The 288,358-nt window shown below is 39.5% G+C and overlaps 1 long non-coding RNA gene across 2 annotated transcripts; it reads right to left on the reverse strand.

The window, feature by feature from the left end:
• Positions 1-12,515: 12,515 nt before the first annotated feature.
• On the reverse strand, positions 12,516-201,362 carry LOC309871098. Of its 2 annotated transcripts, XR_014315031.1 has the most exons (5): positions 201,236-201,362; positions 115,188-115,257; positions 67,122-67,198; positions 13,129-13,875; positions 12,516-12,728 (listed from the first exon to the last, which is right to left on the reverse strand). It is a non-coding gene; the product is annotated as an uncharacterized lncRNA (long non-coding RNA). The 2 variants fall into 2 exon arrangements; XR_014315032.1 differs by having other exon boundaries at positions 12,516-13,875.
• Between the last annotated feature and the right edge of the window lie 86,996 nt (positions 201,363-288,358).

Genomic DNA, 288,358 nt, shown 5'->3' on the forward strand with positions numbered 1-288,358 from the left:
CCTGCCCCCGTGCCTGTTGTCCTGCACCACTGCAGCTCCATGGATCAGCGTTGGTCACCCTGAATCAGAAGACACCTGCCCACAGTGGGGGTTTTTTAGGTCCCTGGGAATTTTGCCTCTGTGATTCTGAAGAAAGATCGGTCTATTTGGACATTGCCTTTTATTTATTTTTATTTTTTTTTAAAGATTTTATTTATTTATTTATGTATTTGACAGAGAGATCACAAGTAGGCAGAGAGGCAGGCAGAGAGAGAGGGGAAGCAGACTTTCTTCTGAGCAGGGAGCCCAATGCGGGGCTTGATCCCAGGACCTTGAGATCATGACCTGAGCTGAAGGCAGAGGCTTAACCCACTGAGCCACCCAGGCACCCCTGGACATTGCCTTTTAAAACTCATTTCTATCCCTACCCTGCTGCTTCTTTCATGGTAACATTTTCATAAATATTTAATATCTGAGGGGTTCACACAGGGCTGTGAGTTATCTGATCTCATTCTGTCTGGAGCTGAGGTTGTGCAAGAGTTCCAGGGTGCTCTGGCCTCGCTGACAACAGTGCAAGTAGGACCCACAGAAACGGAAAGGACTCCTGCTGATTAACCGACAGCCACACCAAGCCCCATTAGAAAACAGGTTTGTATGTGGCATCTGTCTGGAGATGAGGGAATGGGTTTGGTGTTTCCTTTCTGGGCCAATGTCCTTCAAATTAACCTAAGCAAAATAAGAGAAGGGCCCCGCTCTGGAAAATCTCGTGATGTAACACATTGTTTAGTTGTTTTCTTGCTTCTAGCAGAAGAGTGAGAGATTCAAGGTCAGGAGCTTCTCTTCCCCTGTGTCTGCAGATGTGTCTTCAGATCCGCCTCAAAACAAAGCAAAACCTTTGTTTTTTTTTTTTTTTTTTGCTGGACTGCGAGAAGTTTTGAATGAAAGCAGTGGTTTGCTTTGCTAAAAGCGAAGTTGAAAACCTTCCCGTTTTAGTGACTGCTGCGGGTGACAGGGGGGCTTTCCCGCTTTATCGGAGCTTTGGTGAGACTGACAGTGAGAACTCTCAGAGCCCTCACTTCTCCGCGTTCAGGCCTCAGAAGAGAGCCAGGGCTGGGGTAAGCTGGGCTAGCAGAGAGAAGGCTCCAGTAGCTGCTTTGCCATCCAGTGCCCAAGGCAACCATTAATATTTTATCACTGAGCTCAGACACAGCCTTAGATTCTTCCAGAAGGGCTGCTCCAGGCAGGCAGTATCTGCTAAAGGGAAATGGCAGTTGAGATGAAGTCCGTTTGCCAGCTTCGCTGGACGGAGCTGCGGATGTCCTCTAAATCTCCCTTTTTCACTAACTTCTTACTACCCGCTCACATTTCTGAGATTAACTCCTTCTGCCTAAATAAATAGGGACCTCTCCAAATCTGACCGTAGTCAGCAGATGCTTTTCCATAACATGCATTTAGCTTGAAGTGTTACTATTGATTTAATTAACACTTGTTCAATGACTCTGCTTTGCACCGGTGGGATTCCGTATGAGCCTGGTCTCGGAGTAGAGACAGAGTTGATTGCCTTTCTTGCAGGAGTTACCTGCACTCAAAAAAGTCCACACTTGCCCATCTTTAGGAAAGACTGCTTCTTTGCCTGCAAAATCCCTTCTTTTCCCCTATCTATACCCCGCACATTCTATAGGACCTAGAACATTCAGGCCTTACCCTCCTTTCTTGATTTCCCTCACTACCCCAGTGCTTGTGGCTCTCAGTCCTTCCTCTGAAGGGAGCCTGGAGGACTATGCTTAGTCGACTTCTCTGGGGGAAAAAACAGTAGCTTTGCATCCTTCTATCTCTGGTAGTGCTGGGGGTTGAACTTGGTATGTAGTGGGCTTCCGGTAAATGTCCGCAAAGTGACTGGACAGATAAGTCCAGTCACTTGATGAGATTTACAGCTTATCAAGTTTTCTTTGACATACATTATTTTCCTGTTCAATCCTCAAAATGTCCCTGTTAGGCAATTATTTTTATTTTTTAAAGATTTTATTTATTTATTTGTCAGAGAGAGAGAGTGTGTGTGTGTGAGTGCATGAGCACAAGCAAGGGGAGCAGCAGGCAGAGGGAGAAGCAGGCTCCCCGCTGAGCAAGGAGCCTGATGCAGGACATGTTCCCAGGACCCTGTGATCATGACCCGAGCCGAAGGCAGCTGCTTAACCGACTGAGTCACCCAGGCACCCCATCCGTAAGGCAGTTATTATTGCAGAAGAAAACTCTGAAGCTCAGAGAGATTAGGCCCCTGTTTTGGAGATGCACAGCCGACTAAGATGCAGAACTGGGACTCCAACTTTCCAACGCTAACCTATAATTCCTCCTCCCACGTTCCCAATGTCAGTGCTTCTTGCTTACAAGCCATGAAGCCATTATATGTCATTCATGGTATAGTCTGGACTCATTGTCTGTACATCTAGATGATAAACTCCTCAAGGGTAAGGTAAATTTCTGACTTTTATTCTCTCTGCCCCTCTTCTCTCATTATTGGAATAGGTTGGCAATTCTAGAAGCATGTAGTCCGTATTGTCTGATCCCTGGATGTCACAAATCACTGTAAGATTAATTTTTTTAGACTTGGTTTGCCAAAAAACTGATTTGTCTAATGAGGTCATTAAAAAGAAGCATGAAATATATTCAAAAGAGTCTGGAATTTTATGCTGTGATTGCAGTTTCTGCACTGCCTGAGCACATATAAAAAACCATTAAAGAAGCTGGTGTGCTTATTAAATCTTACAAAAAAATTTTCCTTTCGTCATTGTAATAGAAAAGACTTCAGTATAACACTTGCCTGCCAAGAATCACAGATGATCTAGTGGGACAGAGTCTAATAATAAATTCTGGCACTTAGAGATAGGTCCTGATTCTATGAAGGTCTCTTGCCCCCTTTTCTGAATAAGAATTTTCCCGGCAAAGAAATAATGGTCAGGTAACCTAGTAAGTCCCCTTGAACTCATCCCCATTATGCAAATATATAAATATATATTCTAAAGCAAAATTAATGCTACCTTCTGGGTTACACAATTCCCCTGATATCTGATGTTACCAGTTAGCTATCTTTTGGTCATGATTTGGCCTAATTTTGCTCTGTAAATATATGATCTGAAATCATGTTCCTGTTCAGCAAGAGCTGAGGGCAAAACCTTCCAATGTGAAGGGCACCTGGGTGGCTCAATTGGTTAAGCTTCTGCCTTCAGCTCAGGTCATGATTCCAGGGTCCTGGTATAGAGTCTCAAGTCGGGCTCCCTGCTCAGCAGGGAACCTGCTTCTCCCTCTACTCTGGCCCCTTGCTTGTGTGCTTTCTCTCTAACTCTCTCCCTCAAATAAGTAAATAAATTCTTTAAAATTAAAAAAAAAAACCACCCAGTGGTTAGTTACTATAAAATCTTATGTTCAGCCAAAATATTACTATTTGTAACTTTAAAATCTTGATTATATTCTCTTGTTGGAGAAAATGAAAGAAACTCTTTCAAATCTATAACAAATCAATCAATCACTGAACATTAACGCAGTTCAGGGAGGCTTTCATGGTTGCCTATGATGTTGAAGCCATCAGGTTTGGGACAGAAGTACAAGGGTGAGGGACATTCATTATATCTCAAGTAGCTTAGAATTGGGTATAGAGTTAAGATAAGTAAGTTTCTAAGGTAAATTCTTCAAGAGATATTTAACTACAGGGCAACGGAAAGAGGAGAGAGAGATTACAGCTGGCTTACACAATTAGGATAGGCTTCATGAAGGTAGAATTCAGTGTTTTAAACGTGAAATTGGATTTTGAATGACAAGGGAACACCATGAGTGAAGTTATGATTTCGGAAGCAGTGAAAAATCCAGTTTACCCAGTCTCAGCATGCACAGAGAAGTAGTGGGAAATAATTAGAAATGTAGATGGGCTCACTGGGCATGTGATCAACGAGGAGTTTGAGTATCTTTGTTTGACTGTGAGATCTCCTGTTGGAAGATTTTTAACGAAGGTACTGCCAGGTGGTGGAAGTCTGGGTGAGATCATAAAAGCCAATTAAATGTTAGAGTTGGAGGTTTATGGGTGACTAAATTTGGGATATGATTGTATGGATTTCAAATACTGAAAGACAGTGTTCATGTCTGGCCAACAGTCAACTTTTGATCCTAGGTGGGTACTCCCTGTTGGCTCCTCGTGTTTATCCTCTACCCCTTCCCACCTGCTTAACCCCACAGAAACTGACATATATGGCCTGATGTTTGTAGGTTTGCTTGCTCTGTGATTTCCTGCATGGCCAGTGGAAGGCATGGGGTGGAGCAAGGGACAAGTGGTCATGGCATTTATTCCCTGGGATCCCTCCATGCCATGGCATGGCACACAGGTTAGCAATGACCAGGGTCCTTTCATTAAAGGACTGGTAACCCCTTCTTCCTACCCCACTGCTTCAGTTTGAGAGGCGTAGCCTTGGAGGGGGGAGAGGTTGCCTCCTTTGTTGGTTTCTCTACCTCTTTAGATTGTCCTCAGCCCTCTGTTCTGAGTGTGCCCCATATTTCCTGAGGGCACCTCTGTTCGTTGTGTATTTTGGTTTTAATAGTGACCAAGCTGGGGCAGTTTCCCAGCTTTCCTCAAAATGAGAAGCCGGAATTACCCATAGGACTTCAAAAGTCGTCTAATCATTGCAGCAGAGATTGGGACCTCACTCCCGTTAGCCTTTAAGCCAGGTTTCTATTAAGGCACAATTAATGTTTTCTTAGAGAGGAATTGTTTGCAACTAGATTAACACAATTTTGTTACTACAGTTAGCCAACCCTGACCTGGGAAAATAGCTTTGTTGGCAAAAATCTCTGTTGTGATACAGTTTGTTATAAGCCATTTTCTCTTCTTTACCACAAAGCCAATTCTGTCCTGGAAAACTCAAGTTGGACTTGGAGATGGGTGACACATTTGTAATGCACGGTCGGTTCCACTGGGGGAAACTCACCCCAATTACCAAGACAGCCAGGGCCCCTTGAGATGTGTGCATGGGGATTTATAGAAGAGTTTGTCTTTATTCGAAATTCTGTGAATTTTTAAGTGTTTGAAAAGAAGCTCTTTTTTCCTTTTCTGTTTTATTTAACTTACATCTTATTACCTCCATGAGGCAGAATACTATATTTCCACCTGAGATGTAAATTTTGCCTTTCCTGACCTCGCCTCCCCCTCCATCCTGTCCTTGATGCTCCAACAGAAAGCTCCTTTCCTGTGGACCTGAAATTCCCCCACTTCTCTGAAGACTTCCTTCCTATGTATAAGGACCAGGAGTGTGTCCTACAAGCCTTTTGATGTCCCACATCTCTTGGAATGGAAGAGGCTCTCAGTTATTCTGGACTGGTAAAAGGATATCAAAGTGGTTTCTTGGATAAAGACAATTTGAAGATGAGAACTCACATAGACTTTGCTCAGTTAATTGAAGAGTTACAAATAAAGTCTTTTGAGAACTGGAAACATTTCTATTTTTGCATGACATTTCTTCTTTGGCTCTCTCTCATCCTTCAGAGTTCACCTCCAGAGTATGCCTGGCCTTTGTGGGCCTCTTGTGCCCTGACCCCAACTAAGCCAGGACTGGATGTCACTAAATGTCAGCACATTTAGACCATCTTGGTCACAAGACTTCACGCTGCTGAGTTTACCTTGGATAGCTCCGTTCTTTCCCCCTTAGATAATAAGCTTGAAGGCATGCACCATCTTCTTTTAACCTTGTATACTTGACTCCAAGCCAGAGCCTGGCACATGATAGGTATATAATAAGAGCTTATTGAACACAAGAATGAAAACAAATGAAAATAAAAACCATTATATGGGCTTCTCTATTTAGGACCTGAGTTTCAGTGTATCCAAGAATAGCTGGGAATGTTTGCAAAAAAAAAAAAAAAAAAAAAAAAAAAAGGAAGACTGTCCTCTTGTATCCTGCCCTTCTGTGTCCGTTCTCCCCAAGAGACTCAGATTCATTAGGACTGCAGTGAAGTTCCAGAATGTATGTTTGAAAATACACACTAGTGGTTATGACAGAGGCAAAAGATAAGAATCATTGATCTGATTTCTCCTGGGTGCAGGAGGGGTATGGGGGAATTCTGCCACCAGAATTCATGGAAAATGGCAGGAAACCTGAAGGTTTAGAAGTCTTGCCTCACTCTGTTTTGTTATGAGTCAGTGTTTGGGAGTCAAGAGAAAATTTTACTCTTCCAGCTTAAAATCAATCATTTTGTGAGGACTTGATGGTTTGGTTGGCCAACTTAGTGTTTCAAACGCATTGAAAGAAACTTCGGTAAGAATTAAAGAATGTTGGTGAACATGTAAAGTTCTTAAAAGATGACTCAGGAGATCAGAAGCTTTCAGGTTAAGATTTTCCATTTTTCTGGGAAAAGTTCAACTTTCTCCCTCAACTGGTTGTTTTTAATGAATTTTTGCCCTTGTGAAGAATTTTCTTGTTCAAGCAAATTTTTATTTTATTAATTGTTAATAATTAATTATTAGTTTTCTCACTTTCTGATGGATTCTTTCCAACAGCAAAGATGCTAAAAATATCTCACATATCTTTTTCAAAAAGTTATAGTCTCCACTTAACCCTCCAGCTAATATTCTATTTTTCTGCTTTCATTTGTAGCCAAACTCTCTGATGGAAGCTTGAAGAGCACTATCTCCGGGCTGGTGGGGATACATTCAGCCCTGGAGTCATAAACAAAAGAAGTGGGCTTTTAAAGGGCTCAGAGAAGGGATGAGAGTATGTTTTCCATAGGATAGCAGAGCAGCAGTCTAAAATTACTCATTGGACACACTCAGGGGCTAGAAGTGAGAGTGGCAGACAGATCTAGCCATCAGTTGAAGAGCAGAGGGTAAAGAAAGGCAAGGTAGGGAGACAGTAAGTCTGTGCCTTTATCTACTAGTGTGAGGAGAAGGGAAGAGGAAGAGATATCCTTGGATGAACTAGGAGATCAATTTGAAAATTATAGGGCATTATCCAGCCTGGCTGAGGATTGGACCATTGGACTATCTGGAGAAAAATGATAAGGTTACTTAGTTAAAATTGGCTGCACTTGACTGTGTGAATTGCATTCCTGTCCTCGGACTCATCGGCTGATTTTCCAATTTTATGGTCTAGGAGTTGGAAGAGGGATCACGTATATTTCAGAGAGATTCTCTTCTTATGGTACCAGAACAACATAGAGCAACACTAAGTAGCTTATGTTTTCAAGTTCAAATGGGCCACCCTGTGAGGTACTGGGTTGTCGTGGCTGACAAAGGGACCTTGAGGTCAGTTCTGTCTAGTGCATTCTCCTTCCAATGGGGCTATGATACAAGAAATCCCACCATGAGAGCCGATTCCAAGAATGTGATGTTAACCTACTGAATTGTATTAGCTTAGATTTGGAAGATTTCCTTTAGTTAAATCTATGATCCAGATTGGAAAACTCTTTCACTGTCACATAAAGCCTTAGTTTGAACTTGCCTAGGAGATGCCTACTGATTTCCAGTCTATTTTTCTTCATGAGGGGAACTAACTGCCATCCAAGTTAACCAGAGCAGCTTGCTATCATTTAACAAAGTGGCGGTTCCCTCAGAGAATGGGAATCAAGTCAATAGATATGAGACTAGGGAAGGGCTTCTAGAATGTTGCCCAGGGAGTATCTACCTGAGTGAAGTATAAGACCAAGGGCACGCAGTGGGGGAAGGGTGGATGTACAAGAATGTAGCTTTGGTTGATGAAACATTATTGAAAGAACACAAAAAATACCTGTAAGGTATTTTTTTCATCATTTTGCCCAGATTTTTGCTGTGAGTGACAGAGCCCCGTGACTCTGCATGGCAAAGTGCCTGGCACAAAGTAGATACTCAATAAATATTTGATGACCAATAAGTATCTGTTTGTAGCAGGCCAACTATTTAAGAATATGTTCCTTAGGATAAAAATGTCGCAGATTCGATTGTTGGTTTCACCTCAAGCTTGTTATTCCTGTCATCTCACTATTCTCAGGTACTTTCCTGTGAAATGGGCATACTGACCATGCTTCTTTCATTGAGCATATGTAAATATATATACCTCCACATACCTACTCTCATAGGTATCTCGTTCTCTGTCCTTATCTTTCTCTTTCTAAAGAACCATAAAATCATACTGGAGGCACACTTCCACAGCAGACCCTCTTCTAAATATTTCCCATCAATTAACTTATTTAATCTTCCGACAAATCTGTGTGTAAGATTGCTTCACACATGAAGAAATAGGCACAGAGAGGTTAAGTAGCTCACTCAGCTAATAAGGAGAAAGCTAGGATTGAAGTCTGGCAAAGTAGCTGTTGAGTCTCCTCAATCACGGTGCCCCCTTTCCACAGTAACGCACATAAAGTTGTGTGATATGGGTACTGGCCCAATTTTCCCTTTGCACTACTATTACTGTTCCTTTTGTCTCATGTTAAATTCTTGTTATGGTTCAGAGTATCCGCTGGAAGGGGGAGAATAAGATCGCTGACGCTGAGCGGCTGGGAGAGAATGATTCTCACCCCTGAGGACGCAGACAGTTGTGTGTTTTGGCAATAACCTCTGTCTGCTTCTCCAGCATTTGTTTGAGTTTTATTAAACGTGATTATATGACACACCCCCTAGGGAGAAACTAATTTCCTGGGGTTCTCAGTACAGCATTGAGCATAGCACACGCACTTGACAGTTTACTTCAAAGTGATTATCACCCTTGTGTTAATCTATCAGCCAGCAAATGACCCCCAAAGATTCACGGAGACTGAACAATGCGGTGCTAGATCAATATCATATTTCACTTTGTCGGCAATGGATGTCTGGGATAGCTGAGTGGGATGAGAGTTAAATGAACTATCGGAATATTGAGCGGGTTCCCTCCGGAGTCATCCCGGGATTCATCAGATATTAACTAGAAGCCGAAGTTTTGTTGACCATAGACCCAGAAGGAGATAAAAAGTCTTTTATTTGATAGCTGATAAAGTATAACTTATGGCACATGTTGTAATTAATGAGAAATTTTCCTCATGATAAAGAAAAGAGCCCTTCTCTATCATGGTAGTGATTGTTTGTATGTTGATAACCCCCTCTAACTCTCAAAGCTTTGTGAATGCATTGTATCTTCATAAATAGTCCCTTTCACCTTGCATATGCTCATTCCTTATTCTTCCCAGCATTTTTTTAAAGGAAAAATGAGTTTTCCTGGATAATTTCTCTCCCTTTTTTGCTTTTGGCACTAGACTGTGAAGGTCGGTTATTTAACAAATATTTATGTCCTGTTTTCTCTGGGTTCTGTGGGAGATGGAGTTGAATGAGGCACATGAGCTTGTCATTAAAGGGGAGAAGAGTGTGAGAGGTGAAATGATCCACATTCAAATCAGGGGTCAAGATATAGAAAATGCACGGGGTGGCAAAGACCCGGGCTCTGTGCCGGGCACGTGTATCTGTGTGCCGTGTGTATTGTGTGTGTGTATCGGCTGTGTGCTCTCTGTGCTGTTCCCGTGCATGCACATGTTTCATGGGACAGACCTTAGGAGTTCTTTCCATCAGAATGTCTGGGAACGGACTCACGGACGGACTCACGGGCAGAAGGGCGATTAGGCAGGAGAGGATACAGCATGTGGCAATGACAACTCCTACATCTTCACTATTTATTACAACAGATGACGTTCTTGCTCACACTGATTGTCCCCTTTGGGTCTGCTGTGGCTTCTTCTGCAACATTTCCTTACTTTGGGATTCCCCTTTACAGAGAGGCCACCATTTTGAATGCTGTTAAGTTGTTGTAGCAGAAGGAAAACAGTTTCTTGAACTGGCCGTGGAAGGCTCCACAACTAACTGACCAGAACCAGTCATGTGTCTTTGAAGAACCGGAGACAGGCTGGAAGTACAATATCCCCATGTTCCCCTGAAGGTAGAGAGCTGGAAATACTTGGTGAACAGCGGAAGTGACAAACTCAAACGACCACGGAACCTTCACCAGGAAAGTCAGCTGCTAGTGAAAAGCATTTCAGGCTCTTTTTCCCAGCACCAGGGAACAGCAGTGAGCTGTGGTGGAATAAAAACCGGGACAACTTGATTCCAACCCCAAACCAGCAGCCTGACCAAGGACATGTCTCTGTATCAGTTTCCTTATCAAAACCAGTTTTCTCAGACTCTTCTGGGAATCACAGGATATTGATGTTTTGTGGGTAATAAAGGGGGAGGAAATGTGTGAGGAGCCCTAAGGGTTTTCCTATCCTCCCCTTCCCTGCTCTTGTGTCTCCTACCCTATCCCTTTGGTGATGGGTTGTGTTTACTCCAAAGTTACCTGAATGAACACAGCAAGAGTACTTGTGTCATAAAGTGGGCAGGCCTGAGCCTTCAAAGAAAGAAGGTATGACGCTGAGGGAAAGGCCAGCTTTCATCCAGGGGGGCCAGCTGCCTCCTGCCAGATGTGTTTGAATACACGAGGGGGACATTTTGGATGTTCACAGTGACCGGGTGCACTGGTGGCATTTGCAAGTGTTTACTGGGGATGCTAATGGTTTTGCCATGCCCAGGATGGTCCTGACCAGTAGAGGACGGTCCTGGCCAGTAGAGGACGGTCCTGACCAGTAGAGGACGGTCCTGACCAGTAGAGGACGGTGCCGTTCCAGATACCAGTATCTGAGAAAGCGGGGAGAGGCAGCTGTCAGCTCCACGTGTGGAAGTTCTGTGATCTGCGCCAGCTCTGAGCTGCAGAGAGGCTTACAGTCAGGCTGCCAGATTGAGAATGGGTTTTAAACTCTCCTAGGTGGCAGTGCACACAGTGATTGCTCAATTAAATATGTGGTGAGCGAATGCCCCAATTACTGTGTTCCTGGCTCTTGCCTGGCTTGTATGACAGTGTTCCTTAAGATAGCTGGAGACTTAAAAGGAAGGTTTAGGCAGATTCACAGATGGCATTCTAACAAGTTAAAAAGGACAGATAGGGAGAGCTGGGGCACGTGCCTAAAGTCTTTCAGTCAGTTTCAGGACGCCTCTTGGTGCCTCTCGTCTCCATGCTTGATGCTTCGACCCCTCCCAGAGATAAGACTCTTGCTGAGGTCCAGAGCCTGGTCATAAGTTTGGGTTGTTCTTTGGCTCTTATACTATCCCTGCTTGTCTACTGTTGGCCATCTTTCCAAATTCTACTCTTCCTCAATGTCAGGCTCAATTATATTTCAGCAAGGGAACATTGACAAGCCCTGAATAAACCATAATCTCCTTTAAAATCCCACCTCATTGATCACTGGAAACATTCTTCTAGGCTGCCTGTTTTTTTGGTTTGTTTGTTTGTTTTGTTTTTTGTTTATTTGCTTTTTTTTTTTTTTTTTCTGTGAGATCCTAAGCAAAACATGAGATCTGTGTCTAGGATAATTTATTCTGCAAGTGGAATGGAGAGTGACGACGGGAGATAAAAACCTGAATTTTTTAGATACAGTCAGTTGTGTTATAACGCTTGCTTCAAAAACACAAATTTGTTTCCACATGCTTGACGTATTAGAGAAGGGCTTGAACAGAGTGGGAATTTAGTGTTTGCTTATACACAGTTCTGTCCACAGCAAACATGAAGTGAGTGTGGAAACTGAGCCCTGGGGAATACACAAGGAAAAGTCTATACAAGCACACCTTTTGGCTTCCTGCATTCACTGCCTGTCTTAGGAACCACATCCTTCCACATCTGGCCATTCAATACTTGGTCTGATTTCTGGTAGCCTCCTTCATCATTGCATAATGCCTCACAGCTACAACCCTCCAACACCCACATACTCAGGCAAACTTCAGGACTTTCTTAATTAGCCATGTAAGTTGTGTACAGCTGTGTTGCCATTTCTGTTTCCTAGCTTCTGTTTATGTATCCCTTGACAAAGTTTTTGAATGTGGTACCCCCAACCCCATTTCCCCCATAAGCTCCATACTTTATATTGCACAATCTTGCACAGCATGGTGATTTTTAGGAATGCACACTTACATTATAGTAGAATTGACCGTACTTTTGCAATTTAAATTTTGGGATTCTTGGTCAAGATTGCTTGCAGGGAGGAGAAGGGGGCACAACTCTTACCTGACTTATCATCCTAGGAACCCACATTGCATAATAACTCATAAAGACCATTATCAAGAGAGAACAATACAGGGAAGGTTTGGGGGAAGAAAATCTATGCATCTGCACATGAAATGACTGTGAAATTACTCTTACTCTGTGTAACATGTCTTCTCTTGTCGTTATGGACCATTTTCCTTCCTTCCACATAGTGGGGAAAAGAAAGATGACCCTTTCCTACTTCTACCGGCCTGCCACAAATTCCTCCGGGCAACGTTCCCATTGCGGGTTCTTGATTACCTAGCCTATGTCTCCGAAATATGGACTGGAGTTGTTTCTTTATAAGTAATCCATACACGACAAAATTCCAGAATAATAAGTGATACTTACAAATTTACTCTAAGCAGCATCAAGACCATAAATAATAAACACCCTTTTTAGTTTTGAAATAACACCTGAAACTCATCTTTTCCTTAAATAGTAAAGCAATGCAAGTTTTGGAATAAGCTTTGTTTTACACATCAAATGAAACTGAGTCCCTTTAGACAATAATAGAAAAGTCTGAGAGAGAGAGGAAAGGACACAGTTTATGCCGGGGCTAAGGGAATTTTTCTTCTAGCTCTTTCTCTGCCACTCTTGTCTTCTCCTTCTTCCCTCTTTAGTGTTTACCATTTACTTGGGCAGGCTGGGCCTTGTCTTCACAAACTGGTAAAAAAATGCTATGATTAAAATGGAAATGGCATCAATCCTCTGAGGGAATTTCTAATTTATAGATGATATTTAATAACCAAAAAGACTTCAAGATATAAAGGATTGAATTTCAAATGGGAGAATTCTAGACCTTGTAACAAGTGTTTCTGAGTTTTGTCCAAGGGCTGAGAGTTTATTAAAATTAGTTATTATTAGAGAATAACTCATATTTTTGAGAAACCCAAAACATGTACAAAACAGGTCAATGGTATTCATTAGGTTAAGGAGGTTAAGTGGAGACCATCAGGTCCAAGTTCTTTGAACCCTGCTTGGGGATTCCTTGGTGGGGTTGGATGCAGAGGAGTAGAAGGCAAATAATCAGATTTCAGCTTAGATTCATGTGTATTTTACATACCATTTCTTTTAAGAAAGAGTTCAGCTGCTTAAAGCATCCAACTCTTGGTTTTTGGCTCAGGTGATGATCTCAATGTTGTGATATCAACTTCCATGCTGTACTCCATGTTCTCTCTCTCTCTGTCCCTCTTGCTCATGCACTCTCTCTTTTAAATAGATAAATCTTAAAAAAAGAAAGAGCGAAGCTGCTTAAAAATATTCGCAAACCAGGGCACCTGGGTGGCTCAGTGAGTTAAGTGGCTGCGTTCGGCTCAGGTCAGGATCTCAGGGTCCCGGGATTGAGCCCCACGTCAGGCTCCCTGCTCAGCGGCGAGTCTGCTTGTCTCTTTCCCTCGGACTCTCCTCCCTGCTTGTGCTCTCTCTCTGTCTCAAATAAATAAAATCTTTAAAAAAGAAATACTTGCAAACCAGAGGCATAGCCACACATCTGTGGGACTCCAGGCTCAGGGCTTTCTCCATCTATTGTCCTTTGGGAAAGAAGTTCTTTTCAGGTGAGAGGACTCAGCTCCTTAGCATCCAGGTGACTCCAAGAAAGGCTTAGTCTTGACGAGTAGGAGAAGGAGCAGAGGAACTGACATTGACCGATGGCTCATGGCTGGTATCTCATTGGTCTGGGAACACTTCCCATTTGATTGTTTCAGTAACATGAGAAAGCAGATGTTATTATCACCATTTTGAGGTTAAGTCCCATGTTGCAGGTCACAGGATTGGGTAGATCCAAAGCTTTCCTGGAGTCCTGGCCTTTTATCTGCAACAAAACAAAACAAAACAAAACAAAACAACAACACATTTCTTTCACTGCTCACACTGTGTTGAGTTGGGAGAGTTTCGTAGAAGAGAGACAAGGCTTTACTTTGTCTGCTGCAAGCTGACATAAGGCAGAGGCTAAGACCCACTCAGTATTCATGTCTCTCCGGGGGGTGGGGCAAGTGTCTCTATTTGAAAGTTCCCTTAGCTCTTCCAGACTCATGTGGTGGTTTAGCCGTTGAGAGTGTTACTGCCTGTTGTTTTCAACCCCCATCTCTCTACACGCCATCAGTACCCACGCTGTCATTTTTTTCCTGTGCATTATGGACTCCCTTGTTAAGAGTCAGCTTTGGCTCACTCATTTCCCCCCTGAGTGCCTGAGGCTTTTCCCTGCTTCTCCATCCCTAGAGGACAAGTCCCAGCACGACACAGGAGGCAAGTACTGAGCTTCAGCAAGAGGCGCTGGCTCCCACGTCTTGGTCTCAGTCCTTACTACCATCTTCTTTCTATCTCTCCTGCTTTCTTTGTCTTTCCTGCTGCTCCGACAACATCCACTTGGGGTCTGTATGACCAAAGCTTCAGCATTCAGGGTGTCCACAAAATTCCTTTGCAGATCTGGGTAGAACATTGTTGTGATGTTAGTTGCTTGTTGTGATATAAAAGGGCCAAGAAGAAAATGGACAAATGACCTGTACTATGTACGGGTACGGCAGCGTGTTTGTATAGGAATAGCTCATCTTAGAGAGTGGCTCCCCGCACCTACCCGTAGAAGGAGGAGATGGTCTAGAACAAGCCCTGTCCCCATTTCTTTGTTCCTCTTGGACTAGGAACACTTCTATGACTTGTTCGTGGAAGTGTGGGGCTCCCAGTGGTTTCGTTTGGGGGTCCAAGATGTTTGAGATAAAGATGGATGACCGTAGTTAAAGAGTACATGACTAGGATCGGGGGACCAAAGTCTCATGTTTTCCTCTTCCCACCACAGTGCCGAGATTCTTTTGGTCACATTCTGGTCAGGGAGTGCATGAGGCCTTCTGTGTAAGATTTTTTACAGACTAGAATTTCTGATACTGAGGTCCATAAAAGCTAGGGAGGGTCACGTCCCTTTCTTCTTAACACATTTTATAGCTTCATTTTTTAATTAATTGTTCAGAGATGGTATCCTTCATTTCCCCCTATTTGGTAAGGACATTGTCTTTCTGTGGCTTATTTAAATTGGATGTGGATCTACCAGGCTATGTGTGTGTGGGGGGTACACCTGTAGATGTAAGTGATACATCAGATGCCTGAGGTTTTTTTTTTTTTTTTTTTTTCCCTTAAAGATTCTATTTATTTTTCAGAGAGAGAGAGAGAGAGAAAGTGAGCACAGCAGGGGGAGCAGCAGCAGGCTTCCTGCTTCGCAAGGAGCCCGATGTGGGGCTCGATCCCAGGACATTGGGATCATGACCTGAGCTGAAGGCAGACATTTAACCAACTGAGCCACCCAGGTGCCCTTAGATGCCTGACATGTTGAGGGTGACAGAATATATCTAGGGATTTTAAGCTCCCCTGGCAAGTTCTATTAATTGAAAACTGCTAAGAATCTACAAGATGCAAATGGAGTCTTTCCAAAATAAACATCAAAACGTTCCCCCTTCTGCCCCTTGTAATACAGTGCTAACAGTTTCTTCTGGATCCTGGATTGTGCTGCTTACAATACATAAACAGCTTTTTGAGCTTTTGGTTGCAAAGAGAGAGGACATGCTGACCTTCAGCTCTTACTGGTCCCTCTAAGTCTCCGACTCTCTTCCAGAAGTGAAATGACTATCCCCTCCCCGAGTAGCCTGGCTTTCTGTCCTCAACCCTCTGCACCCATAACTCTATTCCTAGACTCAAGTTTTGTTTGATATGTAGAGGGAATCTTTGGGAGTTTGGAAAACCATTTGCTCCCTCGACACAGCAAGGATTTTTAGATTATTGTTTTACCCTTGATTCAAAAAACCCAATTTGAAACTCAGCACTGAGCAATGACCCCTTCATTTTAGGTTGGATCCTCCCTCTACTGATTCAGTGTGGTGGGGAATGCTGGGCAATGATATTCACAGGGAATGGAGGACATTTCAGTTTAATATCTCAATATATTATTATTGAAACAGAGTTTATGAGATAGCCACATGTTAATTGGTCACCTCTCAGATTTCTGAAACAATCTATAGGCTTCTCTAAATGCGGAGGCATCTTGCCCTCCAAAAAAGGCAGAATGCAGTGTTTCTAAAGCTAGAGTAATGTGTGACATGTTTCTGTTACAGTGTTACTTAAACATGCAGGCACACATACACCCTAAGTGCAAACTTCTTGTGTTTATAAGTCTTGATACTGTAAGAACTAGTAAATGGAAAGAATGTATCAATTTCATACCAGCCATTCAATTGATGCTCTAATAACATTCCAAAGAATGCCACTAATTTAACATGGCTGATAATGTTTTCCTGAAACCAATGACCCACTGTAAGGTGAATAGGACACTGATGGCTATGGTCCTGCTTGATAATTTGACTTGGGAAGACTTTTCTACTGTGCTGTGTGAAGATTTAATTCTCCCATTTATTGTGTTTGAGCTACTGCGAAACCTTGGTATATAGAATACGTTGGGTCTCCACTTGGCTCAAGTGCCTCCTTTTCACATCAAAACTGTTCTGTTCATTTTTCGTAACCCACAACAATTAAAAATTATACTCAGGCACATTTTTATTTTCATGGTATTTGGACAAAAGTATCAGCATGGTAGGCAGACTTCTAAGATGGCCCTCATCATCCCCTTATCTTGGTGTTCACATCTCCACGTGATCACCTCCCCTTGATCGTGTGTTGGACCTGGGGACTTGCTTCTAAGCAACAGAATACAGTGAAGATCTTGGGATGTCCCTTTCCATGTGACGTCATGTTGCTAGCACACTCTCTCTTTTGCCTTTTTGGTTGCCTGCTTTGAGAAAGCAAGCTGCCATCGTGGAGAGCTCTACATGGCAAGGGAATGAGGGGTGGCCTGCCAGTTAGGAACTGACGTCTTCAGCCCAACAGTGCATAGATAACTGAATCTTGCCAATGACCATGTGATTTTGAAAGTGGACCCCTTCCCCACTTGAGGTTTGGAATGACCCGGGCCAGCTAACACCTTGACTGTGACCTAAAGCAGAGGATCCAACTGAGATGTGCCCAGATTCCTGACTTGCAGAAACTGTGACATGAGAAATTGGTGTTGTTTTAAGCTGCTAAGTTGTGGAGTAATGTGTTCTGCAGCAATAGATAATGGATACAATTAGTTTAGTAAATAACTTAAGAAATTAAAGTCTTATTTTATGGAAGTGTCTTTCACTTGATACCCATATGGAGCAGTGTTGCCTGGATAATTGACAAGAGAATTCAGTGTTAACATATGAATGGTCAGATGTGAAAAAAAAAGTATGTATGTATATAGGTATGTATTTTTTATTTATTTACATTTGAGCATACCTAACCCCTATCAGAAATGTTTATCAACAGAGTCAATGTAGTCATACTTTTGGTCATCATATTCATGATTACCTAAAGCCAATTTATTTGGGGTCCCTATTTGCAAGTGCAGAAACTGAAGTGTGTACACTGGACCCCCGGAGCCTGGAGACCATGTTTAGCTATGAATGCACTAGCTGGTAGACCAGGATTAGAGCAGTAGTAGAGATTCCTACTGTCTGATGCTACTTCACAGCAGAGGGTGTCAGTATTTCAGTGTAACACTGGTGGAATCTGTTTATTCCCAATTTACTGTTTTGTTTTGTTTTTTAAATAAAGTAGTTTAAATTCTTGGCCTGGAATAGTTTCTTATGTTTTATTAGGACAAAGACTGTGAACAGGTATTGATCACTGGCTGACTAATCTCTGTAATATTCAGTAACTGAAATTTTTAAATGTATAAATTATTATATATTATTATTATTATTATTATTATACATTATTGAAGTATAGATGACATAGAATGTTATATTAGTTTTAGGTGTACAACACAGTTATTGGATGATTATATACTTTATGCAATACTTGCCATGCAAAGTGTAGTTATCATCTGTCACCCAGACCAAGTTATTACAATATTATTGACTATATTTCCTATGCTGTACTTTTCATCACTGTATATATTTTTTTATCTTATAACTGGAAGTTTGCATCTCTTAATCTCCTTCAACTACTTTGTTCATTCCTATTTTGTTCATTCATTCTCCCCTCTGGCAACCACCTGTCCATTCTCTGTATTTATGAGTCAGCTTCTTTGTTTGTTTGTTTGTTCATTTGTGTTGTTTTTTAGAGTCATGTGCTGAACTTTTTACAAAATTACTGCTAGGCCCTCTGTGATCCTCTGTGAGGTAATGCATTGGTGGTTCAGTGGTAGAATTCTCGCCTGCCTCTGTGAGGTACTGTTATGCTTTTCTGGACTTTGTTATTCTCCCACTAAGTGGGGATCACCAGGGACTCCAGTATTTGCTGTTCCTGTTGTAGTGTTTTGTAATCTAGCATCAGGGGCTGGAAAGTTGATCTTTATATTTCCTTACCTGTATATGTTTCAGGTCCATGTGGACCAAAAGCGGTACACAAGGGTCCATGCAGAACCTCCATGATATAACAAAGAATGGCAGTAACCACATACTGCTCTTAGGAAGAGGTTTAGTGAGGTACCTGGGAATTATCATGGTGTCCAAATTTCTATGTAAAGAGACAACCTGCTTCCAGTTCAAAATCTTTGGAGCAGTTCCTATCACCTAAGATTGACAGAGAGCCTACAGAGTACAGAAGGAATTAAGGCACATAGTATTCACATGCAGAAAAGATAGATAGAACCAATATCATGCCCCTAGAAGGGACAGATATCTTAGGAATATAAAATATCTGAAGCATCACAGGAACTCATTCATATTTGCTAAAAATAATAAATAACAATTGAAGAAATACAAGAAACAAAATGTTTTTAACAACGTATTTGATAAAGGATCTGAAAAGCAAAATTTAACAGTTGTATAAGAAGAGATAGAGAATTTCCGAAAGCAAAATGCCAACTTTGACTAACATAGGGTGATAATTGTGTGGGGCTTACAAGGGAGGGTCAGAAGAATCTAGACTTTAGCAGAAGAGGAATCTTAACTGCTAACTATGTATCTTAGTTTGCCTGGTATATAATTGTCTTAGTATATACATGTTGTTTTGAGATAATCACTTTTGGTGTCCTCTTACACTCTTAAATTGTCCTGCTTTCAATGGTAAATTGCAATGTCATTCTCCTTTTAGCAAATGTCTAAGAACTATTATAGAGCTTGTAGGGGATGACTTGTAAATGAGTAATAAAATCGCACTCCTTAGATTAGTACTGTTCAATAGCAGTACAACCCAAGTCATGTAGATAATTTTAAATTTCCTAGTAGTTCTACTAAAAAGAAATAGATGATGTTAATTCTAATAATATTTGATATTTAACCCAATATATAAAAAATATTATCTTTTCAACCAGTGGTCAACATAAAATTAATAATAAGACTTCCCCCCCAAATTTTATTTAACTTCTCATTCATTAGCATATTAAGAAGACATTTTACATTCTTTTTCACACCCTAAGAGTGCATTTTTTACTTGCCGTGCTTCTCAAGTACCAGCCACATTTCTAGTGCTCAGGAGGCACATGTGGCTAATAACTCCTGCATTGGAGCAGTAGCACAGCTATGGAACATAGAGTTTGTTGAATATAATTGTATTATGTTAATTGCATAGTGAACAGTGTGTAGCTTCTATTCCATGGGGTGGTTCAGTCATTCTTGAGTCATCTTTTGTCATTATAAAACCAGGTTAAAGAATTCCTCAGCATTAGAATTGGTTCTTCATCTTTGGCTTTGCTTTATTCTACTTTAATTTAATTTTAAATCAGGCTCTTCCTTGCCAAAGGCAATATGGCCACTAGGAGTTCTAGACTTCTTCTCCACCAAAGTGAAAATGGCTTACTCTTTCTCAGGAGTTCCAGCAAGTGCCTAGACATGGAGTCTGATTTGAACAACCTGGGTCACATGCCCATCCCTGATGCAGTCAATGGGCCAGGGGATGGAAAATTCTGACCGGTCACACACCTGGAGCTCTGGGGGAGGGGTTAAGTTCCATCCAAAAAAGATGACCAGTGAATGGGGGAACCCCTTCCCAGTAGAATCCAAGTGCTATTTCCAGAAGGGAAATGAATGTTGAGATGATAAAACATTAGAAGTGCAAGAGCTCTTTGGAGACCTCAGGGGGAACAGGTAGAGCCTAGATAATCCAGGGCCATAGGCAGCCTTGAGTAGTTCTGTAACAGCAACCCCCGTTCCCTCAACTGTAAGAACTTTGTTAGACGCCACCAGCGAGTTCTCTTCTCTACATCTCTCTGGCAATGGACTGTGGTTACTCATATAGATTCTGACACATGACTAAAAGATCTGGTGTCAACTTCCAGTGGGAAGAATGTGATGAATGCATTAATTTTGACCCCAGACCTGGGATTCAGAATCTCTGAGGCTGGAAGGAAAAACATCCAGGTTTCTTTGGGATCTCTCTCACATTTAATGTAAACACACATGTTCCAGAAAGGACCAGGGTATGTGACTATGAATGTTCAACAATCCACACCTTAAGGAATGGAGACTAGTAGCATCCTCAGAGCCCAAATGGTAAATGGACCCCAGGCGAGCCATAAGAATTGGATGGACTTTGGGGTATGACATGTAACTCCTGACCACATTTGGGGGTGCTGAAAGGGCTATTCAGAGCAAGTGGGGAATTCTAGAGCATCACATGTTGCACAAGTTGGTTAGAACCATAATAGTATAGGATGAGGCTGGGCTAAGAAAGGAACCATCAAAGGGGTCAGTTGGTTCTTACATGCTATATCTAACAAAGCTTTGGGAGCCCCATTATTTTGGTGCTACCTGAGGCTTCAGAGAGGAAACCCAGCTCTGTCCATGGCAATCCTGGGAGGTAGGTCCTCACAGTCTTCATCCAACAGAAAGTCACTATGTCATCTGCTGGCAATGAGGACTGAACGAAACTCTCCCATTCGTTGAGGTCTGCAGAGTTCAGTGCTCTGCATGCTTCCTTCTAAAGAATGTACCACTGATGATGAGAAGATAGTCATTGAAGAAGTTTTGTGCCATGTGTACCCTTAATCACCACATGCATGCAAAACTCCCTCATAACTCAGTGTAGTGGGGCTGAGAAGCAGAAAGCCTGGGATGGAATCCTGGCCCCGCCTCCCTACAGCTGTGTGATTCTGAGCAAACCCCTAAAATGCACCTCAGTTGCTTTATCTGAGAAATGGGCACAGTGGTAATGTTGGTCTTACTTTATGATCCTTGTATTAGTTCATTTATTTTTTCATACACTATTGAATGGTATCTTCCATGTGTGTGGCACATAGGCAGTTCCTGACCTAATATAGGGGATCAAATAAGATATTGGATAACAAATATCCCATAAACTTCAAGACATAATAGACATGTAAATGGCGGTCATGATGATCACATTATATTGACAATTCAACTTCTTATGTTCTCAGACAGCTATTTATCTCCCAGCCTCTCCCCAGCAGCATGTTGAATATCCAACATCAGTAGCTTTCCCCCTTTGTAGCGGAGATTACATTTTCTCTGTCAGTCTAGCCAAGCCTGCTGCAGTGTTTGTATTTATAATTACCCCCACATAGGCTCTTGGGGGTCCCCAGGGCCAGGCATGCCAAAGTCGTTAAGAGACTACCTCCCTGGCTCTTGACATGTGCAATCATCAGCCCCCAGAGCCACGCCATGCAGGCAAATGTGTCATTGATGTGTAATTAATGAAGAGGGAGTCTAGCCCCACATTAACACAAACAAATCAAGGTCTTGTCAGCCACGGGGGTGTCAATGGGACTTTTGTTCTTTTAGCAGTATTTATTGTTACAAAATGCTGCACAGTCGAGTGGGAAGGGAGTGCCTTTGTGGCACCGGTGATGTGGCTGCTTGCAGCCAGCCAACAAGGGACAGGCGTCAGCTGGATCCTCCAATTAATTCAAAGCACCACAGGCTGAAGCAGAAGAGGGAGCTGGAGGGAACATTTCTCTGTTTAAAATGTGTGTGCAGGTTCCCAGATTGCGAGCTGCCCTTGGTTTCTGCAAGTCTAGTGGCTTTTAAGATCTTTTGTTCACTCCAATGATAGGAATTTACTGAGCATTCCCTGTGTGCAGGTGACACAACAGGACATGGCTCACGAGTTCAGATACTTTACACTCAGTTGATGGGGACTGGGATTCCCTGGGTTCCCTGAGGCTCAGGCAATCAGAGATGGTAGGAGTCTTAGGGCTCATGTTGTCTGATCCTCTGGACAGGAATCCTTTACAGTTGATGACTCCTGAATGTTTACTCATATTTTTCCTGTCATGGTTAAACCAATAGAGCAATGGGTCGCCGCACCTAAGCCCAGTTACTCACTTTTTGAGAAAAGACGGGGGGGGGGGGAAGGCAAAGAAAAATCAAAGAGGAAAAACTGACATCCTTCCTCCTCTCTGAAGGCTCAAGGAGAGTGGAAAGTTAGAAAACTAGTGGCAAATCCCAAGTAGTTTTAGAGTGTATCTGTGGACCAAGATCAGCTTTAATTCATGGTCATCAGACCACACATATTGGGTTGTTGAGTTCTGGGGCATCCCTCAGCACTGATCCATATCTAAAATTTTATGTACAGCTTTACCTGTCTGAACAAATCTCCTTGTCTCCCTAGCCCCTTGCTTGTTTTCTCTCATCACACTTATTCTTCAACCCAACCTCTGCTCCCTCCTCCATCCCTCCAGTCATAGCTTTTCCATCTTTCCTGGGCTATAGTCTATCACTTCAGTCACTGCCTTGCCATGACTGTGCCCATTATCTCACTCCATGGGCCTTTTGCTGCAACTTCCCCATACATTTCCCACTTTTTTTTTTTATTAATTTTTTATTTTTTATAAACATATATTTTTATCCCCAGGGGTACAGGTCTGTGAATCACCAGGTTTACACACTTCACAGCACTCACCCAAGCACATACCCTCCCCAATGTCCACTTTTGATCCATTTTACCATCTGCTTCTCTGTTCCAGTTCCCAGATGGCTGGGTGCTGTGGACAGGGGAAAAGCACATGAGGGTACAGGTGTGGTTTCCAACTTTAGCTAGATTCTCAGTGCTGCTCTGTGATCTTCCTACAAGGTCCCAGTTGATATCCTCATCTGTTCATCACAGCAGCTCTTACACAACGCCGTCCACTCCTCAGATTTATTCCGCAAAGATGGCCTTGCTTTCTCTTATCACAGAAAAAGGTAAGACCGTTAGCCATGAACTCTCCCGTCTCGCTCCCCTTGCTGCTATAGATTTATTCATGTGATTCATGTCACAAAGGTGTCTTTGTTTGGATTCTCTCCAGATCAGAGATTCCAGTGGGTGTAGTTTATTTGGGAGTTGATTCCAGGAAACATCAGTAGGAGAGTGTGAAGACAGAGAGGGAAGACAGCCAATAAAAGCTGTTATCAAGCTCGTTTCCTCTGTAAGTTACAAGTTGAATCCCACCGGCTACTCTGGAAGTCAGCATAGAATATGTGCTTTGAGTTATCCTGGGGGGAGGGTGGTTGAAGGATATTTACACACTGTCTCTCACTGGTTTTGACCAAAGGTCTTCCAAGGGTCATTAATTTTTCAGAGCACCTAGTCTTGTGCAGTTACATTCTCCTGAAAGGATAAGCCTGTGTAGCAGCTGGGAAAACCTTTGAGACTTTGGGTGAGCTACCTAACTCTTACACATTCTGTTTTCTCTTCTCAATATATTATTTACATAGAAATATTAGACCTTTTCCAATGAGGTAATAGTTATTTAGTTCAGTAAGGATTTTTATCATAATGTATCACCCTCAATTAAGCACGTGGCTCCCACAATTGAAAGCATGACTTTCAAGAAACCTGTGTGTGTGTGTGTGTGTGTGTGTGTGTGTGTATACACACATTTGGGTGTGCTATAGATTTACAAAAGAATACCTGTGGCTTGATTGCTGCATCTTCTCTGAAGTAATTAGGCACGTCTATTGCTCTATATTTAATATTGGAGGGAGGCAATTGATGATGATGGTGATATGATTATGATAAAATATCCCTGAGGAGTAAAAAAATAAATTGGGAAAGATTCAAAAATATTATCTTATCTGTCAGTGTCCCCCTTACTTGGCTGTTCTTATTACTGACCATACTGCTGCTGGCTGCTCTCCCACATGCTGGCTCTGAAGTTGGTGTCCACCAGCATCCCCAACTGGTGCCCAGAACTGAGGTCACTTTCTGCTGAACCTGTTGGCATGAAAGCCACTCCAGTCCTGAGTTCTCCACATCTCTCAAGACTTGAGCATAACCATGCTTTGCTTTTGTTTATGCCCTATATTTCCAGCTTTCTGTCTTGAGGATTAGTCATGAACTCTTGTGGCTTTCATTTACCCCTAAGCCTCTGGCTCCCTGCTCAGTGGGGCGTCTGCTTTTCCCTCTCCTTCTGTTAGCTCCCCCATTTGTGCTCTCTCTCTCTCAAATAAAAAAACAAAACAAAACAAACAAAAAACCTAACTAACTAACTAAATAAATAAAATGTATTTTGTTATCCCCACACCCACTGGTGCAGAGTTCCAGCCTCTCCTGTCTGGCCCAAATTGGGGACATAAATAAGTGAGGCACATCACAAAGTACTTTGGGCAGTCCTGGGACATTGTGTATGTTTACCATGGACTGCCCACCAAACTGAGCCTCATAATCTATCTTCTTCCCATTCTCCAACCTGTTTTTTTTTTTTAAGATTTTATTTATTTATTTGACAGACAGAGATCACAAGTAGGCAGAGAGAGAGAGAGAGAGGAAGAGAAGCAGGCCTCCTGCTGAGCAGAGAGCCCGATCCCAGGACTCTGGGATCATGACTTGATCATGACTTGAGCTGAAAGCAGAGGCTTTAACTCACTGAGCCACCCAGGCGCCCCTCTCCAACCTGTTCTAAAGCCTGCTCCAGAATAATCTTTCCAAAAGCCTAAATAAATCCCATCAAAACCTGCCATGCATCCCAGTTCCTATAAGTATAAAGGCACAACTCCTGAGCACATGCCCCTGACTTCCCACTCATTGGCTTTTGCCTTGTTGTCCAGGCTCATCTCTCACGGTAGCCTCCTTCTTGCCTGTTGTCTGAGCACACGGCCTCACTCAGGCGTCTGAGCATGTGCTTGCGCCGTGACTGCATTCTGCTCTCCTTCCCTTTGCTCTTCCTTCTGCTCGGATGCGCCTTCGCCTGCTATATGCCTACTAACTCCAGATCGCTTTACAAGCTGGGCTCAGTCCCCTCTTTTCTGGAGTTCCCATGTCCTCCCATAGAGAGGGTCTCTATGCCTCCCTCAGGCCTTCCTATGTAGAACGTGAATGAGGTTAGTAGCAACCACCTAGGTGGCTGTAGGAGATTAATGACAGAAAATGATCGGAAACGTGTAAACTTTCCTGGTGCAGAATCAATCCTTGATGCATGTTAGCTTTCTAAACGAGGACTTTAGAAATCTCTACCATGAAGATCATAACCCATGGTTGTCCTTAATGTGCACAATTCCCAGTACCTACCAGATATGAACTGTGTCTTATTCCTTTTTATGTCTCCAGTACTTAGTATCATGTTAAATAAAACGAAGGAAGGAAACCTGTTATTGCTATAAGCTAACACTTAACCTAGACATCCGCATGTCAAAAACAAACAAACAAACAAACAAACCCCCTCCTTAATTATTTCACTTAATCCTTAAGTCCCTAAATTAGGGCAGTGAAACTATTCCTTAATGATACCACAATGGTGGATACATGGTATCAGACATTTGTCAAAAGTCATAGACTAAAAAACCAAGAGTGAACCCTAATGTAAACTATGAACAATAATTAATAACAACATACCAATAATGAGGCGTTGTTTGTAACAAATGTGGTACATGAATGCAAGACGTTAATCACAGGAGAAACGGAGGGTGGGGAAGGTAGGGGTATGTGGGCACTCTACTTGCTGTTCAGTTGTTCTCTAAACCAACACTGCTCTGAGAAATCATCTCTGCTAATTTAAAAAATTGTGTCATGAAGCAGTGAGGGCTAGTGGATGGTATTGCTGGAAAGTCAGAGGAAGTGTGTGAATGGTCCAAGGTCACACAGCGAAATCAGTCCGAGAATGCATTCAAGTTTTCTTACGCCTCACTTTCCATAGTTAGTACAGGATGAATTTTAATCTCCATTCTTTTTTCTTTTTGGGTGAGGGGTCAGGCAACCTCACATTGATATTCTCCTTTCGGCACTTTTGGAAAGTAGGTCTTAGGTGGAGTGGAGTTTATCAGGGACTGTATGAGACATACCCTTCACAAGACTAATTTAGAGTCTTTATGGCTCAGTAGAGGCTGTCAATCCTAAGTTATTTGACGTTTAATTCCTGCTGATGTAAATTTTATATGACAAATAGTTTCATTTAATTGTGTCACCTCTGGCTTATATACACCATAAAAGGTTTCAGTTTTAACAGCCAGCAACAAAAGAGTCCTGAATGAGAGGAGTAATGTTGAGAAAACTTGCAAGGGCACAGCTGGCTGGGGAAGGTGGGTGGCTCTCTGGGTGGGGAGATCTCTGGAGGGAGGCTGGGCTTGAGGCAGAAGTACATCTGGAGCTGTGTTTGTGCTGAGCGCCTGGACTGGGACGGCTGCTACCTCCTCCTGACATTTCAGCTGATATACCTTTCTTCCGGCAGTGAGTTCCATACATGGGCCCCTCCCTCCTCTGGGTCATCCTTTCCACCCATCAAAGAGTTCCTGCTTTGTAAAAGCTCTGGCATGCCCTAATAACATTATAATAATTTCATGAAAATTCCTGAACTTTGTACCTTTGTTTCTCTATAGAAAATCCCTCCGCTTAGGGATGATGGCATGACTGAATCCCATAAATATTGGCAAGCGCTGACTTGTATCTATGTATCCTCAAGCTATTTATTGAGTATCTACTGTATGCCAAGCTATTTATTGAGTATCTACTGTAGAAAATGAGTGGTCTCTGTCCTGAAGAAGCTTTCAGTTTACTGAGAAAATCTTGATATATCTATATGAGACAATTGTAAAGGGCATATTTGGTTGCTTAAGGACTTCCATGTGTCCACTGCAAAAACACTCTCTAGGGGCACCTGGGTGGCTTAGTGGGTTAAGCCTCTGCCCTTGGCTCAGGTCATGATCTCAGGGTCCTGGGATTGAGCCCCAGATCGGGCTCTCTGCTCAGCAGGTAGCCTGCTTCCCCACCCCCTCTCTGCTTCCCTCTCTGCCTACTTGTGATCTCTGTCTGTCAAATAAATAAATAAAATCTTAAAACAACAACACTCTCTAGGGCAGTAGAGAGTATATTTCTCCCATTTCATTGGTGATGACTCTGAGATCCATGGTGTGACAGCTGGACTTTCCCTTCCCAGAGCTGGTACTCTGTTCTCATCATGCTTGGGACATAGGCTTCTATCCACACACTACAAAGTCTCCCACTAGAAGTTGAGTCCTGATGGGGAGCATTGTGTACATTTCTAATTATAAGGAAATCAAAGTAGAGACTGGCTAATACAGGTTCATTCTGCATAATAAAACATTTGTTAATATCCCTCTAATAAAATGTGTATTTTATTAAGGTACACTATATATGAGCTATTTCTCATTTTGAGTCCAATATTCCTTCCCAGTACCAACCTTGCTTATTTTTAAAAGAGATTTTATTTATTTATTTGACAAAGAGACAGTGAGAGCCCATGTGCACAGGAGCAAGAGAGAAGACAAGCACGGGGAGGGGCCAAGGGAGAAGGAGAAGCAGACTCCCCACTGAGCAGGGGGCCTGGGATCGTGACCTGAGCCAAAGGCAGATGCTTATCCTTATGAGCCACCCAGGCACCCCAAACCTTGCTTACTTAAAAGTTCTCTCCTCTGTAGGAAAGATGAGATACCCGGCAAATCTTTGAGAATGACAGTCACTACCTATTCCAGATATCTTTCGTTTACGCCACACCATCCACTCTTCACATTTCACGCGTTACTACCCTGCCCTCTGCCTGGAGAGGGTGACCTGCAGGAACTCCATCAGAGGGCTCTCAGGAGGAGGTGTCCTGTTGGAATTGGCCAAGGAGGATCCCTGCAGGTGATCAGAGGGAGGGGAAAAAGCCTGGGGCCCCACCTCTGTGAGATCATCTTGGACTGACCCCACTGCTCCTCTCCTTCCTGCATCTTCTCCATGTCCCATTAAGTTTAAGGGAAGTAGCAACTATTTACAAAGACGATACTCCTTTTTTTTTTTTTTTTAAGGTTTTATTTATTTGAGATAGAGAGCACGCATGCACATGCAGGGGGAGGAGCAGAGGGAGAGGGAGAAGCAGAGTCCCTGCCTAGAGGGGGGTTAGGCTACAGGGGGCTCAACAGGAGATGACCCCAGGATCCTAAGAGGTCAGACCTGAGTGGAAGTGACCTGAGCAGATCATGACCTGAGCTGAAGTCATTCTTAACTGACTGAACCACCCAGGTGCCCCCCACTCCCACTGAGCCACGCAGGCACCCTCCTATTGACAAAGGAAGCACCTAATTTGTAAACAATCTGTTTATTCAACTCTTCTTAAATTATCTGAATCTGAGTGTGTCTTTTGTTTCCCACTGGGAGTCTGTGCACCTTGAAAGGTCCGTGCCCCACACCCCTGCCTCTCTCTGGCTTATCCTTTCTATTTTGTATAGTACATTTTGTATATTTGGTAAAGTAAAAGTAAGTACAGTGAACCTAGAAAGAAAACCCAGGCCATATGAGGGCTAGAAAAAGTACATGCGACGTGAATGATGGGGTGGGAGTGGATGTGGGCAGGACTGGAGATGACAGAAAGGGCAAGCTCCTAGCGAGAAGTTTCTGAGTGACTTGCCATGTCCTTGGTGGGGGTGCATTTTGAGATACACAGAAAAAATTTTCCCTCGGAAGGTCTATTGCTAAAATATTGCTAAAACACATATGTAATATAAAAATATATATATATACATATATACATACACACACATACATATGTGTGTGTATATATATACACATATATATGTTAGGGAAATAGAATACAGTGTAGTGGGAAGAGTCTGGGGATAAATTTGTGATCCACTACTTACTAGATTCATTATCTGTTAACTTCTCTGGAGTTTCTTACACTTATCTATAAAGGGCTCTATGCCCTTAATATAGGATAAGCATCTCTATTATTATTTGTGGTTTAATTAAGATTTTAGATATGTAGAAATATATTTTCCTTAGTGAAAAAAAATTGGGGGGGACTTCATTTTTATATACAGAGGAAGAGGAAGTATGGATTAATATTTATACTGAAAATTAAGTTCTTCCCCAAATATCCATCAATTAAGGCCAGACTATCCAGGGTTGGGACAACCTCAGCTAACGTTAGCCTACCATTAGAGAACCTTTTGGAATAAGGATTCTGGGACTGATGATACCACACTGTATCATTAAATGGTTCTCTTAGCAAAAAGTTTATTAAGTAACTGAGTGTCTTCTGCATTTTTGCAAGACTCTATATTAGGTACTTCAGATATAAAAAATAAATAGGCAATGGTCTTTGCATTCAAGGATTCCCTAGCCCTGTGAAGGAGAAAGGATAAGAGGTGATCTAGCAAGATCATAGTTCATGTCTTCTTAGCTTTGTCTTCCCAATACTAACATAGATCCCAGTCCATTGCTGGTATCATAAAAGCTGGCTGAATTTGAACACATGGCTAACTAATAATGCCAGGCAGGACAGACAAAGACACCAAGTGCATTAGAAATTCAAAGGTGAGAGAGCTCTTTGTGGCCTTAAAAGTTTCATAAAGGTGGAGGAAATTGTTCTGGGCCTTGAGAGATGTATAGATTTCAGTAGGTTTAGAGGGGCGGGACAACACTTCAGGGGACTATTTGCTTAGTATAGATTTATTGAAATCAAATTACCAGGTAAAGTGGTATGAATTTTGATAGGAAGTGATTTACAGACACAAACTTACATAGTCTCAATTTTATTAGGACTTAATTTACATTCACCATAGAGAAGATTGTATGTATATATATTTTTTTACCACAACCAGCAAAATGTTAAAGTACTGTTTCTCTATAACAGCGCTAGCATAGTGTGTTATCCCTGAAAAATATTGAGGGAACAGGAGAACATTGGCGGAAAGGGGAAGATGGGGAGAGGGATGTATGGCACAGAGAGAGGCCAAAAGGAGGGGCTGGTGCTGATATCAGCTTATGCAGCTATCAGGAGCCAGCAGAGCTTCTTGGCTGAAAGTGGGCCTGGCTTTTCCATTTATTAGTCATTCGATTTGGGGCAAAGCACGATACCCTTTTGTGCCTCACTTGCCTCACCTGCAAAGTAGGACTGCTATGGATTTTAAATGAGATGCTACATTTAACATGAATAGAAGGGTGTCTGGCACATGGTAAGTGCCTCTAAGTGTTAGCCACGGTTGGTGGGGACAGTGTCATATGGTGGTGACAGGAGGTGGTACTTTTTTCTGCTTGCCATTATTGCATGTTGTTGGTAGAAGAGGTGGTTATGTGTTGTTCCATAAGGATGAGAGGAATGGAGCTGAAGGAGCCGCGGGGGGCCAGGGTTTCCAGCAGGAATAAAAGGGAGTGGTCTCTAGTCCTTCCAAAAGGTTGAAGAATGCCCCAGGGGTTGCTGGAAGAATGCTTAGCATCCACCTAATCTCCTAAATCTGGGGACTTTGGAATTCCCTTATATGCAAAGGAAGCACAGCAAGAATCAGGGCAAACAGTTAACATTTTTTTTTTTTTTTAATTAGCTGTGGAGATAGAATTTAGTGATTCATCAGCTGCATTTAACACCCAATGCTCATTACATCATATGCCCTCCTTAATGCCCATCACCCAATTATGCCACCCCCCAGCAAGCCTCTGTTTCCTAAAGTTCAGCATCTCTTATGATTTGTCTCCCTCTCAATTTTTATCTTATTTCATTTTTCCTTCCCTTCTCCTATGTTCATCTGTTTTGCCTCTTAATTCCACATATGAGTGAAATCATATGATTGTTGTCTTTTTCTGACTGACTTATTTCACTTAGCATAATCCTTTCCAGTTTCATCCATGTCGTTGCAAATGGCAAAGTATCATTCTTTTGATGGCCAAGTAATATTCCATTGTGTATATATGTTTACACACACACACACACACACACACACAGAGCATCTTTTTTATCCATTCATCTATCATAAAAGCCACATATGAAAAACCTGCGGCAAATATCATCCTCAATGGGGAAGAACTGAGAGCTTTTCCCCTAAGGTTAAGAACACAACATGGATGCTCACTCTCACCACTGTTATTTATCATAGTCCCAGAAGTCCTAGGCTCAGTTATCAGACAGCAAACAGTTAACATTTGCTGCAGAGTTTCTGACTCACTGGGAAGAAAGGAAAAATCTACACTGACTTTTTGAACTCAGCCCAAACATGACTCTTTCTGGTAGGCAGCTGGGGGTACTGCCTGACTTCTGCCTTTCATGAAACCCAGGAGTCCCTAGGTGCCCATCACAGTCTTGGCTTAATCTTGGTTTTCTGCTCCTTTATGTGGGAGTTTATAGGCGTGTCATCTGTTTTGATGGGCTTCGCTCCATAAGGTGAGCTTATGAGCTTTGTAAAAATAGCCTTGTTTTTAGTACCGTTTGGTTCCTCGGTTTATCATTCTTATTTATCTGTTTGGTCTGTGACCTTTTTCCCTTCTTGGTGTGGCCTGATGAAAACAAGTGAATATTTCCTGACAACTTTTAGCCCAGAGTTTGTAGCTTCTGCTATGTTTCAGATTATTCTATGCTTTGTCTAAAGCTGCAGTGGTGTGAGAGACGTGTTTGTCACGATGATTCGGGCACTGGCTGAAAAGCTTCTACCCTCCGTGTGCCCAGGGACAGAGGCACCTGGAGAACCCGAGTCCAGACTCAAGGTATGCGTATCTCCTGAAATGGGAAAAGAGCCTCCCAGCTTTGAGTTTGGCATAAAGGACCCTTTGTCCTTAGATGAGACTGAGTTGCAGAATATATCAAACCTTTATTTGGTTGTTGTCACCTCCGTTATGGATGAGTTTATAACATTTCCTCTCTTGTAGGTGTTTTAATAGGACAGGCCACTTCTGACAAAGGGACAGGAGCCAGGAAAGATTCTGGACATGCCTACGAGGGGACCGTGTGCCGTATAGCCACCGCTAGGGGCTCTGGGAACTACAGAAAGCGCCTCAGCACACTCCCTATTTGGTTCTGTCTTGGTGTTGCTTGGAAAGGAGAAGCTTATGAAGGAGAAGGGGGCTTGGGAAAATCATCACAGATCATTGTTGACAATCTTGATCTTACAGTGTTGGGTTATTCACCAATATTGGTCTGTCAGCGCAAGAGGCTGTGGAGAGAAACCCAGTGTGGAAGGGTTCCCAATGAATAGTCCATTTATTACCATCCCATCTAAGGGAAGGGGGCTCCAGCATACACACACGAATAACTTAAGAGATGTTGGATGATAAATGATTTTTTTCCTTTCACAGAACAAAAATGAGTCTCTCACATCTTTCCATTACTTGGTGAGTTGACTGATGCGGTGGTTCTCAAATTGTTATGTGGGCTCGGTGGATCTAGAAGTGGGGTCAAAATTTATCTTCAAGCACTAGAGGCATAACCCATTGCATATCCATAGAAGAGGGAAAAAAAAGATACAGCTGCTTTTTAAATATCCACACTAGTTAGTGTGATGCTCAAATTTAACACAGTACATCAGATGTGGTCAAATCAATGTTAGCTAAAAATAAAACAATTATTTTCCAATTTTCAATATTGTGTTTCTCTTGATGCCATTGAAGATGGCAGCCATAAGCCACAATGAGGTCTCCATCCCCTAAAACTTCTGGGTCTTTTTTCTTTAGCTGCTGCTGGGCCATATTCTTACCCCAGCCTGTTTGTGCAGTAGACTATGTAGAGCCAACTGTAGGAATTTACATTTATCTTTGTAAAAATGACATCTTGTAAGATTCAGCTCATCACCCTAGCCTGTTAAGAGACATTTGAAACTGGATTACAAGAAATTAATTTTCTTTTCAGCCTAATGTCATTCATGCAGTTGATGTGCACAGCTGGGAATTGATGAAAACATTGAAAAAGATATAACTGAAGACATAATCAAGTCCAGGACTGCTGTGCTGATGCCAAAAGCTTCTGTCCTAAGCCTAATCTAGGCCCACAGGAACCCGAGGATCACTCAGCTCCAGTCTGCCCCCAGCATTAAGCTTCCAGGGCCTCCTCTCCTTGAGCCTTCTGCTGTCCATTCCGACCATCTTTTCTGTCCTTCTCCAAGTCTTCACTCCAGAAAAGGACTGGAATGTCTCTTTTCTGAACGGTACCTTTCCTTGGGGATGACCCCATGACCAAGCCCACATTAATTAATGTCTCCTATTCCTAGACCACTCTTTGGCCCTGGTTTATACTTCTCTTTACTAAAATAATTATTATTCTAGCAATAGTTAATATTGCTTGAGCCTTTAATATGCACCTGGCACTATGTATTACATACATGATCTAATTTATCTCCACAGTATGTCTATGTGTTGTTATTATTGCCCTGTCTATAAAGGAGAAATCTGTGGCTTAGAGACTCACCTTGTTCAAGCTCACCTTGGTGTGTCATGGCTTAAATGTTGATCTATCTGAGTTTTTACAGGTCTCCCCCTTTTGGATTGTAAAGTCTTTGAGGGTAGAGTCTGGTCTTAAATTTCTCTGTTTTCCTACCCAACAGAGACACCTCACAGAGTACTGATAGTGAGCATACAGTGGTGCTTAATATGTATGTATTGAATTAAACAGTAATGAATGAAACAGGTGTTTTGCAATATTCTTTTTCCTACTGATCGTATGCCAATATCTGGAGACTTCTTTTCAAGTGGAGAGAGATGACAATATAGATTTGTCTGGAACACTGCCTGTCTTAGTCTGCTGGAGCTGCTGCAAATCCAACAGACTGGGGGCATATGCAACAGAAGTTTATTTTTTCATGATTCTGGAAGCTAGAAGTTCAAGATCCAAGTAGGGTTGGGTTTTTTTTTCCTGAGGCCTCTGTCCGTGGCTCATAGAGGCTATCTTCCCCCTATGTCTTCACATGGTATTCCTTCTGTGTGTGTCTCTGTCCTAATCTCTTCTTCTTCTAAGGAGACTGGTCACATGGGATTAGGCCCAGTTGCTGACCTCATTTAACCTTTGTCACCTCTCTAAAAACCCTAATTCCAAATACAGTCACGGTCTGAGATTCTGGGGGTTAGGATTTCAATATATGCATTTTGGGAGGACACAATTGAACCCTTAACACTAGCAAACAGAACTCATGAGCATCATGAAGGTTCCAGGGTGTGTATTCTTCTTGGAACCTTTCACCAAGTTAGTGCTAATAGATTTGCTATAAGCTAGAGGAAAAATCAATCTTCCCTTTGGACATATTTTTCTCAGCAGTTTGATCTTTTCTTCTTAATCAAGTCAAAAGTATTTTAGATATTTGGGGGTCTTTGTTCCTTTTCTAAAAGTAAAATCAATGAAGTTAATAGGGTGAAATAGGGTAAGTCTATTGAACGAGAAGAATCTAATTAGAGGTGAATTTTTTTGCTGCATATTGTCTCCTTAATTTGGCTCTCTTTGCATATTTTACTTAAAAGCATTTAAAGTTAACATTTGACAAAGTTGACATGTAAGATGTTGAAAAGTGATTTTGGGATAGGCATGCCTAGATTTTTATTGTTACTCTATCATCAGCTGCCGGGTTGAACCTTGTTACTTCTTACTCTGTCATTTGCCTGTGCCACTCACATATTCAGGAGTTGTCAATGTTTTGTGATTTCAAGGGTGCCTAGGAAATGATGGCTGCTATCCTACCCTGAATCTCCCCACGTTGGCTTAACTTTGATTCCAGTTAAGGCACAGAGTCCCTAGAGCAGAAGATTCCCTGAGAGGATAATGCTAAGAGTTAATCTTAGGCTTCTCATAGAGCTCTGGAATCGAGTCAGTTGTGTTTCTCATGGTTTCTTCATGGTTCACATTGTGAACAATCAGTTCATAGTCACTTAATCTTCTTTTTAAAGACAGCTACAGAACACTTCGATTTATCCCATGGGATTTATTGCCTCGGGATCATCCTGTTGACCACGATGGGACTTGTGCTTGGAAAGAGTTAGAGTTGCTTCACAGTGTGATGGGAGGTTCCCCTGCATCTTTCTGATTTGTATCTGCCACTGGCCAACCCCTCCCCAGAGAACATCTGAAAAATAGCAATTCAGACTCCTGCATTCCCACAAGTCTCCAGCTTCCCACGACTTCATAAAGAAAGTCTTCTTACTTAGGTCAGATGCAGCCACTATAATATTCTTAAATTGAGTCCAAAGATGCTTCCTGTTGGCCTCTGTTCTGGCACTATATAGAATAAACCATTCTAACAGCTTTTTTTTTTTTCCTTATTCTATTTTTCTGTTTTTCTTTTACTGGGAAGCAGCATATGTCTCAGTCAGCTGAGATTCAGACCATGACCTCCCTTACAAACAAAAATAAATACTGCCTTTCTTAGACTTTTTCCTCCTTCACATTTGCCCTTGACATTCTTTTAATGTGTATTTCAAATGGATGACTACATGGCCTGTGTGTTTGAGAAAGTGGCAGCCGATGCAGATCACTGACACCTGCAAACCTGCTCGGTACACCAGGGAGAGCCTGTTCTGCTGAGCTTGATGGGTTTTCTGCTCACCTTTTGGAATTGGAGAATGCCGTGCTTCGAGGGGAGGCTGTGAGGAACACACCTGGTGAGACGTCCAGGAAGGGCCTTGTGATTATCCAGTGTCTGCCTGCCTGTCTACAATCCAAAAGCATTGTAGATGGCAGGAAACCAGAGATCTTTGGCATGAAGAAGCAGACTTCCATTTTTGTGTAGAAGCAGGTGAGTGGCCAACTGTGAACCGGAGGCAGAGGAGACCTGGAAATTTCAGGGCTTATTTGCCTCTCAAAGAGGTCTTGGAAATATATGTACTTACAGCATTTCATGTATTCTAAACTTACTGTAATTAGAGTAAATGGCATGCATTTCAGATACATTCAGGACGGCGGGCAGGAGACACAAATATGTCATCCAAGGAAGTTCCCTGGCAAGCAGTTGTCAGCTGATAACACCCGTTGAATATCCTTAAGGAAATGCAGTGCCCTACCTAAGATTTTTGTGAATTCCTGGGAGTTCCTTCATCATGGGCACTCTTGAATCAGAGCCCCTGTGCCCCTGAGCTCTCACCCTTCTTCAGTCTCGTTTCTCTGTTCCCGTTTCTTCTGTTTTATGCTTATCCAACTCTAAAGCTCAGCACTTTCCCCTTGCCTTCCCCTCAAATCATGCATACAAAGCATTTAAAAATGTCGCAGATTTTATGGAAGCACTGCAGAGGAGAGAAGATAATTTATAGTAACATAAATAAATTTAAGTGGGCTATGAGATGTCCTTGTTCTAAAAAGCTCTTCAGTTACCTTGTCACTGGGAATTTCTGACTGGTCACTTTCCAGCGGAGTGAACCGTCTCCCATATTTCTTTGCCTTTCTCTTTTCCTTTCCCACCCCCCTCTCCTCTCCTTTTCAAGATCCCCTAATTCCTCTTCATTTCTATCAGTTTGATCTACCATCATCTTCTAAGCTCTGGCCTTACCTACTATACTCAAAGGGGCTTTCCTACACAGTTTAGGCTCTCTATAGAATAAACCTAAACACAGATAATTCCCTTATGGGAACTCTCTAAATCTCATTTGTATCCTGAACAGGATAGTTGTGTGGCTGATGTATTATTGGTCTCCCTCTAGAGCACAAGCTCCGTTGGGGCCGAGACCTTCTGTGTCATTGCCTGTGCATGTGTAGCCCCTTATGGGTCCCCAGAGCAAAAGGGATGCTTGGGGTATATGAAAACTGACCCGGCCATGATAGAATCATTATAGTGTACACCTGAAACTAATATAACACTGTATGTTAATTACACTTCAATAAAAAAAAAAAAGACAAAAGACTGACTCGGTCATTGTTCTCTTTCTGGATCTGCATATTGTTATGCACATGTGTTCACTTTGTAATAATTATTTGAGCTGCACACTTACAAGTTGTTCACCCTTTTACTTGTATAACATTTCAATAAATATGCTTTTAAGAAGTGGTTTGCACAAGATGGCATCATTGTTAAGGGACAGCCTTGGGTCTGTGGACTACCAGTGAGGGGTGTCCTGCTCAACCGAGGTGCCTCTCCAAAGACTGTAGTGGGTTGGCTGTCTTCTCTAAGAATATGGGGCTCTGTGTGAAAGAAACAAAGTTCATGTTGCCTCCCTACCTCTCTCCTCTACGTGCACCCTTGCAGCTGCCTGAGCCTCCCCTCTGAAGCCCCAGAGGCTGGCACATTCTTTGCTAACAAAGACTCTGTTTCCATCTAATTCTCCTTCAGTGAGCAGCATTCATCTGGTTTCTTGTCTCAGGATCATTTTTGAGGGGTATGGGTTTATTCCACCCACCCACCTCCACCAAGGTATGACAGGTAGGCTTGGGGTCTCTGGTTAGGGGTGTCAGGGCTTGTAGACAGAATGTTGTTTCCAGAGGCTGCTCTCTCTTCCACCTCAGACAGGGGTTCTCAACGTTGGCTGCAAGTGAATCTCCCAGGTAGCTTAGAGACTGCAGAGCCTTGGGCCTCCATTTCTCCATCCCCGGTAGAGGGTAGAGCATGTCTACCATAACTGGTCTGGGCACGCAGATTTAAAATCTCCCCAAGTGATTCCATGTATAGGAATCTTCCAAGCAAGGTTGGTGGCCACTGACTGTGATTTAATCACTGGAAGGACCTGCTAAACAATGATGGTCTCAGCTGGAAATAGGGACCAAGATGCTGAGATGTAGCATCTGATCTGTAGCTCTACCTGGGATGAATCCTCCTTGTGATAATCAGAGATTCTTGCTGTATCATGTCATAATTATTTGGCACCTCCTGTTGAATCTCCACCTGTGGCCCAAATTAGGCTGAGTAACTTATAGCAGAGAAGGCTACTTGAGATGTACATGCTGATTTTCTTTTTCTTTTGCTACTTTGGCTTAAGCAACTTCTAGTCAGATCTGGTTAGTCACAGGTAAGTGGGCAGGAAACTCAGCCCCACTAGGCTGGGTAAGAAGGGTAGATGTGGGATGCATGAAACAAGAAAACCAAAAGAAAGCAACTGGGCTGCCTAGGAAGGTCACAGTGAAGGCTCAAAGTAAAAAGACCAAAAGGCAAGGAAGGTCAGCTCCAGAAAATCTAACCAAGGCACAGTGAAAGCAAATCGAGAGGATAGTTGAATACTCTGGAGGTCATGAGTAAGTGGTACCTGTCCATATATGATGGGAGCTACTTTTAAGGTAGGAGGACAGCTCCCCAGAGATGGTGGCACTTCATGTCCAAAGTGCAAATAGAAGGGCCATCTGTACCCCAATGTTCATAGCAGCAATGGCCACAGTCACCAAACTGTGGAAAGAACAAAGATGCCCTTCAACAGATGAATGGATAAAGAAGATATGGTCCATATATACAATGGAGTATTATGCCTCCCTTAGAAAGGATGAATACCCAACTTTTGTATCAACATGGGTGGGACTGGAAGAGATTATGCTGAGTGAGATAAGTCAAGCAGAGAGAGTTAATTATCATATGGTTTCACTTACTTGTGAAGCATAAGGAATAACACAGAGGACATTGGGAGATGGGGAGGAGAAGTGAGATGGCGGAAATCGGAGGGGGAGACTAACCATGAGAGACTGTGGACTCTGAGAAACAAACGGAGGGGCAGAGGGTGAGGGGTTGGGTGAGCCTGGTGGTGGGTATTAAGGAGGGCATGTATTGTATGGAGCACAGGGTGAGATGCATAAACAATGAATTTGGGAACACACACACACACACAAATTAAAATTAAATTAAAAACAAAAAGCAAAAAAAACCCCAAAACAAACAAACAAACACCAAAAAACAAAGTGCAAACAGAGTAAGAGCAGGACCACCATATTAGAGAGGAAGAGGCCCAGTGCAGAAGCTATGCACCCAGGATGATTCAAGAGGGCACACAGGGCAGGTGAACACACCTCGTGAGTGGAAAGCCTGGCCTTAGCTGGTCCTTCAAGACAGGTATCAACCTAAGAGCCCAGGAGCTGAGGCTAACCTTAGGGCCCTGGCTTGATTCTCAAACTCATCTGATCCTGCGGTTACTGCTCACCACATTGTATTTGAGACTTGTGACAAGGCCAGAGTTGGCCTGCTACTGAGGGCCACAAACTATAGGAGCTGGAAAAGGCACCAGAAGGTAACAAAGGCCTAGCTTTCACTAGCTCTTGGGCCTCAACTTAGTTGGCTCCTTTTCCCTTCTTTTACCTTGTTTCCTAGTTGTTACATAATCTGTCATCTGGAAGCTAGACTGCCTTTTGGGTGGTAATGTCCATCTCAAGTGTCAGAAGTATGATCCTGAGCTCATCACACACATGGCAAGTGTCATATGTCATCAGGCAGTAACCTTGCTTTCTGGGGTCATTGAAGACTTGTCAGGGAAATGCTTGTCTGTGGATTTTACTGGTAGGTTTTTAGGCTTATCTAGTGACCTGCCCCTTACAGCCTTCACTCAGTCCTGTTGGCCAACACTTCCAGACACTGGCTTGCGGCAGTCTCTGTGGACTTTCTCTTTTCTCCTCCTCACCCCACTCCCAAATCCTCATTCATTTTATGGAAGTACTATGCTTTTTCTTCTGAGACCAACCTATAAAACATGTTCTCCCAGGGGCAATTGCCTTTCTCTCCTTCTCAGCACAGATGGTTGGTCTTCATCATCCCACTTGTTACAAGCTGCTCTGAGGTCAGCATTTCGTGGGCATTTAGGTCGTTATTCCTGTAACGATTAGTACTACAATGTTACTAATGTTGGTTAACTAAACTATTTACTATTTATTGTCTCATTTATTCCCCTCGAAAATTCTATCAGGTGGGTACTGTTTTAAGTAGTATTTTACAGATAAGTAAACCGAGTTTTAAAGATTAAGTGGGTATAGGGTATAGGGTCCCACTCTGGATTTCGGCTCCGGTCATGATCTCAGGGTCCTGAGACCTGTGTCATGCTCAGCACAGAAGCTGGGAGTCTGCTTGAGAGTCTCTCCCTCTCCCTCTGACCCTCCCCCTGCTCATGCCCTCTCTCTCAAAATAAATAAATTAATCTTTAAAACAAAAGATTAAGTGGGATTAACTGGGATATTCACCCAGACAGTGTTTACTTATCTACATCACTGGTCCTGGGTGGTCATGGGTTATAGGAATATGTTTTATGAAATTCATGAGTATCTTTTTGTACCCAACGGAGTACCCACTGTTGCGGTTTCTGCATGGCACTATGACCTTGCTTCTGAATATGCATAATGTTTATTGGATTGTTTCGTCTGACTTATGTAAATGAAACATGCAGACTTAGGAAAATGACATGATCAATAGCTCCAGTGAAGATGTTTGCTTGTTTAAAGGTAAAATAAACTGTTATGATCACTGGAACCAAGGCTTCCTCTCAGATGTGTGGAGCTGAAAATATTTCTCGTGGGGCTCCTGTCTGGATAAACACTTGGAGTCACCCCACATCAGCATGTCAGCTCCATTCTTGCAGCTCAGTCTTCTGCAATTCCATTAAAAGAAAACTACCTTGGAGAGTGGGAATACTCTGGTCCCAAAGGGAACTGGAGTTCAGATGGGACTCCATCAGACCCAGTGTACCCCATATAGCTGCTCTGATCTGGTTCTCCCAGTCCCACTTACCAGAAAGGGACTTAGGAAATATAGAGGAAGATGCTCCAAAGCACAGAGGTGCTGGGAGGCAGCAGAGCCGAATCCTGCTGGCCCGGGTCTAAAGTGTGATACTGGCTGGAAATGTATAATAGGCAAATAATAGTTCAGATAGTTGCAATAGAAGGCTTGATAGGCATATCCTTAACTCAATACTGGGTAGGTATTTATTATATCTCAAGGTACCTTGGTATTGTAACCCTATATTGATTTCTTGCTTTCTCACTCATAAACTCTGCGGCTGGCCCAGCAACTAAGTTCTCTGCACCTGTTTCCTCATCAATGTAATAGACAGTGATGGCACCCTGCCAGGCTCACGTGCAGAGGTGCTGCTATCATCACAAAAGCCTACATTTATGGATCATTGTGTGCCAGGAACTGTTCTAAATGCATTACATGGATTAGTTCCTTTATACCTCACCACAACCCATTGGCATGGGTTCTTTTATCCTCTTTTAACAGATGAGAACAATGAGGTATGGAGAGATACCTCTGAGTCCAATGCCAGGGACTAAGCACCCAACCATCTTGCCATATCGACTGGCTTATCTCTTCTCAACGTGAGGTAGAACTGCTTGAGGAACCAGTGACAGGGCACCCCCTTCCCAACCCCAAGTTCCTATTTAATTGGTCCAAAGTGAGGCAAAGGCATCAATCTATTGAACAGCTTCCCAGGAAATTCACATGGCAGCCAGTGCTGAGTACTAACAGAGAGGGGGCGTGCAGTGAGCTTGGGATGTATCTCAGTCAAGACGGCTCACCCCTGACAACACCGAAGGAGTAAATGTGTCCAAGTGCATTTTAAAACCAAGTACCCCCACATATACAAAATTAGATTTGATATTTGTTAAGCCAGGACTTATCCAGGGTCTTCTTTACTCCTACCATTGACTAGAGAAACAAATCTGTATAGAGCATCTCTTAAGAGGGAGCAGGGGAAGGAGCCTGTGACAGTGATGATATGGGGGAAGGTGGCCTGCTGTCGAGGGGAGGGGCAGCTTATCACTGACCACAGTGAGCAGTGCACAGGCCTCATGAGAAGAGGAAGCAGACTGACTTGCGGTGGCTTTATTATTATTTAAGGATTTTCTCTCATCCTGTCCCATTCACATGCTGCCACTTAGGAGATCACTGTTGTTGCTTTAAAGTATATCACCAAAGTGATAAATTAAATGTATATAAAAATAAAATCATTTGCTATCAGAATATATAATATATACTATATAATATACATACTATATAATATATATACTATATAATATGTTAATATTCTATTTCTGTGCAGATCGTATATTTATACTAAGTAAGGAAATATATGAATAAAGTCATATAAATAAAAATATTTATATTTTTCTAAGGATTATTATCCCCATTTTACAAATGAAGAACTTGAAACAGATTAAGTCACTTGCCCAGTGGTAGGAAGCTAGTAGTAAGTAGAAGACATTTGCTGTGCATTTACTGTGTGATTTACTTAAATTATTTCTCTTAATTCTTTCAACAATCCTATGAAGAGGTACTATTAGTCTTTTCTTTCTTTCTTTCTTTCTTTCTTTCTTTCTTTCTTTCTTTCTTTCTTTCATAAAAGGTATAGGAGAAGGACAAAACCAAGTCCACAGGATGTCAAAGTAATTTTTTTTTAATTTAAAAATTGTTTTAGCCCCTCCCCATTAGGAAGCGGCTGAGCCAAAACTCACCCCCCTGCAGTTTGCATCAGACACTTATTCTTACACATAGGCCATACCACCTCTCACAAAAGGTAGGAGGAGGTACAACCCAAGTACCTTTTCTCAGTATACTGCCCCCTCTTCTTTACCCTCTTTACTTTCCTCTGTGATTATTCCTTATCCTGTCTCCAGCCTCTAGATCCCTAAAAGAAAACTCTGTTACTCCAAAATATGCCAATACAGCATAAGGAATGTATTGATCTGAAGGCCACTGAGAAGAAGCAGATTCAAGGAAAGCTCCCTGCCCTCCCTCTTTTTGCCTAAAAATGAGACATACATTTTCTTTTTTTTTTTTTTTTAAGATTTTTATTTATTTGACGGATAGATCACAAGTAGGCAGAGAGGCAGGCAGAGAGAGAGAGAGGAGGAGGAGGCAGGCTCCCTGCTGAGCAGAGAGCCTGATGTGAGGCTTGATCCTAGGACCCTGGGATCATGACCTGAGCCGAAGGCAGAGGCTTTAACCACTGAGCCACCCAGGCGCCCCGAGACATACATTTTCAAATGTGTCCCTCCTCCTTTGTCTACCAGGAAGGACAGAAGTTAAATTATCAGATGAGACAACTTTGGGCTTGTATCAATCTGGAGATGGGAAGCAGAGGAATAATAAACCTCACCAACTAGCCTTTATCAGTTTCCCACATGGACAGTTTGCCATCCTTGAAAGCCTAGAAACTGTTCCCTTTGTCTTATTGTTACTCTACAGATTTATTGTTTTTTGTGGAAGATCCTATTTAAGCCTGAATTCTAAGCTGCCTCTTTGAGTTACTCTTCTCTGAGTTTCTCCCAGGTATATATGAGATATACATGTTAATAAAGTTGTTTGTTTTTCTCTTGTTGATCTGTCTTTTATTACAGAACATCAGCCAAGAGCCTATGGTGGGTAGAGGATAAATTTTCCTCCCCTATACCAAATGATGCACACAGTTCACTGTGTTCCTCTTTGATTCTGTGATGTGAGCACTTCTTCCTGGTTCAACCATGGGTGCTTCACTCAACATGTCTGGAATTAGACTCCTGCATTAGCCCTGACATCTGTGTTCCTCTTGTGTCAAGATCCTGGCTAACTGCATCAGTGTTCACCAGTCTGCCACACTAGACTCCCACTTTCCATCTGGGAATTGTTTTGCCATCTCCTCAGGCAGGAATGTGACTACAGTGCACATATATCTAGCATCCAAGCCCACCTTCTCTATCTCTAGGTGCTTCTCTGCTTCTACCACATTCCTAAATTCTTTCAAACAAGACTACCCTATTGGAGATAATCTGAAAAAACTAAAATTGGTGGCTGTGTGTTCTTGAAGATTTAGCAAATCTCCCTTCTATATCTTTTCAAACACAAATTGGAGATAATATTAAGACTTCGAAGGAGGGCATGAGAGGAGATAGTATGGTAGGCAAGTGGTCGTCATTAAGAGGACACACTTCCTTGCAAGAGAGGGCAGGTGTATTTATACTGCCTGTCTTTCTAGATTCAGAATAAGCTGGAGGCCTGGGAGTTTGGAAGTCTCTTTCATTTCATACGTGTTTGGAATCAAAAGGTGAATATGATGACTGGTAGTGACTAAATTGTGTCTCCCCCAAATTGATATGTTGCTAACATCCAATAAGACTGTACAGGGAAATAAGGTATTTATTTATTTATTTATTTATTTAAAGATTTATTTATTTGACAGAGAGAGTGAACTCACAAGGAGGTCAAGAGAAAGGCAGAAAAAGAAGGGGAAGCAGGCTCCCTGCTGAGCAGAGAGCCTGATGTGATGTGGGGCTTGATCCAAGGACCCTGAGACCATGACCTGAGCTCAAGGCAGAGGTTTAACTCCCTGCCACCCAGTGGGCCACCCAGACACCAAGAAATAGAGCCTTTAAAGAGGTGACTTTTCAGGGTGGGTGGGGCTTTACTCCAAATGACTGGTGTCCTTATGAGAACATAGATAGGCACAAGGGGTGCATATGTCCATGTGAGGACACAGCTTGAGGAACCATCTGGCCTTGTGGAGAGAAGGTCAGCTTCAGGAGAAACCAAACCTACTGATCCCTTGGTCTTGAAATTCCAGTCCCCAGAACTATGAAAACATGAATTTCTGTTGTTTTAGCCACCTGGTCTGTGGTATTTTGTTATGGCAGTCCTAGCAAATGAATACAATTACTTTTGCACTATGAAATTTATTTAAAAGTGAATGTTTCCTATGTGTTCATTTGATCAAGGCCCTGTAGCAGCATGTATATGAGGAACATTCAAGGCTGGGCTTGGCTCTCCCCAAAATGACTTCCATTATTTCATTATAACAAAGAAATGATCACCTTAATTTGCATGCTAAGAATTTTATCCACTAATGGCCCAAGCTGCATAAACAGCTTTCATGTTTCTGGAAGGAAAAAAAAAATCAATTTCCTCTTTGTACAGCACTTATGGTCTTTTGTGTCTTCTAAAGGGCCTGACCCTTTAAAGAGACTTTGATGTTTGTCCCAATTTTATTTTTGTTATTAAATCTCTCTGCCTGGCAGGCATACTCAGTGGAGGCTTATACCATACTCTCCCTCTTAATTGAACCTGGTATTGAGTGACAGATCAAATGATCTTAAATTAATAACAATGACAAATTGCCCTCAAATGGCACTTGTACATAAAAGGAAACACTTCCATTAAACAAATGTTATGTCATCAAGAAACCCATTAATAGCTCTGCCAGTGATCATAGCTGTGTAATTTTTCTCATCAGTGTTAATAACCAGCAAAGTTATAATTGCATATGGAGCTTAATTAAAATTTTCTATCCTATTAATGAGTGTCCATGCTTCAGATCTCCCATTAAATGGAGTGCAAAATTTAGACCATATTTCTTGAGGTCCAGGTTCTTAGAAGACATGAACAGGTACAGACAGAAATGGATTTGGATTATAAAATCTCAATATGCTGTGATTATTAACCACTGGATATTAGAGGTGGAATTGGTCTTAAATATTATTTAAGCTAACTCCAGTCCTTTAAGCTGATTTTAATTTTATATATTTGTGTCTCGTACATACAGCGTAATAGAAATAACAAAGAAAACTGCCTATCTCCTAAGTTAATAATACTGAGAAAGTAAATCTACCTCCTTAGTAAACCTACTTTTCCCACTTTTGCATCCTTACTATCCACTCATATACATATTGTGGCACAGATTGACCAGATGCCCAACAGACCTACCTTCTCTTCCTCCTGAGCCCTCACCTGCATTACATCTTCCAGCACCCTTCATCTAGGTTCCATCAGGGACCATGTGACTTATTCCTGCCAATGGCCTTAAGCAGAAGCCATGTTTGTCACTTTCAAGTGGAGACAGTTAAGGGCGGGTAAGCCTTCTCCACCTCTCATTTCCTCCATCTGCTTTTCACATAGAGAGGATGAGGCAACCATAAGGTGATGGGCACACTGGTGGGAAGGATCCTGGGTCCCTAAATAACTGAGTGGAGTAGAGACCACCCACTCACCACTGCCCACTGACCTAAACTAGACTGTGATGTGAATGAGAAATTAAGCTTTATTAGTTTCAGCTACTAAGATTTGGAGAAAATTACTTTTTGATAGCACAACACCTGCCCTAATACATATTTTACCTAATTTCGTAGGTAGTTAGGATTTTTTCCTACTTAAAAAAAAATTGACATTACTGGATATGGAGTTTCTACATACTACACAGTCTTCCATGTGATAGAGAATTGTGATTTCAATTACTGAATAATATTTCAAGTTAAGTGATGTGCCAAATTAACATCACCCTTTTTCAAATATTGTGCAGATCATTTCTTGTGTTTTCCTCTTTAGGGAATATCCTCATACATATAATATATTTCCTTAGAATTATGTTGACAAATTAACTTTTTATAATTATGTGTTAGTTTATATTGCCTCTAACCATTATAAAAGTACTAGCTATTATAAGAGTATATGTATAATCAGCCTTTCTAGAATTGAGAATTTGTCTCCTTTAAAATTTACTTGACAATAAATGGTACCTCGTATATAAATACATTGTATGTATAACCCATATATATATATATATATATATATGATATTTATACATACATATATATACTTTATATAACCACTGTGTATACATACTGATACACATTTTATAATTTGTGCTTCTTTAATAACTGGTGAGTTTTATACTTTCCAAGTATGTTCATGCTTACACAAACATATTAGCTCCTTTCACATGGAGAATGTAATCCTGTCCACTGGGGAGCATATGATCCTTAGGCTTAGCAGATGACACAACTGAGAATAGAGGGCATTAGTGAAGGGAAGCAATGTTAGGATTATGACTGGGTATCAGAATACAGATCTTATCATTTAAACACAGGGATTTTTCCATTATAGAAAAACCTCCATGTTTATAAAATATGGCATGTCATTCTTGTCCTTATGACTGTCATCTTGGAAAGAATGATCATGACATAAATAAAACATGCATCTCACCTGGTATCATTCCCTGTCACTTGATAGACAAGCTGAATTCAATAAAGGCTTCTACGCACCCAGGGTTTCGCAGCCTTGGAAGCTCAGAGATTATGGTTAAATCTAACCCTGCCATGGATAGAACCAAGCCCAACAGTGTATTTCACAATCTGATTTCCTAGGTTTTGTCCCTATGACATTCATTTAGGGATGAATGAATTCTACACGAGTGATTTAGTATTAGTGACTGAATGTTTGAGTATTAGTAATGGCAGGAAGAGGGGCAGAGACATATGATAATTGAGCAGCAGTAGTAGGTCATCCTGAAGTAGTAGTAGGTCAACCTAGAGAAGAAGCAGAAGAGAATGCTGGAGAGACAAGGTAGAGCTAGTATAAATGAAATCAATTAGCAAGTACTGAATTCCTGCTATGTGCCAGGCTCTGCCATAAACATTGGGTGGATGAAAGGCAAATCAGATAAAAGCCTCATTTGAATCAAATAAGAGAAAGTATAGTTTAGTGAAGAAGGCAAGAGGTTTTGTAATTAGCCTGAAGCAGGAGACTCAAGGCTAAATTTTGTAAGCTTGGACAAATCTCATTATAACTTCCCCCATATGTAAATTCAAGATAACTATAGTATATGTTTGTTGGGAAGCAAACCTGGGAGATAATATCTGCAAAGATTGTAATGACCTAGTTGGTGCAAATTGTGCCCACTAAAATGCTAATTGTTAAGTTTCATTAACTGGGAAAACCAACTGTCAAAACAGTTATTATACAGCATGAATAAATGCAACAGTAAACACACACACAAAATATGCACTTAGCTCAGAAGAGACCTGGGGATATTGTTAATCTGAATGTGGATTGAATTATCGATACTAATTCTTTACCTTTCTGTGTCCATGGCCCTTGCCATGTAATTTATTCAGCTCCTGCCATAATTAAATTAAAATAGTGTCTATTCCCCTGAAAGAAGAAAATCCATTGCAGCAATAATTAAAATGATAGATTTCCAGAAAGTGACCCAAAATCACAAAATTAAACAAAGCTAATTGTCAATAATTTCATGCCAAAATTATTTTTAAGCATGTGAATGGTGCAATATCCTAGGATTTTTGCCTTCTACCTATAAATCTCTGTGACCAATACCTCCCTCCCTTTTCACTTTGTTCTGTATATAGTGAATGGGTTTCTCTACAGATCTCTTAGGGTTCTTGAACAGATCTTCCTTTTTAAGTTAGAGTGAAAAGATACTCAGACTGGGGATCAGAAGTTCCTGGCTGCTGTCCTGTTCAGCCAATGATTTATTGTGAGTCCTTGCACAAGCTCTTTTATTGCTTTGGTTTTGGTTGGATAATCTTTAACATCCCATCCAGTACCGATATCCATGCATCTAGCCAGCCAACAAATATTTCTTGAGTCTCTCCTACATGTCTAACAATGTCCTGGATCTTGTTCTGCCTTTGCAGGGAGAAGACAGTCAGTAAACAGATAAATTGATGAATGAGAACAGTGTCTGATGCTGGGAAGTATTCTGCAGAAAAATTAAGATATGATGTGACCTGATTATAATTTGGTCATTGAGTAGATGGTAAACATGGTCTCCCTGAGGAGGTGACATTTCAGTTGAAAAGAAGCAAATGAAAAAAAAGTGGCCAGCCTTGTCAGGATAGGGGAAAAGTATATTTTATTCTAAGTGACAACTCTCAGAAGTTCTGTAAATATGTGGGCTGGTGGGACCAAGCTATGTAAAGTCACCACTTAAATTGTCAAAGAGCTTACATTCTGCCATGACTGGTTAGTTCTAAACTGACTACTCAAAAGACCAGTTTGTCCGCAGGCAGGAGGCGTAGGGTACTGCAGACTAGCCGCTCAGGAGGTCAAATTATGAAGTAGGGCCAGAGACACGCACGGAAGTAAGTATAAATTCCACCACTAGGGTGCAGCATAATCACCTAAAACTATAGGAAGAGCAGTAGTGCCTATCTGGGCCCCGCCCCCTTATTCTCAGATCAGAAAACCGAAAACCAGAGAGGCATAGTAAATCCCGAGGGTCTACTCTGCAAGTCATGTGTCCAGTTCCTAAGAATCACTAATCATGTAAATCATGAATCAAGTTTCTGATGGGACTTAACGTTTTTTGAGATGGGGTGGGGAGGGGAAAGGAGGCTCTAATTTTGCTATAGCCTGCAAGAGAGTCAAGTTACCTGTTACTACTAAATTTCACTACTTCTCCATATTCTGTTTCCATTTGAATAGAGCAGAATTATTACAACACTGGTACACCAAATGAGAGCAACCTCCCCACCCACCCCCCCAAAAAAAAGAAGGAAGGAAGGAAGGAAAGAAAGAAAGAAAGAGGGAAAAAGGAAAAAAGGAGGTTGGGTTGCTTAGTCCTATAACACAGCCTAATTCTCACTTGGCTAATTCTAGCAGATGTGAGTCCTAGACCCTATTGGTGACTAACTAGGGGAGGTGGTATGTAGCAGCAGTAAAATGCCAAACTACTGTTATCATGGTCAGAAGCCCTGTGTTCATTCCCTATGGTCAACCCTAAAACTTTCATTCCCCAGCCCAGAAAATGATCATTCCACTTGTCTTGCCTACCACATGTGATTATCAAAAGTTAAGAAGAGAACTCGGAGTGGTATTTTGTATATTAAACAACAAACGTAAAAAGTGCCTGATTGTTTACTAATGGAAATGATTTATTAGTTGGATTAATTCACTTTTTTGGGTCTCAGTACTCTTTTATTTTATTTTATTATTATTATTTTTTAAAGATTTAATTTATTTATTTATTTGACAGAGAGAGATCACAAGCAGGCAGAGAGGCAGGCAGAGAGAGAGGAGGAAGCAGGCTCCCTGCTGAGCGGAGAGCCCCATGCAGGGCTCGATCCCAGGACTCTGAGATCATGACCTGAGCCGAAGGCAGTGGCTTAACCCACTGAGCCACCCAGGAGCCCCCTTTTATTTTTTTTTTTTAAGAGATAATTAGATTAAATAAACTCTCAGGCTCTTCCAGATCTAACAGACTTGATTTTATGACAAAATAGTAGCCTTACATCCTCAAAGAAGTATCCTCTCTGGAGCTGACTGACATGGAACCACAATTTCTCAAGTTTATATCGGCAACATAGCTAATGGGATAATTCCATGATGCCTCTTGCAAGGTTTCAAAACGGCTGCCTGATGAACCATAAATCTGACTGGATTTATGCTGTAGGAGTAGAATCCTTTCTGAGTTCCTGGTCATAGATAACCTATTCTCATTCTGGTTCTCAGGGCAGGATTCTGTAAATCACTGAATAGAATAACTGCTCCCTGAATAGTAAAGTAAACTCATTAGGAGCCCATGAGAAATTAAGTCATTCTGAAGGGGGAAATGAATGGGCCAATTTCCTAGATATTTCCAAATAAGATGGGCACCCTGAAGCCAGCAGCTCTTAAACTTTTTTGTCAAATGTTCACTTATAAGAAACAAAATACAGTAAAGACCTTTTTCATTTGCTCCATTTCAAAAGGAGGCAAAAGAATCACCCTTGTTTAATTATAAAGGAGTGTCACTGTACAAGCAAATTTTGGGGGAAATGTATCCATCTCTTAGCAATGGCAGGGAAGGTGATACATTATCTTTTACTTGGAAAGTATGTAGTAATCCCTCCTTCTCTGTGGTTTCACCTTCCATGGTTTCAGTCACCCACGGTCAACCATGGTCTGGAAGCAAATGACCCATTTCTGACATATTGTACTGTCAGAAGGTTAATAGTAGCCCAGTGCTATGTCACAGTGTCTATATATGTACCTCACTTCATCTGGTCACACGGGCATTTTATCATCTCACATTATTACAAGAAGGGTGAGTATAGTACAATAAGATACTTTGAGAGACCATATTCACATAAGTTTTACAGCATGTTGTTCTAATTGTTTCATTTTATTGGAAGTTATTAGTGTAAATCTCTTACTGTACCCGAGTTAGAAATTAAGATTTATCATAGGTATGTATGTACAGGAAAAACAGTATATATAGGGTTTGGAACTACCTGTGCAATGGAGATCTTGGAACATATACTCCGCAGATTAAAGGGGGGCACTAGTGTATATAACTGAAAGTCTGATTATTTCAGTTATACACATCATATATTGTTAAAAACCCTGATAAACATGTATATCAACTTGCATGATAGATTTTTTTAAATATCCGATGATAATAGTATTGATAATGATTAAAAAACTCATAGTATTTCAAAACTGGAAAGCAAGAACATCAGCAAATGAATACCATGCCTTACTGAAGACAGCACTAGTGGTGCATTGATGGTTTTCTTATAGTATTACTGAAGATCTTCTTGCATACATTGCCATTAGGATCTCCATTGGATAGCCAAGAATTGCTGAGCAAAAACTTAGCAGAATATTGAATTAGAGTTGCTGGTAAAATCTTGTTATATCCTACTTCTCATCTAATATCAAGTTCTGCTAATGCTTAATAACTAACTTAGGAGGTCAGTAGTCGTAAGTGCTCTTCACCATTGCAAACTTGAGTCCACTACAAGATTGTCCATCATTCACCTCAGAACTAAAGAAAACTGACAAACCTAGGAGGAAAATGTCACGGGTCCTATAGTAGGCTAACCACCTGGTACTTAATAGTACTTATATACTTTTTAAAAATTTCATTTGTTTATTTGAAAGAGAGAAAGTGGGTGGAGGGAGAGAAACTTCAAGTAGACTCCCCGCTGAGCCTGGAGCCTGACATAGGGCTCCATGCCACTACTCTTAAGATCATGACCTGCACTGAAACCAAGAGTTGGACGCTTAACTAACTGAGCCGACCAGGTGTTCCGATACTTAAATGTTTTTTATGTGGAAGCTTTGTTATTCTATATAGGACTAAAATTTAATATAATATAAAGTGGATCATATTCTTTCACTGAATCACTTAATTCTAGGAATTGGGGATGTAGTCAAGTACTTACCAAAGATCCTATTTTCAACTTAATAATTGCCTGAGAAAAAGGGAGGAAGGGACTATTACCAATTATGCACTAAACATCAGGAATTTTGCTAGATGTTTTACATATGCTATTGTGTTTAGTGTTTTGAGCAATTTTCTGTGATATTTATTATTTTTTCCTGATTTATGGTTTAGGAAACAAAGACTCGAAAAGTTAATTAAGTTGTTCAAGTCTATACAGCTAGTAAGTTGTGGAGTGGGGATTTGAACCAAGTATCTTTTCAATTCAAAGCTCTTCTTTTCACATTATTGCTCCTACAAAGGTGACAGATATCCTTCCCCCAAGCACATACTTTCCAAACTCTCTGCCAACACTATGATGGATTAGTCCATAATGTTGCCTATGGTCTGTAGGCCACAGCAACCAGGAACTGCCGAGCCACGATGAAGGGTCAGCATTCAAGTTTAGCACATGACGTGAGTTTCTGGAGAGTTGTTTTTTTTTTAGTAATAGAATGTACCAATCCCAGACTTTCTATGTGACAACAGGAGGAGGAAAAAAACCAATTTTGCCCGTTTTCTCTTTTTTAGGAATCAAAGGAATGGATAACTCGGTAAGTATCATCAACTAATTCTTTGAAAAGAGGCCCAGTGAGATGAACACTTAGTTTCCTGGGGATGTGATAAAAGTTTAAAGCCATCCATATCATATCTCATCTCCCCTAATCCCATAGGTCTAGCCCACCCAGGAATGCCACTGGAGAATTCTGATGCATTTGAGAGCAAAATATCAAAGAACAGGCAATGAATAAGTCATAAGAGTGGGGAGTCTTTAGCCACTTTCCTTGTAGAGTATGGTGCTTCAGAGGCAGCTCTACAGTGAAGATAAGTGAAAATAAACATCTTGCTCCTATGAGCATAATACCAGGAGCCCTGCCAGATAATTTATGTGAGTAAGTGTCTATAATTACTCATGTTCATACATATTCATTCCCATGCTCCTAATTTTAGAGAACAGAGAAGTGAATAAATTGATTAGTAATTTGATTGTATTTGATTCAGCTGGCTCTCTTAAGTGCCTTATAAAGGTCCCAGAATAAGTTTCTACTAATGGAGAATTCAGGGGCAGGCTTGAGACCTTGGGGAATAGTAGATTGACTGATGATGGGGTGATTGAGCCATTCATTTATTCAGACATTTTATTCATTCATTCATTCATTCAACAATTATGCCCTGCTCTACCCAGGTACTGTGCTAGGTACAGAGGACACCCATTTTGATAAATGACCACACCTGCACTATCTACTGTCTATTCTTGTGGGGAAGATAGTCAAATAATGAAGGCACTGATTACAGGACAACGTGGCCAAGTGTTAAAGGCATCCAACACAGGCTGGGGTTTCAGGAATGAGTTCCTAATGATGGAGAAATCTGAGCAGCTTTTGGAAGAAAAGTTAAGAGCCATCTGGATTCTGAAGGATGGAACATGTTTCATTTGGAGGCATAGCAGTAAGAAGGCTCTGGACCTTAGAGTTTCAGCAATTTTATACCATTAGAAGGAAATGGAAGAGTAGTTGAAAAAGAGCCTCCAGGTGCAGGGAGTCAAATGGTTACTTCTCCTAAAACCCAGGGTGGGGCCTGGAAGGGTTTTAGGCCAAGGGTCTAATACACTAGGTTTTTATCTCAGAAAGTTCACTCAGACTTCTGTGTGGAAGGCAGACTGCATTTGGCGCAGATTCTGGCACAGAAAATTAATGGAGGAATTCACACAAGGAATGATGAAACTTGAAACTGAATTCATAACAATAGAGACTACGGAAAGGAGGAACAGATTTGATAGATACAAGTAAGGGAAAACTTGCACAAGTTGGGGATATTATGGTAAATGAAAAGGAATATCAGGGCACACTATGGTCCTGTGAGGCAGCTGAAGAATGAGGATACCATTCGTGAGGAGAACACACTGGAAGGAACAGTTCTGGGGAGGAATGTATAGGAGATTAGTTTAGAAACATGATGAGTTTAAGATGTCACAGAATTCATGCAGAGCTTAGCCACAGTATCCAAGTGATGTAGGACTGTCTTCAGAATTCTGTTTCTTTGTTTTCACACCTTTGTTGTGTCTCTTTGGAATGCTTCATTTTCCTCTCTTTCCATCCTCCCCAGAAAAGCATGTACTTCTGTTTTAGGGTCATCTCAAATGCTGCTTTCTCTATGAAGACTTCTGTTGTCCACTCACCTTCTCCCTATCATGGTTCACTCCACCTCATCCTTGCCCTAGAAAAGCTAAGTCCTAGCTTTCCTTTAGTCCTCATCCCAGTGAATTGTCTTTACATGCACTAACGATGGTTCACCTGACATCCTGTGAACTCGAGGGCAGGGAATCTGTATCTCATTCTTAACCTTGTAACCTCAGCTCCTAACAGAGCCCTAAAGGGCGTGCAATAAATGTTTGTCCCTTGAATCTTTTTTTTACCTGACATTCTGTGCTCACATAAGAGCCATTCATAGCTTTCTAAATGAGGCAAGAGAGAGTTACACCTTGATTCTGCTCATCTTCTGATGGCTGTATCCCTGGGAAGGGGTAGAGCACAGTGGTCCAGAGCCCAAGACTGCTTCTCAGAGAGGTTAGGAGGGGACCTAAGAGGAGTTTTAGTGTAGAAAACAACATTCCACCAGTTCACTGACATTCACTCCATTATTTCCAGTTCCCTGGTGCAGTGTGTTTGTTAGCTCACACAGGGACAGAGCCCTTAGGAGCAGAGGGGTCTGGAGAGCTCATAGCTATCAGGCAAGGCCTCTCCTGAACTTGGCCTACAGAAACTCAGCCTGTCAAAAACCATGACTAGATGGTTGTAGCTTAGTGGTTTTGATTTTTATCTTCCCCTTACAGAATTTTGACTTAGAACTTCAGTGAACTACTAGTTGGGAGTCCCAGTCTTTCCTAGTTCCACCTGGCTTCCATGAAGATTACCCAAAGAGGAGTTCCCTAAATCCCCAAAGCAAAACAAGCCCAGCCTGACCCTAATGTTAGCAGCACCTTGGTTGGACATAGCAAGTTGTGTCTATACAAAGTCTAGTCTTGGATACTCTGTGCCTAATGACTGAAGACAAAGAAGTGAAAGCAGGCTCCAAACCTTCCCATATACCCAGTTCCACAAAGGCAATGTGTCTAACCCCTTCTTCTCACTGGATTTAAGCTTTTTTGAAGATTAGACCATTAGCCAGGTCTGTCTTCCAATTCTCCATTGAGGGGGCAGCTGGGCTTTAAGCATAAGCTCAACCTGTTTTCTAGGTGACCCCAAAATATGCCTACTTCTCCTTGTACCTCGGCCTCACAGCTAAGATTTGTTTCTCATAATCAATTAATCATCCTAGACTCAACTCAATTACCTGATTTTCTCTTACTGTGATAATTGCTTCAGCCCGACACTCCTGATGTGTTTTTGCCTGCCTATCTTTGCTTGGATGTTCTTCAGATCCTTACACTTTCTTAGACTGCTGTGAAATGCCATACCCTGGGCAGGGCTGTTCCTGGGGCTCTGTCAGATGCCACCAGCCTCTGTTTGCACTAGAATGTATTCCCTGCTTATGGGCTCATCACTACTGCAGGACCCTGTAGCAGGCTGAGCCACTAGTGTCAAAGTTGGTCTCCTTTTCTTAGATAAACAATGGCCACCCTCTGTAGCTGACTCATTTGCTACCCTGGAGTTTGTGGAGTGAAGGGGGGAGCCAGGGAGCCAGGGAAGCCAGGTCTGTTACTTCCTCCTTCCCAAACCACACTGAGCAGAACCCAAAAGCCAGGTCACTTAGCTTAGGAGAATTAGAGAACATTCAAGTGACTGGCAAAGGCTCTGGAATTGTACTGTGAAGACCCAGTAGCCAGGGATTCAGGAAGAGAAGGTGTGCAAAGACAATAGGAAAATGGAGAAACCAGCTAGACCTGAATTAACATAGAGGAGGAGATATTTGAAGGGGCAGATTTGTGGATTAACCTTACTTGAGGTGTATTTGCCAAGACCATGCTGAGAATCAGAACATCACAAATTCACAGAACCTCAGAGCTGGGGAAACTGTGAGAGATGATGTTAAAGAAGCCCTTGGGGGCAAGATGGGCAATGTGAAGAAGTGAATAAATAAGGATGATGGCAGATGGTGAGTGGTAACCCCCGCAGAGATCATTGGTACCATGCAGCAAGTTGGCCCAGTGCTGCAAGATCTTCACATTTTTCAAATTTTACATGAGCTTTCATGATTTCTAAATGTTGTCAAATAATTAAAATTGTTTTCAAACACATCAAATCAAAATATATCTGTCAGCTGGATGTAGTCTCCAAGTTAAAGGGATCTTCTATTTTTAAGGTGGTAATAGGGGAGGCCCAGGGAAGTAGGTAGATTTCTCAAGATCCAATAATTATAGAAGGGGAAGTAATTGATGGCTCAAGTGTACTTTACTCTCTCCCTCCCTCCTCTCTTCTCTCTCTTTCCAATCCAGCACCTTGTGGAGATGTAGGGAACCTTAGGTATTTGACCCTCTCCTCAACCAGAAAACAATGGAATGGAGACAAAGACCCTTGTTGCTTTTTGACTTCCTGTTGGCTTGTTCCTTCTTTGAGAGGTTGACCTCCTATTCCGTGTGGTGAGAGTGGAAAGAGACTGGATCACATTCCAGCCCAGGCTTAGCTACTAACCTTGGAGCTTTGGAGAATTCTGTTTTTTGGACTTCATTCTCTTTGTAGATATAACGAGGTTGTCATTCTGGTAACTTCCAAGTTTCCTAAGTGAACCCAAGCTTACTTCAAATATCTCTATAAATGCTCATTCTGTTAGCACTTCCTCCTGCTCTGTTCCCCTCCCCCAGCATCCACACACATATTTCAAGTACCTGGTACCCTCATGTAGCTCCCCAAAGCCTGGAGTTTACCATCTGAATAAAATTATCCCAATGGTCTGCAGTGACCTACATTATCTGACCCCTGTTACGGGACTTTCTCAAATTCTACTCCCCCACTTCCCACTCTGCCCAGGAACACTGGCATCCAAGGTATTCCTCAAGGGCACTCTGAATGTAAATTGTAAAATGGTGAGGCTGCTTGAAAAAGAAATTGACAGTTCTTCAAAATGTCAAAGAGAATTACCATGTGACCCAACAATTCTACTCCTAGGTATGCACCCAAGAGAAATTAAAACATAAGTCCACACAAAAAACTTGTACACAGATACTCATAGCAGCATTGTTCATAACAGCAAAAAGTGCTGATGATGCAAATGTCCATTACCTCATGAATGGCTAAAGAAAATGAGGTATATTCCTGGAAAGAATATTATTAGATAATAAATTAGATAAGAATGAAGTACTAATACATGGTAGAACATGGATGAACCTTGGAAACTATGCTACGTGAAAGGAGCCAGTCACAAAAGACCACATATTATATGAATCCACTTATATGAAATGTTCAGAATGAAAAAAACCTCCAGAGACAGAAAGTAGGTTAGCGGTTGCCTAGGGCTAGGGTGGTGGTATTGGGGTTTGTGAGGGTGGGTGGGGGTGGGAGGCTGGTGGAGGAGAATGGGAGAATGATAATAGTTATAGGGCATTTTTGGGGTGAGGAAAATCTAAAGTTGATCATGATGATGGTTGTACAACTCTGTGAATATGCAAAAAATTATTAAACTGTATACTTTAAATAGGTCAATCATATATGTAAATGATACTTCAATAAAGATGTTCAAAAGGTAAAATGAGAAGTGTTTACAAAGGGCTTTTATATACATTATCTCATCATTTCCTCAAACGACAACAACAGTGCAGGTAGGGACATGGGCTCACCTCCACTAGTGTGCAGAAGGGAAACCCAAGTTCCAAGTTTGGCCATATATCCAAGGTCACTCTGCTGGTAAGTGAATCATCTAAAATGAAGATTTCTGGCTTCATATTTTATTTTATCCCCTCCCCCCCACGTGATTTCTTACTTCTTTGCCCTTTTGATTTCTATTTTTAGATCTGGTTTTTGATTTAATTCTGATGAGCCCTTTATCCTCTGTTTGCATTTTCTTCACCACAGCCAGCATTTTATTCATTAATTCATTTATTCAAACATGGAAAAACACAAAGACTGCTCTGCAAGCTAACTGCCAGATATATGAGTTACTTCACATTCAAGAGTTTTGAAAATTCTGGAAGTGATGGTCCTTCATGAAAAATACCTTTTGGGCTCCCCACCCTGCATTGTGGAATCAGGCTACAGTTCTGTCAGCTGGCCTACCTGCCAGGAGAGATAACCTCCTGTGGCCTCCTTGTCTGGATGTACTTATTCATTTACCTCAATGACACTGTCTAACCAGGCTGGTTAGTCTGACAGTCTGTCATCCACATATCTCTAACACTTTAAAAAGTTCTCTTTCCCTCCCTTCCATCTTTCCTTCCTCTTCCTTCTTCCTTTCTCTCTTATGAATGAATAAATTAATCAATATGTAAATGAATGCCTGGAACATAGGATTTTTAAAAAGGGGACTGGCACATATACAAATTTTTCACTTGGGAGATCATCCCTAGTGGCAGAGGAGAGGATTGGATACTGGGAAACCCGTTAGGAGACCCTAACTATTAGTGTTGGCAGTTGTGGTTATTTATTTTGATGATCAAAGGCCTTTCAAGATATCAAAATGCCATTCAGAGCATCAGAAACTCAATTGAGTTTCTTGTGGTTTGATTTCTAAGATCACTAACCTAGAAATTGGTTATAAATCACCCACTCCCAGACCATACTAGATTCACTTGTTTATTCATTTATTCAGTAAATACTTGCTTCGCATCTACTCTGTTCTTGGCATTATGAAACTGGGTATGCAGCAGTGAACAAAACCGGCAGGGATCTGGGTACTGCGGTCTAGTGACAAACTTTAGATAAGCCAGCAAACAGATATGAAAGTGGATCTGTAAATGGTCTATAGTTATGTGCATGGAAACCAAAGTTATGGATAAAGGGAGTAATGGAAAATGAAATAGTGAAATTAGGAAGGGCAGCCAAAGAAAAGTAAGTCTTAAATGCCAAATTGAGTCAACAGTGATGGTAATCATGATGATGATGTTGATGATGCTAATGTTGACACTAATGCTTTATATTTAGGTAATGCTGTTATATTTACAGTCTTTTTTTTTTTAATACCTGTCCAATCCTCCCCCTTTTTACATGAAATCTGAGCAGCATAAAGAAGTAAAGTGAGTCACCTTTGGTGACAGAATTTCTAGTGTAAGAGGTTATAGTAGAACCATCTTTGGTAACTCACTCTCTAAATAAGTGTCATTGTTGTGCTTTATTAACACACAGTTTTACAGGGAAGCCCACCTCTCCCCTTGGTCGTCTGTGCATACTTTCTTCTACTCTCTTTTGCCTCCCAGGCCATGGCCAAGTCTCCAAGGTATACAGTTTGGAAACTGGCTAAATGTCATGCTCTTCTATGGACACACTCCACTAGATACTGGGAAATATATTTGTGCTGTAATTCTAACAAATGCACTAAATACTTTGGCTTATGTTCAACCTCATACCTTACATCTAACCATCGCTAGGAAAATGTAGCCTCAAAAATTTAATATGATTTTGTTCCTATTGTATTGTGCTGTTAGGTTGGTCATGAGAACGAATCTGAGGAGAACCATCAGTACTTTTCTCTGTACTTGCTGAGATTTTACCCTGATCCAGTGCTGTTATCCTTGACCAGCTTCTGGGATGTGCCAGCTTTCCCACTGTTCTCAGGGGTATGTCTTTTCTCTGGGTGCTGCAGGACAGCCTACAGTTCAACATTTTAAAATCAAAGTATTTCTCCCTAAGCTCAGGAAAATGTATACTTTGCACCTCATCTGGGAATTGAGGCTCCCACTGTGGACTCTGGTGGAGGGTCCCCCAGACTATTCCTTACATCAATCCTCATTATTCTCTGCTCCTCTGTGCTCTGTTCCATCTCTTCAGATGCCAACATCTATGACTGGTATCACCTAACTCCTTTGCTCTCTGGCTGCCACTTGGGTTGGGCAATGGGAGGTCTATCAGGAGATTCAAGAGGAAGAAAGTGGAAGGCATTGGGGAATTTCTTCCAGTGGCTCCCTTCATGCTGTTCGGAAGTTTTGACTCTGGTATCCTCCTTTACAACCATAGCTTTTGTCAGTTGGCCCTTCTTCCATGGATCTAGCTCCCACTTGGGGTCTAGTAATATTGTTTCCTCCCCCTGATTCTCTAAACCTACAGTGGTAGGTTTGCTAGTCCTGGGTCCCTCAACATTCCTTGTAGATGTTCTTAACCCTGCCCCAAACTCTGCAAATGGTTTCATCGTTAGAAGTTCTCTTCACATATGTCTTATAGGAGTACAGGACCCCACTGTGCCCTCTGTGTAGTGCCTGGAGGACTTTAGAGCACTAACCTTTTCTCCCTCTCAAATTCTCAAAGACTGTGAGCCTTTATCTTATAGTCTCAACATTTCTCACAGAGTCTACCCCATTGGAGGTGCTTAGTAAATTAATCAGGAAACAAATACATGAGGATGGAAGCTCTTTCACATTCTGAGGGTGCCTGGCTTGGAAGTTCATCTCATGGGTTCCTAGGAATGGCAGGCTGAGTTTCAGAGCTAAATAGTGGAGTTCACTGTCCAGATAATTACAGTAAATAATTACTGTATCCCATTACATTTGTGGAGTGATTATGCATCTATCATGGCATTTGACCTTTACCACAATCTAAGAGAAATAGAAAAAAGTCAGATACTACCTCAGTTCACAAAATGGGCCCAGAGAAATTAAGCAACTTACTGAAGGTCATAATCTTTGGTTAATTAATATACCTTTCAGTGTGGAGAGAAATCCATAAACAAAGGATTTTACCCCCATCCCCAAAATATTGCCCTGTAGCTGGTAAAATTCAGAGCCATCTTTGAAGGGAACTGTTAATGCTTCAGTATCTATTCTTCTATTCACTCAGACTTTGACCCCTGTGTTGAGCCCATGGAAACAGTGGTAGGACAACAGGTGGTGGTTTCTGCCCTGTGAGCTCATGCTTTTGTGGGGGAAACAGGGACCATTCAAATAACTACAGGAGTAGACTGCAGACAGAACTAAGAAGCAGTGTGAGGAAGGAAAAGAACAGGTCATTCTGAACAGGACCCGTGATTTGGTCATCACCCTATCTGAGAAAATGATGTCTAAGTTGAGAACTGAAGAATAAGTAGGAGTTACTGAGTAAGGGGATTGAGAACTTGGGTGAAGAACATTCTAGGCAGAGCAACTAACCCATTCCAAAGCTGAAACAGAGATTAGCCTATCTGAGAAACTAAAACAAGCCTAGTGAGGCTGCAATTTGGTGAGGGCAGGGGAAAGACATGGCCTTCGGGTTCTCAGAGGCTTTGTTCTACCTGGAAGCTCCCATCCTCCTAGCATTAGGTGGAGCTGAGATGATTATTCTCCTTTATGATTGGAATCAATGCAATGAACTGTCAATAAAAAATTTGAAAGGATTTCCAGGAAGGAAAAGAAAGCTTCAAATTTTCAATCATGGAACACTAGTTTTTATTATATTGTTGACTCTTGGGGTGTTTAAAAGTAAGACAAAGGGGTACCTGAGTAGCTCAGTTGGTTAAGTGTCTGCCTTTGACTCAGGTTATAGTCCCAGGGTCCAGGGATGGAGCCCCACATTGGGCTTCCCACTCACCAGAGAGCCTGCTTCTCCCTCTCCCCCCTGTTCATGCTCTCTCTCTCTCTCCCTCCCTCACTATCTCTCTCAAATAAGCAAATAAAATCTGAAAAAAAAAAAAAAAAAAGACCAAGGGACTGCACTGAAAATACTAAAAAATTAGTTACGGCTGATTGCATTTTTCATAACTAACTTCAATAAACAGAGTGGGATTAGAATCCTAAATGAAAATACTGTCGTATCATGTCAAAAAAACAGTAGTAGTGTAATGAGAACAGTTTTATGATCTGAGAAATTAAGTGTCATAATAGTATCTATGTGGCCTAACATGCAGTGGAGATTAGCAGTTGTAGTCAGCGTCCTGGTGGGAAACAGATAGTCCACTTGAAAGGCTAACTCAGGAGTTTATTGAAAGAATTATTTATAGGGGTGGGCACAGGGTTAAGGAAACCCACAAGAGATAGGCAGATGGTGACATACCTAAGGACTAATGGGAAATTAGTGCCACACAGAGACCTGACTGTTTTTTGTACTCCTGATGTTCTGGCATCTGGGACCTTGATCCTGGAGAGACTGTACCCCAAGGGCTAATTTCTAGAGACAGCAAAAGACTTTCCTACCTTTGATATGCAAACAAACCAATCCAGTTTGTATACAACCATCAACTTAAATCCTTACTTAGCAAGCCATTTTTTTCCAGCAAGCCTTATCTCCCCTCCCTGAAATCCACCCCAATTCCAGGGCCAGGTAATAAACAACTAAGGACCACCCCTATAGCTCCCAACATGTTGAAATTATTCAAGCTCAAATTCAAGCTCCCAGCTTCCTGTGAAAACCCCAGTAAAGTTTCTGGTCCATCTTCTCTGTCTTCACCCTCCTCTGCCTGCTGACCTATTCTGGTTCTTTCCCTATATGGCCCTATGTGGTGTGCATTGCCTTCTGTTTCTAAGGACCTGTGAGCATAAACTTACCCGTGATTATATTATATATATTATATATGTGGACAGCTATTTCCATGTCCACATGTCTTATAATACCTGCTTAAAACAAGTTCCAAACACATTTTAAGCACGACCCATAAGGAGCTTTTCTTGGCATCTAGGAAGAGTTATAGCCACTGAAGAGGGGCCATTCAACGGGAAATATGGATCTATGGAGGGGGATACAGCTGCTGCAAACCAGACGGTCTGAGAGTCAGGAAAATAAATACCCAACCTCTCTTTTTCTCCTCTCTGATCTCCTAGCTGGACCTCTTACAGAAAAAAGTCAAATGAAAGCCAGGTGATACAGACTTGTAGATGTCTGTTCCCTTGGCACAGAGCAGGACAGGGAACAGTGGAGAATGGATCAAGAGGTCGCACATGGGTGAAGAACCGGTCAGTGGCCGTCTCATGAATTTCAGCCATGAAGGCTGTTCCTAATCTAGTAGCACCAAAGGGATTTTTGACTGTAGCATAGATTTGGCCCATGGAGTCGCACTGAGAAGAACAAAACTCATTGTCAATTTAAATGAGCCCTAATGCTCCCTTGATTTCCATGGAAGAGCTATGTCGTGGAAAAGTCACGGTCAGTCCAACTATTCACCAGAATTTCCATCTCTAATTACTCATGTTTCTGATCCACTTTGTTACCTTCCCAGAACACAAGTCAGATGATGCGCCTTATTTCTTCAAGAACTTGCAAGGCTGCCCAGTGCCGTAAGAAGCCGGACCACGAGGTTCTCCACCTGCCTGGCCCTGCACGCAAGCCTCAGGCTTAGCTTTCCGCCCCCTCCCATTCATCTTCTGTGTCCTTGCACTGTGAACTCTTCTTTATCCCTTAAGCATGTTGAACCCTTTCAAAGCACAGCCTTTGCGTATCCTGCGACTACTGTTCAACTTAACTTTTCTAATCTTTGCCTGAAAGTCCTTTCAAATACAACCTCCCCTGTAACATCCCTACTCTTTTCCTTCCTATAATAAGCAGAATTACTCCCTCCTCCCCCCATAGTACTTTGCTCAAATACTTATTAACAACGCATATAACCTCATCTTATTTAACTCATCAGCTTTTCATTCAGTGTTTCCCATTTGTCATTATACCCAACAAAGCTGTAGGGGCTCAGCAGTTACTTATTTGAATAAATAGATGAGTGAATTAATGAGTGATTAAATTCACATCTACTTATGAAATAGTCCAGCTCCACTGAAGAAATTAGAGATTTAGTTGGGGATTTGGAGGTAAGGAAGGAGGGAAAGGAGACAAGTAATTGAGTATTTTTAGGATAGTGATGGCTGCTGGCAGACTGCCATCCCTCAACATCCACGTGTTGGCAGGCCCCGGGGATTGAGGAAGGGACCACACAGGGATGGAGTAAAGCACAGAGAGGGAACCAAGAAGGGGATGTACATTACTTAGGACAGTGATGTTCAAGCTTCAAGTACTACTTAAACATTTTTATTATGTACCACTTGTGTGCTATTAATGTTTTTTAATTGACATACTTTAAAAACACATTAATTTAAAAACCTGTGTATTTGCTACCATAATGGAAAACCAGTATGTCTTGCCAAAAAATCAGCAAATAAGGATAAAAATAAACCCTGGAAACAGAACCTTATTGCTAATTTCAACCTGGACACTGCTGCCTGCTGAAATTCAAAGTCTGAGACCTAAGCCTTCTTAGTTAAAAAGATAATTTGGCAAGTCTCAGAAGGTGTCAAGAACATATATGTACTAAATTAATACTTTCTCTTATACATGATCAGAAAACTCAGATGTAAATGGAGAAAGAATGACTCTGAACTAGACCCTCATGTCTAGTTCCCTAGCCATGCCATAGAGTCAACCCATGAGCATCCACGCTCTGGAGAACGCTGCTCCTGGGTAGTCACTGCCCTTCAGAGGTAAATGGGCTTCCCCAGAAACTTCACCACGGATGACATTGTTTCTGTGTGAAAAGGCATTCCTCATGCTCCAGCAGCAGTTTCCTTAGGAACTTTCCAGAAGAAGGAATAGTCAGAAGATACCTTTTGGTTCCCAGCACCCAGACCTAGAAAAAGTCCTTTGCCTTTCATGAGCTTCATTTTCTTTCACTGTGAAATGTGCACTATGGTACCCATCCAATTGTACTCACAATGCAAAATTAGCAAGAGTACCCAAAGTGCTGTACAAAATGTGTTGAACGCACAACTGGCAGCAGACAGCACGTAGGAAATATTATGTGTTAGTTTTGGATTGCTGGTTTGAGTTACTAGAAATTATACTGAGACTTTCCCTAATCATTTATTTATTTACTGTTAAATATTAAATGTGTAGCGTTAAGTACATACCCATTTTCCAGATGTGATAGTGGTTAACATTTTATCATATTTGCTGCAGATTAGTTTTTTAAGAACAGTATCTTACAAGTTGTAATTAGAGTTTCCTTCATATTCAACCTAATTACATTTTTCTCTCTCATTTGCTATAAAATATTTAATGCATCTGCTATGTACATATTGTCATAAACATTTAGATTGTACTTGTATGTTTTTAAACCTTAAATAGCATACCTTGCATATATTATTTTGCTACTCACCTTTTTCAATTAAAATTATATTTTTGAAATTTATCCATATTATCTATTTATCTATTTATAAGAGCTACATTCTATTCCATGTACAAATATACTGCATTACTTATCTCATCTCAAATAGTGGAAACCCACCACCCCATTCTTTACTATCACATATAATGTAGAGTGTATACTCAGAATATTGCTACTTACTTATTTCTAGTGTGTGTATTTTAGTGGAATTTCTAAATCACAGGATATGTGCCTTTAACTCTATCAGATATTGCCAACTTGTTTTCCAATTATAACAATCTGTGGCTTTTTCCATGAGTATATAAACAGAAGAGGAACACTCTGAGTGGTGGCATTTTAGGTAGTGGAGAAGGGAAGGTAGGAGGCGTTGATGGGCAGATGAATTCCTGTGACACGAGCATTCCTCTAATTCTCCACGGTCTCACTATAAGCATCTTCTACGACGGTGATCAATGAGCCCTAGACCTTCTCTTCCCTGCATCTATTAAACTGCCACGAGGTTTCTTCTTTGCTTCTGTTCAGATGGTCACAGGTGTACTGAATCCCCAGCAGGAACTCTCCCTGAAGACAACTTTTGGAGTACCGGGAATGGTTAAGTTCCGTAGACACGTATCCAACTGTGGATACTGCATTAGAAATGTTTGTTACCATGGTATCAGCCTTACTCTGAAAGCATGGGAGTCCAGGTATTTTCTGCAGGGCTTTTCAACCCAAGAAGTTACCTGTATTTCCTGATCTATAGGGAATGATTTTTCACTGTCCGAATAATAAAATGCATTTAGTATTCAGAATCAGGATTGTTCTTCCCTCCCTTCCACCCCCACTTAATGGTCATAACTCCAGACCTTCAGGGAATCTTTTATCTTTTCTCTGCATTAGTAGTTCTTCATCTTGGCTGCACAATGGAACCATCTTGGGAGATTTAAAACATATGTATTTATGGAAAAGTCCCATTGTTGGAAATCCTGATTTAATTGGTTTGGAGTATGGTCCGGGTATGGAGACTTTTAAGAACTTTCTGTGTAATTGAAATGGGGAGCCCCGGTTGAGAACCACTTTTAGTTTTTCACGTTTTCCTCCTTTGGCTAACTTCCTTATTCTTCTCTCTCCCACAGTATCTTACAAAACATTTTGATTTCTCTTACTTTGTTTCCTCTAATGAAGCTCAATTATTTCACATGGAAATTTTTTTCCCCAACAAACTGACAACACTCTTCAAATTTTCTTTTGTGCCTATCCCAGCTCTGTGTATGCAGCAGGTATTTAATAAGTATCCAGCGGGTCAGTGTTCTGGAGATCACGGAGTGGCATACAGTCTCTTCTTCCTTCCAGTTGGAGCCAGCCTCCCACTCCAGAGAAAGCAGCAAGCCAGAAGGTCAAGAAGATAAATTGGTTTTGAGAATGTCAACATGAAAAATGAGAAAACTACTTTTAACAGTTGGAAACCTATTTAAACTCCTAATCCTCTATTAAACCTGTTTGAAGACAGCCTGGAGAAACCCAGGCTAAAGATACTTGCATTTACCATCCAGATGTACAAAATAAATAATGGAATTTGAATCAGCTGGAGAAGCTGCTGAGCCCTAACACCTGATGAGATTCTTTTATTCATTTTTCCCCTGGGAAAACTAATTACAGCAAACTGTTTCATCAAACTGTCCTGGAGAGTGGTTGTACTTGGTAGTGCCACTCTTGGAGAGAGGGAGTTCACTTGATAAAAGGATACGATCTCAATTCCATTACATTAAGGTAACAGAAACCAATCGCATAGTGTGTGGGTCTCATAGGGGCTGTTGTTATAAATGAGCCTGCAGGGGAAGGACAATATAGCCGTTTAGAGAACCAGTGACCCAATCTTCAAAAGCATCGTGTGTATAATTGTTAGAAACAATTTATTGTTATACGTACTTGATACGAGGTTGGCAGGTTCAAGATACACATTTTTTCCCTTGAATTTTCACAGTGATGCTGAAAGTCGGGGAATGCTGCAAATAAACCAAGACTTAGAAGTTACTTGTCCACAGTTGCATAGGTTTCAGTGTGAAAACAGACCTAAGAATTCACCTAATTTATTTCTGGTTTCTAAGTTTCTTATTACTATAGTGAAAAAAAAAAAAGCCCAAGGCTTTCTTAGGAATATAGTACACATGTAAATTTTGTTCTTTTCAGCTACGCACAGGTAGATGTTGGATTAAGATCCCTGACTCAAGGCAGTGACTCACATGAACACCAGCCTGAGGTACCAGGGAGGGAAGGGCTTTTGTGACCCAGGCTTTTTTTTTTTCCCCCCCTTCGGGGCCTGAAGCCCAGATGGAAGCAGATCTCCTCTCCACTGGATGCTAACCTGGGTCCTGCATCTGATTCTACTCCTGGTGTTGACAGTGACTGCAGTCCAGCTCCTGTCTGTCTCAGCCGTGGTCGCTTCAAAGTGCCCGCTGCCTTCTGTCACCGTGGGCGGGCTTTTGCTTCGTCCCTGTCACTTCACACCCGGATTACAGCATTAGCCTTCATGTCAGGTCCTGTGATTTCATTTTCTCTCTCCTCTTCTCCATCCTGAGGCCAGAGGCATCTCTCTTTAATGCTGCTCTCTCTCTGGGTCCCTCACCTGCTTCCAAACCTGTGCTGGCTCCTGTCACAACTCATGGCTCTGACCCCCTGGCAGGCTTCTTTTCTTCTCTGCAGAGGAGCCAACTCTGAGGTGTGCCTTCTGTTTCAGTCTGTCGAATACGTACACTGTATTTTCTGCCCTCATTTTTTCCCTCTCCCCTTCCCCCTTCATTTCTGGACACTCCTGCTCATCTCCTTCTCCTCCGCACATGAAAGTCCTACATGTTTCCAAATTCCTGTCACCCAAAGCTTCCTTTGCTGATCCATGCTTCACTCTTAGAATTTGTTCCTAAATACTCTGTCTTCTAGTGTTCTTTGTGGTTCTCATTAGGGTTCTCGGTAGGTTTCCCATGATGCTGAGTGATCAGTAGATAGTCAGTGAACTTCTGGAACTTATTGGAAAAGGGGAGAGGGTGAGATAAAATGTGTTGCGGACCCCCTGAGACTTCCATATATCTTCCCTCCTTCAACTCAGGAAGAAAAAAACCCCAAATGAGAAAGGGTAATTACATCTGGAAGGATTTTACTCTGCTAGTCAGTGTTTCAGAAAATGTTTCTCTTCAAGGAGAGCCAGTCAGCCTAAAGACAGATGACAGAATTGGTGATCTGTTTATTCATTTGGCCGGTCATCCGTGCTCCTTTGTCTCCCAGAGTATGAGGCCAACTGACCCAACATTCCTTTCTTTCTTTCTTTTTTTTTTTAAAGATTATATTTATTTATTTGACAGAGAGAGAGAGAGACAGAGAGAGATCACAAGTAGGCGGCGGAGAGGCAGGCAGAGAGAGAGGGAAGCAGTCTCCCTGCTGAGCAGAGAGCCCGATGCGGGGGCCCGTTCCCAGGACCCTGAGACCATGACCTGAGCCGAAGGCAGAGGCTTAAATCACTGAGCCACCCAGGCGCCACTGACCCAGCATTTCTTAAATAGTGCATCGTTTCCAACTTGACTTGAAATAACCCCTTTATCACCCACTAACATCTCATTTGTCTGAGTTAGTGTCTTACTGGGTTAGTGCTCTGGTAGCTTTTTGACTAGGTTCAATAACTTGTAGAGAAAAAAAATTCCTTTAGTTTTTCTTATTTTTAGGAATATTCCTGGCTATATCCACCCATTAATTTTCCAGATAAAAATTCAAATTTACTACGACAAGTTAGAAGATTCTATTAGGGGGTTTGCCTGGAATTTTATTAAAACTGTGCGGTAATTCGAGGGAGAGTTAACATTATCATCACTTAGAATAACCTCATTCAACAACACAGTTTGAGGCAGTGTTTATTCCAGATTTCTTTCCTACATTCTCACACAAAAATGTTAGTTTCCACCTTTGTAGAGTGGAGACTCTAGGATCTACCTCAGGAGGTATTGTGAAGGTGGAAATGACACCGTAGAGCCCTCATATACCCTGCACATAGTGAGCAGTCAGTAAGCGTGAACTTTCCGATGTTAATCAGAGTGCGGATGATGCCTCTTAGTAAAGAATGGTCATTTGCTTTTATAGTACCTGCATATTTCTCATTTACCCTAAGTGTTTTATGTCCTTATTGTGAGCAGACCATTTATTTTTCGCATGATGATTTATAGCTGGCTACTACTAGCACATAGGGAAACATTTTACTTTATTATACACTTATTTTTAACTGGACAACTTATTAAACTCTTATGGGTTCCATTAGCTTTCAGTGGATGTCCCTGGATTTTCTAGGTAAAAACTGCCAACAGCAGCAAAAATAAAATGAAATAAAATTTATATTTTTAATAGTTCTCTTTCTTAACCCATTTTGTTTTCTATATTTTATTCCATTGACCTGAACTTACGGATCAATGTTAAATGATGGTAGTAATGAGGGTAGGGATTTTCACTTTATCCTGCCAAGAACGTATTGTTTGATTCACGAACGAGTGCACATTGTACAGCTAGTGAGTGGAATATTAAAAGCTTTGATTTTAGGAGAGGAGAGCGTCCCGCGTTCAGATAATTTAGGATAATTTACTAAATTGAAGCAGCTTTGTTTATTACAAGATTTTTGAAGGCAGTAGGCATTGGTACCTAAGGGTAAGATGATAGTCTGCAGAATTTCTTGAATTCGTCTGACACATATTTGACCCTTTTCTTTCAGTGCTCATCTATCGATATCTCCCAAAGCGGCATCCTGTTGTATATCAGTTTGGAAATTATTGCCCTGATGACTGACTCATCTGTGGAGAGGTGCACTGATCTTGATGATGTCCCCAAAGTTCATTTTCGCTTTTGTTTCCTTTGCCTTTGGAGACATATCTTGAAAGAAGTTGCTGTGGCTGATATCAAAGAGGTAACTGCCTACGTACTCCTCTAGAATTGTGATGGATGCACTGAGATGGATAAACTTTACAAATCTTATGAAGAGCCTTTCTCCTGAGGAGCCTGGGTGGCTTGTTCAGTTACGTGTCTGCCTTCGGCTCAGGTCCTGATCCTGGGATCCTGGGATTGAGCACCGTGTCGGGCTCCCTGCTTAGCAGGGAGTCCAACTTCTCCCTCTCCCTCTGCCTCTCCCCCGGCTTGTGTTCTCTCTTGCTCACTCACTCTCTCTCAGATAGATAAATAAAATCTTAAAAAAACAAAGCAACCTTGAAGAGCCTTACTCCTAACAGAAAAAAAAAAAAATAGATGTGGATGTAGAACTTTAAATGGCTGAGATCTTATGAACGTTTATAGGGTGAAATGGTCAAAGGCATTGATTCTGGAGTCACACTACCTGGCCTTGACTCCCAGGCCATCTCCTGTCAGTTGTGTGACCTTGAGCAAGGTACTTGACTTCTTACACCTTCCTCTTCTGTACAATGGGGATGGTAGTTTCACCTACTTCATAGATTAGCATCGAGGGTCAAGCAAGTTAATGAGCAAGGCTGACTTGCTTAACAATTTAATAAAACATTAAATAAAAACAGAATAATGTGTCTAGTCCCACAGGAGGAGATCCTTAGGTATTTTCCCATAATGATGAAGGACTCAGAATCCCCATGTTCTCGGTACCACCTCATCCTTCCCCTTCCGTTTTCATACAGAGAAGGAGAGGGGCAGGAATATGCTAGATTCCCTGTGTGAGTCATCCCTGCAAATCTGAGACCACCTTCCTTGAAACGAATGCCAGGAATCCCTACTGTGGACCAGCTGACAGAAATGAAAAAGATCCAAGGTCATCCTGTATAGATTTTCTGTCTTTAGGCAAGTCAGAGACCTAGCATTTCTTATAATTCTGAGTGTTTGTCTTTGCTCCTTATTTTATTTACATTGACATTCTCGAGTTTTGCCTATTTGTGGAGGAATTTTGTTTTCAAAGAAGCAGTTCCTTCATTCACTTATCCTATCATTTCTTTTCTCCCTGGGATTTATATTTGTATTTCTGCTTGTATTCTTCTTAATTCCTTTCTCTTGCTTTCTTGAGGATTTTGTCTTTGTTCTTTTCCTTATTTGAGTTCAAGGCACAATTTAATTTATTTTCCTCATTTTTGGCTTACTAAGAAAACAATTTAAATTTATGATAATGCCTCTGAACATGGCTTTTACTGTCTGTCCCATTAGAATTAATACATAGAATTATTCATGCCTAATAATCTGTAACTTCAGTGTTGATTTCTTTGTTGACTTGAGAGTTTTTAGGCCAGTAAAGGTGTTTGTTTGCTTTATTACTGTTTTTTTCCTTCAACATCCATGTGGTCATTTATTTTTATTTAAACTTTTGTTTCTATTGGACTGATTGTTGTTGGGGACCAGGTCTTGTGCATGTCTGATTAGGAGAATTTATTGAGATTTCCTTAGTGACTGAATATATGACACTCCTACATTTTGCAAATGTTCCACAAATTCTTCAATAAAATGTTTATTTTTCCTGGAGGCATACATAAGTTGTCCTTTCCCACTGCTATCCAAATCCAATTTGTTACCAAACTGTCAGATGTAAAAAAAAAAAAAAAAAAAAACTTACTTTATCACAGCCTCTTCATGGAGGCTTTTACTGCTTTTATCCCTCCTGCCCCACGTAGCTACCATCTCTGTCTTGTCCCACTGGAATCAACGCCTTCCTCCTGCTTTGGTTCTTGCTCCTTTCCAATCCACTTCCCACCTGCCAGCCACGCGGCTTAAAGAAAGGATCAGTTTGCAGCCCTTCCCTCACATGCTGAATGTTCCCTCTTTGCATCTGTTGTCTGGACAAAATCAAGATCAACATTCTGCCAAGATGCCCCTTTTCCTCTTGCTTATATTCCATCTCGCCACAGAAGCACCTGCCTTCTCTTGGTCCTTAAATTTATCGAGCTTTTCCCCCTTTCCAACTCATGGCACCTGGTGTCCTTCCACCAGGAATGGTCTCCGTGTGTTTGCCTGCCTGGCTCCGTCTCCTGCCCCCAAGCCTTGTCCTTCTGAGGGCCCTTCCCAAGCTACTTAATCTAAAGGAGATCTACCCCTCCCACTCCATATTCTCTTTCCTTGTACCCTGTACTTTTCCCTTATAGCATTTATTGCAATTTGTAACTGAATATTCATTGGATAGTTGTTCAGAGACTATCTCTTCCACCATGCTGAAAGCTCTGTGAGTGCAGGATCTTTCTTTATGACTCATAGAAAACCTATTGCTTAGCCCAATTCAATGTATAATAGTCTCTCAAAAAATATGCTGAATGGAAGAACGATTTGTACAGAGTACAGAGTGTGGTATGTTTCCCCAAATTTAGTCCTATTATTTTTAGTATTCAGAACATATATCCTTATTTATTTGTTCTTCTTCATCAGTCAAGTGCAGAGCAGTAAGGAATTAAAGTTCCTGCTAAAATAGTGTTTCTGTCAATTTCTTCTTATGTTTCTGGCATATTTCACTTTATGTGTGCTAGGGCAATGTTGTTCAGAGCCTAAGTGTTTTTTGACGGTAATAATTCTGTATGATTTAGGACCTTATTGGTTGTAACTAAAAGAATCAAATGTGAGCTTGAAGCAGCAGACCAGAAAAGAAAAGGTTTGCAAGGTTGCAGAGCAGGAATATAGCAGGGCCTCAAGATGTCTGTGTGTTCTTGGGTTTCTTTTCATGCACCTTTGATTGGTTTTTCTATGAAGACCTCAGACTTGGTCAGAGACAATAGATGTAGATTTTCCTTTGTTTTTCCTCAATGATTATGACTTGGATTCTTCCTGCATCCTAAGCAGAAGCCTGGTGCATGTGGCCATCTCAGGAGGGGATTTGGTGTCCACACTGTATCTTATCTGTGTTTGGTGAAGTACCCTCTTTGTGGTATAACCCTCTCCACCTGACCTTCTGTCCGGCTAGATTTCCAGATGTCACTGAGCCTTGCAAGGACCAATGACACCTGGCCTAGCGTCCTCCTACCTGCTAATCCCGGCTGCCACAATTGAGCAGCCCCTGGTTGGCTTTCTGAAAGATACGATCATTCTTCACCAATGTTGTTGAACTACAATTGCAGACAGACACCAAAGAGCTTACCCCTCATCTGTTCCACAGCCCATTCTCACTTTAGCTCATCAACCCCAATGTGAGTATGTGGTCATGGGAAGGGGTTCCTCCCCTTTCCCTCAGTCAAGGCCATCCCCTGCCACCCTGCTGACTCTCTGCTCAGTAAAGCACCTTTTCAACCCAGACTCTCCCAGTATTGCTCCTCCATTAAAATGCTGCTTTGAGAGAACTACGTATCACTGTATGTGGAAGGTGTCATGATTGAATGTTGTCTGAACCCTGTGATCCCAGCAAACAGCACATTAAAGTGCTCCAGAAAGAAGCTTACTGCAAAGAACCACCCTTCCCTGTAGGGTAAGACTCACAGTGCTCCCTTGTTTATCTATGCTAAGACCAGGCAGAGCTCCTCCAAATTTCCATTCTTTGCCTCATAAATGATTAGCTAAACTGCCTGTCTTCCTTGATTAATCAGAACGAAATGCTCGTTAACCACACTTTAGTTAAGATTCGTTCCTTTCCTCAGCTCTCAAACCTTTTACCACCCTTGGGGTGAGCCAGCAGGCAGCCCTTCATTAAGGGCCCTTCAAGGACAACAGGCTGGTCTCTGGGTAAAATACTTCATCATGCCACCTTTTCATCCCACTTCCCATGATCACACACTTTTCAACCAGCTCCATCTGGCTTCTGTACAAAAGCTCCCCCCCCCCTTTTTTTTTTTTTTACCGCCAATGACCTCCACATTGTCATATTTGATGGACTTTTCTCAGTCTTCCTATTCTCTAGCTCCCGGTAGCATTTGGGACAGGTGGCCAATTCCTCCTTGCTTCTTGGAATGTTAACTGCTCTTGGCCTCCATGACACCATACTCTTCTGCGCTCATTCCTGCTCATCTAGCACTGACTTCTGTCTCCTTTGTTTTCTGTCCCAATGCCTAATGTCATTTTGTGGGGCTCAGATTTGGGACATCTTCTCATGTTTTATGCTCTCTTGAGGTAACATTCATTTCTACCTCAAGAAATATTGCATTAAATATGCAATATTTAAATATTATATCTTTGTCAGTGCTCCTCCAATTCCTGTCTCCATCCCACATCTCTTTCCTGAACCCTAGCTCCATATATCTGACGCGGGAAATCTATTTTGTCTAAAATGAATTTCAAGCTTCATATACCCCAAATGAACTAATTTTTATTTTCAGTGTCTGTCTCTGAAGGTCTCCCACTCATTCCATCCACTTTGTCGCATAATCTTCAAATACACACTCCTCCTTCCTCATCCCTCTCTTCAAATCCATTGCCAAGTCCTATTTGACCTCAGGTCACGTCCCAGGTCAGCCCAGTTTTCTCTGTTCTCCACAGTCACATTCACAGTCCAAAACCACCCCGGTCTGTCATAGGAGCTGCTGCTGTAGCCTCCAGCAGACTTCCCTCAGCCTGTCATGTTGCCCACCCAGTCAGTTTCCCACACAACAGCCAAAATAATCTTTTAAAATGCCCTGTTCAAAACATATTAAGGAAATAATGTAACACATCATGTTATATTATATTAGAAAATATAATCTACAGTTTTTGTGGGTTGGTTTGTTTGTTTGGTCTCAGCACTATCGACATCTTGTTCTGGATAATTATGTGATGTAAGGCACCATCCTGTATGTTTTAAGAAGTCTAACATATCCCGGGCTTCCACCCACCAGATACCAGAAGCATCCTTAGTCTTTCTCCTCTCCTCCACCCAGTGGGGACATCAAAAATGCCTCTAGATATTGACAAATGTTCCTGGAGGCATGGATATCCCTGGTTGAGAACCACTGATCTATGCCACCTGTAAGGCTCTGAATAATGTAGCCCTTCCTTCTCTGCAGCTGCTGAATTTCTTTCTTCTTGTAATGCTTTGTCATTGTTTGTGACATCTTTTTCATCCATCAAAATTCTGCTCAAGGTCTATTACATATCAGCTCCTTCATGGACCCTTTCTGAGATTTCCCAACACACAAAACGGTCTCCCAGCAAAACACACGGCTCCCTCTCTTATTCTCCTCTGGCCTTCTGTTCATATTCCAACTACATCATTTATCAGCTTTGTGTTCATCACAATTCATTATTTATAGTTTTTATCCTCTTTTGAATGAAATACCGAGCGTCATACCTGAAACATTGGGAGCATAATCAATTTTAACGAGCTAAATCATTTTTATCATTTTTTAAATGGAAAAAAGTCGCGTCCCTCACATTCCTCTAGCCATTCTCTCTCCATGCACACAGAGAAGTACTTACGCTGTGTTCCCTTTTGAGTCATCTCTTTTCCTGATGGGACTTTCTCTTCTATCTACTTTGAATTTACGGCCTCTCTCCAAAGATGTTTTATCACCAGTGTCTCTGCCTCTAACACCAAGCCTCCTAGCCACTTGTCTTGATATTCTGCAAAGTAGAAAAGCCACCAGAAAACCAAGTGGTCCAGGGTCACTTGGCTTGTGGGAGGCAAAGCTAGCACTCGAACAGAGCCTGCAATCCACGCTTCCTACACGGCCTTCCTAACAGATGGTCTATTGGAAAGGACAATTGAGACCAAAAATAGACCTGTAATGGCTTATTAAGAGGCATTTATGGAGAGAGAGCACACTTTGCCATGTCCAACAAAGATATAAAAGCCGTAACTTGCAGTTGTATAAAATTTTTTGAAAACATTTCATCTTGTGTCTGGTGCACAGAATGTTCCTTATGGCTAAGACTCTCCTTCTGATGTAGTGAAAATATGCCTGCTGCTGGGATGCTGTTTTTGAGATTTTTTGAGCGGAGCTCTCTGTTTTCCAAAATTCCTCTCTTCGCTGACAAACAGACACTAGACGCATGGCTTTGACTGCTTTTCTGTGGTCTGTAGCCAAACAGGGGAAATGGCCATAATTAAAATGTAACAAGTCCCTTCAGGAGGCCTTGACTGAGAGATACATGTTTGTGTAATTTGAAAGAATTAATGAATATATTTGAAGTCTCCTTTAAAGAAAGTTCACATTTTTGTTTTGTTTTGTTTTGGAAAGGGGTTTGGAGATAGAATGAAAGTACCTCCAGCCAGTTTAGGAGAGACAGCAGCAGCAAGAGAGGAGAGTGTGAAGACTCATATAGGTCATTAACAGAGTTGAGGGGACTGGGGTGTCCCTGAGGACAGGATGTAAGTCCCTGTGATCTGCTGAAAATGAGCACAAGGAAATAAGAAACTACCATTCACAGGTGTGGCTCCAGCTTGAACCCAGAAATAGATCCTATGAAATGGGGAAATGCAGGTTCGACTAGATTCCTATTTCAGCCTTCTGATGAACTGTTACTGTCGCATTTGTGAACAAATATCTTTTATGAATATCTTGGTGTCTAGAGCCAGAATTTCATATTTGTTAAATCATCACATACAAATAAGAAATGGGCATTAGAAAGCACTCCATTATTTTGATACACTATCTGTACACATTCAGCTTCCTCTTTATTTATCATAATTTGAAAAGAAATATTGTTACTTGCCAGGGGATAGAGCTCACCATATATTTGTCACAGTGTTGTTATTCTCAACATCTGCATGTGTAATTAAAGAGAGAAAAAAAGATAGGTTGTCTTTTCTCGTACACAGAAAAGATAGAATGAGAGGAATTATTTTTGGAATTGATGAGATGATGTTTGCTAATGATTTAAACTAGGATTACAAATGAAGATAGCCACAAGCTTCATTCTAGTGTCAGTCTATCAAATTGTTGTTGGGAAATATATGCCACACCAGGAATTTTACATTACAAATATGTGAACTAACAGAAATGTAAAAGTTAACATTAGCAAGTAAAAGGCTTAATTACACACACACACACACACACACACACACACACATACACACACACTTTTTCTCAAAACAGACCACCAGAATTAGGGATTTATAGGTCACTGAATAAGGATATACAAAAGATATAAAAGAACTTTTCCGAGGTCACACAGCATCTACCTTGATATATAGTCTTTCCAGTCCTCCTGCCCCTTTGGTTTGGATCCTCCCCTCAGACTTGCAGTGACTGAAGAAGAAGTGGGTCAAGGAAAGAAAGAGGAAAAGATGGTATAAAGGGTCCTGTAGTAAAGAGCAAAGGCTCTACCTGCTGTCCCAGCCCCAAGTCTCTTCCACTTGGATTTCCAGTTAAAAGACCCCTGACAAGGAATGAGGCTTAATGTCTCTGTGACCAGGATCTGGGCTTCAGGGTAGATAAGGTTAGTCCAGTACAGAGGATTAAAAACAGTGCTAGACACAAAGTCATACGATGTCTGTGACCTATGTTGTAGGAAAGATAGGGAGGCCCCAGGAAGCATAATTTGGGCAGCCACATACTGGGGGGCAAGCCCTATTGTCCCAAGGATGAGGCTCCCACTCAAGGTGAGTCATATTATTGTGTAGCCATTTATATCACCTCCTAAGGTACCTTCCCTCCAACGTCCAGTCTTGGCACCTTTTCATGAACCCCACTTTCATTGGAGACCCTGGATCGCTTGAGCTCCTTTCTTCTTACACAGCCCTAGGTACCGTAACAGAAGTCCCAGAAGGTAAATTTCTTCTGTCATAGGATTTTTCCCGTTTGCCCTATTGCCTTTTGTATTTTGACTCTCTCACTTCCTCTCCTTATTTATTTACCTTATATATTCCTTGTGTTCCCAAAGAACCTCTTTTAAGAATCAGCTGAAGATGGAGAAGAATCAGATGAAGAATCGGATGAAGATGAAGAAGATACAAATAATGGGAATTTTAATTTTGAAAGATAATATTCCTTAAGAAAAGATTCCATTCACTCCTCTAAGGCTGTGGTTCTTAGGTTATAGGTGCGCCTTGGGTTTCTCCAGAGAGCTTTTAAAAAACATAGGTTCTTGGTGCCAGCCTGGATCTTCTAACTGGACTTTGAGGAATAAAAGCCTAGTGGATTTTGAAAAATGCCTAGAATTAGTTTAGATCGTCTGACTTTTATTCTAAGACCAAAGCAATTTGTTGGAAAACCGATTACTTGAACTACATTCTTTAGTGCCTAATAGGATTGCATTTAGGAAATTGTTCTTTGGCCTTAACTGCTCAGGTTGAATTGAATAGCCTTATGAAAACTGCTAATTTAAAGTAAATTGGGTATTAAGGATATTGTCTACAACTTCACATACAACCTCACATTTGCATCGGACTCCTGGATAAAAATTTCTCTTAGACCCAAGTGCTGCCATGAGGTAGGGGTTGACAGAGGAGGCAGAAAACAACTATTTCTCCTGAGAAACTTTCATCTTTTGCATTTAAAAATTTGTAGCTAATCAGGTTCCCCCTTTTCTTTGTAGTCTATTACAAAGCTCTCAAATCAAATTCAAGCTCAAAATAGCCCATATTTAGTAACTGTGTACATCTTTCTGGTGTACCTACCTGTGTATAACCTAGGCTTCATTTTATTTTTCAAATTATATTTTGGGCTTCATTTCTTATTCTTTTTCTGTTATTTTGAAATTGTTATTAGAAATAGCATTAAATTCTCATGGAGTAACTAATAACAAGGCACAAACATACACATAACAGTGATTGCATTTTTTTTTTTCCTTTTACAAAGTTCATTACTAGATGTGGGAACAAATATAAACTCTAGGGTTTAAAAAAGTATAATAAATGACAGATGAAGGAACTTGAAATTAGAAATAATATCTTCTTGTAACCTTTCATTAATAGATACATATCAATTATTAACACTATCTTTTAAAAACAGTGATTAAATTTATGTGAATACCGTGACTTCTCTCCTGATCATTTTTCACTCATATTGTGTGGTATGCTTCCACAAATTTTCTGTGTTATAACAAGCATTACAATTTTTTTAAAAAAAGATTTTATTTATTTGAGAGAGAGAGAGCACAAACCAAGGAGAAAGGCAGAGGGAAAAGCAGACTCCCCACTGAGCAGGTAGCCCAATGTGGGGCTCAATTCCAGGACCCTGGGATCATGACCTGAGCCAAAGGCAGACGCTTAACCAACTGAGCCACCCATGTTCCCCTATTTTCTCATTTTAGAGTTGAAAAAATAAAAAGATTTTATAATGTCCACAGAAGTATTATTCCTATATAGTGGAGGCATTCAGAAATTCCTGCTCTGACTCTGCTGTTGATCAATTAAGGTCAACTGTGTCTACAAAATTCATTTAATGTTTGTTTAATGCATGCAGCCTGAATGGCATGGTACCAGAGACTATGGTAAACATAGAGAGAATAATGTAGCCCCTGATCTCAAGATATTAAAACTCAGTTGGAGGGAAAGACTTATGATGTATGATCTTAAGGAAAAACTAAACAATAAATAGCATAAAAAAGTATCAGTCCAAAATAAGCTATTATAGAAAAATTAGAGTGATGTTATTTTATTATTTGTTTATCAAATTGATAAAGATAATATATACATCATATTCAAAACTAACAGTGATCTGAATGTATCTTAATATGCTTTTGAATTGTAATTTCTTTATAAATATTCTGGAGGACAATTTGTTAATATATATTAAAGATCTCAAATGTGTTCATATCCCTGGACCCCATAGTTCTACTCCTTTAACTTTAACCTGAGAAAATAACTGAAGACATAATCAAAGATGTATTTATGAGACTGTTTAAGTCTAAAATATTTATGAGACTTTACATGTATAATCACAGGGAAAAAATGGAGAACTAAATCAAGTTATTAATAATGTTTATCTCTGAATTGAAATTTTCTATACTTGGTGAAATACTCCAAAGTTTTATAGGATAGGGTATTACCTTTATAACCAGAAAAATCTGACCATACATCTAATTTTCAAATTCTCATCAAAGAAAGCAGTTATTGAATTCTATGTGAAGCCAGGTGTCCAGATGTTTAGAAATATCTAATTAGTAGTATCCAATTTTTAACTCTGGTTATTGCAGAAGGAAGAATGAGCAGTGGGGTTGGAGTTTGCATCGACAGTCGCCCAGTACAGCTGATGTAGTTCGAGGAAGGAGAGATTTCAAGGAGAAATCTCTTTAAGGGCAACCTGTGTGCACCACCTTCCTTGAGATGCAGGGGGTTCTGATCTGCTGCTTTTGCCAGAGTCACATGAGCTGACATCAGTCTACATGGGGAAGAGAGACGCTCTATTCTGAGTGTGGCTGTCATGCCACAGCTGCTCCTACCATCTGTTCTGCCTTTGATTCATATTGTTTGTCATTTCCCTTGTGCCTTTTTTGTAGGCGGCTGTCCAGTGCTCATTTTTAAGTGACTTCTCCGAGACCAGGGGATTGATGGTCATAACAGCATGATTTCAATTCTATTTTACCTGGAGGGCTTCGGTTCAGAAAAAGAAATCCAAATAATATATCAGCAATCCATGTGAGGCATTGAAAATTCAATTCGAGAAGTTAATCAAGTTTTTGTGATCCCTTTGTTCTGATGACCTAGTTAAGTATCTTGAAGATGCTAGCAGGGATACATTTGGCTTGAGTGTAGACAGAAGGAAAGAGACATGGTTTAGATGGTACATAGACTTTAAGTGGCAGCTCAGAGGTGGCTCTTTTAGGGTCAAATCAGTCACGATATTTGTAGTGTCTTAATTGCTCTCAATCTAATGTTTTATGTAATTGATGGTTTTTGTCTTTTTCAGAGCCTTAAAGAACAAAAAGAATTATTTTAAGTAAAAATATTCAAACACGTTCATTCATTCATTTCTCCAGACACCTGGGCACCAGCTTTGAGGCTGGCTCAGCACAGGACTGGAGGTAGAGAGATGAGTAAGAGGCTTTCCTTCCTTGGAGACAACGATGAATTTGTTTCTTGACTGGGTTAAACACTGTGAGGTAGTTCAGCTGCTGTCTCTTTGAAGCAATGTCTGTGAAGACTCACTAGAAGAAAAGCACTGAAAAATCTGTTACGGAAGGAGGGAGAGCAAATGAAAAGAGACAGAAGAGAACCATGAAATCCTAAAATAGAAAACGGTATGAGTTAGGACAGTTTTATCATCTGAAGGAGAAGTCAGTTGTTCATTCCCTTGCTTTTAGGTCATCCAAAAGGGAGTTCCTTTTTCACTTCCTGGAGATCCCTGTGGAAAGTGCCTTGAGCCATTCCCATAACAAGCCATTTAGGGGTCTCATTTCCCCCCTCTGACAAAACATTCTTCTCCATGTCCAATCCCACCTCCGCTTTGCGGGACCAGCGCAGCGCCTGCTAAGATCTGCTCCATACTCTGCAAAACCAAAACCATTTCCTTCTGTTCCATAGTCTCGACGTCCGCAAACAGTATCTGCAAACATTCGGTGTGCTTTGTTGAGAAGGACACTTCGCATTTTTTTATCTTATTTAATTCTTAGAACCAGCCTGGGAGACTGGCATTTTTTTTTTTTTTTTTTTTTAATCCTCATTTAATAGCTGAGGCCATTTGGATGCAGAGAATTAAGAAACTTGTGGAAAAACACTACGCCATAAGGGACAGACTCGGTTCAGGCTGCTCGGACTCAACAGTCATGGTTTAAAGCACAGGTTATTTTAACTAGTTATCATTGCTGCCATTTGCCAGATATTTCTGGGTCTTTACCCTTCCAGAAAACTGTTAGGCTTGTATTTCCTGGCTCCCTCGTGGTACAGTGGTTTAGCCCATGAGTTGAAAGCATAGGGTAGTTGCTGGCATGAGAGGATCCAGAATTTCCCCCTCTCAGATAAAAGCTGGCAACGTTCAAGATGGTGGCTACTCACTGAACCTTTGTCTACCAGTCATGGTGAAAACCAGGGTCCCCACTGACCCATGGTGGTCAAAAGCGAACAACAGATGCCTTCATTTATAATCCATTGTGATTTTGGGAGTTGTTGCAGGAGCATAAATAAGCATATTCCGACCAGCACAAACTCTAAGCTCTTGCACTTGTGCAAAGAAGATCTTCTGTGTGTGTATGTGTCTTCCTTCTCTTGCGTGCCCTCTGGGCACACATCAGCCAGAGTTGATGGCAAAGTTTGGCTTTACCTTTGAAAGGAAGGTTGGAGGAAGGGCTCAGGGGGATTCAAAGAGAAGAGAAGGTATGAAATGGGTAAAGGTGATTCCTTTAGAGCAATGGTTCTCAAAGTCCTGTTTCTGGCTGGCAGTGAAGATCATGATGAAAGAGGCAGGGTTTGCCCTTCTGAGCTTTTATGAAGACCATAAATAGATATTTTGAAAATGACTATATCCACATCATGAAATGAACTTTACACATTTATTGAACAGTTAAGTGTGTATTTATTGTAAGTTCCCACTGAGAAACCAAGTAGTTACTATAGAAATGTCTCTGATGGGATTGAGGTAGAGGTGAGACGATTCTTCCCGTGAGCTCCAAAACTACAGAAACCCCACTGGGATTTGGGTTATTTCCTGGGACTCTTTCCTAGGAAGACTGTTGTTAAATGTCAATAGCTAAGCACGTTTTATGACATGATTTCCAGATCTAGGTATATTTAGCATCATATGAGAAGCTGTTATAGCTCCAGATTCCTAGACCTCACCCCTAGATACTCTGTCACAGTGTTTGGCAGGAGCCCAGGGAAACTGTATTTTAAAGGAATGAAAGTGAGGGGGGCCTGGGTGGCTCAGTGGGTTAAGCCTCTGCTTTTGGCTCAGGTCATGATCCCAGGGTCCTGGGATGGAGCCCCACATTGGGCTCTCTGCTCGGTGGGGAGCCTGCTTCCCCCTGCCCCTATCTGCCTCTCTGCCTATTTGTGATATCTGTCTGTCAAATAAATAAATAAAATCTTTAAAAAAATCAAAGCGAAAAGTCTCAACTCCAGAAATCCTCCTTGATTGCGCTGACCACAGCCAAGTTTGGCTGTTTTCAAATATCCTTCCCTTCAGAACTCTCCTTTCAAACGCACATTTGGAGCCCCCTTGGATGATTTCTGGTTGGCTGGAGGAGGGTTATGCCTCAAAGTTTTCCAAACATGAATTTCCTGGGGTCCCAGGGAGACAGCCTGAGGGGGACTGGGAAGGACATAAAGAGCAGAAAGTACAGTCTACTCCACGCATCGGCTACAACATAGAGGGCTCGCTGCATAAAGATGGCTGGATTCCTTGCAGAGCCTTTTATCTTCACACTGTCAGAAACATACAGACAAAAGCCTATGCATATTAAGCAGGAGTTTGCCTCAAATGACCAATAATTTATTTTTTGGAGGGAAGAGGAATCTAATTTATTCATTTATTTATTTATTTATTTTTAGCACTAAGGAAAGCCAGACCCTGAAATTGATAAGATCATTCTGGAAGGCAGAATTTTTCTGGAAGGACTCACTTGCACGTCTGAATGACATGCTATTGTCCATTTGACATGCACCTCAGAGGCATGAGGTAGCCCCTAGGCAGTTCCCAAGTTCTACTTCTAGGTCTCAAGATACACCAGGCTCCTCCACTTCCTTTTCTCATATCCATATATCTATGCCATCTCCTGATTCTTTGATTTCTAGCCAAAGGTCCCTGGTGTCAGTAGTCCATGCTCTGGCATCTCCTGAGTCCTCGAGCATGGAGCTGGCTCGCCATCATCGTTGAAAATATTCTCCTTTCTTTCTTAAAGATTCTTAGCCTTAGTTATTTATAAATTAACATACAGAATTAAATGATGATCAGTGATGAATGTAGTTTAGATTTATGAATCTTTATGTTTTTCCTTTTCTTTAGGAATTATGAAACTTATAAAAAGTAATCTTATTATTAAAAGCCTAAGGGGGCACTTGGGTGGATCAGTTGGTTAAGTGTCTGCCTTCTGCTCAGGTCATGGTTCTGGGGTCCTGGGACTGAGCCCTGCATTGGCTCTTTGCTCAGTGGGGAGCCTGGTTTTCCCACTGCCTCCCGTTATTCCTGCTGGCGCTCTCTCCCTCTCTCTGTTAAATAAATCAATCTTTTTTTTTTTTTTAAAGCCTCTGAAGTCTTACTAAAATTCTATGAAGATGTGTCCATTTTCAACTTTGCACAGAATGGAGAGAGAAGACAGGCAACGCTTCACGGTCACCTGTAGCAGGTGAAACAAATGAGCTCAGTTGAGTTTTCACACTCACATTGCCCCTGTTCTGTTTCACATTGTTCTGTGTGTGGAATTCATCATTATCCCTGAATTTTCATAAAATGAAATCATTAAAGCACTCACAGAGCACATTGGTATGTGTGAAAAACTTCGCTGAAGATTTGGAGAAAATGCTGAGATTGACACAACAGAAAGGCAAAGAGCTAGAAGTTTGATAACAGTTCTCTTATTCTTACAAGTGCCCAGCTATTCCAGAGCCCAAGATTGAACTTCCTCCACGCTGCCCTCCTCTCCCTCCCTTCTTCCTCTCCTCTTCCTTTCTTCTCACTCTCCCTCAAGTTCATGTTCTCTTCCATACAGACCAACTTACCTACTATGTTTGTGGTCTTCGATCCTTAGAGTCAAATCCTCAGGATCTCATTTTCTATTCTCAAGAGGATCCTCAAAGTACGTCTCTAAAAAGATACAACTCCTTCCTTTGCAGCTGAGAGTAGCCATTAAAAATGCATGAAGGGGCACCTGGGTGGCTCAGTGGGTTGAGCCTCTGCCTTCGGCTCAGGTCATGATCTCAGGGTCCTGGGATCGAGCCCTGCATCGGGATCTCTGCTCAGAGGGGAGCCTGCTTTCTCCTCTCTCTCTCTGCTTGCTTCTCTGCCTACTTGTGATCTCTGTCTGTCGAATACATAAAATCTTTTTAAAAAATGCATGAATATATACATTCCTCTACAGAATTATAAAATATAAAATTGTGAAAACTAGAAGAATGCTCTGTCAACATGAATCTCAGGAAGACATGCAGGTCACCATTCTGGTTGGGTGCCAACGTGCCCGTAAAATGCAGAAATAAGAACTAAACGATAAAGAAAAAAAAAATCAAAACATAACACTACAGGCATTAACTTTACTTTCTTTTAAGGTTTTGTTTATTTTAGAGAGGGGTTTCAGGGGCAGAGGGAGGAGGAGAAAGAATCCTTGAGCAGTCTTCCCGCTGAGTGGAGAGCCTAATGTGGGGCTTGATCCCAGGACCCTGGGATCATGACCTGAGCCAAAGGCAGTCACTTAACTGACTGAGCCACCCTATGATACTATTAATAATTTTAAGGAACTGATATAAACCTTAAGATACATATAGTTTCTTATCCAACACCTGACTATTCTATGAAAGTGTTTTCTTGCAGACTTTCTTTGATACTATGCTTTTCTGGTTTGAGTTTCCCTCTCACCTGAAGTCATAAGCTGCTGGGTTAGCTGCAAAGCGTATTTGCAGGTAGAAGCTTGAACCTCAAAGGACCTGACCCAGCTATAGAATTCACTGGAAAGTGTAGTAGCCACCCCTCATCTTGGCAGGTTTGAGTATCCAGGAGGTCCAATGTGAAGACTAGGGCTTGGCCACAGTAGTATTAGATAAAAAATAGTACTCAGCCCCAGGCAGTTGGAATTAGGGATCTGTTCAGAATAGGAGAAAACTATTCTATCCTATTTGCTTAATTTGTATTCTTCCTAGCTGTTATCATCTCTTGGATTAATTTAATTTCTAGTCTTTCCCCTCTGCATTCATTGTACGGAAATACATATGTTCAGGAAAAGTCTTTCTGGAAGGACATAACCGTGTATGTAGAAGTTCCGTGACAGCACTTGAGCATCACAGAGGCCGGGCAATTTATGACAATTACAAGTAAAGAGAATGTAGGTTACTAGTAGGTTAATCACACTAGATAGTAGACCCCAAGGGGAGATCCCACTGTGACCCTGATAGTGTAACTTAATTGTGTAGGGACTCCATTTCCTTATTTGTAACATGTTGTGAATAACACATGCTTTACGGGACTATTATCAGCCAAATTAAGATAAGATGATGTGAGTGACACATAGTAGGTCTTCAGTATATACTAAAACAAAATCCAAAACAACTTAAGTAAGTTTGAGTATAAGGTAGCATGATTTACGTTTATACCAGAAAGTAATGTAATTTTTCTAAAAACAAACTTCATTTCTTTAATTTTTATGTTAAACTCAAGGATTAGCTCAGTGAAAAGTGGCAAAAAATGTGACTAACTTAGTAAGATAATCAGCAGTAGCTAGATAATGACAGAAAGAAGGGTGACTAACAGATCTTAAAAAGGTCCCAATTGGGACACCTGGGTGGCTCAGTTGGTTAAACGACTGCCTTCAGCTCAAGTCATGATCCTGGCGTCCTGGGATCGAGTCCCACATAAGACTCCCTGCTGGGCAGAGAGTCTGCTTCTCCTGCTGACCTCTCTCCTCTCATGTGTGCGCGCTCTCTCTCTCCCTCAAATTAAAAAAAAAGAAAAAGGTCCAAATTTGTCTCAGACAGCTACATCAACATGAAAATGGATATGAAAATGTTTCATAAAATGTGAAGTCGAATAGAAATATTTGCATTAACTCTTGTTTTGAGAGATGTCATGATTAGAGGAGAGCAAAAGAGTGTTGGAATGAGGTAGACTCAAGTCCTGTAGTTCACATTTGCCATTTTAATAACAGTCAGATTGCATGCAATAAAAAAAAAAACAAACAAACTTTATCTCAGTTTGCTTTTAGGGAGTACTGGGACATTGATTCCAACTTTGCAAGGCTGTTGGAGTCAGCGTGATGTGACGTAAGTTCACATGGTTGCTCTCTGGTAGATGGAAACATCAATCCCAATTCCCTTCCTCGGTCTATATTTGCTGCACGAGTTAGCAGTTCATCCTTCTAGAGGCAGGTGGGTGTTCTCCCCTGGACTCAAGTATGGCTGGAAGGTGGGCTTTTCCCTTGTTTTGGCAGAACACAGGACACAGGCAGAGACTGGGGATGCATTTGTATAATTCTACTTGCCCTCTTGTGCTGCTGCTATCACTATCAGAAGAGCCGCCCTCAAGGAGCTGCCTCCCCTTTAGGCTGGGAATTCAGCACAAAGACACACACGAGGGATCTGGGCCTAAGCCCAAGTGAAGAGTCAAGCAGAGACGCCCAGCCTGAAACAGCGATGCTCAGTTACTCTGAGTTTAAGTTGGTTGAACCACATCCAGCTGAGAGAGAAAAAGCTCACCAAGTTCTGGGAAGGTTGTCACCAGGGCTGTTGTGGTGGTGGATGACTGATACTCTCACCCACACCATGTGCTCACCATAATAAGTGTACGTGATCTCTTGTAGGATTATTAATGGCATTGCCACAACCGTTTCCGAAGAGGAAGTTGAGAACAACAAGAGCATAAACGGTTGGGACGGCAAAAGGGCAGAGAGTGGAGTCAGACTTTCTTGAGACTAACTTCTGTGGCATTTTTTAAGATCACAAAGGGCGGGGGTTTTCATGTTCCCGCAGGTCCCAGAAATAACTGTATAGGTCACCTAATCTAAATCCCATAAGCATGTATCAGAATTAATAAGATTGATAAAGAAGCAGAAATCAAGTATGACTGATGTGTTAAGCCAACCTGAGGGGCAAGAGAACGTGCTGTTAGATAATTTTGTAATAATTTTGTAAATAATTTTGCTCTGGATTTACTCTTTTGATGAGCAGGAGGAACCCATGCCAGAGACCTGGAAGGGAGAACCCATCCCTGCTGAGGAATCAGACGTGAGTTCAAATCTTATCTCCTCTGTTTCCTCGGTAGATGGCTTGAGCCACAGAAATAGACACTCGGGGGAACATCTTGAGTGAGTGTGAGTTCAGTGAGAATACAGCAGGGCTCACACGGTGCCTCGTTTTTCCTAATGAACAGAGGATGAGCAGTGAAGCATGGTCATCTGTATAACACCCACAGCAACCCTGCAGGCCCCAGAACTCACACCTAGAATCTTCCCCGGCCAACACTTGTTCTCCTAACTGGCATCTCCAGTGGTCTTCCCACTTTAAATCCATTTGCTTTCTACTTGAAACCTCCTCTTTTCATGGTTTAAACTCCACATCTCCTCGGAACAGTTGGGTGTCATGTTGCCTTCTGCCCTGAAAATCTTCCAGAACACACACGCACTTCACAGGTGGCTGTCTCTGCAGTCTTTTCTTGTATTTTTACAGCTTTCTGCCCTGAAGCACCTCTTTGTTTCAGAGAAACTAGATTTTAAAAATGGACCTGTGCCCAGAGAGTTTACACATCTTTATAAAAAGTATCATGTGCTAAATAATGAGTGTGTGAATACCAAACACTGTAAGCGAATTACATAGCAACCTACTCGCTAATGGATTAGAGTATTTTCATTCCATTTAAAAGAATTAAAACACCAATTTCCTGATCCTTCAAGAGTAAGTGAAAATTCCAACCATTTATTATTATTATTATTTAAATCTGCCTCTTGACATGTACTTTTAAAAAAATCATCTTTTTTTTTCTAATGGCTTTAAAAAGGGGAATAATCCATTACTTAGCCTAGCCTACTTAATATGGGAAAGAACAACTGAAATGTATGATTTTGAAAACAGAATTTTGGTGTGAGGATGTATTAAACATGGAAAGAATGCTGAGTGGCTGTTGAGTGGAAATATACTAAGTGTTTTTTTTTTTTCTTGGATACCATTCAACCTTATCTTTTTGGTTTTAGAATTCAATGAAAGTAGAAATATGTTAATGAAGCCTCTTAATGGCAAAAGCAATGAAATTGTATTGAACCATTAAAAGAGAAATTGGTAAGAAATGACTGAGTATGAAGACATTATAGGTACATTCTGTGAATTTTATTCAAAGTTATTCTCCTTGGTGGCTATTAATAGCACCTCATAATTTGGCCTATTTTTCCTCAAAGAGAAAAATTCCCAAAGAGAGAGGCAGATCATCATCTCCTATATGGCTTCTATACATTTCTAGCATTCCCTTAAATTGACAAAATTGCCCAAGTTATACTTTCCTGGACATTAAGATGTGCTCTGCACCCATAGGGTGATTCAAAAGTGGTATTTTTACTGTCCTTTTAAGGCTACCATCTTTGAAAGTTGAAATGAAATTATTGTTGAAATTATCTTCCAGGACTTTCAAAACCAGTGATAATGGCATAAACAACATGGCTCTTTCTTCGGCTATGACTAATTTCTACTGGAAGAAATACTTCCTGTCCAAGAGCTGGGCCAGTTCAACTTTGAGCCCCAGTTCTATTCCCTATGCTTCAAGTTCAAATCATGTCTCTTATGAGCAGTTGGCCTTGTTTGCCAGGAATCTCTTGAGCACTGTTTCTACGACGCATTTTTACCTCAGTGTGTCCCTCTTTTCTTCTCTCCCACAACACTGTTTGCCATTCTTCGTATGCATGAAATCATGCTAGGAGTTTAATGAAAAGAAAATACTATAAAGCACACAGAACGGATATTAGAGTGTCTGGATTGCAAATGAATAGTGACAGTGCTCACATTACCTCAGGCCATTTGCCTTATTTTCTTATGTTCAATCCATCTTCTCCCTCTCTTTGCAGGATTTGGAAATACAGCCGGTTTTGGGGGGGCTTGAGCTCTGCTGAGCCCACATAGTTCCTGGATACCTAGAGCTACCCTCATTGTAATGGAATAAAGATCCTTCCTTGTCTGGGCCGCGTGCTTCTCAATGTTCATTCTTCTCTGGGGCTAGATTAGAGTGCAGGTGGGAAAAATTTATTCAGATTCACATCAGCAGAACATCCTGCTCTGGCCCTAAAACTCAGGACTTTTTCCCAAATACGTTTCTCATGCAGGGTCCCTCCTGTTTATAAATACCTCAAAAGGAAGTCCTCTACCCACTTGCACCAGCATTATCCAAAAATTAAAAAAATTGAAAATTTTTAAAATTCAAATTCTTGGGCTCTTTCCTATAATTCTACTGAACCAGAATTTTAGGGAGTTTGGCCAGAGAACTGAAATAGTTAAAAGCTCTCCAGGTGATTCCTATACACATTAGGATGTGGGACCGCCACAATAAATGGCACCATTAGCCATCCAATTGCTCATACTAAACTCTGGCAGTCATCCCTAAGATTTTATGTCTCTCACCCTCCCCACATTTAATCAATAACCTAATCTACAAATTTACCTCTTAGAGATGTCATGATTATAAGAGATACTGTCTGAGACAGTGATTTATAATCTGATTAGGTAGGATGCCGAAGCATAAAATTAATTAATTCCTATGTGCGATTTATACTCTTCCCACAAAACTTAAAGATAAATACTCCTTAGGGAATAAGATGCTGAGTGGTTGAACAAGATGCTAAATCAAAGCGCTCGATGTCTCATCTACCAGATTCCCTCATCCTTTCTGGGTTTCAGCTCCCCTTGCTTATCCTTTCCTGATTATCTCTCCGAATCTCAAACAGACACTGTAACCTTGCTTAATTCCTGTTTCTGGTGAAAAGGCATGGTGTATTTTACTTTAGTACATTAAGGATTACAATGTTAAATCATGTGTTCTGCTGCTAGGTGATAGAAGCTAATTTTCCAGAAGCTTAAATAACCCAGAACATTTTATTTTTTGCTGGGAAGTAAGACAGGGAAGAGAAACTTGAGGATGAACTTTCTTGTAATTGTGTCTTTTTTTTTTTTTTAAGATTTTATTTATTTGACAGACAGAGGTCACAAGCAGGCAGAGAGGCAGTCAGAGAGAGAGAGGAAGGAAAGCAGGCTCCCTGCTGAGCAGAGAGCTGGACACGAGGCTCAATCCCAGGACCCTGAGACCATGACCCGAGTCAAAGGCAGAGGCTTAACCCACTGAGCCACCCAGGTGTCCCTTGTAATTGTGTCTTATGGTGCCATTTGCTTGAATTGGTTCCCGATAGAATCGTTTCATAATGACCATTGTTAGAGCTAATGCTTATGAATGTATTTCTTAGTATCTCTAGTATTTCCTTTTTCACTTAAAATCATTTAATACCTTCTTTTGATTTTCTTATAAATATCTGACACTGATAAATAATTCCTTAAAATCAACTTTTGCTTGGGGCGCCTGGGTGGCTCAGTGGGTTAAAGCTTCTGCCTTCAGCTCGGGTTGTGATCCCAGAGTCCTGGGATCGAGCCCTGCGTCAGACTCTCTGCTTGGCAGGGAGCCTGCTTCCTTCTCTCTCTCTCTGCCTACTTGTGAACTCTGCCAAATAAATAAATAAATAAATAAAATCTTTTAAAAAAATTAACTTTTTCTTTTTTCTGATTGTAAGGTAATAATGACTCATAGATACAAGTTGAAAAACAGAGAAAAGTATAAAGGCAAAAGGAAAATCAACTATAATTCTACAAAATATGTAACTCCACATAAAATCAGGCTTAAAGAGGAGTTATGAAACTCTAAAGCATTTATGAAGCTCACAAATCCCTTTTAAGAAAAATGGCAATAAATGCTTATTAAGCACATACTTTGTGCCAGCCATGTGGCACAAACGATCTCTGAGCATTTAGTGGTGAATGATTTAGATACAGGTGCTACAGAATCTCATGGAGTGTACAGTCCTGAGTTTTATTTTATTTTATTTATTATTTTATATATATTTTTTATTTTGGCAAAAGTCACTGTGGACTTTCCATTAAGTGAAATGGTATCTTCTACTAACCCAGTTCAACAACATATTTATTCAATAATAATTCAACAAATATTTATTGAATTCTATTTAGTCAGCATAAGTAACACTAGCTGCTTTTAAAAAAATGCCTTAACAATTTAGAGTTTTAAACTAGTAAGACCTTTTCTTCTGGCTCCTGTTTCAATCTGATGGAGGTTGGAGAGGACTCCAAGCTGTGTTCTGAGGATTCTGACATCTACTTTGTAATGGCACCATTTTTAGCACAGACCTTCCTGGGAGGATGTGGATTATCACATGGGATCATTACAAGGGCCAGACCCAGAGTGTCTTATATTATATATGGTCACACTCCTTTGGTCAGTTGTAGTTGGCTCCCAACTCAGCAGCAAATGAGAGACCCAGGGAGAGGAGAATTAAAATGGACTCTCAAGATTTAGCTTTATCTCTGCCACAGCTCATCAAATGTCCATCTCAGTATTTCCCACACAGGCAAGACTCCCTACTCCCATTTTCTCCCTAAGGAAGATAACCTTAAATCTCATCTAGTCAAGGTTTAGTATCACTGTATAATGTGTTATCTCTTCATGTCACATTTTGTTGCCCTCAAGTTGGCTTAACAGTACAAACAGTAAAGGAACAGATGATCTATTGCCCCCATACCTATATAAAATTGTGGAACAGGGACTGTTTAACAGCAACAAACACTCACAGGCAGAAAGGTGATGAATGGCAGATACTCTACAGCCCCTGGTCTGTTGCAGTCTAAAGTCCCAGTGAATGGATACTGAGAAGATTTCCCATCTTGGAGATGGTAGAAGGGAAAAAATGTCCTAACTGGTATAAGAAGAATTTACCCCTGAAAATGATTTTCAGCAAGACATGCAGATAAAATTTAAAAGGCACCAAAAATATCAAGCTTATATGGGTTGTGGGAAAGGGTTCTCATCTGTAAACGTCTGGAACAAAGTCTGCTACATAATGAGCATGCATTTAATGTAACTTAACAAGATCGGTCATATACTTTTGGCAACAGGTAATAAAAGAGTAAGTCAAACTGGCCTTGAAAACTGGGAAATTTGGGACACCTGGGTGGCTCAGTCGGTTGGGCCACTGCCTTCAGTTCAGGTCATGATCCCAGGGTCCTGGGATTGAGTCCAGCATCGGGCTCCTGGCTTGGCAGGGAACCTACTTTTCTCTCCACCTCTGCCTGCCACTCTGCCTGCTTGTGCACACACTCTCTCTCTCAATCTCTGACAAATAAATAAATAAATAAATAATCTTTAAAAAATACATTAGGAAATTTATTATCTCATAAACCCTGAAATCCAGATAGGGTACAGGCTTCTAAGTTGGATTCCATAATGGCTCCCTGTTCTTTTCTTCTCTTTGCTCTGTTGGAGGGCCCCTCAGAGATTGCCAGCTCCAATAGGGTAGCATACTTTTTTGATCACATACTGTGAGAAAAAAAAAACCCTAAAGCCTTTTTACCTCAACTCTGGAGTGAGTTCTTTATCAGTAGCCTGATTGGACCAACTTAGGTCACATGGCTTTCTTGCACCAAGAAAAATCCTCAGGCTAATATCATGTGCTGGTTGGCTTGACCTTAGAATCCACTCCGGAAGCTGAAATGGGCTTCACATCCCTTGAGTTACATGGGCCATCTGAGGTTGGCAAGGGTTGTGGCTGGGAAACCATGTGTGTCTGTTTTACTTATATTGTGTTAAATATTGTGACGAGTGCTGGATGTTTTAAGATATGTGTGACACAGCTTAAAAACGAAAAAAAAAACCCTAAGACCTCCTATACAATATTTGTTGAGGAAAGCTCAGAGTGTTCTAGGAATGCATGAGAGAGACATAATTTCGAGGAGGTGAGTCAGGAAGGGGCAATGGAGGAAGACCAGTAACCACAGTGGGGCAGGATGTAGATGGGGAGGGAGGGAATTCAAGCCAAAGGTAGCACGGGAAAGCCTGAAGAAAATGCAAGTGTCTTAGATTTGCACTGTCAGATATGTGTGGCTATCGAACATATGAAATGTGGCAAATGCCACATGTTGAAATAATATTTTGGGTATATTTTATTAAAATTCGCTTCACTTGTTCATTTTTTACCTTTTTTTACTTTTAAGTATGGCTCCCATTATATTTCTCTTGGATGGTGCTGGCTTAGACAGAAATGAGAGTGCGGGGGGGTGCTGTGGAGTGGGGGGAGTTTGGGGCATCAAGCAGGGGCTGACTCATTTGGGGTTTTGAATGTTAAGTCATGGAATTCACATGTGATCATTTTATTGTTGGGGAGTCACTGAAGATCTGAGGTACATTCCAGCAAGTTTACCAGCTGCTTTTGGAGAATGGATTAAAGGGGGGAAAAACAGTGAGCAAGGAACCCAGGAGATAGCTGTGGTAATTCAGGCAAGAGGTAGCATGAAAAAGAAGCAGTAGGGATGATGAATGAACAGATTCAAGAAGCAGGAAGGTGACAGAGTCAGCGGGATTTTGTGATTGATTAGATGGTTGGGCAGAGCTGAGAGAGAAAGTAGTATAACTTGTAGGATTTCTGGCTTTGGCCACCTGGGCTCCTGTGGTCAGAGAAATAGGAACTACACATAAGGGGGAGGCAGTGTGGGTTAAAGGTTGACAAACGTGCCCTGTGCTGGGAGAGGGAGATCAAAGGCAAAAACAAAAACAAAAACATGACTAGGGGTAGGGACTGGGGATGGTGGTCTTCGTCATGCCCTCACCAGAATAGTCTTTCTGGAGGAGAGTCAAATGCGTTGTAGGATCAGTGGAGCTGTTCTTGATGTCCATTACTTATTTGTTTCTTTTTGTTTTGGGGTGGTATTCTTTTATTATTATTATTATTTTTAGATTTTATTTATTTATTTGACAGACAGAGATCACAGGTAGGCAGAGAGGCAGGCAAAGACAGAGAGAGAGAAAGGAGGAAGCAGGCTCCCTGCTGAGCAAAGAGCCTGATGAGGGGCTCGATCCCAGGACCCTGAGATCATGACCTGAGCTGAAGGCAGTGGCTTTAACCCACTGAGCCACCCAGGCGCCCCGGGGTGGTATTCTTCTAAGTTATTGTCTTTCCTGGTACTTGGGATCAAGGATATTTTTATTCCCCCAATTTCTCTAATAAGTTAGCATACATTGTGACTTTTATTAATAGATAAGGAATCCAAGTTTCTATGAGTTTCCCAGGGTGTCTCATTATTATTAATGGCAGGTAATTTTAGTTTTTTGCTCAGATCAGAAACCAAATCATCTCTGTGCCTCTCAGCTTCGTCACTGCAGTTTTGGCTTGCCACAGCAAAATGTCTGGCCCGGTTCAATTTTCTTTTCAGCTTCTGGGTTCAAAATGGAAGGGGATTTGGAATCCTAGTAGTTCTGTGTGTTTCCTTCCATATATCCTACACTATAGTATGATCTACTCTACTATATAGCTACGTTTGCTATGTTTGCATATATAAATGTGACTTTATTTTCCTGGGGAGATGCTGAAAGACAGGAGGTTTTTATGTCTCCTTTGGTGTTTGGAATCACGGCTGCCACTCCTGTAGGAGCAGCACCTGGAGACAGAACATATATGCTCTACGGAGGGGGCTTTAGAGAGGATAGATATCTGAGGGACAGAAGTCCTTTGACGATAATGACAAATTTTCCCGAATCACTTTGATGAGGCTTTTGTTATTTTTAAAACCAGTATTTCACTAGAGAAGAGAAGCATAGCATTTTCTAGCAAGATTTTGGATAGAGTCAGATCAATTAGATATACCAGCATAGAAGGGATTCTCAGGGATAAACAGAAGGAGGCTGTGTTATTGATGAAGGACCTTTAATAAGCCCTCTTTCCATGGCTGACCTAAATCCAGCCAATTATTATGTGGCTCTTTATTCTGAAATGAGTCCATTTTCTCTTCAACACTCACGCTAATAGTCTCATAATAATCAAGAGAGTTGCTGTGGGTTGAACATCTACCACGTGCCAGCTGCTTTATTATGTATGTATTTTTCTGATCCTTAAAGCAACTCTATCAATTAGGCATCATTACCCCCATTTTTAAAATTGGACTCCAGATACAAATATAGTTTTGTCATAGATGTCTGCATCTCTCACACAGTTTAGTTGTATTCAATTGTATAAAAAGCTCGTAATGTTAAATTTTGCTCAATATTATATTATTAAGATTTATTCTTTGTGTGTCTGTGTAGTTGTAATTCAGAGAATTTTACTATTGTGTAATAATCCATCCTATAAGAAACATAATTTACTTCATTATACTACTAACAATTTACTTCATTATACTACTATTAATGATTTTTGCTAACATGAAAAATACTATCATGAACATTTTTACACATGTCTCCTGATGTGCATTTGTGATATTTCTTTTGGGTATCTTATTCTATTTCCTTATTCTATTTCCTATTATTTCCCAATCCTATTTCCCCTATTATTAATATCTTGTATGAATGTGGTTCATTTGTCACAACTGATGGACCAATGTGGATACATTATTAGTAATTAAATTCCATAATATATGTTGGAGGTCACTTTTTTGTCTTGTGTAGTTTTGTGGATTTGACAAACGTAAAATGTGATGTATTCATCATTACAGTATCATACAAAATACTTTCACTCCCTAAAAATTCCTTGTGCCTGTAGGTAATTATGGTATCTCCTCATGAGTTTTTTTGGTACATTTTTGTTTGATTTTAACACACCTCTCTCAGAAATAGACAGATCATCGAAGCAGAAAATCAATAAAGAAACAAGAGCATTAAATGGCACATTGGATCAGATGGACCTCATAGATATATACAGAACATTCCACCCTAAAACAACAGAATACTCATTCTTCTCAAGTGCACATGGGACCTTCTCAAGAATAGACCACATACTGGGTCACAAATCAGGACTCAACCGATACCAAAGGACTGAGATTATTCCCTTCATATTCTCAGATCACAATGATTTGAAACTGGAGCTCAATCACAAGGAAAAGTTCCAAAGGAACTCAAACACCTGGAAGCTAAAGGCCACCTTGCTTAAGAATGCTTGGATCAACCAGGAGACCAAAGAAGAACTGAAACAATTCATGGAAACCAATGAGAATGAAGACACTTCGGTCAAAAACCTATGGGATACAGCAAAGGCGGTACTAAGGGGGAAATACATAGCCATCCAAGCCTCTCTCAAAAAAACTGAAAAATCCAGAACACAGCAGCTGTCTCTACACCTTCAAGAACTGGAGAATCAACAACAAATGAAACCAACTCCACACATAAGAAGGAAAATAATCAAGATTAGAGCTGAGATCAGTGAGGTAGAAACCAGAGATACAGTAGAACGTATCAATGAAACTAGAAGCTGGTTTTTTGAAAGAATCAATAAGATCGATAAACCATTGGCCACACTAATCCTAAAGAAAAGAGAGAAAGCCCAAATTCATAAAATTATGAATGAAAAGGGAGAGATCACAACTAACACCAAGGAAGTAGAAACAATCATCAGAAGTTATTATCAACAGTTATATGCCAATAAGCTAAGCAACCTAGATGAAATGGATGCATTCCTGGAAAACGATAAACTCCCAAAATTGAATCAGGAAGAAACTGACAACCTGAATGGACCAATATCTAGTAACGAGATTTTGTTTGAATTTTAAAATGTGTAGGAAATTGTTACTTTTTATAATTAATTCTTTGAAATTTATGAAGGCTTGCTTTATATTCTAGTACATGATGAATTTGTATAAAGTTACTTATATTCTTGAGAAGCAGGTTTATTCTGAATAGTTGAATGCAGCTTTCTACTTATGTCCATATATAGGTCAAGCTTTGTGTTTAAATCTTTTACATAGTTTATTAGATCTGACTGATCAATTAGTAATGAGAAAGTCACACTGAAATCTCCCATTCTGATGATGAATTTATATATTTATAACTATAGGTCTATCATTTTATTAACATATAGAAGACCGTTTTTTAGTTGTGTGTATATTTAAAATTATTATATTTTCCACCATGGTGAATGGGAACTTCTATCAATGTGTAAGAACTTCTCTATCCCTAATGAAAGTGTTTAAAATTTAAGCCCTATTTTGTCTAATATAAACAGAGATATACTAGAATATTTTTCTTTAGAATCTGGCTGATACCTCTTTTTGCATCTTTTTAATTTCAACCTTGCCAAACTCCTATGGTTTAAGTGTGTTTATTACTTCTACGCATATATTTTTAAAACCCAACCTGATAATCTCTGTCTTTTAGTGGCTGAGCTTATTCTTCTTATATTTATTATAATTATTGATATATTTGGATTTGTTTCTATTACTTTTGTTTATTATTCAATTATCCTACCTCTTGTTTCTTCTTATTTTTTGTAAGCACTGATAGTGTATATACTTTACCACTAGACACAAATTTTTGCATGCCTTTTATTTCCCTTTTTCTCAAATTCTGGACTATTAATATTATATAGATTTTTAAATACTACATTATTCTGGTTGTGGTGTATAAACAATGAATTTTGGAATACTGAAAAAAATGAAAAAATACATTATTATGGAAATAAAGTCTTTTTTTGATGGCTACAGACTGAATTTATATTACATCTCTATATTAACAATAATTTAATATAGAGAGAGTTGTCTTACAACATCTTGATTTGTTTCTCCTATTTAATATCTTCTCCCAAATGGCTTCAGTGAAGTAATTATGCATCAAATCTTCTGAATCATTTATCTGCTAGAGAGGTTTATCTACCCCCTTCTTTTCTCTTTTAAGTTTTTATTTATTTATTTGTCATAGAGAGAGAGAGAGCGCACAAGCAGGGGGAGTGGCAGGCAGAGGGAGAAGCATGCTCCCTCCTGAGCAAGAAGCCCAATGCAGGACTAGATTCCAGGATCCTGGGATCATGACCTGAGCTGAAGGCAGATGCTTAACCTAACCGAGCCACCCAGGTGCCCCTATCTACCTTCTGAACACAACACACACACTGTCTCACATTTGAACAATAATTTGGCAAAATATAAAATTTTAGCTTCAAAAAACTATTTTCTTTTAATTCTTTAAAAATATTTCTTTATTGATTTCTCACCTCCAGTGTTGCTGTTAAGAAGATCTGAGGTCAGGGGGCACCTGGGTGGCTCAGTTATTAAGCGTCTGCCTTTCAGCTCAGGTCATAATCCCAGGGTCCTGGGATCCATGGCCTGTTGGGCTGTCTGCTCAGTGTGGAGTCTGTTCTTCATTCTCCCCACTCTTGCTCTCTCTTTCTTTCCTCTCAAATAAATAAATAAAAACTAAAAAAAAAAAAAAAAGATCTGAGGTCAACATGATCGTTCCCTTTGAATGTGATGTCTTCTTTTGTCTCCAGAGATTTTAGAATTTTCTACTCATCTTTGATTCTTACATTTTCCTGTAACATGGTTTTCTTTTTCACTTTTGTTTGACATTCCATAGGGTGGTCAGCCAGACCTTCACATCCACTCTCCCTCCCTCCCTCCTTTTCTTCCTTCCTTCCTTCTGTTATTTTGGGAAGCTTAGCTCAATTATCCCTGCAAATATTTCCTTCTATTTGATATTTTTTTTCTTCTGTGACTCATTATTCAGTTGTTATAATTTATTTTCATTTTATTTTTTTAAAAGATTTTGTTTATTTATTTGACAGAGAAAGACACAGTGAGAGAGGGAACACAGCAGAAGAAGTGGGAGAGGGAGAAGCAGGCTCCCCACAGAGCAGGGAGCCTGATGCGGGGCTGGATCTCAGGACCCAAGCCAAGCCAAGGCAGATGCTTAAGAACTGAGTCAACTAGGCACCCCAGTTGCTATTATTTAAACGTTTTTGTTTGTTTAACCTTTACTGCTTTTCTTCTGGACCAGGTTCTCAATACAATGTTCCTGCCCACAAATCTCTTCTTTCACTATATTCACTCCACATCTCTTACCATCATACTTAGAGTTAGCAGAACTGCAAGATTAAGGGCACAGTCATCCAGACTGCAAAATCTGCCCAAGACTTCTGACAGGAGGGGCAAGTTCACAGGTTCTCAGGGCTACCTACCCTCACTAGTCACAAATTTAAGGGTCACCATGGATCCCTTCAGATTCGACAATTTGCTAGAATGACATCAAACTCAGGAAAGTATTGTACTTGGGATTGTACCTTCATTACAGAAAAAGGATAAAAAAATCAAACTCAGTAAAGGAAGAGAAGCAGAGGAGAATCTGGGACTGGTAGGCTTCCGAATGCAAAACTTCTGTGTCCCTGGGGATGGGTTACCCTTCCACCTTTGACATGAGATAATACTGAGTGTTGCCAACCTAGGAAGCTCATCCTAGCATCAGTATGTAGCTCATTTATTGACGTTTCATTACATAGGCATTATTGATTGAATTATGGCTCATATGCTTGAACTCAGTCTCCATCCCCCTACTCCCAGAAGCTGGGCTGACTTCATGTGACTCAAACTCCAACCTTCTAATCACATGATTGATTTTTCTCACATGGACAGCCTCTACCCTGAGTCATTTTATTAGTATAAAAAGTTCCAGGGGTCCATCAGGAATAACAAAGGCATTCCTATCATTTGGGAAATTCCAAGCCTGTAAGGTTACTCCCTAAGGGCCAAACTTCTTTGGGTAAAGTTAATTTTTGACTACACTGTATTGGTTCATTTCAAAAATTAAATTTACATAACTAATATTTATAACTAGATAGCTTACATTCTTTCTTTTGTTATATAATATTAATATTATACACATATTACATTCACTATAAAATGTCACCTTATGTTTAAGGTCTCTGCCCCTGATGGCGTCTGCTATCTAGTTCACAGCTTTTTCTTGTTTGCTTTTTTAGCTTTATTGAGGTATGGCTGGTATACAAAAAATTGCACATAATTATTGCATGCGATTTGGTGCATTTAGACATATGTATACACTCATGTTACCATCACCACATTTAAGGTAGTAGACATACCCATCACCTCTAAAAGTTGCCTTGTGTCCCTCCCCACCTCCAGCGTACATGGTATTTCAAATAGCTCTCCAAGTATTTCTCATAGTTGTTTGTTATTTCTTAGGTTTCTGAAAGTTTCAGTAGTTCCCCAACCTACCATTGTTCTCAGGAGAAGTCAGCAGTCTGTGATAATTCTGCTTCCTGTTGGAAATTGGAATCAGGTGCTACTTTTTAATCCACATCACAAAGATGAGGCATCACAGGTTAAGTTAAGTAAGTGTTCAAGAATCCATCACTAATAAGGAGTTAAAACCAGATTTCAAACCTCGTCAGACTAAATCCAAATCCTATGCTCTTTCTCCTCCATTTTCCTCTGTCTCTATGAGGGTTTAGACTAAACTGAATTTACCTTCCTTTTAGCTTTGTAGCAATCAAACCTTTCCCTTACCTACTGTTAAATAAGAAAAGTCAGCCGAGGAAATGTGAAGATCTAATTGGCTTTAGTCAATGACTCATGAATTGTGCAGATTCCCATCTAGAAAGTAGAGAGGGGCTCCGAGGAGCCCGATGATGGTTTCAGGGAAGGTCACCTTCCTCTGGGGGAAGGACGGTGGTCTCTCAGATTGCCTTAGTGCTTTTCAGGAAATTACAGGTTGACTGGTTAAACATCACATTCCTGCAGTTAAATATTGGTTTGCTGTCATGGCAAGGAGCCCCATTTTGGGCCCGTTGTTTGTTTCACAGTACTCTCACTGCCACCTGAGGAAAATGCAATTGGTATGGTTAGGGAATGTCTGCAGAGTGGCAAGCTCTCCGAAACTCTGCAAATGAGCAATTACAATAATAAACCAGTATGGACCCCTCTGTGTTTTCCACAGAGCAAATTCATTGCTGGTTTGTCTGACCTTGAAACCTTGTGATACTGCTTTGTGCAATTAGCAGACTCTAAATGTATATTCAGGTCACATCTGTGCTGAATTGTTTTATTTATGTTGATTGATTGTGGGTTATGACACAGCATCCTTCCTTATTCAGAGTAAGTGGAGTGAGGAGTTTTAAGGACAGTGAACCAGCTGCAGAAAGGTCGAGAAGACAGAAGAGTGTAATATTGCAACTTGATAATGTAAACTTCAAGAATGAATTTTTATTAAACCATAAAAAACATCTGTACCTTCTTAAGACTGAAAGTTCAGGCTTATTAGGCATAGGCTGCATAATGAATTTTCCTACAGTCATCATAAAACTCTTCTCCACCTGCCATAGCTCCTATGGAGGAACATTGAGTTTATTCCTTACCTGGGAAGCATTTCAAACCTTCCCTTAAATATCCTCTAATGGCCAATAAGAGTTAGGGAATATCTTTAGGGTGATAGCCTGAAGTAGCTATAGAAAATTCTTATAGAAAATTCAAAAAATATTTCTTTGAATGATCACAGTTTTATTTTAAAAAGGATCAGTTTCACACATTATTCTATAAGATAGCCATGTTGCTGTCATAAATACAAATACCACCCATTGCCTAAATCTTGCGGTTTGGGACATACCTCAGTTCCACTGAATTAGAATCACAGAGATACAGACTTGTGCATAGTTTTGTGTTCAGATGTGTGGCTAAATTGAAAGCTGCTATAGAAAGATGTTTCCATTGTCATGTGGCTTTGTATACTCCTTGGCATAGGAATGAGCAGTTCTGCTTAAGAAGTGAGGAACTTGGGACGCCTGGGTGGCTCAGTTGGTTAAGCGGCTGCCTTCGGCTCAGGTCATGATCCCAGCGTCTTGGGATCGAGTCCCACATCGGGCTCCTTGCTCAGCAGGGAGCCTGCTTCTCCCTCTGCCTCTGCCTGCCATTCTGTCTGCCTGTGCTCGCTCTCTCCCCCTTTCTCTCTCTGATAAATAAATAAAATCTTTAAAAAAAAAAAAAAAAAGAAGTGAGGAACTCTGAAGATTGGATTCTATCTTCTAAGCCTAGAGAGTCATTAAAGGTACAAGGCTACAGGGACAAGTCAGAACAGCATGGTGAAGATTTCTGATGAGATACTCAACCAGCGGAACAGTGTTGGATATGACCCGCTTTTTTTTTTTTTTTTTTAAGATTTTATTTATTTATTTGACAGAGAAAGAGAGCACAAATAGGCAGAGAGGCAGGTAGAGAGAAAGGGAGAAGCTGCTCAGCAGGGAGCCTGATGCGGGGCTCGATCCCAGGACCCTGAGATCACAACCTGAGCAGAAGGCAGAGGCTTTACCCACTGAGCCGCACAGGAAACCCTGGATATGACACAGTTTTAAGGAGACAGCAGAAACCCTGGCTAGGTCATTGACAATGCAGTGTTGCATCTCTGTCTATTGTAAACCAATAAATTTTACAGAAAAAGGGTCACTTTACAAAACTGCCTTCTTCGAAAGCTTCATGCTGGTTTGGTCTATGGGGCATTCAAAGATATAATCAACAAATTTGTTTTCTTTGGCTTCCCTTTCACCCTTCTGCAGTTTGGGTACAGCTCACTATATCAGTCAGCTGGAGGACCCACTTCGTGTGGGCTCTTGCTTGTGGTCATCAGGGGAGAGAAAAGGAAGAGGTAACTTTTTCTAGTAGTATTCTCAGTAGCAGAAATTGTTGGTCTCCCTTTGAATATTCATTTCCCAATCTCCACCCCCACCCCCTCACCAAACAGAACCATGACTTAAGTTCAGATGTCTACCTATTCCCCACACGACTCTGGGTAAATTCCTATTAGAACTTGGTGGTTTCAATCTTTTTTATTCAGTGATTTATTTAGGATGCACTTGTGACCTAATTCTGGCCAGAAGCCCAAAGGACAGTCCACCTTAATGGTTTCTCCTCACCTTAAGGGTTTCTCCTCTTAAGCAGGAGACTCCAGAGAACACTGTACAACTATCTTATCCCCTTGTGTGGGGATAAGGTTTGGAATTCTAGCAGGCATCTTGTTCTGTGAGAGGAGCCAGCCCAGAGGCAAAACTGAGCCACTGAAGATGGTACAGAGGGGGTACCTGGGGGCACATTTGGTGAAGCATCTGCCTTATGCTCAGGTCACGATCCCAGGGTCCTGGTATAGATCCCCACGGAGCTTCAGTGTCCGGCTCCCTGCTCATCGGGGAGCCTGCATCTCCCTTTCCCTCTGCCACTCTCCTTGCTTGTGCTCTTCCTCTATCTCTTTCAGATAAATAAATAAAATGAAAGATGGGACAGAAAGGGAGGGGTTGGAAAGAAACGGGGTCCTTGATGAGGCCACCGAGCCACTAAATCAATAAAACCTAGAGCCCTTCCTTGAATTTTTTTTTTTTTTAATTTTCTTTTTTACTTTTTGGAGACTTTTAGGTTCACAGAAACATTGAGCAGAAAGTAGAGATTTCCCACATAGCCCCCCTCCCAGCTCCCAACACCCTCCTCCACCATCAACATTCTGCACCAGACTGATACGTTTGTTACAATCGACGACACTACAGAATCATTTTTATGATCTGTCTTTGATCATGGCTCCCATTTACCTTTCAGCCTGGCCTCCAAAAGTTCCTTGAAGCTACTGGAAGCTATTATTTCATTCTGTTTTGTCTTATTCATTTTAGTGTTTTTCTTGCTTTATGGTTCGGTCATGTGTGGACGTGTGTGAATGTTGAGGGAAGTGGGGGTGAAGGCAAATTAGAAGATCCAGGCAGAAAAGAAATTTTCAATTAGTCATAATTAAGGGTCTAAACATACACTTCCTCTTACATTAAATGCCATTTGATGGAAAGGGCACAGTTCTGTCCTGGTGAAGTATTTTAAAATGGGATTTTGAAAACATTAATAATCAGGAACTGATCTATCTAATAAAAGGGACAACCAAATGTTTATTGAAGGTTGTCACTGTCAGGCTTGTTGTGTTCTGGCTTATAGGGAGTAAGAAATAACCATTATGAAGGAATTAACACCGCAAAATATAAATCTTGCAAGTAATTAGGCAGCTGTATATTTATCAGTACAGAATGTATTTTAATTTTTAATCAGGGCTTTTGTTCCAACTGACAAAATAATGGCTTGTTTGCAATCTTCCACTGAAACAGACTTCCCAAAATGGGATTTGGTGCATCAGTGGGCCCCTCTGTGTTTCATCTGCCATCAAGTCTGATGCATCATGTAATCCCCCCACTGAGAGGCCCCAAGGAAATACTGTGCTGCTTTCAAATTGGCTATGTTTTTCTCATATATGATTCACAAGGTAAATAAAAATGGTCTGTTTAAGCAATGCATTTCTATTTGCAGGGAAATGAAAGAGAAATATTATTACGAAGGTACTGGAATTATTATACAAGGAGCCAGAATGGTTTTTATAGGCCCAGAACTCAGATTAAATCTCCAGAGAAACTACAAAATTGAAGAACTCCAATTGGGATAGTTGTTATCTTGCCCATGGCAGAAATCTTCTCGCTCATCTCCACCCCAAACGTGAACAATATGTATATAATTTAGATGCCAAGGATAATGGGATTTCAGAAACATATCTCTGTATCCCTAGCAATCATTTCCTAAAGAAATATTATTTGCCAAAATTAGTAGATATGAAGATGTCTGTGGCATGTTTGATAAAACAGTAGAAGGAGCTCCAGAATTTAATCAGAAAACCCAAACATGAATCCTGACTCTCAGGTTTATTGGGTGTAGCTTGAGCAAGCGGTTTTTGACTCTCTGGGCTCTTGTTGCCACTTTGGTAAAAGGGAATCAATCATTCTACCTGGGCAATCATTTTGTTGGGCAAATTATTTGAATTTTGACTTTGCCTCTTATTTACTGTGACATTTGTAAGTTATCTCACCATTAAAGAGCCTCAGTTTCCTTATGTGCAACATGGAGCTAATGATTTCCATTTCACAGGGTTCTTGTGAGGACTTCTCAAAATCCCAGGAAAAAAACTTCATGGACATTTTAGGAGTGAGATCATGATTGTTGAATGAATAAGGACAGTCCTTGTTCTGAAGAACTCACATAAACTTTGCTAATGTGAGTACAACAGAATCCATTTCAAGCTGATTTGGGAAACTGGGAGAAGGTTTGTTCATAAGGAACTGAAAATGGTATCTATTCCAAGAATGCTTGTTGAGCCCATGAACAGAGGTAGTCTATCATGGCTGGATGATAAGTATCATACTTAAGATAAGTATCTTAAGTTGCTACATATTATGTGTCTCTGTAACACACACTCAACTCTGCCATTGTGGCACAGAAACTTTATTTATGGTAGCTAAAACCCCGAGGAAGAAAGGAGCACGTGTCTTTGGAAATACAGTGAGAATCCATGATGATGTTCCTTTTCTTTATCAGGAGAGAGGACAGTGCCACATTGGGTGTCGTAGATCCAGTCTCTTTACTTCTTTTCACTGAGATTTCCTTCCTGTTAGCAGTAAATAACCATTGCTGTGAAGGTATGAGAACATAAAACCCTGTGCCAGTGGTAATTATCATAGTGGAATCTTGTGAACTACCTTGAGTTAGGGTGTCAGAAGGGACAAGCTCTCTGCACTCCTGGAGATGCCAAGGGTATCCAGAGGAGAAGATCTGCTGACTACCAGCTGGCAGGCCAGGCTCCCCAGGGGGTGCTTACCCTGGTCTGTCTGCAACCAAAGTCCACAGTCCTGTCTCCGTATCATGGTCCATAGTGTAATGGAAATTGCCACTCATCCGGCACCCACCACTGACCACCACTGTATAACACCAGGCTGGTCACCTTTCCATTCTGAGCCTTCATCTCCACATCTATAAAAGGACCAGGCTGATCAAGAGGATTCTGACATGTCTTCCATTGTACCGATCCTATCGACTGTGACTGTATACACTGGAATCTTCCTGCCTTTGCAGAGCAGCTAACAGACATAAGGTCTTTCAGACCCTGGAGGAGGATGATCCTCCTTCGGATGAGACCCCAGACAGACTAACTTTGCAATGAATTTCACAGTGAACAGTAACAGTAAAATTCTCCTTTTACGGAGCGCAGGACAGAACTCACTTTACCTATTATTGCTCTTCTTCTTCTTTTAAAAAAAAATTTTTAAATTTAAATTCAATTAATTAACATATAATGTATTATTGGTTTTAGGGGTACAGCCTGTGATTCATCAGTCCCTGTTGTTGTTCTTTTTCCTTACGATTCCCCATAACCCATGCACATTTAGCCCTGTCTTTAGGAAGTGGAGAACCCATTCCCACTTGTCTTAACCAGATCCTTAAATGGAGTGGAAGAGGCAGTGCTGTGTGGTGGGCATTGCCCCAGGCTATGGTTTCAAGGAGACATGAGTGCTAGTTCTAGGTTTGTGTTTAGTATCTGTGTGGCCCTCCCTTGCCTTGGTTTCACACTGGTAAAATAATCATGATGCCTACCCACTGCATGGGGAAATTTTTTTCTTAAAGATTTTATGTATTTATTTATTTATTTGACAGAGAGACAGAGAGCACAAGTAGGCAGAGTGGCAGGCATACGGAGAGGGAGAAGCGGGCTCTCCGCAGAGCACAGAGCCCGATACGGGGCTTGATCCCATCATGACCTGAGTTGAAGGCAGAGGCTTAACCGACTGAGCCACCCAGGCAATCCTTCATGGGGAAATTCTGATGAGTAAGTGTGACAATGGCAATAAAGTTGTAAAACACAGTAACTGGAACATAGTAAGTGTTCAAAATCATTCATAATGATTATTACTTTTACTTTTCAGTTCTCCACAGAAAACTAAGTTTTTTCTTAGCACCAAGAAGACAGATTTGGAAGATGTCTCATTTTCCTTCTCTTTTAGGTCTCATAACTGGCTGCTTTGCTGTTGGACTCCCCTCTGGAGGAATGCTCCATCTCCCTGAGCACGGTGGAGAACAATCGTGACAAACATGGGCAAACACCAGCACCATATCATGTGATGGTACCTTGGTGTCTTTATTAGCTGCTAATGCATTAATTAAGTCATGAGGAGCCATGAGGCAGAAAGGGATAATTTTTTTTTTCCTTCACAAATCAGACGCTAACTGAATAAAACTTACAGATCTATTCTTAACGTTATTGCACTATGATACAGGATGGGATACAAGATGGGCTGCCAAGAGCAAGGGATCTCAGAAAAGCCCAAGAGATGAGGTAGGAATTGGAGGTCCCAGCGAGGTCAGAGCAGGTAGGCCAGGTAGGGGACTTACGAAGTGAGACATCCATGGCGAACAGTCAGCCTAGCTGAAGCTGGCAAACTTCGTAATGGACTCGCTGGTAAATAGTGTAGGTTCTTGGGCATTATGTATCTGTCTCACCTCTTCAGCTCTGCCATTGTGGCACAAAAGCAGGTACAGAACACCATGCATGAATGGGTGTGGCTGTGTTCCAATTAAATTTTATTCATGGACACCGAAATTTGAATTTTATTTATCCTTTTGTTGTTTTTGTTGTTTCGTCTTTAAAAATGTAAAAATCGTTCCTAGCTGGCTCAAAAACACAGGGTGGGGGGTGGTTTGCTGACCTATAGTCTAGAGAATTTGAAATTGCAAATTAAAGAGACTTGAGCAAGATATTACACTGAAAATGCAAAATATACAAGTGCAAAAATACAGCTATGGGACAAGCCCAGGCTCCTTGGCTGGGTATCTGCTCAGCAGGCTCTTACCTCCACCAAAAAATGTGGCTGCCCTTTACTTGAAGGTCCTGGCTAATCTTTAAGTGTGGCCTGAGGCCATCAGGATTTGTAGAGGAACACAAAAGAAAATGAGGACGGTGACAGATAGGTTCTGGCTCTGGTGGTTCCTGACCTACTTTTTCCTATTATTTCTAAAACATTTTCCTTCAAAGCTAGTAGATCTTCTGCTGCTGCTGGTGTTGACACATGTCCTTTTAAAAAAACCTTCTACAGTATTCCTGCTGTCCTTTTGAGCAAATGCCCTGATCCTTTGCTAAAACCCAATTTGCTCTACAAGGAGATTTTGTGTTAGATGGGCGCACCCATGGATTTCATACAAGAAACTTTACTTACCAAAGAACTAAAGGAGTTCCCGAAAAGCCAGTCTTGCCCAAAGTGACTGTTACAGAGCAGATTCTTTGGTACACATACACACATACACACTGACTATTCTTAAATGTCCTCTATTAATTAATTCCACTCTGAAAACCTGTGCTTCTCTCCCTAATTTGCATCAAACACCTGAAAACGTGCATCACTGAAGACAATGTCAAGCCTGGATAAATTCAAGCTGCACCACATGCTGGCTAATGACCTTGGACACATTATTTGAATTTTGCCTAATACACATTTTTTAAAAAAGATTTTATTTATTTATTTGACAGACAGAGACCACAAGTAGGCAGAGAGGCAGGCAGAGAGAGAGGAGGAAGCAGGCTCCCTGCCGAGCAGAGAGTCCTATGTGGGGCTTGATCCCAGGACCCTGAGATCACGACCTGAGCTGAAGACAGAGGCTTAATCCACTGAGTCACCCAGGCACCCTAATATGCATTTTTCAAGCACATTTGATGATTATCTCCTGGTCTAATGATACAGGTACTTACTGGGTCTTAGAATGTATGAAAACAAAGGTGTCAGGCTGGTTTAATTAATTTGTATATTCCAGTATGTATGTGCTTTAAGTCATTTGGAAACACAAATTAAATATTGCATGGAGTCTTTTAAGTTCGCTCACACATACACACACACACCCACACACTCACACTCACTGCTGCAGGTGGTACAAAGAGACAAAAAATATATATATGTGACTTCTGATCTCTGAGTGGGAACAGTGCAATACAGCAAAAAAGAACCTTGGCTTTAGAAACAAGGCACTGGGACTTGCATTACCGGCCTGGATCCATTCTTAATTAGCTGTAACAGTAGAAAAGTTGCTTAACACCTCTGAATCTGTATTCCTTCATTTTTAAAAATGGGGATATTAACTCTTGCCCCCATCACAGGATTATTTTAAGAATCCACTGAAATAATGAACAGTGTTTTATAAAAAGTAAAGTGCTATGCAAATGTAAGCCTTGCTTCATTAGCATCATTTTCTCCCTTGTGGCACCCTGAAAGTCTGCTCAAAAATTCTAGGGAGCCAGAGTTTGGAAACCGCTAGCAGCTAAAATGGCAAACTTTCAGAAAAAGGTAATGGTTCATTGACAGGTGAAATATACTTACGGAATTTTCCTATATATGATGAGAAGACCAACTTCAAAGTATGCTTTTTAAAATCCAAAAGGTACCCTCAAGGTTCAACAATAGGATTTCGACTAAATCCAATAAATAAGAGATTCTGCCTATGCAGTCCACAAATGTGTATCTATTACTTTTCCTTGCATCTGTTAATGCAACAAAATGTCGAGACTCACTTAAGCACCAGGAATCTGAAGCTCCCTTTGACTGGAAAAAAGAGAAACAATATCTTTGCCAGAGTCATGGGGGGAAGAAAATTCCTTCCCAGCTTCTAAAGAAGGTCAGACAAACCGGCCAATTTCACCAGAGCAGTCAAGCAGTTAGTTGAACTAATTGCTTCCCTGAAATGACTTTTTTCTGACTGAATATACTTGAGTCCAGAGGGCTGATCTCATATTGCTTGCTTGACCATCTAACACCCAAAGCCTCAGGCAACGAACGTAGTATAAAACAAAACACAAAAAAGTGGTTACAAAAATGGTTCTAGGATGTGTACGGAGTGACCCAAGTTAAACAGGCAGTCTCATGTCTGTTATTAATTTGACAATATAGTGGGAGCCCCCCAGTCCCACCCCTCCAAGAGACTGAAATTCTCAGCCCTTATTGTTTTAAATATTTCTTCTGTTTCCTACTCTCTTTCTTCTCCTTCTGTTATTCCCACTCCGTGTTTGTTACACCTTTTATGGTTGTTGCAGTCTTTAGATATTCTGTTCTGTTTTTTTCCCCCGTCTTTGTTCTCTTTGCTTTTCAGTTTTTGAAGTTTCTATTGATAGATCCCCAAGCCTGGAGACTGTCTTCGGCCGTGCCCCATTGATGGCATTCTTCGTTTCTGATACAGTGTTTTGATCCCTAGCATGTCTTTACGTTCTTGTAGGATTTCCATCTCTTGCTTACACGGTTCATCTGTTTCTATATGCTGTCTACTTGACTCATTAGAGCTCTCAGCATATCAATCACCACTGTTTTAATTTCCAGGTCTTACAATTCCAGTACCTCTGCCATGTTTGGTTCTGAGGCTTGCTTGGTCTCTTCAAATTGTGCTTTTTGTTTCTTGTGTGCCTTGTAATTTTGTCTTCATAAAGGAGAATATACCAGGTCAAAGGAACAGCAGTAAATAGGTCTTCAGTAATGTGGTGGTGAGGCATGGAGGGAGGGAAGGCTTTCTCACTTATGAATAGATCTAGCTTTTTATTAAGCCTGAGCCTCTGGGCTGTGAACTTCCCAAGCATTTCTCAGTTTTTTCTCCTCCTTTAGGTAAGACAAGATGGCTACCATTGGCTGTAATTGTGTATTTTCCTTTTGCCATGTGGAAGGCTAGAGCTGACTGATGTTAAGTATTTCCCTTCTTCTGGGTCATTTGGCCTCTGGTAATACCCTAGCAGTTTAGGCTCTGGTTCTCCTGAAGGCAGGCCTTGTTAGGAGCAGAGTGCTCTGGTACTACAAAATGGTTCCTCTTCCCCTCTCCTTACCAGAGCCATGAGAGGATTTTGTTTGCTATTTAGTGTAGGAACCTGGTTAAGCCCCTGGAGGTAAATCTTACAGTATTGCGAAGGCCGCCTGTGAGTGGGTCCCTCTGGGGCTTTCAGCTCTCAGACTTATCCATAATGAGGATCCAGCAATTTGTGAATTACAGTTCAGGTTTTCCTACCTTAGTATTGGTTTCCCCAGCAGTTTCTTCTCGTTAGTCTCTGGTAAGTAGTGACTCCCTGTATGCAGTCTCGTCTCCAGTCTTGAGGACAGCAGTTTGCTCCATGTCCTCCACAGATCCTTATGGATCCAAGAACAGTTGTTGATTTTTCAATCTGCTCAGCTCTTCAGTTGTTAGGATGGAGTGACAATCTCCAAACTCCCTGCATGTGAGACTAGAAACCCCAAATCTATTCCTTTATTTTTCATCTTTCTAGTGTTTATTAAATACTTGCTATCTGTCATTATTTTGTAAGTGCCAGGGACATGATGATGTAAAAAATAATTTTTCTGCCATCATAGAGTATTTGTGGCGGTAAGAAGGAAACCATAAATAAGTTAAGTAGACACATATGGTGAAAAACATTGCAAAGGAAACCAGTCATGTCACAGGTAGGAACTGGATGGGGAATAAAGGGAGGCTAATTTACATGTAGAGGTCAGGGAAGGCCTGGGGAGGTTGACTTGTGAGCAGAGAAGTTGCCATCAAGGAGTGAATAGCATTAGGAGTGAATAGCATTCTAGGTAGAGGAAACAGCAAGTGGAATGGTCTTCAACTGGGTGTCTTTGAAGAATGCAAAGGAGATCAATGTGGCTGGAATAGAGTGACCGAGTGGAAAACAGAAAAGTAGTGGAAAAGCAAGTTCCAGATCATGCAGTGCACCTTAGGCCAGGTAAGGATTTTGGAGTATATGGTAAATGTAAAGGGATTCTAAAGAAAGGGGGGATTAATATGAGGAAAAACCTTACAGGATTATGTTTTTTCCATCTCTTGGAAAAAACCAGTCTAGCTCTACACTAAAACTAGATTGGAAGCTACAGAAACAATGAATACATTTAAGCATTTATTATTAAACTATCTTTTTTTGGTGTGTGTGTGTGTGTGTGTGTGTGTGTGTTGAGAATATTTAAGCACTACTCTGCTGGCAACTTTCAAGTATATAATACAGTATTGCTGACTATAGTCCTTATCTCTGTATTAGACCTTAAAACTTACTCATCTCATAACCGAAAGTTTGTTCCCTTTGACCACATCTCCTTGTTTTCCTCAGCTTCTAGCCAATGGCAACCAACATTCTATTTTCTATGAGTTAGGCATTTTTAGACTCTACATGTAGGTGATTTCTTGCAGTATTTGTCTTTTGTTGTCTAACATGTTCACTTAGCCCAATGCCCTCAAGGTACATGTTGCAAATGGCAGGGCTGCCTTCTTTTTTGTGGCTGTCTAATATTCCATTATATATATTATGTCACATATGCCACATTTTCTTTACCCATTCATACATCTATTGACATTTAGGTTATTTCCATGTGTTGGCTATTATAATAATGCTGTAATGAACATGGGGGTGCAGTTAGCTCTTTGAGATAGTGATTTTATTTCTTTGGATATATACCCAAAAGCAAGATTGCTAGATTATATAGTGGTTCTATTTTTAATTTTTTGAGGAACTGCTATTCTGTATTCCAGAGTACCAGGTTACATTCCCATTAACAGTGTGCATGGGTTCCCTTTTATCCACATCTTTGCCATCACTTGTTTTCTCTTGTCTTTCTCCATTCTACCAGGTGTGAGGTGACATTTCATTGTGGGTTTGATTTGGAGATCCCTGATGATTAGTTAGTGATGTTAAGAACCTTTTCCTTCAGTTGTTGGCATTTGTATGTCTTCTTTGGAAAAATATCTATCCAGATCCTCTGACTATTTTTAAATCAGATTGTTTTTTGATATTGAGTTATATGAATTCCTTATATATTTGCATATTATCCCCTTATTAGGTAGATGATTTGCAAATATTTTTCCCATGCCATCTTTGTTCATTTAGTAATGTATGTATTCAACTTTTCTTTGGTGTTAACTTTATATTTTGTGTGATATAAAGATATAATAATATTTTAGAAGATTATAGTACATTGAGATGAATAAGATATGTGCAATGCAATACAAGGCAGCATTTGATAAAAGTAATATGAAAGGTTAATTAATCATGTATTCAGCTTTTAGAAAAACAAGGAATCCCACTCAGCTAGGTTAATTAGAGGAGGTATCATGGGAGAGGGCTGGAGGGGCTGAGAAGACTCACACACTGAACATTGACTAGTGTGTTCGTTTTCTATCTCATGACCACTCATTAAGATAGCACTGCCACTGTTCACTTAGTCAATGTAGGGTAAAACCTAGAATCAACATTGACTCCTCCCTTTATTTATTTACTGCCCACAGCAGGAATGTTGCTGTGATTGGTATTGAGTAAGGTTTGAATGATTGCTTCAGATCTCAAGGGATCTAGTTAAACTATCCCCCTTTCTTTGCCTTTGGACTATCTTCTTTATTCTAATCATTTTTGCTACTATCCAGGAGATTTTATGTTCTAGAGAAAATAACACATATTTTGCAGTCATATAAATGGCTTTAGTATAAATACTGTATCTACCACTGATTTTGTAATCAAAGGAACATGCTCCTTTCTTGTTTCATTCTTAGGCTTTGAATTTCTAAATTGAAGGAATATCAGTTCAGAATATGTTTAGTTTGAGAAAACAGAAATCTCAATTTATGTACCTTAGATATTTATATCACATAGAAAAATGTTTTGAGGTAGGAGATCCAGAAATGGTACATAGCTCCACAAAGATGTCAGAGATTCTGGTCGGTTTCCACTCATTGCTGTGACAGAGTACGTGATGTGCACTGTTAGGCTGCAGCCAACACATCTGCATTCCAGCCAGCAGATGGAAGAAAGGATAATGAAAAAAGGTACAGAGAACACATACCAGCTATCTACTGAGGACATGTTTAAGATGCTCTAATGTAACACTTCCACTTACATTTCATTGCCTAGAATTTAGTCACATGACAGCACCTATTTGCAAAGGAAGCTGGGAAATGCGTTCTTTAGTTTTGTGCCATGTGCATAGCTGAAGATTGGGAGGATTTGTTATTAAGAACAGTAACAAGAGGAAAAAAAATCCCCAAATATTAATAAAGTGTCCAGTTCATAGTAAAATTGGTGTTTCATTTTTGTCTTTCTGATCCAGTATAGCTTTCCCTAAATCATATTTTCCAGTATTATTTTGTGTCAAATTTGTCATGAATCCAGATATGTACATTCTTTGTCAGACTGTTAGTACATTAGTTTATGTTTATAAAATGCAACTAAATAGTTAAATCATTTGAACAGATTTAAATTTGGCTCAAAATAGGTATTTCAGTCTTCACTGTAAGAGGTAACCAAATACTTAGGTTATAGGAATAGGTATAAAAACTCCAATGAGAAGTATAGGAAATGAGATCAGGAGTGGGCTGACTTTAGTCTATATTGCAGATGCTTAATTTGTTGTTGGTACCACCAGATTCCTGTTCAAATTCCTCCCACAACCCCTCCCTCCAGGTTTTCACATAGCTCTGCATTGCCTCTTATACCTTCCACCAAAACTTGGGAGATCTCATTTGTTCCCCTACTAAAAACTCCTCTCTTTTTTATTTTGAGACCACTGAATAAAAAATGTTGGGGACCGCTTAAAGTAATTGGATTCTAGATGGATCAAGCCTTGAACTCAAGTACAAGATAAAATGTGTAGAATTCCAGGAATAACAGCGTGAAGGATCTGCCAACACCAATTATTCATGGGACTTACCCTCTCAAAGCCAGGCTTATGAAGCTGTCAGGGCAGAGGACCTCCTCTCTGTGGGTCTGAGTTTCCACATCTGTTAAATGAGAGCTGGACTCAATATTACCAATTTCATACTCCAGGGGGCACCATCTGCATCGTATTCTATGTCTTACCCAGCTGTTCCAGTCTTAAAAAATGAAAGGCAAATGGTATCTCTGGTATTGGGCAACATAGTCCTAGACAACACCAAATATGTAACCGGACAACGTCCTCCTTTGATCAGACCAAATCCTTTTAAAATCTGTATGAAAATCACCAACTTGGGCGCCTGGGTGGCTCAGTGGGTTAAGCTGCTGCCTTCGGCTCAGGTCATGATCTCAGGGTCCTGGGATCGAGTCCCGCATCCGGCTCTCTGCTCAGCAGGGAGCCTGCTTCCCTCTCTCTCTCTCTCTCTCTGCCTGCCTCTCTGCCTACTTGTGATCTCTGTCTGTCAAATAAATAAATAAAATCTTAAAAAAAAAATCACCAACTTGTGTTTTGATTGTATTTATTTTGCTTCTATATATTTTCCTATTGACTTTATGAATTAAACCGTTTACTATGCAAGATATGATCTGTGTTTGCAGAGAAAAATGCCATAACTTTTATTCAATTGAACAAAATGGTGGAGGTTTATGATCGTCAGTGGGGTTGTGGTTTGTTCAAACTAAAGATGAACAACTTTATTAACCATGTGCTGTGTATCATCATTATTGTTATTATTCTAGGTTGTGAGCAGATGATTCATGATTCCTGAGCAGTAAGTAAATATATGAACAGAGTTTACTGTTGTGATAAAATAAAACTTACAGCACAGTTTATCTGACTTTTTATGGAACACATAATCCGTATTGTGTTGCACAGTATAAACAGGCATAAATTGTGAACTGTTCACTTTAAGGCTTATGATTAAAATTACTTTTTACAAAGACAAATAATGTTTTCAGTTTTCTTATTTTATTTAATTTAGCTTTCTTGTATGTAGAATCAACATCAGTGGAGTCTGGCAATCAGAGAATGATTCAGAATGGGGTATCCACCACTACTTAAAAGAAGAATGTGTGATTCTCTAAGTTCACTATAGCTTTAGCTAGAGGAAGATGTGATGGTCTTGTCATGTTCCAGAAGTAGGAGCAAATTGTCCAGAATTTTAGTTAATAGGAAGTGCATAGGGGAGTAGATCTGAAGGTTGAATATGTCTATTTGAATGTGGAATTAAAAAAATAAAACTGTAATAATTGCACTCTCTAATATACCTGTTAAAAGCACAAGCCAGGATGCTTTGATAATTTGTTTACCTGCTTATAAGATCTGGGCTGGACCAAAAAGGAGAAACTCAGTGCAGTGTATAGACCTTATAATATTAAAAATACCTGGGGCACCTGGGTAGCTCAGTCAGTTAAGTGTCTGCCTTTGGCTCAGGCCATGATCTCCAGATCCTGGGATGGATTAAGCCCCACATCAGGCTCCCTGCTCATCAGGGAGTCTGCTTCTCCATCTCGATCTGCCCTGCTTGTGCATATACACGCTCTCTCTCAAATAAATAAATAAAATTTTTAAAAAATTAAAAAAAATATTTGCTGCTCTCCCCTTATGAGAGGAGTATACTTTCCTCTTTCACTAACATGGGGTTTAGCTACATGACTTGCTTAGTCCGAAGAAGTATGAGGGAAGTGATGTTGGCCACACTGGAGCATAAGCTTTAAGAGCACTGTGAGGTTTCACTATGTTCTTTTTCCCTTTTGTCTGAAGACTGGCATGTTCCACATATGCTTTTTAGCCTGGGTCTCTGAATGAAGATAATATGAAGTCAAGTCACAGACAGCCTGCACAGGGCAGTTTAACAAGAGAGGAAAATAAGCCTTTGTGATGCAAGCCACTGAGCTTTGGCGTATCAAAACTCAGAGTCATCCCAGCCAATGTGAGAAAATGTCTTATGTGTTCCGTGTTGATATGGGTCAACAAACGTAGAGCGATTAAGGTATACAAATAAGGGGATTTATGATGCATCATATGAAAGCTAAGAGTCCAAGATCAAGCATTACAAATATAAGTGCGTTAATAGAAAAAAATAGGACAACGTAAGCAGCAGTAATAAAATGCCAGGGAAACTGTAAAACAACATAATTAAAATGTAAAATCTGATTGACTTTTATAGAGGCTCGCCTTCATTTAATGAACATTTAGGGGACACCTCCTTCAATTGTGGAACTGTGCTAAATCTTTTGAACAGTGTTATCTCAACTGTGCTTGAGGAAATTGATCCCTAGAAATAAATACCACATGGAGGTCAGAGGAGGCAGAGAATCTATGGTTCCAAAAGTTTGGGAAAAGCTACGAACTGTATCATGCTCTTGGGAATTCATAAGGCACACAGGAAAGTAACAGCTTGAGAATTACTTCACCAGATACCTGTTTCATTGCGTTTATTCCAATATTTCTGAAAGTTATTTGGACACAGTGTAGGAAATATGGTCTTGAGGTATTCAAAGATTAATAAGACATACTCTATTTCAACTCCCTCCCACCTCCCACCATAGCTAGTAGGGGGCAGAAAAAGTGTACATAAACTTCACAAGGGAATGCAAGAGCAGGGTTGAGAAGTAATGAGGAGGAGGGACCAAACGTGCAAAGGGCCAGTTCCCAAACTCCAATTCAGAGCATGAGTGCTATATGGGAAGGAACATTTTTAAACCCTGACCCAGTAGCAAGGGCATCTTTAGCACATCACATATGAGTTACAACCGACTCCTCACTGTCCACTTCATCCTTAACCTCTTTCATTTTATCCTGCCCTGCACATCTCTACTATGTAATCTTTTGAAGACCATAGCTTAATTTCCTTCTCAAAATCTTCTATGGCTTTCATTCTCTTCAGGATGATATCCATGTAATTGATTGATTTGTAAGAAGTTTGTATTATCATAATGCATGTCTCTCCTTGGGTGACCTTTATTACATTGTCATTGAGTTCTTCTTTTAGCTATTCATTCATTTAACAAGCATTAACCACGTGTCCTCTTTATATCTAGTATAAAGCTAAGCAGTGGGTTTTGGAGAGAAAGAAGCTTGGGGCTTGATGTCAGGCCACCCACACTCAAATTCAGTCTTCTACTCTCTAGTGATTTAGTTGTCTGTGACTAAATATCAAAGGTAAAAATAATAATACATGTATCTCAGGGTCTTAGAGATTTGATATGATTAAGTTACATGAAAAAATTTCACCAGATGCTTAGATCAAAACAGATGCTCAAACAATGCTAGTTGTTGAATCCAAATCTAAGTAGTATAAAATATAAAATGAGGTGGTCCATCCTTGAAGTTTAAGGAATTTAAAGGCAGCCTAAAAGGGAATAATATAAATGCAAAAGCAAACAAGGAACACAAACAAAAACAGAGAAGACTCCAGACTGCATTTAAAAGTATGGGTGTACCCTTTTGCATGTTATAGTTTGTCACAGGGTGCTTGAATTTGCCTCTTGTAATCAGATGTATGGGTTCAATTCCTTATTTCATCTTTGCTAACTCCATAACTTCGGTACAATTTCATAAACTCCCTGGACCTCTTATTTTATTATTTTTTTTAAATTCAGGTAAAGTCTTATAGAACTGATTTTGAAATTAGCCTGTCTTCATGGAAGACATAAATCTTTGCATGAATCTTTAAAGAAGTAAAGATATGAGATATTTGAGAAGAGCAGGCAGCATCAAAACAGATGAAGAGAAGGAAGGGGAAAGAATTGTGTGCGTGACTATGGTGGAGTGCTCTTAGAGCAGCATTCCTGGGGCTTCTGGGAAGTGCTAAGAGCTCGGATATGTATGCCTAACGCAAGAGAGCGTGGTCATTGTGGGATGAAGGCAAGAAGAGGACACCACCGTTACAAATGACAGAAATGACCTGGGACAGGCAAGCGAGTAGATGGTATGGGCCACTGGAACAAACTGGAGACTGCCTCAACTCACTTCAGTCACTACCCAGCTCTATACTTACATGCTGCCTCAGTGTGGCTCAATTGTCTATGTTTTTAGAAGCAGCCAATAATGTGGAACTTTATGTGAACTTCCAGAATTATTCATGTTCTTTTACCTCCTTATATCTTTAGGATTGCCTTTTCTTCTGTTATAATAACCTGCTCCTCCTTTCTCTTTGGCTAAGTTCAATATATCCCACAAAGCTCCCCCACCCCCCCACATCACTTGCTTTGTGGAACCCCTTCCTCAACCTGAGGGACTTTATTCTGCCTCTGTTCTAGCACTTCCCACATGGATTACAACCTTGAGGATAGGAGCTACACCAGGTTGTTCACTGCGTGGCCCCAGGGCTGTCACATACAGACTCCTATGGGGAATGAGCTCCTCAGAACCATGGGCCCAGGCGCAGGGCCTCCCTGAGGACAGAGCCTGCCCTCCCTTGGTTACAATGCCTAGCACAGTGTCTGACACAGAAAAGTCTTCAATGAGCATGTGCTGCAAGTCTATATAGGGCTGGATTCCTGAGTCACAGGGGATGATGAGTTTACTGTCCATCTTTGCAATAGAGGAAACACTGAGAGGAACCAAATTTCCTTTCAGATTACAAAAAAAAAAATTGAGTTCAGTTTAGCATAAAAATCACATTTGGAAAATATTTTGGAGACTCATTTTTTAAAATTCCCAATTCTCCTGTATCAGATAGGTCTACACATTTTCCCCCCTCTATGTGCGACCAATAAAGTTTTGAAAATACACAGATCACATGCACGCACACACACACACACACACACGCACACGCACACACAGAAATGGACAGTTGTATCTATTAGTCAGTGGTGGGGGGCATGTTAAGGCTCTGTTCTAATAGAAGTAAATCCGGAGAAAAAAGAGAAAGGAACACAGAGCCAGGCCATGCTGGTGGAGGGTCATGGTCTCCATGCTAAGAAAGTTTTTAAGTGGCAAGGGTGTCGAAAGGATATCTTGTGGAGGGAACAGGTGGCGCCCAGAAAATGCTCTGGGAGAACATGGGTGCACCAGTGACATAAAGTTGACAATGACACTGTCAGCTCGCAGTAGAGCTACCCAGTCCCCAAGTCCTCATGCTTCCTTTTTTCTCCGCTTCCCCATCTCTCCCTCCTTCCTTCCCTTCCTGCCTGCCTCCCTCCCCCACTCCGTTCCAGGAGTCCTGCTCCTACTACTTCTTTCCCTTTTTATTTTCTTCCTCCTTTTCCTCCTCATGATCTTCTTTCTCTTTCTGGTCTACTTCCCTCTTCTTCCTGCCTCTGTTCTTCTCACCTTTCCTCCTTCTCCTCTTTCTTCTCTTCAAGGAATCTAGCTCTAATTATGGAAGGAAGTGGGGCAGCAGAACTCATTTGAGAGTCAATTTTGCTGGGCTGCATTTATTCTAGAATATGAGGGCTGACGATAATTTTAAAATATTGTACGATAAATTCTGGCAGATTAATCACATTTTAATTAATCCCAATTTCTTTTGCAATGATAACAGAGCTTCTATCTGTCCTGTGTCTTTTTCCTTTAGGCATCTTACGTAATTTAGCATAAGTGGGTTAAGTTTTTAATTAACTATGGTCAGTCAAGGAGACAGAATTGCCAGTATCTAATCATCTGTCTTATTTTGTCTTTTGAAATAGATTTGAACATGAGGAAAATCTGTCTTGTTTGGTTTAATTTGGTTCATTAATTTAAAACTTTTTAAAGGTGCCCATCTTCCATGTATTTGAGACATGATTTAAAATATTTTCTATTTTCAGTGATTAATACAACCATTTCCATGAAATTCAATTATTTCCTGATTAAATCAATTCTCCCTAATCTTAGGGTACTAGAATTTCTAGATATTAAATACTCTGTGGCTGTTATTCCATAACAGGCCTGATTAGAATCCATGTGGGTTGTTAAAGCTGAATGTCATGCTTAAAACTTGACAGTACATATTTTTGTAAAGTGAAGTGGGATGAAAGATATGTAAATGATGAGTTACCATTTTACCTGTGATAAAGAGTTTATTGATTTTTCATATTGCAATTTTAATAGAAAACTGTCACTTTTTAAAACAGTAGTTTATAATAAACCGATATTACCATATATGCTTGAAGACTTAAGGTTATTAAAATGGCTTTATTTCTAGTACATGAAGTACATCTGCTATTTTGAGACTCTGCTCTATATATGTCCAGACTTATTTATCAGCTATTTGGTGTTCAAACCAGAACTATATAATTTATGTATTACTTTGATGGACTTAAGGCAATTTACATATATGCATTGTATTTTTAAAAATAAATGGAACTCAGGCGCACCTGGGTGGCCCAGTCAGTTAAGTATCTGCCTTTGGCTCAGGTCATGATCCCAGGGTCTGGGATTGAGCCCCGCCCTGGGGCTCCCTGCTCAGTGGGGAGTCTGCATCTCCCTCTGCCCCTCCCCTTGCTCATGCTCTGTCTCTCACATGCTTTCTCTCTCTCTTAAATAAATAAAAATCTTTAAAAAAAATACATAGAACTTGGGACATTATTTCTACCTTTAAGAATTATAAAATGTCTTTCCTGTTCTTGTTTTCATTCTTTCTTGTCTTTTTGTTACACTCCTTAACCTTCCTTGCCTGCACCTGCTCCCTTACCTGTAAATGGGACTCCTACACATCTAGGATCATTCGTGCTCTCTTGGTCTTGATTCATCTCCCATCATATGAATCAAGGGGTCAGATCTTTTGGTAACTCCATCTCCGTCTCAGCCACTATCTTGTCTTGTCCCAAGTGAGTCTCCTTGTGAATGTCCTCGCTTTGGTTGCCCATTTCATCTACGGAAGAGCTGCACTGAATTTGTTAAAATGCAAATCTGTTCAGGACGCCTGGTGGCTCAGTGGGTTAAAGCCTCTGCCTTCCGTTAAAGTCATGATCCCAGGGTTCTGGGATAGAGCCTGAGAGCCTGCGTTGGGCTCTCTGCTCGGTGGGGAGCCTGCTTCCTCCCCACTACTGCCCCAACCTCCTGCCTCTCTACCTGCTTGTGATCTCTCTGTTAAGTAAATAAATAGACCTTAAAAAAAAATGCAAATCTGTTCAACTCTCCAACCTTCCTTCTAATCTGGCAATGGCTTCCTACTGACCCTGGTAGGAAGGCCAGTTGGTTTTTCAAAAGATGAAACCCTATCTGTGATATCCATGATCTTTGCTTGGTTCTTCAGCTCTCCCTCTCACCACAGCAACCCCAAAACTCAATCCTCTAAATCCTCTAACCTACTGCATTTTCCAATGAGTCAAGCTCACATTTAACCCCAAGTCTTGGCACATTCTATTCTGTATGCCTTAAATGATTCTACTCCTTTTAGTTACACGTATTATGAATAAAATAAATATACTTCAAGTTTGTGAAAATAATGTCTCTACCTAAATCATATTTTTTAAATGAAAATACAAGTCTATTAAAGTTGATATTCCATCTCAGTTCACTCATTTGGAATAAGAAGGTTGTAGCTACCTGGAGTGACTGAATCATTTTTTAATCCACTCTCAACAATTTCTGCCTTTTATTTGGTGCACTTAGATTGTTCATATTTAAAATGGTTATTGATGCAGTTGTGATAATATTTAGCATGCTTATAACTATTCCTTAAATGCTTCATTTTCTTCTTTGTTTCTACCACTTTCACTGTCTTCTGTTCTTAATTGAGCATTTTATATGATTCTATTTTATCTTCTCTCTTAGCATATCAATTGTACTTCTTTTAAAAACTATTTTGGTGATTGCCCTGGAGTTTATAACTAATCTAAATCCACTTTCAAGTAACACTACACTACTGCATGAGTAGTGCAGGTGCTCTATAATAGGGAATTCACAATTTATCCTCCTACTTCCTTATTACACTGCTATAAGGAATTTTCATACAGGGATTGATTTATAATCGTCATTTAAGGCATTATAATCTATTAGAATTTCCATCGTATAGCTAAGCAAATTGAAGTTGACAGAGAAGAGGGAAAAAAGAACTGGGTATCTTATATTTCTTTGACACCAATAAAAAGGATCTTGCCAAGGCCCCAAAATAATTCTACCATGAACACTTGTAATTGCTATCTCTTGGAGATGGGGGCCGAACCATCTCTACTGGCTGAAGACCATTGACAAAATAAATAAATCTAACAGATTCATAACATGGTTCCTCATCAGAACTTGCTCACAATCAGCAAACACATGAAATACAAACATACAATTGCTTTCCATTAGACATGAATACTTCTTGCAATCAAGACTGGGTTTGCCTCATTCCTATATTAATTAAATTGGTGATTAACCCATCAAAGACCATTCCTTAATTATGTTTTTGTCCCTAAGATTCAGCCACACAGTCTTGACTTCCTGTCTTGTCCCACTGGTCCATTCTGGTTATCAGAGAAACTGGTATGCTTCTTGGTAAAACCCAGAATGTTTTCCACATTCCGCATTGCCTCATAGAGCAGGCACTGGCTTTCCTTTATTCTACATAATCAGATATGTTTCATAAATCTTAAATCCCCCCCATTAACATTTCTTGATTTATGCCAAAGTATTTGTTTTTGGTTGCCTTGTTAGTCACTTTAGTCATGCTTATTCAATTACAGATTCCTATATTTCTTATTTGGCTAATGTGTACAGTTTTAAAATTTCTTATCTCCCAGGTTTTAAAATAAATACTGGTGAGTCCCAGGTATGAGTGAGGCACTCAAGCTTTCATTATCAGGTTTACAAAACAAGATATTTTATATGTTGGGAACTCTGATATGATATCAGAATAAAGGGAAGACTTTTTTGAGGATTTCCTGGTAAAAGACTCAAAAAAGAATGACTTTAATTATTTAGTTTATATATACACCCAGTCTTGAAGATGGTGTGAAATTTTTAGTTGCATAGGAGATACAGTGCAATTATGACCTCTTTGGTCAATGCTGAATAGCTTCAGATGAAACATTTACTGATTCTTTGGGGTTGTATTTACTCTGGGAGAAGCTGTAGTAAAGGCGATCATAGCATAGCTTTGTCATTCCTTTTAAAGATCTTCCTTGTGGTTAGACTTTTTAAAATGCTTCAGGTGTGAAGAGTGGAAAAGCACCCAACACATATGAAAAGGTTAAATGGTTGCTGTTGAAAAGAGTAAACATCTTCCTGAATATAAATCTTCTTCATTCATTTGCTTGTAGTGATTTCCTTACTTGAAGTGACTTCTCTATCTTGGTAGACTTTTATCCTACAGATCCTGCTTAGACATAACTCTTTGCTGAAACCTTCTCCAATTGTCCTCCTCACTCAAATTGCTATATATTCATTCACTCACCCATTCATTCATTCACTCATCTACCTACTCATTCATTCAATAAATTTCTAGATCATTTACCAGGAATTGGGGCTATAAATTCCAATAAGATTTAATATCTGCCTTCCAGAAATATATAATGTATTCAGAGGATACACATATTGAGAAAAATTAGGGCAATGCTCATCAAACCTTCTATTAGATAAGTCATTAGGAAGGATAAAGAGATTGCAAAGTCAAGAACTATTAACAACCTTGGGAACTACAAAGGTATCATAGAGAAGGAGGCATTGTGATTATCTTTTTTTTTTTTTAAAGATTTTATTTATTTATCAGAGAGAGGGGGGGGAGAGAGCGAGCACAGGCAGACAGAATGGCAGGCAGAGGTAGAGGGAGAAGCAGGCTCCCTGCTGAGCAAGGAGCCCGATGCGGGACTCAATCCCAGGACGCTGGGATCATGACCTGAGCCAAAGGCAGCTGCTTAACTAACTGAGCCACCCAGGCGTCCCGCATTGTGATTATCTTAAGAAATGTGTACATTTGGCTAGTGCAGCTGAAGCTGTTGGTAGTCTGTCTATGCTTTTTGTCTTTACAACATCTGTGCCTACTGGCTCAAAAGTCATTGGACTTTTGGCCATACCCATGATAGGCTGGACATGCTTGGAATGAACCATTCTCCTCAAGCAGCCCTCAATCATAGATACATGGCTTACAATCAGGAGAAAGGTCTGGGACAGAAGTATTAAGAATGGGAGTTGGTGGATAAATACTACACCTCTCTTACCCACGGTTGAGACAACTCTGAGGAATGTGTAGCATAATGATTAGGAGTCACCCAAGGAGCATAAACTCCAGTTACCCACAGTTTTAACTAGCTTTATAATGTACATTTATTAGCTGACTTCCTGTCTCACTTCCCAATTTTCTTATTTCTGAAATGACTCCCTATACTCTGTTATGGGATGATTTTTTAAAAAGTAAAATCAAGACTCTCATACTGCTATGAAATGAAGACATATCACATACTACCTTATTGATTAATGAGGGAAGTGAGGGCACTGGTAAGAGGTTATGTGGGGTAAATGTAGGACCTCCAGATGCTTAGTTAAATTTGAATTGCAGACAAACAATTTATAATTTTTCAGGATAAGTAGGCCCCCAATATTGAATGGGACCATACTTATGTTAAAAAAGAATTATTTATTTGAAATTCAAAGTTAACTGGGCATCCCGATATTTTGATTTGCTAAATATGACAACCTTACTCAAAGAGGAATTCAAACTACTACGTACAGATGCCAGATAAAGCATTCTCGGAAATAAATTTACAAACAGATACAAAACTGACTGAACTAGTCAATATCTATAGGACCAGGAGGGTGTGCTCCAACAGAGCCCAGGAAAAGAGAGGAGAGCTTTGGGAAACAGGGAGCAAGAAACTATGTCAAGTGTTACAGAGAGGTACACCAGTAGGAATAGTACACCAGTACTAAAGTGATGAATATTGCCCATTAACCACTGGGGCAGCATTTTCCAAAGCATGCTCTGAGATACTCAAGTTCAGTGTACCATGTTCACTTGATCTTAGCCAAAAGACCAAGAATCGATAGGGGTACCATGTTGAAATAAGCATAGGATCACTTGGATATCATATTCCCCTATTGCTGAGTTAAAGGAAACATCATTTAGACAACTTTGAGAAATTCTGATATATTTCCCCCCAAACAATAAGCACAGACAAGCAGTATGATTTAACATTATGTAGTCCAAAAGTTCCCAATCGGATTTGATGATGAAGCATTTTCTGTAACCCACTACCTATTGATATACTCTGGAATATGTTTTTGGGAAGGATGCATTAGAATTAGTGAAGAATTAGGAATACTAGAGTAAAAAGTGGTAGGTGAAACAATGTAGAATGTTTAGTATCAGTACTAGCAAGTTATGATTATTGGTGCTTGGCCAATATACCAAGACCTCTACAAAGATTACTTCATTTGAATTCCACAATGATCCTGTAACATGGGTACTGTTATCATGCCATTTACTAATGAAGAAACTTAAGATAAATAAAGCAGTTAACTAACTTGCCCTAGGGGGTGCCTGGGTGGCTTAGTTGGTTAAGCAGTCAACTCTTAATTTCAGCTCAGGTCATGATCTTAGGGTCCAGGGATCAGCCCCACATTGGACTGCCCACTCATGGGGGAGTCTGCTTGAGATTCTCTCCCTCTCCCTCTGCCCCCCCCTCCTCATTTGCTCTCTCTCTTTAAAAAAAAAAAAAAAAGTTACCAACTTGCCCTAGATCATACAGATAATTAATGGCAGAATCAGCTTCTGAATTCAGGCAGCCTGCTGCTGAGCAATACTTTTATGCACAATGTTATATTACCTCCCAAATATTTCTGAGAGTTATTCCAAAATGTTAAGGATACATAAGGATGACCTATAAAGTTGAAACTAAAAGGAAGCAAAAACTGACTACAGTAACCACACATGTTCTATTATAGGAGCTGGCAAACTATGGCCTATGATCCAAATCACACCTGTCATTTGCTTCTGTAAGAACAGTGAGCTAAAAAATGCTTAATTTTTCATTTTAATTCTTTATGTTTAAGTGGTTGCAAATAAATGAAGAATAATGTTTCATGACACATTATATGAAATTATGTGTAAGTGTCCATAAATAGAGTTTTATTGGAACACAACTGGATCCATTTGTTTGCATACTGCCTTTGCATGTTTTCATGGTACAACAGCAGAATGGAGTTGAAACAGACAGAATGGCCCTCAAAGCCTTAATTAAAATTTTACTGTCTGGTTGTTTACAGAAAAAGTTTGCTGACTCCTGTTCTGTAAGAAAGGGCATATTTTCAAAAAGAAAAAAAGAGAGTAGAGACTCAAGGGCTAGGTGTCACAGTTGACATTATTATTATTGATGCAGGGCTTGGGAAAACGAAGCATTATGTTTGGTTAATACAAGCCTTCTGCGAATGTTAGTATGAAGAGCCAACACACAAGCAGGCACAGGTTCAGTTATAGAGAATAACAACCATTCAAGACAGCAAAAATAAAGGGGCAGAGAAACATCATTGTATTTTCAGGATATGAGAATGCCACAACTCAAGGACTTGTATTGCAAGAAATACAGCTAGTACTTCCATAAAATGGACAGTCCTCAAGCCTTCATCTTTGCCCTCCTTCTTATCACATGGTACCTTGCCTCTAATTTTCTTCTGCCTCTTTTTTTGCCTTCATAGAACAGCTCTCTCCTCACTCACCTACCTTCACAAAGCTGCCTCCAAATGGTAGGTAGTCTGCATAACTCAAAGATCTACACAACCTTCCAGTTTGGTTCCACATTGTAAATGGGTAAGTAGGTCCCAGAAAATGACATATATAGTATACTACCTTTTCTTATAAGGTTAAAGAAACTAAAATGAAATGATATATTTCAGTATTTGTGAGTCCACTGAGCGATGAACTATAAAAAGAAGGCAAAGGAATAAGAGGCATAAGATTCAGGGTCACATTGACTTCCGGGGATGGGAAGCAAGGCAAAGGGATGGGTTGGGGGAGAAGTAAATTACTGACAATGTTCTCATTTTGGAGTTGGCTGTATTGTGGAAGCTTATTATCTTAATAATTTAAATAAATGCATGCAATATAATAAAAAGACACATACATGAGCAATAATAGGTCATGAGCTCAGAATTATAATTAATCTAGTTTTGTACACATGTGGTTCACCAAAAAAAATAAATAAATAAAAAGAGAGAGAGAGACAGAAAGAAAGAAAGAAAGGAAGAAGGAAGAAAAGCCTAGAGACCTAGCTAATACTCCCAACTATGGCTGGGGAAGAATGAGTCCACAAAGTAAGCTTAGTGAGTGGAAAGAGGAGTAATACTCTTTTTGCTTGTACCTAGGACATCAAGCTTTTTCAGAGTTGTCTTTGCTCTAGCTTACACACATGTAAGAGGGTCAAGTTTTGACTGGCCGTTCAAAACATGGTAACATCTTGTCAAAGTGTAAGGGCAAGGGGAAGATGAAAACTAAAATGTCAGGGTTGTATTTATATAAACCAAGTGGAAGTGATCTGAAGGTCTAAAGAGAAGGTTTTATCATCAACTTAATTGCGGATTTTGATGTTAATGCTGGTGTTCATTGTTTCCTCTTTCTCAACTAAAGGTTATTCTGTCAATGAATAAAGGGTAGAAGGTGACCTGTCAGAGATAAGGCTCTGGGGTGGTACCAAAGGATCTAATTAGATAGAGCCAGAGGCTCCAAGAAACAGATGAAGGAAAAAATTGAGAGCTCCTCAAAGAAGACACTACTCTCAATTTTATAAAGTAAATTTACATATAAAAAGATTCTATAATACAACTGTGGTAGAAACATTGGAACGTATTAAATAGCGTAGCTTTCTCCAATCTTTGTCTTATGTTCCTGAGAGGAAGAAGAAAGCCTCAGACAGGCCTGAAATTGCTGGTGGTGTTTGGAAAGCCCTCGACCGAGGCAAGTTTCAATACCAACTGGAATCCTCATGGCTCTGGAAGCCCCCGTCTTCTCTCATCCACTAGCACCCTCCACACCAGACACTGTGATATTAGTTTGCTCGCTGAACTGGAAAATGGTATGTGAGGTTTAAGTGTAATAACCGTAGAAAGAGATGGGAACCAGATCTCTTAGGGACAGGATAAGGCAGCATGAATTCTCAAAGCCAATTGGGTAAATGAATGAAGATTCTTTTTATGTATGTATGTATGTATGTACGTATCTTGCTCTGTTGATAGTGTCCACCTTTCCTTGGGCTGCAAAGCTTGCTGAAGAACCATTCTGCCTGGCTGGTATCAAATGTACAGACATCCCGGAAAGTGAGAGAAATGCCTAGGACATATATCTGCTGATACATTCATAAGGATGGCTATCTATAAAAACTGACTTAAGAAATTGGAGAAAACTCAGATTAATTTAAAAACTGTCCTGGAACATTTGTATGAAGTAGCCAACCAGGGTATTCTATTCAATGGAGCAGATGGACTCTTGGAATGTGGCAAGTAGCATCTGGTGACAAGTGTCTACTTTCTCTGACTTCTAGTCATTTCCGTTTTAAATTGGGGCAGAGGAAGAGTAAAAAGATGCAAAAGAGTGCCTGGTTCCAGAGAATGGTGTTGATTTTTTCCTCCATTCAACAGATGTTTGCCTCAATGATGCCACAACATGGTCAGCAATCGTGTGAAATTAGCAAGGCTGATTTCTAGAGCAGCTATTATGGGCACTGAAGTGGTTTTCAAATAGGTAGAAGCATTTAGTCACTGTGTAAGGAAATGTTTTAAGTAGCTCAACAAATATGTCACATTATCTTGTTTAGACATCCATGAAGGAAAAGCACACGACTCATTTATAGCCATTGCTAAAACTATATTATATATCTGTCAAGACTGGAGTTGGCTAAAAGATCTGAGTGGGGGAACCAAGCTCATTCATATCCATGTTGGAGTTAAGGAATAAAATCAACTGTCAAAGAAGATATCCCATGGGCCATTTGCAGTGATTGTGACAGTTTGTCCCTTGTGGCCAGCTGGAGAGAAGCCATACTTCATTTCTGCCAACCCCCTGCATCTCTCAAGTAGAAATCCTGGCACTGGGCAAATGCCTGTGTGAGTCTGACCTACTCTGGAGACAGAGAAGTCTGCCTGTAGGGGTCATGGTCCCTGAAAATAGACTCAGAAGATGACCTCAACTGACAACCAACCTTGTAGTCAGGATGCACCCTTTCAACAAACCATTGTGTTTTTGAAAAAGAGCTACAATCATGTAGTTTGGTTTATTCAGATTGCTTTATAAGAGTTGTTTGGGCAAGCAGAGGCATTTGACAGGAATCAGCTCTCAAGGATGGCAAGAAATAAGGCTTATCGAGTTGGTGAAAAAATAATGAATACTGTTTTTCTGAAAATAAATAAATTAACTTATAAAATATATATATATATATATATATATATATATATATATATATTTAAAAAAAAAAAAAAGGCTTATAGAGTTTAGCAACGGTGGGAGTTTAAGAGGCTCCAAACAGACAAAGTCAGTTTCTGGGAGGTGAATCAGTCAGAAATGGAGACCTTTCTTGAGTCAATTGATCCTCTGTTTCTTTTTTCTTTTCTTTCCTTTTTTTTTTTTTTTTTTCACATATAAAGTCTACTTTTATTCAGTGAATATCGAGGGCACTTGATGGATATTTGTACAATGACTGATAGAATTTTCCTCAGCATGGTGATTGCTTTATAATATCTATAACAGTGATTTGTTCAATGTTGGATGGCTGGCCCTGGCTGACCCTTGGCTTACCTGTAAGATTAGGGCCTAAAGAACATTAGAAACTGCCAGGTAAATCTTGCTTCTCAGTGAGGATTGTGGGGGGAAATGTCAGGCTTACCTCCCAGGTTGCACTTTGTGTACTAGGGATGAGTAATTCCTACAGGAGGACAAGGAAAAGTTATAAGCAAACAGGTTTATGTGTGTTTTCCTCTGGGGGAACGGCATTGGAGAATGAGACAGGCATCTCACTTTTACTTTGTGCACTTTTGTCTTGTTTGATTTTTTTTTTTTTTTTTTTTGGCCAAGGGCATTGATGTGTTAAAAAGTGAACTGGCATCCAAAGTCTATGAAAGATCGCTGTTCTGGCTGAGATATTTTTTGTAGGATCAGAGGCTGATTTTTGTTGTTGGTGTTGTTACTTGTTTTCAGTCTCTTTTTTTTCCTACTGACCTTGAAAATACATATGACACTAAATGTTCTTAAGGGAAACAGAAAAATTTAGTCTAAAAATCTGAATGTCAAATAATATTTAATATTTGAGCAACAAAACTGTAATGTTTTAACTGCTTTGGAAAGTCGTTTCTTAATCTGTATGTGGTTTAAGATATATTAATACAGGGGTGCCTGGGTGGCTCAGTGGGTTAAAGTCTCTGTCTTCCGCTCAGGTCATGATCTTAGGGTCCTGGAATGAGCCCCACATTGGGCTCCCTGCTTGTCAGGGAGTCTGCCTGCCCCACCTCTCTGACTGCCTGTCTACTTGTGATTTCTCTCTGTCAAGTAAATAAATAAAATCTTAAAAAAAGATATATTATTACATTGTTATAGCACTCATTTGAAAATAAATCAGTTAAACCAATTAATTGGGCTTATGAAATATGGGAGAAATGCTGGTTTTTTTTTTTTTTTTTGAGCTTTCCTAGTCTTGTGTGTTAACTCCAATTCAACAGTCTTCTACTCAGTTCCTTGTATGTGCAAAATACTGCATTAGATATTTTAAGATTAATCCAATATAAATGCTGGCCTATAGAAGTTTACTTCTAATTGGTGGAAAATACAAGATGAAATAAGTCTTACTTGGAGGGGAAAAACAAAGATCTGTGGGGTACAAAGGAGTGAGTCATAGTCTTGAGGAATAGCCAAATGAAGATAAAGTTGTTTTTATTTTTTTTCTGGAATGGATCTTATTCCCACAATGATAACATACCTCATCTCTTATTAAAAAAAATGATTAAGACTAAAGTTTATAGTGGGCTGGTTTTCCAAATATCTGGATTTTAGTTTCAGTTCTTTTATGGGTCAGTTGCATTGGATAGATGCTTGGCAAATCATTCAAGGTTCCTATTTGGTCTCCTCTTTTACCTCACTCCACCCTCAGCAGGCGGCCATGATATGGGTGAGTATGTTTAAGGATCATTACTAGGTCATTGAGCTGTGCTGGAGTTAGTCATGATGAAGGGAAGGATTAATATGCAGAGCCTTTGGGTTGAGTGCTCCTCTTTGGAACCTTCCACAGTTCATCTCTATGGCGATTTCTTCCTTACCGGTGGGTAGAAAAGGCTTCAGGGTTTCTTTTAGCTTAGAAGGAAGGGCTCAGAGAACCATTAACAATCATAGCCCTTCCTAAGGAAAGGAGGCATAAAGAGTAACAGTCCTATAAGTTTAGGTCTTTCAGATCAAAAAGACCTCTAAAAGAGACCTCTTTTCCCCTCCATCTTTAACCCTGGAATTTTATTCAGCATTAAGATACTAAGTGTAGATCAGGGGATTAAGAATTGGGTGTGGGGGCGCCTGGGTGGCTCAGTGGGTTAAGCCGCTGCCTTCGGCTCAGGTCATGATCTCAGGGTCCTGGGATCGAGTCCCGCATCGGGCTCTCTGCTCAGCAGGGAGCCTGCTTCCCTCTCTCTCTCTCTGCCTGCCTCTCTGCCTACTTGTGATCTCTGTCTGTCAAATAAATAAATAAATAAATAAAAATCTAAAAAAAAAATAAAGAATTGGGTGTGGACTGAGGAGAAAGACTGGAAAAGCCCAAGAGCTGGCTTTTGATTTTACCTTTAGGCTCATTCACGTTGGGCCAAAGGTTTCTTTATAGCTATAGTCTAACCAATTAAGAAAGTCTAATATTCAGGAAAATACCTCATTTGAATAAATAAAATAATTTTGCCTCATTGATTATTTTTTTATTTTCCTTGGGAATTTGGGGGCAGAGAAAGTTGGATGATTGAGGATTTCTGTTTTTAGGATGACATGGCTGGCCATGTTTGTTTGTTTTTTTCCAAAAGAAATGAGATTTGTTTAGCTCAACTTGTTTCTTGTGTCTTTTTCTTTTGCTTTTTTTCTTTTACGTTGTTTTTATAAATATATTTACTCTACTTTCTTACAAGCAGAGGCTCAAGGAAAATGCATGTATCCTCCTTGTTTTCAACTCAAAAGTATAGGGCTAACTGCAGGCAGCTCAGGAGATTAGTGGATGTTTGAATATTATTCATAAGACAATTCATTAGCTAATGGATTAATTAAATGAATAATTATTGAGTTTCTTCCATGTAATGCTATCTTCTACATTACACTTTAACCTGGGGTTTCTAATTTGAGATCCTTGAATGGCTGTAGGGTCCAAAGATGATTTTCAGAAGGTATAATCCCCTGAATTTATATATAAGCTTTGTGTGTCTGTTTATCTAAAAATATGAATCCATAGCTTTGATAGGATTTCCAAGGGGATCTTTAACCTCAAAAATGTAAAAACAGTTACTTTGAAATCTAAATTCTCTAAGGTCATGGGCCTTATACTTTATTTTCTTGGTGTCTTCTAGTATAAAAAATCAGTGGAGAGTAAAAAAATCCATCAATGTGGATTAACTGACTCAATTCAATAGGCCTTAACTAAATGGCCATTTGGATTCAGGTAAAATGTTTATCTGCTAGATAGATAAAGTTGAAGGGGAGGGAGTGGGAAAGGAGGAGAGGTTCAGAGCTATCTGGGGAGCTCATTCTCATCTACCGCCTACTGAATCTGAATTTCAGGAGCAGGGATAGGCACAGATGGATGAACTACAAACAAGGCTTTCCAGGGGATCTTGTGGGATCTGATCCTCTATCCAGGTGGTAAATCACTGGGCTGGTGGGAAAGATAAAGAGATAAACATTAAACAAATAGACTTCAAGACAGGATGAGCTGCCTTCTAAAAAGAAGTCATTGACATGAACTAGGAAACAGAGAGACCTATGTAAATTTCAGAATATCTACAGCTTTGAACTGGACCTTGAAGTGTGAGAAAATTTCAATAAGAACAGAATAATAAGGCTTGAAAATTCTGAGTATGGAAGTTTTGATGATGGAGAAGGAAGGACAAGAGAATTTTTGGATATTCTCCTGTGACAGAGTATTCAGAAAGGGTAAAATTTAGTATAGGAATCAGATACAAATATATTTAGTGCAGAGTTGTACACAAAGGACTAAGTCAATTGATCTGTGTTGGCTGAAAATACCTTCATAACTGATGTAGCTCTACCATAAATTCATCCTCATTTTGTTCATACCAAGTCTACTATTCACAGGATGTACAGTTTGACTTGACTTAAACAAGCAGGTGGAAGTTCTAAGAGCCAATTTAGCATAATCAATATAACTTCTTAAAAAGCAGACATTTACCCAAAGCTTCTAAAAAAAAACCCCTTCATAATGAGAAAAGTACTGTGGATCTCTGGAATATCCTGACAGGGCCAGGATTTATCTTTGATGCTGTTAATTCAGCTTAAACGATTTCCAATATCTCGATGCCATTAGCCAGTATTTGGCTACCTGCATTGTATTTTCTTTGGGAATTTCACGCAAGAAATTATCTGTTGATACAGTATTGGTTTCCAGTGTCTGCTATAACAAATCACCACAACGCAGGTGGCTTAAAACAACAGAAATTTATTCTCCCACAGTTCTGGAAGCCCAACATCCAAAATCAAGGTGTCAACAGGTATGTAGTCCATCTGAAGTCTCTAGGGGAGAATCTGTTCCTAACATCTTCCAAACTTTGGTGGCTGCTGGCATTCTCTGTCTTGTGGATACATGTCTCTGCTCTATGTCTTCTATTTTGTGAGTCTCCTTGGTTTATCTCTCAGAACTCCAATTTCTCCTTTCATAAGGACACCTGTGTTGAAGTTTTCAATTTCAGTGGTATTTGCTCAAATTTTTATTATTTCTTTCCTTTTGCTTACTAGGGCTATAAGTTGCTCTTCTCTTTTTTGAAAGTTACCTAAGGTAGAAGCTTAGATTATTGATTTTAGACATTTCTTCGATTCTATTATATTCATTCAGTACTATATATTTCCCTCTAAGTACTGTTTTCACTGCATTCTATACATTTTGATGAGTTGTATTTTCATTTTCATTTAGTTAAAAATATTTAAACATTTCTCAAGATTTCTTTTCTGATCCACTTGTTATTTAGAAGTATGTTGTTTACTTTCCAAATATTTTAGGATTTTTCCAGCTAATTTTGTTATGGTTTTCTAGTTTAATACCCTTGTGGTCTTATGATATTTGCTCTTTTAGATTTGTTAAGGTGTGTTTTATGATCCAGAATGTGTTTTATCTTGATGAATGCTCCATGGAAGCTTCAGAAGACTATGTTGGATGAACTAGTGTATAAATGTCAATTAGACTAAGTTTTTGTTTTTATTGAATGGCACACATGATGTCCTGGGTAAAAGAACTGAGGCAAACAGGTCTTTAGTGTGAGAGTTTATGCTTATCTAGTTAGGAGTAAGGCTATAATTACTGCTTGCTATAGCTGTGGTATCAGAGGCTAAAGTTTCCTTTAATGTCCTTGTTTTTATTTTCCTTATTGTCCTGTTTCCCTAGAGCCTCCTCCTTCTTATTTTTATTAACATATAATGTATTATTTGCCCCAGGGGTACAGGTCTGTGAATCATCAGGCTTACACATTTCACAGCACTCACCATAGCACATACCCTACCCACTGTCCATAACCTAGCCACCCTATCCTACCCCCAACTTTTTTTTTTAAGATTTTATTTATTTGACAGAGAAAGAAAGAAAGAGAGAGAGATCACAAGTAGGCAGAGAGGCAGACAGAGGGGGGAAGCAGGCTCCCTGCTGAGCAGTGATCCTAATGTGGGGCTCCATTCCAGGACCCTGAGATCATGACCTTAGCCGAAGGCAGAGGCTTAACCCACTGAGCCACCCAGGTGCTCCTCCCTAGAGTCTCCTTCTTAACTAAAGTCTGAGTCTTGCTGTCCTTTCAGATATAATCTTCTGTCATGTAGGAGAACTGGTGTAGTGGTAAGTTGTGGGGGAGGGCAGTATTTTATAATCCTATGATTAAGTTTCAATGTTTTAGTGAGCCCATTTCCCTGGGCTGTGACTTTTACAAGTATTTCACAGTTAACCATTTTCATTTAGGTGAGACAGGAAGGCTACAAGGGGCTGGAGTCCAGTAGTTCCCTTCTACCAGGACAACTAGGCTCTGATAAAAATAGTTTCCCTTGAGGATAGGCAGTTGTTAAGAAGAATGAAACAATCTGAGCTCATTTAAAAATTATTCCTTTCCTGGGGTGCTTGGGTGGCTCAGTCCGTTAAGTGTCTGACTCTTGATCTTAGCTCAGGTCTTGATCTCACAGTCATGAGTTGAAGCTTTGCTTTGGACTCCATGCTGGGTATGGAGCCTACTTTTAAAAAATGTTATTTTTCCCCTCTCTCTGCCAGAAACATTAAGGGGTTTTTCTCTGATCTTTACTAGGAAAACGTGGTAGAGCTCTTTGAGGTAAAACTCAACAAAGTTGGCAACCTCCTTAAGGCTGTGTCCACAGGAGTTTTTCTCTCTCAAATGTTGCTGCATCTCCAGCAATTATTCCATTATCCTTTGAGCGTTCTTAGTAGACTCCAGCAGAAGCTTCTGCTGCAGGTAAACTGCGATTATGTGTTCACTCATTTCTCCAGTTTTCAAGGTAGTTGTTTGCCCTGTGACCTCAGTTCTCCAATGGACCTAAGAAGAGTTGTTGGTTTGATTTTCAGTTGGTTCAGCTTTTTCGTTGCTGTTGTAAAAACAAAAGTGATGATCCCAAACTTTTTGCATGCCAGAATGGAAACCATATCATTGAGACCCACTTTTTAAAGATATTACAGAGTGGGCATATTTATCAGGAAAAGTAGTTGTACTTAATAATCCCTAAATTCTCTTCCAGGTCTGAGCTTTTCTTCTAGTTCTAACAAGTTTTGCCTTGTAAATTTTGCCCCATAAAATGGAGTTCAAAGCCATTATGATGTCTTTAATATTAGAGTTCTGAAGCAATATACAAATGGGGTAGAAGAAAGCCTGTATATAAATCATGAAGGTGAGGTCTAAGTTTCAGCTCACCACTTCTGTTGGGTCTAAGAAAAAGCTACCTCATATCTTTGGATTTCAGCACATTCATTTATAGAATATGGCAGTTGGCTTACATTGCAATTAATGTTAACATTCTGCTATTCCAGAGGATGATTATTTAAAGGATTCATAGCAAAATTGTGCCTAATTTATGACTCACAACCTTGGTTCTCATACATGAAATACTTTATTGGCATTAAGCAAATAGCTATTTAAATGTCAGCAGTTGATCTGGGCACTTTATCTGGCAGCCTTCCATTTTCTAAATGGAAAGGAGAGGTCTTGCTGGTGCTCCCACTTATTTTAGAAATAAGAAATATAGTTCCTGGTGGTTAACAGATCTCCTGAAAACTAGACAAATTGGCCTCAGTTGAGCAAGATGGTTTTTGAATAGCCGATTAACTAAAAGGGGAACAAAAGCTACAGATAGTACGTACTGATTTTCAGCAGTTGAGAACTCAAATTATTGAATTTGTCAACAGATTCAGTTGGAACGTGAAAAGTTCAATCAGTCAGTGGGTTATTTAGGCTCTCATGCTCCCCAAAGATGGATTTTTTTCCTTCTTCTTTTTTTACTTCACCGATTTGAATATATTTTTGTGTGACTTGAATAAATAGGCTTTCTTTGGTTGCTATATTGGCACAGAATAATTCTAGTACTTGCCTGTATGCAATAAATTTACATGTGTCTGTACTTTCATCTTCTAACCAATTCAGATATCATTTAGTGAATATCTATGGCATGTCAGGTACTATTTTAGAGGAATTGATTTGAGTATCATCAACCTATAGATAGTAAATGAAAACAAGAAGATGGATTTAAAAAAAAAAAAAAAAGGGCGCCTGGGTGGTTCAGTCGGTTAAGCCTCTGCCTTCGGCTCGGGTCATGATCCCAGGGTCCTGGGATCGAGCCTCGCATAGGGCTCTCTGCTCAGCAGGGAGCCTGCTTCCCCTCTCTCTCTGCCTGCTTCTCTGCCTACTTGTGATTTCTTTCTGTCAAATAAATAAATAAAAATCTTAAAAAAAAAAAAAAGAATGTGGATGAGCTCTGTCAGAGGATGGGATGATGAGAATCCCCAATACTTAAAAGTTTCAGTGGGAGGAAACCACTACTGAAAATAAAAATTTAGGGAAGTAACTATAGAATTAAAAATTTGCCTTCATTTGGGTTCCATAGGAAGCAGACCCCAAGACAAGGTTTAAGTCCAAGGAATTTATATGATGAATGAATGATCCAGGAAGTCCCAGTAGAGGAATAAGGAGGCGAGGCAGAGAAGAGAAGGCAGTAAAGGTTGCAAGTTCCTGCTGTGAGTAACTGAAGCTTCGCTTCACTGGAACTCTGCACTGAGAGGCAATACAGACATGTCTCCTAGAATTGTCTTGGCTGAAGGGTGGAGGAGCTGAAGTATTTGTTCACTAATTGTTGTAAGTCATTGGTTAGGGGAAGTTCTTGGAAGATCTTCATTCCCTGGCATCGCTGACCTATCACATGTCCACCAAGAGCGGGTTCCAGTGGTCACAGAGAACCCTGAGTTCCACAAAAGAGGGTGTGCTGATGGTGGGTATAGGTCTGGGCCATCACGCACAGACATGTTAAGTGCATAGGAGCTACAGATGCAGCATTAACAGCACTTGCCGAAGTTTAGCTCCCTGAGACTACCAAAGGGAGAGAGAATTTCTGGAGGAGAAAGCAGTAAATCATCTCAAAAAGACTGACACGTCACATAAGTAAAAGGACGGAGAAAGTGATAAGGCGAGGGGAAGGCACTAACAGAAACAGAAAAGATTAAAAAAAAAGTGATAGAAAATGAGTATTTGATGGAGCAGGATACAAGAGGAGATGAAATGAGAGTTATGTGCTTATTTATAACTAAAATTCAGAATATATACAAAGACAGGGATGCCTGGGTGGCTCAGTCAGTTAAGTGTCTGCCTTCAGCTCAGGTTAAGATTCCAGGGATCAGGGGCACCTGGGTGGCTCAGTGGGTTAAAGCCTCTGCCTTCTGCTCAGGTCATGATCTCAGGGTTCTGGGATCGAGCCCTACATAGGGCTCTCGCAGAGAGCCTGCTTCTTCCCTTCTCTCTCTGCCTGCCTATCTGCCTACTTGTGATCTCTGTCTGTCAAATAAATAAATAAAATCTTTAAAAAAAAAAAAAAAGATTCCAGGGATCAAATCCTGCATCAGGCTCCCTGCTTCAAGAGGAGCCTGCTTCTCCCTCTCCCTCTGCTGCTCCTCCTGCTTGTGCCCTCTCTCTGACAAATAAATAAATAAAATATTTTTTAAAAATCCCTTCATAATATACATAAAGACAAATTAAATATTACAATTAAAAATAAAAACGCCTTTTTGAGACTTAATTCATTTATCAACTTATTCAGGAGACTCTCCTTGAACTGCCAAGTCTGGTTTCAGTGTCACTTTTTCTTCTTTCCAGCGCACCCTGTGCTCATTTTTATGATGGGATTTACCACTCAGACTCCAAGTTATTTATTTGCTGCTTATGCAGGGATGGTATCAGGCACAGAGAGAAGTTAGAGCTCCATTTGGTTCATTTGAGCTATAAAGCATTGAATTACTTTGTGCCCAGCAATCTTAGGACACCTGAATAGAAACTAAACCAGCATCCTGGGGGATATAAACCCGGTCACACAGTGTCTATCTCAAATTGAGGTTAGTCACGTCCTTGATGTTCTCTCCTGACATACCGAGGAGCTGCACTGCAGCCCAGCATCAGAATACAGGATGCCTTCTTTGGAGCAATTACATTTTTCCTAAGCAGGCTCTAGATGGAGATATTCATCTATTGTTCCTTTGTTTTCTCAGCAGTTGGGGTGAACAATATACTCGACAACTAAAAAAAAGTAAATTAAAATTATTCCTCATTTTTAAGTCTCTCAAAGACTTGTAGAAATGATTTAGAATATTATTTAAGGCAGATAAGATATGAAAAATATTTTTGCATTGCTAATCTGGATAATTTATTAAAGTGGGACACTGCTGCATGTTACCTCTTTCTATCTACGGACATTTTCTAAAGAAGATACAGATCAATTGCCTTTTTATATGAAATAGATTTAATCTGAAATACAAAGGAGTTAAAAAACATTTCAATATATTCTTTAAAATCTGCATTTTGTAAACAATGATGGAGAGTACCAAAGTCAATTCACAATAGAAAATAAAAGACCAAATTTGCAAATCTGCATGGATTTTAACCTTTAGGTAAGGTTTAAGAAGTTAGTATTGTTATAGCTATTGTTATTGAGTAATCACATGCCTCAGTTCTTTGGGGGGAAATGGGTTACTTGGTACCCTGCAGAACGTGTTTCAAGCAGGAGAGGAAAAGAAAAGGGAAATTAGTATGGAGTGAGGAGCGACACAGGTTGATGGAAGGAGAAGGTAACCAATTCCTCACACTACGGGGAGAACATTAACCTCGCTGAGCTTCTGCTTTCTCTGCTGTCAAACAGGAACATTTCTTCCTGCTGTGCTTATCTTGTAGATTGATTAAGGTAAGAGAGGAAAAGAGTAAGTGGTTGTGAGGGGGAGGTGGGGGGGTTGGAGGTGGAGGGGTTGGGGGTGGGGGGGAGGGGTGGAGGGTAGGGGGGAGGTCAGGGCCAGCTGGCAGCAGGACATGCCACGGCCCAGTGACTGCTTCTTCTGCTGGTGGTGGGGCGGACCTAGGCTTGAAGCTGAGCTTGAGTAACACAACTGTGGAAGAGATATACATACCTAGTACTGGGGTCCCCCATCCTGCTAACAGTTTGCATAACTGTGATGTGACTATGGGTTTATCATGGAAACTACTAGAAATTTTCTGACCACTATTTTGAGTGAAGGAAGAAGCCACTGAAATTTATATAAACCATGATTTGCTTTTTGGGGTCACTCTGTGGAAGGACATGTAGAAGACTGGTATTATTCACTTGTACCAGCAGGGACTCTGGAAGTTCCCGAGCCCTTTGCTACTCCTTGCAAAGCGGTGGCTTTCATCCTCTCAGTGGGCTTTTACTTGTGTTTTCAATCTTTGCAGGAACTCCAGCTCCCCTCTTCCCCCTCCTGCTTCCCAGCAGGGGATATTGAAGAGCAGCTATACAGTTCTCCCCAAACATGAGACACCTGCTACTGTGTTCACCCCTAGCAAGAAAACTCTGCTCTGGGTCTAAGATACACATCTCAACCTTAGCCAAGGAAATATGGAAGGCTTTCCTGGATCTGCTCTAAAGCAAAAGACACACTTCCAAGAAGGTTAAGATGTACTCTCAGCTCCGAAAAGGCAGGCATATCTCAGAGTTGAGCATGCCGAAGCCAGTATTTAAGACTGCTACTTTAGGAATGTTAGCAGAATGATTCAGGACCTATCACTTAAACCAAGATCAAGCAGCAGCACAGGCAAAGTGCAATGCCTAGCCCAGCCCTACCCCGAACTAGGTCAAGATTTCACAGAACACTCCAGAGCAATTCTTCAGCAACACAAGGATAAGTCTTAGAAATTTTTCTATAAGATGTCAATTCTCTGAGAACATAAGATTAACTGGCTTCTGAGCCATGGGGAGGAGTTGCATTCTTACCTGAAAGTGGGAGCACAAAGAGAGCAGAAAGGAAAAGACAATGTAATTTGAAATTAAGTAATTCCATCAGTGACCTATAATGATTTGTCTTTTTGTTCTTTTATCTTTTCTTTTTTTTCCTCTTTTCCTTCTTTTGCATTGTGAAATAGAAAAGGCATATACAATTACGAACTGCAGGGTAAAGTGTGAGGCTCACTTTTAGATTTCAAGAATCACAGGAGATTTCGGGTGTTTGGTGGGGGTGTCAGTTACACTGAAGACTGCCTACCACCGAAGTAAAATCCATTACAGACTTTTTACCAGTTTGTTACAAAAAAGATGGCATTAATGTATAATGCACCCTAAGTTAAATCATGATTTCAATTAATATGAACTGAATTAGTTGATAATCAATGTAATAATTGTAGATAGATTAGAACTGTAACTTCTGGGCCTTTACTGGTTCTCAGACTGGTTTAAGGAAATCTCATCCAACAGAGTATTGCCACCCAGCACACTTAACCAGCCTTGTGATTTAATGCTTTAGTGACTAGAAGCTTTGGACAATGTCATGTGCTATGCCAGGGGATTAGCCAACCTGAGACTTTCCAAGGAGCATTTGCCGTGGACAGTCCCTCATGGACCAATCTGGACTTCAGTTCTGCAGTTTCAGAAGATGGATTTTACCAGCACGCTTAACACTAGGAATGAATGAGCTCAATAACTAGAATTAAGAGACTCATGTAAATGAACCTGCTGCGATAGTAAATTTACAGAGAGACTGGATAAACACACAAAAATGATTGAGACAGTGTTGTGAAAGATGTTACATAACAGGAGGCATTATAGCAGCCTTTGAATGTAAACCAGAATATCCAGAATGGATGCAGCCTAGAAACAGAAGCTCAGTTCCTGGAAATAAGAAAGCTGTGGCTCTAACCCCTTGATCCATTTTCCTGATCTTGAAAATCCAGCTGACTTTTCTGTCCCTTTGTTACATAATCTGCAAAAGTGGGCTGTCGGAGAAGCAGCAAAGGTGAAGTTGTCTGTAAGTACAACACGCTAAGATAATTAGCCACAGGAGACTGTTTTCTTCAAAGAAGTTCAAGTTTCCTGAAACTCTGGTTGGTGAGATTATTTTCATGCTTTTCAAGTTGGCATTTGAACTTCCAAATGAAAAAAAAAAATGTTCTTATTTTTACACAGCTAGAGGTGTGACAGAATTTTATTTCTGCCTCTCCTGGGTTGACTCGAAGTCACGACAAGAAGCAGCAGAGTTGAATGCTGCCAAATGGTGTATTATTCAAATGTAGTCGGGTACTCCCCCCCCACTCCAACACCCCCACTATTTTACTGGGAGGTGATACACATAGTAGTAATTATAATACTATTGATCTCCGACAAGCAGGCAGACACACACTCCTACATATTCATTACATCATTACATTACTGACCAGCACACTTAGTCTTTTCTTTTCTTATCACTGTGAATGATAAGTTGAACATTACCTCCCCCGTCACCAACTGCTAGATGTGGACTGACCCCATCACACATTCATGGCCTACTGGCTCCATTTGTGGCCCAAAGGTCTCAGGGCACATGCTGAGTTTTCTTTCTTCATGTTATATGACATCATCTCTATGTTTATCTTCCCATGGTCTTGTTTTCTATCATCGTTTTTGTTTCAGTGAACATTTTTTGACTCAAGGATAGGCATGTGGTCACACTGGAAGTTTGGTAAAGTGCCAAGACAAATATAGATGACATTAAAAGTAGTGTGTGTGTGTGTGTGCACGTGTGTATGTGTTTTACCATGGTTCAAAGCAAGAGAGCATAATCAAGGAACTGTTTTAGGAAGCAAATGGTCAAAATTAGCCTTTAAATAGACACTGAGGAAAATTCTTTAAATAGCATCTGATCAGACGGAGTGACCAACAATAAAATAGAATCTAGAAGAGAGAATGGCCAGAGACATGACATGATTTCAAGTATATGCTGCCCAGAATGTATCTCCATGGGGGCCTGTGCTTTGGCCTTCTAATGAAGATTCTCTTAGCCATTGCATTATTGCATTTCCAGGAGAATATTCTTGTCCCATTGCTGCGTAAGGGTAAATATGGATTCTGACTCTAATTTCAGTGGAGAGTGAGGGATTTTCTCACCACCAAGCAATTCTCAGACACCAGCTGGGTGCCCTAAAATTCAATTTAATTCTGGCGCTATCTCCCTAGGGATAACATCAGATCCCACGGATTAAGGGCTCAATCCCACAAGACTGTCCTCCACTTCAGATGCTAATGGCAAGCACAGGTTGTTACCTGGGCTTCTGACCTGTCAATTACTGATTGGTGGTTTCCTCAACTCCTTCCTTGGGTTGATTATTTCCACAGAACTCAGGAAGCCCATTTCCTCACTAGATTACTAGTTTATTATGAAGCATATTAAAAGATATGAATGAACAGCCAGATGAAAAGATACATAAGTGAGGTCCTGAACAAAAGAGCTTCTGTCCTTATGGAGTTTGGGGCCTGGCACTGTGGCACACAAAAGTGTTCTAGTTCACCAATCTGGAAGCTCTCTAAACCCTCTCTCACTCAGTCTGTTTTTGTGTGTGTGTTTGTGTGTGTGTGTGTGTGTTTTAAATTATGAAGTCTTCACACAAGCATGGTTGATTAAATCATTGGCTACTGTGACCTATTCCACCCCCAGTCCCTTTCTCTTCCCCAGAAATCAGGGGCTGGGACTGAAAGAAGTTCCATCCCTCTGTTCATCGTTGGTTCCCCTGGCAACCAGCCTTAGGAGCTTTCCAAAAGTCATATCATTAACATAAACTCAGTTGTGGTAGGAAGCACTTATTATGAATAAAAAGACACCCATTTCACCTTTATGGCTCTGAAGGGATTTCAAGAACTGAGGACAAGAGACCAAACATTATAACAAAAGATGCTCCCAATTGTTCTTTATCTCTTAGAAAATTCCAAGGGTTTGGGAAGCTGTGATCTAGGAAGCATGGATGAAAACCAAATGTATATATATTTTAGTACAGATCATAATATCATAGGATAGTTACTTGTAGAATATTATGGTAAAGAACATAGATTTATAATGAGACCCATGTTCAAACATGCCACCAAAAAGTGGTAACTGTGTGACCGATAAATCCTTTTATTCCTCAGCATGAATTCTGTGGAGCAGCATTCAGATCCCCCCTTCAGGACTGCAGCACCAAATCCCCTAGCTGAGACCAGTAGTGGCTGGTGGCTTTGAGTCCCTCCCCAAGACGGCTCTCAGAGTTTCCTAGGGGATCCTTGAGGTCTTTGTTGAGACTAGTTCCAGTTCACCTTCCTCTGTCCACTCCTCTGCAGGTGGCTCTCCCCAGTCAAATCCCTGAATGTAAGAATCTGTCCCTGAGTCCATTTCTCTCAGGACATACTTGCAACCCTCTCTGAGTATCTGTTTCCTTATAACAGTATAGACCTCTTCACAGTTTTGTGGAGAAGAAAGAACATGCCATTATTTTTTCTGTATCATACTAGAGGCAGGCTCTGTTGTCCTTCCAAGTTTCTCTTGCTGCTACCACTTTCCCTTTTCCTTCTTACACCACTAAGCTCTGAGAATAGCTATTTTGTGTCTTCCATAATCTTTCCTTTTGAGGCACTATTCTTAGCTATAAGCTTTTTTTTTTTTTTTTTTTTTTTTTTTAATTTTCCTGTTTAAAACTCTGGTTTCTTCATGTGAAATAAGGCCTAAAATTAAGTCCCAAATATTATGTGTTCCTTGGCATCTGGGGCAAGGCAGGAGTACCTCAAATGACCTAATCACAAGTTCATGTCCTCACTCTCACTCTGCTCCCAGGAATAAGATTTCCTAGGAAACATCTCTCCTTATGATGGGGACCAGCTATAGTTCCTGCTTATCCTTGAGTACCAGCTTTGGTTCCTTGACAATCTATGGAACTATTCAAGATTAATTTTTTTTTTTTTTTTAATTTATTTGAGAGAGAGACCGTGAGAGAGCATGAAAGGTGAGAAAGTCAGAGGGAGAAGCCAACGCCCTGTGGAGCTGGGAGCCTGATGCGGACTCGATCTTGGTACTCCCGGATCGTAACCTGAGCTGAAGGCATTACTTAACAAACTGAGCCACCCAGGAGCCCCTATGGAATTATTCAAATGAGCCAACCATATCCTCCCTGGAAACCAGGAGTTAGCCAACTGCCTGATACTGCAAAGCCTGGCTCCCACCACCACTGACTGTTCACTCTGCTCCTCATTGTAAAGAAGCGTCATCCTACATGGTGTGTGGTGTCCTTCTCTTCCAGGCTGCAAGTATATATGAAGGACAAATTGCAGTCAGTCTCATTTGTCCAATGTCAGTTGTTGTGGATTTGTCATTCCCACAACCCCGAGGCAAGAAACCATTTCTCGCCAATAGGTAAAGACATGACTGAAACACTTTACTAAAAGAAAAGGGCCCTTTTCAATGGCTCACTTCACTGTAATGAGCTTTCATGTCTGAGATAAGAATTGTAAACAAGGCTCCAGTCAGTTTAGGGTGTAAGGGCTGAGGGCAGGCTGTCCTAAAATGTGTCACTTTGGTATATTATTTTAAATTAAAAAGTTACTTAAAAAACAGCCAGTGCAAAAAAGAACACCCTGACCTCCCTTTGTCTCCAGAAATCAGGAAGTGAATCTCCCACGTGAAAGGTAGCTTTCCTGCACCAGGAGCTAAAGACATACTGTTATCACCAGAGATAAGGAATTCAGAGAAGAGAAGGCTGTATTACGAATCTTGTTACTTTTTATTAATTCAACCCCAGCTCAAATCCTGTTTAGAAGTCCTTACTAATTACACCTGAACGTAAGTTTTCATGGTCCTGTCAATTCCTCACAGATTTATTATCTTTTTGTCTAAAAAGTATAAAAACTGCCTACCATCATTTCTTTGGGTCTCGATTTCGTTATTGGTCCTCTGTGCTCATGTCATTAAATTTTATTTTTTTTCTCCTGTTTATCTGTCTCGTGTCAATTTAATTCTAAGGCCAGCTAGAAGAATCTTGCAGGGAAGAGGAAAACAGATGTCTGCATATGCAATCACACAGGTGTCAACCACTGGCATCTTATTTTAACAATTATTCCGTTGGTTACTTCTGCAATTCTTTTGCCACCCAGTCCCATAAATTCCCTCTCTACCATGTTCCTAGATATTATTGTCCATGTCCACTTTAGAATTTTTTTTAAAGATTTTATTTATTTATTTGACAGAGAAAGCACAAGGAGGCAGAGAAGCAGGCAGAGGCAGAGAAAGAAGCAGGCTCCCCACTGAGCAAGGAGCCCGATGCGGGGCTCAATCCCAGGACCCTGAGATCATGACCTGAGCTGAAGGCAGTGGCCCAACCCACAGAGTCAGCCAGGTGCCCCCACATTAGAATTTTGAATGCCGAAAGGCTGCTTTGAGAAACTGAGATTGGTTCAGAGTCTCAGTTGAAAGATGCAGGTACAACTCCCAGGGAAGATGGTGGAATAGGAGGATCCTAGGTTTACTTTGTCCCAAAGACACAATTATATAACACTGATATCGGTCTTAGTAACCCAGAAAATGACATGGAGACTGGCATAACTGAATCTCCACTACTAAATGTAGAGAAGAGGCCACATAGGAGAGGGTAGGAAGGGCAAAGACTCTGTCAGGAGCCAAAGAGATCCAGGCCATCCATCGGGGGAAGAATTCATGGTACAGAGAGGGAAGAGAAGCAGAGCCCCACACCAGGCACCCCAGGCTTTGGGGACCCACAATGGGAAGACAAATCTCTGTAACCTTTGGTGTTGAAAACCAGAGAAGACTGGTTTTGCAAGTTTTTTTTTTTTTTTTTTTTAAGATTTTATTTATTTATTTGACAGAGAGAGACCACAAGTAGGCAGAGAGACAGGCAGAGAGAGAGGAAGGGAAGCAGGCTCCCCGCTGAGCAGAGAGCCCGATGCGGGACTCAATCCCAGGACCCTGAGATCATGACCTGAGCCGAAGGCAGCGGCCTAACCCACTGAGCCACCCAGGTGCCCTTTTTTTTAAATCAGTGGGGCTTAACACCTCGAACTTTTAAAGTCAGTAGGCTTGGCTCTGGGAGAGCTGGTGGATGATGGGAAACTGAGTCTCTGCCCTTAGAGATAGCAGAACAAAAAGCCTTGCTGATATATAGCACAGAAGAGGCAATCTGAAAAATATCCATGGTATACAGGAAGGAGATTTATTTAATAACCTCAGCATGTGCTGGAGGGATAGGGATCTTTGGGAGAATTCTCCAAGAGCAAAAGAGCTTGTGGGCACCTTTCCTTCCCTTCATCCCCAGGCTAGGTAAACTCACACCTGTGGGAACCAGCACAGCATTTGAACCCTCTCCTCCTAGCTAGTAACAGTGCACCCAGCCCCTGTGTGCTTCTGAAGAGCTGCCTCCTCCAACCCTGCTGGTCTCAGCAGGAGTTTTTTTCAGACAGCTGCAGGGCTCCTCCTGCAGCAGACCAGCACAGATTTTGTTGGCCTCATGTGCTCCAGCCCCTCATTCTCCTGTGGATACACCCTCCAACATGCCCTTGAGAGGAGTCCATACAAAGTGTGCCATGAGCCTTGCAGTGTGTGCAAGCATCCCTGATAGGGGCCAGTACCCCTCCAAAGTGACTCATGTCCAGGGAGAGGGGAAGATAACCACACACAAGCCAGTACTAATGCAGCCCCAGTGGTAGGCTGGGGGCAGGAACTGGTATTGACTGCAGGCTCTGCTCACCAAAGAAAGATTGTCAGGGCACCACACAGGGAGAGTACCCTGCAGTTCTGTGTTACCAAACTCTGGAAAAGGCATGGTCTGACTCTCCTCAAATCCAAGGTGGCCCCAGACTGGCCCACTACAACACAGAGACAAAAACCTGCCCCAAATAGGACCATCGTAGATGACTGGACTGAAGGCAAAAGTGGCTCAGCCACAACAGTAGAGGGCATGCAAAATACATAGGAGATATCTCTCTAGTGCCAGGTTCTAGTGAATAGAAGATATCTCATCAGAACAGAACCATTTAGTAGTACCTGTCACTTCAGGGTACTGCAGAAATCATCTTCAAAAAGCCACTACTTTCAAGAGCTGACTTTCCTAAAACTTAGAAACAGATACAGAGAGTTAGACAAAATGAGACAGAGGAATATGTTCCAAATGAAAGACTAGGACAAAAACCACAGCAAGAGAGCTAAATGAAATGGAGATAAGTAATATGCCTGACAGAGAGTTTAAAGTAATGGTCATAGAGATACTCAATGGACTTTAGAAGAGAGTGGACAACCTCATTGTGACCATCAACAAATAGAAAACAAAAAGAACCAAGCAGAGATAAAGAACATAATAACTTAATTTAGAAATACACTAGATGGAATAAACAGTAGATAACAGAAAGCAGAAGAATGGATTAACAACCTGGAGGACAAAGCAAGGAAAGCAATCAAGCCGAACAGGGGAGAGAAAACTGAACATTAATGAAAGAAAGTAGATTCAGGGAAATCAGTGATACCATCAAGTGTAGTAACATTCACATTATGGGGGTCCCAGAAGAAGAAGACAGAAAAGGGGGCAGAAAATTAATTTGAAGAAATATAGCTAAAAATGTCTCAAATCTGGGGAAGAAACAGAAATCCAGACCAAAGAGGCACAGAGACCTCCAACAAAATCAACATAATGAGGCCCATACAAAAACACATAATAATTAAAATGGCAAAAAGTAGTGACAAACAGAGAATTTCAAAAACAGTAAGAAGAATACAGTTACAGAAAAGGGAACCCCCTTAAGCTATCAGTAGGTAGATTTTTCTGCAGTCCAGAACAGAGTAGGATGATATATTCAAAATGCTGAAAGAAAAAAACCCCTGCAGCAAAGAATACTCTACCCAGCAAGGCTATCATTCAGAACAGAAGGAGAGATAAAGAATTTCCCAGACAAAAAAAAAAAAAAGTTAGAGGAATTCATCACCACTAAACCATCCTTACAAGAAATGTTAAAGGGTACTCTTTGAGTGGAAAGGGAAGACCATAAGCAGGAGTAAGAAAAGTAGGAAGCATTAAAATTAAGTATATTTACAAAAACCCATCAAGGGACTCACAAAATAAAAGGATGTAAAGTGTGATAACATATACCTAAAACATGGGTGGAAGAAGAGTGAGTATTTGGTGCTTTTAGAATGGGTTCAAACTTAGGCAACCATCAACTTAATATAGACTGCTATATGCATAAGCAGTTATATATAAACTTAATGATACATACAAGTAAAAAGCCAGTAATAGACATGCAAAGAATACAGAGAAAGAAATCCAGGTATATCACCTAAAAACAAACAAAACAAAACAAAAAAACAGCAAACCATGAGAGAAGAGAGCAAGCCAAGAAAGGAACAGAGGAACTACAAAAACAATTGTAAAACAGGTAACAAAATGGCAAAAAGTAAAAGCCTATGAATAATAACTTTGAATGTAAATGGACTAAATGCTCTGATCAAAATACATAGGATGATGGAATGGATACAAAAGAAAGACCCATCTGTATTCTGCCAACAAGAGACTCATTTTAGACCTAAAGACACATGCAAATTGTGAAGGAAGGGATGGAAAAGCATTTATAATGCAAATGGAAGTGAAAAGAAAGCTGAGGTAGCAATACTTCTATCAGACAAAATAGACTTTAAAACAAAGTCTGTAACAAGAGACAAAGAAGGACACTACCTAAGCATAAAGGGAACAATCCAACAAGACACAACAATTGCAAATACTTATGCACTCAATATGGTAGCAGCCAAATATGTAAAGCAGCTAATAACAAATATAAAGGAAGTAATTGATAGTAATACAATAGTAGTAGGGAACTTTAACACCCCACTTACATTAATGGATAGATTATCTAAACAGAAAATCAGCAAGGAAACGGTGGCTGTGAATTACGGTGGCTGTGAATTACACATTGGCCAGATGGATCTAACAAATATATCTAGAATTTTTCATCTTAAAACAATGGAACACACATTCTTTTCAAGTATGCAAGGAACATTCTCCAGAATAGAACACATATTAGTTCACAAAACAAGTCTCAACAAATTAAAAAAGATCAAAGTCATTCCATGCATCTTTTTCTGATTACAATACTATGAAACTAGAAATCAACCACAAGAAAAATTCTGGAAAGAGCTCACATACATGGAAGTTAAATAACATGCTCCTAAATAAAAGCAAGCCAACCAAGAAATCAAAGAGGAAATTAAAAAATACATGGAGACAAAAGAAAATGAAAATGCAATAGTCCAGAATCTTTGGGATGCAGCAAAAGCTGTTTTAAGAGGAAGTTTATACTTACGCAGGCCTATCTCAAGAAGCTAAAAAACTCTCAAATAAACCATCTAATCTTACACTTATAGGAGCTAGAAAAAGAAAAACAAAAGAAATCCAAAACCCATAGAAGGAGGGAAAAAATAAAGATTAGAGCACAAATAAAGAATATAGAAATTGAAAAAACAATAGAACATAGCAATGAAACCAGGAGCTGGTTCTTTGAAAAGATCTATCAAATTAATAAACCTTTAGCCAAACTCACTATGAAAAATTATACACCAACAATTTGGACAACCTAGAAGAAATGGGTAAATTCCTAGAAACATTTAACCCCCCAAAACTAAATCAAGAAGAAATTGAAAATTTGAACAGACCAATCATCAGTAATGGTATTGAGTCAGTAATCAAAAAACTCCCAACAAACAAATGTCTAGGACTAGATGGCATCCCAGGTGAATTCTACCAAACATTTAAAGAAGAGCTAATACCTATTCTTCTCAAACTAGTCCAAAAAACAGAAGGGAGGTACAACTCCCAAATTCTTTCTATGAGGCGTCATTACCCTAAAACCCAAACCCGAAAAAGACACCACAAAAAAGAGAAGTAGAGGCCAATATCTCTGATTAACATAGATGTAAAAGTCCTCAACAAAATAGCAACAAACCAAATCCAACAATACATTAAAAAAAAAAAATCATTGGGACACCTGGGTGGCTCGGTTGGTTAAGCAGCTGCCTTCAGCTCAGGTCATGATCCCAGAGTCCTGGGATCGAGTCCCACATCGGGCTCCTTGCTCAGCGGGGAGCCTGCTTCTCTCTCTGCCTCTGCCTGCCATTCTGTCTGCCTGTGCTCACTCTCTCCCCCTCTCTCTCTGATAAATAAATAAAATCTTAAAAAAAAAAAAAATCATTCACCACTATCAAGGGGATTGCAAGGGGTGGTTTAAAATTCCCAAATCGGGCGCCTGGGTGGCTCAGTGGGTTAAGCCGCTGCCTTCGGCTCAGGTCATGATCTCAGAGTCCTGAGATCGAGTCCCACATCGGGCTCCCTGCTCAGCGGGGAGCCTGCTTCCCTCTCTCTCTCTCTCTGCCTGCCTCTCCATCTACTTGTGATTTCTCTCTGTCAAATAAATAAATAAAATCTTAAAAAAAAAAAATAAAATAAAATTCCCAAATCAATGAACACAATACAGTCACAATAATAAGAGAAAGGACACAAAACAAAAGATCATTTCAATAGATGTAGAAAAAGCATTTGACAAAGTACAACATCCAGTCATGATAAAAACTCTCAATAAAGTAGGCTTAGAGTGAACATACCTCAACAGAATAAAGGCCATATATGAAAAACCCACAGCTAACATTATACTCAATGGTCAAAAACTGAGAGCTTTTCCCCTAAGCTCAGCAACAAGGAAAGGATGCCCACTCATACCAATTTTTTTTTCATACCACTTTTATTCAGTATATTACTGGAAGTCCTAGCCACAGCAATCAGACAACAAAAAGAAATAAAGGGCATCCACATTGGTAAGGAATAAGAAAAACTATCACTATTTGCAGATGACATGATACTATATCATGTACCCACCAAAAAACTATCAGAACCAATAAATAAGTTCAGTAAAGTCACAGGATACAAAATCAATAGAGGAATCCATTGCACTTCTATATACTAATAATGAAGTAACAGAAAGAGAAATTAAGAAAACAGTCCCATTTATAATTGTACAAAAATAATAAAATACCCAGGAATAAACTTAACCAGGGAAGTGAAAGATCTGTTCTTGAAAACTATAAAACACTGATGACAGAATTGAAGATGACACAAACAAGTGGAAAGACATTCCATGCTCATGAACTGGGAGAATAAATATTATCAAAATGGACATATTACCCAAAGCAATTTACAGATTTAATGCAATCCTTATCAAAATACCAACAGCATTTTTCACAGAACAAATAATCTTAAAATTCGATGGGACCACAAAAGACCCTGAATACCTAAAGCAATCTTGAAAAAGAAGGACAAAACTGGAGTTACCATAATCCCAGATTTCAAAATATACCTCAAAACTGTAGTAAACCAAACAGCATGGAACTGGCACAAAAATAAACACAGAGATCAAAAGAGTAGACCAGAGATCCCAGAAATAAGCCCATGATTATATGGGCAATTAATCTTTGACAACAGAGCCAAGAATACTTAATGAGGAAAAGACAGTCTCCTCAACAAATGGTGTTGGGAAAACTGGGCCACTCTCTTACACCATACACCAAAACTCAAAATATTTTAAGGACCTAAATATAAGACCTAAAACCACAAGTATCCTAGAATAGAGCATAGGCAGTAATTTCTCTGATGTAGAGATTTTTTGCTATGGCAAAAAATTTCTCTGATGTAGAGATTTGTTGCTATGGCAACATTTTTCTAGATATGTCTCTGAGGGAAGGGAAGCAAAAGCAGAAATAAATTACTTAGACTACATCAAAAGAAAAATCTTCTTTACAGCAAAGGAAACAATCAACAAACTAAAAGAATCTACTGAATGGAGTAAGATACTTGCAAATGACATATCCGATAAAGGGTTAGTATACAAAATATATAAAGAACTTATACAACTCTACACCAAAAAATAAAATCATCCAATTAAAAAATGGGCAGAATACATTAACAGACATTTCTTCAAAGGATGGCCAAGAGACACATGGAAAGATGCTCAACACCACTCATTATCAGGGAAATGCAAATTAAAACCACAACGAGCTATTGCCTTGCACCTGTCAGAATGGCTAAAATAAAAAAACCTGAAAAATAACAAGTATTGGTAAGGATGTGGAGAAAGAGGAACCCAATGCAAACTGGCACAGTCACTGGGGAAAACAGTATGGAGGCTGCTCAAAAAACTGAGAATAGAATTACCATATGACCCAGCAATTCCGCTACTGGATATTTACCAGAAGAATATTAAAACACTAATTCAAAAGATATGTGCACCTCTCTGTTTATTGCAGCAGTATTTACAATAGCCAAATTATGGGAGCAACCCAAGTATTCATTGGTAGACAGATGGACAAAGGAAAGTGGTATATACACACAATGGAAAATTACTCAGCCTTAGAAATGAATGAAATCTTGCATCTGCAACAACATGGATGGATCTAGTGGGTAAATGCTGAATGAAAAAAGTCAGAGAGAGACAGGTATCATATGATTTCACTTGTACATAGAATTTAAGGACCAAAAAGGAAAATGAACAAAGAAAATAGAGACAAACTGAAAAACCAGACTCTTAATTATAATGAACAAACTGATGGTTACCAGAGGCATTAAGAGTACACTTATTTTGATGAGCACTGAGTAATGTATAGAATTGAGTCATTATATTGCACATCTGAAACTAATATAACACTGTAGGTTCCTTATGCTGGGGTTAAAAAAAAAAAGAGAGAGAGGTACAATGAATTTTTGTATCTCAGTCATCAAAATATACTCCTAGCTGTCAAACTCAACTTTTATCAAAGGCTTTACTCTTTCTATATCTCTCACCCATTTGCATTTTTCACTTACCCTCTTTGAGGTGATTACTTTCAAATATCTCTCTATTTTGGCTTCACTCCTGAGGGGCAATTTCATATTTTCAACTACCACAAGGATAATTCAGATGGCTGCCCTATCATCAAATCCTGTTCTACATTTTAAAAGAATTTATGTTTCCTTCAACACAAATTTTCTCCTACAGTTGACTGATTCCTAATAGTCTATTTTTTCCACCTACATTTCTTAGTCTCTGTTGCAGGTGGACCAAGCCTATAGGTATATACTAAGACTAGCCTGTGCACCGAAATAACCCTAGCAGTCATGCACCATCCAAAGGAGACAGCCCCGTGCCGTGGCACATTATTTGCACGCAGAGATGTGAATGTATTGTGCCTCATGTGATTTTTTTTAGGTGAATCCAGAAATCCAGATTTTCATGTAAAATTTTTCAATTTTCAAACATTGGTTCAAATTTATTCATCACTATTTGGGCCACAAAAAATGTCTGTGGGTTATATTCTGCTGATGGGACATTTGTTTGCAATCTGGAACTGTATGATCGCTAAGTCTTTGTCAGCAAACAACACCACATCCATTAGACAGATGTTCACACATTGGTCCATAATAATATTATGGAAGTATCTATTTCATTGCATCATAACCCTGCTTTAAAAACAAAAATTAAAACAGATAAACAAAAATCCTAGGGCTGCCTGGACTTTAAACCTCATATTACCCACTCTAAGCAAACTCATCTTCACAAAAATGTGCCATATTCATTTACTTGTGTTTGTATATCTTTTCTACTGTGCTGGCTACCATGTGATCATCTATGCCCCTGCTACTTAGCCAAATCGTATCAGTCCTTAAGGGTCACCCAACTCATTCAAAGCAACCTTCCTTGATCAGTAGAGTCATCACTGGGCCACTTTTATTTTGAATCCTTGATGCATTTATAGCTGAGAGCACATTAAGTTGCCTTTAAATGCATTATCATATATTAGCAGTACTATTCCAAGTACATTAGCACTCTCTCTTAAACCAGAATGAAAGCTGGAACAGTTCTTGAACCATGCCATTTTTATATTTCTCAAAGTGCTCAGTGCTATTCTTCAGCATTATGTGACAAATTTTCCTGTGTCACTCAGACTGCTAGTGCATAGGACAATACTCCACTACAAATGCAGCTGGTAACACCTTTAGAGAAGATGGGTGAGGACGTTCTAACTTGAAAGCAGTCCATGTCTGGTAGAAGGTAAAAGAGGGCAGAGAAAGAGAGTAAGCCGAGGGACATCTAGCACATCGTTTTTTTTTTTTTTTTCCCTTTAATTTTTAAAGATTTTATTTATTTATTTGACAGACAGAGATCACAAGTAGGCAGAGGCAGGCAGAGAGAGATAGAGGAAAGCAGGCTCCCCACTGAGCAGAGAGCCCAATGCGGGGCTCGATCCCAGGACCCCGAGATCATGACCCAAGCTGAAGACCCGAGGCTAAACCCACTGAGCCACCCAGGTGCCCCTATCTAGCACATCTTAGCACAACTACTTACTTACTATACAAAAAGGCAAGGAGAAAAGGGGCATGATTGTTTAACAGAGAATTTGAATTCCAAATAAATTATCTTAAAAAAAAATCAAACTTGCTTTTTCAAACATTTTTGAACTGGTTAAAGAGAAAAAAAAATCACATTGCAAAGAAAAATCTGTAGGCTTATACAGCCAAGTTAAGAGCACTATATTAATAAAATAAATAAATGCTTCAAATATTTTACACAAATTCAAATTTTTCAAAAAACAGGTCAAATGTTTACCATATGTTTGTTTCAGCAGCTGAAATACCATTTATCAAACTGACATTAAACTGGACTGCACTTCCTATCCTACAAACAGTACAGGTGCATCACTGAGGCTGATATGCACATGTGCGTATTACATACGTGTGAAATCTCTGACACTGCTGGGCATACCATTTCCATTAGTAGTTTAACTCTCTAAAAACCCCTTGGACTATCTTGAATCAAATGGCAAAGAATCAGTGAAGGTAAGTGTTTTGACATTTGGTCAAAGAATTTGAAAATGCAAAAATTTGTAATGGTTTTGGGATTAAAGAGGATTGAACATTAGAAAAAAGTCAATACTCCTTACAAAATACCTGGATATGGAGAGTATATGCAACACACTCATGTCAAAGAGTATAAGAGGAAGGTGTATTACAGAACTCTGGCTTCATTAGTTCTGTACCTATTGTTTTATTCTAAGTTTTACCTAAACTTGGATGGAAAGTCTATCAAATAATATGGGTTTTTTTCCCACTTCTAATAACCAGCTTTAAGAAGAAGTACAGTGCAAGTGTATAGATCTTTCTGTACTCATACTTCTATGGCCAGTTTGATTTTAATTGTGATGTGATATTGTAATTAATATCATGCTAAAAATAAAATCGACTGTATTATGCTTTTGTCCACAACATTCAAGTATCTTATTGCTAAAATATTCCAAAATGAATCCAGTAAACTATTTCCAATAGCCTGAGAGATGGATCCAACCTTTTTTTTTTTTAACCAATTACAACTAAACTAGGCTGAGAGAACAGCTGTGTTGAAACCTCACAAACCAAAGCCAGTCATCCAAAACCCGAAAATACTAACATTTTCCATCCAAGATAGAAAAACAAGTATGCAAAGTAACGAAAACCCCACAATTAATCAAGTAACCAATGAACATTCAATTCTCTGTTATTCAAGCTAATAGTTCTTTGAAGTTTGAAGTTTCTGCCTTTGTTATTTATTGGTGGCTCCTAGAGTCACGATTTCCATGTCAGATGACAGTGTTCCATTGATCCCTTTGTCTAGAGGTAACTTTGCACAGCTGATTATATTTTTCTGTTTAAAAAAATGGCAACATTTGTATTAATGCACAATGCTTGATCCTTCTAAGAGCATTTCAATTATGAATGCTAATGTTTGCCCACAGTAATAAATTAGAGTGCTAGAGCTGGATTCAGAATCATTCTGGTGTGTTCTATGCTCAGACAGTACCTCTCAAGGCCAGCTTTCCACTCATCAGGCACCAATGTGGAATGACATATTTGGAGGATGCTCCAAGCACTCCACTCCTATCAGCCATCTCCCCCACCAGAACTGACCCTCAACACTGGAGTCTATGTGCAATGCTATGAGTTCCATGTCAGGGTTACATGTATATCCTCAAAATGACTGGAAGTACATTTATAGAATTGATGCCTGTAATCTTGGGCGTCAAAGTCACCATCTACCTTACACCACTGTACCGTAATGCCTCTGGGGTTTTTTACTAGTTCTTGTATGGGTTCTGGTGTTTGAGATGACATTGTACCATGGTTAAAAATGTAGTCTTTTACTATGTCAAGAACTGAGTTATCTGACTGAGCAGATAAACAAGGCACATTAAACAGTATGGTCATTTCTGGTAACCTGTCCAACTGAATGTGTGAGGTTTTTTTGGTAAAGCATCCCAGTTTTTCATTCTGTTTTCACTACCAAGACTCGGCTTTTCTCTTCTTCTTGGACTAAATCCTCTGCAATGTTAGTCCCAAGCTCTCTGACTTCTGGAAGTCATCTATTGGCTTAGTAGTCTCCTGTTCAGTGGTGTTCACCTCTTATAAAAGAGACAGCAGTCATTTATCCTGGAGCTTCCCTTTAAATCACTAAAATGCTACATCAGGACCTCCTTTGTGATGCTCTCTCTTGGATCTCTGGGACAGCGAGCTAATCCTAAGTCATGATCCTTTTCTGAGAATCTCATGAGAGATTTATAGACTCTCTCTCTCTCTCTTTTTAAAAAAAGATTTTATTTATTCATTTGCAGAGAGAAAGCTAGAAAGGGAACACAAGCAGGGGGAGAGGGAGAGAGAGAAGCAGGCTTCCGGCTGAGCAGGGCACCCGATGCGGGTCCCGGGACCTTGGGATCATGACCTGAGCCAAAGGCAGATGTCTAATGACTGAGCCACCCAGGTGCCCCGATTTATAGACTCTCTTCCCAAAAAAGTGATAATCCCTATCCTGCCTCTGTGCCTCCCGCAAAGCAGCTCAGGTGCAGCTCCCTTGTCCCCTTGACCCGGATGTATGGCTGTGAGCTGTGCTTTGCAGCTTCCTCACTTCCCATCCATCACCTGAAGCAGCTCTTTGGAGGGAGAAACAGACTCTGAAGAAAACCAAAATTCTTGGTTTGATACGTTATGCTCGAGCTGTCTTCAGCATGACTTTCGCTCTTTCCAGATTGGTTGACCCATGTTGGCAAGGAGAAAGAGTAAAAGAGACCAATAGCCCCATCTGGCTACATATGGTACCTCTCAGCCGGGGGTTGATGGTGTGAATGCCTGGGGGGGGGCAGGGAGCAAAAGGCAAGGACAAATGGTCCTTTTATAACAAAAAAGTCAGGGAACCAGGCCAATTAGTTGATTGCCCTAACTTCTAACTCCCAAATCCAAACCCTGTATTCACCTAGCAGTTATTTCAGATGAAGAGGAAAAAATCTCTTCATCTATTTTCTAATAATTCCAGTTGGTTTTGAGAAAGAAAAACTTTTTCTGGTTAAATTATATGCAACTTCTAAGGAAGAATTTAAGAGAGTTGAGCCAGGGGAATTAACACTGAAATGATTTTTATAAGCTTCAACAACATTATGACTCAGGAATAAAGTAATAATTTTAAATGCTTTGAATGTTTTATGAGAAGAAAATGAGTTAGGTACGAGGAAGAGTCCAAGAGTCGTCATTTGGCATTGCATGCCTCCTAGCTCATACATTCTCTAGAGTGGTGACCTCTAACTGAAGGTTACAAGAATAAAGCACGGCATGATGTAGAGGATGGAGATGAGAGGGTATTAGCCCAGGGAATGTGTGGGCTGAAGACGCTCCCATTATGCCAGCATGAGATTATTTGGATCCATGTTTTTTCCTCCATGGGCCTGGACCAGGTGGGACCTTTGGTTTCCTCTGACTCTGTTATTGCTTGAGTTTCCAGGACTGCCTGTTGGAAGGGGAGGCGAACGTGGAATGGACAGCAAGCCCCATAGGCCCTGGGACTAGGCATTTGGTATGCTGCTCATGGTGCTGCTGTTACAGACTCTGACCTTTCTGCCCATCTGGGACCCACCCATCCCTTTCTGTCTCAGTGAACCCCTTCATCCTGGCCCACTGTCTTCCTGGACTGAGGAGTCTGCCCGGCTTTCTCTTCTCCAGGCCCATTCTCTCCCTGGCTTATTTTGAACAAAACTCCAGTACTACTCACCACCCTGTTCTTTCTCTTCCAGGATCACATGCATGAGGGACAGTTGAGCTAAATGAACTTGTTAACCTTTATTGAATGTTTATTGTGTACCAGGCACTGTTCTAGAGGCTTTGCTCATATCAACTCATTTAATTCTCTTGTTGACTATGTGAGGTCCATATTATTATCCCCATGCAGTAATTTTCCCAAGTTAACACAGGTATTAGGGGACAGAGCCAAGATTCAAATCCAGATAGTTTGGTTCCCAAAGGCTGAACTCTTAACCATCACACTGTAAGGCCTCTGTAAATAAACACCCAGGTGGTAAAATGGGAAAGCCAGACCAGCATGTGGAATCATTCAATATTTATTGTATTTTTATTCTGTACCAGGCTCTTATGCCTGCAATGACAGATCCTAAGTCATACTAGATAACAATTTTACATTCTCTGAGTTCTCAATCTAGTAAACAATAACATAAAGGACACTGTGATCATGACTAGAAGAAAATGCAGTCTCATTTACTAAGAGAGCACAGAAGAGAGAGTGAGCAGTCCCTGGACAGAGGATCAGGGAACCCTTCATGGTTGAGCCAGAGTTTGATCTGGATCCAAGCACTGTATCTGGGCTTTAGAAGGGAGGAAAAAAGGCAGCAATTCCAGGAAAGGGACCAAAAGAGTCTCTGTGTACAGGGTCAGCATATAATTCTGGATAAGAACCAGAATAGGAGCAGAACATAGAGCTGAGAAGGCAAGGCTAGAATTTAGAAAACCTCATGTGCGAGGTTAAAGAGTTTGTATAAAAACTGAAAGGCGACATACGTCAGAGGTCTTGAGCATGCTTTAGGAGAAATGACTGGGCAGTAGAGTAGGACATCAATCGGAACTAGGAGCAACAAGATAGGAGGAAAGGCAGTTTCTTAGAAGGGTCACTAAGGAGTGGGCCCGCAGGGACGGGGGGTGGAATGAACTTGAAGGCCATCTAAAAAGTTGGGACAAAAGTCTTACTGAGTTGGATATGAGAAGTGAGGAAGAGTGAACTGTTGGAGCTGGTGGGAGTCAGAGTGCCCAGGCCCTTGCCCATGGCTGAGTATCCTTTCCCTTCACCTGATTTCTTAGCACACCTTGCCCAACAAACATCAAGTGAAAGGCCTCCACTTTGACTACTCTGCCTTCTGTGACCCTCAGAAGAGGCAGAATAAAGTGGGTCTTGGCTGAGATCAAACCCTTCTTGGTACCTAAGAAACTGATACCGACAAGTGCAGAGAGCACTTACTGAAAATTTGTCAGGCTCCATTTAGAAATTGCATCAATTCTTACAGCCACAGTTCTTAAAAAGAGTCAGGGGAACTCCCAAAGTAGCCCAGAGAGCCACAGCTCAAACAGTGATAGGTCGAGTTAATTGTTTACTTATACCTTTGTTTTATTCTGGGATCTCAGGGAGGGAAAAAGATGAAGTACTATTTTGAGAAGGGCTTTGAGAACAGGTGTGATCTACTGAGCAGCACTGTTGGTTGTGGATACAGGAGGGGGGATAATGGACCACATACAAGCTATCCCAACTCAGGCCCAGTTTTTGTGGGATTCTGGAGTTAAAATGGGGGGACCATCTATAGGGACAAAATCCCTTGAATATCTCTAGGGGACTTTGGGAGTATGGCTTTTTTTCTGTGAGAACCTTTTAATGGAAATGTCAATAGCCTTAAAAAAGAAATGGAGATTACCTTGCTTCATAGGAGCCTTAGGAGACTAGCAGATATGTTGGACCTAGTTTTGGCAAATGGATTTCACTTCCTCCCTCCAAAAGGAAGAATAGGACCTAGTGTGATGGATACATGGGTATCTTCACTGACTGAGATTTATATTTTCTTATTAGTACTGGTCTGAAGGGGCCAACTGCTCTTCTTCTTCTAGTGGTTCCCTTCCCTTGGACCCCAAAGAACGAGATAATGAGACAGAGCTGGATGGCTTAGACCTGTATCTCCTTCCTTGACAATAATTTCGGGACATGTGCTCTTCTGGTACAGCCACGTGATAATGAAGGGTAATTCCAAAGTCACAGCGTTGTTCCCAAACCATGCCTGGACTCAGTCTGAGGCTGAATGACCTAGACATCAAATCCACTGCCCTTTTCATGCCTGCAAACTGGAATACCAAATGTTGTTTTCTTCATGTGACTTTGTCACCTGTCAATCTATTTGCTCAGAGTCCGCTGCTTGCCCAACTATCACTTCTCTTATTCAGATGAAAGCCAAAGTGTTACATAATATACAAGCTATATTCTCCATTGGTTCCTACCAATGACACTTCATAAAAGAGGCTGATGTGACTGCCTAAAACCCAAAGTGTTAATTTCACCAATCTTAAGAGAGCACCTTTTTCTTCTTAGGGGCTGTTGGAGTGTGGTTGTATTAAGCTGTTGTATTTATCTAGTATGAGTCAGATAATGGCCAGCATTGCATTTATCCTAATTTGAAATGATGCCTGATCTTATGAGCAGACGTCAGTCATTTTAGAGGTAGGGGCATAAACAAAACTTGGCAGTGACTTGGAAGAATCTTTCACTCAAAGGCTGGAATCAAGATTTTCTGAGCTATGATTTCATTAGGAGGTGGCCCGGGTAAGAGATGGCGGTAGAGGCCAATGAAGCAATGTTGCCGTATCTAGAGGCTGACCTGGTTAGAAGTGGGACACTCCTCAGTGAACCCAGAAATCCTTCCTCCTTGACTGATTAGTAGAAAACACCTTGTTCCCTATATGTATGAGTTTTACCTTTTGCTCTTTGTATTACGTGAATATTCAACTCAGCCAATAAGGAATTTGGAAGAAACATTTTCATGTGTGACTGTTTGAAATATTTTCACATAGATCAATAAGATGGAAACATAACTCTTTAGAGGGTTTAAATCCACAGCAACTCAGAGAAGCCATTTTGCATGATTTATAATAGAATTTATCCAAGGCTGTGACAGGTCCCAAAGATAAGCATCCTGGGGTCTATGATGGTTGCATAATAAATCAAGCTGAGCATAACAGGAGAGGTCAAACATCCAAAAGCAAACCCCTTATCTACCACCACATCTTTTTTTAAAAAAATGAATCCCTAGAAAGAGGTCACACTGTTACTTTTGCTATGTTGGGATTCAAGCAAATTCACTAGTAATTGTACCCAAGAGAGATATCTTAGCCTCTACTTGAAAAGCAGCGACAGGAGGGGAAATAACTCCAGGTGGGAGGTTTTTTTTCATGGTCCATCAAATCTCATACATAGGTTTCTTATTTTAAAATAGAAAAAGCTGGTCAGGATGGTTTTGTTTTACTCTCTTGCCTCAACCTTTTTAATACCTACTTGGTTTCATATTTGACAAACAATGATCACGACACGGCTGTTTGCCTGGCAGTGCTAAGCATATTTGCCCAGTTTTCGCACTAAATCACTTAACACTAAGAAAAAGATATTCAGATCTTCATTTCAAAGATTACAAGACTGGATTTCGGAAATACGCGGTACATCACCCAAGGTCACACAGCGAGGAAATGGCATCTTAGGGATTTGAACAAGGTTTTCTCCAAGCCTCAGAATCTTCAGATGGCAAAATGCCATCTCTTTAATATTACATCTGCATTAGGAACACATTTTTATATCTACAGTGTTGATGTGTTGATCTTTTTATGTATAAAACTGCACTTTTTATTTTCAATTTTTGAGAATGTAGAGGCACAAAATATGCTTCTTGTTTATTGAAACAATGATAAGTGCATTTAAAGTATAGATCTTGATTTTATAAAATATTATCTGATAATCTCTTATTAGATAAATAAAATTATGCAGTAAAGCCATTTTAAATGGAATTTAACAAGCACAGAGTTTATTCTAATACATGCTTTTAAATCCCTAAAATATCAACACAGGTGGAATCCCAGAGTAACTGTATAACACCTTCAGTTGCCTCATCTATAAATAAAAAGGTAGGTATTTCAATTTTTATTGTTTTACCCTTATAACTCATGTCTCTGCAGTTGGTTAGTTTAATTCAAGGCAAGTCTCAGACCCAAATTGAGGCAATTACTATCCCATTATGAGAGGTAATTAATACATCATTCATTCAAATTACTGAAGATTTTGATTTCCAGTATTTTCACCTGGTAGATCTTTAGAATGCCAGACCTCATACTCTGTAGGGAAGTAGCTTAACATACTGTTTGTTCACTTTTCCTACAATTCCTAGTCTGGACCTTCTGTGCTATGAGACTGTCAAGTTTCTATTTTGCATCCTTCTAGTCAAGGAACTCTCATCCTGTATTTCTAACTCTTTCCCCTCGGAGGGCTTCCTTCCCTGGCCTCACTGACCCTTTTGTCAGAGGTGAAAAAGTGACATTCTCCCTTTTCAGTCAAGTACCTAATGGATGTCAATTCCTAGAGTTTCCTCACTCACGCAAAGTAGAAAATCAGACACAATATTCTCTTCCTGTGAAAGTAATCACTTGGGATAGCAGAAAACCCTGGAAATCTCCAAATTAAGATGACTTCCTGGCTGGAGGACATCTGGTCTTCATAATGGCATCTTTGGAAAAGAAGGATCTCTCAGCTGCTCCTCCTCATGGTAATTTCTAGCCCTGTATTTTCTACTGGAGCCCTTCTGTCTTTAGGAATTGCTCCAAGCTACATGGGTTTTGAGAAAAGGTATATATTTTTTAAATCTATCGTCTGATTTTTTTCTTACGACAGAGCCTGTTAGTGGTAGCTGTGAGACCATGGAACTAATCTGTGGATCAGTTTTTTTGAAAGTTTCTTTTTAAAGTTCTAAAGAATTCCACCAGAAAGTAAACAAAGACATTTCAGTGGCACATGGGTAGTTCCTCCCTTATGCCCTTTCCACCATGTTGCAAGGGAGAGCTGAGATCCACTGATTCCCTGGCTGGGTTGAATATTCATATACTAATGTAACAAACACTAAGTATTTACTTCTTACCAGTCACAGTTCCAAGCACTGGGGAATACAGAATATAACCAAAGAGAAAAATTCCTTCCTACATCAAACTTATTTTCAAGTAGGAAAGAGAGACAATAAAACACATAAACAGAATATGTAAGATAATATATGATAAATCAGGGAGAACATTCTGAATTGTGTGTAGGCTGCCATGTTCTTCAGCCCCTCCTCATCCTCATTCTCTTCAGACCATGTCTGAATTCACATTACTGGGTATAATGGACATTGACTTTGCTGCCTATATAATATCCTTACTCCCTTGATCTTTACTAACAGAATTCTGATTTTCTTTAGGCAATGTCGTACTAATTTTCCCAGACTCATTTGCAGCTGTAGAAGGCAATGCAACTCAGTTCTAGTCATGAGATCAAGCAAATAAATGTTCTTGAGCTGGTTGTTTCTGAGTCTTTAGAGAAGACTATATTTTCCTTCAGCTTTATTCCTGCCAAGGATATGGACATGATTTCTGGAGTTGCAGCAGACACCTTGCAATCAGGAGGCAAGGTCATACCAGAGATCACATAGTGGGAAAATGGAACTTAAGCAGTTGTATCAGCCTGGACTACCTGCTTTACTCAGCACCAACCATCCTATGACCTCGGGTGGCTCCATCCACATTGCAGCCCCAATTCTAAAAAGTCTGTAATATGTAAGAGATTCTCGGGAATTGTGTAATACTGCAGCACTGTGTGTGTGTGTGTGTGTGTGTGTGTGATAATCCTGTGGTTTATTCATGGTAATATTACATGCAGCCAAACACAACCTTACAATGGGGCACATTGAGCCCCAATTCTAAAAAGTCTGTAATATGTAAGAGATTCTCGGGAATTGTGTAATACTGCAGCACTGTGTGTGTGTGTGTGTGTGTGTGTGTGATAATCCTGTGGTTTATTCATGGTAATATTACATGCAGCCAAACACAACCTTACACCCTGATTTACTAGAGGATTAACAGTAGCTGCATTTCCTCTTCTAACCTTTTCTCTCAGGAAACACACAGGCATATACTCAAGTAAGTCCTAGGACAATTCAAGTATCTTACACGACAGTTATGCAGAGTGAGCTGCAACAGGTCACTGTCAGGATGATTCATCTAGCAAGTTCGTTTTCTTGCCCACCCAACAACTTTTAGGAGACCAACTTGTTTAGGAAGGAGAATTCAAGAAAAGAGGAGGTTGAAAGCATTAGGCTTTAAGTCAAATGATCAGAACTCTATCTCACATGACACAGATTCAAGGGGTGGCTGTTCCTCAACCCCATATCCAGGTGCTCACCTGTCAAGACATCTTTCAAGCCAATCCTCTACAATCTAGAATCTGTGTCCACTGTCATTGAACAGATTCAGCCTCTTATGTCTTGCTCAAGCCATTGCATTTGCTTTAAGCTTCATCTCCTTGTCTTCACTTATGTTCCTTCTAAATAAGTCTCCATATTACCACAGACTTGCCTTCCTCAAAACTGCATTTCCTACCACTTTCTTTCTTTAGAACTTTCTTCAGATAAACACTGCCTTCTGAATAAAGTCCAGATGCCTTAACTTGGCACACTAGGTTCCTTATTTTATGGCAGCATTTCACTTTCCACCTTCAATTCCTGCCACTCACTACTTCTTGACAATATCTCAGTACATTGTGCCATTTATAATTTTGTGCCTTTCTTTTTCATGGGTTTTCTTTCTGTAAGAATGTTCCTCTTCTTCTCAACTTTCTGTGTTCCCCTCACTCTTCTTCAAGGCTTAGCAAATAGAACTGCCTCTAAAGTTTTTCCTGATTTATGCAGACACTTGGTTATTCTTTCCCCTGCACTTTTCTTCTTTTTTAAAAAGATTTATTTATTTATTTATTTATTTATTTATTTATTTATTTGAGAGAGAGAGAGAATGTGGTAGGGAGGAGCAGAGATAGAGGGAGAGAGAGTTTTAAGCAGGCTCTATTCTGAGTGTGGAGATCCACTTAGGACTTGATCTCGTGACCCTGAGATCACAATCTGAGCCACAGCCAAGAGTCAGATGCTCAACCAACTGTGCCACCCAAGCACCCCTATCCTGGATTATTCTTTACGTATCACTTGGTACTACCTCATAATAATACTTACTTTACCCCATTACAACGATCAGCTTTCATTTGTCTCTGTCTCCCTTTCCATATAATGGAATCTTCAAGGGTTTATTTCCTCATTAATCTTTATACTAATTTTTAGTATAAGTGCTTGGCGCAGGATGAGTTTTCTAAATATGAGTTTAAAATTTTTTAAAATTCTGGGGCTCCTGGGTGGCTCAGTCGTTAAGCGTCTGCCTTCTGCTCATGTCATGATCCCAGGGTCCTGGGATCGAGCCCCGTTTCTGGCTCCCTGCTCTGCAGGAAGCCTGCTTCTCCCTCTCCCACTCCCTGTGCTTGTGTTCCCTCTCTTGTGGTCTCTCTCTGTGTGTGTCAAATAAAGAAATAAAATCTTCTAAAATTTTTTTTTTAATTCAGAATTTAATCTAGGTAATTGTCTCCATCATAGGTAACGTGGTTAAGTCAGAGATGAGAATGAAGTAACCAAAAATTCCAAATGCAAAGTTTCTGAATTATTTGAAATCAGAGTCAAAGCCTTGAATTATGTTGAAAATTACTAATCTGAGACCATTCCTAAAATAGAGACTTTGAACTGCATTCAGGATAATATCAGTGCACAACATAACTATCAATAGATAAGTGTGGATACATCTTCATACACTTAATGGCAGAAAATATACCTTAATATATTTTGCTACTAACCAGAGCAATAATATTTTATGAGATTATATTATGTAAGTATACATATTAATTTTCAGTTGGCTGGTATAAGAACTCATCTAATTTGATTAGATTGCAGTGGTATAAACAATACATATTGATACCAAGGGAGCCTATTGTATTTAATGTTGATGGATGCTAACAACGGCATTCATATATGGTTCCAATAGCAGTGACTAGAAACATTGCTTTTAGGTGCAAACCTATTAATAAATAAAGCTCATTATAAAATGTCATCCAGTGAGCCTATCTTTCCCCACTAGAGAAAAAAAAAATACAGCTTAATGCTTGTATGTGACATGTCTAAGGGAATTGAGCTAGAAGACAGATGCATAATTACTGTGCTCTGTATTGGAAATTCTCAGGTTGTTATGAGAAAGTGGAGCCAGGAGGGCGCGGTTTGCACAAAATTATACACTGAGCAGTGGCATTCCTCTATCCTCTCCCTCTCTGTCTCGGCCCCTCTCATTTTCTCTCCCAAATGGACACTTTGTTGGCGCCCATTGTATTTGAATAGGCCACTATTTCGTCTGTACTTTAGAACACATCAGTATACACCGCGCGTACGTGTGTGAGAGAATTAATTGCACCGAAGTAATTGTTTAACACTTGATACATCTCATTCAAATTCACATTTCAAAGGTAGTTCCTGAGCATTTTAAAAGTTCTGATCAGGAGTCTGCTTGTCAAAGGAGGCTCAAACTGGCCCTTCAATAGGGCCACCTGAATCTCTACTAGCCTCTTGCTCTTTAACGTAGTTCAGAGATCAGTAACAGGCCTTTCCCTAGGAGCTTGTCAGGATGTAGAATCTCAGGCCCTTAGCCCAGACTTAATGAATCAGAGTCTGCATTTTCACATGACTCTCAGTAGATTCTGTGAGCATTAATTTGAGAATCACTGCACGAGGCAATTTGTTAATGAGCATATGAGAGGTTAGGAATAATTTTTGCATGGGTGAAGTGAGTAATGACCAATCATGTAGGTTGTTAGAAATATCGTACAGGTACCTTTGCTCTTGCCGAAATCTGGGAGTTCAGTAGCTTTTTGGGTGGCACTCCAAAATGAATCTAGGACTCTTTGGGTTTGGTTTCCCACTTAACAGAAGATTCTGGTATCTGCTCTGACCGCGAGGTCGGCTGGCCCAGCTGTCAAAATATTGTCACATTTACTTTGGAATAAAACTTTCACAAAAGGTGCTTGTCATTGTCCACAAGGATAGTGAATGAGGATGTCATGTAATTGCTTTTGTACTTGCTTGTTTTCCTGTACTTTTTGGTTTGGACCCCACCCTGGGAGTTTGCTGGATAAAATCTGAAACCGGGCCTTGTAGCCGCAGGGTGGGGAGGGACAAAGAGGCAGGCCACTCCAGATGAGGTAGGTGGCAGGTTTGAAAAAATCAGAGGAACTATGAAGCTTGTTTTAGGCAGCCCCAAGACAAGTAGATCTCTGCATTCCCTGGCCAAATCTTAAAGCTTTATATAGAGGCCTTAATTGGGTTTAATTATACCTAGATAGTCTGAACACCACCTCCCTGTCCCAATGCTGTCCTTGGAGCAGCTTCTAGTGGTGAGAAATGAAAACAGAATTTAAAAAAGCAAAATGCACATTCTAAGGATGGGGAGGGTGGAGCCTCTGATTGCCAGGGCCAGTTCAAAGGTCAACTGGTGGTCCCGTGTTCTCAATGATCTGTCACAATAGAGTTTCTAAGTTTGTATGTTCGGGACTTCTCCCATGATAACATTATAACATGCCACCCGGTAGGAAGCACATTATACTTCTAACAACCCTTCCATCTTGATATTAGCACCTACAGTCTCTTCCTTTTGTTTGAGATCTTCCTGATTCTCAGTATGATTAATCTTTTTTTTTTTTTTTTTAACTGTAGCTTTTTGTGTTATGTTGTAATTCTAGATTACATAACATACAAATGATCTGACATCATTTCAGCAGAAGGGAGCGTGATGCCTCGTTATTGTCAGTTGGCTATAGAAACCCGGGTTCCTTAGTCTTTGTTGACATCTGGATAGGAGTCACTACTGTTTGGCAGGGTGGGAGTTCCAATACTCTGTATGGTTTCTATTGGAAGTACACTGGTGTAGTCTCATTACTACTGTGTGATTATGAAAGTCTGTCTCTCCACGGGCCTCTTCTGATTCCACCTGAGCAGGGAGGGGTAGGGGCACCTCATTACTGTGTGTGTGGGTGGAGGTGGGAGGGTAGAAGTGTAGGTTTCCCACTTGGTCTCCACTGTGGATAAACACTGCTGATTGTTGACTCCAGACTCCTAATAAGTTCATGACAATAAAACTGATTCTAAATAAGAAAGTCGAATTCTCCAAATGAGAAGAGACATCTGAAATCTTTGAGAAATCAATTCTTGTGGAAAATGGAAGGGGAAATATTCCTTATGATTTTGTTCTGGAAACTTTGCCTTTTCTGCCAATCCTTCCTTTATGTTTGTTTATTTTGCATTCCCCCATCTCCTCTATTACATGCTTTGTTTATGTGAGTGTTTCTGCATTGAAGACGATGCAATTGTATCCTTAGAGGGGAGGTTGTAGCAGCTTTACAGAAACATTTTGATCTCTCTGAAAGAAATCGCCTTTGCAATGCTGTATCTGCATGCTATTTTCTCCCTGCATCTCAGTTAAGATACAACTTTATATGGGTGAGTACATCTCTGGAAAAATTCTCTTGTGTCAATTTCCCCAGGCCAGAAATGTCAATTGCAGAAAGCTCATGGTACATTATTCTTAAAGAAAATAATAATTTTTATAAGAAAGTTCAGGTCTTGACCACATATTGTCAATGTGTCAAAATTTTTTAAAAATTAACAACTTACTTTATTTTCTTTCTGCTTAATGTCAATTAAGTAAGTGCATTGATTGATATTGTTTACAGAAATTACACATCCAGGCTCTGGATGGAGAGAATTTCTGACCAAAGTTTCCCCTTATCTCATGTGCAGTTCTCACTGCAGAATCACATTCAAGAGGCAGCAAAGGAGCTTAGACTCTATGATGTATCAGTGTTTTAAGGGAAATGTCAGAAACTATTGATGTTCAGATTCTAGGGGGAAAAAAAAAATTCAATCCAGAAAATAGATCCAAGCATGAAGGATTTGAAAAGGGCTACAAATGCAAGTATATTAAAAAAAAAAAAAGGTTATTTTTACTGAGGAGATATGACAAAGTGTGAGACTGTTGTCCACTTGAGGCACTAATTTTCTTTCCAAACCCTGCTAAGACTTAATTGTCATAAGTATTGCATCTCCCTATTCTAGAAGCAGTATTTATCAGAATATTACAGATAATATCCATTTCCACCACGTCATCCGGAGGGATGTGTCTAGAATTTAGCTTGTGAAAAGCAACGGGAGAGAAATGGAAAACAGTAGCTTCTGAAGACCTGTCACCAAGAAGTAAAGAGAAATTTAGAAAAAAGCTCCACATTCTCCTATTAAAATTCAGCTTTGTCTTTTTACAAGTATTTTCTTATTATTCTCCTTTATTTCTCTAAGCATTTTCCCCACCCCACTCCCCTGACTTTTTGTTCTATTTTGGAGAGGTTGTTGGTTGTGTGGAAAAGGGGTGGGGGAGACCCATTACTGAGGATTCTCAGCCTTCCCAACTTGGGTTCATGCCATATTCCCCTGGAAGCAATTTCCCTCCTAAATATAACACTTCTGCTGTATTAATACATTGCATTAACTGTCCCCTGCTCTTCCCTGCAATTTCACTCCCCAATATCCTGCATATACACCTCTGCCTGGATCACTTCAAAATCAAGTTCTTCCTAGGGTTGTACGTGAATAGCACATACTTAGGATCAGAATGCTGATGAAGAATTTTAATTTCAATATTCACGGTCTATGATCACAAGGAGTTAAAAATGTTCACTTTTCTGTCTTTATGCTTGAAACCTAACTATTTGAAGAATAGCTTTAGACATTGGTCTCTCTTTGTGAATTTTACCTGATACTGAATAAACCTTCAGTTGTGGTTTTAACAGTCATTCTTTGCTTCTAGAATTTCTGTTTCCATTTTACTGTGGATTACTGTTTCTGTCCCACTTTCTAGATTTCCTTATAGGACTGTCAGTTATCCATACGCTTAATCTCCATGGTCTCTCTATCATGTTTATTATTTATCTCACTGTTTGCATGGTTTTTACATGATTCTTGGAGATTTCCATAAGTTCTTCATTTACATATTAAGATGAGTGAGCATAGGATGGAGACAAATTATTATGAATAGGCCCAGTCAAATTCGTTGTGTAGTGAATACTTGTGGTCAAACCTCACTTAAGCCAGGTGAGAGCTTTTCTGGCTTGAATATGAATTTCTGCCAGTGCATTATGAAGCAGGTGGTAATTCTCATCTCTCTAAAGGATGGATGAAAAACTCTAAGCCCCAAACTGCTCTGTTCTCACTGCCTTTCCCTGTCTTTTTAGCTCCCTTTGTCACCTTGATGCTCAAGCGTGGAGGGAGCCACCCTCCCCTTGAGACATGCAGTAGAAGGGGAGGGAAGAGGGCGGTATCTGTCTCTGGCTTTCTCAAAGCATACACATTCGGGTCTTGTTTATATTTGGGGCAAAAACTATATTTTTAAGGAATGCTGTTAGGTTGAAATGGTCTACCGTTTTCCTGTAGGACACAGCTGCTCAGTTTCAGGCATAGAAGCCTGTGTCAGAAGTCAAAGTTGATGTTTCCCAATACAACCCTGTCTGGCAATCTAGTTAATAGAAATACCTCTTGTTCTTCAAAACATTTATTTCCATCTGTAATGCTAGGTTATCATTGTTTCTCTGCCTATTTATTATCTCTTTCTATTTTAATATAAACTCCCTATGAGCAGGGAATTTGAGAGCTTTGGTCACTGCTGGATTCTTAGTGCCTGGCACACAGAAGGTACTCGGTAGATGTTTGTTAAAAGGAAGTAAGGACATAACCATAAACTGGAGAAGACAAAGGTGACTATCAGTCTCTTTACTTCCTTAACTGTCTGTTTCCAATATATAAGTGTCTAAAGTTGAGGATGAATGAATGGTTTAGGAAGGGAAGGTAGAATGGTGTATTTTAAGAACATATTGGGTTTCAGGTGCCCAAAAGACATTTTCATGGAACTGTCAATTGCAAATGTAGATTGAAAAGCTGAAGCTAAAGGGACACTTCTGTGCTGAAGGAGAGACTGAAGAGTCAATCGCCTCTACATAGTATCTGGTGGAGGGAAAACACTAGGCAGATTTTACAGAATGAAATAATCAGTGTACTGAATACTGGATCCTTGGCACACTAATGTGGAACTTAAAAGTATTTTTTATGGGGCATCTGGGTGGCTCAGTGGGTTAAAGCCTCTGCCTTCAGCTCAGGTCATGATCCCAGGGTCCTGGGATTGAGCTTCATACCGGGCTCTCTGCTCAGCATGGAGTCTGCTTCCTCCTCTCTCTGCCTGCCTCTCTGCCTATTTGTGATCTGTCAAGTAAATATATAAAATGTTTAAAAAAGTACTTTTTACATAGTTATGGCCTTCTTAGCAAAGAACACTAAGTAAAAAGGACAAACATGGATATGACACAGTGACTGACTAGAGATCTCTATAGATAGAGATTTATCTTCAGGAAGATAGTTTTTATATTTCCAAAGGGGATAAAATCCCTGGGGCCATCTGCTTATAATTAAAAGGATTATAAAACAGCAGGGAGCAAAGATTTATCTCAGTCTTTCTGGAAGGAGAGTGGTAGCTTAGTGGTAGTTCTTATATGAGCTCCCAGATTCACAATTTTGGGATTCTTCTCTTTAGTGCCAAAGGGAAAAATTACTTGTGCATGCAGGGTTTCATCTGACTCCCTCTATATCACCTTGAAGAGAGATAGGGGGGTATGGGGAACCAACACATTTGTTGCTGTAACATAATAATACTATGCCTTTGATCCCAAAACCTAATGTTTGATTTTAGGACAAAATAACTATATCTTTTAAAAACACTGACTAATAGTTACAGGCCATTGAGAGAAACAGTTACAGGCCATTCAGAGAAAAGAAAAAAACCATGCATGTGACTGAGAACTGGGAGAAGATGGTATCTTAGAAGGTAACTGAGTTTTCAAGTATTTGAACTCTGAGGTAGAGAATAGATTTAATCTAATCTTTATCTAGATCACAGAGGGCTCTATAAAGGTCAGTTGTTGCATATTACTGGCAAGCCAGTTCTGGTACAAAAAGGGAAAGCATTTCTATCAAAGCTTCCAGTAATGGACCATGATCCCTTAGAATTTGAGAAGTAATATGTTGTAATGAAAAGAATACTGGACCAAGATTAGGACAATTCCTGGGATTTTTAAAATTCTCATAGTCACATTTTTTTCAGGCCCATTATAATATTTGAATCTTTGTTTTCTCATCCATTATCTATTTAACAGTCCTGTCCTAAAGATGAATCATGTGAAAATACTGATGTATAAAAAAGTTATAAATTTTTAAATGCCAAATGAATCTGAAATAAATTATCCTGAATTAAAGTATAAAAAGAGACTGTGTGGCCACTTCCCAAACCATCTTGAATGTCTGATATTCTGATGACCCCAACCCCAGTTGTCTAAGTGCAACTTCATGGGGGACACCAGTTGGGACCACCCAATGGAGTCCAATCAACCCACAGAACCATGAGAGACATGTTGTTTCAAATTGAGGGCTAGTGCCGTATACATACACATAGGTAGGCACATAGATAATAGATAGATAGATATCTCCGTGTATTTCCTGTGTGAACGGGCAATATATAAAAACTAAACTACCTGAAGGTTCCCAAACCCAATCAACCTGAAATGTTTTGCTAGAAGTCTATCCTTTGTTCTTATCACAGAGTTAACTGGAACTTTTAAAATCTTATGTGCTCATTTTTTTCCCCAAGCCTCCAGCTCAGTTCTCTGTGGAATAACTTCACTGTGACTCCACCTACCTGAGAGGACATAACTCAGTATTCCTTTCCAAAGCAATTTATGGTCACCAGGGATGTGCTGCAAATATACTGCAAAGGGAGAACATGTTCCCTTTATAATATTTTCTTTGCTTAAGAAAATAGAATTATTTAAAGAAAAATAAATACATTCTTTGAGAGGTACCATAAGCACCTGAGAATTGCACGAGAATATGTCTTGTTTTTTGAGGAAATGGTCTATTTGGGGCATACTTTTCCTAAAGATTGAATGTTTGATGTTATTTCACCATACAACATGGCCATTCCTCAGAAAGGAGGTATGTGATATATGTAAACTGCCTTTAACTTATCCAAATGTTTTTGCATATGTTAATAATATTAAAGTGAATGAGAATGTTAGACAAAAACAAGTCTAATTCCTTCATTTTCCAAATAAGGACAATGGAGGCTAGTAGGTAAAGTGTTTTGTTCATGGACATTCAGCTAGTTGGTGGCAGAATCTAGATTCTTCAGTCCCTGTCCACTCACCATTAGATCATTTCTGTCTTGGGAGACCCCTCTGTAATAAATACAGCAGGATTTGTTTGTCTAATTTTACCATGAGTGAATTAAGGCAGAATATAATTATGTTTGAGTGATTTAATTGAGGTAAAAAGGTAATTTAAAACATAACCCCAAGCACTGCTAAGACACTTTATCATCTCAGCAATTCCACTCCTGGGCATATAATGCAAAAAAAAAAAAAAAACAAAAAACTATGGATCTATGGCAGCCAAAAAGTGAAAACAATCCCCAACTGATGAATGGATAAACAAACCGTGGTATTTCCATGCAATGATATATTATTCAGCAATAAGAAGTTGTTAAAATAGTGATATAGTCTACATCATGGGCTAGTTTTGAAACATTACACTAGACGTAAGAAGCCAGACACAAAAGATCACATGTTGCATGACTCCACTTATATGGAATACCTAAAATATGTAAATACATACAGCCAGAAAGTAGATTAGTGTTTGCTTAGGGCTGGGGTGTAGTGGGAGACTAGGAATAACTAGCAAAGGAAATGAGGTTTCCTTTTGCAGCGATGAAGATGTTATAGAACGGACTGTGGTGATGACGGCACAACTGTGTGAGTATGCTGTTGGGAAAGGTCATCAAAAAGATATGACTGCTGACGGACCCATGAGCCAGATCTGCACACTCAGAGGCTCTCAGCCTCTCCTCTGTCCTTGGAATGTGGGTTCTGCTTGCCTTTCCTGCTCCCAGAGGCTGCTCTAAAGACACTGCCTTGAGATGATGATGTCGTGTTGAAAACATCTACATGGTATACATAATTGAGCCCAGTTAGGGCTTCTTCATAAATTTTTATGGGGGTGCTGGAATACACTCTTCTTGCTATAGCCCAAGATAATTCTTTTATGTCCCCTTTGCTTGTCAAAACTGCTATCTACCAATCTGGAGGGGTCTGCCTCTTTCTTTAATTTCTTCCTGCCTTCCATTTTCTTGTGGTCCAGGTTCAGATTACACCTTGGAAGCTCCAGAGAGAATTGCAAACCAACATATACCATTGAATTACACTCTTAAAATGGGCCAATTTTATGGTATGTGAACTATACCTCAATAAAACCATTATGAGAAAGACAGAGACAGACAAAGGAAAAAGAAGAAGACAGCTCTTCACCTTGACCAAGGAAATCAGGATTGAATTTCAAAAGGGTACATTCTGTAATACTGAAATATGCCAGTTGAGTAGTTCCATTAAAGTGAGATGCAAATGAGTTAAGGTTGTGATTTATTCCTGAAGTCTGTCAGATTTGCCTAAAGCGGTATATCCTAAAGTGTGGTAAGCATTCTCTTGAGGGCACCTGTGATGATATTAATGAGTACCCAGATTTTAATTACTATGAAATTAATTAATTGATGCTGATATTCCATTTGTGGTGATAATATAAAGTTTTCTTCGGAAATATATTAATTTTAGTTAAATTAATCTAAAGAAACAAAAATGTACCAAAAAATGGCACAGTTGGAATGAGGATATGGTAAAATATTGTGAAGATGGTTCATGAACAGTTCACTTTTGGGAAACTCTACTCTAGAGTATACTTCTCTGAACACTCAAATTATTATCTAAACTTCTCCAGGATTAGTGAGTTTTTGGTTACCTGAAAGGAGGATTAGGTGTGTGGGCATATATGGTTCAAGGCCAACAAACCAGAGGGCACGTGGCTTAAAATGGCAAATCAAAAGTGGCTCACTTCTGTATGAAAGACCCTATCTCATGTTTGATTCAGTGTTACAAAGAAAGAAAATAGAAGTGCTGTTAGCTCAAGGAATTTGGATTTGAATATTTTCTATGTGACTTGTTAAACTTTGGGCACATGACAGTATCTCTGAGTCTGTATTTTATGTGTGAAATAGAAATACTAAGACTTACTTTAATAGCATGGTTGTGAGGATTAACTAAAACAATGTAAGTGACATATCTTACACTGTGTAAAGTAGATAATTAAAGACTGGTTTCTTTCCTTTCACTGTAGTTTGTACAATCACATTCCATGGAACAGAGTAGAAATTTAATTAGCTGTGTCATTCTATCAAGAAGATACATGTTATGGCTCTTGTAGGGCTGAAGGTTGAGCCCCTCTGGTCTTCCCAAGACAAATACAGTTATTGGTAAGTGACACTCCACGGGCAATTAGCACAGTCTCTGGACAAAATTCACTTCCTTTCAAAAGATTTCTCTGCTGAATTGTGTCATTGTGATTACTGTTCTAGACCCTTTGGTGTCATACAGAATGTGTGTGTGTGTGTCTCTGTGTGTGTTTGGTGACTATGTCTTCTCTGCATATAGACTTGAAGATCACCTAGGGAATTCCTTTGGGTTCCCAGATACTTCCTACTAAAGGAAACTGATCACCAAGAGACTGGTAGTTTAGTTCACTTAGAAATGGAGCAGAGGACAGCCTGGGTGGCTCAGTGGGTTAAAGCCTCTGCCTTCGGCTCATGTCATGACCCCAGGGTCCTGGGATCCAGCCCCGCATCAGGCTCTCTGCTCAGCGGGAGCCTGCTTCCTCCTCTCTCTCTGCCTGCTTCTCTGCCTACTTGTGATTTTTCTCTGTCATATAAATAAATAAATAATCTTTAAAAAAAAAAAAAGGAGCAGAAATGACTCCCTCTTAAGTACCACTGTATCTTTCATAGAAATTACATAATGGGGTCTTCATTCAGTGTGCAATATGAGAAGATAAACAGAACATGGGCTTTGCAGCTTTACATGCTTGCATGTACCTGTTCATTTGCTTCTTAGTCTCAGAGTTCTCTTGGATGAAAAAAAGAAGATAAAAGAAAGGAAGAGAGGGAGTAAGGGAGAGAGAAAAGACGGAAAGAAAGAGAGAAAGGAAACTAAGAAGGAAGGGAAGAAGGAATGAAAGAATGGGGGGAAGGAAGGAAGATGAATCTCTCTCTCTCTTTTTTTTTTAGATTGTATTTCCAAGATGTTTTCCACCAAGATGTTGTGAGAATAAATAAAAGCAAGGTAATCTGGAAGAGAATTTGAGTAGTCACTTAGCAAATGGTTTTGTTCTTCTATTCTTACCTCCTCTTTGTCAAGTAACTAATCTATTCAGACAGGACGGGTAGAGATTACAAAAGCCATAAGGGTATAGTTCTTATCATTAAAAACAATTACCACTTAGATAAGATGGAACAGGCTTAACATAAATTGGATGGAGGAGCAACGGCTGGGAACTACACATAAAAGCTAATAAAAATCCTTCTAAATATCACCGGGAAGCTTCCACTGAGAGAGTCCTTTTTCTCCTATATCACCTTGTTACAGTGACATTTCAGTCAATATATTTCTGACTTGATGAATGAGTGGCTTTGTCCTCAGGCAGTGAATACTGTTTCACTAGCAAACTTGTCATACTTCGAGAAACACCAAGATGGGGCTATATTTATTATTGTCACTTTACAGATGAGGGAATTAAGGCTCACTGAGGTTGAGCAACACATAACTAGCGGGGGAGCCCTCAGACTCGACTCTATCCAATCCTAGAGACCACGCCTCGTCACCACGCATCAGGGCCTCTCCAGGTCTTGAGGAGAGTGAGGAGAGTTGGTTGTTGGGAGGAGAGCACGTGTGCAGGGCATTGGGCTTGTTTCCAGAAATGACAAGATAAAAGCCTAAGGAGGCTCTGTCGGGAGAGACATCAGACAACTTGGCACATTTAGAGCAGAGCATGGGCTAACTCAAGTAGCTAGCTACTGGAGTACTTTGGGGATGTTACGGATTCCAGGTTTATAAGGACAAAGCACAGGTTTTAAAGATCACAGCCCAAGTACTTGGTTCTGAAATGATGAACATTCCTTTGTTTCTTGGGTTGAGCAGACAAAAGTGACCTTGCCATCAGCTTCTTTTTTCTCTTATTAAAAACTCTGCATTCTAGAGGCACCTGGGTGGCTCAGTGGGTTAAGCCTCTGCCTTCGGCTCAGGTCATGATCCCAGGGTCCTGGGATCGAGCCCCACATCGGGCTCTCTGCTCAGCAAGGAGCCTGCTTAACCCTTCTCTCTGCCTGCCTCTCTGCCTACTTGTGATCTCTCTCTGTCAAATAAATAAATAAAATCTTTAAACAAACAAACAAACAAAAAACCTCTGCATTCTGCAGCAGTCTGGGTTAATATTCCTGCCCACATGCACAGGGAGACCAACCCTTTCCATTTGTTTGTGGAAAGGCCATCATGATGTGAGGTAAGAAAAATGCTAATAGACTTCGTCTTTGGAAGAGAATGAGCTTGGTTTCTGTGAAACCATCCATTACATCTTTAGTGTGATTTTCAGCATAATGCAGAGTATGCATGATTTTTACTGCTTTTTAAACTTTAGCAAGATGGACACTGTTTAAAAAATACTGTGATCAAAGTGCACGTAGGGAAGGGTGGTGTTTGGGTTCTGTGTGGTGAATACTGTGGGCATATGGGGGTTCTTCCCCCACATCTAGGCAAAGTGATACTTTGAGTACATACGAGTTTGTTTGTGGGGCATCTCTTTCTCTCCTTTTTGGGGGCCTCTCTCTCCTACCTCCTGAAGTCTTATTCCTTCATGAAATTGTTCCAGCAGCTTACTCTCTTGGATTTAATCTATTCATCAAATACTGTCCACTGACACTAATTCCCGGAGCCAGAGGTTCAGTTTTGTAGGAACAGGAGTAGTTAAAAAAAAAAAAAAAAAAAAAAAAAAAAAGCCTTTTCTCTCATCTCAAGTGGAACAAGCATATCTCAGACTTTTTCACTTAAAGCAGCAACCAGGGACCAAGAGCCAAAGCACTGCCTGGGTATCTGTGAGAAATGCAGAAGTCTGGGCTTCATTCCAATGAACTGAAATCAGAATCTGCCTTTTTACAAGACTCTCAGATGACAGAGGTTGGAGAAGGTCTGCTCTGAAACCCACTGCCTTCCATGGAGATTTCCTAAGTATCATGTCTCAGCTCAGTATACAAACCCTGTATGATCTTAATGCATACTAGAGTGGGAGCTCAATTTGCTCAGGTTCCTTTGGGAAATCTCTGGGTTAAATTAAACAGATAGTGATAATCATGAAAACAGATAGCGATACTAGTATCGCTTACTAGTATCGTTACCAGCTGCTGTGTTTGAGTACTGACTGTATCAAGATACACTTGAAAAGTCTTCTTACTTAATTTTCACTATGATTCTATGAGGTAAGTACATTAAGTGCCTCTGCTTCACATGTGGAGAAACCTCACTTCATGATATGAAGACCACGCAAGGAGGGAATTAAAGATTCTGTCAAACCCCAGGTAATCTGGCTCCAAAACCTAAAACAGTATTTTGACTGTTTGGAACTTCTTAGAACCTTTAGAATCTAATCTGCTTTATGTATCTTCAAACCAGAAATATAATAGTTAAGTTCTCTCAAATGAGTTGGACACAGAACCCCTTTTGAAGGGAATGAACAACTCTCTAGAATAGCCTCTGGGAGAGCATCTGGGAGCTGTCACTTCTGGTCATGGCTTTGTAGATGATGATGGACGTAGGGAACGTGGTGGAGCAGACCAGTGGGCACTCGACAAGTAACTCTGAGGCGCTGAAAGGCTATAAAATACTCTGACAGGTCTGTAATTAGTATGAAGCTGTTGCTACTACACTCATTTTGTGTAACCACTGAAAAACATTTTATGTTAAGCCTTCATCTTCAATGCTTTGTCAGAGCTCCAGTAAGCAGCAGACCTTGGGTTTTCTTTCTGAACATGGTGAGGAGCCCAAAGTGGGCTCTTCTCAAGCTCACATTTCATTTCAAGTTTCATTCTTTCAGATTCAAAGTTGGTATAACTTCTGCTTTCTGCTCTGGGCTGTCTATTCTGTTTGCTCCTCCAGATTCACTTGCTCTGCTCCTCCTCCTTGCTTGGGGCTCCCCTACCCAGCCTCTATGGATGGCACTAATAGGCTGCCCTTACCCTCTAGCTTATGGCTGGATTCGGCTAAAGGGTAATGATATGTCAGAGTGCAGAGGGATAGAGAGGTCAGGTTACTCATTTACTTGGCTGTCTGCCTGCTGGGCTACTTCTTCAGTGCCTCCTTGCTACCAAATATCCCAGTTCCAGTGGAAGGTTCTTTCTTACAGCTGCAGATTATCCCAGGCTCCTTCTGGTCCAGGGGTGAGAATGGACCCCTGCTGTTAAGATGCTTCACTGCCCCTTGTTGGTTTCCCTTCATTCCACCCATTTATCTGTAAATAAGCCTTTATTAGACTCTGTTCATCTTCACCATTTGATCCTGCTATTGATTTCCTGCATGGATCTTGAACAATATATAAATCAACATATAATCAGGTATATTTAAGTTAAAATGTTATTGACAATTTTCTTAATATATTGTGTTACTTCTTTCTCATATGTTCCCCTATTTCCTGACTCTTCGGATAAATCAGTGTTCCAGAAAAATGTGCCATGTTCCTCCACTGGGTTCTTTCCAATATTTCCAAGGGTATTAGGAGTACTCCAGATGGAGGATGCTGTGAAACTGATACAAATGTTCACACCTACCTGAGAGCCATGAATGAACAAAAAGCAGAGCCCCAAGGCATTAGCTAATTTCTTTTCACCAGAGAAATGTAGGAACATGATATGGGTCACTGTCTAGGATGAGAACCCTGAGAATCATTGCAACAGAGTGGGGTACAGGGAAGCGCCGATGGGGAAAGGGAGAATGCTAACAGGAAGACTGCTATGGGGAAAAAGAATGAAACAAAATTCCTGCCCTGGAAGGTGCCTGCGGCCTCAAACAGGATTGAGGATGTGGGAACAAAGGTGTAAGATGTTTTCGTAGTTGTGAGGGATGTCAGTGTTAGAGCATCTCTGGGTCCAGATGGTGGCTGTCAGAACACAAACACCTCTTCTGGAGAAAGAGACATCTGGAACCAGGTGGTGCCAGGGTTGAAAAGGAGTGAGGAGAACTGACAGGAGAGGGAGAGGCCTTTTGAGGAAGCGGAGGGGGAGCTAATGAGAGAAAGGCTGTGAGAAGGGCCTTCTCTTAAGTACCAGGGGCTCGCAGAGAGGTGTGACTAGAGGTAGTGACTGAGCTTGGCACACTAAATAAAGCCCCTGGGAGACCGCGGGTAGATTCTTTGCCTTGTTAATAAGGGGGGACGGACTGCCAGGACAGAAGTTTGGATCTGGATGCAAACAAAATGAGAAAAAGGGGAGCTAGAGTTTCTTAAATAGAGCAGTCTCATTTTTATCCTCTTAACGAGTAGTTTTTTCCTTTTCATTTTATACTTGAGGAAACTGAGGCAGAAATTGACTAGCAGGAGATCACAAGACTACTAAGTATCAGAGCCAGACTCAAATTGAGCTGGTTCCAGGTTTGGAGCCAGCTGTCCCAAGCATCCTCCTCCTAACGCCCAGAGGGAGTCACTTTCCTACCACAGAGTGGACGCAGGGATAAGCAGAAAGCAGTCAGCACAGTGCTGGAGTGGCAATAATTCAGACAATTAAGAAGAACTGATTCATATACCCAAAGCCTGAAGGAAGAGGTCTATGAACTGGAAAGAGGAAAAATTGAGGAATTCCCTGGAAGAGACGGTTTTAAGCCTGCCATCTGTGGCCAATGAAGTGAGTAGGTGAAAGCCCATATTTTAAACTTACATTAACCATATGTATTATGCAGTTAGACTCCACTGCCCCCTCCCACCCCAACAAATCTTGGTTGAATATCAGAATGCATTTAAAGTACCAGACCACAAAATGAGTACATTGAGAAAACTGATCCCAAATTTACTGTGCATGAAAATCGCCCAGGAGCAACAGTTAAAACACAGACTACTAGGTCCCACCGGATTTAATAGGTCTGGAAAGGAACCCAGGAATTTGCATTATAATAAGCACACAGGTGACTTTGCTGGAGGGCGACTGTGGGCTTTGAAGCATGGGTTTTAAACCGGTTTGACTTGAAATCTGACCTAGGAAATCATCTCAGTAGAAAAACAAGAATATATGGCAGATATGTACATGAAATGAGTCATTAAGGATTGATTTATACAACTCTACTTTTTTTCATCTGTTTTTCTTTCTTTTTTTTTTTTTAAGATTTTATTTATTTATTTGACAGACAGATATTACAAGTAGGCAGAGAGGCAGGTAGAGAGAGAGAGAGAGAGAGAGAGAGAGAGGAGGAAGCAGGCTCCCTGCTGAGCAGAGAGCCCGATGTGGGACTCGATCCCGAGACCCCGAGATCATGACCTGAGCCGAAGGCAGCGGCTTAACCCACTGAGCCACCCAGGCGCCTCTTCATCTGTTTTTCTATTTGCTTAGTTTTCACATCATCATCTCCTCACTCTTGGACCACTTAATATTTCCTAAAAATATTTCTTTTTTACCCACTAGATCATCTCATCTGATATATCCTAAAAGGTAATTTTTCCATACTCATTTCATGATGACGTTCTTTTCCACAAAACTTCAAGTTTTCTTAATGATTAAGCAACAAAGACTAGGTTCTTTGCTGTGGCATTTAAAGTTCTCTATACTCTAACCCCTCCTTATCTTTCAGGATAATCTCCTATATCCTACATAGAATAAGCTCATTTCTTCTTCTTTACCAAGTTCACTTTGAGCAGCCATTCTTCCACGTGCTTGCTAAAACTCTAGCTATGAGGAATGAAACTCCTCACCCTTTCTACCTGGAGGTAGGGAGGAGGTGTGAGGACTAGGCAGTGGGAGGCTGGTGAAAGGCAATCAGCTCCCTTTGGAGAAAAAAGATCCTGATTTTTACCATTTCAATTTCCACGGTATAAATAAATCCCATTAGGGCTGATTTCAGGCTACCAACGTGATAGCAGGGAAAGTAAGGCTTGGAAGCACTGTGCACAGTTGGCCCCCTGTGTTAGGCCTATGTAAGCTAACCAGAGCATACCAGTAGGAACGGAGTTTATTCCCTTCTCATTCCACATATTCCAGTCATGTCTGGCTACAAGGGAAACTCTACACATCTTTCACAATGCTTGGAGGGGTGACTAGTCTATATGCAAAACTGGTTCTGCCCTAGGTCTTGGCTGCTGGCCTGATGGCCTCTGTTCTGGGCAGTACTTGGTGTCTTGCTGCCAAAATCTAGTTGGTGAATTATGCACAGTCTACACTCTTGGTACTTTCAAGGCCCTGAGCCCCTTCTGCATCAGCTAACTTGCTTTACCTCAGTTCTTGCTGGGGCTACTTGGCCCTTGGCTCATACTGGGCTCCAATAATCACTTCCACACTGCCAGCCTGTGGTTCCCACCTCAGCCATCTTCCAAGGACTGATTGGGTGCAGGCAGGAACTTCCCAATCCTCAATCCTGGTTCCTCAGGAAACCCTGGGGCATTATCAATCACCCCTCTATACTACATAGAGTATAGAGTACTCATCCTTTATTTCTTTTCCAACATTTATATAGAGTCATGTTAGTCACAGAGATTGTCTAAGAGACCTACAAAGGTCTCCAGTTTTCATCAGAAAGATCTAGGAGTGAGTGGCAGAGCTCTGAGGTCCCCTAACCTGTTTGCTTGTTTCTAAAACCACCAGCAAACTTTACCCTGGCTTTCATCCTAGAGTGGTTAGCAGGGTACACCCATTCCCCTCTCTGTTCTTCCCTATTCTGCCTCCCCTGACTTTTCCTTGCCAAAGGGCTCCTATTTCCATTTCCTTTTTGGAAAGTCACTTTTCTTATATACTGAGTTCTCCCTACAAATGACTATATGAAAGAAAAATTAAAAAAAAAAAAACAATACATTCATATATTGAGTCAATACACAAATTCATTCCCTCCATAGGTACAAACAAAGGGATACGAGCAGCAAATAAAACTTATAATGACATTAAGTTTGGACTCCAGGATGTGCCGGAAAAAGTGATGGAGCCCCCAGTCCCTCCAAGTTTCCCCCATTAACTGTCCTCAGGCTGACGTATACTCGCAGCTTAGGTGGACCCGGGAACGCGGTCTCAGGGACACCAAGCCCACCATGTTGATTTCCGCGGCACTGATGCTCCACTTGTCTTTTTCATGATGTGGAGCTATCAGGTTTTTAGGTTTAATATTCAAGTTTTTAAGATTTCTTGTTTTTTAAAATCATAGTTGCAAAGACATCTGCTTTGAGATTCCAATCTGTCTGCTGACCTCTCATATGTACTTTCTCTGGCATGAGGAGCTTCATGATTTAACCTGCATGACAAGAGACTTGCCAGTCTCTTGCCCAGAAGAACAAGGGGAAAAAATCTATCATTACTTAAATATTTTTGAATACTATGTTGGTTCACAGTGTTTACTGAGTTCTGTTCCTAATACCTCTTTGCTATCCTCTCTCCATAAGGGGAGTTGATATTTTATTACTGGGTGTAGGTATTCTGCCCACAGTTGGGAACGGACCTAGTGCGTTCTCTTATTTCTTGTACTCTGGGGTGGTGTGTCTTCTTTTTCTTGTAGGAAACACCCTTGAGTGGTGGTTGCCGGAAGAATCCCACCCTCTCTGTTCTCTCTGTTCTGACTGAAGAGGGAGCAAGGCCAGGTTTGAACTGAAGACCTGGTTATTGCTAATGTGAGAGGCAGGAAGTCTACCTTAGCACCAGTACTGAGTGTATTTGACCTCAAACTGCATTTGGGGGAACGGATACTTACTCAAATATATTATTTTTGTTTCCTTTTAGGTTGTTGCTCTTGGTTATACTCCACGTGTCAGGGGCCTGGAAAGGAGGAGGGGTATGTGACAATTCTTAGCCCTAAAACTTCTCACCATGGGAAGTCTTCCTTCATTTATTCATTCCAATTTTTGCACTCAACCACAGGTCAGCTTAAATCCCAATTTATGTCAGCAACACATTACCTTTTTCAACCTGTATTTCAAGTATTCACCAGTCTGGTTCACTGACCCGATAGTGTGCTTTTGAAAGTAGTGATAGTATCTTCAAATTCTTTGTATCTCATTTGGCATAATAGAAACTTCCTTAAATAAAACTTAATTAAACAATTAATAATTGCACCGCATTTTATGTTTTACAAGCTCTCGTTCAGAGGGTCTGCTAGATGTTTACACACTTTACATATTAGAAATCCACATTTCAAGGGATGCAGAGTTATCTCAGACATGGAATCCGCTTCTCCAGAGACAAGAGATGAGAAGAAGAATCCTGGCTACCTTGCTTTCATCTCCTGTCATTGTTCCCAGAGTCTAAGTTCTGAGACTCAAGGGCTTGAAACAGAACCACAGATGAGTCAGCAATTATCCTGATGGCAATTCTCCCAGAGAGAAAACATTGAACAACTGGAATGACTTGTCCCTTCAGGGTCTTAAGTATTTAGGGGGGTAATCTTCTCACTGGGTATTTCTAAATTATTTAAACTAAATTGGCCTGCCCTGTGGTCTGTTCTCTCCGCAGGATTTGAAAGGCTGACTATTTCTGTCTCACAAGTGGGTAGGTTTATAGCTTAATCAAAATGACAATTACCTAAGGCATTATGCCTATTATAAACCACATACATTACAGGGTCACCAAGGCAGGGAAGAGGGAGGGGTGAGGAGGACGTTCAGGCTGCTAGTATAATTGGAAAGCAGTTTCCTTCCTTTGCCTTCTATGCTTTCTCCTGCAGGTTAGAAGGGAGCCCGCCTTTGGGGCAATTCGTCCTTCCCAGAGGCAAGTTTGGCAGCCCATTTCTGGGGTCAAGATGTCAGCACGCTGGTTTTGCAGCCACATAGTTGATGTACTCAATAGTCAGGAATTCTGCCTTTGCCCTCTGTGCCTCCGGATCACTTCTCTCACGACACATAGGACTTCCATTGTTTTGACAAGAGGAAGACAGAGTGCTGAGACACACGGACATTCCAACATTTTAGGAGCTGAATGATTTAGGGATTTACATTTTTCAGTGTGGAAGTTCTGAAAGTGGTATGGAAACCAACGTGTGGAAGTTGTAACTGAGGTTGTTTTCCGTTTTATCTAACCAGTCTACTAGGTCACACCTGCATGGATAGGGATAATCAAAGAGATAGGACCAGTGTGTGTGTGTGTGTCTTTTTTTTTTTTTTTTTTTTTTTTTTTTTTTTAAGAGAGAGAGAGAGAAAACAGGGAGGGCAGGGGGAGAGGAAGAGAGAGGATCTTAATCAGGCTCCACACCCAGCACAGAGCTCGACATGGGGCTCAGTCTCACAACCCTGAGATCATGATTTGAGCTGAAATCAAGAGTCAGACAATTTTATAATGACATAAAACTTTAACTCCAGGATTCACCAGAATATGGAAGCTCCAGTCCCTAAAAATGTCTTCTATTAGGATTTTCAGGTTGGCACATATGCTCATCTTGGCAGACCAAACTACCCTGTTTAAGTACTGATCCCACTCTGTGATATTTCTTTTCCTGTATTGATGCAGCAAAAATAAGTCGATGTTATTTTTTTCTCTTTCATGAGGTTATTTGTCACTCGACCTCTATTCCCAGTGGTTACTAAAACCAATCTTCTTGCTGTAGATGGTCATGGCCACTCTAATAGTTCAACAATTAGATTAATTCTCTATTATTCCAAGACTGTGTACTGCCCCTCCCTGACGGTGATTTGGACATACTATTTGCACATAAACTTTTGCAGAACAAATTAGGTGAAGTGAAGTGAAAAGAAAACTGGCAGAAGGGAAATTTTTTCTTGAGTCCTTAAAGCAGGGAGCAATTTATCCGCTAAATGAGATCTTCATTCTCTGGGAGGCCCCCATGGTTAAGCTCATTAAAAAATACAGCCATAAGCACATCATAAACCAGGTAAAAGGTCTCAGTGTGATCCTTGGAAAGGTGCCAACATAGAGAATCACAAAGGGAGGTTGGGGACCAAGATGGGAATCTGGATCCACCTGGCTCTGTGGATGTCTCTCTCCAAATTACAGTGGGGGGGAAAAAAAAGGTTGGAAACAGAGCTGCATACATAGAAACTTGGTTTTCTTTCAGGAGAGACCCCTAGTCATTAGTTTTGAAAATAAGAATTGCCTCCTCTATAAAGGCCTTATGGAAATGGGATGGGATAAGTTGGAAATTAAGTTGTGCTTGTATTTTAATAAGGATAAGATGCACTGAATTCTTAAGCCATCATTGTGAGAAAAGGAATAAGAACATGAGCACAAAATAAGTACAAAGTCAGAATATAGTTTAGGGGACATCACTGGGGACATAGAGGGTTTTTGACTATAACACTATTAAAACCCATTGAAGTCATATCTTTTGCTGTATGATGAATGGGTTTAGATATCCTATTAGGGAAGAAGAATCAGGTATTAGTACTAACTGAGATTCCTGAAGAGCATATTTTTATGGCTTCTGTAAAATAACTTAAAAGAGAGTGATGAAACAAACAAACAAACAACAAAATAAAGAGAGTGATGCAAACGATTGTTACTTCTAAGCTGTCTGGGGCCTACCTAAAGATCTGGCACAAAGGATTTGCTTCTGGTTTTTTGTTTGTTTGTTTGTTTGTTTTAGTATTTTGCTCAGCAGCTGGAATCCAGAACTCTGAGATCATGACCTGAGATGAAGGCAGACATTGAACCAACTGAGCCACCCAGGTACCCCACAAAGGATTTGTTTCTGTTTTGCCTAACTAAGAATTCACTCAGGGTGGAAAAGCAGTATTTTCCAACAATGTTAAAGGCAAACAGAAAACTTATAGCCACCTGGGACAATAGGTTATTGTTGAGATATACAATAAACAGCCTAAAGTCTGGGGATCAAACATGAGGGGAGAATTTTTTCCTAAGAAATCAGGGCATTTAAATACTCCCATGTATACCTGACAATTTATAAAGCCACACACATGCCTAGGACTTGATGCATGCTCAGGAAAGATCTGTGAAAAGCCTAAGCTGCCATCTTTGCCTGATCTCTAAGCTTGGTGCAAGCAGGAAACTAAGGCTAAGGCAGAGTTGTAAATGGTCTGCCTAAGTAATACTGCCTCGAGGCAGAGAAAATCTGCAAAAAGTGGGAGTTTTTTTTAAGCTTCTAGTATTCAAGAAATCTCTTTCAAAATACTAGCAGAAAACAAGCTAAAGGAACAGAACTTTTAGTGACCACTCATGGAAAGAAATAGAAACTTTGCAGAAGTAGACTGGAAAAGTCACTAATTAAATGGATGACTCCAGAGCGAATATATTTAATGGTGAAAGACTGGAAGGCTCCTGCCCTGACAAGGATTCCCACTGTTATTAACCACTGCTAGTTAACATTGTACTGGAAATTCTAGCCATCGAAAATTACTTTTGAAGTACATGGAAGTTTAAAAGTTGAGAAGGACTTCTTGGGTGATGCATCTATTACATTTGGGAGGTGGGTTTACTGTGAGCTATTCATCAAGCCATGCATTTGTGATTTGTGCATTTTTGTATCTATACTTTAATAAAAAAGTTAAGCCATATACCACTGAATAAAAAATTAAAGTTGCCATTGTGAGAGATTGTATTTTGGTTCTAATGTTACTTTTTCCTTATCTTTGGATTAAATAATAAATCTACTTTTAATGGAATGTAATATTTTGGTTCTAATGTTACTTTTTCCTTATCTTTGGATTAAATAATAAATCTACTTTTAATGGAATGTAATAAAAATATATAAAAGCATATATTAAGCTTCCAGTAAATGAACAGTAAATGCTTTTTACAGCAGTTATTTTTCAGTGGAGAACTTGTGATATGGCATTTCTGATTTAAGCAATAAAAATCTCACTGGAGGTGCTGATAGAAACTAGAGGAAGGATCTGATCTGATGATTTTACATTATTAGCCTGGCTGTTTCTTCGTTTTTTCATTCCTTTATAATTCTGTGAACATTATGATGGAGAAATGACTCTTTATTTCCCGAAAGATGGCTTAAAAATCATTATTTATTCATTCATGTATGTTGATTTTTTTTTCTTAGTATTAATATTTGAGACTTTGAATGTGTGGAGAAGAACTCTTACTATTTGTACTTTGATTAATGCTAAATTCATTAAATTTTGTCTTTTTGGCATCACCCTTGACATTTTATTTTTATTTTTATTTTTCTTCAGCCTTGACATTTTATAAAGCATTTCTGTTTTCTGTCAATAGCATCATAAATCCAGAAGCATTCTGATATTTTCTCGGCTAGCCCATGGAATCAGGTGTTTTCTGATGTTCCCACTGATTTTCCCAGTTCCATATATTATGTTGCTTAACCCTACTTTTTTAGAATGAGGCTTCATCAGCTACTAAGGCTCTCTTCTACCCTGGTAATTTACAAAAAGGAGATCAAAGGAAGCCAGGTTGGAGGAATACAGATTCTTGCCACTGTGACATGGAGGACAGGTCAGTGGAGGTCATGCAACAGCTGAACTCTATCTTGGGCAGCATCACAAGAGTGGGATGTGAATGGTGCCTCCCAGACTCAGAGCTGTGCTCATTCTGTACAAGCAGTCACTTTGATGTAAACAGTGGGAATATACTGATAGTGAGATTAGCAGTTGGTTATTTCAATAGGTAAGAAACCCCAGGGTAATTTGGCCAAGGTCTGTACAAACCAACCATTTCCTAATAGTGCCACACAAATCACTTGCAGTGTTAGCCCACTGTAATTATGGGTCCTGGATAGTAATACGAATATACAGTAATGTGAATGTAATGTGAATACACAGTGTTTTAGTTTGCTGGGGCTGTCATGATGAAGTACTACAGACATGGTGGGTTAAACAACAGAAACTTATTTTCTTCAGCTCTGGAGGTTAGAAGTCCAAGATCAAGGTGTCAGTAGGGCTGCTATATTCTGGAGCCTCTCTCTTTGGCTTGCAGATGTCTACCTTCTCTCTGTGTTGCCATCTTTGTCTGTCTGTGTACTAATTTCCTCTTGTTGTAAGGACACCAGGCAGATTGGTTTAGGGCCTATGCTAATGATCCTATTTTAACTTTATCTCTTTAAAAACCCTATCTCCAAATATGGCTATATTCTGAGGTACTAGGGTTTAGGACTTCAACATAGGAATTTTGGAAGGACACAATTCAGTCCCTAACACTGGAGTAGTTTCTTATCTTGGTCAGGTGCATTGACTTGCAACCAATATATTATATGTAACAGCATCACATTCTCAAGTCCATGTTCAAAATGGAAATAGTTTAGCAGGTCTCTCTGAGGTGATCATGGGTGTGAAATATAAAAAAGAAATGGAAGCATATGATAATACTCATAACTTCTTTGTAAAAGGGGTATTAACATTTTAGCAGAATTTTGTAGGTAGATACATATTAATAAGACTACATATTTGCAGAAGTACTGTAAAAGCTGGTTTTAAAATATCAGTGTTACTAAAGCACTGCTTTGCCCCTTTCTCCTTTGTTCAGTAATACTAGAACATATGCAAATGTAGGAGGATATTAGAAATTAATGGCCCTCCTAGTCAAAGTGAATAGATTTGAACTCATCCTATTTACCATCAAATCTGTTCCTTCTTTAGTATGACCTCTGTCTTTTAATGATAATACCAGTTAGCTGTCACCCAAAGTGTACGGTCTTTGACTTTCTCCTTCTCTTTCTTCTTATTCTAATGTGACAGCTGGAGTCAAACAGATCTGCTTTCAAAATCTAGGTTTGCCATTTATTCTCTGTGTCCCTGACATGTTATTTATCCTCTTGTTTTACCTGGGTTTCCACATCTGCAAAATATGGGACAGTAACAGTCCTCATTTCATGGAATTATTGATAGAGTCAAATGGTAATATGGATATATAGTAAATATTAATAATCATTGCTATTATTGCCAAGTACCCCTGATTCTATCTCTAAATTTTCTCTAATAGTTGCACAAATGGTAATATATAGTAAATATTAATAATCATTGCTATTATTGCCAAGTACCCCTGATTCTATCTCTAAATTTTCTCTAATAGTTGCACATTTCTCCACATTCATATTGTTCCTGTCCTGATTAAGGACTGGTCTTCTTGCTGCCCTGGGCTCTTGGAAATCTAATGCAATTCTACTCTTTTCACTCACTTTTATTCCTTATCTTACCCTGTTCCCTTTATAAACCTCCAATGATTCCAAATTATCCAGAAAATGAGGTTGAATTGTCTTGAGTTGGCTTTTTAGGCCTTTAAAATTTTAGATCAATGTTCCTTTTTGATTCTCTTTGGTCTCAGCCTGCTCTTTACCTGTTGTGTTGTCTTCAATCAGTCACTAGACTTGGCAGTGAGGATGCCTACTCCCAGGGTTTATTTTGAAGATTATTTAGTTTAATTTCTATTGTAAGGACCTATTTAGCCAGAGGCTTCCATCAAGATTAAAACAATAACGTTGTTTAACCCTTAAACTATCCCAGGGGACTGAATTAAAAACAAGTCTCAGAAACCAGGTAACAAAGCCCAGATACAAGGGTGGGTCAGGCCAAGTGGAGACATCCCATCAGTGCAGGGTTGCCTACTGTCTCCCTAGCTACCAAGGAGTATGGACCCCACCCTTTGAAAGTCTTTTTGGGCGCCAATTCTAACCAAGGTGATAGGCTGGGTCAAATGTCTACTCTAGGGTAAACTGTAATTCAATTGGTCACCTAGCATCACTGTGCAGCTTTCTCTGTGTTTTATAATTTCATTGGCCACCTGTGCATGGCCAGGCCCAGCCGCATGGCCTTTGCCCTTAAAAGCTAGCCTGTGAAACAGAGAAGGATTGCCCTCTCTGTAAGAGGTGTGGCCCTGGCCGGTCAGTTTGATTCTTGATGCTTGGCGCGAAATAAAGCTTTGCTTGACCTTCGCTTTATATTAGTCTCGCTCCTTTAATCACGGACCCGTTTTTTTGAGGGGGGGCACATAATACTATAAGTTCTGGTTTTGAGAGCTCCATTAACCAGCAGAGTGACTTCGGGAAAATCAATGAACTTCCCTGTGCTTAATTTTGCTAATCTGTTCTAAAACTTCAGTGTGCATAAAGAATCATCCAGTAAACTTGTGAAAAATGGAGATTCTAGCCCTTATTTAAGGGTTTTTGAAGTTTCTAAAGTCTTTTAAAGTTAAGGTAGAATATACAGTAATTGTACAGAGTACACTAAGAGGTGCACATCTTGACTTAGGTGTGTAATCTTGTATGAAAACCATCCAAGTCAAGATATACAGTATTTCCAAGCACCCTAGACATTTCTTCCCATAACTTCCTAGTCTATGTCTCTTCTATACATAGCACTACTTTCATTTCTGTCAAGACTCCATTTTAACAATCTAAATTACGTGATTTTTGGTGTTCCTTTTAGATCTGGCTTTATCTCATTCTAAATTTCTAATTCAAATGGAGAAGTAATTTGAGTCTGTTCACATTGGTATCCCCAATTTAGATATTTAGAAATGTTTCCGCAGCCCCTGCCCTCACCTCTGTAGGTAACAAAGGAACCCCCTCTCCTTTGATTTTCCATCTCCCCAAACCTTCATATTCTTTCTTAATCTTCAGCTTTCTAGTGGTTCCTTCTTAAGCTAGGTTAGAAATACAAAATATTAGAGTTAGAGGTCAGGTGTTCCAAACCCCATCTCTTAAGGCAATTTCTTCTGCAGCATCCCTGGCAAATGGTTTTTTACTTCTGCCTGAAAGCTTCTAGTGCTGAGACATGATTATATCACATTATTGGTTATTTTTCTTTGTTAGAAAAGGCATTCATATGTCGAGCTTGATACATTTGATCACAGTTACACCCTTTAGAATAATGAAGATTATTTGCTCTTCTTTTCCTGTGGGAGCCTTTCAAATATCTAAAGCAGTTGCCATATACACCCTGAGATTTTTCTTTGGTAGTTGGAATCAAGACTCCCAACACCTTACTGGATCCTGCCATAACTTTCAAAAACCAATGAGGTTGAAGGCTACTATGCAGTTAAAAATCACAATAACCTACCAGGAGAGAAATTACATTATGCTGTAACACAACGGTTGAAGCAATAATGTGTAGGTTCTACCCTACTAGGACATATAGAAGAGCACATATCTCTTCCCTTACTTCAAAACCAACTTCAAGGACATGCAACTTATGCAGCATCTCTGGTCTCATGCCTAGATGGTCCCCATGCTTGGTTTGTGTTCTGCTATTGCTATCTTAAAGTTCTCAACATATTTTAGAAAAAGGGCCTGGCATTTCATTTTGCAATGTGTCTCACACATTGAACAGCCAGTTCTACCTTTCTGGTTGTATTGCATTTGTTAATGCCCTACATATTTTGATTTTTCTTTTTTTTAATAATGCTTCCTATAAGTGCCATTAAGGGTATATTATATTTTATCGTCCTTTTTACGTATTTCAAAAAGCTTTCCTTAGAGCAGTGAAGATAGGTTCAATATAATAATCACACTCATGTTATAGATGCACAACCTAGGGTTTAAAAAAAATTAAGTGAATTACCAAGTTTTTATAGCTTATTAGTAAGAAATCTAGGACAGAACTAGGTCTCCTGACTTGAGCATCCTTTGGATAGGCCGTCTTCTCCTGGGATAGTGTTATATTCCAGATTTCCAGGGTTTGAGTTGGACACTCTAATCTTACTAATTTTCCAGGTTCTTAGAGTTCCCTTTTTAGTTCACTCTCTCAGCATCATGCTTCCACTTGACACTGTGTATTGCTGACTCATATTTAGTCTAGAGTTCCATTTGCTCCTCAGGTCATTTACCCATAATTGCCTAGTTCTTTCTTATCTAATAATTGAAGCTTATTTTTCTACCCTAAGTGATTTACCCTGAGCTTGCATTTTTTTTAAAAGTAATCTCAGGTTAATTTTGAGAGAATTCCAATGCAATCTCATTTTTTCCTCCCTCAATTATAATTCTGATCTATAGCTAATCTCCAGATCATTAAGGATGTTTCAGTAATTGGAAAGAAATCGCCATTTTTTTTTCCCATTAAGTGCTCATCTAACTTGTGAAGGGAAGTTAAACTAACTTAAGCTGTTGAGACTTGCCTTATTTGACCAAAAAGAAATCCAAAGCAATTCTATGAAAATGTAGCTTCATTTGCAATTATATTAGTCAGGGGAAAGGAAATGGAGAGTATAATGTAACAAGGTTATAATGACTATCTTAATATGGCAAGGTTGATAGTGGCATGAAGCCTCAACATTGTTGTTACGTCTGTATCTTCCACAGACTGGTCTCTCAGCATTGTGGGCTGTCCAGCTCCAGTAACACTGTCCAGTTGGTGTCCCTGTCTTCTGGTGACAATTCTGACTCAGGCTCTGCTTCCTGGAGAGCCCAAGCTAAAATACACATTTTCATATGTAGTGCTTATACCAGAGGTAGTCTACCAGCATTATTAACTAATTTCTGGAGGATAAAAATAAAAGGAATTGAGATTATTTAATTGTCCTTACATCTGTAACACTGCCAGCTAAGGGAGACTACCACTTTAAGCAAGTAGTACCGTCCTAGAAATAAACTGAACCAGTAATTTCTATCCCAGTCAATGACACCCCACCATCTTCTTCACTGAACAGTTAGAAACCTGGGCACTCCCCTTGTTCACTCCTTTCCCTTTCCCCCCACATCCAATCAAATAAGCCCTGTGGCTTCTATCTCCACATACATCCCAAAGGACTCCTACTCCTCATTCACAGCTACACCTACACAATACTCACTACACTCATGGGCCATACACTACATTTACCCATCAAAGCTCATCAGCCCTGCTTCTCACCTGGTCTCTGCAATAAACTGGTCTCCGTTGGCACCTTTATAAGCCATGCTCCACATAGCGATGAGATTGGATTTTTAATAATGCAAATCATTCCTCTGATTATAATTTCACCCTAGTTCTGCATCTCTTTATTCTGTTCTTCTTTTATAAAAACAGCACTTAATACCATCTATATACTTTCCTCTCCTATTTATGCTCTTCTTTCTTTCAATCCTCAACCTAGAATGAACAGAGCAGCTTCCTGTTTGCGTGATCATTTATCTTCCTACGCTTAGCAGTGCTAGCACCCAGTAGGTTGCTCACAAATTATTCACTGAATAAATAAATGAACCTGCAAGCCAGGGCTGAAATACAGCCGACCTCCTTTTATTTTAGACCGTTCTCCCCCAATACCCCAGTGCTAACCCCAAGACTTAGCAAACTCTGGCTCCCTTAGTGTGGGCCTTCAGGACTTGCACCTCCTCTGCTTATCCCTTTGGCTTAGCTATAGCCAGAGACCTCACTTGGAATAAGGTCTGGCTTCCCATCCTTTCCCTATGCCTCTTCTGCAATGTTTCTTCAGCTCTACAATTATCCCTCCTATCTGATTTCAGCCTCTAACTAGTCTTGCCTTCTTGTCTTTCCTTTGCCTATTTCCAAAGTTGACTAGGTCGCTATTCCCAGCTTCCCCTGCTCCTGCTCCCTCCCTGAGCCAATACTTGCAAATCATCATCTACCCTTTAAACCCTGTAGGGTTCAGTGGATCCCAGGTGGAAAATGCTTGGAGCTACTAGGCCAGATGAGTGCCTCTGTCTGATCACATAACATATTCAGGATAAATGTTTCCTCCAAGCTGAGATTTTCAAGTCCTCACTGCTTAAAAATAAGCACTTGTTTTATAAAAATAGTTTGCATATTTGTGCTCACTGAGTCCACCTATGAATCTATGATGAGAATACCGCTGCTTGGCCTCCGGAGAAAAATTGAGCTGTATCTGAATTATTCCCAACTGTTCTCTGATCTTAAAACTTAGCCGTTCACTTAGAAGTCAAAAAAGATTGCAATAAGCAGCTGGCAAAACAATCCTAATGGCAGAGATGGGATGTTGAGCACAACTTTGGCTGGCATTTTCAGGATTTTTAAATGCTTGGCTGCAACTGTCACTTCCATAAGGATTTCATGAAGATTAATAATGTAAGAAAAAGGCCATATTTTAAGTAACTGAACACAGTAACTTAGGACTTTTTCTGGCAAAATAGAGAAGAAATCCGTCTCTCTGTATATTCATCCCTATTTTTATTTTTTTCTTCTTCTTAAAAAATCTGCATTCTGTTTTTTGTCAAGTACATCTCGATAAATTTGCATTTCTATTACCATTAGATCATGGTGGTAATAATAATATATACACATAGGCGTACGTGCATATATGCACATATATGTTTATGCATGAGTGTAATATTTTGTAGGGTTATTTGATAATAACAATGTGAATAAATGAACTGGACTAGTAAATGTATTATAGGAGGTACTCAATAAACATTAGCCACTGTTTTTATGATTATATTATCACTTCTATAAATAATTAATACAGGAAAGTTGGCTTCCAGCATGACAGTGTGGGGACCTCCACTGTCCTGCTCCCCAGTGAAACTGGTAAAAAGTATAAAAAGCCAACTATTTAAAAGCCTCCGTACAATGGTCCTAAGGGTGAAAGGCAAATAAGCATCAATTCAAAACAATTTGTGAAAGGTCAGTAAGAGAGGTAGTAGTCTATAGTCTTTCAATCAACAAATCCCTCCCAGCTCAGCAAGGCAAATAATGCTGCGCTCTGGATTACTACAGCCAAGAACACAGGGCTCCCACTCCCCTAGCACCCAGAAAGACCACTTTTAAAAAAATAATAATTAACCAAGTGCAAGATCACAAGTAGGCAGAAAGGTTCGCAGAGATGAGCAGAGAGCCGGATGTGGGGCTTGATCCCAGGACCCTAAGACCATGACCTGAGCTGAAGGCAGAGGCTTAAACCAGTTGCTAATTATTTTTTAAAACCAAAGACTATTTCCCTTTTTTCCATCCTCAGGATCGGAGATGAGTTGACATTGATGGCCTTCCCTTCCTAAAGAGTGTCTAGGTGTGTTATGTGTATGCGTTCACATGAGCACAGACAGACCCCGGAGCTCACAGCAGTATTATTGGTACGTAGTAGCAGTATGCTGGCGTTTACTCCCACTTCAACGATCTTCACATTAAGCATCCCCATTCTACCACGTGCTTGATAATGTTTCCCAAACACTACTGTTTGCAGTTAAAATCCTTTGCATTTTACTCTTGCTTCCAGATCCCTGTGTCTCTGCTTCAATCTGGAACGCACACTGGGGACTCTTTCATTGGGGGCGCCTCCCTCTTCAAGCCTTTGGATGGTTTCTTTTTCACACCGCACGGAGCTAATTTTGTCATTAACATTTCAGGGAACACGCAGTGGCATTTTAAATGAAATACAAATGAGAAAACTCTGCTGTTCTTAGTTACACATTTCTCCCAAATTTGAAAAGAAATCACTGTCAAATTAGCCGAGTCATATTTATCCTTTTTAAACGGCATTGGTTGTTGTCATTATTCTGCCAAACTCTCTTTTTCTAGCCCTTTAGATAGAAATTATGCCTCTTTTGGAGCAACAGTGGGGTGAAAACTGAAGTATGATATATTCAGAGAAAAAAAAAATTCCATGAGGCAAAAAGAGAGCTGCTTCCCTTAGCACTTGGCACACACTTCTGCTTTGTCGGCTCTTGTCGATGTGAACGTGTGCATCCATGTTGCACCGACCCATTTCTGGAACATAGTAATCAGTCAATCAATCAATATAAGTTGATTCGTCAGCTGATTGATGAAGAAACCCTTCCTTTAACTGGAATTACAGATGAAGATTATGCTCTTAATTTTTAAAAGCTAACATTTTATTGATTTTTTTACAGTGTGCCAACCACTCTGATAAGTACATGAAATGTATTATCTCACTCAGTTCTTTTCCCTGTTCAGCAGTTCCATGAGGTGGTGACCATTTCTACAGCTAACAGATCAGAAATGATGCACACACTGGAATATGTTAAGAAGTAGGTAAGTTTCCACATTGAGTATTAAATCCATTAAGTATTAATTAATTTTGTTTTAATTAATGGAATACATGGGAACATATGTTTTATTTCAGCAGACAAACCTTCACAGCATAAAATTAACCAGCAATTATTAAGCATTTATACCGTGCCAGGCACTATGATGTGATTTACATAATTATTTCATTTACTTTTAATAATTGTCTTATGTGGGAGATATATTATTAATGTTCTTCTTGCATGGAAGAGAAAGATGAAGCTAGAAATGTTGAGGGGACAGACTTAAGAACAGAAAAATAATAATGGAGTTAGGCTTTGCAATCAGGACTGAATGTTTACCCCACGTGGAAAGATACTTCAAAATCACTGCATAGCTCCCTAGGAGTCAACCACACTGGCAAAAGTTACCATCTCCCTGCCAGCAATCTCCTTTGAACTCACTTTCTTTTCTGGTTGAGGAAAGAGCCAGGGAGTTGTCACCAGAACTATGGCCTCTGGGTTTATAGGACAATGGAGCAAATGTCTTCTAGGGAGAATTATTTTAAACATAGCTTTGTATCCTGTTTTATTTTTCACTTAACATTATAATGTAAATGTTTCCTAATGTTATTAAAGACGCTTAATAAGCATAATTTTAAATGGTTGCTTGATTTTTAAAATCAGGTGATTGTAATGTAATTTAATTATCCATTTTCTTGTTACTATTATTTCCTTTTTCTGTCATTTTATATACTGCTGTAATAAGCATCTCTTTACACAGAGATTTCCCCCACACCCTGATTTAAGCATAATGCATACTGAAATTACCTCTAAGTGAATTTGGGGGCTTGGATATTTTAAGTCTCTTGATGTGCATTGCAAAATTGCCTTCTAAAAGTCCTGTTCCAATTTATACTACCCCAACAGGCTCACAGTACCTTCGTATTAGGTATATAATTAAAATAAGAGAAACCTTTGCTAATTTTATGGGTGAAAAACTCCATCACATTATTATAATTTCTGTTTGATTAATTATAAAGTGAAGTATTTTTCTAATATTTACCAGGCACAGAATATCCTTATTTGACAAATTTTATTTTTTGCTAAAGTGCAATTTTACTTCTTTGTTTGTATTCCTTATCAAGGAATTCAAACTTCTGCTTTGATTATGGTAAATATTTTCCAGTTGTTGCCTCTGCCTGGAGCAGAAACAGAAGGAGATACATTGCTGAAAGCAAGGGAGCCAAGGAGCCCTTCAACAAAGGAGTGAGCAGTTTGCAGTGCTACAGAGAGACCCAGTAAGGTAAGATTTAGCTCCTATCTGATGTGGGAAACAAAGGCAGAAGAGGAATTATTAAATTTTCTTACTACCTACAGCCCATTGATTAAGTCCTTGAAAGAGGCATAATGACTTTCCTCTAGGGACTCAACTGCCTTAATGTTAATACTTTGCTAAGGGCAAAAGGCAACCTTAGCCCAACCCCCAGGATCCTGCAAGTTTACTTAAGCATATAAAAATTCCTTTAGAAATTTCCTTTATCTCTAACTCCTCCAAGAGACATGTTGGTAATCATCCCCTAAGCATTTGGCCCACCAACATACATCTGAAGAGTCTCATGACTAAGGTTTTATTAAATGGTAATAAATGACCCTTTCCCAACAATAGCTAGCCCCCTCAGGGTCCTGGAAACCTTCTTCCAAAATCCCTTAGAGACTTACAACGCTGTCTCTAACCAACCCCCAACTTGAAAGTATATAATGGACCATTCTTCATGACCCCCAGTGCAGCTCTTTCTGCCCACAGGTCCTGTCCCCATACTTTAATAAAATCACCTTTTTTGCACCAAAGATTTCTCAAGAATTCTTTCTTGGCTGTTGGCTTTGAACCCTAATGTCTTTCCTACACCAGTATCCATTTTTTCTCCACACACTGTAATGAATGGTCATAAAGATTATATATTGCTTTAGACCAGGTGGGCACTAATTTACTCTTGTTCATTAAAAGGAAAGTGGTATATCACATTAAAAAAAACCCAAAAAACTAATCTACCTCGTAGTGGTTAACAAATAAATGAAAGTGTCACATATTTGATAGCATGGTGGCAAGAACTTCAGTCCCTGCTCACCTCCATCATCTTACAGAATAGGAAACTGAGGTTTCTGAGAGACAAGTAGTGACTCTGGTCCAAATCACATAGACTAAAACCAGGTTTTCAGTTTCAAGTCTCTGCAAATATACCATGCTCTCTCTCTTGCTCAAAACAGTTCAAATGGAAATATTTTCTGATTAAAATAAAAATAATAATAAGAATGTTGAATCTGGTACATTAGAATTCTTAAGAGAAACAGAACCAACAGAATGTATGTGTGGATATATATATTTAAGGAATTGTCTTACACAATCATGGAGGCTTGGTAGATCCACAATTTGTAGGTTAGGCAGCCTGTGAAGAGTTGCAGTTTGAGTCCAAAAACTGTCTGCAGGCAGAATTCCTTCTTGCTCAGGGGAGGTCAATCTTTGTTCTAAGGCCTTCAACTGCTTGCATGAAGCAGAACCTCTCACATTATGGAGGGGAATCTGCTTGACTCAAAGTCCACCAGTTTAAATGTTAATCACAACTTCAAAAACCTTCACGGAAATACCCCTAATAGAAAAAGCTAGGTGCCAACAGAAAGTTAACCATCACATGTGGTAAGAAGGTTAATCAGAATGCAACTGATCTTAAGATTTTTGATAACTGAGGTTTTATTTGCAATGGGATTTATCTCATTGAGACATATAACAGTTTTCTCAGTCCTACTCCACTTAAAAAAATATATATATATACATATATTTTTTTAAAGAATTTATTTATTTATTTGACAGGCAGAGATCACAAGTAGGCAGAGAGGTGTGCAGAGAGAGGAAGGGAAGCAGGCTCCCTGCTGAACAGAGAGCCCAACGCAGGGCTCAATCCCAGAACCCTGAAATCATGACCTGAACTGAAGGCAGAGGCTTTAACCCACTGAGCCACCCAGGCGCCCCTAAAAAATAGTTTTGAAAATATTCACTATCCTTCTTCCAAACATTTTGATCTTGCCTGTGACCAAGCTAGGAGGTGTAGACTATGTGGAAGGAGGGGGATGTTTTTTGCACTGAGTTCTTAGGAACTTAGTTTCTGTAGAAATGTAATGATGTTACTGTTCTCTATTCCCCTGGGGCTTTTGTACCTTTTCATTTTGAGTTCAGCAGCCACAATGAAGTTAAGATGATGGATGTGAAATGGAAATTTTCTGGTTCAGATACAATTATACCCTTTTCAGTGGCTTATTTTTTAATTTTAGTAAATATTCATTTAGCAGCCTCAGGTAGTAGAACTAATGATTACAATTTTGCCTCAAACAAAGAAGGAGACAAATACTGTAATTATATAAAGTACAAATCAAATCACCTAATTAAATAGAGAAAGAAAATCTGCAATAATTACTGGGTATAGGCCAGTTAATAATGCACAGAAAAAGGACCCATAATCTTAAGAAATATACCAATGCCTGATTTATCAAAAGGCAAATGTAATAAACAAGGACATTTTAACTTAAAATAATATAAGCTTCATGTATAATAAATTAACTCAAATGACTCATCAGGTGTCAGACTATCGATTTTCCTGTTTATATTTCTTCAGAGAATTAAAAAATACTTAAATTATGTGTTCTGGGTGCAAAGAAAATTAATACTTAATTGTGAAAATTTAAATACTACTTTGTTATATTCAAACTCCAGGAAGCCTCTGTGATTATTGCCAGCCGATGAAAGCAACATTATGTCCAAATGCTCAGCTCTTAGACATTTGGTTTCTTCTAGTTTCTTTGGCACCATGTTTGACTTATATGGTTTGCCATCAATGCTCAAGTTATTTTCCATAAGGGCTGACTCTGTCCTGCCAAAGAAGACTCTACAGCTATCAGAAATAGATATTGTGCCTTCCATCTTTACTGTCTCTTTCCATTACTACACCAGTTACTTAAAGCAGTAGTCAATCAATACCCGTGTGTGTGTGTGTGTGTGTGTGTGTGTGTGTTCCTATACATGTAAGTATCATACTCTGCCTCTTTCCAGAAAAGACTGGAAAGTTTCACACCAGAATGTTGTTGGAAGCATTTCAGAGCCTGCTTCATGGCATTATACAATGCACTAACCAGAGTGGATTTTACCACATCTCAATATTTTTCCCAAAAAATTTTTTAAAAGATTTTATTTATTTGACACAGAGAGAGAGTGAGTGAGTACAGGCAGGGGGAGTGGCAGGCAGAGGGAGAGGGAGAAGCAGACTCCCCACTGAGCAGGAGGATGTCCTGATCGCAGGACCCTAAGATTATGACATGAGTTGAGGCAGATGCTTAACCAACTGAGACAACCAGGTGCCCTAGTTACAAAATCTTGCTGAAGATATGACAACTATCAAGATCCCTTAGTCAAATAAAGCTCTGTATTAGTAACTCAGATTACATTCCAAATTTCCCAATGCCTTTTCATCTTAATCTCCTTAAACTGTTAAAGAGAATTTCCATTCAGAATTTTCACCTTTTCACACTCTCCACAGCAGGGGAGTTCAGGATTTCCATTATCCTGAAGAAGATGGTCAAATCCAAACAAAATGTTCCCTAATTACTTTCCACCTCAGAATACCGAAGTGTTTTGGCTTGATCCTATGGCCTCCAAGTTTTCCCCAGATCTTGCTCTCCAAAGACATGATCTATCTTTAGTCCATCCTTCTTCATCCATAACCTTACTTAGGTCGTTCCCATCCTAAATCGGTTCTAAAGCATCATGTATCACTTCCTCCTCCTTTTTCTGTATTGGTTACAAGTCTTCTACAACTTATGTTTTCTTTACTTTCTTAGCTACCCCCTATTTCGGTGTACATCTCATAATTTTTTCTTAAGTTGTCCTTGCAACACTTAAATTGTCCTTGCAATACCTTCTAAATGAATCAAAATAAGAACCAAATCAAGTGATTATTTTCCAGTTCTCAGTGACATTACAGGCTATTTTGAATGTCCCTACTTAAAATGTATTCTTTCTAGGTTTTCCTAAAAACAATCTTCTGGAGGGCTTCTTACTCTCTCTAACATCACCTGCTTCCTTCATCGGCTCTCTCTAACATCACCTGCTTCCTTCATCGGCTCTTCATTCAATTTTGTAGCCCAGTGGGAAGAACATCAGTTTTACAGGTTTTACTAGGATTGAACCTCAATCCTAATTTCTTCATAACTTATTTCTTCTCCTGGAGATTGCTTATTCTCCATGGTTCTCAGCTTTTACAGTTGTAAAATGGGGGTGGGGTAGTCCACACAACTGGACTACCACCACACAGTTCTAACTGTGCTCTAGAGAGTCTTAAGAATGCCTTTCTTAAGGTGCTTGGGTGGTTCAGTCAGTTGAGTGTCCAACTCTTGATTTCAGCTCAGGTCATGACCTCAGGGTTGTGAGATTGAGCCCTGCATCAAGCTCTGTACTCGCTTCCAGGCTACTTGTCCCTCTCCCTCTGCTTGTACACACACACTCTCTCTCAAATAAATAAAATCCACAAAAAAAGGAGGAGGAGGAGGAGAGAGCGGGGAGGAGAAGAATCCTTTTCTTATTTCTCAGCCACCACATGATTCCTGCCTTCATTTCAGCAACAAAAGACACATTCTAACCTGGCTTACATATTGGGCATCTGTAATAGATTTCCATCTCTAGGGAAAGATGAGACTGGAAATGTACGTACTTTGGACAAGTGAGTCCATGACTGTTAGCCTACAAAAGTTGATAGAGACTATTTCCTAAGATAAAGTTTGATGAGGGAAGAGATGCCATGAAAGGGCATAAAACGGATGTTGGGCATGCCATCTATTGGGGTGGTATTCAATATGGTAATTCAGGGTGGTGCAGGGGTGGGAGGTGGAGGTGGCATCTGAACAAGTAAAAGCACTTTCCTATCCAAGTCCTAGCATTCATCTCTAAGATGATATTTTGTTCTAAATGTAAAAATTCAGCATTTATTTTCTGGAGTTGATGTGAGAATTATGTAAGATAATATTTTTAAAGCATTTAGCACAGCACTTGGCACACAGCCAGCAATTAATACATTTATTTGTTTTAAGTACTTTCTCTGAGACATTAAGTGAGGAAATGGCAACTTGCGCTTTCCATACAGTGGCTCAACCACATGCTGCTCCAGTATATTAGTAGTCTGATTTCTGCTACTCATTTTGCAAAACTGAGACTAGAAAAATGGTTCTATAACCAGGAAGGGCCACCAGGAGAGGCATTTAAAATTATCTAGCTATGAGAACTACTCTCTTATGTTTCAAAGAGCGAAAAGGGGGGAAAAAAGGCACTGTGGTTCCATTAGAGTTCCGCCCTTAGAAAGATGGAAGGGTTAGAGGTTCTCTGAAAGCAGGGCATCTGAACTTTGGAAGCCTGTCTACAAAGTTTCTATTGGAAAAGCCACAAAGATTGCATTTCCCCCACTCTAGAGGGACACATCCTCCCTGCAGTAAAATTCTTTGTTTTATATCACATCATGCTGGGCTGGGAAGATAATACTTGTGATTGCTCCTATATTTATTTTCCCTGCAAACTGCTGCCAGGACACCCTAGTTCTGTGCAGTGAATCATTATTTTGTCACATCACGAATATCAGCAGCACCTAGTTGATTCCACTTAAAATCAAAAGAATGATGCATGTGTGCGCGCATGCGCAGACACACACACACACACACACACACACACACACACACACACACACACATCAGGAACAAAGCCCAAATCTCAAAATGGAGTAACAGTCTGCAATGCAGTATTGGCTGTTTTCCTGATTTGCTTAGGTTAGTTGTAAAGGAATTTCTGCTCTTGCTGTGCTTTTAAGTGTGAATGACAAAAACAGGAGAACAGCTGTGCCCACTAGCACTTTCCTCAGGCACTGACTCTTCAAGAAATCAAGTACTAGGCTTAAAACCAGTACCCTAGTCACAAAAGATGCTAAGTACATTACTTCTTCCTTTGCTAAATTCTATGAGGATAACTATAGTGTGGAACATGTCACAATTTTTAAGTCTCTTACAGTTTATTAAGCACTTTCACATATAATACGCTACCTGGTCCTCATACTCATCCTGTAAGATAGATGGGGCAGGATTATGTATTTTCAGATAAACACACACAATGACTCAGAAAAGTGTTTTGCTCACAATCACAAAGCTAGGAAAAACAGAGCTGGAACCAAGAGTCCTATTTTTGACTCTGGAGTTTTGCTCACTAGAGCTCTCATTTCTTCTACAAGAGCGTCTGCAAACAAACAGGCTTCTGCCAAATGGTGATGTGATGCCAAGCCCACTTTAGGCATTCCCCTTCCTTTCTCTTTCTCCTAAACATCCAAGACCCTCATGCTGACTCTCTCTCCCTCTCCAACACACTTGCCCTTGTGTCCTAGTTCCTGAGGTGGGGGATGAGTCCTTGTTCAGCTTTGCACTCCTCATGAGTGAGGGGCTGGACAAAAGATGGATAGTGGCTGTTACAGACAACTGTGTGTCCTCAAATTCATATGTTGAACTCTTAAGACCTGATGTGATGGTATTTGGAGATGGGGGCTTCAGGAGATAGTAAGATTTGGATGAGGTCATAAGAGTAGGATACTTACAATGAGATTAGTGCCCTTATAAGAAGAGACATGAGACATTTCTCACTCTCTCTCTCTCTCTCCCATGTGGGGATACAGTGAGAACACAGCCATCTGCCAGCTCTTACCAGAATCAGACCATGGTGGCTGCCTGATCTCAGGGTCTCAGACTCCTGAACTGTGAAAAGTAAATTCCTGTCATTTAAGCCACCCAGTCTGTGGTAATTTGATTGGTAGCCCCTGCTGATACATGGCTTCATGCATTTCCTATCCTGGTGTGTGCATTTCTTTTGTAACAGAAACTCACAGATGTACAGGCTTTAAGCTGGAGCCTTGGGCATTGGAGACAGCACGAAGAGCACATGGTTTACTGAAGTGTAAGGCTGGTCTGATCTTACTGGGGATCTTCTCTTGGCTCATATAAGTCAGCACTCCAAGGGGAGAGCACTCTCAGCTGCTGCCTTTCTAATGGCCCCTCCCTTCCTCATCCTAACAACAGTTCCCTAAGAATTGAAGACTGACCCAGAGGTAACTAGAAGCTGGTCAAGGAGTGTTAGTCTTGGTTCAGCCACTTTTTTTTTTTTTTTTTTTTAAGCCTTGTGAATATGGGGTGTTATTTTTCCCCTGGACTTCAGTTTTCTCACTGGTAAAAATAAGAAGATTAAACTAAGTCATTTTGTAAGCTTTTATCTCTTTTGACAGTGGACTCTCATTTTTAAATGTAAAATAATAAAGGTTGTCAACACAAAAAACAGATAAACATTGTGCCCTTTCCCTTTTTTAACAGAGTGATCTGCTAAGGGAGAGAGTAATAGCTATAAAGGAAAAAAAGAGGAGATATGGAAATGAGAGAGATTTTGACATATATTTTTGTGTGTGCATACATTTAGCTAACATTTATTGTTTCTTTAGGATAGTATGGTCGGGGATGCAAAGATTTTGCAAAACCTTGTTCATGGTCTCTGGGTCTAGGAGACAAGACATATGGATCAATAACTAAAACGTGAGGTAGAAATGACATGTGCACAGCTAACTTGCTAAGAAAGCCCAGCAGTGAGAGATGAGAGAGACAGTGAAGGGGACAGAGACAGACAGAGAGTGGGGAGGTAGTAAAGGTAGTGAAAGGTCTGGACCTTAAATAATTAAAATGCATACAAGTCTCTGTTTATGGTCATTTCTAAATAATGAATTATAGCTTTAAAGAGGTGAGTGAAGGGGGCACTGTGTGTTTAATTCCAATGAGATTGCTTCTATGTCCAAAGACATCCCAGTCCAACTGCAGTGTCTCTCTTGGTTCTTACTCAAACAGATTCTCAGAAGGACTTTCTCCTTAGTTATCTGGATTAGCCATCTGTATTGATCAAATTTATCAAGTAGCAACTAATCTCTCACACAGAGACCTCCTTTATTTCATTATGCCCTAAGAACATTCTCTCTTCATGGACCCAGACCTGTAAGTAGAATTTTATAGCACCAGAGCCTGGTAGAATTTTAATTAACTCAGCTAAGCCTTCCTATTACACTCAGGAGTAGAAGTTTGTAGGTTAATTTAGTTTTCTTAATTACAATGATAAGGCCAGAAAAATTCCGATACAGTACAAGTTAGTAGCCCACATGCTTAATTACCCAGGGTTGCTGCCATATTTGGCATTCTCTGTTTACTGAACTCCAGACTCATTAATAACACCTCCAGACACCTACTCTCTATAGAAAGTCACTTGCTGATTCCAGACCTCAGCTGAAGTTTAACTCACCAGAGAGGTGAGTTCAGTTCTAAACTCTACACTTGTGCTGTGGTCACAAGGCACTCTTTCCAACAGGATATCTTCACCCATCAGTAGGCTGCCTTTTTGATTTGTTGCTGGTTTCCTTTGCTGTTTGTGAAAGCTTCTTATTTTGATGTGGTCCCAATAGTTTATTTTTGCTTTTGTTTCCCCCGTTTCATGAAAAGATACACATCACTGATCATCAGAGAAATACAAGTCAAAACCACAATGAGATATCAGCTTACACCTGTCAGAAGGGCTAACATCAAAAAGATAAGAAATAACAAGTGTTGGCAAGGATATGGAGAAAAAGGAACACTCATGCCCTGTTGGTGGGAATATAAATTGGTGCAGCCATGTGAAAAATAGTATGGAGTTTCCTCAAAAAATTAAAAATAGAAATACCATATGATCCAACAATTCCACTACTCGGTATTTATCCAAAGAAAATAAAAGCACTAATTCAAAAAGGCATATATACCCTTGTGTTTATTGCAGCATTAGTTACAATAGTCAAGATATGGAAGCAACCTAAATGTCCACTGATAGTTAAATGGATAAGGAAGATGTGTTATACACTCGTGCACACACACACACACACACACACACACAGGAATTATGCAGGCATAAAAAGGATGAGATCCTTTTTGACATTTTTGACATGATCCTTGTTGCCATTTGTGACAACATGGATGGACCTAGAGAATATTATGCTAAATGAAATAAATCAGACTGAGAATGACAAATAGCTGCGTGATTTCACTTTTATGTGGAATCAAAAAGAAAATGAATATAAAAAACAAACAAAAAGCAGAATTGTTAATACAGAGAACAAAGTGGTAGTTGCCAGAGGGAAGAGGGGTGGAAGGATGGGCAAATGGGTGAAGGGGAGCGGGAGGTAGAGGCTTCCAGTTATGGAATGAATAAGTCACGGAAGTAAGAGGCACAGCATAGGGAATATAGTCAATGATACTGTAATAGTGTTGCATGGTGGCTGATGGTGGCTATACTTGTGGTAAGCCCAGTATACAATGTACAGAGAAGTTGAATCACTATGTTGTATATCTGAAACTAATGTAACATTCTGTGTCAACTATAGCAAGTAAAATACTTTTTAAAAAAGAGAAGAAATGCAACAATTTAAATAGTTATCATTTGCTTATCAATTGTGATTCCTTAGGACCTCTCCTGAATTTGAGAGAGTAGGGAAGGACAGTTTCTCAAGCTCAGCACTACTGACACTGGACCAGTCAATTCTTTGCTTTGGGAGACTCTCCTGAACATTGTAGGATGTATGACAGTAACCCTGTCCTCTACCCACTACTGGCCAGTAGTACTCCTACCCGTCTTGTGGCAACCAAAAATGTCTCCAGACACTGCTTAATGTCACCTGTGGCAGAACACTGTCCCAGCCAAGAACCACTGGTTGTAAGGGTTGTATGTGTGACTCTATAGTTAAATTGGCTTAAACCCAGTCACCCCCATCTAGGGGCTGTGACCTTGGGCACTTGACTTAAACTCTGACTTTCCATATTTATGAAAGGGGATAAGTGCACCCCTTGTATAGCACAGTGGTAAGAGTCAAATAAATTAACATGTGAAAAGTTCTTAGAATTGCGCTTGGTGCATAGTAAACATTCAATAAATAGAAAGTATTATTCATATTATTAGTATTATCTGGATCAATCTATATTTTATAGATTTACTTTTTATAAGGATAAGAATAACTGATCATAAAAAACATGAGCAGCCAGGTGCCATCACAAAATCATTAGCTGGTCAATATCTTAGCCTGGTGAAGGGACTTTCTAGCTTGAAGTCATAGATACAGTTGCAAATTCTGTTTCTGTTGCTTTGATTTGGCTATGGACAACCTTCTCTTTGCCCCTCAGCATTCTCCTTTAAAGAAGAACATCTCCTACACCACAGGGCTATACTATAAACCATTCAGTACAAGACTGCAAAAACAAAAATTCTCCCACCTGCCCCTGCCTGCTTTCCCACATTCCTATCCTTGTCTTTATTCCTTTTCTTTTTCCTTTTCCTTTTTCTTTCTATGTCTGAATATCAAAAGCTTTATTTTTATTGGCTCATATTTTTAAAGGACAGTGATTCTCAACAACGTGAGAGCTTGTTAGAATAATAATAAAAAAAACAATACTGGCAGCTGGATCTTTTTTTTTTTTAAATTTAATTTATATTTATTTGGGAGATAGAGCATGAGAAGGGTGAAGGGCAGAGGGAGAAGCAAGACTCCACTGAGCAGGGAACTTGACATGGGACTCAATCCCAAAATCATGACCTGAGCCAAAGGCAAAGGCTTAACTGACTTAGCCACCCGGGTACCCCCTGGGTCCATTTTCAGAGTACCTCCAGTAGGTCTGGGGACCAGCATGCAAGAATTTGCATTTCCAATACATTACCAGGTGATCCTGATGCTGATGATCCTGACTGAGGACAACTGCTAAACTAAAGTCAGAATATTTACTGCTATGCTCTAGAACAGTGGTCCTGAATCTTTTTTTTTTTAAATACAATTTTTTTTTAAAGATTTTATTTATTCATTTGACAGAGAGAGGTCACAAGTAGGCAGAGAGGCAGGCAGAGAGAGAGGAAGGGAAGCAGGCCCCTTGCCGAGCAGAGAGCCCAATGCGGGACTCGATCCCAGGCCCCTGAGATCATGACCTGAGCCGAAGGCAGCAGCTTAACCCACTGAGCCACCCAGGTGCCCAGTGGTTCTGAATCTTAAGCGTGCATTAAAACCTCTGGATGGCTTTTAGAGACACATTGCTGGGCCCCATCCCTGAGTTTCTGATTTAGTAAGTCCATATATTGAGAACCAATGCTTTGGAAAGGCTCTCAACTTGAGCTATGCATTAGAATCACTGGGGAGTTTTAGAAATAAGTCCTGAAGTCTAAGTTCCAACCCAGACCAATTAAATCAAGGTCTCTCTGTAGTTTGTAAGGCTTTTCGGATGATGCCAATATGCAGACAAGGTTGAGATGTCATTCAAAAGCAGAAACAGAGATTTACAAAATCTGGGAGGGCAAGAAAGGAATTTGAGGATTTCCTACTCAATATGACAGATGCTAAACAGAAAATGCAATTCAGAGCTTTGGGTATTGAAATGATGAGCATATATTTGGTCCTGATCTACCTTGGATTAGCAATATAAACACTCACAGGCCTTGGGGGTTATATGGGACTTTGTAGTGTTCAGGGAGTGAACTTGGAAAATTCATGACAATCTGAGGCGAAAGTCAGAAATAGCCTTTTAAGTGATCAGATAAAGACATGATCAGTTAGAACATTTTAAAAGACAATGCTATGTTTTCTAAGCATCCTTAGACTTTGTTAGATAGTCCTGGTATTCTACATTCTTTGTCCTGATTGCTGTTGAGAGATGTGGAAGGACTTGACTCTAAATAATAATCCTGACTCTTTAGTGACTGGGCCCATTGTTCCCAAAGAGAAAAGCTATGTCTTTCATTTTTCTAAAAGATTTCTGGAAATGCCTTACTCCTCTCTTTTCCAGCATTACTTGGAGTAGTTGATCAGATACACGTATGGAAACCAGGAACTTGGGAGAGGAGGACCAAGGAAGCAATGTAATATTGTAATGAATACAGAGCCGCCTGAGACTTGGCCTAGGTAATGTCATCTGACGATGTCGCTGAGGCTTTGAGGTCAGAGAAGAGCTGTGAGCCTTTAGGAGACTAGGGCTACCTGGTGAAGACAGAGAAAGATGGTGGTTTGGATCTAGGTCTGGCCCTCCTGGAGCTATTATTGGGTGGATGTGACCAGAAGATGCTGTTGGTGGTATCCATTCCCAGGAATTTACCTGGTATCTTTGACATTGCCTCAGTGAGAATAAAAGGTGCTCTCCTCACCCATAATTACAGCACTTTAATTAATCTCTTTAAAAGTAACCTACCCTGTATATTTTCACACACTACCATCTCTTAAGCAATATGGGAAAAGCCCCTCTAAAACCTAACACTTCTCACCCTCCCATCCAGCATTCTTTCCTCCATCCACCCCCTCCAGGTCCCAGAATGGACCTCCAAATAATTCAGGTCTCTCTGCTGCCATTTTGGATTTCCCGGAATTGGTAATTCTCCACAACTTCTTCCCCCCTCTTTTCTTGGGCCTTAATTCCACTACACCTCCATCTAACCATCAGTGACCTCACCTGACACCTGAGGTTTTCCTAGGAGGTTCTTGTGCAGTTTGGCTATCTGTCGGCAGAGCAAGTACTCCAATCCCTCCTCTCCTGCTCCTGGCACCACTCGGATAAATCCACGTCTCTGATGATGACGGTGAGAAGGCTTGATTTTTGCGCATCTAATTCAACTGCATCCCTTGCGAAAGCTATATAGGCTTTTTTAACTTCCTGCAGGGGGAGAGTAGTAGGGAGTCAAATAGTGAACGTATGAATGAGAATTCTTCTCATGTTCTAAAAGCACTTGTTTCCCCCCTGCATTGCATCCAGGTAAAGTCAGTGGTGTTTAGCAGTGATAAATCTTGAAAGCAGGATGATTTTCCTATTAGAAAGGAGGAGAGAAAGAATCAACCGAGTTTCTAATCCCTGCTTCCCACAGGAACAAGGACAAATAGAGAAGAAAGCACAAAGCAAACATTCTTAGATCATGTTCTTAACAAGTATAAAGGGGCTTCAAGTCCTACTCTAAAGTGAAGATTTTGACAAATGTTTTCCCAAACGTTATCCTTAATTTTGAATTCCATGATTATTTGAAGTAAAAGTTAGGTGGACATTATGAAAAAGTAAAATAATAATTGCAGTATGTGGTAATAAGCTAAAGGGGTTTGGTTATGCAGTGGTTTTCTTTTTTTTTTTTTTTTAAGATTTTATTTATTTATCAGAGAGAGAGGGGGAGAGAGCGAGCACAGGCAGACAGAATGGCAGGCAGAGGCAGAGGGAGAAGCAGGCTCCCTGCTGAGCAAGGAGCCCGATGTGGGACTCGATCCCAGGACGCTGGGATCATGACCTGAGCCGAAGGCAGCTGCTTAACCAACTGAGCCACCCAGGCGTCCCTATGCAGTGGTTTTCAAACAGGGTTCCTCAGAGCCCAGGTGTTCCAGGGTGGGAGGGGGAAGCATTCTATTGCTTTGTACCCTCACCCCTTCAACAGAGCCACTCTGCTTTCTTTGTCTTCATACATAGGATAACTTAAATAGACTTACATGCTTTATATGGCTTTATGCTATAGATGTGTATATTTATTTAAAATTACATTATTTGTGGCCATTTCTATGAAATGTTCTGCATTAGGGATAACCCTGAGCAGTAGGACTGGCACTTTTTCATGGCTAATGAACTGGTTAAGGTAGGTCTGGTCTGGCTGAGATGCCAACCCCAAGAGAGACAAATGTGGTACAGTGAGGGAGGAAGGGGATTCTCAACCAGCTAAAAAAAATGAGCCAAGAAAGTCCCTGTGACTGGGGAGGTCGAAGGTCTCTCCAAGCTCCTGAGAATGACCAGCTTCAGTTGGAGTTTAAAATGTTTAGTTTTCTGATATTTTATCCTAATATTTCCCCTGATAACTCACATTTTAAAAACATTTTAATTAATTTACAATTAGCCACAGTTAACATCATCTCCATGTTTTTATAAATACAAAGACCTATGCCCCAGGAGGATAAATGATCTGTTCAGGCTCACAAATTTAGAGATGAGATAAAGATTCCCTAATTCTTTATCGGGGGTTCTTTCCTCTACAATACTGATTAAAACCAATTTTAGAAGCTGATGAGTCTTTCTCTCTTTTTCTTTCTTTCTTTCTGATGAGTTCTTGTTTCTAATGTACTTTTACACAGAAGCTCTGCACACAAAATATAAAATCATGGAAACATTTTAATGAAGCCAAGTTGGGGAGCGGGCTTTTAATCCTACCTACTTTATCCCCCTCCTTTTCTTTCTCCACCTCCAGCAGCAATCCTGGGTTTCCTGCAGATCACGATTGGAAAATGACTGTTCTGGGTATCATTGACAGCTGGAGTCCAAAGGCCTCTAGACCTTCTTCCTTTCATACCTATTGCTTATGTGAGTAATACTGGCAGGATTGAATGTACTAGATTTTCTAACCTAAGACCTTGCAAGGTAAAATATTAAAAAGAATTTTTGCTTTTAATTTGTGGTATTAAGTCTAATGAAAACAGTATGACATTTACTGGTAGCTTAATGGCCTATTAGGTGAACATTTTATTGCTTACATAATTTTGAATTAATTATATCTCACATCCTTTAAGTCCACATGGTATCCTCATTTACAACACTGTCACACTTGTCCAAACACTCCTCTATAGAAAAAGCATAACATCTCAATATTATGTGAATTAAAAACATGATTATCTCTGCCCCATAATTATTTGAAAGATGATCACATGTAATGTCACTTTGATTTGTATGGAAATACTTAAGCCACAATTACTCTATCAGGTTAACCCAAAAGATGTCCATTCTTCCAGTATTCTCTTTTTCCCTCCTTCTACTGCACTGGAGTAATACTGTTCTGCTGCATGGCACACTCAATTTTTTAAAGCACTTTAAAATAGATCATTTAATGTTACCAATGGCAGGCAAAACATGCATTATTATTCCTTTGTAACAAATAAGAAAAATTGATGCTTATAGAAGTTAAAAGAATTGCTAAGGTCACATAGAATAACATTAAAAATGTAACACGGGAATTACTGTCTCAATTTCTAGTCCTTTTTTTCTTCTTTTTTTTTATCACAGGGATAAGTCAGATTGGCTATTGAGAGACCCAACCTCCTTTACAGGAAAGGGAGTAGCTGGCTTATGGACCACCTTCCAAAGGAGCTTCTCCCCTCTTTCTTCTTTACTGAACCCCAGGGGATGGAGCTGCCTCTCACTGCACAGTGAGGCAGGGCCAGGGAACCAAACTGCCTTTGCAAACACCTTCCTGTCAGGAACAGGTGCTAAGAAGGCAAGAAGGTGAGCACCCTCCCACTGCTCAGCTGTCTTCAAGTCTAAAGGATATTTTGTTTCAAATCACATGTGGGCTGAGCGGGGAGGTGGGGGTAAGGGGAAGACAAGGACAAATCTCCTTAAGTCTATGTTTTCAGCACACAAGTGTTCAAAGAAACATTTGAGCCCTGAAAACCCATGTTCAATGGCATAATTCTGAATCTCGAAGAGGGTAAGAATTTTCTACCTCAGGATACTAAGAGCTGTTTGTCCTTTTTTTTTTTTTTTTTTAATTTTTTATTTTTTATAAACATATATTTTTATCCCCAGGAGTACAGGTCTGTGAATCACCAGGTTTACACACTTCACAGCACTCACCAAAGCACATACCCTCCCCAATGTCCATAATCCCACCCCCTTCTCCCAAACCCCCTCCCCCCAGCAACCCTCAGTTTGTTTTGTGAGATTAAGAGTCACTTATGGAACCCTCCTACACTGTTGGTGGGAATGCAAGCTGGTGCAGCCACTCTGGAAAACAGCATGGAGGTTCCTCAAAATGTTGAAAATAGAACTTCCCTATGACCCAGCAATTGCACTATTGGGTATTTACCCTAAAGATACAAATGTAGTGATCCAAAGGGGCACATGCACCCGAATGTTTATAGCAGCAATGTCCACAATAGCCAAACTATGGAAAGAACCTAGATGTCCATCAACAGATGAATGGATCCAGAAGATGTGGTATATATACACAATGGAATACTATGCAGCCATCAAAAGAAACGAAATCTTGCCATTTGCAACAACATGGATGGAACTAGAGCGTATCATGCTTAGTGAAATAAGTCAAGCAGAGAAAGACAACTATCATATGATCTCCCTGATATGAGGAAGTGGTGATGCAACATGGAGGATTAAGTGGGTAGGAGAAGAATAAACCATAACTGTTTGTCCTTTTAAATGCTGATCCAACAACCCACTGAAAGCTTACTTTTAACAGGTGTTTACTGAGTAACTACACTATGCTCGGAGCAGTCTTCAAAAAGAGATGAGAAAAAAATGTAAAAGCAGATAGTGTTATGACTACAGAATCCCTGTAGACAAGCAACACTTTATCTTAGAGCAAACTTATCCCAAGAGACCAATAAAATATGAGTGCTACTACTGAAACCAGATTTGTCAGGCTATAGGCCTCCCCCCACCCCATTTATACACAAAATAAGTAGAACAGGGGTTTGAAGGATGGACATGGGATGAGTGGTAACAGAATTTAATGACTGGTTGGAATATGAGTTTCAGTACCTTACTGACAAAACAATGTTTTGTGTGTGTGTATAAAATATTGATTCTTTCTCTCAAAGTGATTAAGATGATTTGGGGGATATTGACAGAACACACACACACACACACACGCACACACACATACACACATACACACACACTCAGCCTGTGAAATATAGAGTATGGCAGGAACTGAACCATGTGGGGAAGTGTGAGGGAGCCTGCTGGGGCACTCATGTCATCGGTGATAGCGAGCTCTGTCACTTGCTCAGCTCTCACAGTTGTGATCCAGTAAATTGCTATACCTTATTATTTTTTTCAGTAGTTGGGAAAGAGCTGGGGAATCTTTGGGGAAACCTTGCTGTGTTTTGAATCCACTCTTAGTTTCATCTCTAGTATTTTTGTCAGTCTTCTGATGTGATGCCAGTTCTTACTAAGATATTATTCTTGAGAATTCTCTAACATGGACTTTAAAGGTAAATCAGACTCACTGTTTTTTCTTACTGTATGCTTGTCATCTTTTACAGCAAAATCATTTCCCTGTTTGTGATGTGAATTATTCACTAATATAACTAAACCACATGCTGATATTGGATAAGACGACTGAAATAACCCAAGACAAAAGGAGAAGCAGTAAGAACCTGTGGGGAGAAGGAAGATTTGCTTGCACTACATTTAAGGACATTTTCAGAAAAGTTAGAGAATGCCTCAGTTCACTTATTTCACAGGGGGAAAAATCTCTACATCTATTATTCTTCTTCCTTACACTCATAACTTGTACACATGCATTCAGTCCATGATGAGAAGAAATAAATCAAATTATCATTGATAGGCTTCTCAACTTAAGACAGTTTGGCTACAACAGAGTTTTGAAAAAAGTGTCTCTTTTTTTATGGAGAAAGTTTTTACAATATCAGGCTTTGAGAAAATGGGTAATGTCAGAGTCTCATTAGAATTATCACACCTTATTTTGTTATTTTATTTGGGTTTGTTTCTTCAAAGTAGGCTTTCCTGATCTGATTTACCTTGATGACTATAACATATTCTCCCAGTATTCTTCTCTTCCGTGTTCTCTGTTTGCACTGCCTCTGCCTGGGGAAGCAAGTGTTGTTGGTTTAAGAAAACTCAGGCACATTACCATGTACTTCAAACAAAGTCCACATTCTTTCCTAACTGGAAATTCACTAAGCATGCCTGGGACTCTCACTTGTTTAGAAAACATACTGGGGATTCTCAAAATACAGAACGCATGGTTATAGCTATGAGGTGAACACAAGAAAAAGTCAGATGCTACCTGAGGGGCTACAGTGTAACAGCTGGGCAGGGACAGTGGACCCAAGATTCAAGGAGCAAGTCCACGCCTTTTCAGGCATGTGCAGCCTTGCTGGGAGCCATACTCTGGGCCTTGTGCTGGGTCATGCAGAGACTGCCAAGGTGAAGCCTGTGGTTCACCAGGCCTACTGCTGTTTTGTTCTGATAAAATGTTAATAGCCTCAATTCATTACACCAATAGAGAAACTTCTTCCTGTTTCTCTAAGTTGGAATTTGGAATTTGGGAGACATGGAACATAACTCAGGAAGGACAGAGTTACAGTAACCAATGTGGAAGCCCATGGTGGATGAGTAGCTGGTAAGAGGTAAGTTGTCTGGGGACAGTGGTAAAGATTCAACAACTTCTGAATGAATAATTATTGAATACCTACTGCTGTTAAGAAGTGGCTTATAGATCCTGATATAGTCTCAAAGCCTAGAAAGTAGAAGAACAAGAACAATAATAAGGCCCTCAAAAGGAATCGAACCATTGGAGCTTGGGATGTAGAATGTTGGGGGCCAGATGGAGACTTCTGCTAGTGAGTAAATGAGATACCAAACTGGTACAAGTTTTCAAGTATGTGATTTTCTTTTCATCTGGCAGCATATTCCTCCTCATAAATCATATCTTCTGACATAATTCAGGCAGCTCTCAACCTGCTCTGATTACCTTCTTTCAAAGGCACAATACATGAGACTTTCCCAAGGGTCGTATGGGTTTCACTTCACCATTCTCAACCTTTTTCATTTCTCTTATCTCAAGGCTATGTTAAGATGGAATCACTGATTCCATGTGAAATGACAGAAACACACTAAGAAAAATTGGCTGTGGTGTTTTGCTAAAGGGAATCCTTTCCTGCTCTGAAACACAGGGCACATGTGTGTTGTTGCTATGAGAGAGGCTGGAATGTTAATAGTGAACATCTTCCTGGGCAGGATAATCTGGAAGCTCCAGTAGCCCACCCAACCAAACAAAACTGGGGCATGTTTTTATTCTTCAGCACGAGCTGTGCAATGCATCTTGTCAAGGAGGATCTAAGCAAGCACCCTTCCCTCCCTGAATACTTCAACTGACACCATTTTATTTCCCTGATAATTCCTTGCCTTGAGACAATCAGGTGTGATACGTATCCTCATTATGATTTTATGGAGCAGTAAATGCCACCACCCCCATCTCCCAGGAGGCAGCCTTCACTGAAGGGTTAGGCTGAGAACCACACAGCTTTTTTGAAACACCATAGGAAATAGATTGCTGGTACACTCGGCTTGTGCTGCAGTCTGTTGTGTCTAAAGTCCTAACATGTGAAGATTACTGTTGTTTACTGCACTACCGAAGAAACGGTGCAGGCACACCAAAGGGCATCATCTTCATTTTTTAAGTGAGTTTGGGTGGAAAGCTTTTCCTTCGCCAGGGGCTTTGCTAGGGAACAGCTAAGACCCTCTGAGGCTATGAGGGAAAGCCCTGACAGAAGACGGGGAGTGGAACTGAAGCCAGGGAGGGACTTGTTCAAGCCTCGGGATGACTCACAGGATCAAGAGGTCTAAGATAGAAAGCAGAGAACAGAATAAAAACTAAAAGTTTTGGGAAAATTGGACAAACTTGTTCCATTGGCGATTTTATGGAATTTTGGCTGAGCAAGGCTGTGTATAATCATTGCTATTAGTACATTTGATAATTAGAGTCATCGTTAGCCTACTGATAAGTGTAATTAATGTGGTCTATGCCTACCTGGGAATGAAGCCTAGCATTTAACAAAAATGTTAGCATATTTGGAGGTTTCAGTAGAAAAAGGGTTTTTGTTTTCTTCTGTCTAGTAGCAACACTATCAGGCCAAAGTAAGTTGCTACGAAGTTACCATTTAGAAAAGTAAGGCTCACTGCTGCACACTGGATGATTCTTCTTAGGGAGTAAGCACGTGGGATCTGGATTCATAATACCTTAATTCAAATCCTGCCCTTTCTACTTCTAGCTGTGTGACTTTGGGTAAGTTACTTAACTTCTCTCCATTTTGTTTCCCTATGTAAAAACTAAAAATAACAATAGTACCTGAGTTACATTTTTTTTTTTTTTTTTTAGAATTAAATAAGGCAGATAAAGCATTTAGCATAGTACTGGACACCTAATAAATGATTTGTAAATGTTATTAGTTTATAAGTCAATCAATTTAAGAGTGGATTCTAGAAAGCATCCTAATTACACAAATACTAAAGTAGGTGACTGCCAAAGCTATTTGTCTGGTAAGACAGCATCTACAAGGCAGCTGTGACATGACAACAGAACTATGTAAGTCTCATAAGCAATAAGACTTGGTTCTGTCTCACATACATAGTTCTGTTGTTGTTGTTGTTCTTCTAAAACAGTGCTCTTTTTTCCCCAAGTTTTTATTTGAATTCCAGTTAACATACAGTGCACTATCAGTTTCAGGTGTAGAATTTGTGACTCATCACTTACATACAATACCTAGTGCTCATCACAAGTGCCCTCCTTAATGCCCATCACACATTTAACCCCCCATCTGCCTCCCCTGTAGTAACCCTCAGTTTGTTCTTTATAGTTATGAAACCATTTCTTGGTTTGCCTCTTTTTTGCCCCAAGTTCACCTGTTTTGTTTCTTTAATTCCACATATGAGTGAAATCATATGGTATTTGTCTTTCCCTGACTTATTTTGCTTAGTATAATACCCTCTAGTTCCAACCATGTCACTGCAAATGGCAAGATTTCATTCTTTTTGAGAGCTGAGGAATATTCCATTATATATATATATATATATACCATATTTTCTTTATCCATTCATCAGCCAATGGAAATTGGGGCTCTTCCCATCATTTGTCTATTGTTGATAATGCTGCTAAAAACACTGAGGTCATGTGCCCCTTCAAATCTGTATTTTTGTAGCCTTTGGATAAATGCCTAGTAGTTCAATTGCTGGGTCGTAGGGTAGCTCTATTTTTAGCATTTTGAGGAACCCTCATGCTGTTCTCCAGAGTGGCTGTACCAGTTTGTATTCCCACCAGCAGTGTAAGAGTGTCCCCTTTCTCTGCAACCTCACGAACACTTGTTTACTGTGTTGTTATTTTTAGCCATTCTGACAGGCGTGGGGTGATATTTTATTATAGTTTTGATTTGTATTTCCCCAATGATGAGTGATGCTGAGCATCTTTTTGGTGTCTCAAAACAGTGCTCTTTTTAATTTATTAAACTCTAAGTTTCTTTTTTTTTTAATATTTTATTTATTTATTTGAGAGAAAGAGAGAGCACAACCAGGGGGAGCAGTAGAGAGAGGCAGAAGCAGGCTCCCCACCGAACAGAGAGCCTGATGTGGGACTCGATCCTAGGACCCCGGGATCATGACCTGAGTCAAAGGCAGACGCTCAACCATCTGAGCCACCCAGGCACCCTAAACTCAAAATTTCTTGAGAGCAACAGCTTATACCCTCAATGCTCAGAACTCAGTGTGTCATTAAAAAATGTTCCCAAGGCACTGGCTATATGAGTTGCCATAATTTTACACTAGGGACTTTGGTCATTATATCTAGTCAATAATCACATGAGTAATGTTTTTAAGCAGCAGGGTTTCTATTCTTTTTAGGTGGTATCAAAGTGAAGATCTTTTCTTTGGGAAGGCGGTTTCATAAATATATCATTTTGAGAAGGCTGGCACTCACACTGGGTTGAAGTTGCAGATAGTGCCCATATCAGTCTCTTTACTATCAGGATCCTACACATTTCTCCTTTTTTTTTTTTTTTTTTTTTGCCCGTTACTTAACTTTGCTTTATAGTTTATTATTTCCAGATGACAGGTCTCATCAGCTTGGAATTGGAAGCACATTAATTATTCTTTTTAAATTTTCAAGTGCCGGGCCCTCAGCACAGTGAGTATCATCATGACTCCAAATGGCTTTTGGATAAATACATGATCAAACAGAGAGGTCTGCATGAGCTTTCTAATTCACGACGTGGGCATTTAAAGATCATGGAACCTCATCAACCCATGTCACACCAAGAACTTCTGTTGTCAACCCTTTCCTAAGTTCTCCTTAGGTGGGCTTGCCCAGCTTTCCATAGCTTTATATACTGATGCACAGAGGCACAGAAAGATTTTCTCTGTTTTCTGAATTAAAAACAGGGCAGGATACATGCTGTTTACCTGTGTTCTACAATTTAGTAGAGAAGAGGTACTTAATCTTCTATTGATAGATAGGCTCTTTGGTGGGCCAGAGATGCAAGCTGGGTAGGACACTACAGATTGGGAGTTATATTACTTATCTCTGACATGGTGGTTCATTGTACTCTTCTCATTCTCTTTCTTGGATTTTTTGTCTAGTTCAGAGATGGAGAATTCAATCCTAAATTTCATTTCACTAGAACCCTGGCTATAGCCTGAGAACTGCCTCCAGAGGCTCAGTCTTTCTCTAAACTCTTCTCTCTACTCCTGGAGCCCTGGTGTGAATAGACCACTCTACCAAGTTATGTTGCTGTTCTCCACTTATCTGTATGGATCCTCATGGGTCAAAACTTCTTGCCTTCCTTTGCCTTTATCTGCTTGCCAGATTCATAGCTCAAATATCAGCAATCATCTAAATCAGCATCTCTCAAACATCAGTCCATATAATGCAAGTTTGGGGAGGTGCTACAGATGTCCTTTCATTATTATATTTGAAAAACACCTTTTCTCCCTCTTGAAGAAATACATCGTGTGATAGCTTCCTCAGAGAAAAAATACACTTGTTGAATTTGAACCTGGAACATTTGTAAAATTGCAACTCTTAATATTATGTCCCATGAAATAGTGTTCTATCAGACACCAGTTTGCAAAATGCTGGTCTGGCCCTAAGTCATTGATCTACCTCTAACGGATGACACTCTGATCCTCAGGTTAACCATCCATGGATTCCTTTCCTCTCAACCGTTTCCCATTGCTAGGTTCTAGAAAAACCATTACCTGTTAAACACACATGGATCATAATCCAATGGTTTTGGCCTACTAGGGACGTCATCTTTTCTATCTCCAACTGTCCCTCTCCCCAGAAGTTGTGTTTTGTTTTTGATTTTGGAGAAAGAGGACAATTCTTTTTCCTTCACAGTATTATTTCAGCGACTCAGCTTTCTAGCGGCACACTTTATATCTGTTACAAGACATTTATTCATCTTCTATCTTTAGAAATATTTTCAACATGGCAACTAAAATCACACCCTGCAAATTACAGCTTAACTACTATCTCTTCATGTCAGCTCACAAGTACAAGGCAGGCCCTTGAGCTACACTTCTGTTACATGACATGTCAGCAAGGCAACTTGTCAGTCATGTACTCCCAATGATGACATTTTATTATCTAACAACTCTGAGTAAATCCATCACAGACGCTCATTTATACTTCAACCACTACTGTATTGTGGCACCTCGCAGTGACATTTGCCCCATACTTATTATAGGCAAATATCTTGTTGAACTTTTGGTTTTAAAGGCTGTGTTATAGCCCTTTCCAGTAAGCGACCTTGCAGGGCAGCAAGGTCACTGAGAGCTGGCTTATTCCTCTGTGCTTTGTTCTAGTTTATTGCTAGGATCTTTTTCATTACTGACATTATTTCTACTGTCTCTCCCAGTTTACCTCTTTTTTTTTTTTTTAATCAGTTTTTCTTACCTAACAAGAGCCTCTGTGACATATACTCTCCACTTGAAAGATGAGAAGGTTCAGATACAGAGAGTACATCTCACTGAGATCACACAGCAGGAGAGAAACAGAAGGATGGACAAGTAGACTCTGGGATTCTGGACCAGAGTCCACCTATCCTGTGTTTTTGGAAATGTCACTAACTGAACAAAGAGATTAAAGATACTGAAAAATAAACCATCAGAATGTACTCCTACACATCCATCTTAGACTTTTATAAGCACTCTAATGGATAATAATCCAAAAAGAAATTGCTCTCATATTCCAGGACACACACACACACACACACACACACACACACACGATTCAGACTTCTATTCTAATGAGTGTGTCTGACATGTAGCTAGTGGTCAACGTATGTTAACGGAGTGAATGGGTGGTTACTGCACCTCACTGACTGAAAGCCTCATGGTCCCAAACTTCAGAATTGCCTACTTCAATCTGTGCAATGCTTCTATTTTTCTCTCCATTTGTCTTATCAAATAAAAACACATCTCCCTCTGAGAGGGGTGAGGAGGGGAGTGGTTTATAGCAGATGCTGATATATAGAGCTGATAACTTCAAATGAAAGGAAGGAAGAGGGATTTCCAGTGACATTTCTGGGTGGCCCACTAAATGCAAATGGTGTGGTGTGCAGCGTGGCCTGAGTGATGTCGGACCTGCAGCGGGAAAGAAATCATTAAAATACTTTCATAGCTGGAGATGCAGGTGATCTGAAGGATCCCAACTCTGAATTTAACTTCTCTCTTTCAAAGCTGGGGTGCAATGAGTCCTTACCACCAGTTACAGATGGGAGAAAGGCTTTGTGTGTGGCGGGGAGAGGAACAGGAGGCAGGAAGGCAATGTGGAATCAGGACAAACTGGGAGGGGGGAAGTAAAAGCAAGTTGACCCCTTTGCTTGCTTTCTGTAAGAAGTGAAGGGGAAGAGAAAGGAAGCAAGAAGAGATGAGAAGACATGGGGGGATCAATGGGTCAGAATGAAACATTAAAAATGGGAAATAGCATTGGCTTGAGATGACTCAGAGCCAGGCACTGATCTCAGTGACATCACAGTGTTCTGAGACCTTTGGTAAATTATCAGACTTCTTTGAATCTGCTTTTTTATACTAAAAGAGTAAAACAACACTTCCTTCTAGAATTTGAGGAATGGATTTGTACATGGAGAACTTCAGGTAATCCTCCCAGCCACAGAAGGTCCTATAATTATCCTCACTTCCAGATAAATAAACTGAAGTCTAGACAAGTTACATACGCTACCCAGACCACACAGGTGCTGAGTAATACAACTGGAACTTATGCCCACTTTGCCTGCATCCAAAGTCAATGTTCTTAAACATGAGACCATATTATATCGCTTTCTTCATTAAAGAATCCACAAGGATAAGTCAAAGAACAAGAGAATTTGATCTTAAAAAATAAAAAAAAGAGAGAGAAGTAAAATGGAAGGACTTTTGTAACATCAGGAGACCATGCAAGCTGGGCCAGCACTCACTGTACTACTTCTCATGGGAAAGGGGGAAAATCACCCATCCCTACAGAAGCATGGAGACAGACCAAAGCGATCCTCAAAAAGAACGGCATTCCTATGGAGTTCAAATTGAACTATTTTTTACAAGTACAGATTGGGCATTTTCTTCTATAACATATTTGGGCTAGTATGTATATATGAATAGATAGAGTTCCTAGCATAAATGTAAACACAAAAGATGGCCTAGGGTTGTCCCCAGTCTTTTGTGAATAACTATGCATTACAAAGGGATTTCGGTGGCCATGGGTCCATGGAAATGTACTCCCACAACAGTGTGGTGGCACAAGTTCTTTTTGGGCCTGTACACCCGAGAAAAGAGGCTTCCAAAGACAGTTTAAAACAATTCCAAAGACTACGGACTCTGAAAAACAATCTGAGTGTTTTGAAGGGGAGGGGGTGGGAGGTCGGGGTACCAGGTGGTGGGTATTATAGAGGGCACGGATTGCATGGAGCACTGGGTGTGGTGCAAAAAATAATGAATAATGTTATGCTGAAAATAAATTAAAAAAAATTCCAATGTGTATCTTTTAGACATTATTATTTTCTTGGAAACCAAGGCAGCACTGCAGACTTCAGAAAGTTCTTGAGGGAATGGGATGAGATAATGTATGTAAAGTAGTTATTCAGGCACTTTCTTCCCAGCTCTTCTTAAGTAACCATCGGCTGTCTGCCTCAGCATCTTCCCCTTAAAAGGGCAGAAAGATTCACTTTGAAGGAAATGAGATCAACTTTAGAAATTGCAACTTTGAGGTCAGGACAAATGAATTCATTTGGGATGAAACCAAGAAATGTTTGCTGTAATTCAGATTCCTGAGGTCAAGACCTCAAGATCAACCCAGAAACTGGATTTCCTTTTCAGAAATATACCAGGCATGAAGGAACAATAAGTTTAGGAGAACTTTATAAAGAAAACTTTGTGACCTATTCTTCCAGGCTCTAATCAGTTTTGGTTAATTTATTATAACAAACTGAACTCAACAAACGTATATATTTAGTTAGTGATGGCTGTAGTATAAAGTTGGGCTTTTGTAAGAAGTTTAGATTGGTTCCAATCATTCAGGTGGGACACAGCTGGGAGAACCTTGCACAAATGCCCGTGAGCTTTAAAAAAAAATAATGGCTTGCTATGTTTACACAGGTTCTGACTCATTTAAACTAGTCTGGTTTACTCAAAGTTGTTCTCGTTCTTTTAAATTAATTTGGACTCATCCAAGCCAAGTTATACCTATAAAAATTACCTGAATCAAGCGAGCCACAGAAAAAGTTTTCTTTGGCTCAAAATGTTTTTGAAACTACAGGATGAATTTAAAACTTTTCGATCAGTTCTAATTTCTTTTTATTTAGATCCCACTGCTCTGAGCAAAACCAGTCATAGTCAGGTCTTATCCTGTTCGAACTGGATCAGAACCATTTAAAGGAATTTACTTGGTTTCTACTAAGCAGTCTAATGATCTGTTGAAATAGGTGCTGTAATTAGATCCCCAGGTACAATAAAACATGAGAATACAGTCAACTGGGCTTTAGGAATGGATGGGAAAATTAAAAAGATGGATTTGGATGGCCATAAGAATGAACAGACAATAAAACAAAGGCAAATAGTTCAGAAGAAAATAGTTGAGAGAATCTAGCTTCTGCTAAAAAAAAAAAAAAAAAAAAAAAAAAGATGGTATAGCATGGCAGGACAGCTTCACAGGAAACAGATATGTTAGAGACAAGAGAAGGAAATAGGGAAGGTCCCTTGCTTCGGTAATATTATTCGAGATGAAGGGTATAGAAGAAGCCAACCAACACTCAACCATTATATTATAAATCTCTCAAGAATATCTACAACACAAAGAAACAGTAGCTAAAAAACAGAACAGGAAAAGTAAAGGGTAAGACAAGCTAAAAGAGGGAGTTCATGGCAAACATCAAGGACTGAAATTCAGAAACATGACTGAATCACAATGGAATATCAGGGTTGATAACACAAAAATCATTTAAAAATCACAGGCTATTGATGTATTCAAAAGGGCTATCAGACAAAAGAGTGCATGTAATTTTAGCATATGAAATTGGAAAAATTAGGGAAAAAGGTGTTTTATCTGTGAAAAATACTGGGTTAAGAGTTCTTACTGTTGTTCGGAAGAACTGCAGGCAGATAGGATTTGGTTCTAATCTTCACTGGGATCCCACTGTCCTGCTACAAGCAGGACAGTGAAACACACTATACCTGGAATGGAACATGCACCACGGAAAGAGGGGATGTTCCTGGGGGTCTTGGTCTGGCATATTCCACTCCCAGTCCAGCTACTCATGCCCGACAATGCCGCTTCCCCTGACCAACATGTACGGTATGACAACCAAGTCAAATTCCTAAAACTACCAACTCTCTTCTTGGCCAGGTGGGCACATTCTGTTTTCCACTGGTACAATCATTTGGCCTCTGTCTTTGTTTCCTCCATTGGCTTTTATACAGTCCATAAGAACATTATAACACACACAGAAGCCCGTAGTAGATTCACCCAACAAGCCTTAAATGATAGCCAGCAAAGCCTATCCTTACTGAACACTGGCTGAACACTGAAATGTCTCTAGTGAGAAAAACTGTCTCCAAAATAGGATGGTCTTAGACATTATTACTGCCTCCAAGGGAGGCACCTGTGCCATTATTCAAGCAGAATGTTGTATGTTCATGAGTCTGCTAATGTAACATCTTTATTAAATCACATGATACCAAGAGTGAATGCCTTGAGTGATTTAACCCCCAGTCCAGGGGACTTAGTAAATCAGTGGTTTAGATCATGAGGCTCTTGTTTAAAAAAAGTTACTTATTTTAGGAATCAGGATCTTCATCTGTGTTTTCTCTTACATTTGCATCTGCCTCCAATGCAGCCAGATAGCAGCCAAATGAGCCACATCCATGCTAATGAAACCCTCTGCTGATTGCTAATAGAACATTGTGGACAGGTGAGTGTGTAAGACTGTGAGAGCCAGTCATGAGAGGTGTGCTGAGGAGGTCACTAAGATGACGAGACTGTTCGTTGACTTGCAAGCTGGAACCAGGCCATTGAGGTTCCTTACCCACTTCCCTGTTCTTGGAATGTACATTCCACCCATCATTCCCATAGCCAGAGTTGTTTCAAGGATGCTCCTTGAGAGAACCATGTGTTGCTGCCATGTGGATGGATATGTGGCTGAACCCTGTTAAGTCCTATATATAGAAACTTTGAAGATTCCTGAAGGTAGATATGGAGATCTATTTGTTTTGCTGCCACCTAAGACAAGCCTAATAGGTGAGGTCCCTTGCTTATTAGATCTGCCACCTACCAATCTGGGGTGGCCTGTCTCTTTCTCAGATTTCCTCTTGCCCTTCACATACAGAGTCAGTTTCAAATTTCACCTGGGACGCTCCAGAGGATGCTCCAACAAAAGCACTCAAAAAATCATCTTTCTCTGATGTGTAAGATCATATTAGAATAGTGATCCAAAGGGGCACATGCACCCGAATGTTTATAGCAGCAATGTCCACAATAGCCAAACTATGGAAAGAACCTAGATGTCCATCAACAGATGAATGGATCAAGAAGATGTGGTATATATACACAATGGAATACTATGCAGCCATCAAAAGAAATGAAATCTTGCCATTTGCAACAACATGGATGGAACTAGAGCGTATCATGCTTAGCGAAATAAGTCAAGCAGAGAAAGACAACTATCATATGATCTCCCTGATATGAGGAAGTGGTGATGCAACATGGGGGCTTAGGTGGGTAGGAGAAGAATCAATGAAACAAGATGGGATTGGGAGGGAGACAAACCATAAGTGACTCTTAATCTCACAAAACAAACTGAGGATTGCTGGGGGGAGGGGGTTTGGGAGAAGGGGGTGGGATTATGGACATTGGGGAGGGTATGTGCTTTGGTGAGTACTGTGAAGTGTGTAAACCTGGTGATTCACAGACCTGTACCCTGGGGATAAAAATATATGTTTATAAAAAATAAAAAATTAAAAAAAAAAAGAATAGTCTCTGGCATACACTAGGTGTTCGATCCATGCTTACTTAATTTTTCCTAGGTGTGAGTAAAATTATTCTAGCATAGTATTCGGCCTATACAACATGCTCCATGCAGGCTTGTTTCCTTCCTCTCTATGTGAGTATATTCTACTTGAGTAGTACCAATTATAAATTAGATGCTAATGAATGCATGCTTTCTTCTCCCTATGAGGAGAGAAATGCTATACTAGATTAATGTTTGGCATATACTCAGTGCTCAGTGCTCTGCTTGGCTTAACCTATGTGTGAAATGTATGAATGCATTCTTCATTCAGTGTAGTGGTAAGATTGTACTAAAAAAACTGCCTGGCATACACAGGTGTTTAATGAATGCATGCTTCATTTTTCCCAATTCTGGTTTATGTTGTATTAAAACAGTGCTTGGCAATATCAGGTATTATTTGCAAGCCTGTTTTCTTCTCCTATGAGTGAGTAAATTATACTAGAATAGTATCTGACAAATATTAGGCACTTGGTATACTGGTATCATTCCACGGATTTGTGAGTAATGATCTGCTAGAAAAGTACCAAGCAATACTTGGCATTAAATATATATTCATTTTCTTTCCCAATATGAAAGTAAACATTAACTTGAGTCATACCTGGTATATATATCAGGCACTCATCGCAGGCATGTTACTTATGCCTACGTGTGAATAAAGTTGTACCAGAATAGACCCTTGCACATTCTGGTGGCTCAGCACATGACTGTTTCCTTCCCCCTGTGTGAGCAATGTTGTAAGAATAACACCTGGCATATACAAAGTGCCTGATGCATGCTTGTTTGTTCACCCTTAAAGTGAGAAATGTACTAGAAGAATGCCTGGCATATCCTAGTTGCTTCATCGTGCTTATTTCCTTCTCCTATGTGTGAGTAAGGTTGCATGCACTTAATATATAAGGCATATATTAAGTTCAAAGTGCATGTTTGTTTTCTCCCCACTATGCGAAACCAAAGTTGTACTAGATTAGAATGTGCTAGACTAGAATATAGCAGGAGTTTAATCCATGAACCCTTCCTTTCCCCTATATGTGTGTAAGATTGTACTAGAAGAGCAGGTGACATGCCTTTGGCAATCAATGCATTTCTGCTTCCTTCCCCCTACATGTGGGTAAATTGGTATCAGAACAGTAGCTGGCTTGGATGCTCAATGTATGTTGGTTCCCTTCTCCCTATTAGTGAGTCAGGTTGTCTTAGAATTGTTCCTGACATATACTCAGTGCTCAATTCAATCTTGCTTTCTTCCCCAATGGGTAAGTGACATTTTCTAGAATAGAACCAGAGATACACTAGATACTCAGTGCAAGCTTATTTCTTGTCTTTATGCTCGAGAATGATTGTCCTAGTATAGTACTTGAGATATACTACATACTCCATGTATGCTCAATACCTCCCCATTCGTGTAAGTAATGCAATAGAATAGCAACTGGCACATATTAGAAGCTCAATGCATGCATATTTGCTTCCACTTATATAAGAGTCAATTTCAATGACAAAAGTAGAATATATATGTATATATGGAACACATGAAATGCTTAATATGTGCTACCTTTCTTCCACATACGTGTGAGTAATGGTGCCTTAGAATACAGATTGCCTTCTATATACCTGGTGCTTCATGCAGGCTTTTTTTTTTTTCCATGAATGTGAACAGTTTTCTTGGAATTACACTTCCTAAACATGAAGTTTCCTCTGTATTTGCTTTCTCTATGTTTGAATAAAGTTGTAGTAGATCAGGTCCAGGCATAAACTAAGGGATCAATCAATGGTAATTTTTTTCCTTCATGTGTTAAGTTTCACTTAACTAGTACTTGGAATTACTAGCTATTTAGCACATAATTCTTTTTCTCTCCTATGTGTAACGTTGTAGAAGAAGAGTGCTGAGCAATACTCTGTGCTCCAGGAATACTTGATTGTTTCCCTTAGGCGTAGGCAAGGACATAGTAAAAACCATCTAGCATACACTAGGTATTGCATGCATGCTCCTTTTCTTACCCTGTGTGAGAGTAATGTTGCACTAGCATAGTATGTGGCATATACCAGACATTTAATGAATACTTGCTGCCTTTACTCATGTATGAGTAACGTTTTTACTAGAGTATAACCTGGTATATACAAGGTACTTCATGCATGTTTATTTCATTCCACTTATGCTAGAATAACACTCAACTAGAATAATTCCTGGCACACAATAGTCAATTGATGCTTATGTCCTTCCTTTTTCCCAAAGTGTGTGTAATGTTGTGCTAAAATGGTGCCTGGCATATAATTTGCACTCAATGTTGGCTCATAGAATTTTCCGATGTGAGAGTAATGATGTATTAGAATAGTGTCCAGCATATAATAGACACTAATTGCATGAATATTTTCCTCCTTGTATGTATGAGTAATGTTGTAATTAAAAAGCACCTTGCGTATGCTGCTGGTTCAATGCATGTTTTGTTCCTTCACACGATGTGTAAGTAATATTTTATTGCAATAATACCTGACACATACTAAGTGCTCAATGCCTGTTTATTTGTTTTTCTCTTTCTGTGGGGGAGTGTAGCACTAGAATGGTGTCTGGCATAAACTACTCGCTCACTTATACTGGTTTTCTGTCACCTGCGTGTGAATAATGTCATATTAGAGTAATGTTGACATATACTGGTTGCTCTACAGCCTTGTTTCCTTTGCTTATGTGTGTGCAATGTTGTATATAATAGGATCTGGCATTTACTAGGTGCCGATTGCATGCTCATGTCATTCAGCTACATATGAATGAGTAAATTCGTAATTAATAGCACCTTGCATATACTAGGAATCAGTGCATGCTTACTTAATTCCAGGATGTGTGGGCAATGCTATTCTTGAATAGTTCCTGGCTTATCCTAGGTAAACTACGCAAGCTTATTTTCTTCTAATATCTATGAAAAATGTAGTACTAGATATTCCCTGGATGATTTTATGTGATGAACTCGTGATTTTATTCCTTCAGTAATGTGTGGATAATGTTAGAATAGAACCTAGCATATATTAGGGACACACTGAATACATTTTGTCTTCCTCCTATATATGACTTACATTATACTAGACCAGTATCTGTCTTCTGCAAAAAGATCAGTGCATGATTGCATCACTCCTACCATGTGTGAGTAACTTGGTACCAGAATGTATTTCAGGTACTATGCAAGGACAACCTTACTGTCAAATTGGAAAGGGAAATAAGTATATGTGTAAGTAACATACCAGAATAGTGTCTGTCATATACTCAGTACTCTGGGTGGCTTTCTTTCCTTCCACTATGTGTGAGTAATGTTGTACTATCAAAGCTGGCATGTATTAGGCAATTGATGTTTACTTTCTTTTCCCAGTGTGTGAATCACGCTGTACTAAAGTAGTGTCAGGCATATATAATATGTTCCATTTATGAATGTTTCCTTCCTTTATATGTGAGCAAATCTGTACCAGGATACTATCTGCCTTATCAAAGGCACATTTGGATGATTGCTTCTTTTACTCTATTGTGAGTGATGTTGTAACTGGCATATTTGAGGCACTCGCTGCAATACTGTTTCCTTCCCTGTGTGTGCAGTGTTGTATTAGAATAGTTCTTGACACATTCTTGGCACTCAATGCATTCTTGTGTCCTTTATACTAAGTAAGAGTAAAGTGGTACTAGATGACTGGCTGGCATAAACAAGGTACTTAAGGCATGTTTGCTACTTTCCCTCTAATAGTAGGTAATGTTGTATTAATGCTCTAGTGGCTGTACCATATATATAAGGCATGCTCCTTTCTTTTTCATTTGAATAAGACTGTATGAGAGTAGCACCTTGCATATATAGGTGACATATTTTCTTCCTTATGTGTAGGTACTGTTGTACTAGAATGGTTGTCTGCATTTAGTAGACAGTAATGCTTATTTCTTCCACCTATGTGTGAGTAACATTGCATTAGACTAGTGCCTGGCACATACAAGATGCTTAATTTTTTTTCTATTATATGTAAGTAACGTTTTACTAGAATAAGACTTGGCATATAGTAGGCATTTAATGCATGCTAATTTCTTTCTCCCTATGTGCAAGTTATGTTTTACTAGACCACCACCTAACATATATTAGGTGCTTCATGAATCTGTGTTTCCTATCCCCATCTATAATTAAGTTTATACTAAAATAGGGCCTCACATATACTAAGCACTTAACACATTGTTTTTCCTTCTAATTTTATGTAAGAAATAATGGGTTATGAAAATGCCTGACATGAAGTTATTACTACGTGCATGCTCTTTTTCCCCCTTTTATGAGGATATTTTCCTAGAATAGTACCTGGCACATATCTGGCATTCTTTCATGCTTTTTTTCCTCCAGTATATGGGCTATATTGTGCAATAACAGTATGCAATAACTGTGTGCTCCTTGTATGCTCATCTCCTTTATCTACATGTGCATAACGGCATACTAGAATCATGTCTGGCATACACCAAGGCTTCATGCATGCAAGTTTTCTTTCTCTCTTTATTTCAATCTATGAAGTAAGATTGTTCTGAAAAGTACTTGCCGTGTATTGGATGATGAATTCATGCTTATGTCCTTCCCCCTATGTGTGAGTAATATTGTGGTGGAATCATGCTTCACATATTCTAGGTGCTCAATGTAATCTTGTTTTCTTCCTCCTAATTATGTGTAATGTTATACCAGAATAGGGTTTGGCCTATCTTTAGCTCTGAATTTATGCTCATTCCCTTCTTTGTGTGTGAACAACACTGTAATGGTACAGAGCCATATACCAGGCTATGAATGCATGCTCATTTCTTTCCCTTATGTGTAAGTCTGTCATGGAATAGTATCTGATGTACACTAGGCAATTCATGCAGCTTAAACATTCTGCCTATGTGTGAGTAATGTTGTGCCAAATAATTCCTGGTACGTACTAAATGCTTCATGTAGACTCCCTTCTTCCTCCTTGTATGGGAGTAATGTACTAGAAGAATCCTTGGTATCTTATAAGTACTCAGTTCATACTTGCTTCTGTCTCAGTATATCTGTAATGTTTTAATATAATAATAACTGGCATGTACTTGGTGATCCATGATGTCAATTATTTTGCTCTGTATGTGAGTAGTGTATTAGACTAGAGCCTGTCATATACTAGGTGTTCAAGCATACTCATTTCCTTCCCTTATATTTACATAAGGCCGTATTAGATAACACCTGGCACACAGTAGGCAATTAAAGCATGCTTGTTTCCTCACTTCTGAGTAATGATGGAGTAGAATAGTACCTGGAAAATACTAGGAGTTTAATCCATCCTTGTTTGCTTGCCTTACGTATAAATGATGTTAAACTAGAATTGTGCCTGTAATTAGTGCTTCATGGATGCTTGTTGCTTCCCTCTACATATAAGTAGTTTTTACCAGAAAAGGAAGTAGCATATACCACTGGCTCCATGCATGCTCATTTTCTTCCCCAAATTACATGTAAGTTTGTATCTAGAATTTATTAGGCATTTAATGCATGCTCATATACTTCCATGTATGTGAAAAAATATATTAGAAATTAGGGCGCCTGGGTGGCTCAGTTGGTTGGACGGCTGCCTTCGGCTCAGGTCATGATCCTGGAGTCCCAGGATCGAGTCCCACATCAGGCTCCCAGCTCCACGGGGAGTCTGCTTCTCCCTCTGACCTTCTCCTCGCTCATGTTCTCTCTCACTGTCTCTCTCTCAAATAAATAAATAAAATCTTAAAAAAAAAAAAAGAAATTATCTGAAACTTACTTCCTTTCCCTTTGAATAATGTTGTATTGGAATAGTGCCCGGCGCATACTAGGTGATTTGAGCACACTAGTTTCCTTCTGCATTGTATTAGCAAGTGTTACTGAACTTACTGATTTATATTGGAACACTGTGTTTGGTAGTATTTGGTGTGTTTGATACTGTAGTTAGTGCTGTTTTTGTGAGGCATGGTGTTTAGTGCTATGGGGTATATGGATTCTTGGGTTAGTGATATTTGTGAGATAGTGTGTTGTACTGTATTTAATACTGGGTATGTAACACACTGTGTTAATAGTGACTATATGAGACACTGTGTTTAATGGTGTGTGATTTATGTTATAGTGTGATTCATACTGCATTTCAGTCATTTTGTTTTTGTTGTGAGTAGTTGTGAGTTGTACTTGTGAGACTTTGTGTCTACTGATGTGTCATGTTGTATTTAGCGCTGTGTGCAAGCTATTGTGTTAATGATGTGTGTGTGACACAACAGTAAATAATATTTAGTGTGTATACTAATAAGTTTAGTGATGAGTTTAAGTCACTGTGTTTAGAACAGTGTGTGAGAGACATTGTTAACTTTTATGTGGCATGTGTGATGCTGGGCTTAGTGACATGTGTGAGAAGCACTGGATTTATTAATATGTATGAAATGTAGTTTTATTGATAAAATGGTGTGAGTAATACTATAGCTATGAGAATATGTGATTTTTAAAATCACATACAACAATGTGTAAGGCATTGCTTTAATAATGTGTAAGATGTTAAAATATTTTAAGTGATGTGTTAGGTATTGTGTGTGTGTGTGCATGTGAATGTGAGTTTAGTGTTGTGTGATGTGTGTAGATTTTGTGAAAAGACTGTAGACACAGTGGATTTAGTGGTGTGTTCTGTCAGTGGCACTATGTATAGTGAAGTGTGTATGAGACATTGTGTTTACTGAGGTGTGTATGAGGTACTCTGCTTAGTTATATATGCATAAAACACTCCTTTTGTTATATGATTGGTGTGTGTGTGTGTGTGTGTGACATGCGTTTAATAATACATGCATGAGGCACTGTGTTTTGTGAAGTATGTTTGAGGCCTTGTGTTTAATAACTTGTATATTAGTCACTGTGCTTAGTGATGTGTTGTGTGTGATAATGTGTTTATTGATGTTTGTGTGAGGCACACTGTAAAGTGATGTGTGTTTAGTCACTGTGGTAGTGGTATGTTGCATGTGGGTGATAATCTCAGTAAATCATGAGTGAGATACTGTGTTTACTCATCTTTGTGTATCTGAGGCACAGGGTTAGTGGCATTTGTTGTTAGGGATAAGTGTTTAGTGATGTGTGGGCGAGGCACAGTGTCCATTCAGCTGATCATCAAGCACGCACCTCACACTTTCAAACACAGTATACGAAGCATATATCACTAGACAAACTAGTACATGTACCATTTACTGCTCAGCTCAGTGTCTTACACATATATGATGACACACACCAGTTACACATGCCCTGAGCACTAATAAATACTGTGCCACATATACAATAGAAAACAAAGTGGTATATGTACCAAATATGGCTAAATGCACTGTTTCAAAAATGTATCACCGTATACAGTAACATACACATGCCTCTATTAAGCAGTGTTTCAACATCTCTCAACATATACAAAGTACAGTTCACCCTCAAACGACACAGGTTTGAACTATGTGGTCCACTTATATGCAGATTTTTTCAATAAATACAGTAAAATACTATAAATATATATTCTGTTCCCATGATTCTTGATAACATTTTCCTTTCTCTAACTTATTTTATTGTAAGAATACAGTATATAGTAAATATAATATACATAATATGTTTTAATCTACTGTTTATCTTATCAGTAAGGCCTCTGATCAACTGCAGGGTAATAGTAGTTAAGTTTTGGGGTGTCCAAAGTTTATATGTGGATTTTTTGACTGTGCAGGGGTTTGAATCCCTAACTCTGGTGTCATTCAGGGTCAGCTGTACATACCTATACACTGTCAAACCCAGTGTTAGACACGGTTTTTCAACATACATACCTAAATACCCTTGAAACACCTACATTTTACCTGCAAACAGTGTCTCATGTATGCATCACTAAACACCGTAGTAAACATGCTAAACACCACTAAGCATGATCTCTCACACGTAACACTAAACAGAGTAGCACATACACAAGCAGCATGAAACACAGTGTGTCACACATGTATCACTGAACATACCAGCACACACACCACTGAACCCAAGGCCTCACACTACCTGAGGAGCACAATCATGAGTCATCACTACACACAGTATCTCAAATAGTATTACTAAAGGCAGCAGCCAACACACCTGGAATCCTTAAACATGGTGTCTCTCACATGTATCACTAAACAAAGCCCCAAGCATACCAGGCACTATTAAACACAGTAGCTCACACACATCACTGAACACAGGAGCCAACACCAGTCATATCTGCACGGTATTTTGCTTCTATTCAGCCAAACACAGTAGCCCATACACCAGGCACTACTGAACACAGTCGCACTCCTGCATCACTGAAACACTAGCACATGTCAAGCACTGGTAACACAGTAGCTCACGAATATATCACTCAACAAAGTATCACAGAAAAACGGGCACTCTAAATGTTTTGCACAAATGTATCACTAAACACAGTAGCGTCCACACCAATAAACACAATACCTCACACACAGATAAGTATACATTGTAGCAGACATTTCTCTAAAAGTATACCACCCACAGCAGGCATCAAGGAGAGACTGTCTCACACATATGTATGACACATACATAACTACACAGCAGCACATATACCACTGAGTCCAGGGGTTCAGCCATATGCCATCAAACAGGTTAGCACAGCCTCAGTGCAACAGTAACACAGTGTCTCATGTAGTATTACTAAACATGGTACCACACACACTTGTATTTTTTAACTCAGTTCTCACTCATCTATCACTGAACAGAACAGCCAAATACACGAAGCACAACTGAACAGCATTTCACTCATATATCTAAACAACACAGCAAATAGATAATCCAAATATCACTAAACAGAGCACAGTATTTGCCCCCCTCCCTCACCGTTCCTTACCTGTAGTTTTGCTTTCCACGGTTTCAGTTAATCGCAGTCAACTGTGGTCCAAAAGAGATGATTTTCCTTCTGACATATGGTCAGAAGGTCAATAGTAGCCTGACACTATGCCTATATCACTCACCTCACTTCACCCATCACATAGGTATTTTATCATCTCACATTGTCACAAGAAGGGCGGGTACAGTACAAAACACGTTTGGACAGAGATGGCATTCACATCACTGTTATTAGAGTATAGTGTTATAATTGTTCCATTTTATTAGTAATTGTTTTTGTCAATCTCTTATTGTGCTTAATTTATATATTAAACTTTATCATAAGTACGTGTTTGTAGGAAAAAACACAGTATACACAGGGTTTAGCAGGATCCACGGGTTCAGACATCCACTAAGTGTCTTGGAACATTCCCCTGTGGATAAGCATAGACTACTATACACACACACACACACACACACACACACACACACACACACAGCACTTCAAAATACAGTGTTTTAGACATTTATCAATAACAATTTTCCATAAAGTAGCCACAACCAACAAGTATCTATAAACATAGGTTCGAAGGGATTTGGACTTGATGTGAGTCCCCAGTGTAATCAGGTATTGTGACAGTATCAGAAATGAAAGCATAAGCTAGAACTGACTTAAGTACAATGGTGATCACTAGAGGCTGATAAATAAACCCGGTAGAGATCCAAGGCACAACCAAACAGATCCTTCAGAACAAATAGGGCAGGGGCACCTTTAACATTCCTCATTCAGTTAAAAAATAAACTGCTTTCATTGCCTACATATATAACCAAACAAGAAGCATTGCACCAGGTCAGGTTGTTTAAATTTTGGAGGAGGCATATTCCAGATCTGGGAATATTGGTAGACTGTAGCAATCAAAATACCTCAAAGAATGCCATGTACTGTGGACCCAAACAATGGCAGACTATGTCTGAGTTATAAGAGGGGGTAACTCAGTCAAAGCTTTTGAGTCCTTAATGTTTCACACTCTGATACAAGTTTTGCAGTATCTGCTGCTCACGGTTACACAGACTGGAGTGGACTGAAATGGATGTTTTCTTTGCAAGGATAGGAAAATTGAGCAAAAACAAGAACCCCGAACAATGCCTTCTTCATTTTGGTAATGTGTTCCTAGAAGAGCGATGGGCATATACTATCTGTTCCATGCACTGTTTCCTTTTCCAAAGTGAGCACATGAAGTGACTAGAATATTATTTGGAATACATGTGGCACTAAGTGACTGCTTGTTTTTTTTCCACCATTGTTCTAAAATAATGCCTGGTAGCTGTTGGTGATCAATGCCCTACTATCTTCTTGGCTATATGTGAATAATGTAGTTTCAGAAGAGTACCTGCCAAATGGTCAGTTCTCAAAATATACTCATTTCCCTCTCACTCCTACTATGTATGAGTAGGGTGTGTACACTGGACTATTATCAGGTATATATGAGGCAGTTAAGAGTGTGTTCCTTTTCTTTCTTTCTTTCTTTTTTTTAAAGATTTATTTATTTATTTGACAGATAGAGGTCACAAGTAGCCAGAGAGGCAGGCAGAGAGAGAAGGGGAAGCAGGCTCCCTGCTGAGCAGAGAGCCCGATGCAGGGCTCAAACCCAGGACCCTGGGATCATGACCAGAGCTGAGGGCAGAGGCTTTAACCCACTGAGCCACCCAGGCACCCCAAGTGTGTTCCTTTTCTTCCACTGATGTGCAAGTGATGTGCTAGAATGGCAACTGGCCTATACCTGGTGCTCAATGCACAGTCTTACTTTTCACCTCTGCGTGACTAAGTTCTTAATAGAATAGCATCTGTGATATGCTAGGTACTTGAATGTTTGTTTTCTTTCTGTTGATATGAGTAAGGTTGTATTTGAATTGTGTGTGGTACATAGTACGTGCTCAATACATGCTTTCTTCCCTTATATAAATGTAATGTCTAGAGTAGTTCCTGGTACATAACAAGCAGTCAGAGTGTGCTCATTTCTTTAGGACTAGTGCAATAAAAATTGTACCTATCAAATATGGTTAGTATGAGCTCATTCCATCTCCTACCTATGAGTAATGCTGTAAATTTAGACTAATATCTGACATATATTAGGTGTTCAATTCATGTTTTTCATTCCTCCTACATGTGAGTAAAGTCATACTGGAATAGTTTCTGGCATTTACAAGGTAGACGATACAGACTTCTTTAATATCTTATATGTATGAGTAATATTGTTCTGATTTTTGTGTCCTTTAGAAGTGTTGACAAAGACAAAATGTGTGTCGATTTAAGACGTCTATAGGTATATTATATCATCAAACAGATGTCTAATGAAATGTGATGAAGGATGAGCTTTGCCAGAGCTCTGAAGGTTGGACAGAATTTACTGTGGTGAAGGTAATGAAGAACCATCCAGGTAGAGAGCCATGAACCAATAAAGCAACTGAATTGGAATACGAAAAGAACAGCTGGAATTTGAGCATGGAGCCCGTTGTGAGCCCAGGCTCTGCTCCTGTGCAATACTGAAGATGTCATGTTAGCTCACTGGTTCTCATACTCTAATTTCTCTATAACCTAAATGCCTAAGGATGTCTCCAGCTTGTGGATAGAAATCAAGTCCCATTAGCACACATCATTACTGCAGTTGTCATTGTTCTTTGCCTTGTCAGAGCACACAAGATCACTGCTTTATGAAAAAGAATCTGCTCAGTCAATTCATAGGAACCCCCGTTTTCTAGGGGCCAGTCTCTGTCTGCTGAAGGGCCTCTCATACCAGGTCACCTTTCTTATCCCTGCTGTATCTGCTCAACACGTGGTTCTTCCAGGGAACACTGTACTCTAAACTCAACCTTTAATGGCCTGCATGTGACTCAAAATGGATTCGTCACAGAAATGGTGACCTCGAGTGTTAGGCTTTTCTCTCCCCTTAGGCACTGTCTCAAACTCTGTTTTCTACTATGGCCTTCGATGTTAAAGGGGAAAGAGAAATTTGGTAGAATCAAAGAATAACTGAACTGCAGACATTTTCACTGGCAAACAGAAAAACTACACTGCAATGGTAAGATCCTTGACTTGAATGAACCTGGGGATCATCTATTCAAAATGTAATAATAGTAGGCTTCATAGTAAATAAGTCAGAAACCAGAAATTTCATAACAAATGGCATACTCCTCAGGATCCCTGCTCTTATGGACACTTTGGTCAGTGGAGGTGACAGGTATTTTAATGAATAATCACATTTCAACATATAATCTTTTTTGGAGATAATCTATAAATGGGCTTTATTGGAAACATTTCAATTTGAGTATTAGGGAGAACTAAAGAATAGTGAGCCGGAAGGTGTATTAGAACACACATTCCACTTTCACCGCTGTATCACTGCTGTACCCCATATACATATTCAATATATGTTTGTGTGAATAAGTGCTGCCAAGGTGACAAATGGGAGGGGGGGGAAAGCCAGTGAAAAAATATGGAGGTGTGGAGATCCTTTATCTGCTCATCAGTAAAATGTGAATATAGTACTTCCCTTTATGGAGTGTTGTGGTGATAAAATTATACACTCCGCGCACTTAGCATCCCATTAATGTTAGTTCTTAAGGGGGAAACGCCAAATCACAAGAAGAAAGTTGAGCAGGATGGGAGGACACTTTGTGATGACAGCATGTCCCTGGGTTTTGAGACACACCATGCTATCCCTCACTAGGGGACCCCAGGCCAACTTGGAAACCTGGTGAAAACCAACACTGTAGCTGAGTACTTTTCCCAGCACTGTGAGAATCTCCCCCCTAGGAGAGAGTAGCTCGTGTGATGCTCCAGCCAAAATTGCCTGAAGATACAAGTTTAGAACAGTTGAGTTTGAGGATTATCTTCTGAGCTTGAAAAGGCTTAGCAAATATCTCTGTGTAAAATTCTAAGAGGACCATTTTCGTTTTCATTAAATGTTATAAATTCTTAGCTAAGGTACTGAGCTTTGGAATTAATAGATCAGCTTGGCTGTGTCTAGGCTACGCTTCTGGGTAAAAAAAGAAATGCTGGCAGTAATTTTTTTTTTTTCTGGTATCACCTCACAAAAAGGTAGATGCTGTGTGAAGACAAAATGAACAGAAAGAGTGGGGAAAGAGAAAATGGACACTCCAAGGTTAGAGAATTCATTCTTTCCCCAATGTTATGAAACCATTAGTCTGAAATGAGCGGGTGTTTCTCTTCTAAGAAAACCCTGATGCAGAAAAGAGGATAATGCTTTTGTTTTTGGATTGAACGCAAGGTAGTATTTGTTGCTTATGTTTATATGAAAAGGTGATTTGATTTGCAAATCTGAATAAATGTTCAGTCAAAAACCTAAGATTGTTTTTACTAGGTAACCTTCCGTTTTTAATCTCTTTATGCGATAAGTGGAATATAAATAAAATAGAGGAAATACCCAGGACTACTAAAGTACGCATATATAACTTACATTGCATATATCTTGCAGGTTAATTGGATCATGAGCCTTTGAACAGTATACATTTAATTTTTGGCTGTTTTAGAGTTGTCTTTTAATGAATATTAGATCATACTGCATATTTGCTCTGAATATTGCATTTTTTTCACTCAGCAGCATGCCTTGAATGTACTGTGTCTATACATACAGATCAACCTTTTTCTGACAGTTTTATTATTCTGCATGGCATGAACCGACCATAACTTACCACATACTGAATATTAGACTATCTCTAACTGTTCCATATTATAAACAATACTACCATGAACATATTTATACAAATACCCTGACACTCCTGTTTGAATATCTCCACAGATTTCTACAAGTGGGATTTCTTGAAGGATATGTACATTCAGTTTGATTTTTATTTTACTTTTGTTTTGCTTTGGAGCAGTTCCACACTTACAGAATAGCGGCAAGTATAATACAAATAACTGAATTTGTTATATGAATAAGCATATTTTCCTATATAGCCATGGTACAATGATCAAAGTCAGGAAGTTAAAATTGATTTATTACTACTATCTATTCCTTAGGCCTCATTCAAGTTTCTGCATGTGTTCCAAAAGTGTAATATTTAGCAAAGGATCCATTTCAGAACCAGACATTGTATTTAGTTGTCATGTCTCTCTCTTTACTTTTATTCATTTTGGAAAAGTTTATATTTTTCTTGACTTTCAAGACCTTGACACTTTTGAAGAGTATGGAATAATTACACACAATGGTAATTATGTGAGGTGATAGACATGTTAATTTGCTTGATTGTGGTAATCACTACACAAGGTATATTTATACCAAAATACCATACTGTATACCTTAAACATATGCATTTTTTATTTATCAATCATACCTTCATAAAGTTGGGGGGAAAAATCTGACTCCCAATTAAAAAAAATAATAAAAATAGGGGTGCCTGGGTGGCTCAGTCATTTGAGCATCTGCCTTTGGCTCAGGTCATGACTTTGGGGCCCTGGGATCAAAACCAGGGTCAGGCTCCCTGCTTAGCGGGGAGTCTGCTTCTCCCTCTCCTTCTGTCCCTTCCCCCGTTTGCACTCTCTCTCTCTCTCAAATAAATAAATAAATCTTAAAAAAAAAAAAACCCAAAAAACCTAACCCAATGTCTTCTGTTTAATAAAAACAAAAATGAAGTAAGTAAATAAAATGCTTTCATCACTTTCCAACAATGACAACAATAACAAGAACAATGAAAAGATGCTGTGAAGGACTCATGACAATGCGGATAATTGCTAATTTAATAATAAATAGAAGAAAACAAATTAGAGTAGGAAAAGCTCTACCAGGAATTATGATTTGTCTCCAGCATACCAGCCTCATGGAACTCAAACGAATCAAGCAAGAATGCGATGACTTCGTTATATGGAGCTTCACAGTCATTATAAAACATTCAAAACTAAGAAAGTGAAGTTGAGTGTCAAGCAGGTACTGAACTGAGTTTTCATTCCCTCAGAATGTAACTACAAAAAAGAACACTGCATTCAGCTGGACTCTGTTCTGTCTTTGGGGTCTAAGCAATTGTTACTTAACTCTCTAATTCCCTTACTTGACCTAATATAGGTGGGGTCTCAGATCTTGTCCATAGTTTTAAGTTTTACAAATGGAACTAACCCTTTGGGATAAAGGCATTAATTTTTCAAATATCTTATCACTTCACTTATAAGTCTCACATATGCTTTTGCATAATTATTTTGCATCTGGAGCCCTATAAGAGCCTTATCCATTTTAAACTCTTGTCTCTTGTCTGGAAAAGAAATAGATATTCTGAAAGTCCCAAGTCATTATTCCAGTCTTCAAAACTGCCAAGGGCACTAAAAAATACATCTTACATTTATATATGCATTTTCCTTCAATTTAGCTTGACATCATGCAATCATTCATTGGATTTAATATTTATTGAGCACCTATTATGTTCCAGGCAATAATCCAAGTGTCACGGAAAGATAAATTATGCAGGTATATAATGCATCATGTTTATACCAGATGTCATGGGACTGAATGAATTGAGTCAGGTATGGATGCTGCCCTCTAGGAAATTACAAGAAACTGAAGAGGGTAAAAGATATATAGAGATAATTTTAACAGAAGGTAGAGGATCACAATAAGGATGGATCATGAGAGACATATGGTAAAAGAAAGAACAGTCAAGGGAGGCAAGATACAATTTCTGGATGGAGAGCTGAGGTGGGATGGGGTGTGGAGAGTGGAAAATGGGAAACCTTCATGGAGGAGAAAGATCTGAATGATATCTGTATTATACTGACAATTTTGTAGGTTTATTTCAAATATCCATAACCTTCCTAAATAGTAAAAGAATTAAGTATATGTAGCATGGGCAGTTTTATATTTGGAACAACAGAAAAAAAAAAAAAAAAAAGGAAAGGTAGACACATAGGTGAGAACCTATCCCCCCCTTTTTTTCTCACATAGGTACTATTCTAGGTATTCCTTGTCTACTTTGCTTAATATTTATTACCAGCATTTTGAAGAATGTATGGAACTTTGTAGGCACTCAATATATATTTATGGAATTAAAGACAAAATCACAGACAAAAGAATCTTAGGGTTTGGTCATCTTTCCTCAAAATGGATGACTCAGTTTTAGCAGACAGATGGGGATCACAGGAACAAATGACATGTACAGAATACAGTATTTTTCTTTCAATTGTTTATTTTTCACTAGTTCTTCGTCTACTTATTAATTTATAAACTAGAACACTGGGATAATCTTTTGACTTTTCTTCAAAGAACTGTGAAAATCCATCTACATCAAATGTCAACTTTCCATGTGTCTCTTCACCCATTAGAAGACTGCAGGAAGGCAGGATCTAATCAACCTTCATGCTTCTGCAGTTCTTATATAAGCCAGCCTGACTGGCTGAAACTCATGTGTTGATCTTGTATTGGAATTCCTACAAAGCCGTGTTGAGCATTTTCATGTAATTTGGTTTTAATATCTTAAACAAATAGTAAATAAATGAGGCAAAAATGACAAGAGGGTTAAGATTGATCATTGCTTACAGAAAGTCTTATTGTCTGGATTAAAACCTATATTGTGTATTAAATACTAGTATAAAGGTTGAGTTCTTTTATTTCCCCCAAGATTTGTCCAATGGAATTGTATTAATCCTACCAGCAGTTGAAACAGCTTATATTTATATTGGGTGTTGTGTTTAATGGTGTTTTTATCACTCGATAAAAGAGCTAGATATTATTTGATAGTTTAAAAAAATTACATGAGATGGGGTGCCTGGGTGGCTCAGTGGGTTAAAGCCTCTGTCTTCAGCTCAGGTCATGATTCCAGGGTCCTGGGATCGAGTCCTGCATTGGGCTCTCTGCTCCGCGGGGAACCTGCTCCCTCTCTCTCTCTGCCTGCCTCTCTGCCTACTTGTGATCTCTATCAAATAAATAAATAAAATCTTTTAAAAAAATTATGTGAGAGAAACAGTAGTCTCCAGTTTATAGATAAGGAGTGAAGCTTAGGAAGAGTAAAACTCAAGTTCATATACCCATTAAAGGGCAGAGCTGGGACACTTCCAAATCCATCCCTCTGGCACTGCCTTTTTACATTAGAATTCTACTTCTCATAGAGGAAGGAAAGTTAGTAGGCTAATGATGCAAAATAAGTGAATCTTGTCTAATAGCCATGTTCATACTCTGGACTTCAGGCAACTGAGAAAAAGAAATAGGAAGAGAAAGGTGACATAGAGCAGAATGAGTTCATGATCAAAGTCTCTGCTATTTCCTGCTGAGAGTATGAGATTTACTGCTGTCTCCCCAGGGAAAGCCAGATCGTTATTTCATACTTGTGGAAAAGAACTACTGACACAAAGAGACACTGCTCATTCTGTTCTTAGTTTTCCAACTTCAACCATAATCACAGGAAAGAAGTGGCCACAGATGAGAATGAGATTACTTTTCACATAAAATTGGATCCAGGAGTCCTGCTACTTTCTTTGAAGTATTCCTTGAAAAAATGCACACGTTCCTATTGAGGATCTTACAAATTATTGCTTTTAATGGATCTTGCAACATAAAATGCACTGTGCTTGAACTCCAAACTTGTGTCATGCCTTGGTGAGTATTTTATGAATTGTAAAATTGGAAAGTAAGTTAAAATACAAAAGTGGCTGCTGGCTCCTCCGTCTGATAAATCTTATTTGGGATTAGTGTGTAATATCCCTTTTAAGACCTCTTTCATTTCTTTTTTATAGAGTTTAACTGAATACAAATAAAAGCGAGGAAGTTCTATCTATGTATTTTTGCTTCTTCCTTGTGAACTATATTACTTAGCTGTGCAAATTTTTTTTCTTCTAAATGATCAAAGTTTTTCTGAAACTGTCAGCATCAGGTTTAACTGTGCTTCTAGTTTTCAGATACTGCACCGTGACTGATACATTGTTGGAAATAAACATTTTAAAACCTTATTAACCAGCAGATGATCAGCTTCTGGAATGGCAGAGTGGGGACCTTGATGAACTCACTCTCCCTCGGAAACAACAAAAATACAAGCAAAACAACTAAAGTAAATCATTTTAGAACTTTGGCAATCAACCAGAGCTACAGAATAAACAAAAATTTCTATACAAGACAAACTACTGAATTTTGGGGAAACACAAGTTCTGTGATGCTTGTACTCAGAGCTATTCTCATCTCCTCTCACTCCCTCCCCAGCTTAGCAATATAATAGGCAAAAGCCAGCATCACTGCAGAAAATGAAAAAATTGGATGCTTTTGGAGCTCCATTAAAAGTATCACCCCCCGTGCAGAGTCAATATTTTGCCTGAACTTTCAGCTCCCTGGGAAATTTCTATGCTTAGGTGGCCTTCTGAATGACTCAGAGCTTAGTTCCATGGGAGGTGGAGAGACCTGATTCCAGAGTGATTGCAAATATCTCTATTTGTAACAAAGAAAAGATACAAAGCCTGGAAAGAAACAGGAAAGTGAGCCCACATACACTGGGAGAAAAAGCAACCAACAGAAAATGCCCCTGAGGGGACCAGATTTTGGATTTAGTAGAGAAAGACTATTATAAATATATTCAAAGAACTATAGGAAACCATGTATAATGAATTAAAGAAAAGTGTAAAAATGATACTGGTAAGGGGTAATTACTATTTGGGTATTATGAAAGGCAATATAAATGTATTTTTGTTTGCAATTCTTTTCTCTTCAATTTTTTAAAACTTCATAACTACATAACAATAAATACAAAACTGTGTTGATGGGCTTTTAATGTATACTGTGCATTTGTACAAAGGAGAGAGAGGAAATAGTATTTTAGAGAGACATCTTTGCATATTATTGAAAATAGCTAGCATTAATCAACTAAATTGTTTTACACTAAGGTGCTAATCATAGCCTCCAGAGCAGGGACTACAAAAAATAAGTTAAATAAATACAGTGAAACAAATGACAAGAAAATTAAAAAGGTACACTAGAAAATATATATTTAACAAAAGTAGAAGGGAAAAATCAAGGAATCCAGAAAAAAAAGCAAAGACATAAGGAAAAGAGATAGCAAAAAGTCAGATATAAATCCTGCCATATCAGCAACTGCATTAAATGTAAGTGGATTAAACACCTTAATCAAAAGAGAGTCATTGGCAGAATAGATAAGGCTCTCTACAGGATGCAGGCTTTGGATTCAAAGAGACAAATACATCAAAGGAAAAGAATGGAAACATTTACATGTAAGTGGTAATTAAAAGAGAGCCACAATGGGTCTACTAAAATCTGGAAAAATAGACTCTGAGAGAAAAATCATTACTAGAGATAAAGACAGACATTTTATTTTATGATAAGGACAATCTCTTAGGAAGATACAAAAATTATAAACATACATGCTCCTATCAATAGAGCTCCAAAGCACATAAAGCAAAGAAAATGACATAAGTTAAGAGAGAAATAGACACTTCAGCATTAATAACTGGAATTTCAAGGCCTACCTTCAATAATGAATGGGAAAACTAGGCAGCATAAATAAAGAAATAAAAGGCATGAACAGTACTATAACTGAGTAGACAAGACATTTATAGAAAAGACCATCTAACAGCAGGACACACATTAATCTCAAGTTCTCATGGAACAAAATCCAGGATAGACCTTGTGACAGGCCATCAGATAAACTTCAATAAACTTAAACAGATTGAAATACAATGTTATTTAACCCTAAAGGAATTGAATTAGAAATCAACAGCAGCAGAAAATTTGAGAAACTCACAAACATGGAAATTAAATATTCTTCTAAATAATTAAAGCAGCAAAGAAGAACTTATGAAGGAAATTAGAAAACACTAAGAAGAAATTAATATTTCAATATTTATGGAATGATGCAAAAGCAATATTTAGCAGGGGATTTATAGTTGTAAATGACCATATCAAAAAAGAAAAAAGAAATTCATCTGAACTTCATATTAAGAATCTAGAGAAGGAAGAACAAACTAAACCCAAAGCAAGCAGAAGGAAAGAATAAAGTTTAGAGCAGAAATTAAAGAAAGGGTCCTGTCATTTTATCCAGTCTGCAACCCTGTGCCGTTTTATGGGTGCATTTAGGCCATTCACATTGAGGGTGATTATTGATAGATACATTTTTATTGACATCGTGTTACCTTTGAAGTCTTTCTTTCTGTAGATTGTCTCTATATTTCTGTTCAATGCTATTCTTGGGCTTTTTCCTCCTTTAAAAAAGCCCCCTTAATATTTCCTGCAGTATCAGCTTGGTGGTTGCATAGTTTTTTAAGCCTTGCAGGTCCTGTAAACTCTTTATCTCTCCAACCATTTGAATATCAGTCTTGCTGGATAAAGTATTCTTGGCTGCATGTTCTTCTCATTCAGTGCCCTGAATATATCTTGCCAGTCCTTTCTGGCTTGCCAGGTCTCTGTGGACAGGTCTGACGTTATTCTGATGGGCTTTCCTCTGTACATAAGGATCTTCTTTGTCCTAGCTGCTTTCAAGAGGTTCTGCCTACAATTATAATTCTTCATTCTTACTATTAGGTGTCTTGAGGACTTTCAAGAATCTGTAATCTTGGGGGGAAACCTTTTGGCCTCTAGTACATGAACGCTGGTTCCATTCACGAGATTTGGAAAATTTTCATGAAGAACTTGTTCCACTATATCTTCTAGACTTCTTTCTTTCTCCTCCCCTTCAGGGATTCCAATAATTCTGACGTTGGAACGTTTCATGGCATCATTTATTTCCCTGATTCTGTTTTCGTGGCTTCTAAGCTATCTGTTCCAGGCTTCCTCCTGATCCTTTCTCTCTGTTTGTCCTCCAGATCACTAATTCTATCTTCTGTCTCAGTTACTCTAGCGTTGAGAGAACTTAGATTAGATTGAAACTCATTGAGAGCATTGTGAAGCTCATCCCTGGTAGCTTTCAGCTCTTCCCTAATAGACCATTCCATGTTCTTGGATCGGAAGAATAAACATTGTTAAAATGTCTATACTGCCTAGAGCAATCTATACTTTTAATGCTATTCTGATCAAAATTCCAACGGTATTCTTCAAAGAGCTGGAGCAAATAATCCAAAAATTTGTATGGAATCAGAAGAGACCCCGAATCGCTAAGGAAATGTTGAAAAACAAAAATAAAGCTGGGGGCATCATGTTACCTGATTTCAAGCTTTACTACAAAGCTTTGATCACTAAGACAGCATGGTACTGGCATAAAAACAGACACATAGACCAGTGGAACAGAGTAGAGAGCCCAGATATGGAACCTCAACTCTATAGTCAAATAATCTTCGACAAAACAGGAAAAAATATACAGTGGAAAAAAGACAGTCTCTTCAATAAATGGTGCTGGGAAAACTGGGCAGCTATATGTAGAAGAATGAAACTCGACCATTCTCTTACACTGCACACAAAGATAAACTCAAAATGGATAAAAAACTTCAATGTGAGACAGGAATCCATCAGAATCCTAGAGGAGAACATAGGCAGTAATCTCTTCAATATCAGCCACAGCAACTTCTTTCAAGATATGTCTCCAAAGGCAAAGGAAACAAAAAAGCAAAGATGAACTTTTGGGACTTCATCAAAATCAAAAGCTTCTGCACAGCAAAGGAAACAGTCAAGAAAACAAAGAGGCAACCCACGGAATGGGAGAAGATATTTGCAAATGACAGTACAGACAAAAGGTTGATATCCAGGATTTATAATGAACTCCTCAAACTCAACACAAACAAAACAGACAATCATATCAAAAAATGGGCAGAAGATATGGACAGACACTTCTCCAATAAAGACATACAAATGGCTATCAGATACATGAAAAAATGTTCATCATCACTAGCCATCAGGGAGATTCAAATTAAAACTACATTGAGATATCACCTTACACCAGTTAGAATGGCCAAAATTAGCAAGACAGGAAACAACATGTGTTGGAGAGGATGTGGAGAAAGGGGAACCCTCTTACACTGTTAGTGGGAATGCAAGTTGGTGCAGCCTCTTTGGAGAACAGTGTGGAGATTCCTCAAGAAATTAAAAGTAGAACTTCCCTATGACCCTGCCATTGCACTCCTGGGTATTTACCCCAAAGATACAGATGTAGTGAAAAGAAGGGCCATCTGTACCCCCAATGTTTATAGCAGCAATGGCCACGGTCGCCAAACTGTGGAAAGAACCAAGATGCCCTTCAATGGATGAATGGATAAGGAAGATGTGGTCCATTTACACTATGGAGTATTAAGCCTCCATCAGAAAGGACGAATACCCAACTTTTGTAGCAACATGGACGGGACTGGAAGAGATGATGCTGAGTGATATAAGTCAAGCAGAGAGAGTCAATTATCATATGGTTTCACTTATTTGTGGAGCATAACAAAAAGCATGGAGGACATGGGGAGTTAGAGAGAAGGGGGTTGGGGTAAATTGGAAGGGGACGTGAATCATGAGAGACTATGGACTCTGAAAAACAATCTGAGGGGTTTGAAGTGGCGGCGGGGTGGGAGGTCGGGGTACTAGGTGGTGGGTATTAAAGAGGGCACGGATTGCATGGAGCACTGGGTGTGGTGAAAAAATAATGATACTGTTATGCTGAAAATAAATAAACAAAATTAAAAATAGATAAATAAAAATGTTATTAATGAAAAAAAAAGAAATTAAAGAAAGGGAATAGAAAAACAATAGCAAAATCAATGACACCAAAAGTGGTGCTTTGAAAAGATTAGTGAAATTGGCAATCTTAGCTAGCCTGATTATGAGAAGATAGAAGATTCAAATTACTGAAGGCAGCAGTGAAAGCGGGAACATCACTACTGATCTTACAGAAATAAAGTCATAAGTAAATACCAACTAATGCATGACAACAAGTTAAATAAATAAAATGGGCAAATTCCTAGAAAGACAGATAGTAAGAATGTACATATGGAACTGGCATGGAGAGAAGCTCTTTGAATTTCCAGGATTTCAGAACACAAAAGTGGCTACAAAATGATTATTTTGGGGGTGGGAGTGGTTAATGGATGTCAAGCACAGCGTGATTGAAGCAACGCCAAACAAACTCATTTTTCAGACCTTTTGAAAAGCCCTTAAGTATGATTTCTCTGTATATTCTCTGGCCATATTTCCCTGATAAACTGCCCTGTGGCTTTATGAAAGGCCATTTGTTTGTAGATGATTTGTTTCTAAAACTCACTGTGGTTATATAAACCAGGGACAGGAAAATTGCTTTATTTATGTCCTATAGGAGTAGAACTTTGTTTCTTTCATTTCAGACTTTAGTAAGCCATGTGCTTGCGAATTCTCATAGGGATCTTTTTCTCTCCTGTACTCAACACTGCTTTGGGGATAGTTTTTGAAATGGTAAGTAGTGTATAGCTAAACACTTACCAGTGTCGGGACTACAAAATACATTCCTTTTCAGCTGTTCAGTATGCGTTCCAGTATGTGAGAAAAATCATCAACTTGGTGTTTTAATATTTTGAATATTTTCACCCACTATTTTTTTTTTTTTTTTGATTTGGGAAAAAGTCATGGCTTACAGTAATTATCAACCTGGGGTAGAGTGGCTTTGTTTTCTAGGGCTTTTAGTTTTGTTTTTTAAAAATTAATCAGTCCATATCCAGTAAGTACTAAGAACATCGTAGTACTATATTAGTCACTATGGGGGAGGCAAAGATGTACTGAGATCTTGAACAAAGAGAACTTATATCTATTATTTCACCCATCCCCACCCATACCTTCCTTGGTTAAACCTTCTGCATCAGTTACTTAATGCTTTCTCTGACTATATTCCTCAGTCACACTCTAGTCCAATATTTGCTTTGCAAATGTTGACTCCCAATCTGTGTCTTGTGTCTCATTTAAAAGGTTTCTTTTGCAGAGATATTTTAAAACTGTATGGAGAAATTTAAATAGTGGGCTGAAGATTTTGCACTTATTACTATATAAACATTTCTTGAGGACTTCCAATGAGCCGGCTTTCTAAACAGCCATCAACTCCATCACTGATGTTAGCTGCTTGTAACATTTCTATGAAAAAAGCATCAATTCCTCTCTTACCAAGGAGGAAACTGATGCCCTGGAGATCCAGTAAATTGCATGCATAAGTTGAATTGTATTGTTCCTTGGCTTCCATTGTTATGCTGTTATACAATTTTGCTATTGATTTATTTGGGGGGATGTCACTACATTTATGGGAGAGCTAGACATTTTAGGGCTTTGTGAATGACTCTGTAATTAGAACCTTCCACTTCTGAAAAATAATTCAGTCACAGCCACAGGGAACATGCCACATGAAATCAATGAGGTTTCCCTTTGGATTCTTCCAATTTGGTTATAAAGATTCAGGGTATGGTGACGTGAGTAGTACATAATTTATTTTACTTGATACTTGCACCTTGCTAATAATTCTTCTTAAAATAATTTCATCCCTCATGGCATTTTCATAGCCTTAATGGACTGCTAGTCTCTTTGATTATTTCACATTCCCCACACTGTGAGATGGTATGTAAAGGCAGCAAAACAGCTCATGCACTTATAGCAACAGAATCTCCCACGATTTGGCCAAAACAGATGCTTGAACACATCATATTCATATTCTGCCACTTGTGATGAATTTATGAGATAAATACAGTATGCTATAATTATTATGCTGCCTCATTATTCCTCTTCCTGACTTGTGGTTCTCCAATACTAAACCAATATGGGTATTTTAAGAAAACCCAGTTTATCAGGAACTGTGTATAATGACATTCACCTTTCTAGTACATACCCTGCATTCATCAAGTAGGCTATATCAATAGCTGCCATCCAAGATTAAGTGCCAAGTGTTTCACTGTGACTGGTTTTATTAGTCACTCAGTGAGAATTAAAAAAAAAAAAAAAAAAAGGAAAGAAAACTCATGAGAGAAAAAAGGTTCATATATATTATCCAAACTCTGATAGAATTATATTTGACCAGTATCACTCTTTACTACTCTCTCTACAAAAGCGCCAATGTAATTCTGTGAAACACCTTCCTAGAGCCTGATGTTGGAGCACAGATTGTGATGTGTTGTATGTTTGGAATTATGGACATTAACAATGAGATGCTGTATAAATACGTATTTGGATATCTAAACTGGTAGGGTAAAAGCTTTACCTAAAATGGTTATATGTTCACAGGCTCATATTCACATTACGAGTGAGGGTTTATAGTGATGTAAGTCTGAACTGGCAAAGAGCAAGAAAACTTACATACCTCATAAAATGGGATCGAGATAAATTTTCACTCATTTCAGAATGAATAAATAAAAAACCCCAACATGGGAGGAATAGAGAACAACAGATTGCAAAAGAAGAGAAAGGGATTTTCCTCCCAGGCGACTGAGAAAGAGAGAACTAGTATAAATTTTATTTACTTCCTCAACTAAAAGAATATCCTATATGATATCAAGAGGATGAAAAGCACAGCTGATTCCTTTTCATTGTTTTGGTTCCTTCTCATTCTTTTAATCTCAGCTTAAGAGTCATCTTTTCAAGGGGTATGGAATGAGAGGGGCTTTTTGGATCACTACATATATTAGGTCAGCCCTTTTGTTGTGGCTCTTTGCAATTTATTCATTTCCTTTACAGTACTAATTATAATTTAAAATTATGCACTTAGTTGTTTTAATTTTATTCTGTCTCTCTCATAGGATATAACTCCATAAAAGCAGTGATAATATAGCACCCAATATGTTTCTTGGCAAAAGTTAACTGGTAAAAACGTGTCGACTAATTTAATGAACCAATAAGAAACAGGAGAATATGAGAAGAGACCTGGTTGACTTAGGAAAAAATAAACACTGTTGAAAAAAGTACAACAGAATTTTGTCTCAGAAAGACCTATAAATCCAGGCTCCTGGCTTTAAAGATAAACTCTTTCAAATTTTCCAAGAAACAATGCTATCTAGCTCATTCCAGAACAAAGAACATGGTAGAAAATATATCAATTGATGGAACATTCCAGTTAATAGTACAGTATTTGTTCCCCAAAGTACCAGAGTTGGTGATATGCATCTACCATTATCAAGGGTATAACAATAGGTCAAATCCTCAGTGTCTCAAAAATTCATTTTATTTATCTATAAAATGAGCACAAAAATGAACTCCACTAAATAGAGTTGTTGTGGGGATTGATTATGAAATTTTATACAAACTTAACATCACAGAAGAACAGTTAGTAAAAATTTACAACTTATCCCAGTATGGGGCATATAATAAACATTTATCATATATAATCACTAGTATCATTTTTATGTTAAATGAATAAACTCTGATACTAAAATCTAACATAGCATGTGGCTTATCAATATACAAATATCTTTAAGAAATGACCAGCATTGGGCGCCTGGGTGGCTCAGTGGGTTAAGCCACTGCCTTCGGCTCAGGTCATGATCTCAGGGTCCTGGGATCGAGGCCCGCATCGGGCACTCTGCTCAGCAGGGAGCCTGCTTCCCTCTCTCTCTCTCTCTGCCTGCCTCTCCATCTACTTGTGATTTCTCTCTGTCAAATAAATAAATAAAATCTTTAAAAAAAAAAAAAAAAGAAATGACCAGCATTACCAGTATCATGACTGAGAATTCATGATGGCTTAATACAATCTATTAGCTGACTATTGGATGCTAGAAGAAAAAAATATAAATGAGAATATGGTGGGGTACCTAAAATGTATTAAAAATAAGCCCCTGCTATAAACATTCAGGTGCATGTGCCCCTTTGGTCCACAATAGCCAAACTATGGAAAGAACCTAGATGTCCATCAACAGATGAATGGATCAAGAAGATGTGGTATATATACACAATGGAATACTATGCAGCCATCGAAAGAAATGAAATCTTGCCATTTGCGACAACATGGATGGAACTAGAGCATATCATGCTTAGCGAAATAAGTCAAGCAGAGAAAGACAACTATCATATGATCTCCCTGATATGAGGAAGTGGTGATGCAACATGGAGGCTTAAGTGGGTAGGAGAAGAATAAATGAAACAAGATGGGATTGGGAGGGAGACAAACCATAAGTGACTCTTAATCTCACAAAACAAACTGAGGGTTGCTGGGGGGAGGGGGTTTGGGAGAAGGGGGTGGGATTATGGACATTGGGGAGGGTATGTGCTTTGGTGAGTACTGTGAAGTGTGTAAACCTGGTGATTCACAGACCTGTACCCCTGGGGATAAAAATATATGCTTATAAAAAATTAAAAATAAATAAATAAATAAATAAATAATCTAATAAATAAATAAATAAATAAATAAATAAATAAAATAAGCCCCTGCAGCCACTGTTATTAAAAGCTTTTAAAAAATTGGAAATGTTGGAAAACTAGATTATTTAAAGAATATATCAACTCTATAGCTCTCCTTCATTAATTGTTTTATTTACAAAACAAACATTTGTTGAATATAAATTATGCTAGGCAATACGGGTATTGTCAAAAACAAAATAATGAACCTCCCCAACAAATGTCCCTGACTTAATTCCTGGAATCTATGAAAATGTATGTTACTTCACATCACAAATTAAGATTGCTAATCAGCTAACTTTAAAATAGGGAGACTGTCATGGATATTTGAGTGGACTTGATCTGATCACAAGATTCTTTAAAAGTGGTGAGGCAGAAGTGGTCAGAGTGACTCAAGCCCACCATTGCTAGTTTTAAAAATAAGGGAGGAGGCCAGAAGCCAAGGGACATGCAAAGCCTCTAGAAGCTGAAAAAGGCAAGAAAATCTATTCTTATCTGAAGCCTCCAGAAAGAATATAACCCTGTATGTTAATTATACTTGAAGAAAAAGTAGAGGGAGAAATCTTGAAAACAAAATAAAACCACCAAGCAAAAGTTCAAAAACATAAAAAACCCTCCAGAAGGGAACACAGCTCTTGCTGATACCTTGGTTTTAGCCCAGCAGGACCAGAGTCAGACACTGTTACAGTAATAATAGAACACTAATACAGGTGGGCCAATGAATGAAATAAAGAAAAAAATGAATCCTGCCCCAATAGAACTTAGAATCTGGTAGAAAAGTAAATAGTTGTTTAATAATAGTAAATGTCAATGGAAAGCAGTTATTCTGTGAAGGGCTACAAAAGAGTATAAGCTTTGAGATGTTTGTTCATATTTAAAAAGAGTTCTATTATGTTCTAAAGTCAGTATAAAACATACAAATCATCAGAGTTATGACTAATTCTGAATAACACTTAAGGTGTCCACATTAGGTTTTATTATACATGGTTTTGGCCATCCTAGCCAGAATAGTAATTCTAAAGCCCAGTAACCAGTAAAGCAGATTAACAAAACAAAAGCAGAGATAGTCTATACAGAGTGTCTGGTTATCAAATGTGTCTTCTTTTTTGAAAGCAATCAAATGTCTGACGGTGACTGAAGGAGGGATGTGGAAGATGCTAACATACTGGGCTTTCCTTCAGGGTTTACTTGGTTTTATTTTTCATATCAAGCTTTTAAAACCTCATTTTCAATAGTGAAATGCTAGATATAGTCCTATTAAATTTACAAATAAAATAAGTTCCTTGTGAATTTTAATACTTTTAAACTTGTTCTAGACATTCTGATCAACATAATATGATATGACAAAAAAAAGAGCTGTAATCATTAGAAAGTTGAAGATAAAATGCTCTTCTTTATTTTTATTTTATGGTGGCAGGAACATTTACAGACGGTATTATATACCTTTAAACCCCAAGAAAATCAACTGAAGAGCTCTAAATTTACCTAGAGATTATCAGTAAAATTGTTACATATAAAATGAAATGACAGCTTTCCCTTAGAAGTTATGTTATAAAAGAAAATCATCCATAACAGAGAAACAAATAATCACCCAGCAAGTCATTAAACAGTGAATGCGCAGAATTTGTATGAAGAAAAAAGATTAAAAAAAAAAAAAAAGACCTGGCAAATGCCCTATGAATTAACTAAGAACATTTTAAGTTAAAGAGTTATGTCAGCCTGTTTGGGCGGGACAGAGACTTGGGGAGGAATTAGGAGGTACAGCTTATATGAGACTCCAACAGAGTTTCAGAAAACTCCTAAGTTAATAGTTAGTGGAAAGAGTATTCAAGAAATTATTTTGAAATAAAAGCACGGGATCTTCTTTATTGTATATAATTAATCAGAATGTATGTAATGCATATTAAAGCATTAAGATTTTCTAAATGAAATCTTATTGCTATGTGTGATATAAAAGAAAATGTAGGGGCACCTGGGTAGCTCAGTGGGTTAAGCCTCTGCCTTCAGCTCAGGTGATGATCCCAAGGTCCTGGGATAGAGCCCAGAGTCAGGCTCTCGGCTCAGCAGGGGGCCTGCTTCCCCCTCTCTCTCCGTCTGCCTCTCTGCCTACTTGTGATCTCTCTCTCTCTGTGTCAACTAAATAAATAAATCTTAAAAAAAAAAAAAAAGAAAATGTAGATGACCATTTAAATGAAAAAGAAAAACCCTAGAGGTATCACAATTACAGATTTCAAGCTGTCACAAATCTATAGTCATCAAGACAGTATGTAACTGGCACAAAAGCAGACACATAGATCAACGGAACAGAACAGAAAGCCCAGCAATGGACCCTACTGTCAACTCTATTGTCAACTTATCTTTGACAGAGCAGGAAAGAATATCCAATGGGAAAAAGACAGCTTCTTCAACAAATGGTGTTGGGAAAACTGGACAGCCACATGCAGAAGAATGAAACTGGACCACTTTCTTACAACATACACAAAAATAAACTCAAAATGGATGCATGACTTAAATGTGAGGCAGGAATCCATCAAAACTCTAGAGGAGGAGAACACAGGCAGAAGCCTCTTTGACCTTGGCCACAGCAACTTCTTGCAGACACATCTCCAGAGGCAAGGGAAACAAAAGCAAAAATAAACTACTGGGACTTTATCAAGATAAAAAGCTTCTGCACAGTAAAGGAAACAGGTAACAAATCTAAACAGCTACCTACGGAATGGGAGAAGATATTTGCAAATGACATATCGGATTTTGCTAGTACCCCAAATCTATAAAGAACTTATTAAACTCAACACCCAAAAAACAAAAAATGCAGTCAAGAAATGAGCAGAAGATATGAATCGACACTTTTCCAAAAAACACATCAAGATAGCTAACAGACACATGAAAAGATGCTTGACATCACTCATCACCAGGGAAATACAAATCAAAACCACAGTGAGATACCATCTCACACCTGTCAGGATGGCTAATACTAACAAGACAAGAAACAGGTGTTAGTGAGGATGTGGAGAAAGGGAAAGCCACTTGCATGGATGGGAATGCAAACTGGTATAGCCACTCTAGCCACTCTGGAGAACAGCCTGGAGTTTCTTCAAAATGTTAAAAACAAAAAACAAAAAACAAAAAAAACCACTGTGCAATCCAGCAATTGCACTATTAAGTATTTACTCAAAGGATACAAAAAAAGGTCTGAAGGGGTACATGCACCCCAATGCTTACAGCAGCTTTATCAACAGTAGCCAAACTATGGAGAGATCCCAAATGTCCACTAACTGATGAATGGATAAAGATGAGCTGGTATATATATATACACAATGGAATATTACTCAGTCACAAAAAGAATGAAATCTTGCCACTTGCAATGACATGGATAGAGCTAGAGTGTATTACACACAAGTCAGAGAAAGACAAATACCATATGATCTTACTCAAATGTGGAATTTAAGAAAGAATACAGATGAACATATGGGAAGGAGGAAAAGTATAAAAATGAGAGCAGGAAACAAACCACAGGAGACTCTTAATGACAGAGAACAAACTGAGGGTTGATGGAGGGGTCTGGCCTGGAGATGGGCTGGATAGGTGATGGGAATTAAGGAGGGCACTTTTTGTGATGAGCCCTGGGTGTTGTATGTAAGTGATGAATCACTGAATTCTACTCCAGAAACCAATATTGCACTGTATGTGAACTACCTAAATTTTAATTTAAAAAACTAAATAAATCATTAACGGAGGGGACTTAACAAGCAACAAAAAAATGGGAGAACAGCAGATACGAAAGTACAAAAATATGTCTGCATAGCAAACATCCTGTAAAAACATCAAGATTTGTTACAAACTGGAAGATTTACTATAAACTAATATTTGTAGCAAACATGGCTGATAAAAAGTTAATATTCTTATGAAAAGATCTTAAGAAAAAGCAATGAGAAAACCTGTTAATTAAACAAACATGAATGTGTTAGACTTCTCCACTGATCAATGTCATATATGCAGATTAAAGTAAAAATGTATAATTTTTTTACTTATTACTTTAGAAAGAGTCAAGTATTAAATATCAGTATTCAATACTATTGATTTTATAGCAAGATGCTGCTGCTCCTGGGATTATTAGTAAATATATATTTTCTGAAATGCCATTATCAATATATATTAAAAGCCCCCAAAACTTACATGTTTTAATATTCTTTTTGGACTCTATCTTAATAAAATAATCATAGGTTCCAACAGGGAAGATTTTTATACTAAGATTTTAACCATGGAATGTTTAATTTTAGTCAGCATAATAAAATAAATTTTTATTTCAGTTTTAGAGCATTGAAGGCACTTAATAAATACTTTTAAATGAAAAATTAATGCCCACTTTTTAAGTGGCAAAAATGGAAATGGACCTAAGGATCTAGAAGAGAAAAATATATATACATTACATAAAAAGTTATATACAGTTATACCAGTTATATATAATAAGGTGAATATGGTAGCCAGACTCCAAGATGGCCTCAAGTATCCCTGTTGCCTGGTCTTCATACATTTGTGTAATGTTCTCTTCCTTTTTAGTATAGGTTAGTCTTAGTGACTATTTCTACTGAATAACATATGGTACATGTGATAGTATGTGACCACAAGACTTGGCCATAAAAAGCAGTGTCATCAATCTCTCTCTCTTTTTGTCTCCCCACTTCCCTCCCTCTCTTTTTCTTTATTCATCCACCCTGGGAGGAGCCATGGTGGGAACAGCTCTGCAGAGAAGCCCATGGGTTAAGAAACTCAAGCCTCCAGTCAATAAACAGCCAAGTGAATGAGCTTCAGAGTGACTCATCCAGGGTGGGTCAAGTCTTCGGAGGCTGTAACACCAGTTCCAGCTTGACTGCAGCCTTATGAGACACCTTGAGCCAGAACATCCCAGCCAGGCCCTCCTGAATTCCTGACAGTCAGAAACTCTGTGACATAATAAATATTTGGTTTGGGTTCTAGAGTAAAACGTCATACAACAGTAATATAGTAAGTTCCGAGTTATTAAAGTTTCAGTTATTTAATCATATTCTCACAGACTAATGGCATAACAACATTTATATGAGACAGCATCAAGGGCTAAAGAGATGTTTATTTATTTATTTATTTACTTATTTATCTATTTAAGAGAGAGAGAGAGAGAGAGAGAGAGAGAGCTCAAGCAGGAGAGAGTCAGAAGGGGAGGGAGAAGCAGACTCATGGGGCTTTCTCCCAGGACCCTGGGATCATAACCTAAGCCAAAGGCAGATGCTTAACGGATTGAGCCACCCAGGCATCCCTAAGAAGGTATTTTTTAAAAAACACCTCATGAAGTAGAATTTTGTGAACATTACAACCCCAAGTTAAATCCATCTTTATCTATAGGTCTCAAAAGATAAAGGATCAAGATGTTAACAGTAATGTTACACGTAATATGATAATCACTTATTTTAATTTTTTGTACCTGCCTGTTTTCTCCTTGAAAATTCTGTAATGAGCATATATTCCTTTTATAATCAGAAACCAGAAATAAACCATTGACTGTTACTTACAAAATGTGTCTTAGAAATTTGTGCAAATAAACTCCCATGCAAGTCATTGGGAAAAAGAGCCAAATGTTTTCACATACAAAGAAAAAAGAATAAGTTAAAAATTCACTATTCTTCTAAGAATGTATATTCCTCTTTACTGGTGGGTTATAATTATGACCCATCTCTTTGTTACAGTCAGCTCTTACCTTCCTTTTGCAATTAAGGATGCTTTATATAACCTAATAATTTCTATAATAATGGATGTGAATTCTTTTTCAAGATTTCATTATTTTTCTCATTCATATTCCTCTCCTTGAATTTTATTTGCCCTTGTGAACAGTTGGCTTGCAGACTAGATCAAGCCTTGGATTTCTTCCAATGTCCAGCAAATTCTATGAAGAGGAATATGGGGATAACTTCCCACACACATGTACTGGGACTTACGCAGGCAATGAATGGGACCCGGTGAACCAGGAACCGTACACACTCGATTGAATATAATCTTGGGTCACAAAGGTATGATTCATTCATTCATTTGCTTATTCATTCATTTATTTATTTAACAATTTATCTTTTACTGAGTATTTACTCTGCATCAAATACCATGCTAAGTCTTGACATATGGTAGTAGTTCCAACCTGCAGACATAAGATGAGGGGTTGAGTTGAAAGCACACATGTCCCAACTCTGGAGTGGAAGGAAGCATGGTGCATACAAAGGACTGAGAAAAGTTCCCTTGTGGCTCCAGAGGAGTGAGTGAGAGTAAATGTGATCTCAGAGAGCTTTCAAACCATTTAGGAAGTTCATACTAAGAGCAATAAGAAGTTCCTCAGTAAAAAATAAAATGAAAATAAAAATAAAAAAGAACAGCCCCTGACATCTGAAAGCTGGCCTGGAATCCACAGCAAAGCCAAATTATTCTCTTGTTAAACATAAACCATCTCATAGAATACCAGCTTCTGACATGATTACTTAGGGACCATGATAAAATGAAACAAAACAAGGAGGCCATGTCATGGGCACCTGAATGGCTCAGCCGGGAGAACATGTGACTCTTGATCTCTGGGTGTTGAGTTCAAGCCCCATGTTGGGCATGGAGCCTACTTAAAGACAAACAAAATAAAACAAGGCCACTTCATAGTTTATGTAAGCATAGGCCAAAAAAATAAATAAATAAATAAATAAAAAAGTCACAGTGCTACCCACAAAATACCAAACACCCCATCCTGACCAAAATAGATGACTGCTACTTCTTTACCAATTAGTTTTATCTTTGTGCCAGAAAAGATTTATTAGATATCCAATCAAAGAATAGCCCCTATTTTCTGGCAGCATCCAAACTAGAGCAAATTCCTGCTTTCTTAGACTCTCCCCTGAGTCACCTAACCAAATTCCCAATCCTAAAATAGGTTTTCTCTAACAGCATCTTATTGAAATACTCCATGACTTCCTATGTGTACTTTGCCCCCCACTGCAATAAGTAATAAACCCAACTGGTCTACCTCCAAGCATATTCATGATGTTCTTTGGTTGAAGGGCACTGATATCACTATGAGGCTTTTTTCATACTTAGAATAAATTTTAACAAGATTTTACTGAGAGAGCTGATAAAATGGAATGTAAATTACGTTACATTCTTATATAGGCCCAGGCAGATTTATATGGTCTATCCTGGTTAATTTTCTCATTTCCTTTTGGGCCTTTCCATGGGTTCAGGGGCAGGTTTGACCTTTCCTTACCTCACTTTTTCTTCAATGTTGACCTCACACCCATTCTGGAAGCACTATATAGAATCCCACATCTCAGAACATGAGCAAAATTAAGTCCATGCTTTCAAAGAAAACTGGGAGACTTTTATCCCTCACACCATCTGATTTAGTCTATGTTCTGTACAGTAAGAGCCTGAGATGAAGACTCATGTGCTAATGATCTGTTAAGGAATTCTCCCAGGAGTGGCACCTGGCTGGCTTGGTTGATACAACATGAGATTCTTGATCTCCGTGTTGTTAAGTCTGAACCCCATGTTGGGTGTAGAGATAACTTAAAAATAAAATCTTTTAAAAAACTGCTCCCTCGGGGCGCCTGGGTGGCTCAGTGGTTAAAGCCTCTGCCTTCGGCTCAGGTCATGATCCCAGGGTCCTGGGATCGAGCCCCGCATCGGGCTCTCTGCTCAGCGGGGAACCTGCTTCCTCCTCTCTCTCTGCCTGCCTCTCCGCTTACTTGTGATCTCTGCCTGTCAAATAAATAAGTAAAATCTTAAAAAAAAACAAAAAACTGCTCCCAGAAGAAATCTGTGAGACCATGAAGGAAATGGAAAGGATAAAGTCAAGCAAGGATGCAATTAACAGGCACAATCCCAGTATCAGCCTAGTCTGCAGGGAGCTGTGAAATATGAGTTTATATCAACTTGAGGCAAAGATCTGGGCTATCATACTCTGACATTAGTCATTGGTAATGACTGCACCATGGGCACATAAATTTGCAGGCACTTCCAATTCCAGTATTCAGGAACAGTCATACGAAGAGAGTCACCAATGGGGGTAGTGTGAAGCAAAAGCAGGTTGGGGCAGAAGTTCACAAAAACGGTCAAATCAGAGGATCTGGTGAAGCATCTCCATTTCCTAATCCTTGTCCACCCATGTTTATTTCCTACTGCTGGACTGACCTTCCCAAGAGTGATGACAATGGAAACATTTGTTTGACTTGGAGGAAGTTCTACAGAGATACGTGTGGACCACTGGCTCCTACAGAATAATCTTATACAGCAGGACCTTAATCTATTTCCTGAAAGTCCTTTAAATTAATTTTAATGTTCCTGAAATCTTCATTTTAAATATCCCATGAGGAGCATCTCATCGCAAATTCAGATTTCCTTGCAACAAGTTCCATTTTGTTCCCTTTTCATTCTTCCCCCAGTAAGTGTTCAAGAAAATATGGGTCCAGCCTCACCATCTGTCACATCAATAGATATGTTAAGCATATAGCACACTGACTGGCACTGTGTAGATCCCAAGGATATAGTAGCTATCTTTATGATTGTTTCATTCTAAAACCCTGCCCTAACAGGAAGTTAAATGCTAGGGGAGGGAATTACCCCTTTTGGCTATTATTGACCAATTATACACTATTCTTTCTGTCCTCCTGGGACCTGAAAGATGTGTTGGCCACAGCCATGTGAGAGAACCATCTGTAGCTTGTGCTTTTTGGGACCAGAATATTTTTTTCCCCTAGAATTATAGGCATGGCTATAATGGCTCAGTAACAAACACATGTCTTGTGTGACTTTGTGGAGGGAAGATTTCCAGAAGTCTCTCTGACTGCTTGGAGGCAGCAAAAAGAGGGAGGATCAGTTGCCAAGATACCTCTTCCATCATAATGAGCACTAATTGAATGTCTTGTTTGAAAAATGTATAAAACGATAAAGACATCATCACTTAGATGATTTGGGCTGCAGCCTGGCCAGATGCAGCTCTATGTTTCAGACATGATGTCATAAGCCCGTTAAGATGTGTTATATATTTTAAAATATTGGGTTTTCTTGGACTAGTCAAGTATTCTAGGACTTGTCCTAGATAAGCCTTCAGGCGAATTGATGAAGAAATGTCCCTACCCGCAACGTTCTTCAGTTCTAATGTGCTCTTCCCTTTTTGGTTCTCACCTAAGTATATTCTGCCCTCCCAAAGTGCTGGCCTTTCCTGTCTCTCTGTCTCCAGTTACCATTTGCTTGTTCGCTGTATGCTAACTCATGGGGTCTATGAGCCAAGAAACAGGAAAAAGCAGGGGCGTAGCTGTGGGACCTCCCAGAATACCCGGATAGTTGGGGACGTGGCCAGAAAGGATTTCAGTAATGGGTTTCAGGATTTTATTGAATTTCTTGGTACGAATAAGGGATAAGGGTGGAATTTGGGTGACACTTTGGTGGAATTACAGCCAGGGCTTTAGAATACCTGGCTGCCGCTCTACCAGTTAATCTATCAGTTGATTCCTCCTCATCAAACTCAGAAAAATCTAAGTGCATTAAAAAAAAGAACAAAGAGAATGAGATGAGAATACATTTATTTGAAATATATTGACAAGTATCTAATTTACTTCTAATGCAATGGTGTTTGGCAAAACATAAAGAATGTAGCCCAACTCTTATAAAAGGAATGTCCTGGGATCTAATTAATCAAGTTATCTTCTTTATTTGAGGGCAAGTTGGGAGGGGCATTAGCAGATTCTTCTAGAATAGGAAGAAAGGTATAAATTTTCCTTATTTGTCTCTACTTTATTTTTGTCTTCTCTTAACTTGATAGAGAGCCTAGCATAAAGATCAAGTAAAAGTATGGCTATCCTTGCCCACCTCTATGAGACTATTTCACCAATATCATCCTCTGTTCACTTTTAACTTGCTTAGAATCACTGAAGCGGCTGTCTCTGCATCTGACCAGAACAAACATGAAGTTAACTTTAAGGCTAAACTAATCACCAGGCCAAAGCTGGACTCTCAGTTCTAATTACCACTTATTAATGGTGATGAATCAACTTTATCCTAACCCCAGGATGAGATTTCAAATAAAGCCAATTAATAATGATCCAAATATGCAAACTTTTTACAGTTTCCTCCTTCTTCTGTCCCCTCGTTATCTAAGAGAAACACAAGATCCAGTGCTTTGAACACGGGCCTCCAAGCAAGCAGGGCTGGTTCAGTCCAGGATTTCACACATAAGAACTGGATGACTCACTAAGATACATGTCCTCTCTTTGACTCCTGTTCCTAATCTCTTCAGTGGGATAAGGATAGTAATCACCCCATAAAGGTTTTGTGCTGGTTAATCAAGTTATCAATAATCATCAGTAATCATTGATTACTGGTTAATCAAGTACATTTTTAGGTGTACGATATAGGATAGTGCCTGGCATATTTATCATCATGAACACATTTATTTTAAAAGGGAAAGAACCAGATGGAATGTACCTTTAAAGGAGCAGTTCCTTTGACCATACTCTGAGTTTCTGGGTTATGGTGTATGAGATAAGACATCCTCCTGTTTGGGGAGGAGTTAGGAAGAAGAGGGTAGAAGAAGCATTACACTAAGAAGACTAACAATTTGATCCAGAATTCCAATTTCTCATATCACCAAAGACAGAGCAAACCAAAGGACAAAAGAGATAGGATACTGACCAGGGACCAAGAGGCAGAAAGCTGGGAGTAGCATAACAAAATTATACAACTCATGTGAAGGTACAGTCCTCCCAAAAACAGTGTGCCATCTAGAATTACTTTTAGACACATTGGTAAAAATACCTTCAAAAGCCTTAATGGGAAGGAGTTATCTTTCATTGAGAATAGACCATCATGTAGATATGAAAGAGAAATGAAAACTATGGTAATATGTTCTTTTTTCAAAATGATGCCATGAATGGAAAAAAAAAGGTATATCATTGTAATTTTATGTCTTTGATTTCTAGCACCTTTAATATATATTTTCATATTTCTTTGGTCATTTACCACCCCCCACCCTATAATGTAAATAGACTGCTTATGACTTTGCCTACCTTTATACTGAGGAATTTTTCTTCTTATGGAATTGTATCTACTCATGTATAATTTCTGCCAGGGGAAAGTTGTGTATGTACTCTGTAGCAGGACTCCTGTTGTTAAAACTTAATGAAATTAATGCCTCCTGCTTCTCTTCAGTTTTGTTGGCCTGGGGTCTCCATGTAATGCCATCTTGGCCAACTGGACATTGCTGTTTCATTGTGAGCTCTGCAACTCTTTCTCCCTCTTTCCCTCTTCCTTTGGTGAGGATTCATTTCTCAGAGTCTTTCCTGCCATTTTTCTTATTTGTAGAATCTATCCACTATTTCTCAGGTTTGATACTGAGATCACCTTTGCTAATTCTAAGAAACATCTTATTAAATTTCTTGTTTAAGCCTGAGGCTTCCTTCCATAGTGATAGTAGAATTCCTCAAGTAATTCTGGAAACAAAGGAATGAGAGGCAGGGAGGGCTATTTGCTATGGGAGAAGACCTCTGAAAGGGCCCAGAATCTGCAGAAGAGGAGGGGGAAAGGAATGTGCTCTTGAAACGATGTCCCTGGGTGTAAGGAATCGCTGACTAAACTGATTTCATTTACATGCCTGGTCCCAAACACAGATGTAAAAGATGATTTTCAGATAAGCAGGGAGGTTCTAAATATGTGTGTGGATATGTGGAATTGGTAAAGGTGAATACTCCCTAGAGAGAGGTCAATACTCTTTCAAATTATTTATATATTTATTTGCATTGGCTCATGTTTTCTTCTCCAGGAATGCAGAGGTGACAACTGCATAGCGTTGAAACAGGAGCAACAATTTAATATCATTGATAATTGAGTCATAGGCCTTCCTTGGGTGCTTATGATATCACAGTACCTGAGCAGGTGCTATAGAGTAAGAGAAGAGGGAAGGGAATTGAATCTCTACCCTCAAGCTTGAGGACTAGGAAAGAAGATTTGAGACACCAAGCAACAGATTAACACATTTCAAAAATTTATTCTACAATGAATGGTAGTTAACTGAAATATTTAAAAGCCTTACCTTACATGTTCTTTTAAATTTTTTTGAGGAAGTATGACTTTTAAAAGGTTTTTGCATTTAACATCACCTGAGTAGAAAATGATTCCTTCTGATCTCACCCTCATGGCACATAGAGTTACGTAACTGTTCCAGTTCGATGGTGAAATATGACACATGGAACCAATAAGAGGTAAAGCTGACAGTGATGGTTGGGTCAATGGTTAGGAAGACAGGCAAAAATGTGGGTGAAGAAACTCACCCAAATGTAAAGGTCAAAATAAAATTATTCCTGAGTTATTATTTATTGAGTATCTACTAGGTTTCATGGAAGTGCTTTTCGACTTTGGCCTTAGAAAAGTGCTATGGAAACCTTAACAACATATCCAAACATAAATTTTATCAGAAATAATAGAAGGTTATAAGGGAAAGCAATTGCTGTGGAAATTAAGATAAGGGTAAATATTTAAGAAGATAAAATCTACAAAATTTGGAGGTTTTTTTTTTTTTGTTTTTTGTTTTTTTTTGTATTAAGGGGCTGATAACTATGGAGAAATCCAGAATAAGTATGATATTACAGGAGCAACAAAAAAAAAGGAAATCAGTGTTAGTTATGATGTATCATGGGGTGGGGAGTAAGGATCAGGTATAGATAATCTGGAAAAAGTTTTGCCTGGTAAACTTTTTTGTTTGGACTGGTTGTTAGTGGTTTTTCTGTTGATAGAGCAACTTCTATCATGGACTCTTTTCAAGGGAGCACATGGCTTATGACAGTTCTCACCATGCCAATCCTTTATGAAATGAAAAAGAGTGGTTCCTGGGTGATAGATACTCCTGCTGCACCAGGGGAAATTGTCAGGAGCTTAGAGGTGCTTAGCAGATAACAGGCATTTGTTCTAAGGTACACTGACACTGCAGGGCAAAGCAAGCAGCAGTTTGTTATTTCATGGTGGGGCCAGTTTGGGGAATGCGGATTTAGTGGACAGAGCAAGATAACAGACCTGGAACCATGCAAATCATCAGAAAACCTGAAAAAGTAAATACTGTCCCATCTAAATCCATCTGCCATTATAAGGGATAAATTCCCTTTTCAAGTGTTCCATTCAGGCAGAAATCACAGGGTGGACCAAACCTGATGTGAGCAAACCAACTATGCTAATCCCTTAGCATGGTCTCTGACAATATTAGGAGCTTGACCAATACTGTTGTGTGAGTTTTTCTGATTTGTTTCCTTATTTCAAGATTTTACAAGTCTCAGTTAATCTTACTCTATAAATGTTTATATTCCTAGTTCCCACTTTGTGTCACAAAGGACACACCTGTAAATGGCCACATTATCATGTAATAAACCTGAATATATGGCTAACACTGACACCAAGCCAAGAGGTTCCAGGTGTTCATCTGAAACAATCTGGCTGCACACCCGCATGTCATGAGTGTTGAATGACCCTAATCATTAATAAATCATGAACCAATCTCTGAAAAAAGATAGGAATTCTTCAGTCGAAAGGATGAGACATTTAACTCAATAAAGCTCATCTGGTGACACAAATGGTATTTTGAGTTTCAGTTTCTCATTCAAGGATCTCTTCCAAAACCTTTTAAGTAAAACAAGAGTTGTTGGTAGGCCCAAATGATCCACCAAACGAGGAATAGGATTTATATCAGTTTTCATGTTAGAGCATACTTTAATGTACATAAAATTGGACTGTACCATTTTCAACTGGTGATAAGCACCTTGAAGAAACAGAGATTTTTATCTCTCTAATCTAATTTTAACATATACTCTTTCCATTTTTCACTTCCCACTATCTGTTTTTATTTTCCTAGTTTTTATTAATAGACTAAATGAAATTTAGCTCATAATTGTAGCTCAATATTTCCTCTCTGATTTGCCTAGAGATGCTTCACATATTTCACATAAAAATAGCTTATTTTATGATTGAAAATATTCAAGCACTTATCTACCCTTCTGTTAATTTTCACCAGATACATAGCGATAGTTCTTTGAACTGTTTCCTAGGAGCATAATTCCAGATCCTCAGGATTCTAGTCATTCTTCACCAAACGAGTCAACATTATTAGACCTGATTCCAATCAGTGCATCCTAAGACATCTTAAGGAACATTATATAAACTAAAAAATTAGGTTAATATTACTATGCACTTACTATATAATTTTTTATTTCCCCGAACCTATCAAAGAACAAAACTTCTTCTTGTATACTACATCTCAATTCTCATTACCTTCTTAGAGGTGCTCTGATAATTTAATACCCTGAAGGTGCTTTCCAAGTAGAAGGTATTAAAACAATTGGGCAAATAATTGTCTTACCACACACACAAAAAATTGCTGATGGTTTTCTATTTTCATATATATTTAAATAGTTATTTGTTTGAGGTTATGTTTTCACAGCAGCCAAAATGACTGTTTGCCCAAAGAAAAAAATCAAGTCAATGAAATAAACAAACACAGAGACTTCTTGTATGGAATGGATTATATTCTAGATGGGGAATGATGTTCAAGGCAGATAAAAGTATTTACCCAAGAGGCCCAGCTGAGATAAATTGTCCATTTTCCTTCCGTAGGTGTTATATGGTAATTAGCTAGCTCAGAGCTGCCTTACATGCAGAAAATAACAATAAGTACTAGATAAATAAATGAGTAAGTGAATGAATGAATGAATACCAAGAAAACCTTGCTGCCTCTAAACCAAGAAGGGCAGCTGCATCATTTAATGTCTGCAAATGTCTTTTCTGCTTCCCTGCAGAGTTATAAAGACCATATATCTTTTCTGTTTATTGAATTAGTTGGTTATAATGCCTGTACACCCAGATGCATCTTGGAAGTATTTGCATCTATCCACAATAATGTATTGGGAAGAATCCATTCTGGAAAAGTACTAACAGTTGGGCCAATATGTTCTGAGAAGGCTGACACCATGGGAGATCAAGGAGAGGGAGTGATTTCTGGCTGTCAGGATCTCTCTCTCTCTCAAGTTTTTCTGTCCTACCCTCCTGACATGGAGGTATAAAGTCAGAATTATAAAATATGGCTATGGGCATAGAAGAGGAAAAATAAGGATCCTCTTTTAGGACAGCACTGGTCTGAAGAAAAATCCATAATGCAAACAAGATGTCTTGGGAACATTTCATAAATAAATAGAACAGTGAGGCTGAAATGCAGAACTGAGATGAATCCTAAGGTGCTGTCTTAGGGGTGGGGACTTACTTTACAATCTAAACCAATACATCTCTTTGCCAAGACTCAAATGAAAACCTCAACAGAGGATCCAAGGCTTCAATTATTTATTCTACAGGAATTCCCTGCTCATCATTATTTAAACATTGGTGTTTAATTTTTTAGTGAGAGAAAATGAATTAGATACTTGACTCCAACTCCTCTATGGAGAAAATGTGTAGGTTTCAAAGGGATCTGATGTTGAATAATCTAAATCATCATTATCACCATCTTCAATATCATCGTTAATATTGACTCAACATTTGCTGTGTAATTGAGACTTCTAAGATTCTCACGTGTCATGTCATTGAATCTTCCAAAGCTGAAAGAAGCAAATGCTAATGTTACTATCTTAAGATGAGAAATCTGAGGCTCAAGGAAGTTAGATAATTTTCACAAAGTCACACAGCTCTGTGCCTTGTCTAGGTATGTGTGCTGGTTAGGGCAGGATTTAAATATGGACAATCCAGGGGAGGAAGAGTAAGTGTGAGGAGTTCACCTGAGCTGGAGAGATCTGAGCTGTCAGATGTTGGAGTAGCCAATTAAAGCAATAAGTCAAAAATAGAAGTAATAGTCAAGGCTTTTATCATTGACTGAGAAACTATAAGCAAGAAGGTGAACCACAGAAAATACTAACTCTCCTAATCCTTTTGCCTCCACGGAACAGCACAGTGGTTTGAGGGTCTAGAGGATGTGCGCATCTGCTGAAGATGTCTCAAACTCAAGTCTTCTACAGTTTTATTCTCCCGGGGCTGGGTAAAGGGCAAGGGGAAAGAGCCAGGTATAGAAAAGTATGGAATCCTTTGTCAGAGTGGGGACAAGTGTCTTTGAGTTTCTCTTCCCCTCCACCTCCTCAAGGAGGCCTTAGTAGAGGCACCTGAGAAGTCATTTCCTTAACACCCCAGATAAAGAGGCTTTGGGTGGAGGTTCCTGGGCTAGAGATGCAGATAAGTAAGAACATGCTGGCCAGAGCAGCTTTAGACCATAACCCAGGGGCTGTGTACCAAGTCTGGGGTGGGGAGGTCAGCTCTCTCCTGTGAGGCCTGTCAGGTAAGGCCTTTGTAACTGCCTATGGTGTGGCCTGAAAAATCACATACAGGTGATTTTTATATGTTTTTCTAGACTGAGACTGGACTCCTCAGTATGCAGATCTAATTTGAAGAGGTTCACTATATAAATTTGCTCCCTATCCCCTATTGGTTCCTCTTTTTTTTTTTTTTTAAAGATTTTATTTATTTATTTGACAGAGATCACAAGTAGGCAGAGAAGCAGGCAGAGAGAGAGGGGGAAGCAGGCTCCTGTTGAGCAGAGAGCCCGATGTGGGGCTCAATCCCAGGACCCTGAGGACATGACCTGAGCTGAAGGCAGAAGCTTTAACCCACTGAGCCATCCAGGTGCCCCAGTCCCCTATTGGTTCTGATAGGGTCTCTGCTTCATTCTGTTTTGGAAAATCTCTCCACAAGTATGCCACTGTGACTGACAAGAATTATGTTCTCCATTTTTGGGGGAAGGGGGGTTAAGAAAAAGAAAGATTAAATATAATCTAGATTTCTGACTAACCATAGAAAATGACAGCAAATTTGAAATTCATAAATTCACAAGATCAAAAGGAATGGAAGGCAAGAACAGTTATGCATAGGAGATGTCAATACGGGATTGGAAGAGGCAAACGGATGGAGGCTTAGTAGAAAAGAGAGAACCAATAGCAGAGGATAGCAGTGAAAAGCAAGATTACTGCTTTCTAGGATCCTGCAAAGACTCCGAAATGAGAGGCTCCAAGTGTCATAGATGGTGATCCTGATTTAAGTGGCAAAAACAAGGGGCTATTTATAGCAGCAATGGCCACGGTCACCAAACTGTGGAAAGAACTAAGATGCCCTTCAACGAACAAATGGATAAGGAAGATGTGGTCCATATACACTATGGAGTATTATGCCTCCATCAGAAAGGACGAATACCCAACTTTTGTAGCAACATGGACGGGACTGGAAGAGATGATGCTGAGTGAAATAAGTTAAGCAGAGAGAGTCAATTATCATATGGTTTCACTTATTTGTGGAGCATAACAAATATCATGGAGGATAAGGGGTGTTAGACAGAAGAAGGGAGTTGGGGTAAATTGGAAGGGGAGGTGAATCACGAGAGACTATGGACTCTGAAAAACAATCTGAGGGGTTTGAAGTGGTGGGGGGGTGGTGGGAGGTTGGGGTACCAAGTGGTGGGTATCATAGAGGGCACGGATTGCATGGAGCACTGGGTGTGGTGAAAAAAAAATAATGAATACTGTTTTTCTGATAATAAATAAATTGAAAAAATTTAAAAAAATAAATAAAAACGAACACGTTAGTCTGAATTATTTATACATACATAAGAACATTCTGAAGGGCTAGGGGACACAATGCTTTCAAAATTCCAAGACAAATTTTTTTTTAAAAGGTTTTATTTACTTATTTGGCATAGAGAGACAGAATGAGAGAGGGAACCCAAGCAGGGGGAGCAGGAGAGGGAGGAGCAGGCTTCCGCTGAGCAGCGAGCCTGATGTGCAGCTCGATCCCAGAACCCTGGGATCATGACCTATACTGAAGGCAGACACTTAATGACTCAGCCACCCAGGCGCCCCCTCCAAGAGAAATGGTTTTTAACTGAGATTTCTATACCAAGGCTAGAGGACATAATTCAAGATCAAGAAAGTGGAAGTGGTGAAAAAATAATGAATACTGTTTTTCTGAAAATAAAGAAATTGAAAAAATTAAAAAAAAAAAAGAAAGTGGAATAATGAGAAATTATTGTGGACCCAATACAGAAGAGTACAGGTCCTTGGGAAATAGTTGTTCAATAGGCTGAGAGAACAACCAAACTAACGTGGAGCAAACCAGACAGCTGTATGACAGTGAGTATGAGAAGTTCATCCTTGGGGGATGGTAGATGAGTGAAGGTGGGGGAAAAAAAAAACAACAACCTGATCCATTATTCAACATTTTTGAGACCTTGGAAAAAACGGTTATTGTGTGCTTGACAGATATACTGGAACATTCGTGGAAAGTGACAGATGCATACAAATCTAAGTAAAGGAAAAATGGGAGATTAACTAATAACTCCAGGAAAAACAGAAAAGGACTCCTAAGAATAGTGCCTTTTGACTCAGTAGTAAATGGCATGTAGTAATAACAAGATAAACCCTGATAACTGAACCTTACACGGTGACATAACTACACAGATAGAGGCTTAGGAAGCAGGCAGAGTATGCTAAACCTTACGAACAGAACCAGAGGCCAACAGAATGTTTAAAATTAAGAAATCAAAAAACAAGAGCACAATGATATTATTTGGAAATAAAATCTGTAAGTCAATAAAAAAGAACACAATAAAAGCAAAAACTGTTCCCCTGAGGAACAGGGCATGAAGGTACAGAAGGCTGCAGTGAGGAAAGGCTGGTTTTCTCTGTGACTTTTAATACATGAGATTCCAAGCACAAAATGCTACCTATGGCCATAACCATAATGCATTCATTTTATCAATTTCTTTTCACTTGTAGAAGAGCTAAAGTAATTGTCTTGGTGTTAGTGTCCACCAAGAAGTAGTTGATTATAATCATCAATTTGTTGTTTTGTCTACATGGTCCTGGATGTCTAAAAGTTTTCACATTTCTGGATGAATGGAACTATGAAGACTTAGTATCTTATCACTTCTTATCACTCATGTCTATTATACAGACCTTTCTGACTTCTTTAAACCCTACATATTTCCTGCATTTATTCACAGATCATGTAAATTAATACTAAAAAACAATTAGGAGGTGTTTATCTTACCCATCCAGACAGATGTTAAGTTTCTCAAGAAAAACAAAAAAAATGCTGTGAATTTTTTATTATATTCTTTTCTCCCCACCAGGGTTTAGTACTCTGCATTTTTCATGGTTAAAAACAAACAGAAAATAAAAGAAAACAAAAATAATAAATAACCTCTATATTTTAAGTTTAGAAAAACTTGAGTTTGCCTTAAATCTGGCCCATATTTTTATGTATCTATCTATCTATCTATCTATCTACTTCTCAACCCAAGTGATTTATAGTTTTCTCATTTCTATATTGGTACTCAAAGACATTCTAAAAATTGGATGAGATCATGCATATTTATATGTTTTGTAAGCTAAGAAATTACATAAAGCATCAGTATGATAGGTTACAAATACATACAAATATGTATACATGCAAATTTTTGTTTCCTTTTTCATCTAGAAGCACAGAAGAGGCCAGAAAGGAAAAACCCTAGGGAGTGTTTTAGGCTTACTTGGAATCTCAAAGGAAGAAGGGAAAAAAAGAGATGGAAATAAGAACATCAACACCAACATAAATTTGACCAAGTTTTAGTACCTTTTTTGGTAAGTTATATATTTTAGACAAAATCAAATTAATAACCTGAAATCAAAGTCTTAATACTAAAATGATTATTTCCTAGGATCTCTCTCGATTTTTAGCAGAAAATAAAATTATAAACTATTATAATTCTGTCAATTATTTAACTGCATATTTTCGGTTAACTCACACAATATATTCAAAATACTTACTACGTTTTTACATTTTTTAAGTGAGATTAACATTCAGAGACTTTTAAAAAATGTGTCCCTCAAAAGGTAGTGTGTGCTAGTAACTAGTATAGAGCCAACATGAGAGCACAGGTCTGTTGGAATCTGTATTTCTTTCCACTGTAAGTATGGTAGAATAATCTACTGAAATAACCATTTGTGCTTTATGTCACTGCATTCAAAGGAATGTGAGGTATTTTTCTTTCTCACAATACTTGTGCCCACCTCTCTAAGAAAGTAGATAACCTTAGATCCAGAAGGGCTATTGCTTCTCTGCTTCAGGACCTTGTCTTAGCCCTTTGTGAAAGTACCTTAATCTTTCCAAGCTGGACATTTATGTTCCAGGGCCCCCTAACCCAACTGTTGGGGTATGAGACAAGCCTTGTTAGGAAGGTGGAAGATGGAAAGAGGCATAGCTTGCTGACTCCTGGAAAAGTGGCTTAAAGGAATTCCTGGGTGGTGACCTTGCCCTCTTTTGCACTCAGTGTCACAGTCAGGAAGAAAGCTGGATGAGATGGATGCTGAGGGCACCTGTGGTGGATACTACTCATGTCCTTTGATAATTTGTTCTCCTCTTCTTCCAGGTACATGAAGGATTATAATTGTTTAACCCTCGAGGTTATACCTGTCCATGTTAGTTTCCTGGGCACTGAAAAGTGAGCCCGAGAGAAAAGTGTCATTTCCTGTCTGAAGCATTAATGGCCAGTATTTGGTTCTCTTGTCTTGATCAGGCTGCTGCATAGGTAAGTTTGTCTACATATTCTCTCTCTGGTCATCAACAAAGAGAAGGAATGGGACCAAACATAAATGATCCATATTTTCTTTTCTCTATGTACTATCCCAGAAGTAGTTCTTAGAAAGGCTGGCAAGGGGGGAAGCCTACTTCAGAGTAGTACAAGGAAGGAAGGGAGGAAGGAGGTTCCCTCTCTTCTTCCTGTTGTCCACTGGTCAAAGATCATTCCATTAGAGGTTAACTCCCCGTACTTGTGGTTTATATTATCCTCATCTCACACCAATGAGGCCTGTTAGGAAGCCACATTGCAGGATTTTTAGTGTGATGTTTAACTCAAGTTTGAAAATGGAAAAACCACTACACCGGAGGGTCATTGGCCAGGAGACATACAAGAAGCAGTTGAGGAAACATGAAGAGGCACACAGATCTCTTTTCTACTAGAAGAATCCTGATAATGGTTGCCTGGTGGACTTTCAAAATTGCTATGGATAGTGATTGCTGTATTTTTTTCCCCCATTGTTTCTGAAATCGTTAACATTTATTGTTTTTATTCTGTCCCAGTGTCACCAGCATAAGCTGAGTTACTGGAAACAGTTTGTTAGTTTTTCTTTATCTAAATTAAAGGAATAACATCTGGATTAGTTGTAACCACCTTCTTTCACACATGTATGCTGGATGTTTGAGTTGCCTCCCTTGAGGAGTAGTTGAAAGTCTATCTAATATATAGTGACCAGAAGGTTGAATTGTGATAGGCATTATAAATATTCACTTATATTAATCATTAATATCTAATCCTTATTTCTGGGCATAGGAAGAATTATAATTCCCATTCACTTGAAGTTAGGCATTGACAGGAGATTAGTCAAGGAAAGGTGAGTAGAAGTGGTGGGTGTAGTTCTCAAACTAGAATATTCAATAGGCCAATATTCTTCCTTCTCCTGCACAGTGATTGTGATCAAGGAAACACAAATGAAAAGAGTGATGTCATAGTTTGATTGAGCATCTATTAGCTTCTGTCCTGGAATAACCACAATGAGTACATTTCTCTGGCCTTCTTCACTGAGCATGTAGTGTGAGACAGAAATGAACCCTTAATATTTTCAGCTACTGAGAATTTAGACTTGTTAACTTAGGTTCCTCTGAGTAATTGGGGATGTTACCTAGACTTTCCTGATCAATACAATCCACAAAAGATTCCATTCCTCCACAATGACTCAGGTTAAACTTTTTGATTACTGGGGACTGCAAGATTTAATTTGACTTAGAAAAAAATAACGGTGACTTCTATTGTTCTAAATTATAATTGACCAAGCTTCTACTGATAAATAGGTATCTTCTCTGGTAAGAAGAACAGAAATTATGTGATAGGCACTGCTTTTTGTTTGGGCATGTTTACTAATCTAATTGCTAATTGTGTTGAGCATAATATTTTTAATTTAGTGGAATAGAACAGATGCATAAAAGTGATTTTAAGGAGTGAAGTTGCTACACTGTCATTCATTCCACTGACTTGCTTACAGAAATAAGTGTTCTGTCCTCAGATTTTTCAGACTATTTGTTCCACACTAATAGCTTGGAAACATGACTTCTGGAAGTAATTTACTTAAACCACAAATCCTCACTACTTCTTTCCGCTTGGCTACACGGCATCTGAGCTAGCTATGGTGTGTTTCTGCAGGATACAATCTATTACATGGCAAGCGTAAATAGGATGTCCTTATTTCTCTGACCCAGATTGCTTGTGGACCTTTGGTCTTTCCATGTTATTCCCAGCTCTGCTATGTAGTCTATACCTGAATCTTGGATGTCTCCCCAGTTCATTTATCATACCGAGGATTACTCAACAGTATGTATGGGGCTTTGGTTTTCCACCCCAGAGCAGACTAAAGCTTCTGATAATTTGAGTACGTCTCTTAAATTTCCAGATGTATCCAATGGAAGAGAAGTACTAAGAAAGATCAGAAGCTCATGAAGGCTTAACCTATTCATAAATATTTTACCATCAGGCAAAACAGTATGGATGTAGACTCCTCTTATGTTTTGCTTACTACCTTCATAGAAGCTTGTTTATGACTGGTATTTATTCATAAATGAACACATTGTTTCAATTTATGTGTGGAAATACAAACATGGAAATACAAACCAATTGCACCAAGCAAAAAATGTAACCACTTTGTATTAGTACCAGTCTGAGCAATTTCACTGAGATAACTTTTGCTCTTGATTTCTTGTATCATGGGGTGTGTAAAAAAATAGACTGGAAGCATTCCTCATAGTCTCTGAAAATAACTCCCCCCTCAAGCTGCATTGCTGTATTTTGGTATTGAGAGTAAAATAATGGAAAGGGCATTAAGAAAAGAGGGATGTTCAGAGAACAGGGGCATGGGAAACGTCAAACGATATTCCAAAGTGGATCATCGCTACTGAAAGATAGGGAGGTGGAGTTGAAACTACAACAGGAATGTGAATTAAACTTACTGTGGTGGTCGCTTCACAAATCACTATGTTTTACACTTTAAACTAATACAATGTATATGTTCAGTTATAACTCAACAATTAAAAAAAATTCAGGATCCAGGAGCCCCTGAATCTTCATCTTCTGTCTTCAGTTGCTCAATGCTTCAAAGAGTTGGTCTGTATTTCAACACGACACTATACAGAAGTGAATATTTCATTTCATGATAACATTCGAAATGGGAATATGTGGCATCTGAGTAAGGCCAGAAGGGCTATCCTGGGTGTTAGTTTTCATGCATAAAATAAGTTTTGAAAGTTAAGTGAAAGTTTAGAGTAGACTCATATTAATGAAGCTCATAAATGTGCATAACTTGAGTGCTCATTTATTAATTTCATATGGGTAATAGAAGAACATTACAGATTGGAATTCTTCGGCCAACATATCCTATATAGTCTACCCCTATATACAAACCTACAGAAGATATAAAATCATGAATGATGAACATAAAATTAAAGAGATGCATTAATTATGCAATGACTAAAACTGAAAAACATCTTGCCAAAAAGGGTTATTCTCAAAATTACAGTTTTTTTCTTGCAATTATTCCTTTTCTCTTTTGCATCTTGAGTACATATTCTGTGTCCATGAGCCTGTGGACATGCCTCAAGGCTTTCACCTTAGAAACAACTAAAATAATCACAGTAAGGCTCCTTGAATCCAGTATTTCCTCCAAATTATGATCCATTTTCTGGCTCCCATCAGAGAAAAGACTTCTTACAATTTGTCTATGGCTGTCTTCTCCACTTCCTCCCATGGTAGCTCTAACAGTGTTTCAAACACAAATCCTGTCAAGTCGCACTCCTGAATATATATCCAAACTACTAATGTTCTTACCTCTTTGCTACCTTTTGTTTCACGCCATCATCACTTCTTACCTCAGCTACAAGAAAAGCCTTCTGAAAAGATTTCCCCACATCCCTATTTGTACTTTTGTCATTATCTACAAAATAGCCAGAATCATTGGCTTTTAATTAAAAGCATGATCCTGTCATTCTTTCACTTAGTTCCTTTTAGAGTCTTTAGATTACACTAATGATAAAGTCTGGTAGTTTTACATGTAATTATTAAAAGTCATGTAATTATTATACCCATAATCTATCAAGTTTGCCTCATTTCATGCTGCTCACACCTTCATTTTCTATATTTTGCAACCTGACTTTCTATCAGTTCCCAAGATCTGCTAGCATCCTTTGGGATTCAGAGCATTCACACAACCTGTTCTTTTTGCCCTGGAATGTTTTTCTCTTGTTTAGTCTTATTTAGGTTACTTTTCTTGCCTTACACGTCACTTCCACAAGTAAATGTTACATGAAAACCCAGGAACAGGCCCCTTGTATTTCCTTTACTATAGCATATAATAATTTTGACTCAATATTTATTTGCTCATTATATCATTGATTTCTAACTGATTCCTTACAGTATAAGCTTCACATAAGAAGGGATGCGGGGTGCCTGGGTGGCTCAGTTGGTTAAGTGGCCGACTCTTGATTTTGGCTCAGATCATTATCTCAGGGTCCTGGAATGAAGCCCTGTGCCAAGCTCTGCAGTCAGCAGGGAGTCTGCTGGAGGAGACTGTCTCTTTCCCTCTCCCTCTGCTCCTCTAACTGCCCACCCCCATTTTCTTTCTCTCAAATATATAAATAAATTAAAGCTTTCAAAAATTAAAAAAAAAAAAAAAGGAGTGACATTGGAAATATTGACTCCTGTATCCCCATCTTCTTAGAATCTGTTTAGTCTCATTAATCACTCACTGAAAAAAATGTGTGAATCAATAGGAGGAAAAAAAGAGGTAGAATCTTTCATTTACAGAGCATTTGCCATATGCCTAGCACTTTGGCTGATATCTAGATGAAGAAACTAAGATTTAGCACATCTCATAAATTTGTTTTAAGATTACATGATACCTAGTAGAAGAGGAAAGATTTGAATTCAGATAGTTCTAGCTGCAAAAGTAACCTCCAAGGCTGGTAAAATCCTGAATTCCTCCTAGAAACAGTTTCTTTAGACTGTCTCCTATTATTGATCTCCAAGGGGCATCTTTGGCAGGAACTACTCTATATTACTATTCCCTAGGTGTTGTGGTCCCTCCTAAAACTTTTTGGTACCTGATCTCTGGTACTCTGGAGAAATCAGTCATTTCCAGATCTATCCCCAGACACTGACTTCACCTCATCATCAACTGACCCCCTCCCAACATTTATATACTTAACAAATATAATTTTAGCTCTTTTCATGAACAAATACTTGTTGTATGCATCATTGTTTTAGTCGAGATGTCCTATTATCTTCTGACATCAAAGTCTCTGGAATGAAAGGATAACATAAGAGGCAATACTTGATCTCTTTATGGCCAGTCCATTTCTTTGTTTGCCTCATTCAACCTCACAGAGTATGTAAGAGTTAAAGTCACAATAGATCAGAGAAGAAAATGGCACAGATAATAAAAGAGTCAGCAGAAATAGCTTGCTGTCCTGCTGCTTCTGCTGCAGGGCCTTTAGGAATATTACAAACTATGACTATATATACATTTATGTGCCCTTGTAAATATGTCGCATGTAAATATTTTTCTGGAAGGCTGGGAGGGCTGAATCAATGTGTGACCATTTTTCCTCCTGTCAGAAGCAATAGAATTTTTATTAGCATAATTTCCATTACTCAGCACTGACTATGGTATCTTTGATCAAACTAATTAGAAATAGTTACACTTTGTACCATGAGATATATCAAATTTATTAGAAAAAATTATGTATGTGCACACATTGAAAATAAATAGGGATATTAAATATAAAAGTATGACATTTATGCCACTGGTTGGAGTGAGGAAGCATCCTAATTAGATAGTGAATATTCTTAAAGTATGGGTTTTCCTGTGTGGGTTGCATTATGCAGCTACAACTACAATTGCTAATAGAACTTGAATGCATAGAAGCATAGAAGAAGACAAAGTTTTTTTTTTTTTTTTAGTGCTCAAGTCAATCTGTATTTACTGGTCTACTGTTAGGTGTCTACTCAATTTTTTGGTAAGGAAAATGGGTTTCAGGCATTAAGAAGTTCTTTATCATATCTTGCAAACAAAGATTAGTTAGCTAGTTTATGAAAATAAAATGTCTTAATATCTTTAAGTGTGCGTTAAAAGAAAGAATTGGTGGAGTTGTTCACAGAAAAGATGGATTCTTATAGTTGGGAGACATATCTATGAGGAAGGTGCCAACTCCTACGGTTTTGAAAACTGAGTTGGGGAAAGAGAACACTGGTAGGGGGTATGTCAGGGAGAGAATGGGATAAGAACTTGAGCTTTATTTCCGGTACTCAAGGACTTAAATCATCAAAGACTGAGTATCTCCATACTCAGACCCCACTGAATGAATAAGCAGCATGGCTAGTGAATATTTTTGAAACTTTCATGGTAGATACTGCACTAGGAGTTCAACAGGATGAACAAACCAGCAGTCCTGGGTGCTGCTATCATGGTTTCTCTTGCTGTGGTGTTATTGTTAGGATTTTAATCATCCTTATTCAGAAGCAACTTCAGTGTTCATGAGAAAAGGGGCTTTCCGTGTTTTGGGAGCAAAAAGTATTTATGTGACTTACATAACCTGCATGTCCCTGGCTCTTACCAGTCTGTGATACACATGAGGTCATATTATTTTGATAATCCACACTTTGTACAGGTTTTGCCGAGCCATCTCCATCAGTCAGAGCTAAGCTGCACATCTACCAACATGGCAGCCTTTAGCATTCTCCAGCAGTAGCAGTAGTAGTCCAGCTCTGTGGCTGTGGCATCTAATACCAATGACAGAGATCTCCAATGCTGAATTCCAGCAAAGCTCTCCTCACAGACAGTATCCAAATCTTGGTAATTTATACCTGCTGAGACCCTCAGTAAACTTGCACTGAACTAAAATTAATGCCTGTTCCTTCCTGGAGAGCCAGAAGAAGGTAACCATATAATTTAGCAGCTCTTCAGCTTGGAGCCCTCCTGCCTCACTTGATGGACATTCAAAAATGGTTGTCGTTCCTCTTAAATCTGAGACAAAGTGTCCCTCCTCCTCACAGAAACTTTCTTGTACTTGCTTTTCAATTACCAAATTTTCTCTTTGCAAGTTCTAAACTTCTAAGTTAATTTTACTAAAAATTTTCAGACTGATTGGCAAAACCAAATACATTTTCCATAATTGAAACTCAGAGTTCCATCATGTGACTACTCTTTAAAAAGCCTGTTTCCTTCTGCCCGTGGTCTCCCTTTCCACTACATTGTTCAGAAGCACACAATGACTGACTGAAAGCGATATTTCTCTTTGAGAAAAATTAATCTGCACTGGCAAGAGTTAGCAGAGTTGAAGAGATTTGTTTTTTGAATTACTGGCAACTAGGCAACCGCATACAAAGTCACATTAGGAAAGACAGAGTTATAACTTCTAAGCAACCAATCGGGGGAAAGTAAAAGTATAACATCCTTAATTACATTCTCTTTTTCTTGTCCTCTCATTTCATGTTTCCTTAAACTTAAACATATTTAGACTACTGAACACTAAATCTGCTAAATATGTTAAAAATAAAATAAGGATAGTACACAAACACTCCCCCACATGTATATATTTATCTATCTGTATAACTTTCACTCAGTGTAGACATCTTAGAGGACATAGATTTCAAAGATTCTTTCCTGGAGAAAATCTGTTTGCCTCAGTGCCGAGATAAAGGACAAGGCAAGGTATGTGAGATCCCTATGGCTATGTAGTTCAGGAATTTCCATGTATAACTGTTGCCTTTCTTCATCAGGTGTTAGGAAATACAGAATCAAATTTCTAGTTCACTTTCAGAAACTAAAAAAAAAAAAAAAAAATATGGTATGCATTTCTATTCATAGATTTTTAATTCTTAGTTTTCTCTTGATCAACTTTCCTATAATAGTATTTCATAAAATGAGCATTATTTAGAACTCCGTTCTAGGAATTATAGCTAGGTAACTAAAGGCTGAACACTATATACCCTTCTTTGATAGTCATGGATCACATTAATATTATCCAGAGAGTGCTAGTGTGATAAATAATTTAACTATCTTTAAAACCAGCTTTTCTCTTATTTATTTTGTTAGTGCAAAATATTTTGTAGTGCCCTGTGAAATGCTAGTCTGAACAATTCTGTCTTAAGTCATTTATTTTATTCTCTTGAACTTTGTTTTCCTAAACTGCTCTGAAACTTCTATCATTTGAGGAAGGCCGGGGAGACCATCTGGTCTCTAAATTGAGGGACGAGGTGATTTTACTTGACTTAAAGGTTAATTTACACCCCAGAAAGTTGTATACCCATTTCAAACAAACATGTTCTATTTTCCCTTAATGCATTATAAATGGTGTTTTCCTATGTTTGCTTTTTTTGTTTAATATAAAACATAAAAATAAGGAAACACAAAGGATCCATAGGTTGGTAACCTCATGAATACCTACCGAAACTAAAAAAACAAAAACAAAACCCTAATATGTTAGGCACTTATGAAAATTCTAAATATTTAAAACCAATATAAAGTTACATTTCTTTCTTTTTTTTTTCTTTTTTTTTCTTTTTTTTTTTTTAAAGATTTTATTTGTTTATTTGACAGAGAGAGACAGAGAGGTCACAAGTAGGCAGATAGAGAGAGGGAGAAGCAGGCTCCCCGCCAAGGAGAGAGCCCAATGTGGGGCTCGATCCCAGGACCCTGGGATCATGACCTGGGCCGAAGGCAGAGGCCCAACCCACTGAGCCACCCAGGCGCCCCAGTTACATTTCTTTCTAAAGGGAACGACTGTTAGTAACTTCTTGACTTGATTTGAAAAAAAAGTCATATGCCAGTAAATAAACATGCACAGATGTACATACTTAAAAAAATAAGCAACACTTTTCCTACTATGTTAATTCACTAACTTGTGGCTTTTTCCACCTTAAAATACATCTTAAGGATTTTTCTATATAATTGTAAAATATGGTGACTTATTGTTTCTAAGAGTTACATATCACTGAAGGGGAAAAAAAACAATTAATTTAACCACTTAAAAACTAGGCATAAAAATGACAGAGATCAAACTAAGGGTTGATGGAGGGAAGTGGGTGGGGGATGGGTTAAATGGATAATGGGTATTAAGGAGGGCACTTGTTATGATGAGCACTGGGTGTTACATGGTAAGTGACAAATCACTAAATTCTACTCCTGAAACCAATATTACACTAGATATTAACTAACTAGAATTTAAATAAAAATTTGAAAGAAAAGAAAACTTGGCATAGCAGGGTAAATTCATAACTCAAAGAGAATAAGCACCCACATTCCACAAAATTATGTGAGATTTCTGTTTTCTTCTTACCCACATTTTAAGGAAGATATTGTACTATTTTGATAGGAATTGCACTGAATGTGTAGGTCGTTTTTGGAAAATACCAGCATTTTTCACAGAGCTGGAACAAACAATTCTAAAATTCTTATGGAACGAGAAAAGATCCTGAATAGCCGAAGTAATGTTGAAAAGGAAAACCAGGGGTGCCTGGGTGGCTCAGTGGGTTAAAGCCTCTGCCTTTGGCTCAGGTCATGATCCCAGGGTCCTAGGATAGAGCCCCGAATCAGGCGCTCTGCTCAGTGGGGAACTTGCTTCCCATCCTCTCTCTCTGCCTGCCTCTCTGCCTACTTGTGATTTCTGTCTGTCAAAAAAAAAAAAAAAGAAAAGAAAAAAAAAAGGAAAACCAAAGCTGAAGACATCAGAATTCTGGACTTTAAACTGTATTACAAAACTGTAATCATCAAGATAGTATGGTATTGATGACAAACCAGAAACACAGGTCAATGGAACAGAAGCGAGAACCCAGAAATGGACCTTCAACTCTACGGTCAACTAATCTTTGACAAAGCAGGAAAGAATATCCAATAGTAAAAATACAATCTTTTCAACAAACAGTGTTGGGAAAACTGGACAGCCACCTGCAAAAGAATGAAACTGTACCACTTTCTTATGACATACACAAAAATAAATTCAAAATAGATCAAAGATCTAAGTGTGAGACAGGAATCTATCAAAATCCTATAGGAGAACAAAGGCAGAAACCTCTTCAACCTTGGCTGCACAACTTCTTCCTAGACACGTCCCCTGATGCAAGAAAAATAAAAGCAAAAATAAACTACTGGGACTTCATCAAGATAAAAAGCTTCTGCACAGCAAAGGAAACAATCAACAAAACTAAAATGCAACCTATGGAATGGGAGAAGATTTTTGCAAATAATATATCAGATAAAGGGCTGGTATCCAAGATCTATAAAGAACTTATTAAACTCAACACCCAAAAAACAAATAATCCAGTAAAGAAATGGGTAGAAGACATGAATAGACATTTCTCCAAAGAAGACAGACAAATGGCCAACAGACACATGAAAAAATGCTGCACATCACTTGTCATCAGGGAAATACAATCAAAACCACAATGAGATACCACCTTACACCAGTTAGAATGGTTAAAATTAACAAGACAGGAAACAACAGATGTTGGTTAGGATGTGGAGAAAAGGGAACTCTCTTACACTGTTAGTAGGAATGCAGGCTGATACAGCTACTCTGAAAAACAGTATGGAGGTTTCTCAAAATGTTAAAAATAGAGCTGCCCTGAAATAAGTCAATAAGACAATTATCATATGATCTCTCTGATATGAGGAAGTTGAGAGGCAATGTGGGGGGTTTAGGGAGTAGGAAAGGAATAAATGAAACAAGATGGGAACAGGAGGGAGACAAGCCATAAGAGACTCTTAATCTGAGTCTGAGGGTTGCTGGGGAGCAGAGGGTAGGGAGAGGGTGGTGGGGTTATGGACATTGGGGAAGGTATGTGCTATGGTGTGTGCTGTGAAGTGTGTAAACCTGGCGATTCACAGATCTGTACCCCTGGGACTAATAATACATTATATGTTAATAAAAAATTTATTTTAAAAAACAGAGCTGCCCTATGACCCAGCAATTGCACTACTGGGTATTTACCAAAAAATAAAGACATGGTGAAATGAAGGGGCACAGGCACCCTGATGTATATAGCAGCAATGTCCACAATAGTAAAACTATGGAAAGGGACCAAATGTCCATCAACAGATGAATGGTTAAAGAAAATGTGGTATGCATATATTATGGAATATTACTCAGCCATCAAAAAATGAAATCTTGTGATTTACAAGATGTGGATGGAGATGTGGAGCTATAGTGTATTATGCTAAGTGAAATATGTCGTTAGAGAAAGACAAATACTATATGATTTCACTCATATATGTAATTTAAGAAAGAAAACTGATGCACATAGGGTAAAAGAAGGAAAAATAAAATAAGAGGAAGACAGAGAGGGAGACAATCTATAAGAGACTCTTAATTATAGGGAACAAACTGAGGGTTGTTGGAAGGAAAAGGGGGTTACTGGGCGATGGGCATTAAGGAGGGCACTTGATGTAATGAGCACTGAGTGTTCTATGCAACTGATGAATCACTAAATTCTAGCCCTGAAACTCATAGTATGCCATATGCTAAATAACTTGAATTTAAATAAAATTTAAAAAGGGTGGGGGGAGATATTGTGAAACACAATGCAGCACACATACAGCAAGGGTGTAGAAAGCATCTGGAAATCAGATTATGTGACAACAGACTGGTAAGACTGGGCTACTCATCCCCCAGGTCAAAAAGCTAGAGAATATGAACTAATTTGCATTAAAGCATAAATGAGTTCTACGCAGCCTACTTAACTTTCCCAGGGTACTTATAAAACATTATTTTAACACTAGTCATTTTCTAATTATGAGATTTTATTATAGGAAATTAGTAAGTACAGTTAAAATTGGAGAAAAAAATCACAAGTTTTTGACCTACAGGGTTTAAGGCTCTACACATTAATCTTGTAAGAGCTTCCTTCCTTAGTCCATTACTTTTCACCCTCCTTTGAAAGACAGGTATGCTAAAAGGATTAAAAGAAACTATAGATGATTTATACTATAAATCAAAATAGCTGATCACTTTCTTTCCCTACACAGTTTTGACAAATGTATCAGGAAAAAATGGCTCTCATTGGTGAAGGCAGGGAGCAAAGGAAAAGATTGCTCTATTTGGGGACTGT

Source organism: Mustela nivalis (assembly GCF_964662115.1).
Source record: "Mustela nivalis genome assembly, chromosome: 8".
Taxonomy (NCBI): domain Eukaryota; kingdom Metazoa; phylum Chordata; class Mammalia; order Carnivora; family Mustelidae; genus Mustela; species Mustela nivalis.